The following is a 288358-nucleotide window of genomic DNA, read 5'->3' on the forward strand; positions in this document are numbered from 1 at the left end:
CCTGTCCTAGACCATGGTCTGAAGTCAAACACAGAAAAAACGATCATATTATTCATTTACTTTACAGTCTTCCTTTCTCACTGAAACTCCAGGCCAATTGCAAAATATGGAACAAACTGGTCAGACAGCAAATAAAAATCCAATAAGCAATACAATCAGGCTAGGATCACAGAGAACCCTGCAAACAGAAAACAATATGGTGTGACATTAAAAAAAGTACCCCAGAGGACGTGCCAAATGCCGTTCATTTCCCACTGAACAGCCACATGAATGAGATGGAAAGCAACTGGGCACAGGACCAGAGGGAAAGATTTGAACTGCAACAATTTTCACTGCCAGAACTAAGGATTGCTCCGGAGGAAATGGATTTTCCAACACATGCTCCGAAATCCTCTGCATTCTTGGGAGGAAAGTACAAACTGCCTGCACAAAACTTGACGTATCTACCTGCTCTGAAACCTTGTGTAGGGCTGCATTTGGGGGAGAGAGATATAGATGCCTTGGTGAGATCACAACCAGACATACTGACAATTCACATGTGAATTCCTGGCAGTTAGGGAAATTAAGTGGGCTTTGCAACATTTCTGTCTCTACCAAACTGGAAGATTGTTCCACCCCCCCCCCCCTTCTGAAACACATATTCCCCGGCGAAGCCTCAAAGAGCTCGGCTGGTTCCTAATCCTAGCTTCGCTGCTGGCACATGTTTTTCTACACTACTGATGTATGCGCAGCCGTCCACCCGGCTGTGCAGGCAGAGACATCGCTGGAAGCTCCAATGCATTTGCATGCTCTTTTCTGAGCACGGATCAGCGAATCTTGTGGCTGCACCCACCTGCTTCAAGGACGTTTGTGCACACCCCCTGCTTCGCTGGGCTCATGTGTTCATACTAGCTGTGCATTTCCTTGCTGTAAGCAAATGGCTTCACACAGTCCGTGTGCAATGCACTGTGTGCCTTTGTGCATCCATTTTTTATGTGAATCTGCTTACACACGCGCTCTGTAGGTTTGTACCTCTGACTTCTAGACTAGTCTGTTTCTTTTTTTTAACTGATGAATGAGTTCAACTGCCTTTGGAACATTTTAAGGTTGGAATTGCACTGTGTGGTTTCTGAGCAGAAGGGGGCTGTGGAAATATGGATCTATACCAGTAGTAACCTGTTGAGAACTAGGAACATGCATCTAAATAAATTATGTAGCCATATCAGCTCTGTCCTATTCAGAGATTGTCACACTGTTGTTTGATTCCTGAAAATGCCAACCTTTGGTTATTTTTTTTAAATTCTCTCATGTTTATTGAGATTGCTCTCGGGAAAACTGTCTCAAGTACTAAACATAGTAGAAATGTGTATGTGAGGGGAATACCCTGATGTAATTAAATACAGATCACAGAAAGGATCTACTGCTGATGAAGAATAGAAGACACTCCTTTGATGAGCATGTGTAGACCAAAGGAAAGACAGTGTGGGAAATGGTTAGAGAGTCAGTCATGGACTGGGAGACCCAAGTTCAAATCCCCGCTCAACTATGAAGTTCACTGGGTGGCTGTGACCTAGGGTGCCCAACCTACAGGTAGTGACTGAAGATCTCCTGGGATTACAACTGATCTCCAGGCAGTAGAGATCAATTCACCACAAGAAATTGGCTGCTTTGGAGGGTAGAGTCTATGGCAGGGGTGGCCAACTCTGGCACTTCAAATGTTCATGGACTACAATTCCCATCAGCCCCTGCTGATATAATTGGCCACACCAGCAGGGGCTGATGGGAATTGTAGTCCACGAACATCTGAAGCGCAAGATTTGGCCACCCCTGGTCTATGGCATTATATCCTGCTGAGGACCCTCCCCTACCCGAACTCTCCCCTCCTCGGGCTCCATCCCCAAAATCTTCAGGGAATTTCCCAACTTGGAGCTGGCAGTCCTACTGTGGGCTTGATGGGAGTGGGATAAAAATATATCAGATCTTTCCTTTACCACAACCAGACTTTTGGGGGGTTTAGAAAGCAAGGTTTCAGCTTTTTAAAACGGGCAACTATGCACAAGAAAGATATGATGTGGCCTCAGTGGTGGGATTCAAATAATTTAACAACTGGTTGTTTACAAGCACCATTTTAACCACCGGTTCCGCCAAAGTGGTGCAAACCTGCTGAATCCCACCACTGGGTGTGGTATAGTAGAGCCCCATCTCCTCAGACCTTGGGAGCTAAGCAGGCTTAATACTTGCATGGGAGACCACCAGGGAAGGCTCTGTAGAGGAAGGCAATGGCAAACCACCTCTGCATAATCACTTGCCTTGAAAGGCCCTTGTTGGGGTCACTATAAGTTGGAAGTAAAGGAGGGTTGGTACTTGGATGGGAGACCACCAGGGAAGACCCTGCAGAAAAAAGCAATGGCAAACCACCTCTGCTTCTCACTTGCCTTGAAAACCCTGTGGTGTCACCACAAGTTGACTGCAGCTTGAATGTACTTTACACACTCAGGTCCTTTGTGCACTTACAGTCTGTGGCATGGCTTTGTGCTTCACAGTGGGGTCTCCCAGTGTTTCCTCATTTACACACAAAGAGGTGCCCTCCGCTGCTTCACCTGAGCCTAACTGCCATTTTGCCTGACCCCTGCTTCTAGATCAGGAAGTTGTTCGCCTTTTGGGTTGTTTTTTAAGGGCCGTTTTAACGATCTATTGCAGGAACAACAGATCAAAAGTATAAAAACTGTTTTAAAAAGGAGCCTCCCTCATCCCCCCCAAATGTCAGCTGAACTGTTCCTGCCTGGGTGAAAGAAGGCAGGGAGGCGTGGAAAAGCCACCAGCAGAGCATTTATTTATTTATTAAAATATTTCTATCCCGCCTTTCCTCAAGGGGGTTTACAATGATAATTAAAGCATCCTCAGCTAAAACCAAAGATAATGCAGCACGCCCCAAGAACTCCACAGGCAGGGGCTTTTTCATCTCTTCAGTGAGCCCATTTCACAGAACCAGAGCCACAAATGAAAATAGCCCACCCTCTGGTTGATACCAAAAGGGGCACCTTAAGTGGTGGGTTAGCCAACAGATGGCTGACTAAAGACTTATTTAGTGCACAGGGGCATATGGAAGCAGACACTACTTCAAAATATACGGGTCTCAGCTTTGAAGGTTATAACCAGCACCTTGAACTGAACTCAGAAACAGACTGGCAGCCAATGAAGTCGCTTTGAAATGGTCAATGCATGCTTATTAATTTTCAGACTTCTATCCCATCCCCTGCCAACTGGGACTGGCTCAGGACCATTAGCAACTTAACATATTCAATCACTGAAATTCATACACATCAAAAACTATGAATAATGATATCCCACCCAGGCGCTCTAAAACATCATATGACTGATGACTAAGGAAGGAAATTTTTACTAAAACAACCAAGTCTAATCAGTGTCTAAATCAACACAAATAAAACTTTGTTGTCCTCCTTCCAAAAAGATCAGATCCGGTATTGGAGAAAGTGTGGAGGGGAAGGTCCAGATTCTCACACCTGCCCCCTACCACCTGGCAATCCCCCCCCCCATTCCTCCCCACCACTGCCAGTGGGCATTTACTTTTTTTGGGGGGGGGGATCAGAGTAGTAAGTATTTACTAACTTTATTGACATACAAACTACCAATATAAAAGAAAAAACAGGAAAAACAACCACCACCACCTTGCTGGAAGTGAGAGGTGGGAACAGTGGTTGTGAGAGCAAAGATCAGGGTTCCTTTTTCTTTCACAGGGATAAGAAGATCAAAATGGGAAAACCTCTTCACGTGCACAAACAACCTGAGTAATTTATTTGGACAGAAGAAACTTGTCTACAGAACAACTAGATTGGAGTTCAGGAGCACCAGAGAGAGTAGGGTTGGCAGTCTCCAGGTGGGACCTGGGAATCCCCCAGAATTGTTCTAGTAGTAGTAGTAGTAGTAGTAGTAGTAGTAGTATTTGGATTTATACCCCCCCCCCTTAAGGAAATTCAAGAAGGCCTACAAACTCCTTTCAATTCCTTTCCCCACAACAGAGACCTTGTGCTCTTAAATGCTCTTAAATGCTATTAAATGTCTTAGATAAAGATGAGGGGTAGATGGGGTTGAGAAAGTTCTGAGAGAATTGTGACTAGGCCAAGGTCACCGAGTAGGCTTCATGTGGAGGAGTGGGGAAACAAATTTAGTTCACCAGAAAAAAGTCTGCCACTCATGTGGAGGAGTGGGGAATCAAACTCACTTCTCTAGATTACAGTCCACTGTTCTTAATCACTACACCATCTCCAGACTATAGAAATGAGTTCTCCTGGAGAAAATGGGTGCTTTGGAGGGTGGACTGTATGGCCTTGTACCCCACTGATGTCCCTGTCCTCCCAGGCTCCATCCCCCAACTCCAGGTGTTTCCCAGCCTGCATCGGGCAACTAGTGGCTGTGGGGGGGGAGGGGGGCGACCTGGTAACCCTCATAGAGACCAACAAGATTTTCAGGATATGACCCTCTGACAGTCAAAACTGTGACAAAGGGAGATGTCACGAGTACTTACCAGAATACAGAGGACTCTGAGGCAGAATCTAGTAACACGGACCAGCCAGAGTTGGCTGTTCCTGAGGAAGATCAGGCAGCAGAGCCAACTCCTTGCCTGATGACGTTCAGGTGGAGGAGCCTGCAGATCCTCCTGGGGAACCCAATAAATGCGTCAGCTGTGCCTAGGAGGCAGAAGCAGAGGCAGCTGCTGCAGAAGCAAAGGAGGAGTGCTCGTATTGCAGCAAGATATGGGAAGATAGAAGCGTCTGCATCTGATGAGGATTAACTCCTTGCAGAATCCCAACCCCTTGGACAAGGCTCTCTATATAAGCCTTGAGGTGAGCTTGCTTCTGCCTGGGTGCAACAAGTTGTTTCCTGTTGCCTCTGTGTGCCTGGTTTAATGCTGATTCCCAGCCTGTCTGTCTGATTTCCTGTGCTGTGACCTGTTGAACTGATCCGTGACTATGGCCTTCGCCTGCCTTGACCCATTGGACTGTCTTCTGAGTATACTCTTATCTGCCGCCTGTTCTGTCCAGCAAGACTGGACCTGACCACGCCCTGCCCTGCCTGCAGCATGTTAGCGCTGACTCTCAAAAGCTCATATCCCAAAACTCTTGTTGGTCTCTAAGGTGCTACTGGACTGGTTTCTGGCTGCAATACTAAAGAGCAAAACGTATACCCTCTGAATGAAGTGGTTCTCCTGATGAGAGATACTGTCTCAGCGGACCACTTTGCACCCTGTAACCAAGACTGCCAAACCCAAGGTGAAACCTCCTGAAATAAAATCTGACCTCTGCATTACAGACATCAGTTCCTCTGGAGAAAATGGCTGTTTTGAAGGGTGGGCTCTTTATAGCATTAAACTGGGCAAAGGCTGCTTCCATTGCAAACTGTGAACTCTCAAAGCTCCAGAGGTTTCCCTGGGAGTTAGCTACTCTATCCATACCAGTGATCTTCAGCCCTATGGGTCAGGACCCTCAGATGGGTCACAAGCCTATATAGGGTGGCAAGGAACGGTCCGCTGTCCACTCTCCCATCTGTGTCACTGGCGAGGTCATTATCTTATGTTATTCTATTTTTGTTGTTCGCAGCCCTGAGGCCTTCGGGGAAGGGGGGTCTATAAATTTAATAAATAAATAAATAACTCTGACTTCGCCTCTTCCATTTATGTGGCTGGGATGCTTGTGACCTTTTGCCATCTGGGAACTTTTTAAAATGGCTCCTGAGTCCTCAAAGCAGGGATGTAAGTATAGATTTTTTAGGGGGGGTTGGGGGCGGGGGCATGCCCCCACCTGCCTCGGGGGCATGGCCATGCCAACCAAGCCCCACCCCCCGTCTCAGTGCTTATAAATGCAGCTGTCTGAGTTTTGCGCTGCCGCCCCCCTCCTCCCCCACACACAAGGGCACCACTGTGATGCTGAAATTCACCCCCAAACAGCATCACTTCAGTGGTATTTAAACTAGAGAGCCCAAATTCTCCTTTTAAATCTACCTTAAAGGAAGAATCTGGGGTCCCCAGTTAAAACAACATTGAAAGTGATGCTGTTTGGGGATGTATTCTCCCCCACCCTGAAACAGCATCACTTTCAATGTTTAAACTGGGGACCTCAGATTCTTCCTTTAAATCCATGGCGAGTGGGGTGGATTTAAAAGGAGAATCTGGGGAAATTGGGGGGGGGGTGCTTGCTGAAAGGGGCGCAATTGTTAAGCTAGCAGCACCAAACTTTCAAGGTATCTTTAGGAGACTCTCCTAATGATACCACCCAGGTTTGGTGAGGTTTGGTTCTGGGTGTCCAAAGTTATGGACCCTCAAAATGTAGCCCCCATCTTCTATTGGAAGCTCCCATTGGAAACAATGGGGGATGGCGGCACCCACTTTGGGAGTCCATAACTTTGGACCCCCTAAACCAAACCTCACCAAACCTGGGTAGAATCATCAGGAGAGTCTCCCAAAAAATCCCTGAAATTCTGGTGCTGCTAGCCTAAAACCTGCACCCCCTGCCTTAAAAGACAAAAAACCCACAAATGGAGGGCAGAGCTTCGGACATGTAATGCGGGGGGTTGAAGCCAAGAGCCCCCCTTACCTAAAGGTTGATACCTGTTGATCTAGAACAGGGGTGTCCTACTCTGGCGCTTCAGATGTTCTTGGACTACAATTCCCATCAGCCCCTGCCAGCATGGCCAACAGGGCTGATGGGAATTGTAGTCCATGAACTTCTGAAGCACCAGAGTTGGACACCTCTGATCTAGAATATGTCCTAAAATCTGGCATATTTGCTTCTAGACTCTCTAGCAGATGGGTGGAGCTTCCTCAGACCACAAATGCAGAAGCAAGGAAAATCAGAAATGTGTGGAAAAGGTTGTCCTCGGCAAATAATGCTGGGGAGAGTGATGGCCACTGAATTGCAAAAATCACTCTCTCTCTCTGCACCTCCCAGCTGGCCCTGTGCACTGTTTTCTTTTTTTCCTACAGAACATTTTAAGTGTTCATAACACTTTATGTATATTTATAACCCTTCAAGTTGTATTGTTTTCATTAACATTCAGCTTGCCAAATAACCATGCAAATGACACCATTGTTGTGGTGTAGTACACAAACAGGCAGCAACTCTGCGCATAATTTCTCTCAAAGAAATATGACGATTAACTTTTGGCTAAACTCTAGAGGGTGCTTGTGGAACTGTGGGGAAAGGCAATCGAGAGATGTTCCCTGATCACCAGTCCGCTTTACTGCAGACATTGAGAAACAGCTATTAGAAGCCTTCTTTCCATTTCTTACAAGGTTGATTAATGTCATCCCATCTATGACATTTTCATCGCTGTCCGTGACATCTTTCATCTTCCCCACATAGTTGCTATTTCTAGCTTTACCAGGGGTGGTATACTTCTAAATCCTTCTCAGTTACTGGGTCAGTCCAGAAAAATCAGTAAAGGAATATTTCTGAAGCTTTTGATAACAGAGAATTTTTTTTTAAGTGAACTACAGTTGCCAATATATTCCCACACACCTGTTCTGTTCTTCATACAGCCTTCTCCTTGTGGTGACTTTCCAAAAGCATATCCATACAGCACAAACCAGGCCTGGGAAGTTTTCTGTGGTGGATCCAGTCTTTGGAATGGCCTACATTTAGGAAAGCATGCAAGCGTGTTTTATTCTAGAGAGCATTTGGTAGAGGGGAACCATTTCAGTAAATCTGACTGCATTTTATCTGTGTGTGGGGGTTTTAACCCAGGGTTTTTAAAAAAATCTGTGCAATAAAAATCTTATTAATACCTTTTGTTACCTTTTGTGTCCTATTAATACCTTTTGTTACCTTTTGTGTCCTTGCAACCTGATGTTATATCGTTATCTGCCTTGAGTCTGAGGAGTTAAGGTGGCAAATAAGAGTGTCAAATAAATAATTTTATGTAATGTTGAAGGCTTCCACAGCCAGAATCAGCTGGCTGTTGTGGGTTCTCCGGGCTGTGTGACCGTGGTCTGGTGGTTTTAGCTTCTCATGTTTCACCCACATCTGTGGCTGGCATCCAGCACAAAGAGCTGATTCACATAAAGCCACCTAGAAAGCACACGAAAGGTCCCAGCACTGTGGCCGTTGCCCCAGTAAGTGAATCCACCATGTCAAACAACAGTTCATGGGTCAGTGCACTCAATAATAGTACAGCACTAGAACAAATTACACTGCATAAAGATCACACTGCAAAAAGCTGTCTCACATAAAGGCTGCAAGCCTTATACAGTATAATTTGTTCTGCACCCAAAACACTCATTTTAGAGATTATAAGTATACAAATGATCCACCTTCAGGACAGATGGTCCTTAGCGTTTCTGTATGTCACCACACTGAGTGGGAGCCTGTACAGAACAGTAACTCACACAGAGACGCAGGGAGAAGCCTCTGCTGAGCATGGTAAGGTTGCTACATGTATGCATCAGGAGCACGTGAGAGATCCATTGTGGCTGAATCAGCAGAATTATTACACTGCATGCAGTGAAGATCATGGGAAACACAGCAAGGCTGGTGTAGTAAATCTTGAAGAGTAGGCAGCCTCCTTTTGAACATACTTTGAGCTCTGAGGAGCCTTTTGTTATTTGACTAATTTATTTCTGATAAAACACAAATAATTCTTCTTGCAGCACACAGTTTTGGAGTCACTGTACTCAAAGTTCCAACCATGTAGTGTTTCCTGCTATTTCTTTTTACTAACTTTATTATTCTATCCCATACTACTGTCATTATCGAATGCAGCCAGTAGCCATGTAAAAAACCCAACAACTGCACAAAGGTTTCTACATTCCTAGCACCCCTGGTTAAATCCTGCAAGACCCCATGATGTAGATTAACTGTTTATATTCTCCCATATTACTGTTTTCTACATTTTTCGTTCAGTTTATGCCAATGGATGTATTGCTGCACTCTTTCCAGGTAACTTTGTCATGACCAAGATGTCTTAGTTAGAGGGTGCTTTCACATGGTGCAATCCTAAACAGAGTTATACCTTCTAAATCCATAGAAATCAATTAATTTAGAAGGATTTAAGTATAATGAAGGCTGCGCTGCAAAAGTGCCTTTTAATTTTTTCTGGGGCTAACTGTGTGCTTGTACAAACATTGTTAATGTTTACATGGGAGCAAGTTCCATTGGTCCCATTAAAGGCAATTGCCAAGTAAATAGCTTTGGAAGACTATTTATTTATTTACACCCTGCCGTTATCCACAAAGTGGGGACCCAAAGTAGTTTACAACACTGTTCTCCTCCCCTCTGTTCTACCCTCACAACAATCCTGCAAGGTAGATCTGGCTGAGACCATGGAACTGATCCAAAGTCACCCAAGAAGCTTTCATGGCAAAAGAGGGATTTGAATCTGGGTCTCAGATCCTAGTCTAACATTGTAACCACTGCACCACACTGGACTTTGCAGGGCCATATGAAAACATCCAGAGTTTCTTCTTCTCCCCTCTAATGCATCATGTCCTCTTCCTGGACACAGAATTCCACTTCAAATCACTGCTAGGCCTCAGAAGCTGTTCTGCATGTCATAGTTCAGCTTAAGAATCAGGAAGGTCTGATGTATAGAGGTGAATGCAACAGCAGAATGTCTCCTCTTGAGACAAAAGTCCAGTTCTTTTATTTTGCTATGTCAACCTAAGACAAATACCTTTTTGCAGCCACTAAATAATTCCATACCTGGGGTAAGAAGCAGGATGATGTCTGAGAAATAAGTCCTGGATGTTTTGTTTGGCAGACAGAAAGAAAGGTAGCATTTAATTAGTGTATTAACAAATATATTTATATCCCATCTTGCCTCTTGGCTCAAGGTGGCAGTTTTCAAAACACACAAATTAAAGCTGGAAAACAGCTGAACAATGATTAGCAGTAAAGCATCACCAGTGGCATTCCTGTTTACTGCATGACTGCTGGAACTCTACTGGAAGAAACAAAACCTGATACCACCAGTTGTCACCCCACTGCCTCTTCCGGAAGACTGAAGAGCTTTGGATTCAAATTGGCACTTGCCATCAAAGCTACTGGGTAGACTTTTGGCCAGTCGATCTCTTTCAGTGTAGCCCACCAAACAAGATTCGCATAGGGGTAACCCAGAAGAAAATGATATTATCCCACACATCCACTAAGGAGCATGGGTTGACCTCCTCTCCCTTAGCTTATCCTAACAGCCCTGTAAAGTGGCCCAGGTTCAAAGGAACGGATAGGCCCAAGACCCTACAGTAAGCTTTATGGCAGAGTGGGGATTTGAACCTGCATCAGCATGACAGCAAGTGTGGCCAAAGTGTCAGACTAGGACAGTCCAGACTCCACTTGGCCACGGAAGCTCACTGGGTGATGATGTCAGGCCAACCACACACTCTCAGTCTAACCTACCTCACAAGGTTGTTGTGATGATATAATGGAGGAGTGAAGACCTCTCAAGGCTCCCACTTTGGGGAGAAACGCCTGATAGAACTAAAGAAAGTTTAAAGAAGAGTTTGGATTTATATCCACCTTTCTCTCCTGTAAGGAGACTCAAGGTGGCTTACAAGCTCCTTTCCCTTCCTCTCCCCACAACAGACACCTTGTGAAGTAGGTAGAGCTGAGAGAGTCTGGTAAGAACTGTGACTAGCCCAAGGTCACCCAGCAGGAACGCAGGAGTACAAAAAAAAATCTAGTTCATCAGATAAGCCTCCGCCACTCAAGGGGAGGAGTGGGGAATCAAACTCGGTTCTCCAGATGAGAATCCCCCTGCTCTTAACCACCACGCAGCTGTGTCGAGTCAATTATCCAAGGCAGCCGAGTCAATTATCCAAGGCTCTGGAGAGTAGCCTCTCCGACGCTTGCCTGGGGGCAAGAAGCGCCACGGCTTGGGTGAGAGTCGGGGAGGCTTTTGCGCAGCGCACTGCAGCGTGCGGGGACACGGGAGAGCACGAGGCGAGAGCTAGGTGCGGGTCCCTAACCCTACCTCAGCCCGGTGCGGGTCCCTAACCCTACCCCAGCCTTGCGAACGCCTGCACCCTGCAGGCCGAGGGCGCGCTGTGTCGGAGCGCACGGGTTAGTTTGGCCCGTGCGCTCCGGCACCGCGCGCCCTCGGCCTGCAGGGTGCAGGCGTTCGCCAAGGCGGCCGCGCCGGCTGGAGGAAGGGAGGCGGCGGCGAAGGAGGAGCCAGGCCGGCCTCCTTTCCTTCGGCTCCTCGCGAGTCCATTTCCCCAGCTCCAGCGACACCAACGCGCCGAGCCAGCGGAGGAGAGCCGCCGCCGCTGCCGCCCGAGCCCGGGTCCTCTCCAAGCCTCCTTCTCCCAGGCGCGCACGGCCCCAGGGCTGCACCCAAGACGCGCGCGGGGAAACTCCGGCGGGGAGGGGAAACCGAGGGAAGGGGAGGGGGGCACGGCGCCAGCTTCCTGCTTGCGAAGAAGCGGGGAGGCGGAGGACGACGACGACGGAGCCGAGCCTACCGGGAGAGGCGGCCAGCGGGACACCCAGGCGGAGAAGCCGCCCCAGCAGAAGGTAGGGGCCCCCCAACATGTCGCCCTCCAGCTGTCTCCACCCTGCGCGCCCCGTCCCGGCGCAGCTGTGCCTGTCACTGCCGACGTTGCATGGGCGCAGCGCCCAGCCGGAGGGGCCGGGAAGCCCCCCCCCCCCCACGTCTCCCCGGGGTGGGGATTGCAGCCTGGGGATTCTCCCGGAGCGCATCTGTGGCTCCTTAACCCCCCCCCCCCAATCCCGTGGCATTAAGACACACATACACACACGCACGCATATATATGTATGTATGTAATGTGCATGGGTAAATGCCTCTCCATGGCTGGGAGGGAGACATTTAGCCATGCATATTATATATATGTGTGTACATACGCACATATAGACATATAGTGTGCATGGGTAAATGTCTCCCTCTCAGCCATGGAGAGAGAGAGAGCTTTAAGGAGGGGCGCGAGTCAGAGGGGGAGGGAGACCGCCCCGTAGTTCGAGATACTCTTCCTTTGCGCGGGGGTGTGCGTGCGTATTTACTGTTGGTTTGTTTACGGCGCTCCTCTAGAGCAGGGTGCCCATGGGAGAATATATTGCAAACCTTCTCTCCCCCCTTGAAAAAAACCAAGGGAGAGCAAATTCAAGGGGACTCCCCCCTTCCCTTTTTTGCAAACGTATTTCTATTTTACTCCAGGAATTAGGGTTTGCTCTGTTTGCAACTGGCCGCGGAAGCTCTTCCGATGGGATTTAAATAGCATCCCCCCCCGCCTTATTTCCCCCCCCCCTTTCCTTGCACAAATCCTGCCTTTGCCACGAACCATACTGGGGCTTCTCGTCCAACCGGGTCTGCAGTTTTTTTTAAATTTGTAGCTTCTTGTTTTTAATTCTTTCCTTTTGCAAAAAAAAAAAATCTGCTGCAAATAGGTCAGCTGTTTATTTTGAATTCTTTCTGTTTGCAATAAAATAAAATAAAATCGATTGCAAAAGTTTCCCCCTCCGCAGCGAGGAAACTAGTTTTGACATTCGCTCCGGGGAGGGGGACAGAGTTTGGAATAGGGAGAGTGTTTTTTTTTTCTATGGGGAGGGGGGGAAATATGGGTAAATATTTTCCTAAAAAATAAGGACGTTTGGCATGTGGCTGGCGGATCACAAGCCTGGGGGGGGGGTTGCAGGGGGGACTGCGTCGTCGTCTTTGCACGCTGGCGGCAAGGCCCATTTTCCGGTCGAGCTGGATTTAACTTTGCATTTTTTTCCGGAGGGGAGGGGCTGGGGGTTGAGTGATGGGTTCCCCCTCCTGACTGGATGGGGGGGGCGGAAAGGGATTACTTTCCAGTTGAAAAGGGACCCCCGCCGTAGGGATCCCGGCCTTGCGGGAAGGGGGGGTCGCGAGGGGCGACGTCGACGCTCCTTTGGCTGTCACGGTGACAGCTGGCCCCGAGGTGGGACGTTGGGGGGTCTTTAATCCTGGCTGGCTAATGGATCCTGGGGGTTAGAAATCCCAAGCTTTGCCAGACCCTGGAAATTCCTCTAACCGTTGGCACTCTGGGAGATTTTTTTATTGGATGAAATGGGGGGGGGGGGCTTTGGCCGTGGATAGCGCCCCCCACCCCCACCTAGTTGCCCAGCCCCACCAGCCTGCGAGTTCTTGCTCGCTTCTGGCCCGAGGGGGAAAGCCGTGCAAATCCCGCCATCGCAGCACAAGGAGGGGCTATCTTTCGGTCCCCACCCCTTTCTCCAATCTTGCAAATGTTGTTTGCATTTATTTTATTTTAACTTTTGCGCTGAAAGCTTTTTCTTCCCACTCCCTTTTAAAAATTGTTTCTTGGTGGAGCCTTTTAAGGCGGGGGAGGCAAGGAAGGAGTGCCCTGCCCCTTCAGGATGTCCATTGTGTGGGTCAGGGAAAGGTGAAGGGTCAAGCTGGGGAGGGGGTGTGCTTTGACCCCCTTACCCTGAAAAGACATGTTGGGTGGGGGTCTGTCCTTGACTAGGAAAGTGGCAGGTTGGGGCAAGCGTGCCCGAGGGGAAACCTGCTCGGTTAGGTGGAGAAATGAGTCTGTCTCAGGCAAAGTCTGAGTCCCGATCTTCTATTTTATTCCTGTGTAGATCAGTTCAGACAGCTCTCCCCCTTGACATGTGTGATTGCCCCCCCTACCCTACCCTACCCTGCCCCACCCCCACCCGCACATCTCCCTCTGCCATTCCTTGGCTGCTTCTCCCGGGTTGTTCGGCATGCAATATTAATTGTGGCTATACCTTCTCTGGAAAAGGAGCTGACTTTTGCTCTGGATTTGGGGTGGGGGGTGGGGGGTAGGAGGTCACCTTTTACTGCCAGTGGAGGAAAAGTGTGCGGGTTCCTGTTCTCTGTCTTTTTCTCTCCGTCTATAGCTAGGAGGGGTCGAAGGAAGTCACAAGTGTCGGGGCGAGGAACTGAAATGCCGTGCCCCGTCCAGGGCAGAGTTCACGGCCAGGAGCCAGATCTCAGCCTTGTCCGCAGAAAAGCAGGTTGCAGCGTCCATAAGTGAGTCTTGAGGTTAGCGCAGGCCAAGAATGCAGCTGGTCCAGGGTCAGAGGTCAAAGCTGGGAATCAGCCCCAGGAATTCTTTTTCCTGTTGCAACAGCAGGATATAATTAGTGGTGGGGCATTTTCAGCCATGACACCAAAATCTCACCTTTTTTGGTGTGTTTCTGTAATGCAACTCAGTATTTACACAGGTTTACAGGGGTTTTTAAAAAGAGATGCCCCCTGTTTGTTTTTTATATCATGCAAACAGGATTCAGATGCACACTTAGATGGGACGAGGGAGGCTGAGAATCCTTTGCAGTGCTAGGTTGGCTTTGCAGGGTGAGTGGCTCTGTTACCTGCCGTGTGCGGCCTTTTCTTTCCACACTAAGAAACTCCCTCCCCAGAGGTCCAAAAAGCACCTGCTGTGAAGGGGCAAAATCAGCTTCCTGCGAAAGCCACAGAGGCTTTGCTGCAGCAAGGAGAAAATGTTGGCCCTTTAGCTATTTAGGAAGTTATTTAGGAGGATTCTGGCTTTTTGATGTTTGTTGTCAGAATGAGAGGGGCTTTTCAGACCGCCTTCAGACATTCACAAGCCCTCCACACACCTCAGGTTCTGGATTTATGAAAATCAGTTGTGGTTTTACAACGGTGCAGGGAATACTTGTTTGGAGCTGCCACCCCCGGAGTTGAAAAATGGGTTCCTGGCCCTGAAGACGTGGGTTCTCTAAGGGAACACTTTGCGTGGATCTTGGTAATTAGGCAAGGGATTAGCTGGAGGGTGTGATGGTGAGGGTCTTGGGTTGCCCTCTGTTCGGGGATCCTCCTTCTGCTAGAGAAAAGTGCCTCCACCAATGGCATGAGTCCATGGGATCCAGCGCCTCCTTATTTGTGGGGCAGTTTTAGGAGGCTGACTGCTGGTTTGCTTCGCAGAGCATTGGCTGAGGTTGGGCCTGAGCAGCATTTTGAACATCTCAGTTCGGGCTTCAGGTGCCAGTGTAGGGATGAGTCTGTCTCTTGTCTTAGGAGTGGGATTTTGGTTGCGAGTCAGAAATCCTAGCAACAAACACACGGACTCCTGGGCTTTACCTGGTACCTTTGTGATGATGGAGCAAGTTTCCCCATCTGTAAGGGTTGTCCTGTGCGTCCCACATGGCTGGTTGGATTCAGTTTGGCTGAGTTACCGGCCTGCTTGGTCTTGGCAGGAGCCTGGGTAAGACGTTCTCTGCTCTCTGTCGCTCGCAAGGTGACCAGCACAATGACCTCATGTCTCACCTGGTCTGACCTTTGCCTGGGACAGCCCAAGGGAGACCTTCCTTGGAGCTGGGATGGATGCTCTGTTCTGTCCCAATGTTCATGGACTACAATTCCCATCAGCCCCTGCCAGCAAGCATCAGGCTCTTCCAAAGAACCTAGAATGTTGCAACATGTCAGCGTAGTATATGTGCAGATTCAAGCTATGTGACCTTTTATAATTGACTGGTGGAGATTTTAGCAACATGTAGATAGTTCAAGTGCCGTCCCCTGGGACCACAACTGCTGGTTTGTACCATGATACCATCATCAACTTCATTGTCATCATAATTATTATCATGAGCCTTGTTGATCTAACAAGGTTGTTCACACGCCTGGATTCAAAGTGTTCTCCTAAGTGTGCATGCTGGTGTTGAGTGGGAGTGTTGCTTGCATTTGCCTCTGTTGATTTTGACGTGCAGTGCACGTAGATGTGTGCAAACATTCAGTCACGGTTGTTCACAGCATGTTGTGCATGCCTTTGCCCTTGGTGCAGTTTTGTGGGAGGAGTTGACTGACCAAGGTGTTCAAGCTTCCCACAACTTTACAATGCATATAGAGATGTAGCATTTGCACACTTTTATGAGTGGGCCCAGTAAAGGTGTGTGGGGTGGACATTTGCTCATAAAAGTGCAGGTATGAATGTAGCCCATACTTTGGTCCCACAGAAGCTGGCGTGGTGGTGGCAGCTTGGTGAAGTTGGCCAGGCTGAGCTACCTGAAGGGAGTGACATGGCTGAGTAGGGATTTGAACCTTGATCTGGAGCGTCTGAGCACAGCAACCTGTCCCTCTCTGAACCAATCATTGCAGGGAATGACGTTTACACAGTGGAGCTGTTTGAGCTTTGGAATTGTAGTGTGGAGGGGGGGACTAGCAGGGGGTGTCTTGGGAAGGTAGGGAAGGCCCTTCACCCATCAGAAATTAGCACCCCCTCCCAGACCTGTAATCTAGGCCATGCATATTCCAAATAAGAGGCCGCAGTGTGGGGGGTTCTCTGCAAAGATGAAGGATCTTTGGGCAGATCCTTTGACTGGAGAAGTTTTCCAAAGCTGACCAAATTCAAATTACCACAAACAAAACAACTTCTTGCACGGTCTGGCTGAAACCCCAGAAACCTCTAAAATTATTTAGTTTTCTTGGTAGGAGGAACCTGGTTTTTGTTTCCCTAAATTTCTGATGTCTTTGGAGTTTTGGGAGTGCCGAGATATGCTCTGCTGTAGGTTTGCTACACTACAATGGCATTTTCAGGGATGTTCATGCAACACCAGAGTACAGGAACTCTGCCAGGCCAGAATGATGCCTAACACAGGAGGGAGGGAATGGTTTTTAAATGGAGAGGTATCTAATGCCTGCTCAGAGTTGTTCTGTTCGAGGCCTGCTTCAGAAACCCCGGAAAAAATTGGGTGATTGTAGAGAGACTGACAACCCTCTTGGAGTGTGTTGCATTGATGAAGGGAGAGTGAATTGTTAATAACAGAACTTTGTGTTGAGATGACACTTTGCATTGTCGGAAACATTGCCTCGGTGTTATCTCACCAGGTGTCAAACCCTATAAGGTGGACGCCTTCTGCACATGCAGAATAATTCATTTTCAATGCACTTTGAAGCTGTGTGGAATAGCAAAATCCACTTTCAAACAATTGAAACAAAAGAAAGGATCCCAGCATGTGCAGAAGGGGCCGTAGATTGGTGCTGTCAAGCAGACAGAGGGAGGAGGTTTATGCTGAGAAACGGCGGCCCTCTGGTGAGTTAATGGCACAAATGAAATTTAGGCTAATGGCTCTGTCTTAAGAGGTCTTTTTAGGACGTCTGCTGTCCGACTTTCATTCAGCTGAAATGTTTTCAAGTCAAAGCTGCGCCTTTCCTCTGTTTGCTGCCTCAGTTTCCCCCAAAGGCAGCCCCTGTCTTTCTGCTGTTGTCTTCGTCGAGGTGCAGTGAGTACAATATCTGCTGGCCACCCCTTTCAGAAAGCACCTTTGGAGGTGTCGGGAAAGGGCAAACCTCGCAGTCAAGAAACCACAGGAAGAGCTGATGTGGGGAGAGCCAGTTGCTCAGACGCAAGCTTGGCACTGTGCCCTTCCCCGTTGCTGTGGTTGAGCATTTATTCAAGCAGCTCGCAGGACTGGCCGGCTACTCATCTCTGTTTGGTGCTAGCAGCTCTACCAGACATAGACGAGTAGCCGTACAGTCCTGTGAGCTGCTTGTCTGTTATGTTCAGCCCTTGTCCATTACCAAAGGGAGACCTCTCTCTCATATTCTCTCTCTCTCTCTCTCTCTCATATTCTCTCTCTCTCTCATATTCTCTCTCTCTCTCTCTCTTCTCTCTCTCTCTCGGGAAGTGGGGCAGAGTTCACCCCGACTGGCATGAGCAGGCCGGGCTGGCATGTGAGCAGGAAAAGGGGGGTGGGGTGGAGAGATGTCAGCTGAAACGCACATGGGAGAAATGAGAGTCTCTCTTTCACTGGCGTTTTGATATAAATGGTTGATTCAAGTCTGACTGAAAGAGAGAGAACAATCGGGCACCGCTGGCATGAGATTTTTTTTCGATGGAGGGAAGAAAGTTGGGGGGTGCTGGTGTGGGGTTACCTCTGAAGCAGCCTTTGGTGTTGGGCCGTAAAAGATCCACCCGATCCGGAAAGGGATGCAAAGGTCATTGCCTAAAATATGCCTACGGGATAGAGAAAAGGATATGCATTTTACCCACCTTCCATCTGTTCCACTTTTAACATCAAGGGCTTCCCTCTGGTAAGCCACTGGAGTGCATGGGCTCTTGCACACTTTTTTTCTCTTGAGCAGTCCCTTGGGGCACCTGTTCTTCTACAACCAGTGAAACTGAGGCACAGCTTTGACTGGCATATGAGCAGTACAAGAATGCATTTTGGTATGTTTTCAATGCGCATCATTGCTGGAAATCCTTGATAGAATTAACAGACAGACTTTGCTTGTCCTCTGGATCCGACCAGTCACCATATTTGGCTTTGGGACGGAATTTCCCACAAACCCACACTGCATTGTAGTGGTGGTGGGGTTGATTTCCCTACCTGGTGACTTCATTTACCTACTTGAAAGCATCTGGGATCCTCTGCTATTACTTCTTCGCAGAGCTGTTCTCTTTTAGTACGCTGAATCTTCATTGGCTGGTGAGTGGGAAGCTTTTTTACAGCACATATTTCTCTGTTTTTATCTTCTCAGCAATTGTATTGAAAATAAGTGCATGTAGGCAGAGACAGAAAAACAGCCTGAAGTTTAACACTGGTACAGGAATTCGGCTGTAAGCTTGGACATTTTTGAAAAATATCCAGATTACGGTTCGACGGCGCTGGCAAGAGATGAGGAAGCGGTACTTAATTGTTCATAAGAGAGATGCCAGAACTCGACTTTGTATCGGGACTCCTGCCAGTCGCCTTAAAAAGGATCCCAGCTTCTTCATTCTCAATGTCTAAAGGCAGACCGCAGTTGCTGGAACCAAAAGCACTCTGTGAATGCTCAGAGATACTTTTCTTTGTTATATAATACATGAAGTATCTTTGAGGAAAAGGGGAGGCACTCCAAGCCTAGTAATATCTGCAAGAATTAATTTTTCCCTACTTACACTGCTTCATGTCTGTGAAAATCATTGTTATCCCCATTTTACAGATAAAACAGCGAATGGCTCAAGGCTGCTGTGTGACAGTGTTGTGAAAGGAGTCTATAGCTAAGGCAGAGTTTGAATTTGCAGATCTGTCTCTTTCATCTGGAGCAGGGTGGCTCTTTCGACTTCAGGATCAGCCAATTGAGCTCTCTATCAACCTGTTTGTAGTTCAGCTTTCTTGCAAAGACTCGGGCGGGGGGGTGGGGTGGATGATAGAATTTAAAAACAATGCAGTAAGAACAAAACAGGCAGTCCCTCCAAGAGCGAGTAAAACTGGCTTACAGAGAGCAATGTGCTAAAAACATAAATTCTAGCAGGGTAATGCAAACTAATAATGCAACAGTGCAGAACTGCAAAACCGGAGAACAAATGCTGTAAACACAGTGCAAAGAACAAAGCTATGGAAGTTGCCTAAAATTTCACCGATGTTAACCACAGCCTTGTGCCATATTGTAAAAAAATGTCTTTCTGGACGATTCCATCCATCTGTGGAATGATGATTGGGGGGGGGGGGGGAATTTTCTCGGTCAGGCCGCTCCACCAGGTGGGAGTCACTATGAAGAATGTTTGGGCATGGGCAGCTAGACTGTGCTGATGCGAAAGGCTTTGTTTGTGTGAACCCCTGTTTTGGGTGTGGATGTAGGGTTGCCAGCTCCCCCTCGGGAAATACCTGGAGATTTGGGGGTGGAGCCTGAGGAGAGCAGGGTTTGGGGAAGGGCGGGACTTCAGTGGAGTTTGTCTTCCAAAGCCACCATTTTCTCCAGGTGAACTCGTCTGTTTCACCTAGAGACCAGTTATAATTCTAGGAGATCTCCAGCCACAGCCTGGAGGTTAAACAGCCGTAATTTTAACATAGTGTGAAAGCTTATTTACAATTGTTTAAGTTATTGAATTATAATTGTTTATAATTGTTTAAGGTTACTGAATATTAGAGACACTGGTACAATGATACCATTAGCTGTACAGGTGTTTGCTTGGATTGTTAACCTTTGGGGCAACCTACCCCCACTTTCATTATGTTTGTACCACTTGGAGGCCACCACTTGACAACTGTAGGTGGGTGGTGGCCTGCAACATTTAGTTGTGGAAGCTTTAGAAGAGAAGAAGAGGAGTTTGGATTTATACTCCACCTTTCTCTCCTGTAAGGAGACTCAAGGTGGCTTACAAGCTCCTTTCCCTTCTTCTCCCCACAACAGGCACCTTGTGAGATAGGTGGGGATGAGAGAGTTCCAAAGAACTGAGACTAGCCCAAGGTCAACCAGCAGGAATGTAGGAGTGCGGAAACACGTCTGGTTTACCAGATAAGCCTCCGCCACTCAGGTGGAGGAGTGGGGAATCAAACCCGGTTCTCCAGATTAGAATCCACCTGCTCTTAATCACTACACCACACTGCAGCAGCAGCCACCTCACTGCCCACTCTTTGCCATCCTGCTTCTATGCATGGGCAAAGTTTTTTTTAATACTTTGGGAGCTGGGGCGGAATATTGTTTCCACTGCTTCACACCGACTTGGCCAGCATGTGAGGTTTTATGCTGGTCGGCTGAGTCCCGCTGAAGCTGCAGCTGCAGTGCAAAGAGGTGTGTTTGTGAGCATGCCGTGCCGTCTCTCAGTTCCCGCCTCTCTCTCCAAATTTAGAAATGTTGTTTGAAATTTCCCAGAGAGAGCTCCTGCACTTCCTTTATTAACATTCTCCTTGTAGGTGCCTGTTTGGATGGGAGCGGGGTGGGTGGGTGGGTGGGTGGGGAGGAGGAGGAAGGAGGGAAGGCGAGCCCCACCCTTCCTTGACATCAGGGTGCCTCAGAGACTGTGCCTTCTGTGGGTCAGGAAAAGGTGATGGGGCAAAGAGAGCCACGTTTTCAGTCATCTTCTCCAAAATGGGCATCTGGGGGACTGGAAGGAGAAAAGGGCTCCCCCTCAAAGTTGCTGGTTTGGGGCCACCATAGAGTTGCCAGCTCCACGATGGGAAATACTGGATGCATCTATAAAGAAAAATAAAGTGTGCACTTTGCATGGATTGCTGTTGCATTTGCTATAATTCACCATAGCCCACCTCATTGGGTATTGATGAGGATAAAATGAAGTCCGGATAGAGGTGCCATCTCTGGGTTGGGAAAGAACTGAAGATTTGAGGGAGGGAGCAGGAAGAGGGCAGGGTTTGGAGAGAGGAGGACTTCAATGGGATGTAACGCCATAGAGTCCGTCTTCCAAAGCAGCCATTTTCTCCAGGTCTGGGGCCTAGAGTTGTTATAATCCCAGGAGGCCTCCACCGGCCACTTGGAGGCTGGATACCCTACCTCTAGCCCTTAAAGTCTTCCCACATTATAGTTCTGCCGTTCTAGTGCCTGAGTCCCTCCCACCAGCGATTCTCAACTTCTTGTATTTTAGGGCTTATCTTGGATCCCACCATGATGGATATGGAAGGGCCACTTCGTCAGAGAAGGAATTTACATTTTTGCAGGCATCCGTTGTTACTACTAGCATGCCAGAAGTCACAGATGGATAGTCCCTGGCAGAGAGGGTCAGTAAGAAGCAGCGCATCAAAGACACTGGCTGGCAGGCAGATGGAATGGTCATCAGGCAAAGCCCAGAGTGTCCAAGGTGACCACTAGCATGCCAGAAGGTCACAGATGGATAATCTGTGGCCATGCTGGGTTGGCAAGAACCGTCATGTCTGACTTGCAGGTGGACATATGGATTGAGGGGGAATGAATTCTGAGGAATTGTTATGAAACCCTCAGTGCCACCTTTTGCATACCACCAGTGGTACAAATACCATCAGTTGAGAACCACTGTCCTGAATTATTCCTGCCAGTGGCCAGCTCCTTCACCAACCCAACTTGATTTTGGATGGTTAAGCCAGGCATGGGGAGGAGAAGCAAAATTCCCGGCACCTGGTTTCTAAGCATCCACAAATTGGCTGTTAGTGCTTCAGCAGGTGCCTAAAATTTTGTAGACTGGGTCATTTTGAAATTAAGAGCACATCTTGAAGATGATAGAAGATACATGGAGAGCCAGTAGGGTAGGCAACCGCCTATCTCCCACTATTACAGAGAGTCAGCGAGGTGTACTGTTTTAAGATAGGTAAAATCTGGAGAACCAGGTTTGATTCTTCACTCCTCCACATGAGTGGTAGGCTCTGATCTGGAGAACTGGGGATTCCCCCCCCCCCACTCCTCCACACAAAGCCTTCTGGGTGATCTTGGGCTAGTCACAGTACTTCAGAACTCTCTTAGCCCCACCTAACCTCATAAGGTGTCTGTTGAGGAAGAGGAAGGGAAAGCATTTGCAAGCCGCTTTGAGACTCCTTATGGCTGAGAAAAGTGGGGTGTAAATCCAAACTCTTCTTCCACAACTGATCTCCAGGTGATAGGTATCAGTTCACATGGAGAAAAGGGCCAATTTGGAAGGTGGACTCTGTGGCATTATACCCCACTAAAATTACCTGCCCAAACCCTGCTGTCTCCCGCCCCCCCCCCCCCCCGCAATCTCCAGGTATTTCCCAACCCAGAATTGGCAAGCCTAGGAGCCAGCAGTGGAGTTTAAGGTGGGGTTTCCCACGGTGTAGGAGCAACTTGAACCCCTGGGAATGAATGACTGTGTTGGATGAAAGAGGCCTGCTTTTTACCCCTAGATGAAGGGGGCCCACCCAGAATTTGAATGGCTGTTTCCTCCTAGAATTTGAATTTCACAACCCAGTTGTGTGTGAGAGAGAGTCACAACCCACAATTTGGGAATCACCAGCTTCGTGGGCTCGGTGACCTTAGGAGCAATTCCATTTTATGCATATGTGTTAGACTTGTCTTTAAAAATGAAAAATAGCTGAGGATGCTGAAAGTCAAACCTCCCCCCCCCCCCATCAGATGGATATTTGAGAAGGTAAGCAGAGATAGCATTGAAAGCAAGTGATGGTGTTTTTTTAGCAGAAAAATGGCCAGGTTGAGAGGGTTGCCATTTAGAACTGGTTCTCTGCTCCACGTTCCAGGAGTGGAATAGCTCTTACTGGGAATGCAACACTGGATCAGCCACAGAGAGGTTTGGGATGCATGAAAGAAGTCCTGGGCTGATCCTGTGCTGTGGAGTTCAAGATGTCCAGGCAGTCTACGGTTAAGAAGAAAAAGAGTTTGGATTTATATCCCCCCTTTCTCTCCTGTAAGGAGACTCAAGGCAGCTTACAGATTCCTTCCCCTCCTCACAACAAACACCTTGTGAGGTTAGTGGGGCAGAGAGAGTTCTGAGAGAACTGTGACTAGGCCAAGGTCACCCAGCAGGCTTCATGTGTAGGAGTGGGGGAAACAAATCTAATTCACCAGCTGAGAGTCTGCCACTCGTGTGGAGGAGTGGGGGAATCAAACCCAGTTCCCCAGATTAGAGTATGCTGCTCTTAACCAGTACACCACCCTGGCTTCTTGGTTGGGAAACTGCTGGATATTTGGGGATGGAGCCTGGGGAGGACCACAGTAGAGGTACAATGCCTCTAGGGCAGGGGTCTGCAACCTGCGGCTCTCCAGATGTTCATGGACTACAAATCCCATTAGCCCCTGCCAGCATGGCCAATGCTGGCAGGGGCTGATGGGATTCCCCTGCTCTAGGGGAATTGGTCTCTGTAGATATGTGCTGTAATTCCAGAGGATCTCAAGGTCCCACCTGGAGGTTGGCATCCTTAAGCCAGTCATGTATGGCGTGTGGGGGATTGTATACTCCTCAGGGCAGAGACATTTGTTTTCATTCTCTTCTCTTTTTTTGCTTGCCTTATTCTGAAAAGTGCCATCTCCGCAGATGGCCCTGTATAAAAATAGATTTCTGTTTATCTTTAAGACCCACTTGGAAAATAGAAAATACGTCTGCAGATTCCACTGAAAATTTGGGAAGCCAGGAAGTCATGGGGAAGAAATGCAAGGTTTTTAGGATGCATGTGAGAGCTTTTTTTAGTTTGCCCAACCTGCAAATCCTTTACTGTCTCTTTACCTTCTCACCTATCCACCTGCTGCTGGTCAGGTTTTCTGACTTGTTTCGCTTTGTGGTTCTGCTGGCCTTTGAATGCATCCAGCGTGGCGTAGTGGTTAAGAGCAGATGCACTTTAATCTGGGGAACCGGGTTTGATTCCCTGCTCTGCCACTTGAGCTGTGGAGGCTTATCTGGTGAACTAGATTAGCTTGTGCACTCCCACACATGCCAGCTGGGTGACCTTGGGCTAGTCACAGTTCTTCAGAGCTCTCTCAGCCCCACCCACCTCAGAGGGTTTTTGTTGTGGGGGGGAGGGGAAAGGAGATTGAAAGCCCCTTTGAGTCTCCTACAGGGGAGAAAGGGGGATATAAATCCAAACTCTTCTTCTTAACTGAGGCTGTGTAGGAAGGGTGTCATAAACTACTGAGTGACCAGCTCATGAGAGAGAGCCAGAAGACTTCCTTAAGTAGACCATTCATTGTAAGAAGGTGGCAAGAATTCTGTCTTGTAGCCAGCTTGCTTATCTGTTCATCTGTGGCCTGCAGGCCTCTAATTGAAACCATCCTATCTTTCCAGCCCATACCTGGGCACAATGCATGGAACTGGAAGCCTGTAATCTGAGAACAGGGACTGGGGGAGGCAAGGAGGAGAAGCAAGGGTGGATAGTGGCCAAGCTGTAGGAAATTCTGTGTGGTACGAGAGAACTGAGATGCAGTTTTAAAATCAGCATTCATTACCTTGGTTAATTTTACCATGCCTTGAATTGCTGTATTCTTGAGCAAGGCTTCAGAGATGTGGAATCTACATTCCCTAAATAAATAAAATAAAATATTCTGACTGCCCTGTATGTACCTTTATCCATTCAGGACAAGGCAGTCGTCATCTGTGTTTATTGACCTAGTTTTTTAAAAAGTCAGTCTTTCCCTTACCTGGCAGGTGTGCAAGTGGACATCTTTATCTTGCCTATTTGTCTCTGTATAGGGCAGGGGTGTCCATGCTGGTGGGGGCTGATGGGAATCGTAGTCCATGAACATCTGGGGCACCAGAGTTGGACACCCCTGATATAGGGAAACCAGTTTCTCTCACCTTTGTTGTGTAGACTTGTGTTGGGTGGGTTGGTCCCTTCAAATTTTGACTTTTGGCCCATTGGTGAGTGTATCAGTAGTTTTCCTTGACTTAAATCACGAATGGGAGAAATTGTGATGATGCCCGAGTGGGAGGAGCACCATTGCATAGTACTCCATTTGGTCCAGTCAAGATGATGACACAGCCCGTTTTGGAAGGGATTCTTAAAGCAGGGGAGACCCTTCGCCAACATTCTGCACAACACCGTTTGAGCCAGTAGTACGTGCCGTGTTCTTTTTGCAGGTTGGTTGCCAACTTTATAAGTGCTCCCTGCTTCGGTATTTGTGAATATTAGCAAAGCAGCAAGGGCTATTTTCATGCCGGCCTTTTTACTTGCTTGTTTCTGCACTCTTAAAGCCACAGAAGCGATTTGTTTGCAGAGTTGCTCAGGATTCCCAGTTGGCAAAACCTAGAAATCACGTTGCGTCTTAGAGAATTTAGTTAGCTGGGCTTTTTGAAAAAAGGGATTCCAATACAGTTCCGATATTTTCAAAAGGGCCTAATTAATAAGTATGTTGCCTGTGGGATCAATGTCTTCATATTCTCTCTCTCTGATCTAGGATCCAATTCCCTCTGTTTCTCCCCCCCCCTCCCCCTTCCACTCTCTATTTGAATTTCCCCTGCCAGTTGTCGGAAAGCATTAAGCGAAGGGCTGCCGCTGCCTTCCTGCCAAATGAAAGCCGAATCCTGCTTTCGTGGCTGCCTGCCGGGGTGGTAGAGAAGGGGGGGCGGCTCTGAGTGGGTGGGTGGAGAAGGGCTGACCCCTTTTTCTTTATATGTCTTCCTCTCCCCCCCCCCTCCTCCCACCACCCCTTTCTCTTTGGAGCCCCTGTGTGTATATCAGGAAACAGTAGCTGGTTGTGTTGCTGGGGCTTCGGATCAAGCTGAAATGACCTTCTCTCTCTGTCGCGAGGGGGGTGGGTGGGCGGGGAGGGTGTTCTTCTGTTGGCAGAGAGATTGGGATGTTGCTTCATATCTGAAACGAGGCAAGGATCCAGCTGGTCTGTAAATTGGACACCTTCTGCCTTGGAAATCCTGCATTAATATAGTATTCATTTGAGTTACCATATTTTATCGGTCACCTTTCCAGGTACCAAGGTGGATTCATCACAATGTTGTATTTCATATTATTGATTTTTAAAAATGCTCCTCATTTTAATCCTGTCTTTCTTCCAAGAGCTGTGTGCCTAACCTTCTCTTCTCCGTTTTGTCTCTACGCTAACCCTGTGAGGTAGGCTGTGCGAGAGAGTGCAAATGTGAGAGTCATCTTAAGAGGCTTCAAGGTTGCTAAGGTTACCTTATGAGCTTCAAAGCAGCCACAACGAAGCCTCTAACATTTTCCCTGCAAGTTGTCGGAAAGCACCAGAAGTGACAATAGAAGCAATTACTAATTGAAGTGTACAATTAAAGAGAAACTGATCAATTTTTTACCAGAAAGGATTTAAAAAACAGATCAAGTGAGGCAGTGACATAGGTATAGATTTTTTATGGGGGGGGTTGGAGGTGAGGCCACACCCACACCTGCCCCTGGGGCCATGGCCACACCTCCCCAAGCCCCGCCCCTGGCCTCAGTGCTTATAAAAACAGCTCACTGAGGCCAGGGACAGCAAACCCCCCTGCCCCCCCCCCCCCGCGCGCCTCACCCCGCTCCCCCCTATCGGCTGGGCTCCAGGCTAGTAGCCAGCAGTCCCTTCTCCCTCCCCTTGAGGCAGAGGGGTAGCTAGGGAAAATGGAGCCTGGTGCAGAATCTGAGGTCCCCCCCCATGGGCGGCTGCTGTGATGCTGGAATCCACCCCAAAACAGCATCACTTTAGATGGTGTTTAAATTAGGGAGCCCAGATTCTCCTTTTAAATCCATTTTAAAGGATGAATCTGGGGTCCCCAGTCAAAACAACATTGAAAGTGATGCTGTTTTGGGGTGGATTCAGTGGTGAGGTTCAGCAGGTTTGCACCACTTCGGCAGAACCGGTTGTTAAATTATTTGAATCCCACCACTGGGTGGATTATCCCCCATCCTGAAACAGAATCACTTTCAGTGTTTAATCTGGGGACCTCAGATTCTCCCTTTAAATCCATGCCGAAGGGGGTGGCTTTAAAAGGAGAATCTGAGGAAATTTGGAGGGTGCCTGCTGTCAGGGGTGCAATTGTTAAGCTAGCAGCACCAAACTTTCCGGGTATCTTTAGGAGACTCTCCTGATGATACCACCCAGGTTTTGTGAAGTTTGGTTCAGGCGGTCCAAAGTTGTGGACCTTCAAAGATGTAGCCCCCATCTTCTATTAGCTCCCATTGGAAACAGTGGGGGATGGGGCACCCCCTTTGGGAGTCCATAAGTTTGAATCAACCTTCACCAAACCTGGGTGGTATCAGTAGGAGACTATCCTGATGATACCACCTAGGCTTAGTGAAGTTTGATTCAGGGGGTCCAAAGATATGGACCCTCCAAAGGGTAGCCCCATCTACTATTAGCTCCCATTGGAAACATTGGGGGATGGGGGCACCCCCTTTGGGGTCCATAACTTTGGACCCCCTGAATCAAACCTCTCCAAACTTGGCTGGTATCATCAGGAGTGTCATCTGATGATAGCCTGAAATTTTGGTGTTGCTAGCCTAAAAACTGCGCCCTCTGCAGGCCAAAAACAAAAAACACTTTAAAATACAAAAAAACCACAAACGGAGGCGGAGCTTCAGACATGCAATGGGGGGGTTGAACCCGAGAACCCCCCCCCCTTTCCTACATCCTTGAAATGTGTGGCTAGTGTTTTTAAATGAAAAGAACGGGATTAAAACTCGTGACCCGGTCTGCAAACCCTAGAGCACAGGTGTCAAACTCGTGGCCCTCCAGATGTTGTGGACAATAGTTTTCATCATCCCCTGGCAGCATGAAGCTGGCAGGGGATGATGGGAACTGTAGTCCATAACATCTGGAGGGCCACGAGTTTGACACCTATGCCCTAGAGCCATTCAATCACATGTGGTGGTCCAACGGGGTACTCCTGATACCAGTTCAATTTGAAGTGCGGGATCTTAGCTGTGATATAAAACTTCTGTATTGCATGGGGAAGTTCCCAGGTTCTAACTAGAGGATCACTCATGTTAAATGTGTATTTTGATATAACAAGGAAAAATGCAGTTTAATATTAGCTCCAAAATTATGATTCGGAAGAAAAATCTAAATTGTGCAAAAGGTCAAAACTGAAACCTTGAAAATGGTCCGGAATGCCACGGGTAACCAGTGCCGCTGGTGCAATACAGGTGTTATGTGCTCTCTCACGATTGCCCAGATGAGGAGCTGCACTGCAACATTCTGAATCAGTTTTAACTTTCGGATCAATCTCAAGCAGAGGTGTAGCTGGACCATTCTGCACCCCGTTCACACTCCCCCCCCGCCGTAGCGCCCTGCCCCCCACCACACTTACCTTAGTTCAGCTTGAAAGTGGAGGCTGGAAAAAGTGGCCTGTTCACTTGAGGCTGAAAATGGCCTGGTGGGAACTATACTTTCCAGGAGACCTTGGGGCTCACAATGTTTCCTGGGAAATGTAGTTCCCACCAGGCCATTTTTCCAGCCTCCACTTTCAGGCTGAACTAAGATACATGGGAGGGTGGGGTGGGAGGGCATGATTTTCCACCCCCCAGGTGCTCGCCCGGTGCAGCGCACACCCCCTGTCCCCTGGTAGCTCTGCCTCTAGTCTCAAGGGCAGGGTAGGCCTATGTAGAGTGAGTTACAGTAAGTCAGCCTTGTGGTGACTGTTGCATGAATCACTGTGGTCAAGTCCTCATGAGACAGGTAGGGGGCCAGCTGTCTAACCTGTCAAACGTGAAAAAGGACCACTTTGGCTCTATGTGTGACCTGGGCCTCCATAGATAAATAGAACTCCCAAGTCTCACTCAGGCTTTTGATGGAGGAGGCAGGTGTTGGGGCCACCCCATCAAATTGTGGCAGGTGAAACCCTTCACCGGTGCCCTCCAGGATCTCCGTCTTTGATGGATTAAGTTTCCGCCTGCTCATTTTGAACCATCCAGCCACAGCCTCCGGACACTGTGGCAGTATCTAGACAGCAGCAGCCGGCTGGCCCTCCATCAACAGAAAAAGCTAGTGACATCCACATATTGATGACAGCCCAGCCCAAAGATCCAAATTAGCTGGGCTAGGGCGGTGCATAGAGATGTTAAACAAAATTGGGGAGGGGATGGCCCCATGCAGGACCCACAGAGTAATGGGTTTCATTGGGACATCCTCTCCACAAATGTTACCTGCTGACCCCGGTCCTGGAGAAACAAGACCAACCATTTCAAGGCTGTGTGTGCCCTGAATCCCAGCATCAGCGAGGCAGTGGGTCAAGAGGTTGTGATCAACCATGTCAAATGTGATGAGATCTAATAGCACTGATCCAGCTGGAGCCGGAGCTCATCTGTAATAGTGACCAGCACAATCTCTGTCCTATGGCCAGGATGGAAGCCGGACTAGAAGGGGTCCAGGATCACTTCATCCTCCAGAAATACCAGCAGCTGTTCCACAACTGCTCTCTCAACTACGTGTCTCAGAAACAATAGTTTCGAAACTGGGTGGTACTTGGCTGGATCCATAGGTTTCAAAGATGGCTTCTTTAAGTGGACGTACCACTGCCTCTTTAAGCTTCCCTGGGAAGACTTCCTGTTCAAGGGAGCCAATGACAATATCCAACAGGGAGCTCCGTACCCCCTTCGCAACTGGCTTTCACCAGCCACGAGGGGCACAGATCAAGAGGACAAGTGGTAGGTTTCACAGCTGCAAGTTCTCTGTCAACATCAGCCTGGGAGAGCAGACCGAAATGGTCCACGATTGGACCTGAAGACAACCAAGGGGCCTCCAGTTCTCTTCTGATTCCAAATTTAACTCCACATTAGCAGTATGAATTTACAAGTCTTTGCCACCAAGCCTCTTCTAGAATCAAAGTTGTCCTCCCCATGGACAGACAGAGGAATCCTTCCTTGGAAGTGGCCATGAACCCAGATTTTAGCAGTGTAGCCTTTTTGAATGGTGTAATAATTGTAATGGGCCTCTGGTAGCCCAGTGGAAAGACCTTGGAACTGTGGTAAACTATTAATGGTCTAACTCAGGTGTAAAGCAGCACTATATGTTTATAATGAAAGGATTATAATGAAGGATTCTGGCTAGGCTTGGGAAGATGGAGGTTGTCGTCTTCAACCATTTGGAGTCATGAGCTCCCTGTATACAACCTATACTCTGTCTGACAAAAAGATTAAAATGCGGTCAGTAGTGGTGTGGCAGAAGTACGTGCTTCTGCAGTAGAAAAATAGTCCCAAAGGACTGTGAGCAAGTGGATGAGTTGCGGGGAGTTGCGGGGAGGTAGGCCTGGCTTGGAAGGGGCTTGGGAGGGCTGTTGCTAGGCCTGGTGGGGCAGTGGGCAGCTTTCCGTGGCTGTCCCTCTGGGCCTGGCTTGTTCTTTGGGGTGGAGGGAGGGTTGGAGGAGGAAGTAGTGGTGGATAAATTCACAGTTCCACTTATATCTTTTTTGTGAGACAGTGTAGTAGTTAATTTGGGACCCACTGGCAAGTCTCTTCCCCTCCCCCTTCCCCTGCTCCCAATTGCTTATTCTTCTATGTCAGGAGTCTGCAACCTGCGGCTCTCCAGATGTTTATGAACCAATTGACCATACTGACAGGGGCTGATGGGAATTGTAACCTGCGGCTCTCCAGATGTTCATGAACTACAATTCCCATCAGCCCCTGCCAGTATGGCCAATTGGCCATGCTGGCAGGGGCTGATGGGAATTGTAGTTCATGAACATCTGGAGAGCCGCAGGTTGCAGACCCCTATTCTATGTCGTCTATCCTTCTACTCCTTGTTTTCTGGTTACAATGCTACCAGAGTGTCAGTTATGGGTATTAATTCCCCAGTTTCAGTACAACAGTGCAGAGACTGTGACTGGAAAGTTTGTTGTGTTACTTCCACAATGCCCAAGCTAATCATTCTTTCAACTTTGCCTCAGTGTCTTGTCTTTACATGGGAATAATATTAGAGACAGCGTGGCGAGTTGTCAGCATACCTCACTTGAGCCACGATTTGTTTGTGTCCCTTGAACTTAGTGGCTTTAGGTACTTACTCTCTCACTCCAAGGTCTTCCAGTTGAAATATGTACCTAATAGTAGTGGTCTAGCTTACATGTAAATAGACACTCCGAAAGCATTACATGTAATATAATGTAGCGGTCAGGGGTTTTGACTAGGGTGACTCAGGTTCAAATCTCCAGTGTGTCATGGAAACTTTCTGGCTGACCTCCGGCCAATTACACATTTTGAGTCTAATCTACCTCACAGGGTTGTTGTGAGGTAAAAATAGAAGAGATGAGAATGAATAAAATAAATGCTCAGTATCACTAGATTGAGTAGGAAAGTCCTGCCCCCAGGGAGATAACAAAATTAGCACAACAGGGCCATGTTGAAAGGTTAGAGAGAGATTTGCAGGTCTTTGGATAGGCCTAAGTATGTAGAAAAATCCCTTGTGACCTTATTAGGAGGCGGAAAACCCTAAAAAGTAGAATGGCAAAAGGTGGGGGCTGCAACCACAAAATGGCCACTATAGGAGGTCACAACATGGTCACATGCAGAGGAGGTCCAGAGAGTTAAAGAGATTAGAACCAACTGTGTCATTGAAATGTTGTTTTAATCTGCACAGATCTTCAGTGGGTAATCAGAAGCCCTATTGGACAGGAGCCCACCCGACCCCACCCACTTTCTAAAAACACTTGGCCGGCGCCAGGAAAGGTGTTGGCAGGAGCCATGATGCCCCGAGGCACCATGTTGGAGACCCCTGGGGCATGTCCATACACTTTAGTTGATTGATAGCCCCTTCTTGCCTTTTGCAAGAGATGGGAATCTTCCGAGTGTTCAAACGCCATTTTATGTTGCCTTAGAAACCTTATCAGATGGTGAGGCCTCATAGAGAATGGGAGGAATCCCCCCCCCCCCCATGATTCCACACAGGTTAGAAGTAATAATTTCAGATGGAACAGTCATTTCAGTTGCTTGATACAAAGGGAATAGTTTGCGTTAAACTGTGCAAAATAGGTTCCAATGCTTGAGACCCTTAGTAGCAGATGAAATGGTGAACATATTGTTTTGGCTATTCAAATGGGCTTAATTAATTGGCTGCTCCTCCATTTAAAACAAAAACAAAACATTCCATGGGAAGGGACAGGCTTGAGCCTTGATATGCTAGATTTCTGCCTCCGGGGAATGAAACAATTTTTTTGGTTTGCTGAGTACATTTGTCTGTGTGATCTCAACTTGCTATCTGTTCAAGAAGGAGGTTGATTGCTGCATCTTTTTTTTGTAACAGATTCAGGTGTTTATTACAGCCATTGACTGTACAACCAGTTTTACAAAAGCAGCAAACTTCAAATTAAAACAAATTAAAATATATTAATAGAATGGTTGATATTTGAATGCAATTCCTATTTCTTACCAGATTGTTGTTTGCAAAGAATCTGTAACAGGCCCCACCTGACGGGAGAGGGAAAAGGGGGAGGAGATGGCAGACATGGGACCAGAGGAAGGGCTTGGAATTGTGCAACGCCAAGGGGCCCTCTTGTGTCACAGAGGCTGACCTTGCGTACCCACCCCAGTGCTTCTCGGAAGGCTGGGAGGCCCCCTTGAGTCGAGCGCAAGTTCCCTATCTGGCCGCCTCAGCAACCCATGCTTCCCGTCTGGGGCTGACAGAGGACTTTGCAACATCCCTGAAGGGTGGAGAAACTGGGGACCAGTTTCCCACCTTCAGCTGCAACAAGGAATCCACAAGACTAGTTCCAAGGCCCTCTTTTAAACTCTCTTGACCTATTATTTTTAATAATGTCTTACTGCCTGGTCTGTAGGTGATTTTTACAAGGTTCCAGCTTTTCCGGGGATATTCCAAGTTAATTCCCTCTATATTCAGCTTTCATTGTAAAAGTCAAGTTTCTACAGCTTTTACTTAGAGATGTAAAGAAAAGTGTACAGAATATTCTCTGCAATTGCTCAGTGAGAAATAAACTGTATTTTGGTGCTCTGGCTGATAGGTTTAAGGTCCTGGTACACTTATTGTGTTGTTGTTTCTAATTAAGATTATCTAATAAAGCATGTATCTTTCCATTTAAACATACCTTACAATTTCTCATGGTCTTTCTGTTCCTGGACCACCACTGTAAAATTACTAGCCCCACGTTCCCTCCCGGCATCCAGATGAAACAGAATTCACGAAGCTCTACCTTTTTGCTCAAGGTTGCCTAATGCGGTTTTGTGGTCCCTTCGCAACTCTTGAGAGGGATTCGAGAAGTCACACAGGAGCTGCTGAAAACAGCTCCGTATAGGAAAGGGCGGCTGTCTGTGTTGTTCTGAAGATTGACGTTCACTGGCCTCAGTTTCCCAACACTGTTCACAAAACTGGTTGCACCGCAGCTACCAATCACAGTTCCACCCAAAATTTGCACAAAACTCCAAATTGTTAAAACAAAACCCCAAGGATATTTTTTAAAATTCTCCAATACGATTCAAAGCCAGCATGCCGTAGTGGTTGCAGAATCAAGCTAAGATCTGGGATACCCAGGTTAGAATCTCCACAGAAGCTTGCTGGGTGACTGTCAAGGATCATACACTCTCAGTCTAACCTACCTCACAGGGTTGTTGTGGAATAAAATGGAGAAGGGACTGTTTTGCCCCTCCTCCCACACTAAGGGGAAAGGAAATAGGGAAATAAAGCTATGTTCGAGCATGTGCCGACATTGGAAAAAATATTCCTAGAGTTTCTGTGGCAAACCAAAATGGTGCTCAGATAGGGGTGCTGGCCTCCTGGTGGTACTTGGAAATCCCCTGAGATTATAGCTCCCGTCAGACTACAGAGATCAGTTTCTCCTGGAGAAAATGGCTGCATTGGAGGGGGACTCTGTGACATTGTATCCCACTGAGGTCCCTGTCCTCCCCAGGCCCCATCCCCAAATCTCCGAGAGTTTGCTGACCTGACTCTGGCAACTGTACCTACCGTCTCCTGCCGGTGACAAGAGGGGACTTGGCAAGGTTGTGCCCAGAGGAGGTGAGGGTGGAAGGGTGTAGAGAACAAGGATGGGGGCAGGAAAACCAGTGAGTAAAAGGAGGAATTGAAAGCTGAATCGAGGGAGCAAAAACAGACCCGGTTAGGAGAGTGGATTTTTCCTTCCGTCATGAGTCCTGGTAGGTTCTCTTCTTTTTAATAATAATATTTATGTACAGGGCGATAAGAGTGTTCAAACCTATTCACGGGTGCAATAACAGCATGTTGTTTCCATATTGCAGGTATGAGGTGCGAGCAGAATTTAACGGACACAAGCAGGGGTGCCCAACCCTGTTGGATTGACCTGAATGCTCTTTTCCTCAATCTCGTCCCTCACATGTCACTGCAAGACTGAAGTCTAAAATCCATACCAAACTCTGGATTGCTCTGATATCCCAACGTAGATGTTTAAATGAGCTGCAGCTTTTTTTTCCTTCCCGAGTGAAGTGGGACCCTTCACCACTTAATTGCTCATTAAGTATTCAATTTACTGGGAAACAAGGAAATGAAAAGCAGTTTACGCCACCCATCAGGAGGCCCCTGCAATGCACTGGCAGAGTTGTAGCCACCTTTCGTCAGTTGTTCTGTGCAGCATCCTCGTCATAAGCAAAGTCCAGTTTTTTCATGACATCTGAGTTGAGTTTTGAGTTCATGGCAAAGGTTCGATTGGCACTCAGGGTCTTCTGGTTCTCAGCTGGGTTCTCAGCACTGCAGCTGCTTATTCTGGGAAGTTTTTTTCCTTGCTTTATTTGTTTATTTTTACAAATTTCAGAGCTCTTTTGGCAAACGTCCATGCAACATTGTCTTACAGTTGTCCAATTTCTAGGTTTTCCCTGTCATTCCTATGCAGTTTCTCAAACCTGGTTTGCTACTATAAGAACATAAGAACTAGCCTGCTGGATCAGACCAGAGTCCATCTAGTCCAGCACCCTACTATTTGCAGTGGCCCACCAGATGCCTTTGGGAGCTCACATGCAGGATTTGAAAGCAATGGCCTGCTGCTGCTGCTGCTGCTGCTGCTCCCGAGCACCTGGTCTGCTAAGGCATTTGTAAACTCAGATCAAGGAAGATCAAGATTGGTAGCCATAGATTGACTTCTCCTCCATAAATCTGTCCAAGCCCTTTTTAAAGCTATCCAGGTTAGTGGCCATCACCACCTCGTGTGGCAGCATATTCCAAACACCAATCACACGTTGCGTGAAGAAGTGTTTCCTTTTATTAGTCCTAATTCTTCCCCCAACATTTTCAATGTATGCCCCCTGGTTCTAGTATTGTGAGAAAGAGAGAAAAATTTCTCTCTTGTCGACATTTTCTACCCCATGCATAATTTTATAACCTTCTATCATATTCCCCCCTCAGATGTCTCCTCTCCAAACTAAAGAGTCCCAAATGCTGCAGCCTCTCCTCATAAGGAAAGTGCTCCAGTCCCTCAATTATCCTCAATCATCCTGGTTGCCCTTCTCTGCACTTTTTCTATCTCTTCGATATCTTTTCTGAAAGACTGCAGTCTAAGTATGCTGTACTTTGTCTCCCAAAAAGATTTTCGTAGATTGTATATTCCTCTGCCATGGAACTCAACATGCTGGACTTTGTTGTAGGCCTGGGTCCTAGTTCCTGCCTAGCTTTGTCCTCTCCCCCCCCCCCCATTTGAAAGTAAAAGTATATTTCATTCAATGTGCTTATATCAAAATACCATGTTCAATAATACACAGAATAAAGGCAGTGTGTAAAAATGAATGATGAATCTCATATTCATTTAGGGCTATATTTTAATGTGAAAGCATACAATTTTCTCAACCACTGCACCTCAACTAACCATATTGACATCTTTATCTGAGATAGAATATAGCATGCCGTCTGGACAGGAAGGTGTGTAGTTTTGAGGGCCCCATCCACATTGGTACCATGGTCCTTCTGTTAGCCCAGGGGTGTCCAACTCTGGCACCCCAGATGTTCATGGACTAAGATTCCAATCAGTCCCTGCCAGCATGGCCAACTGACCTTGCTGAACCTTGCTGGCAGAGGCTGATGGGAATCGTAGTCCATGAACATCTGGGGCACCAGAGTTGAACACTCCTGTGTTAGCCTCTCACAACTGCTGTTTTCCCTGCCCTGTTATCACAGGACTTTAAAAAACAACAACCTAGTAATTGCTGTCATTCTTTTACAATTAATAATTGAAATAAAAAGACCTTCAGTGGCCCAGTGGCAGGAAATGAAGAAAAAATAGTCAGTAATAGAGAAAAGCGCACAGAGTTTTCCCACGTAGACTCTCCATTGCCAGTGCAAATGCCAGAGAGAGAATCCTTGCTTTGTGGAAGCAACCAATGTTATTGGCTGTTGTGGGTTTACTGGGCTGTGTGGCCAGGCTCTGGTAGTTCTTGCTCCTTACTGTTTCGCCCATATGCAGGCAAAACGTTGGAAGCAAAAACTACCAGACCACGGTCACACAGCGTGGAAAACCCACAACAGCCCATTGAGTCTGGCCATGAAAACTTTCGACAAAAACTATATTGTTATTTGACCTCATTCTTATTGAAGTGGGGGTGGGGGGCTCAAGAAATTTAACGTTTCTTCATAAAAAAAATACACCCTGCACATGAAAAGCTAGCATTTTAGGAAGAAGACCGGGATGTCACTGATGTGTTGGTTTTCCATGTAGGGAAATTTCTCATAAGAAGGAGAAGTCTTTCCCATGATTCTCTTCCCTTTGAATGCTGCCGTGATATTGTCCTTATGCAGGTTTACCACTTTGGCGAGGAGGAAGAGGAGTTTGGATTTATATCCCCCCTTTCTCTCCTGTAAGGAGACTCAAAGGGGCTTACAATCTCCTTTCCCTTCCCCCCTCACAACAAACACCCTGTGAGGTAGGTGGGGTTGAGAGAGTGTCAAAGAACTGTGACTAGCTCAAGGTCACCCAGCTGACAAATGCACAGGCTAATCTAGTTCCCCAGATAAGCCTCCGCAGCTCAAGTGGCAGAGCGGGGGAATCAAACTCTGTTCTCCAGATTAGAGTGCACCTGCTCTTAACCACTACACCACTGCTGCTCCCTGAAGAACTGAACGTTGCTTCTGGTTGCTTGATTTGAAGCTTCAATGGTAGATTATCTGGTGGCTGACAAGAGGGATTATTTTAAAATCATCCAAATTAGAACTGTGCTGTTTTAAGGAGGTTGCGTGAGTATAGAAAGATGTCTTCTATTGAAGCAGACTAGTCCTGTTCTGACTGATAGGGAATCTCTAGATGTGCATCCACACATTGTTGCTTATTTAGTTTTCCAGATGTGGGCAAAGATGTATCAGTAATGAATGATTTTTACAACATTAAATTAAATTGCTACAACATTAAATTACATCCAACAATTGTGGATGTAATTAAGCTTGGTAGGCAAAGGTTACCTTGGTACCTGCGACTTTTTAAACAGGAGAAGGTAAAAATCAAACTTGGGATGTTCTGCAGGCAAACGTCGTATTCTGCCTCTGTGGTGTAGCCCTTCTCCTTCACCTATTTATGATTTTGCAAGAAGAGATGCAAAATGGCTGGAAATCTTGAAGCCAAGTAGGGAGCCCTCATCCCCATTTATGCAGAAAAAATTGGGATTTTGAAACAAATTGAACATATCCAATACTTACTTTCCTATCGAAGCTAAACTTCTTGTACTGATTTAATGGCATAAAAGATCCCAAGAAGAATTTTACTCATTGTAAAATAAAATAGGATTTTTTTAAAATGCTCCTCCAAATTTTTCATCTTTTTCATTGGAAAAATGGAAAAATAGGACTTTGGATAAAGTCGGGGGGGGGGGGTGTTTTTCCCTCAGATTTTTTATTGCTCTCTTTGCAGCCTTTACACCCCTACCTGCAAGTAGAACTCAGATGCCACAGCAGTGCTTTTGATGCAGGCCAGAAATGCTTTCTCCCAGCTTATCCTGACCCTGGTTGTTGAGCTTTCCAATTGCCTTCCTAAGACTCAAAACTCCACCCCAGTCATATCCAGCATAAATGTGTTTTTTCCTGTTCAAGCACCCCCTATCATCCTGCTGTCATCCAGGTATTGGTGTTTGTTCCTCACAGGTATGGAACAGAGTATTTTAATTCTTTTTTACTGTTCATTCAAAGGCTCTTTCGTTTAAGTTTCGGTGAATTACATTCAGTCTGATTTCAGGGCACCCTTGATCCCCCCCCCCTGCCCCCCAGTAATGGTTGCCCTAGGTTCTGGGCTCTTGTTCAGTCTCTGATGTACATATATCTTGAATTGCCCAATGAGGTGGATTGTTTGCCCCAGAATCTCAACCTTTCCCATGGTGTTTTTAAACAAGAAAATCAACCTTGAGATTTCTCAGGAGAGCTGACTTGTACAGCCTTCCCCCTCTTGACTGCACAGGGCACTGAGGAATTGTTGCAAGCTGTGGTGGGGGAGAGAGAGAAAGGGTGGGGCTGGTGGGGTGGGGGAGACAGAACGAGCCACAACTTTTGTAGAAAAGCTATTTTTCCTGTTTTTCTGGGTGTGTGGTAGGGTGGGACTTTGCTTGCCGAGGTGAACAGAGCAAGCAAGAGAAAGAAATAAAAGTAGAACTTTTTTTGCAGCGGAGTGGGGGGGGGGAGTGAACGCATGAAGCTGCCTTCTGCTGAGTCCGTCAATCCATTTGTCCAAGCCAGTATTGACTACTCTGACTGGCAGCAGAAGTTCTGCTGCTGGACCACAGCCCTCTCCTGTACATTTTGTGGAAACAAGAACATTACACCAGTGTTTCCTGCAGTGGATTTGAAAAGTGTGAACAGATGCGCCTAGTACGTTTTTTAAAAACCCAGATCAGGGAGCCCCGGGCCGATAGATAGGTCAAGATGCAGATATATATGCATATTTATGCTGGACTCAATTTTCTTGCGTTTGAGGTAGGCAGTGCTGGTATAACAGCATCATTACTTGTCGCAGTTGTTGAGCTGGCCAAAATCTTGATGACTGTGCGTGTGTATGTATGCGTGTGTGTGTGTGCACACGTGCCCATGAGACTCAGTGTGGCACAGAGAGAGTCGTTGTCATGCTGTTTCCAATGTGCAAAATGTGGGGGACATATTATTTGAGTGCTTTCTATGTAGGAGTACGTTTGTGTTAGAGTTTGGCACAGTCTTCATCAGGCAGAAAAGTAAATCCAACAGAATCTGAAAAAAGCTGGAGTTTTCTGCTCTTTATGTAATCATTTTTTTTTTAGTAGTCCACGGTGTAGTAAATACCACACCCTGGATAAAGTCCACATTTAGAATCATGTTCAGCTTGTTTTGGGAATCTGTCCTTTCCCCTCTTTTTCATGCTTTTCATACACTCGCTCGATTCTGCAGAGCTGGGTTGCTGCCCTTACGAGAATCAATTTGTACCCTCCAGGCTCTGAGCCCTGTCCCTGGCAGTTCACGACCTCCAGATATAGGTCAGCTGTTTTCCCGATCAATCCTTGTGGCCTGCCAGAAAGGAGGGAGTTCCCTTCTCGCTTGATGTTGGAAACCGAGGGACGTCCAGGCAAACCTCCTTTCCTGCCGCCGCCGCCACCGTTGCTGTCTGTGTAGAATCTCTCTTTGCCTCTTGCAAGGAAGTTGCTTTCACAATAGCCCGTCGCCATGTGGACGGAGCATGTTTTGCAGGGAGAGGTGTACTTGGACACACATCTGGCGTGACCTCCCTGGCGCCTCAGTGTTCTCGGGCCCTGCTTGTCAAGACCTGACGTGGTTCAGTTGGGTAACCCCGGGCCATGGTTTTGTTGTGGGGACAGGCCCTGTCAGTGACTCAGTATCTCTTCCAGTCCAGGGACCCGTCCGTTTCCCTTTGCTTATGTCATCCTTGTGGCATCCCCCCCACCATCCGAAGCAAGCTGCTGGCAGTCTCAACAGCTGCTGTCCCAAAATACTTTGGATTCCAGTTCGGTTGGGTAATGGAGGGGGGCCCAAGATAGATCCCCTGCAGGGGAGCCACACGCCTGGGGGAACAGACATGTGGTGATTTGCACGTTCGTTTGCGTGCATGCTTCCATGCCTGTACTCTTCAAATTTATACCATCCTTTGTTATGGATCATATATATGTTTGCCTTCAGGCAAAGTTTCCCCTTCGTCAAGGTGCTAAATGAAAAGCGTGAAGCTGCTTTATAGAGAATCAGACCACCTTGTCCATCAAAGCCAGCATTGTCTACTTGGACTGGCAAGGACTCTCCTGGGTCTCAGGCAGAGGTCTTCCACATCACCGGCTCCCAGATCTGTTTGTTGGCGGATGCTGGAGCTTGAGCCTAGGACCTTCTGCGCACCAAGCAGACACTCTTCCACTGAGCTGCACCCCTCTCAGTCAAGATAAGAGCATGCATACCAGCACCGTGGGTCGGTCACAGATTTCCTATGGTAACCCTTTGGGGTTTTCAAGGCAAGAGGCATTCAGAGGTGGTTTGCCATTGTCTTCTATGTGAACGGAGAGAGTTCTGAGAGAACTGTGACTGGCCCAAGGACACCCAGCAGACTTCATACAGAAAAGTAGGGGAATCAAACCCTACTCCAGCGCTCTTAAGCAGTAGGCCACATTGTCTCCCTGCCGTTATTTCCTAGAACCTTGCAATCTCTCATTATTTTGTATTTATTTTTATTTTATTAGATTTATATCCCTTTCATAAGTTTGTTGTCCTCATCGGTTTAGGCAGACACAGATTGATTTTGCGCAGGCAAAAGGGATCACGTAACCTGCTTCTGTTGCCTGTGCCGCTGTTTGCACAGTGGGTGCAGGGCCCAGCTGGGCTCACTGGGATCCTGACAGCAGGAGGCAGCATGGTTCACACAGGAAATGCTGTGTTTCCATGTGAACCATGCAGCTGAGAATGCCCACAACTAAGAATCCCCCCCACACTTACTGGGACAACATGGTGGCTGCCTGTTAGAGAATCCACTCTAATAGCGGCTGCCTGGGAAATCCACCATAATGGTGGACGGAAGGGGGTGGGAATTGAATGCTTCCTGCTTGCCATAGCTTGCAAAGGCAAACAGGAAGTGTTTGAAACCCGGTTAAAGAAAACCCAGGTTCAGGGAAATAGAACGGGTCAGAAGCATTTCGGGGGCGAGTTCTGTGGGAACTTCCCCCTGAACCCAGTCTGTTTGGCCTATGCAGAATCACCCATATCCATGGTGGCAGGACCCCTTCAAAAATAAAAGGATCCGAACTTAAAGATGCAGAACAGTCCAACCAGCAAACCATTAACCAAAGCTGTACTTGAAAATTAAAACCCATGGGGACACGCAATTGGTCTGATAGGTTTATGTTACTTTTATTTATCTATATCTTGCTTTTCTGTATCCAAGGAGTTGTGTAGCCTATCTCCACAACATGGTATATAGGGATTAGAATGCTGGATGAGAATCCGAGAGACCCAGCCTTGGAATCTTACTGGGGGAACTTGTTGTACCCACGCTCCTTACTATGACCTTCCTCATCGGGTGATCATTAGGACAAAATGGAGCCAGGGAGAACTATACCACTTTGGGACTACCCTGAGGCGCAACTCATTCCGGTAGGTGGCAGCCTTCAACATTTCAAACACCAATGGGAAGGCAGCCATGTGGATCGGTGGTCTCAGGAGGTCATTCAGTCAGGTTACTCAATCGAGTTTGCTCGCCTGCCCCCGCAACGTTTTCGGTGCATTCCCGATCAACGCAACATAGACAAGGCACAAGGCACTCGGCGTGCCATTCTACATCTGGTCAACATTCGGGCAATAGAACCAGTGCCAGAATCGGAGAGGTCCTCGGGGGTCTTCTCTCACTTTTTTACTGTGCCAAAGCACAATGGGGACTGGCGAGCAATACTCAATCCGAAGTTTGTCAATCAACATCTCCAACTACATTGTTTCAGAATGGAAACCCTCTGCTCCATAGTGGAAAATCTTTGTCCAGGTGACTTTATGACCTCCTTAGATCTGAAGGAGGCATACCTCCACGTTCCGATTCACCCTTTGCACAGGAAGTATCTACACTTTGCGATAGGCCACGAACATTTCCAATTTATAACGCTTCTGTTTGGCCTAGCCACAGCCCCACAAGTCTTTTTGAAGATCCTCTTGTGACCTTGCTCCGGGAACAAAGAGTTCATTCTTATCCCTATCTGGACGACATCCTTGTCCGATCGGGGTCAGCTCAACAGGAGGTCATGGATGTCAAGAAGGCTCAGAAGATCCTTCAGGACCATGGTTTCATCGTGAATCTAGACAAGAGCTCTCTCCTTCCATCGCAAACAATGGAACACTTGGGGGCACTCATCGACACCACCAAGAACTCCCTATTCATTCCCCGGGACAAGATACGTTGTTTCTAACTGACGGTATCTCTCATCGTCTCCAAGCTGTCTGCATCTCTTCTCCTGCTGGCGAGCCTGATGGGACTGATGGTGTTGGTGTTCGATATGCTACAGTGGGGCAGGTTCCACGCCAGACCTCTGCAAATCTTCCTACGTTCCTTCCAGCTTCAAATATTTCTGAAACAGGACCGTGTAGTGCCTCTACCACTATGTCTTCGCAAGGATCTCAAGTGGTGGACCTACAAACACAATCTATCAAAGGGAAAAGTATATCATCTGGAAAGGAACCAGCTAATCACCAACGCCAGTCTCTGAGGCTGAGGGGCAACTCTGGGAGATCTGTTCGTCCAGGGTCTCTGGACCAAGGAGGAAACATCCTTGCCCATCAACATTCTGGAGACAAGATCCATCTTCAACGCACTACAGCATTTCCAATCGGCGCTTCAGGGGATGCATGTTCTTGTCCACACGGACAACACCACCGCCAATGCATATCTGAACAACCAAGGGGGATCCAGGTCCTCACAGATGCACAGGGAAGTCACGCTGATCCTCTCTTGGGCCGAAACCCATCTTCTTTCTCTATCAGCAGAGCACATCAGGGGCCAGCTGAATACCACTGCCAACTGGCTCAGCAGACAGTCAATCACGGAATCAGAATGGATGTTGAAGCCAACGATTTTCCAGATGATTGCGAGGGAGTTGGGTTACCCCAAGATGGATCTGTTCGCGTCAGCAAAAAATCATCAACTACCAAAATTCATGTCTCGTTTTTTTCACCCAAGGGCTGCAGAAGTGGACGCCTTAGTAACATCATGGCCAAAAACTCTGTTATACACCTTCTCTTCCTATCATTCCCAAGGTGTTGAGGAAGATATCAGCAGAACAAGACGAGGTGATACTCGTAGCTCCCTACTGGCCTCGTCGATCTTGGCTGTCATCAATTCTGGAGATGGCGGTCTCCCCGGGACTTCCACTCCCAACACCACCAGACATGTTGACACAAGGTCCCGTCGTCCATGTGAACCCGCAGTGGTTCAAACTGACCGTGTGGCGCTTGAAAGGAACTTCCTAAGACGTAAAGACTATTCTGAGCAAGTCACCAACACACTACTAGCTTCATGATGTCCTTCCACCAATAACATCTACAACTCGTCGTGGAAAGCCTTCGTGAGATGGTGCAGAAGGAAGTCGGTTACACCTCTTTCTCCTACCCTACCGCAGATACTGCTTTTTCTCCAAGAAGGATTCAATCAGGGTCTACATAGTTCTACCCTAAAACGTCAGATTGTGGCCCTCAACACGGTTCTGCCAGCTATTCAAGGCTTTTCTATCTCCAGGCACCCTGATGTTGTTAGATTCCTTACAGGGGTTAAACAGATCCAGCCACCGGTGATTCACTGATTCCCCACATGGCGCCTGCACTTAGTACTGTCGGCTCTCACCAAATCGCCATTCGAGCCTGTCCAGACGATTCACCTAAAGTGGCTACGCATGAAGGCATTGTTTCTATTAACTATTACATCAGCTAGGAGAGTTTCCGAAATCCATGCTCTGTCAGTAGAATCCAAGTTTTGCATTTTTCATAAAGATCGCATGGTCCTCAGGCCGACCCTACCTTCGTACCAAAAGTCAATTCAAAATTTCATCTATCTCAGCAGGTTGTAATACCATCTTTCTGTGCGGCGCCTTCGCATCCTACAGAGAGGGAGTGGCATAACTTGGATGTCCGAAGAGCACTAAAAGCATTCATTATCAGAACTGAATCTATTCGTACATCCCATAGCCTCTTTATCAATGTGTCTCCTCCCCAACCTGGGGGGCCGCATGACCAAAGCAGCCATCAGCAGAACCATCAAGGCATGCATCATCGAAGCCTATAAAGTGTCCAACCATCCCCTGCCTCAGGGGATCACAGCTCACTCTACGCGTGGTGCAGCCACCAATGCAGCCTTTAGGAAACAAGTACCCTTGATAGACATTTGTAGGGCTGCCACTTGGTCTTCAGTTTCCACCTTTGTCAGACACTACAAACTACACTCCTTAGCAGCCTCTGAAGCCACTTTTGGCAGACGAGTGTTGGAACACATTATCGGGGAATGATCTGACCCACCCGTTTTTGGGACTGCTCTGGGAGTTCCCATCAAGATGTCCTTCCTCCTCCAGTAGAACGGTCCATTGGTTACTTACTGTGAAGGGGCCTTCTACTGGACGTCAGAAGGACATATTGGCCCTCCCTGGATCAGCATTAGTCCCCGATAATGGTTTTCAGTACCGTGTTGTTACCTTAGCCAGTTCTTCATGGTTGTCAAGTTTGACCTGTTATAAGTTTGTCCTGATATTCTGTCGCTTCCTGATACAAGTTAGGGCAATATGGCTCTCACTGCTCTTGACAGACGTCTACTGGGATCTAGATGGGTGACCAAGCAGTTCACAGGAAGTGATGAAATTCTACATCCTGCCTCCCTGAGAATGGTTTGGAAACCACCCATCAAGATGTCCTTCCGACGTTCAGTAAAACTTTACTTCACGGTAAGTAATCAATGGACTGTTCTCTATATGTCGTGTAATGACGCTTCAAAGATTCCCCTCCCCCCTCCAAAAAGCAAACAGAAATGATGAAAATAAAGAGGCAAGCAGGAATGGAGTGAGCTCAGCAACATGATAAAATGGCGCCGAGGAGAAGATTCAGGTACAGCATAGGGGCGTGGAAAATGTAGTTACTAGATCGCACAGCAAAGTGGAGGATTTTGAAAACGTTTCAAACCAAAGATTTGTTTTAAAAGGAATTAATTGAAAATGTTTTCAGAACATAAGAAGAGTTTGGATTTATATCCCCCCTTTCTCTCCTGCAGGAGACTCAAAGGGGCTCACAATCTCCTTGCCCTTCCCCCCTCACAACAAACACCCTGTGAGGTGGGTGGGGCTGAGAGAGCTTGAGAAGCTGTGACTAGCCCAAGGTCACCCAGCTGGCGTGTGTGGGAGTGCACAGGCTAATCTGAATTCCCCAGATAAGCCTCCACAGCTCAGGCGGCAGAGCGGGTAATCAAACCTGGTTCCTCCAGATTAGATACACGAGCTCTTAACCTCCTACGCCACTGCTGCGTAGGGGGAAAAACAGTGCGGAATTCCATGGAGGAAATGTTTTATTTCCTGCCTCAAAACATTTTAAAAGGTTTGTGAGGAAAGGACCTACATACACTGTGTCTTCCCCACCATTTGGGGAGCACTATTAATGTACGGAGTTGCTGAACAAGATAATCCCCCCCCCTTTTAGTCTGTTGCGGGCACACCTCTTTGTCTCTTTGCTCTATAGCAGGGATGTCCAACTGTGGCACTTCAGATTTTCATGGACTACAATTCCCATCAGCCCCTGCTGGCTGAAGCCCCTGCTCTATGGGATGTCCCAAACAGATCTGAGGCCCTTTCCTTGGAGTGGGAGATGCCAACAGTTGACCCTAGGGCTTCCAGCATTCAAAGTGTCCTCCCTTCAAATGTCCAGATGAAATGCACATTTGCATCTGTGATGCTGGCTGCCATCCATTCAAACCTGCCGGGGAAAATTCCCAACTGAGTGTGCTGACCTGATGTCCTTTGCATGTGTTTATGTGTCCAGAAAATTGGCGAATGGAAGTCACAGACACTGTGCGAAAGAGACACTCCCCATCAGTGTTGGTGGAAAGCACCACCGCGTTGACCTACAACTCACCCAGACTGTGACATGCTTGATGTCTACCACTGCCATTTTAAACTGGCGAGGTACCAGAGTCCATGTTTTCAGTGGCTCCCACAAAGTCTTGGGAACGTCGTTTCAGTGCCGTCCAAGTCCTCGGCTGGGTCCCTAGCTGCAGTCCTTGCTGGAGAACTCACAGCAGCGAAGGTAGTTTAGAATCACAGGACTGCGTGAGGAATCACAGGATGTAGAATTTGCAGCGAGAATGCTGTGTTGGCAATCTGCGGCACCCTTGCAGAGTGACCGTTCCTGAAGCAATCAATCTCGCAGTGTCGTGCTGGAGCACCTCAGCATGCTGCAAGGGAGCGCATTAAACAATTAGAATGCTCATTCAGTAATGACAAGCTCTTCTGAGCCAACAGCCCTCTCCCACAGAGGAGGAGGCCTCATGTTTCCCCATGATAGCTTGCTGGTGGTGATCTTGCGTCCTTCCCTTTATTCTCCACTGGTGAGGGATAAATCCACTTTGTCCTCTTCTTTGATTGAAATTAGATTGTCCCATAGGCCCAGTGCAGAGGAGGCAGGAGAAATACGCTGCCCGTTATGTCTCTGTATATATCAGTGAGTTTGCATTCTGCAAATCAGAGCCATGTCTAAGGCATTGACCCCCTCCCTCCCCTCCCTTGCATGCCCCCCCTCCACCTCCCTCACCTCCCTCTCCCTCCACTAGGGTGGGTGGGCCATGTCCAGATGCCAGGTCCCCTACCTCTCCCTCCCCTCCCTTGCATGCCACCCCTCCCTCCCCTCCCTCTGAGCCTCTCCTTTCTGGTAGACCACGGCCACACACTCCTTTCAGGAAGCACTGGAAGTCAACCTTTATGGGTGTGAAAAATAAAATCATTTCAGGGGGGAAAGAAGATTCATCAGTTATCGGACACCAGGGGCACGTTGTTACCTAAAAAAGAAGTGAAAGTTTTGTTGATGGTGTAAAGATGAAAAAGGTGTGTGTTCGTTGGTTTGCATTGCAGAAGAGCGTTTGATTGATTTAGAGGACCTGCTCAGACCTTCTGGCCCACTCTCTGTCCCATGGAGGGTGTCACTCTGTAAGCTGTAAGCCCTGGGTCATCAACTTTCTTTGTTAAACTCTCATTTGGCTTCCTTTAGTAAAGGATGTGATTTTCTTCTTATTGCTGGGAAGACTAATGCTTGATTATAGATGCCATTTTATGGTGCACATTTGTATCAGTATTTATTTGAGAACCAGCGTGGTATAGTGGTTAAAAGCAGGTGTATTCTAATCTGGAGAACCAGGTTTGATTCCTCGTTCTGCCGCTTGACCTGTGGAACTTGTGCACTCAAACACATGCCAGCTGGGTGACCTTGGGGCTAGTCACAGTTCTTTGGAGCTCTCTCAGCCCCACCCACCTCCCAGGATGTTTGTTGTGGGGGGAGGGGGAGGGAAAGGAGATTGTCAGCCCCCTTGAGTCTCCTTACAGAAGAGAAAGGGGGGATATAAATCCAAACTTAGCTTCTTCTTTTATTATTATTATTACTTACTTGATTTATACCTCCCTTTCTCTCCAGTGGGAGCCCAAAGCAACTTACATCATTAGCCTTTCCCCTATATTATCATCACAACAACCTTGTGAGCAGAGTGAAGTCCTCCTGGCCACTGTGGAGGTGGGGAGACACGGCTGCCAGATCCAGGCTGGGAAATGTTTGGAGACTTTGGAATAGAGCCTGACAAGGACCTCAGTGTACAAGGCCATAAAACCCACCCTCTCAAGCATCCATTTTCTGCAGGGAAACTGATCTCTATAATCTGGAGATGAGCTATAATTCTGGGGGATCCCCAGGTCCCCCCTGAAGGCTGGCATCCCTCCCTGTGTTTGTCACCCAGCCAGCCTGCATGACAGAGTAGAGGTTCCAACCTGATTTCTCTGATCCTAAAGAGATGCTTTAACCCAGGGATGTCCAACTCTGGTACCCCAGATGTTCATGGGCTACGATTCCCATCAGTCCCTTCCAGTATGGCCAATTGGCCATGCTGGCAGGGGCTGATGGGAATCATAGTCCATGAATATCTTGGGTACCAGTCGGACACCCCTTCTTTAACCATTCTACCGCACTAGACAGTAGGGGCTATTCCCCAGCTCAGGGCAGTTGGTTGCTTGATTAATGATTGATTGAATATATTCGCCTGTGAGAGAGCTCTCCAATTTGCATGTAATTGAAGGCAGTGTGTGTTTTGTGTTGGCTAGGGTGTTGGGTTTCCTGGGTTAGCAACTCAGCTAAGAAGCTGCCCAGGGAGTTCCTCTCTGTGGAATGAATATGTCTCTCCCAGAGACATGAGGAGTTTAAATTGCCACTTGCAGTTTCTTGGAAGACATTAAAATGTAATGAAAGACCCCACTCGTCGTTGGCCTGACGGAGTGACTTTTACTTGCATCTTGTTTTGCAGTAATACTCCAGATCCAAAATGGTTTTGGAATTCAAGCATTCTGCCCTTCAGTATCTGTTTTTCAGACAAGCTGACTTGTGTAGCGATGCACCTGCCGGTACTTTTCTGTTCACATACATGTCGATGTGTCTTGCTAGTCCACAAGCGGGTGCCTCAGCAGAGAGGACCACGCCATGCACTTTCGACATGTGCAAGGTATCGGCCCCTGTCATGCGGGCTTCAGTAATTTCTCTATCAGGTTACTAAAAACATGTCCTGTTCGGGCTGCCTGCAAAGAGTTGTTTGGAATTTTAGCTGGCTCAGAATACAGTGGACAGATTACAGATTGGAACGGGACTCAGAAAGCGCATCGTGCTTGTTCTTAATGGTGGTACAATTCAAAGCGTGGATTCTAGCCTGTAAAGCCCTTGAAATTTCTTGAAGACCTGCTTACCTTTGTGTCAATTCTAGCATGTTGTAAGGCAGTAATTTTCTGGTGGTGTTCTAGGGAATTCTGGAATTACCCTGAAGTTTTATTAGGGCTTCCTCAATAAGGCTGTCAGTAATTGCAGACGAGCTAGAGCAGGGGTAGGGAACCTGCGGCTCTCCAGATGTTCAGGAACTACAATTCCCATCAGCCCCTACCTGAGGCTGAGGAACCCCTACAATTCCCATCAGCCCCTACCTGAGGCTGATGGGAATTGTAATTCCTGAACATCTGGAGAGCCGCAGGTTCCCTACCCCTGAGCTAGAGAAATAATGGCAGGATTCGAGATTTAAATGAAAGCAGCGTATTGGACTAAAGTATATAAAGAATATGATTGATTGATCGATATTTCCTGCAGGGAAACTGATGTGTGTGTGTGTGTGTGTGTGTGTGTGTGTGTGTGTGTGTGTGTGTGTGTGTGTGTGTGTAGGTGTGTGTGTGTAGGTGTGTAGGTGTGTATGTATGTTTTTTTTCTTTTATTATTATTACTGTGGGGAGGGGGGAGACCGATATGGGCCTTTTTTCTTTCTGTAGATGTTGTCTATATGTGCAAAATAAATAAAACTTTCTTTTAAAAAAACATCCAAGAAGACAGTTTGCAGTGCACATGGATTAGAGAATGTGCCCTTTTAAATATAAATATGTTTATTTAGCTATTTACTTGCTAGGGATGCCATCTTCCAAGTGGAGCCTGGGGATCCTTTGGAATTACAGGTCTTCTCCAGACTACAGAGATCAGTTCCCATGGAGAGAACAGATGTTTTAGAGAGTGGGCTGTAGGGAATTGTACCAAATGGAGGTCCCTGTGCTTACCAGGTTTCATCCCTAAATTTCTAGGAGTTTCCCAACCTGGATCTGGGAACCTTTCCCCCAACCATCACCCACGGATGGCTGGGAGGACCTGGCAACCCTATTTCTATCTCATTTTTCTCCCCAGCATAAGCATAAGCATTTTATTGTCATTGTGCATGCACAACGAAATTTACAGCAGCATTCCTCAATGCACACAATTTCAGACTCATACCCCATCCTCACTTTCCCCTTCCTCCACCCATCCTTACACAGCCCCAAACACATCAAACCCAGCATGTCTTACATCGTTCTCCCCAACTCTATTTGATCCTAACAACAACTGTATTCGGTAAGTTAGGCTGAGAATGTGTGATTGCCCAAAGTTACCACGTGAGCTGCCACAGCAAAGCAAGGATTTGAATCTGGGTCTCCCAATCTAACCACTACGCTGTCCATGTGAGCTCATTATTGTGAGCATTTTTGTGGCTTGTTCCCATTTCATCTGTTTGTTTTATGGTTTTAAAGTTTATGCCAAAGTGAAGGGAAAATCACCTTAATGTGGGTGCTTCAGCATGAGGAATTTTTCTGGGCATGAAAAGTAGGATTAAAGAGGAATGTATATGAGATACTGTGTTGATTCCGAGATCCCGTCATGGCATCCCTGGGCTTTCCTCTGTACTTTGGAAGACTCCCCTCCCCCCGCCCCCCCCCCGCCCTGTTTTTCTGCATTTAATCTCCATTTTCAAATGGATATGCCCTACCCTGTCCCTTTAAAATACTTTTCTCCTTGCTCCACTGAGCTGCACTATCATTGAGGGATTCCCAAAGTGCGTAGTACTGCCCCCTAGGAGGTAGTGAGGAGTTTTGGGGTGGTAGGGAGCTGCACAGAATTTTGGGGCAGTAGGGGGACAACACCTGGATTCCTGGGCCAGCTGGCAGGAAAAAAGTCTTGCTCCTTTGTCCTTGCTGTGTGGTGACCAGTGAGCTTTAAAGCGCTCTCCTTGCTGTGTTGTCCAAAGTTGGGGAGGGAGCCAAGGCAAAGAACCCCATGGCCCTTCTTTGCAAGGCATGCTTTTTTTTTTTTGCAGCAGTATCCTCCTTGTGGTGTAGCCCTTGACTGGGAGGGGGGATCCCTAGGGGGGCACTAGGGATTGGGGGGAGCGCTAGGAGGGCACTAGGGATGTGACCCGGTAGGCCAAGGGGACAGCAGCCCAGAAATGTTTGGAAATCACTGCTGTATCTTAACAGCGCGGTTCAGTCAGGGAAGAGAAAAATCACAGGAAACATTGGTAACGCTGCTACTCCTAACTGATGGATTTGCATTTCGGCTTTCGGTCTGACTTCTTTCTATTTTATGTTAAGATTTGGGCTGATTTTTTTTTGGGTGCAAACCAACTGTTTTTGGTGGAAGTGAGAAGGAAGCCCAGAAAACCCACAGCAGCCTGAGAAGGAAGTCTTTAAATTTAGCATATGCAAGTTTTCTTTTTCTCCGCACGCTTCTGTCTGCCCACCAACACATCTGCAGGATCACACAGACACATGCTAAATGCTAGTCATTTTGGCCCTGCTGCCTGCCCTCCCCTTGCCAGATGTTGAGGATTTTGGGGTTTTGGTAATCAGCTTGCGCCATCCCTACCCGCCGCAAAGTCTTCTCCAGATTAAACCTAAGCAGGGCTGAATCCTCTCGCGGGTCACTTAACGCTGCTGCTGTCTCTCCCACCCCCCAGTCCCCCACCCCGGCGCAAGCTCCGGCTCTCTCCTCTCTTGTGCCAGATGGGTGTTCCCTGTCAGCCTGAATACCAATGCTGTTTCAAACTGACTGCTTCAACTGGGGAGGACGGACAGACGGACGAGGGGTATTGCAGTTCCTCAGCTGATTGAAGGAATGTGAAAGAGACCCATCACGATTGATTCAGCCCCTGTGTGCATCCTATATTCGAAAAATGCCCTCAACAGGAGAAACGGCTGCGGGAGGAGATTCCCAGTTTCCCCAGAGGCAGCTTTTCACAGACTCTGACAGGGAGATTATTCTTGAGGCCGATTCATTAGCAAACCCACCTAAGAGTTGGTGCCAGTTCACCCCTGAGTCTTGGCTTGCTCCTGGGCATCACTGGCACAAGAGGCGATTGGCACCCCCTCCTGAATATGCACTCCTAGCTGGATCCCTAACTGTGGGGGGCCTGGCCTCACAAAGGCCCGGGAACACCTCGCTGAGGGAGACGAAGCGCCCTGAATTTTTTTCTGTCATGTTCTTCTTAAATCTGAATTAAACACATTGCTTATTGCTGCCGTTGAAACTGGCAGCCGGTCGCACTTCTTCTGAGCTTTCCAGTTATTTAACTTGAGGATCATCAGCCACATCTTCTTCTACATTATTCTGCGCTCGCATGCCAGCTTCCTTCCGCGTGTCCTCCCGGGATTGATGCTGCAATAGCCTTTGCCATCTTGTTCGTCTGGCAGCAGAGGCTGTTCGCTCAGAGAGCTCATCCCACAATCCAGGAGAGCATTTTTGCTCATGAGGCTTAGATTGTTTTGTGCTTAAGTCTCTGGATGAAAATACTTGTTTCCTCTGTTTCCTGTTGTCTCTGCTAGGGGTGTGTGGCTTACTCTTGCTTCTATCTCTCTCTTTAAATTGTCACAGGACTCTCAGCTGTTTCACTCGGACTTGTTATCTCACTCCTGATGTATTTTCTGGTTTGTCAGCATTGGTCTTGAATGACTGATGGAACTCTGTGTGCTCTGTGCATTTTACACTTCCCCCCGCAAAAAACACCAGTTTTTTGCATTGTGCAATCCAAATCGCAAATTAATGTTGCTCCTTGCGTAAGTTGTGCAAATTGGCAAAAATGTCTCTTCTGTTCGCAAAATTTATTCTGATTTTGCTAATTAGGGGAAGGGACACGGATGCCCTAGTAGTCTCTGGAAATCTTCTTTTAAATGCTTTTGGGGCTTCTGAGATTTTAGTCGGCCTTGCCCGTGTATGCTTTCAGGTTTCTACCTGTGTGCTTCTGATGCAACAGCCATTGCAACAAATTTATGCACAATAAATATGCTAGGATGCTCTGTTCTTTTGTTTGCTAGAGATTAACTCACAACCCCCACTGGAATTTAAGCATTTCTTTTCAATCATAAGGGCTAGCAACTTGCTTTTTGAGAGATTAATTCTGCAGCCAGATTCTCATTCTCCTGTTGTGCAAAATCACAGTATAGCACCCAGTGTTACGGCTGTGTTTATCATTGAGCCTAGCGATACAGAATCTTCTACGAATACAGAATTGCAGTGAGGTTGCGTGTTCCTTTTTATGATTTACCGTAACTCCCCTAAACCTGTCTCAGACATTTGCTGCCCTGGCTGGTTATCCCCTCAGCCAGTCTTGGGCCCGTCATTTGGTCTGTTTGATTGCTTCCCTCTAATTGCTTGAGTGAGCTGCCTTCCTGCAAAGCATCTTACCTGCCTGATCCACTTTAGGCCTCTAAGCTGGGAGAAGTTGCAGAAATGGCTGCAGTGGAGGGAAGCGTCTGTTGCTGTAGGTTTTACACATTGCCCTTTGCGGGAAGGTTTTATGTGTGGTTCGCTGGTCTGCTTTGCAGAATGTCAAACCTAACAGTTTCCTGGGCATCATCTTGTAAATGAATGGGTATCCCAAGTTTTCCTTTTCTAAAAAAAAAAAGCACACAGACGCTGCAAATGTTTCTGTGCAAAACCTATAAAAGACAGTTTGAATTGGATTATTGGATGAATGGGCTATCGAGCCAAGATTTTGGGGGATAAGCAGAGGCAATTGTGTTTTATGGACTTAATTGACTTTTAATTTTGAGTGTGTGTGTTTGTGTGAATAGTTATGGTGATCGGCAGCAGAGATGGCAGGGATCTGGTTATCTTAAATTCATCTGTATGGTAACTGGAAAAAGCCTTTAGTAAGGCGGAGCCATGACTGACAGCAAGGCAGTCCACTCAGAGGAGCAGATTGTGTAGTGATCCTGCCTTGTGCCGTGTGGATCATCAAAGCGAATTCCAAAAGCAGCACTCAGGGTGGTAGTGCCTTCATGGAGGGGTGCCAATCTCCAGGTTTTGGCTGGAAATCTCCTGGGATGACTGCTGATCTCCAGGCAACAGAAATCAGTTCACCTGAAGAAAATGACTGCTTTGGAAGGTGAACTGTATGAAATTATACCCCATTGAAGTCCCGTCCCCCAACTGAGGCTCCACCCTAAAATCTCCAGGTATTTCTCAACCCAGAGCTGGTGAACCCGACTTCAGGGTGTTAGTTGGAGGGGACTCGGAATGCTTAAGCAAATGTCGTTATTTGTTGTGTCCCATCTTTTCCATGTGGCTCAAGGTGGTTTGTAATGTCAGGATTAAAAACATACAGCAAAACCACATGCGTGTGCACGCACATACACACACACACCCCAGCCAAGCATAAACCGCATGCGCGCGCACACACACACTCACACCAGTCCAAGCATATCTGCAAGTTAAAGGCCTCGTGCATCAAACAGCCTTAAAATCTTCTAAAGTTGATCCCTCTCCCCAGTTTCTCAGGAAACCTTCTTCACAAAATGGAAGCTGCTACAGAGAAGGACCAGCCTCTAGCAGGTCTAGCAGGTGGGCAACCAGGCACAGTCAGTTTGTGGGGATTGTGAGGGGAGACTGTCTTTCAGATATGTGGTTCCACAGCTGTGGAAGTGCTTTAAAGGTAATAACCAGAGGTGGGATTCAGCCGGTTCGCCCCACCTCGGCAGAACCGGTTGTTAAAATGGTGCTTGTCAACAAACAGTTGTTAAATGACTTGAATCCCACCACCGGAACCGGTTGTTAAAATATTTGAATCCTACTACTGGTAATAACCAACACCTTGAATTGGGCCCGGCAACAAACTGGCATCTGGCATCGATGTTTCAAAACGTGTGAGAGGTGTTCCCCTCAGTCAGCTACTGGCAGTAATTGAGCAGCCTCATTCTGAGTTGGTTGTAGTTTCCAGCCACCCTTCCTACCTCTTTACTTCTGCCAACTGCTTCATCCATCTGTCCGGGTTCCTGGAATTCTGTGGCACACCAGCGTGGCCAAGAAAAAGCATTTAAAAAGAATCACGGCCAAGAAAAAGAATCTAAGGTAAAAAGCTGTTGCATGTAGGATTGATTCACAATGCCAGAGGGCAGTAGGGTCAGGGCTAGCATTAAGCACACCCCCACACCCCCCAGCAGCTACTGAGCTCACCTCTTTTAGTTTCTCCCATATGTTCTGTTCATGCCCAGCTCCAGCATCCCCCCCAAAACCTCTTGATACTGGATAGCCTAAAGGTTGCGGCCAACAGTACAATGGATCTTCAGGCAACAGCGGCTATCCAGTGGAGAAAATGGCTGCTTTGGAGGGTATTACTATGGCATTATACCCCGTTGAAGGCCTTCCCTTCCACAAACCCTGCCCTCCTAAGATTCCAACCCCAAAATCTCCAGGTATTTCCCAACCCAGAGCTGGCAACCCTGGTATCCCAGTAGAGGTCTTGCGTCTTTGTGTATGTCCCACGCACAGAGATGCAGGGGTAGACCAGCCATTTAACTTGCAGGGAAATTTCCCAGCGAATCACTGACCTCAAAAGCTGCTTGCAAGGACGTAATTAAGGGTTTTTCTTCCTCAGGTTCAACCCTCCCTTTACATGTCCGAAGCTCCGCGCCGTTTGTGGGGTTTTTTTTAGTTTTTGGCTTGCAGGGGGTGCAGGTTTTAGGCTAGCAGCACCAACATTTCAGGGATTTTTTTGGAGACTCTTCTGATGATACCACCCAGATTTGGCGAGGTTTGGTTCAGGGGGTCCAAGGTTATGGACTCCGAAAGGGGGTTCCCCCATTCCCCATTGTTTCCAATGGGAGCTAATAAAAAAACGGGGGCTACACCTTTGAGGGTCCATAACTTTGGATCCCCTGAACCAAATTTCACTAAACCTGGGTGGTATAATCAGGAGAGTCTCCTAAAGATACCCTGAAAGTTTGATGCTGCTAGCTTAACAGTTACACCCGTGACAGCGGGCGCCCCACAAATTTCCCCAGATTCTCCTTTTAAATCCACCCCCTTCTGCATGGATTTAGGGGAGAATCTGAGGTCCACAGTTTAAACATTGAAAGTGATGCTGTTTCAGGGTGGGGGATAATCCATCCCCAAACAGCATCACTTTTGATGTTGTTTTAACTGGGGACCCCAGATTCTCCCTTTAAGGTGGATTTAAAAGGAGAATCTGGGCTCCCAAGTTTAAACACCATTTAAAGTGATGCTGTTTGGGGGTGGATTCCAGCATCACAGCAGCCGGCCATGCCCCCCCCCCCACCGCAAAACTCAGATTTTGCACCAGGCGCCATTTTTTCTAGTTGCGCCTCTGCCCGGAGGGAAGGGCAGAAGGAACTGCCGGCTGCCGGCTGGAAGTCCAGCCGATGGGGGGGAGGAGTGTCTGCTGTCCCTGGCCTCGGAGAGCTGCTTTTATAAGCACTGAGGCCAGGGGCGGGGCTTGAGGAAGGCGTGGCCACCCCCCAGGGGCAGGTGGGGGGCATGCCCCCCCCCCGAACCTCTCATAAAAAATCTACCTACGTCACTGGTGGACAGGAGCAGCCAAAGCCAATCCCCAGCAAGTCTGCCTGAGCCTCCGAGACGACTTGGCCTGGACCCCTGATCATTCACGCTGACTGGTGACGGCTCACCAACTGACTCCTGCAATTCTTCCAGTTTGGGGATTGAAGCAGTGGGTGGGCGGATGCCCGTTGCTGGCCCCACTGAGCCAAGGGGCCCTGCCGTGCGGTCTTGTAGCTCAGCAGGAGCCGCACAGCTTGATTCGCTCAAGGGCTGTTTTCACTTCCTGGTCTGCTCCTGTGGAGATGTTCCATGACCCTCAGGGGTCCTGGCAGTATGCGGGCTTCCAAGATGTCATCACAGTGGCTGGCATCTTACAGATAGGGACCGAGGCCCATCTTAAAAAGGTCAATGGGCAGATTGTTACTGGGAGGCTGCGTGAACAATGCTGCATCCTTGTTACGACATTTTCTTGCCATGCTGAATAGGTCTACCAGTTTTACTTTTTAGTTTAGCTACATAGCACCAACCAAGAAGACTTTTTGAATTGCATGGACCACAATGAAGCATTTCTTTCTTTCTTTCTTTCTTTCTTTCTTTCTTTCTTTCTTTCTTTCTTTCTTTCTTTCTTTCTTTCTTTCTTTCTTTCTTTCTTTCTTTCTTTCTTTCTTTCTTTCTTTCTTTCTTTCTTTCTTTCTTTCTAATCCATACCCTGCCTTACTCCCCAAAATGGAGAGCAGTTTACATAGTTCTCTTCTCCATTTTATTTTATTCTCACAACAACCCTGTGAGGTTGGTTAGGCTAAGACAGGGATGGCCAACCTATGGTGCTCCAGATGCTCATGGACTACAATTCCCATCAGCTTCTGCCAGCATGGCCAATTGGGCTGGTGGGAATTGTAGTCCATGAACATCTGAAGTGCTATAGGTTGGCCACCCTTGGGCTAAGAACATGTGACTAGGTCACCTACAAGCTTCCAACATGTGACAAGGTCACCTACAAGCTTCCATAGCAGAGTGGGGATTAGAGCCTTGGTCTCCCAGGACCCAGTCTAACATGCTCACCACTGTATCACCCTGGTCAGCACAACCACAAGGAAGCACGTGTTGGTGAAATTGTAAATGGGAGCAACATGTGAGATTGTAAAAGAGGACATTACTGTTTACGCTGCGCAGATTGTAAGGCAGGATCCTCCACTTAATTTTTACATTTCCAGAAGTGAGATGGAAGGGCCTTAATGCTGAAGTCCAAAGACTTTGGACAAAAATCCTAGAGTTATATTGATTTTGGATGTACTGCTTTTAGCCACTCTGAGCCTGTCACCACAGGAGAGAGCGGCATAGAAGTCCAATCAATCAGTCAGTCAACCAACCGATATAACATTGTCCCCCATTCACCCAGCCCTGGGTAGCCAACTGAGCACCACCTCTGGTTCCAGACACATCACCAGCCATTGATTGCCACACAAGTTGAAAGCCATCTTGCATTACATTAAGGACTAGAAACTTGAGTTTTATTTTTAAAATTGGAAAGTATACTGAGTCCTCTGCAGCCAGAGTGAAGCATGAAATCACTTTGTTTAGTGTGGTTATCCTTTCCCGCTTTTCTCCTTTCCTGCCAAGGCCGGGGGTGGGGGGTGGGGATCCTTTGGCAGATGATCCCTCCCCACCTTTCCCGCCTATCTGATCCCTACCAGCAACTCTTGGTTGTGGCTCATAGTCATCCCCCTCCCCTGAGCTGCTGTTTATAATCTCAAGATTTATTGTCGGCATATGCATTCTTTCAGTGGTTGGCCCCCTCCTTCCGTTCGGCACGCAAACATCCCCACCCACCCTCTGCTTTGCTGCCTTTGTGTGTGTGTGGTTGTGCTTTTTAGGCTTTGCTGCAATATCACGTTGGGGTCCTCCCCCCCCCCCCCAACTGTACATGTCTTCTCCGGCCTCCGGTTTGCGTCCAGGTGCAGCCCGGCTCTCTCTCAGCCCTGGACTTCGGCCGGGGCTTGTTTTGCAGCTGCGAAACTCCTGAGTCAGCAGGAAAAATCCTTGCTGGGTGCAAGGATGGTGGGAACTGGGAGCCAGCCAGACGCTTGCATGTCAGGCGGGGAGGGGCCTTGGAGCGCCTGCAAAGGGAGGGAGTTTGTCTCCTGTGGTGTCTGTTTTCTGTTTAATTTGGGGCTGAGTTTGGACCAGGGGAAGCACTCCCCAAGGCCTAGCCCTGGAGCTTGGTGCCACCCCAGAAAGTGCAGAAGAGAGAGGTCCTTTCTTTTTCTGTAAATAACAACAGAATCTCTAGGCGTGGACAGAAAGCCTTCCTTTGCAAGAAACCATGACAAAAAAGCCCATAACAGGCACATACTCTGTGTGTGTGTGTGTGTGTGTGTGTGTGTGTGTGTGTGTGTGTGTGTGTGTGTGTGTGTGAGAGAGAGAGAGAGAGAGAGAGAGAGAGAGAGAGAGAGAGAGAGAGAGAATTAGCTTTCCTTGCAGAGGGCTCTGATGTTCAAGCTTGAGACTGGGAACCTGAGAAATTAAACCCAGGTTTTGTCTCTGCTAGAGAGGATCTTTAAGGAACTTTGGTTTGTTCATTGTCTTCCCTGAAACATGTTTACTAGAAACTGGAGTAGGTGGGCAAAAGAGGCCATGTTTTGGGGATGCCAGCCTCCAGGTGGGATTTGGGGAGCCGCTGGAATTACAGTTCATTTCCATGCTACAGAGATCTGTTGAGAAAACGGTTTGGAGGGTGGAGTCTGTGTCACTTGCCCCCGCTGAGGTCCCTCCCCTCCCCAGGCTCTGGCAACCCTGCTCCCCACCCCGATATTGGTGGCCAAGGGGGACGTGGCAGCCGTACCGTGGTTTGATAAGGATGCTGTTACTGACTTTTCCCCCAAAGAAGCAGCATACAATGTTGGACCCAGCTTTTCGTTCACACCCCAAACTGTATTTGTGAGGTCACTGTATCAGACCAAAGAGTCATTTTTCCAATTATTCTGAAGGTATTTGTTCTTCCTCACTGTGGGACCCCAATTTTCAAAAGTATACTGCTTTTGACCATGGGGCTGCAGTTTGCTGCCAGGGCTAATAACTGTTGCAGAGGAGCCGCGGTCTCATGGTAAAGCATCTGCTTCGTATGTGAAAAATCCCATATCCAGTCCCCTGTGTCTCCAATTACAAGAGGGGCAAAGAGTCAGTTTTGGCACTGGTGGGGCCCACTACCCTCTCCTGCAATTCCAGTAGTGCCCACAAGGTTGGTGAGTCTGGTGTTAGGTCAAAGGTCTGCAACCTGCGGCTCTCCAGATGTTCATGGACTACAAATCCCATCAGTCCCTGCCAGCATGGCCTGATGGGGATTGTAGTCCATGAACATCTGGAGAGCCGCAGGTTGCAGACCCCTGTGTTAGGGCTTACAAAAGATGTGCTGTGCAAGGAAATCCTGATCTTCGACTTAGCGTTTCTTCTGCCCTCGGGCTCTAACCCTGTGGTGGCGAACCTATGGCACTTCAGATGTCCATGGACTACAATTCCCATCAGCCCCTGCCAGCATGGCCAGGGGGCTGATGGGAATTGTAGTCCACGGACATCTGGAGTGCCATAGGTTTGCCACCACTGCTCTAACCTGATATGAGGTGTCTGCCAAATATGAATACCTCAATGTGTCATGTTTGTACCAGCCTGTTAAAATGAGTCCTCATGTCTTCCGTCCTCCCTGTTCACCTTGCCACTAAGATCTTGTACCCACACATGTTCTTCTTGCATATCTCTGGACCAAAGTCAACTTTGATTTACTGACTGGGTGTACAGTAGCCAACCTCTGTTCTCTGACCTCTATGTTTGAGTTTGGATGCCACTTTTAAAAAATGTTTTAGCCTTTTTGTGTGGTGATGGTTTTTTTAAAAAAGCAGGTAACACCTGGGAATAAGTGATCGATCGTGTGCTACAAAGCTACGCTATACATATGTACATCTGCTTATGATACGAGGCCAACTTTCCTTTCCCCTGTTACATAAAGTTATGGAATGCAGTTTCTGGGATTTGCGAGGGGTGCTGTGATGTTGCATGTTTGCCTTGCTTTGTAACATGCATGTCTGTTCCTGCACCTGAGCACTAATTGCTGTGAACTTTGCAGAGACTCTTCGATCCAGCTGTTTCAGTTGGTAAAATGGCACCCAGAGATATAGCTTACTAATAGAGTAGATTTCTCTGCTGTTTTCTGAGGTTGCAGACGATCCACCTCTTGAGGAGTCTTCACAAGTGGTCTCATCTACCTCAAGTTTGATCAGTTCAGGCCTAAATCAAATTATGCATCTCAAGGCTCAAATGTGAGACTATACCAGATGTTGACTGTGTATTTCTATTTATTTGCTTGTTTACATTTATACCCCACTGTTCTTCTTGGTGGGGACTGAAAATAGTTTACAACATTGTTTTCTTTCCCACTTTGTCCTTACAACAATCCTGTGACGTAGGTTAGCTGGACAGCATGTGACTGACCCAAGGTCACCTAGCAAGATTCCATAGCAGAGTGGGGATTTGAACCTGAGTGTCTCACATCCTAGTCTGACACACTAGCCCAGGGGTAGGGAACCTGCGGCTCTCCAGATGTTCAGGAACTACAATTCCCATCAGCCCCTACCAGCATGGCCAATTGGCCATGCTGACAGAGGCTGATGGGAATTGTAGTTCCTTGGGGGGGGGGGGGGGTGGGGGGGGGGGGGGGTGGGGGGGGGGGGGGGTGGGGGGGGGGGGGGGTGGGGGGGGGGGGGGGTGGGGGGGGGGGGGGGTGGGGGGGGGGGGGGGTGGGGGGGGGGGGGGGTGGGGGGGGGGGGGGGTGGGGGGGGGGGGGGGTGGGGGGGGGGGGGGGTGGGGGGGGGGGGGGGTGGGGGGGGGGGGGGGTGGGGGGGGGGGGGGGTGGGGGGGGGGGGGGGTGGGGGGGGGGGGGGGTGGGGGGGGGGGGGGGTGGGGGGGGGGGGGGGTGGGGGGGGGGGGGGGTGGGGGGGGGGGGGGGTGGGGGGGGGGGGGGGTGGGGGGGGGGGGGGGTGGGGGGGGGGGGGGGTGGGGGGGGGGGGGGGTGGGGGGGGGGGGGGGTGGGGGGGGGGGGGGGTGGGGGGGGGGGGGGGTGGGGGGGGGGGGGGGTGGGGGGGGGGGGGGGTGGGGGGGGGGGGGGGTGGGGGGGGGGGGGGGTGGGGGGGGGGGGGGGTGGGGGGGGGGGGGGGTGGGGGGGGGGGGGGGTGGGGGGGGGGGGGGGTGGGGGGGGGGGGGGGTGGGGGGGGGGGGGGGTGGGGGGGGGGGGGGGTGGGGGGGGGGGGGGGTGGGGGGGGGGGGGGGTGGGGGGGGGGGGGGGTGGGGGGGGGGGGGGGTGGGGGGGGGGGGGGGTGGGGGGGGGGGGGGGTGGGGGGGGGGGGGGGTGGGGGGGGGGGGGGGTGGGGGGGGGGGGGGGTGGGGGGGGGGGGGGGTGGGGGGGGGGGGGGGTGGGGGGGGGGGGGGGTGGGGGGGGGGGGGGGTGGGGGGGGGGGGGGGTGGGGGGGGGGGGGGGTGGGGGGGGGGGGGGGTGGGGGGGGGGGGGGGTGGGGGGGGGGGGGGGTGGGGGGGGGGGGGGGTGGGGGGGGGGGGGGGTGGGGGGGGGGGGGGGTGGGGGGGGGGGGGGGTGGGGGGGGGGGGGGGTGGGGGGGGGGGGGGGTGGGGGGGGGGGGGGGTGGGGGGGGGGGGGGGTGGGGGGGGGGGGGGGTGGGGGGGGGGGGGGGTGGGGGGGGGGGGGGGTGGGGGGGGGGGGGGGTGGGGGGGGGGGGGGGTGGGGGGGGGGGGGGGTGGGGGGGGGGGGGGGTGGGGGGGGGGGGGGGTGGGGGGGGGGGGGGGTGGGGGGGGGGGGGGGTGGGGGGGGGGGGGGGTGGGGGGGGGGGGGGGTGGGGGGGGGGGGGGGTGGGGGGGGGGGGGGGTGGGGGGGGGGGGGGGTGGGGGGGGGGGGGGGTGGGGGGGGGGGGGGGTGGGGGGGGGGGGGGGTGGGGGGGGGGGGGGGTGGGGGGGGGGGGGGGTGGGGGGGGGGGGGGGTGGGGGGGGGGGGGGGTGGGGGGGGGGGGGGGTGGGGGGGGGGGGGGGTGGGGGGGGGGGGGGGTGGGGGGGGGGGGGGGTGGGGGGGGGGGGGGGTGGGGGGGGGGGGGGGTGGGGGGGGGGGGGGGTGGGGGGGGGGGGGGGTGGGGGGGGGGGGGGGTGGGGGGGGGGGGGGGTGGGGGGGGGGGGGGGTGGGGGGGGGGGGGGGTGGGGGGGGGGGGGGGTGGGGGGGGGGGGGGGTGGGGGGGGGGGGGGGTGGGGGGGGGGGGGGGTGGGGGGGGGGGGGGGTGGGGGGGGGGGGGGGTGGGGGGGGGGGGGGGTGGGGGGGGGGGGGGGTGGGGGGGGGGGGGGGTGGGGGGGGGGGGGGGTGGGGGGGGGGGGGGGTGGGGGGGGGGGGGGGTGGGGGGGGGGGGGGGTGGGGGGGGGGGGGGGTGGGGGGGGGGGGGGGTGGGGGGGGGGGGGGGTGGGGGGGGGGGGGGGTGGGGGGGGGGGGGGGTGGGGGGGGGGGGGGGTGGGGGGGGGGGGGGGTGGGGGGGGGGGGGGGTGGGGGGGGGGGGGGGTGGGGGGGGGGGGGGGTGGGGGGGGGGGGGGGTGGGGGGGGGGGGGGGTGGGGGGGGGGGGGGGTGGGGGGGGGGGGGGGTGGGGGGGGGGGGGGGTGGGGGGGGGGGGGGGTGGGGGGGGGGGGGGGTGGGGGGGGGGGGGGGTGGGGGGGGGGGGGGGTGGGGGGGGGGGGGGGTGGGGGGGGGGGGGGGTGGGGGGGGGGGGGGGTGGGGGGGGGGGGGGGTGGGGGGGGGGGGGGGTGGGGGGGGGGGGGGGTGGGGGGGGGGGGGGGTGGGGGGGGGGGGGGGTGGGGGGGGGGGGGGGTGGGGGGGGGGGGGGGTGGGGGGGGGGGGGGGTGGGGGGGGGGGGGGGTGGGGGGGGGGGGGGGTGGGGGGGGGGGGGGGTGGGGGGGGGGGGGGGTGGGGGGGGGGGGGGGTGGGGGGGGGGGGGGGTGGGGGGGGGGGGGGGTGGGGGGGGGGGGGGGTGGGGGGGGGGGGGGGTGGGGGGGGGGGGGGGTGGGGGGGGGGGGGGGTGGGGGGGGGGGGGGGTGGGGGGGGGGGGGGGTGGGGGGGGGGGGGGGTGGGGGGGGGGGGGGGTGGGGGGGGGGGGGGGTGGGGGGGGGGGGGGGTGGGGGGGGGGGGGGGTGGGGGGGGGGGGGGGTGGGGGGGGGGGGGGGTGGGGGGGGGGGGGGGTGGGGGGGGGGGGGGGTGGGGGGGGGGGGGGGTGGGGGGGGGGGGGGGTGGGGGGGGGGGGGGGTGGGGGGGGGGGGGGGTGGGGGGGGGGGGGGGTGGGGGGGGGGGGGGGTGGGGGGGGGGGGGGGTGGGGGGGGGGGGGGGTGGGGGGGGGGGGGGGTGGGGGGGGGGGGGGGTGGGGGGGGGGGGGGGTGGGGGGGGGGGGGGGTGGGGGGGGGGGGGGGTGGGGGGGGGGGGGGGTGGGGGGGGGGGGGGGTGGGGGGGGGGGGGGGTGGGGGGGGGGGGGGGTGGGGGGGGGGGGGGGTGGGGGGGGGGGGGGGTGGGGGGGGGGGGGGGTGGGGGGGGGGGGGGGTGGGGGGGGGGGGGGGTGGGGGGGGGGGGGGGTGGGGGGGGGGGGGGGTGGGGGGGGGGGGGGGTGGGGGGGGGGGGGGGTGGGGGGGGGGGGGGGTGGGGGGGGGGGGGGGTGGGGGGGGGGGGGGGTGGGGGGGGGGGGGGGTGGGGGGGGGGGGGGGTGGGGGGGGGGGGGGGTGGGGGGGGGGGGGGGTGGGGGGGGGGGGGGGTGGGGGGGGGGGGGGGTGGGGGGGGGGGGGGGTGGGGGGGGGGGGGGGTGGGGGGGGGGGGGGGTGGGGGGGGGGGGGGGTGGGGGGGGGGGGGGGTGGGGGGGGGGGGGGGTGGGGGGGGGGGGGGGTGGGGGGGGGGGGGGGTGGGGGGGGGGGGGGGTGGGGGGGGGGGGGGGTGGGGGGGGGGGGGGGTGGGGGGGGGGGGGGGTGGGGGGGGGGGGGGGTGGGGGGGGGGGGGGGTGGGGGGGGGGGGGGGTGGGGGGGGGGGGGGGTGGGGGGGGGGGGGGGTGGGGGGGGGGGGGGGTGGGGGGGGGGGGGGGTGGGGGGGGGGGGGGGTGGGGGGGGGGGGGGGTGGGGGGGGGGGGGGGTGGGGGGGGGGGGGGGTGGGGGGGGGGGGGGGTGGGGGGGGGGGGGGGTGGGGGGGGGGGGGGGTGGGGGGGGGGGGGGGTGGGGGGGGGGGGGGGTGGGGGGGGGGGGGGGTGGGGGGGGGGGGGGGTGGGGGGGGGGGGGGGTGGGGGGGGGGGGGGGTGGGGGGGGGGGGGGGTGGGGGGGGGGGGGGGTGGGGGGGGGGGGGGGTGGGGGGGGGGGGGGGTGGGGGGGGGGGGGGGTGGGGGGGGGGGGGGGTGGGGGGGGGGGGGGGTGGGGGGGGGGGGGGGTGGGGGGGGGGGGGGGTGGGGGGGGGGGGGGGTGGGGGGGGGGGGGGGTGGGGGGGGGGGGGGGTGGGGGGGGGGGGGGGTGGGGGGGGGGGGGGGTGGGGGGGGGGGGGGGTGGGGGGGGGGGGGGGTGGGGGGGGGGGGGGGTGGGGGGGGGGGGGGGTGGGGGGGGGGGGGGGTGGGGGGGGGGGGGGGTGGGGGGGGGGGGGGGTGGGGGGGGGGGGGGGTGGGGGGGGGGGGGGGTGGGGGGGGGGGGGGGTGGGGGGGGGGGGGGGTGGGGGGGGGGGGGGGTGGGGGGGGGGGGGGGTGGGGGGGGGGGGGGGTGGGGGGGGGGGGGGGTGGGGGGGGGGGGGGGTGGGGGGGGGGGGGGGTGGGGGGGGGGGGGGGTGGGGGGGGGGGGGGGTGGGGGGGGGGGGGGGTGGGGGGGGGGGGGGGTGGGGGGGGGGGGGGGTGGGGGGGGGGGGGGGTGGGGGGGGGGGGGGGTGGGGGGGGGGGGGGGTGGGGGGGGGGGGGGGTGGGGGGGGGGGGGGGTGGGGGGGGGGGGGGGTGGGGGGGGGGGGGGGTGGGGGGGGGGGGGGGTGGGGGGGGGGGGGGGTGGGGGGGGGGGGGGGTGGGGGGGGGGGGGGGTGGGGGGGGGGGGGGGTGGGGGGGGGGGGGGGTGGGGGGGGGGGGGGGTGGGGGGGGGGGGGGGTGGGGGGGGGGGGGGGTGGGGGGGGGGGGGGGTGGGGGGGGGGGGGGGTGGGGGGGGGGGGGGGTGGGGGGGGGGGGGGGTGGGGGGGGGGGGGGGTGGGGGGGGGGGGGGGTGGGGGGGGGGGGGGGTGGGGGGGGGGGGGGGTGGGGGGGGGGGGGGGTGGGGGGGGGGGGGGGTGGGGGGGGGGGGGGGTGGGGGGGGGGGGGGGTGGGGGGGGGGGGGGGTGGGGGGGGGGGGGGGTGGGGGGGGGGGGGGGTGGGGGGGGGGGGGGGTGGGGGGGGGGGGGGGTGGGGGGGGGGGGGGGTGGGGGGGGGGGGGGGTGGGGGGGGGGGGGGGTGGGGGGGGGGGGGGGTGGGGGGGGGGGGGGGTGGGGGGGGGGGGGGGTGGGGGGGGGGGGGGGTGGGGGGGGGGGGGGGTGGGGGGGGGGGGGGGTGGGGGGGGGGGGGGGTGGGGGGGGGGGGGGGTGGGGGGGGGGGGGGGTGGGGGGGGGGGGGGGTGGGGGGGGGGGGGGGTGGGGGGGGGGGGGGGTGGGGGGGGGGGGGGGTGGGGGGGGGGGGGGGTGGGGGGGGGGGGGGGTGGGGGGGGGGGGGGGTGGGGGGGGGGGGGGGTGGGGGGGGGGGGGGGTGGGGGGGGGGGGGGGTGGGGGGGGGGGGGGGTGGGGGGGGGGGGGGGTGGGGGGGGGGGGGGGTGGGGGGGGGGGGGGGTGGGGGGGGGGGGGGGTGGGGGGGGGGGGGGGTGGGGGGGGGGGGGGGTGGGGGGGGGGGGGGGTGGGGGGGGGGGGGGGTGGGGGGGGGGGGGGGTGGGGGGGGGGGGGGGTGGGGGGGGGGGGGGGTGGGGGGGGGGGGGGGTGGGGGGGGGGGGGGGTGGGGGGGGGGGGGGGTGGGGGGGGGGGGGGGTGGGGGGGGGGGGGGGTGGGGGGGGGGGGGGGTGGGGGGGGGGGGGGGTGGGGGGGGGGGGGGGTGGGGGGGGGGGGGGGTGGGGGGGGGGGGGGGTGGGGGGGGGGGGGGGTGGGGGGGGGGGGGGGTGGGGGGGGGGGGGGGTGGGGGGGGGGGGGGGTGGGGGGGGGGGGGGGTGGGGGGGGGGGGGGGTGGGGGGGGGGGGGGGTGGGGGGGGGGGGGGGTGGGGGGGGGGGGGGGTGGGGGGGGGGGGGGGTGGGGGGGGGGGGGGGTGGGGGGGGGGGGGGGTGGGGGGGGGGGGGGGTGGGGGGGGGGGGGGGTGGGGGGGGGGGGGGGTGGGGGGGGGGGGGGGTGGGGGGGGGGGGGGGTGGGGGGGGGGGGGGGTGGGGGGGGGGGGGGGTGGGGGGGGGGGGGGGTGGGGGGGGGGGGGGGTGGGGGGGGGGGGGGGTGGGGGGGGGGGGGGGTGGGGGGGGGGGGGGGTGGGGGGGGGGGGGGGTGGGGGGGGGGGGGGGTGGGGGGGGGGGGGGGTGGGGGGGGGGGGGGGTGGGGGGGGGGGGGGGTGGGGGGGGGGGGGGGTGGGGGGGGGGGGGGGTGGGGGGGGGGGGGGGTGGGGGGGGGGGGGGGTGGGGGGGGGGGGGGGTGGGGGGGGGGGGGGGTGGGGGGGGGGGGGGGTGGGGGGGGGGGGGGGTGGGGGGGGGGGGGGGTGGGGGGGGGGGGGGGTGGGGGGGGGGGGGGGTGGGGGGGGGGGGGGGTGGGGGGGGGGGGGGGTGGGGGGGGGGGGGGGTGGGGGGGGGGGGGGGTGGGGGGGGGGGGGGGTGGGGGGGGGGGGGGGTGGGGGGGGGGGGGGGTGGGGGGGGGGGGGGGTGGGGGGGGGGGGGGGTGGGGGGGGGGGGGGGTGGGGGGGGGGGGGGGTGGGGGGGGGGGGGGGTGGGGGGGGGGGGGGGTGGGGGGGGGGGGGGGTGGGGGGGGGGGGGGGTGGGGGGGGGGGGGGGTGGGGGGGGGGGGGGGTGGGGGGGGGGGGGGGTGGGGGGGGGGGGGGGTGGGGGGGGGGGGGGGTGGGGGGGGGGGGGGGTGGGGGGGGGGGGGGGTGGGGGGGGGGGGGGGTGGGGGGGGGGGGGGGTGGGGGGGGGGGGGGGTGGGGGGGGGGGGGGGTGGGGGGGGGGGGGGGTGGGGGGGGGGGGGGGTGGGGGGGGGGGGGGGTGGGGGGGGGGGGGGGTGGGGGGGGGGGGGGGTGGGGGGGGGGGGGGGTGGGGGGGGGGGGGGGTGGGGGGGGGGGGGGGTGGGGGGGGGGGGGGGTGGGGGGGGGGGGGGGTGGGGGGGGGGGGGGGTGGGGGGGGGGGGGGGTGGGGGGGGGGGGGGGTGGGGGGGGGGGGGGGTGGGGGGGGGGGGGGGTGGGGGGGGGGGGGGGTGGGGGGGGGGGGGGGTGGGGGGGGGGGGGGGTGGGGGGGGGGGGGGGTGGGGGGGGGGGGGGGTGGGGGGGGGGGGGGGTGGGGGGGGGGGGGGGTGGGGGGGGGGGGGGGTGGGGGGGGGGGGGGGTGGGGGGGGGGGGGGGTGGGGGGGGGGGGGGGTGGGGGGGGGGGGGGGTGGGGGGGGGGGGGGGTGGGGGGGGGGGGGGGTGGGGGGGGGGGGGGGTGGGGGGGGGGGGGGGTGGGGGGGGGGGGGGGTGGGGGGGGGGGGGGGTGGGGGGGGGGGGGGGTGGGGGGGGGGGGGGGTGGGGGGGGGGGGGGGTGGGGGGGGGGGGGGGTGGGGGGGGGGGGGGGTGGGGGGGGGGGGGGGTGGGGGGGGGGGGGGGTGGGGGGGGGGGGGGGTGGGGGGGGGGGGGGGTGGGGGGGGGGGGGGGTGGGGGGGGGGGGGGGTGGGGGGGGGGGGGGGTGGGGGGGGGGGGGGGTGGGGGGGGGGGGGGGTGGGGGGGGGGGGGGGTGGGGGGGGGGGGGGGTGGGGGGGGGGGGGGGTGGGGGGGGGGGGGGGTGGGGGGGGGGGGGGGTGGGGGGGGGGGGGGGTGGGGGGGGGGGGGGGTGGGGGGGGGGGGGGGTGGGGGGGGGGGGGGGTGGGGGGGGGGGGGGGTGGGGGGGGGGGGGGGTGGGGGGGGGGGGGGGTGGGGGGGGGGGGGGGTGGGGGGGGGGGGGGGTGGGGGGGGGGGGGGGTGGGGGGGGGGGGGGGTGGGGGGGGGGGGGGGTGGGGGGGGGGGGGGGTGGGGGGGGGGGGGGGTGGGGGGGGGGGGGGGTGGGGGGGGGGGGGGGTGGGGGGGGGGGGGGGTGGGGGGGGGGGGGGGTGGGGGGGGGGGGGGGTGGGGGGGGGGGGGGGTGGGGGGGGGGGGGGGTGGGGGGGGGGGGGGGTGGGGGGGGGGGGGGGTGGGGGGGGGGGGGGGTGGGGGGGGGGGGGGGTGGGGGGGGGGGGGGGTGGGGGGGGGGGGGGGTGGGGGGGGGGGGGGGTGGGGGGGGGGGGGGGTGGGGGGGGGGGGGGGTGGGGGGGGGGGGGGGTGGGGGGGGGGGGGGGTGGGGGGGGGGGGGGGTGGGGGGGGGGGGGGGTGGGGGGGGGGGGGGGTGGGGGGGGGGGGGGGTGGGGGGGGGGGGGGGTGGGGGGGGGGGGGGGTGGGGGGGGGGGGGGGTGGGGGGGGGGGGGGGTGGGGGGGGGGGGGGGTGGGGGGGGGGGGGGGTGGGGGGGGGGGGGGGTGGGGGGGGGGGGGGGTGGGGGGGGGGGGGGGTGGGGGGGGGGGGGGGTGGGGGGGGGGGGGGGTGGGGGGGGGGGGGGGTGGGGGGGGGGGGGGGTGGGGGGGGGGGGGGGTGGGGGGGGGGGGGGGTGGGGGGGGGGGGGGGTGGGGGGGGGGGGGGGTGGGGGGGGGGGGGGGTGGGGGGGGGGGGGGGTGGGGGGGGGGGGGGGTGGGGGGGGGGGGGGGTGGGGGGGGGGGGGGGTGGGGGGGGGGGGGGGTGGGGGGGGGGGGGGGTGGGGGGGGGGGGGGGTGGGGGGGGGGGGGGGTGGGGGGGGGGGGGGGTGGGGGGGGGGGGGGGTGGGGGGGGGGGGGGGTGGGGGGGGGGGGGGGTGGGGGGGGGGGGGGGTGGGGGGGGGGGGGGGTGGGGGGGGGGGGGGGTGGGGGGGGGGGGGGGTGGGGGGGGGGGGGGGTGGGGGGGGGGGGGGGTGGGGGGGGGGGGGGGTGGGGGGGGGGGGGGGTGGGGGGGGGGGGGGGTGGGGGGGGGGGGGGGTGGGGGGGGGGGGGGGTGGGGGGGGGGGGGGGTGGGGGGGGGGGGGGGTGGGGGGGGGGGGGGGTGGGGGGGGGGGGGGGTGGGGGGGGGGGGGGGTGGGGGGGGGGGGGGGTGGGGGGGGGGGGGGGTGGGGGGGGGGGGGGGTGGGGGGGGGGGGGGGTGGGGGGGGGGGGGGGTGGGGGGGGGGGGGGGTGGGGGGGGGGGGGGGTGGGGGGGGGGGGGGGTGGGGGGGGGGGGGGGTGGGGGGGGGGGGGGGTGGGGGGGGGGGGGGGTGGGGGGGGGGGGGGGTGGGGGGGGGGGGGGGTGGGGGGGGGGGGGGGTGGGGGGGGGGGGGGGTGGGGGGGGGGGGGGGTGGGGGGGGGGGGGGGTGGGGGGGGGGGGGGGTGGGGGGGGGGGGGGGTGGGGGGGGGGGGGGGTGGGGGGGGGGGGGGGTGGGGGGGGGGGGGGGTGGGGGGGGGGGGGGGTGGGGGGGGGGGGGGGTGGGGGGGGGGGGGGGTGGGGGGGGGGGGGGGTGGGGGGGGGGGGGGGTGGGGGGGGGGGGGGGTGGGGGGGGGGGGGGGTGGGGGGGGGGGGGGGTGGGGGGGGGGGGGGGTGGGGGGGGGGGGGGGTGGGGGGGGGGGGGGGTGGGGGGGGGGGGGGGTGGGGGGGGGGGGGGGTGGGGGGGGGGGGGGGTGGGGGGGGGGGGGGGTGGGGGGGGGGGGGGGTGGGGGGGGGGGGGGGTGGGGGGGGGGGGGGGTGGGGGGGGGGGGGGGTGGGGGGGGGGGGGGGTGGGGGGGGGGGGGGGTGGGGGGGGGGGGGGGTGGGGGGGGGGGGGGGTGGGGGGGGGGGGGGGTGGGGGGGGGGGGGGGTGGGGGGGGGGGGGGGTGGGGGGGGGGGGGGGTGGGGGGGGGGGGGGGTGGGGGGGGGGGGGGGTGGGGGGGGGGGGGGGTGGGGGGGGGGGGGGGTGGGGGGGGGGGGGGGTGGGGGGGGGGGGGGGTGGGGGGGGGGGGGGGTGGGGGGGGGGGGGGGTGGGGGGGGGGGGGGGTGGGGGGGGGGGGGGGTGGGGGGGGGGGGGGGTGGGGGGGGGGGGGGGTGGGGGGGGGGGGGGGTGGGGGGGGGGGGGGGTGGGGGGGGGGGGGGGTGGGGGGGGGGGGGGGTGGGGGGGGGGGGGGGTGGGGGGGGGGGGGGGTGGGGGGGGGGGGGGGTGGGGGGGGGGGGGGGTGGGGGGGGGGGGGGGTGGGGGGGGGGGGGGGTGGGGGGGGGGGGGGGTGGGGGGGGGGGGGGGTGGGGGGGGGGGGGGGTGGGGGGGGGGGGGGGTGGGGGGGGGGGGGGGTGGGGGGGGGGGGGGGTGGGGGGGGGGGGGGGTGGGGGGGGGGGGGGGTGGGGGGGGGGGGGGGTGGGGGGGGGGCGGGGTGGGGGGGGGGGGGGAAGCAAAAACTACCAGACCACAGCTAAACAGCCCGGAAAACCCACAATACCCAGTTGATTCCAGACGTGAAAGCCTTTGACAATACTATTCAGTCAGTCAGCGAGTGAAGTGAGGAATATGATAAAATGATTCATTCTAACAGCAAAGATTCTTAGTAAAACAGTGAGGTTGGGCTTGAAGAATTGGGAAATGAGCATAAACATCAAAACAATCCCTTATGTTCATCAATTCAATCTAACAGCCAAGATTGTTAATAAACCAAAATATTGCAGTGGGACTGGGAATTGAAGAATTGTTGTCTAAGGCAGTGGAACAATCAATGTAGGAAATGGTTATCCCTTCTGGAAGTCACTTCCTTTGCTAATCCATTAAGAATGCCTCCCAACTATTCTGTTTTGCACATTGGGGGGTGGGGGGTGGGGCATTCCAAATAGCCTCAGGCAAGCTGCTCCATAATGAGGGAGCCATCAAAGAGAACGTGTGGTTGAGTGTGGTTGCCCACTGATTTTACCTTTTTGCATAGTGGCACCTTCAGAACCCAGCTCTGCTCAGATAAGCCTACCTATTGTGGCAGAAGCAGTCCTGCAGGTACATGGGTCCATTGCGGTCACGGGCTTCATAGGTGCTCCCTAGAACTTTGAACTGGACCCAGTAGCTGATGGGTAATCGATGGAGCGCCTGCTGAATTGGAGTGATATGAGGATTCTGCTTGAGGGTACAAAACTCTGATAATCGATGGAGCGCCTGCTGAATTGGAGTGATATGAGGATTCTGCTTGAGGGTACAAAACTCTGCTGGCCAATTGCTAAGCAGAATTTCTGAGTTGTCTTTAAGGGCAGACACGTATGACTTTTGTTCTTGGGTTTTGCTTTGGATCAGCATGACTCCCCGCAACCCCTGCCTACCTGGGAAACATCAATTTTCTTGTGACTAGAGACAGTTCAGAGAATAGAGGTGAACAGGTGTGCTGGTTTTTGTTCTGAGGAATGTGGAATTAAAGTGTTCTGCTCTAGAAGAATTCTAGAATGGATTCTGTGTTGCACAGAATGTCATATCTTTATGAAAAATTCTAGGAAAGTTCTGAAATTTCATCATGGTGAAGAGGCCATGAAATCTCTGACTCCTAACCACACTGGAGACCTTTGGGCCTAAGTGGTAGGGCTGAAGGCAAGCTGGGGACATCCGTGGATGTGGCTACCATTCATTTTACTTGTCCAAAGGACACTCGAGCAGTATGAAGTTTATGAAAATGAGCATTTGCACAAAAGCCAGAATTGTCCCCACAATATAGCATGCCTGCTTCCTGCTGTTTCCAAAACAGGTCTGGGCCTCCTTCTGCTGAACTTCAGAATTCGAGCCTGGATTGTGATTGGGGCAAAAAGTCCACCCCAGATAGTGTGATGCAGTGGTTAGAGTTTTGGATCTCTACCTTATTATGAAGGTCTCTGAGTGACCTTGAGTCAGGCTCTCTCTCTTTCTCTCAGTACCTAGTCTACCTCCCTGTGCGTGCTTCTGTTCTGAGGAGCGACCATGTGGCAAAATCATCATCATCATCATCATCATCATCATCATCACCATCACCACCACCACCACCACCACCACCACCACCACCACCATCATCATCATCATCATCATCATCATCATCATCATCATCATCATCATCGTTATCCCTGGGACAGTACTTACAACAACTTAACATCAATAAAATCACTGTCTGCCAAATGCAGAAAGCTGCTCTACTTGGCTCTGCAAACATTTCACGCTGATATGTCGTGTCTTCCTAAATTCCAGGGTGGAACTCAAAGTGGAAAAGAAGGCCAACACAAACCAGTAATCTGGCAGTTGTGATAAAACATGTTTGTTGTTTTTGTCAACAACAACAACAACAACAACAACAACAACAACATTTGTTGTTGTTAGCTTATGACCACCACATGAATTTTGCCATGTGACAGGTAGCATGAAGGGAAGGCCTCGGCCTCTTTATTCCATTTGTTGGTCCTCCATAGCAGCTGTTTTGGCTGCTGTGTGAAACAAGATGCTGGACTAGATGAACCACAAGTCTGATCCAGCATAGCTCTTCTTATGGCCAGACAGATGCTGGCTGTCATTGGAGGTGGCCTGATGGGTCACAAACCAGTGTAATTTAGGGGTACAAAACAACCAACTAGAAGGCCCTTCTGGACAGATGCTTTTGAGTAGTTGCCACTCATGTCAGTAAGGCATGTGTAGGAGAGTGGATCGTGCCCCAGTGTCAAATCGCCACCATGCAAAAGGAAGGGTGGATTCCTCCCCTCAGATCAAACTGTGAGATTTAGTCCCCCTCATAAGAATCTGGAAACGAGAAGAGTTCTTTCTACTGTAGGTGGGGGACATCTTAGATGGGTGTCTTCTCCACCAATAGCAAGGAGGTAGGAAGTCGTCATAACTTAACCGTGTCACTTCCCGTCTGGAGTTCCGAGGCCATTTTCAATCAGTATTTTTTCCTGCCTAGCAGGGAGTGCATGTGTGTGTGTGAGGCTCTTGGGAGAACTCTCAGTGTGTTTGATTTTAGACGAAGTGCCTTGCCCCGGGCTCGGGGCAACCCTTCACTACTCTCCCCGACCAGTTAGACAAGGAGGGAGAGGACAAAAAATGGCCGCGAGGAAAAAGCTCACCTTCCCGCCTTTTTTACAATCCAACATGGCGTCGGGCTCCTTTACCCCGCCACGCCAGGAGTTCGCCAGATCAGCCGCGGAGGAAACCAGAGCAAAGAAAGGGGGCCGCAAACAAGCCCCCACAGAGCTTCAGCCGGAGAAACCGGCAAAGACACGAAGAAAGGACGAGGCAGCAGGACGCGCGGAGGCTCCTCCGGCGTCCAAGAAGACGAAAGCGAAAGTGCTGCCTGGGAGCCCAGCGCCTTCCCAGGGCGCAGCCGGGACCGGCGGCTCCCCGACCAGTTCCTCCTACCCTAATAGGGAATTGGAGTGCTGTGTCAACCCACTGGCTAACCCCACCACGGAGGCGGTGGAAGAAGCGTCCATCAACCCAGGGCAAGTACAGGGGCCCCGGGGAAGCAGTGGGGAGGGGAGCGACTCGGACGGCCAAGATAATCACGCCCCCTATGATCTCTCGGTCTGGCAAAACGCGCCGCCAGCGGCTTTTGCGCAATTGCTCAGGGCTGAAATCGAGAAAGTGTTAGATGCGAGGGAACAAAGAGCCATGTCCAGTGGCCCGCTAGTACAACCCCCCAGAGCGCAACCTAGCTGCTCAGGAGTAGCTGCTGTCGCTAGATACCGCGACCCCCTCGCCTTGCAGGAGTAAGAAGAGGAGGATTTAGAAGGGGAGGACCTGGAAGAAGGGGCCAGGTTCTCGGATACTGAGGAACCTACCACAGAGAAAGTTGACCAGTCTCCCCAGTTCTTTAAGCAAGAGGACATCCAGCTGCTAATTAATAAAACCATCTCGGCGCTGGAACTCCACGACCAGGCAGACGCTGAAGAGCCACCTTCACAAGATAAAACCAACAGCTCTGCCAAAACTATCAAGGGTTATCCCAAGGGAAAAGCTGATTACTTTCCCCAAGATGCTGAAGGGCAAAAATTCTTCCCAGTACCAGAGTACTTTGTAAAACGCATACAAAAAGAATGGCTTAACCCCACCAGCCACAAAGGGCTTCCACCAGCTTATAAAAAAACATACCTTTTACCTCAACAATTCCACACCATGTTGAAGGTTCCAGCTATTGATGCCCCAGTGTCGGTCCTGCACTCAGGAGCCTTAGTAGCTAAGGAGGGAGAGAGCAATATAAAGGATCCGTTAGATAGAAGAACCGAAGCAGCATTGCGTAGGTCCCACGATTGGCTGGCAGCAGCAGTCAAAGTGCTCACGCCCTCTTCCACAGTAGCCAGGGCCGCCATGGTTTGGTTAAAAAGAATTTTAGATATGATTCCAGCAGAGAGCACTGCCCTTAGAGAGGTGATAGAACGGGTGCTCATTGCTAATGCTTTTATAGCAGACGCAACGCTGGATGCCATTGCCATGGTGGCTAGAACTATGGCTTCCAATATGGTGGCCAGACGCAATTCTGGGATTAGACCGTGGCAAGCGGACATGCAATCAAAAAACGCAGTGGCAGCTTATTCTTATTACGGAGAACAAGTCTTCGGTAAAGACCTGGAACAGGTACTAATTCAAACAAAGGATCAGAAGAAGGCCATGCCAAAAACTGTAAGACAGGACAGGCCACAAAGCTTCCAGGGGGGCAACCGCCCCACATTCAGAACATTCAGAACATTCAGAACCGCCCCACATTCAGACCCTTCCAGAAACAAGGAAAAGGTTTCAAAACTGACAAAAACAAACAATGACTATCACGAACTGCCGGTGGGGGGATTCCTGGCCCATAAAACATTGCCCAGATTCAACAGAGAGTCCAATCGCTCTTCTTGGCAGAACCAGAACTCCTTTCGGAGTAAAAATTCCTTTCGACCCTTCCAGAAACAAGGAAAAGGTTTCAAAACTGACAAAAACAAACAATGACTATCACGAACTGCCGGTGGGGGGATTCCTGGCCCATTTCAACACGGCATGGCAGGAACAACATATAGACATCTGGACAAAAGAAGTCATTACGTCGGGCTATGTAATAGAGTTCACAACAATGCCCAGACGACTTTTTGTCCCCTCACCTTTTCCCACAAACCTGGAAAAGGCACAAAGGTGCATAGCTGCAGTCTCTCACCTGATGCAAATTCGAGCGGTAGAACCTGTCCCTCCACAGGAGAGGTGCTCAGGAACCCATTCACACTTCTTTACAGTCCCCAAGCGAAACGGGGACTGCAGAGCAGTGTTGAATCTCCGCTATGTCAACAAATTTATCCGGCTACCAAAATTCAAAATGGAATCCTTACGATCCATCACACTAGCCTTGAGACACAGGGAATTCCTCACCTCCCTGGACCTCCAAGAGGCGTACCTACACATCCCCATCGGTTCTGCTCACAAAAAATTCCTCAGATTCACAGTAGGAGAGGCACACTTCCAATTCCGAGCGTTACCGTTCGGGCTGGCCACTGCTCCAAGAACCTTCTCAAAGGTACTCTTGGGCCCTATCATACAACTCAGGGAACAGGGGATACACATTCATCCCTACTTAGACGACCTGCTGGTGAGGTCCTCAGCCAGGCAGGCAGGTCTGAGGGACATAGCAAAAGTCCAACAAACACTACAGGACTACGGCTTTCTGGTGAACATGCAAAAAAGCTCCCTCATCCCAGCCCAACGACTGGAACACCTGGGGGCAATCATAGATACCACCAGGAACGCCCTCTTTATTCCAATGGACAAGATCAACAAGATCCAAAAAGGGACTGCAGCAATTCTAACCTCGCCACATCTGTCCCTGCTACAATTAGCAAGCCTATTGGGCTTATTCATTTCAGTAATAGACCTGAACCAATGGGCGCGGCTTCATGCCAGACCGCTCCAACTGTTTCTAAGACCTTTCCAATTAGACATCATCTTAAAAAGAGACAAAAGATTACTCCTGACCCCACTAGTACGTCACAGCCTAACATGGTGGCTCTCCAAGAGCAACCTCAAACGGGGCAGGTGCTACCTTCACAACTCCAGGCCACAGATCTTCACGGACTCGAGCTTGTTGGGGTGGGGGGCAACCCTAAACCAAAAATTCGTCCAAGGCAAATGGTCAAGCCGCGAAACCTCGCTTCCTATCAATCTATTGGAGACAAGGGCAGTGTTCCTAGCCCTCCAGCATTTTCACAACGACATCAGGGCACTACACATAATCATAAGAACGGACAATGTTACCACCAAGATGTACATAAACAATCAGGGGGATTGAGATCCCCGAGGGTGTACAAAGAAGCCCTCAAGGTTCTCAATTGGTCAGAGAGACATCTGTTGTCAATCGAAGCGGAGTACATTCGCGGAAAACACAACGACCAAGCGGACTGGCTAAGCCGGCAACAAGTACAAGAAAACGAGTGGTGCGTGAACACGAAAATCTTCCAGATGATCTGTCATCACTTCGGGGAACCACAAATGGACCTGTTTGCGACAGCAGAAAATGTGCAGACACCTCGATTCATGTCCAGGTTCCGCCACCCACGGGCAACACACGTGGACGCATTGCTAGCTCCGTGGCCCCGAGAACTCCTTTACGCATTCCCACTGATCCCATTGATACCACGCCTCCTGAGGAAAATCCGATCAGAAAGAGCACAAGTTATCTTGATAGCACCAAAATGGCCCAGGAGACCGTGGTACTCCTCAATTCTAGAAATGTCCGTCAAACAACCTCTCATCCTTCCGGCAATTCCGGAAATGCTGTCCCAGGGCCCAATCTTCCATTCCAACCCCGGCTGGTTCAGGCTGACCGCGTGGCTTGTGAACGGAGAAAACTGAGACAGAGAGGCTATTCCAATAAGGTAACTAATACCATTCTGGCTGCACGAAAACGATCTACGGTCAACATATATAACGCTTCGTGGAGGACCTTTGTACGCTGGTGCCAGGGTCGGGACCTGGACCCGGAACTTCCCTCCGTTCGTAGCATCTTGGAATTTCTACAACAAGGATTTGACCGCGGATTCAGATGTGCAACACTGAGGAGACAGATTTCGGCGCTGTCCACGGTCTGCCACCTGGCAGAGGGCACCACTATTGCTAGTCATCCAGATGTAATTACCTTTCTAAGAGGCGTGAAACTCTCACAACCACCAGTAATACATTGCTTTCCCTCTTGGCGACTACATGCGGTGCTTACGGCACTCACCAAACATCCCTTCGAACCCATTCAGACTGTCCCGCTAAAATGGGTAAGAATGAGAACCTTATTTCTCATAGCCATTACATCGGCACGCAGAGTTTCAGAATTAAGGGCCTTGCTGTTAATGCTAAACTATGCATTTTCTACAAAGACATACTACGTCTAGACCCTACCTTCGTCCCCAAGGTATGCTCTAAATTTCACCTTAAACAGGAAATTGTAGTTCCAAACTTCATGCCTAACCCATCCCATCCCAAAGAGAGGGAATGGCATACATTAGACGTTTGCAGATCATTAAAAGCTTTCATAATAAGAACAGAACCACTTCGCAGATCGGAAAACCTATTCATCAACGTCTCCCCTCCCAATATAGGGGCGCCTATGTCAACAGCTGCTATAAGCACCACGCTCAAAGCCACAATCATCGAGGCTTACAAGGCGGCTGCCCTCCCTGTACCAACGGGCATCACGGCACATTCCATCAGGAGCGCAGCTACCAATGCTGCTTTTCGCAGTCAGGTCTCAGTCGAAGACATCTGTAGGGCAGCCACATGGTCATCCATCTCCTCATTTATCAGACATTACAAACTGAACTCCCTCGCCGCTACCGAAACGGCATTCGGCCGGAGGGTGTTGGAGAATATCATTGGGGAATAATGAGACCCACCCTAGTTGGGGACACTGCTCGGGGAGGTCCCATCTAAGATGTCCCCCACCTACAGTAGAAGGATCTATTGAATACTTACTGTGAAGGGTCTTTCTACTGTAGGTAAGGGGGACATCTTGACCCTCCCTGGTCCTCATTTTAACCCGATGACAGCCTCCAGGGATTGTATGGTTGTTGGGTCTCCGTTGGAGCCTCATGTGTTAGTGTTATGTTAAACGTTTCGTTATGTGTGAAAGTTGTGGCCGGTCACTTCCAAAAGAAGGAGAAACACTACTAGGTCAAAAGGATACTGATTGAAAATGGCCTCGGAACTCCAGACGGGAAGTGACACGGTTAAGTTATGACGACTTCCTGCCTCCTTGCTATTGGTGGAGAAGACACCCATCTAAGATGTCCCCCTTACCTACAGTAGAAAGACCCTTCACAGTAAGTATTCAATGGATCCTTTTTTATCCAACAAAGCTGTGAATTTTGCACGTTCATCCAGCCTGCAAATATTTTTATCAAAAGTGTGCCCTTGAGTAGGCAAACGGATGGCAATTAACCCCTTAAGCACTTCCTTCCCTTGGTGGCTATGGGGCCCAGCTCACCCCTTGGGCCGGGCGTAGATGTGAACGCAGCCAGAGTGTGCAGGACAGGGTACCAGCCAGCCTTGGCTCAGGTTGATGCGGGAAGGCTGTGGTGGCGCGGATTGTGCTGCATTGACCGCCCTTTTCTCCTCATTGCCAGCCCCCCCCCCCCCATGAGCACTTAGACTTAATTAAACATCTTCCGATATGGAACAGGGAGCTCCCTGAACCTGGCTGCCTGCCACCCCTTGGTGGAAGAGCTGGAGGCCAGGGTGGGGGGGTGTACGCTTTCTCTCCAGTTTTTCTTCAGTGCAAACATTCCCAACAACTCCCTCTTCCACCTGCCCAGCTCTAATCATTGTACACTTTGCACTCTGCTGATAGGCTTTCTTGCTTAACCTCTGTCATGGGGAAAGGCGGGGGGCGGGGGGGTCAGGGCCTGTGCCAGCTGCACTGAGGGCCCAAGAGTGGGATCCATGTTGTGTGGGGAGGGGGCAGAGATGGCGAGAGAGGTTTGGGTGTTGGCTCAGGTGAGGGGAGGGATGAAGGCCTGTCTAGGGACAGCCTCCAGCCAGGAGCAAAGGCTGACTTAGGAGTGAGGTGTGACTCTTGTCTATAGGATTGTCAGGTTCCCCTGGCCACTGGCCAAAAGTGGCAGGTAGGATTGCTATGAGGGTTTGGAAACTCCTGGAGATTTAGGGACTGAGTCTGGGGAGGCCAGGGACCTCAGTGGGACACAACAAGGCCATCGAGTCCACCCTCCAAAGCACCCATTTTCTCCAGAGCAACTCCTCTCTAGTCTGGAGGTGAGCTATAATTCCAGGGGATCCCCAGGTCCCACCTGGAGGCTGGCATCCCTATTTGAGGACTAAGGTAGGCAGAGTTTCTCATGGAAGGCTGAGCGAGAAGGATCCTTCTCCCTTTGGGGGCATTTTGATGCCTTGTTTGGGCTCAAAAGAGGACTCCATCCTAGCTTTGTGAAATACACTCACCCCTTGCAAAAGGACCAGAAGTCAGTCAAGAGGCCTAAAACTGGGATGCTCAGCAGCGAAGGATGTCCTTTTCTTTTGTTCCCTTCTCCCCTCATCCCTGTGAAGCCTTGGAGCCTCAAATGTGATTGTTCTGCTAACCCCCCTCCCCCCAAGACAATGAACATGGTGTAGTAGTTAGAATTTGAACAAGGATCTGGGAGACCCAGGTTCGAATCTTCACTGTACTATGAAAGCTTGCTGATTGACCTTGGCCCAGTTGCATGTGCCACAGGCCTGCTTCACAGGGCTGTTATGGTGAGGACAGGCTGCCAACTGCTATAGAGGGTGCCTGGGTGCACGTTACTTTGGAGCATTCTGCACAAAAGCCGGGCTCTGTGCCTGGCACTAACAGGTATCATCTTTCATGGCAGTCTCCAAAAATCTAGCGGTATGCAGCTCACTGGGGGTGGGGGGAGGAGATGTTTATTTTGGGGTTCTGCAGTTTCTTTAATGTTCAGATCTTAGCAAATCAGTGGAATTCATGAGGACACCCTGCATCAAGCACTTTGCACCAAAAACAAAAGAGAGCAGTCTTTGAACCAAGAGCTACTGTGTTGTAATTTGTAGAGCATTGTCTCCAGAGTTTGGGGGTTTATGATTTTGGGTGCTCCGAATTTTATTTCTAAAATTTTATTTCTTAAATCTAAAATTACCAGGAGCAGCAAACAGGGAACTGGGAACCATCTTTAGCCTAATGGAAGTTCTGCCTGGCGCGAAGATTTGTATAGAGGGCATGTACTGTTCCAAGGGGTGGGATATGTCAGGTTGTACGTGATAGTTGTGCATGTAAGGAGGTTTGCGTGACATGGATCTGTATATGCCCCCTGCCCCCCCATTAGCCTGGCCATGGGTGGTTAATTACCCCTTATTGTCGGCACAGGATTTACTAAACCCTGCTAATTCCTTCTAATTTGTCCTTGTTGATCAGGTGGTGCAGGTGGTAATGAGATGGGCAGAGAGCCTCCATCTGTCTTTACCCTTGTGTGGGTTGGGGTGTTGCTGCATGCAGGGACTTCCGAGAGTACACCCTGTCACTTTATGCGCCCCCCCCCCTTCCTGCCAATCCCCGTAAGCAGCTTCCTCCACCCACCTGTTCTTCTCTGGTTATTGCAGAAGAGGGAAGAGGTTTGCAGCAGTAAAAACTGCTGGGTAAGGAGAAGGGAGAAGGGAATACCTGCTAAAAATCTTGGATTCTGTGCCCACTCCATGCAAAAGCAATGCCTGTCCCCCTCCCCACAGGAAATAGCACCTAGGTTTCTAGCCCCCCCCCCCCAACTACCTCACTTGCCTTCCCTCTCATTTCCAGATGTAATTTAGACAAGGCATCAAATTTTTATCCTGCTCTTCCTCCAAGGAGTTCAGAGTCACACTTGCTATTCTCCTCTCTTCCGTTCTATCCTTGCAACTGCCCTGTGAGGTAGGTTAGACTGAGAGACCAAATGAGTGGTCCAGAGTTCACCTAATAATTGAGAGGTGGATTTGAACCTGGCTCTTTCTGCATCATGACTAAACTGAGGCTGTCATATGTTGGTCACCCAATGAGAAGACAAGAGTCACTGGAAAAGACAATAATGCTAGGAATGGTTGAAGGCAGCAGGAAAAGGGAAAGACCAAGATGACATGGATTGACTCTATAAAGGCAGCCACAGCCCCGAGTTTGCAAAACTTGAGCAGGGCTGTTCACAAGAGGGCAGTTTGGAGGACATGGATTCACCGGGTCACCACGAGCTGGAAGCTACTTCATGGCACTTAACACCCACACAGTGTCTGCAGCAAGCTCAGCCAATTCAACTACATGGACTGCATAAAAAAGAGATCTGGATTCAGTTCCACCACTCAGCGAAATATTCACCTGATAAATTGTGGATAAGAGGGGTGGTTTTTAAAATGGGAAGTGGGTTTTATGAAAATGGATGAGGTTGGTTTTGTAAGCACAAGTTTCTGTTCTGATATTTTATGAGTGCCGCAGGCGGCTTTACGCAACCTTGAGGGTGGCTATTTTAAATCCAAATTTTGCTCCTCATTTAAAAATATGTCTTCTAATGTGGATGATCTTTTGTAGATTACCTAATGTCTGTTGTCTTTTGTAGATTACCTGATAGCAGTGACGTAGCTATAAGGGGACTGGGGGCCGTGTTGTGCACCGGGCGCATGCCAGTGGGTCATGTGGGGGGCAGAAAATTGCCCCTTTCCTCCCCCACCGCTCCCCCTTGGCTTACCTTAGTTTAGCTTGCAGCTGGCTGGAAAAAGCTGCCTGGGGGGAACTACACATCCCAGGAGGCCCAGGTGCCCAACTCCCTGCAGGTAAGTGGGGGGGGGGGGTGCGGGGGCACCATTTTTCCCCCCTCCGGCTCTGCCAGTTAGCCTTACCTGATCTCATCTGGGCTGTGTGATTCTTCTTGCTTTGGGATAGTTGGGGTATAAAAGGTGCTTCCTAGGTGCAGAAAAAACATTATACTGTGTGTAGAATTCAGCATCTGAGTAATCTGTATTTCTCCCTTGGGGAGCTAAGTTTCCTAATGGTTACAGATCCAATGATATTTATTTATTAACAAGACTTTTACCCTGCTGTTCTGCCCTGATAGGTCACCGAGATGGCTTGATAGGGTTGTCTGTTTCTAACTTGCAAGCCAAAGAGGTATGTGAAGAGAGTAGCCTGCGTTGCGATAGCAGACCATTTTAGATGGTTTGGGCTTTGAAAGTCTTGGCCCTGTGTAAACCCAGTTCCTATGGTTTTGTGGATTAGGAAAACAATAAGACTTGCGCAAAGTGGCTTGTCAGAATACCCTGCTGCTGAGAGTATCTGTTAAGATCTCAGAAGATACCATGGTTTAGTCCTCCTTGTGTGTGAAGTGACGACTCACGGACGCCCTGTAGGGTTTTCAAGGCAAGAGGTGCTCCAAGGGTGTTTGCCATTGTCTGCCTTTGTGTGGACTGAGAGAGCTGTGAGGGAACTGTGCCCAAGGCCACCCAGCAGGCTTCATGTGGAGGAGTGGGGAATTTGAACCCTGTTCTCTAGATTACAGTCCCTTCATCTTAACCACAACACCACACTGGCCCTCATGAGCCCTCCTTAGCAGCTTGCTTGTTCCCATGACTGGCTGGTGCTGAATAAATTATGCAAAAATTCACTAATACTAATAATACATGTTTATATAGCACTTTGGGGAGGGTTCATAGTATGCTCTTATGTTACCTTGTTTGTAATCTCTACAAGAATGCCTGTGAGTGAAAGACATGAGATGTATTAACCTGCAAGGGCTGGGGATGAAGAGAGCGTGGCTTCCATTGGGCCACCCAGTAAGCCCATGGCAGAGCTGGAATCAAGACTTGTGGCCCTCTGATTTGTAGCTGGCTAGCGCTGCCCAGTATTGATGCAGGATTTTATCTTCCTTAAGAATACAGACTTGACGATGAGTTGTGTGAACTGTTTTTATGAGCTTTCTAACTGCAGAGCCCCAGACTGCTTTGGCTGTAATGAGAGGGTGGGCCTTTTTGCCCTCGCTGTATGTATTTAGGGCTGATGTGTGACCCCGGAGAAGCATAGTGAGGAAGTTCCTCAGAGACAAAACATCTGATAAAGGGTAAGGAAATCAGGCAACTGTGTGAGCCAACCAATAAAGCAACCACAAGAGCTCAACAATGGAAATGGGAATTCTGAGCGCTAGAAAACTGTTCTGCTCGTTGCTGGATATAGCGGCATAATTTCAAATAATCAATTTCAAGTTAAAACTGTGTAAAAAAACCAAAAACATTCACGAAGGGAAGTTCTGGCCGTATACTTGGTGTAATGGAGTGCAGTTAACCCTTCTACGTTCATGGCTTTCCCCATTGCAGTTTTGATATATTGCGGGTTGGCGTAAGAAATTAAATGGGAATTTGGGGGAGTTTTGGGGAAGCTGCAGACGACATGCATGGGCCAGCAGACAACACAGAAAAAGTTTAGAAACTCAGAAATGCATAAAATACATGTGTGGTACTATATAATATCACCATATTTTATCTTTTAATGTCATACATGTATGCAATTTCTTTCTTAAAGTTGAAATAAAAGAGAAAATGAGATTTATTCTCTGGTATGAAGGGAAGGCCAATTTGTGTGTGTGTGTTTGTGTGTGTGTGTGGATTTCCAGATCGTGGGGGATGCCATGCCTCTAACCCCAGCAATGTGGAAGGGATAACTAACTGTTATGGATCCCTGGGAGTAAATTTGTATCTTAGCGGCTAAACTTGTCAGCTTGAACAACCTCAGGAGTCAAAGATAAACATAGACAGCATTTCCAGGGACTTGCCAGCAATGTCCTTCTTGAATGGTGCCAGTTCTTCTGCAGTCAGGGAGAATGCGGGTTTTAGGCTAAGGGGGCATTGGGCTGAGGAGTGGGGGGAATTATCCCATGAAGTGAACCTGTTCCTCAGATGGTAAACCGATATCCCCTTGTGTCAAGGATTCCCCTTGGGATTGGAGGGTTCGATCTCTTGGTAGCAGGAGACTCAATCCTTAGGAATGTGGAGAGATGGAAATTTTGACTTGGCTGCTGGGAGATAAGGGTGATATACGCTGCATGGCTAGTCTGATAAATAGCGTGGGGGAAGCACCCAGCAGCAGTGGTGAACAATGGCCCCAATGTTATTGGGAAATCCTTCTCTGATTGGGAAAATTGAGGTTGTTGGGCAGTAGGTTATAATTTAGAAATTCCAAGGTAGCATTGTCAGAACTGTTGACTGTTCCCGTCCTACAGGCCAGTGAGATAGATGGAGATTATTCATAGGTTGCAAATGTGTGGATGGTGTACATCTGGTGCAGAGACAAACGGCCTGGATTTGTAGGCACTGGAAAATACTTTGGGAAAGTCACATTTCTGCAAACAACCTGAAATGGAATCCGAATGAGAGCCAGCGTGGTTTAGCCAGTGATTTAGGTCAGCAGACTCTAATCTGGAGAATCGGTTTTGATTCCCTGCTCCTGTACATGTCGTCTGCTGGGCGACCTTGGACTAATCACAGTTCTCTCAGAATTCTCTCAGGCTCACCTATCTCTCAAGGTGTTTGTTGTGGAGAGGGGAAGGAAAGATGATTTTATGCAGCTTCAAGACTCCTTAAGATAGAGAAAAAGTGGGTATAAACCTGCCCAACTCTTCTTGCGTAGTGGTTAAGAGCAGGTGCCTTCTAATCTGGAGAACCGGGTTTGATTCCCCGCTCTGCCGCTTGAGCTGTGGAGGCTTATCTGAGGAACCAGAATAGCTTGTGCACTCCAACACATGCCAGCTGGGTGACCTTGGGCTAGTCACAGTTCTTCAGAGTTCTTTGAACCCCACCCACCTCACAGGGTGTTTGTTGTGGTGGAGGGAGGGAAAGAAGATTGTCAGCCCCTTTGAGTCTCCTTGCAGAAGAGAAAGGAGGAATATAAATCCAAGCTGCTGCTGCTGCTGCTGCTCTTCTTCTTCTTCTTCTTCTTCTTCTTCTTCTTCTTCTTCTTCTTCTTCTTCTTCTCCTCCTCCTCCTCCTCCTCCTCCTCCTCCTCCTCCTCCTCCTCCTCCTCCTTCTCCTTCTTCTCCTCCTTCTCCTTCTCCTCCTTCTCCTTCTTCTCCTTCTTCTTCTCCTTTCTCCTTTCTTTTTTCTTCTTTCTTCTTCCTTCTTCCTTCTTCCTTCTTCCTTCTTCTTCTTCCTTCTTCTTCTTATCATTTAATGTCATACTAGGCTGTGGAATAGTTCTTCAAATTAACAACTGTGGTGGAACATATAGCAGCTGGAGAGCATGTGGAGAGCACCTCCTTAAGGGGAGGTAATCTTCCATGGTGATGGGCTAGAAAATAATGAAAGTTTGTCAAGATGACAGATGTGAAAGAAGACCACAGGGCCATGTATGCATGGGATGAGTTCCTGGAGATGGGAACGGATCATAGGTATTTGCCTGCAAATGGTGAAAGTTTGTGAGCTAAGTTTTGGAAGTTGGAATGCCTGGGGTGGAGTGAAAAATAAATATAGTAAATGTGTCAGAAACCTGGTGGGAGCAGGGAATGCCACTGGCATTCCTGAATATAAGCTGTACAGGAAGGACAGCAAAGGGTGTATTGAAGGTAGGCTGGTAATATTTCTGAAAAGGGGTTTAGGAGCTAATAAACTGGGAAGCATCAAAATAACAGACATCCCCCATGGGATTGCCATGCATGGAAACAAGCAGTCCAGCCTTCTGAGGGTGATCTTGAAATGTGCTTCTTACACTGATCCTGTATTGATGGCCTGTATGGTCCCTTCCGACTTCATGATTCTAACACTCCAATCCAGAGGGAGTGGCTGAATCTGCCTATGGAGGTGGCACAGGGCTGCACTGGCAGATTTACCCTCCCTGGGGCTCTTACCCTGGTGGAGGAGCCAATCCATTAGCGGGCAGCTGCAGCAGCCCTTTATAGTGGCCAGAAACAGTGCAAAGTGCCATGTCAGCATTCCTGTGCCTCCACTGGCATATTGGGAGCGCTTCAGAGGCATGGCTGGGGTTGGAATCAACACTAGTTGGCTTTTCGTGCAGGAATGCCAGCACTGGGGCTTACGCCACCCTGTTGAGGTGGCCTCCTAGGTCCATAGAGCCCAATGAAGAGCTTTTTGGTGGGGGGGCATTTTCTGTTTTCTGCCTCCCCACAGTGCTGAGAAGCCCTTTTGGAGATGGCAGGGTGGCACCAAAGCAGTGCTGCGTCCTGCCACTGGGGCTCTGGATTGGGCTGCCCATTGTGTAATAATAGGTGACTTCTAACTACGCTCCCATTGACTGGGTAAATGCCGTGTTCAGGACATGAGGAGGAGACAGCATGCCTAGATACCATAAGTTATTGTACCTAGGAGCAGTTGGTCAGACTCTGGAACTGGTCCTAGGTGAGGTGCTGACCACATGGCAAATAAGGTTCACGCTGGGGCAGAAAATGAGAACTTCCCTTACGCCCGGGTGGAGTCTGAGCAAATGGTGACTAAACAGGAAAGAGATCTTGGAGTTATGGCAGATAACTGGTTGAAAATTTCAACTCTGTGTATAGCAACAGTGGAAAGGCAAATGACGCATCACTGCATGAAAATGTCAAGTTGGTGCGCGGCAAAAGGGAAAGACAAATTATCTTCTAGAGGCTACTATGAAATGGATTCCAAGCAAAATATCCAATATCGTAATGCCCTGGTATGCATCTGTGGTGTGGGTGCATTCGGAATTCTGCACGTAGTTCAAGTCATCGTATCTCAAAAAGGATGTTGTAGAACTGGAGAAGACTTATGAAAGGACATAGAAAATTATTGATAGAGCATCCTCTACTAAGAAAGGAGAGTTTTAGGTTAGTGACAAGGCAGCTGAGGAAGGAATGCGTGAAGCAGGTTTATACATTTATGCATAGTTTGAAGAAAGCAGATGGAATCATAGAATCATAAGTCAGAAGGGGCCATTCTAGGCCATCTAGTCCAACCCCCTGCTCAATGCAGGATCAGCTTAGAACAAAAGTTTGTCCAGCCTCTCCTTAGACTTCCAGTAAGGGGGAGCTCACAACCTCACTAGGCAGCGGATTCAACTGTTGCGCAGTTCTTACTGTGCATTCCCCCCCCCCCCAATATCCAGTTGAAAATTTTCCACCAGTAATTTATATTAATGATCATGAGTCCTATCCACTGCTGCCAATAGGAACAGCTCCCTGCCCTTGTCTAAGTGACAGCCCTTCAGATACTTAAAGAAAGCAATCCTGTTCTCCCTCAATCTCCTCTTCTTCCCAACTCACTCAGCCTTTCCTCATAGGGCAATGATGGCGAACCTATGGCATGGGTGCCAGAGGTGGCACTCAGAGCCCTCTCTATGGGCACGTGCAAACAGAGTCTCCCACCCCCACACATCTAGGCTGGCCTGGGCTGCTGGGCTCGATTATTAGCATCAAACCTAAGACCTACTTTTGGGGAAGCAGTGTAAGTAACCCTGTTGAGCGCTCTTAAACCGCACTGAATTTCATGCGAAGAACTAAAGTGCGATCCTTTACCTGGGAGTAAGTTCGGTTGCTGGCAATGGGGCTTGCTTCTGAGTAAACCCTCCTAGGGTTGTGATTCACCCGTTGGAAGAGTTGCACTGTTGCTTTAAAGCAAAGCCATCGACTACCACCCAGCTTACTCCTGAGTAACACGCGCCTTGGATAAAACCGTTTTTTCTAAACAAAAACCTCAGTATTCAGGTTAAATTACTGTGTTGGTACTTTGTGATAAATAAGTGGGTTTTGGGTTGCAATTTGGGCACTCGGTCTTGAAAAGGTTCGCCATCACTGTCATAGGGCTTGGTCTCCTGGACCCAGTCATCTTCCTTGCTCTCCAAAGCACCTGCTCCACTTTGTCCACATCCTTTTTGAAGTGGTGTCCAGAATGGTACACAGTATTCCAGGTGAGGCCTGACCAATGCATTGTATAATGGGACTATGACATCTTGCAATTTGGATGTTATGCCTTTGTTGATACACCCCAAGATCGTGTTAGCCTTTTTTGTTGCTGTATCACACTAGATGCTCATATTTAACTTACTGTCCACTCAAACCCCAAGATCTTGTTCACACACACTCTACTACTCAGTAGTGTATGATCCATCCCGTATGTGTGTTCCTCCTTTTTGTTACCCAGATGTAGAACATGGCACTTATCCTTGCATGCTATCCCTCTCCTATAATACTAGATCTTGTGCCATCCACTGAATAAAATGGGAGAAGCACAGAACAATATAAATTGCTTTGGATTCCTACTGGAGAAAAAGGAAATATATAAATGAAGCAAATAGTTAAGCCCCCAATTGAATGTTGCTATGTACAGGGTAGCCAGTGCCACTGTGGCATATGGGTTAAAGTGATGGATCGTGGAGATCTGGGTTCAGATCTCCACGCTGCCATGAAGCGTGTCGGGTGACCATGGGCCAGATGCTCTCATGCCATCTTGAGCTCTTTGGGAGATGGGTAGAATAAAAATGTAATAGAAACAGGGCAGAGTGCTGGGACTGGAAGGGAATTACACTATCTCCTCATCCCCCCTGCTGTCCAAAACCAAAGGGTGGGGGAAACAAGAGAGGTTGTCTTTCAGGAGACAGGGCTCTGTGTGTAGTGGTTAAGAGTGGTAGATTCTAATCTGGAGAACCGGGTTTGGTTCCCCAGTCCTCCACATAAGTGGTGGACTCCTACCTGGATTTGTTTCCCTGCTCCTACACATGGAGCCAGTTGAGTGACCTTGGGCTGGTCACAGTTCTCTCTCAGCCCCACCTACCTCACAAGGTATCTGTTGTGGGGAGAAGAAGGGAAGGAGTTTGTAAGCTGCTTTGAGAGTCCGTACGGTTGAGACAAGTGGGGTATAAATCCAAAACTCTTCTTATTTTTTGCCTGTGTTGGAGGCTGTTCTGCACACATCTTCTTGCATGTGTGAATATGGAGCCTGAGTGTCAGTGTTGCTGGAATTCGGTTTCCCCTGCACGCCACCCTTTGACTTATCCTTGTCTCCAAATCACAGCAGATAAGAGCTCCTGTCTGTGTTTCAGCAGAGGCTGAAACTGAAAAAAATGCATGGGTCTAACTTAGGGGGCAGAAGCTTGGAGGTCGCGACGGTGCATGCTCCGTGCTTGGCATCTCTCTGGGAGAAAGTGAGTACCCAATGTCCAAACCACATGCTCCAAAGAATCCCTCCCCCCTCCCATGCCCCTGTGAAGGACATGGATTCTGTGTACGTCCTTGGCACACTGCCAGTCTCTATACTTGGCAATGGCAGGCGTATGCCAATCTCATATGGAGTAAACGCTCAGCTCAGCTCTTCTGCATATTTACACATCACGGTATAGGTTCCTGGGCTGGCCTGGGAGGGGGGTGGAGGGGGGAGAAAAGGCTTGGTGGGGCCTGTGTAGGAAAAGAAATAGCGTTTTTAATGGCGCGTTGAAACGAGAGAAGGGATGTGCATGATAGGACTGCTCGTTTTTGAGAGCTAGTGGCAGGGGACTGTGACGGGCGAGGGCAGTCGTGTAAGAAGGTATAAAAATAAAAAGGTACCCCCATCCTAGCCTCAGAAATAGTACACATCTGGGAACTTTGGGGCAATTCTTATAGCCCCTCTCTCCATGTCAGCTGCAAGAGTTGTTCCCAACCCCTGGAAGCAAAAATGAAGGAATCCCTGCACTTTTGTTCCAATCAATTCAAAGAAAAAACATGCTACCTTTGCCATTCCAGTACAACAAAATTTCCTCCAAGAAGGAGGTGAGGAGATAGTGGATCCTTCCTTATGAATAAGGTTGAAGCTTGTGGATATATAAAAAAGGGAGTTGTTGTGCTTAGTGTGTTTATAGAAATATACAGCTGGAAGGGACCTCGAGGGTCATCTAGTCCAACCCCCTGCAGAGTGTGGGAAATCTGCAATTACTTCCCCCACTCCCATCAATGACCCCTGCTCTATGTCCTGAGGAAGTCAAAACAAAAACAAAAAAAACCTCCACTGTCCTTGGCCAATTGAGCCTGGAGAAAAAAAATCCTGCCTGACCCCAGTGGAGCAGTGCTTGTAAGAAAAGGCTCAAGCCGAGAATTTATTCATCTCTTCCTGTCCTCCCTCTCATGATCCCAGAACCAGTATTGGTGAGGGTGCAAAACACATCGAGTAGATGGCCCTATGGATCTCCTTGCCACAATCCAGTAATGAATGGTCAGTATTAATTATCCCTAGCAAAGAAGTGGAACTCTCTGTCCTGGTGGCTGTCAAGTGAGATTTGAACTGGTAGCAGACAGCTCTCTCTGCCTTCCTAGCCTAGTTTCTGTGCTGCTGCTATGGCATCTGAGTAGCTCTTCTCCCCTATCCACCCCCCCCCCCAAATGGGTTGCATATCCTATAGATCTTGGTTTGTATTCTGCGGCCTCCTTCTGCCTTTCACCCACCCCACTGCTTTCAAATATAAGTTCCAAATAGCCCCTAAGACTCTAGAGTCTATTCCTTTCCACGGGAAGGGTTGTAAGAATAAAGCAGCACTCCGAGGGTTAACATGGACTCTTCCCCCCCTGCCCCCCCCCCGCTTTCTCCCCATATCTGTCTAGGGCTGGGTCATGCCAGAAACCGACTAAGCCGGATGTACCTCTCCCCCCACCTTCAACCGCCCCGGGCGACTACTGCTGAAGCAGGCAGATTGCTAGGGGCTGGGGTGGGGGGAGGCTGGGGGGCCTTTGCAAGGGAGAGAGGTGTGCCCAGGGTGGGGTAGCCAGGTGGCTGAGGGGAGAACAAAGAAAGGAGGGGGCTTTTTTCGTATTTACCCAGCCTTGAGTGTTTGCTCAGATGGGTGGGAGGAATTGGAGTGGAGGGTTCGGAGCAGGGGGCCGGAGTTGAACAAGTGTGGGGTTATTTGTACAGTTATAGAAGCACGTTGCAAATGGGTGGGGGTGGGGTGGGCTAATGGATTAAAGTGGGGCTATGGAGAGGTGGCGGTATCTGGCTCCCACTCCAGAGGTCTGAAGTCTTCTCATGGGAAAGGTGATAATCTCAGTCCTGCCAGTGAACATTGACTTGCACAGGATCAACAGGGGGTAACAGTGTGTGCGTGCGTGCGTGTGTGCGTGCGTGTGTGTGTGTGGGAGCTGCCCCAAAGAATTTTACAGAAGGCAGATAAAACGCTCAATATAGATACGAGAGCTGGTGTGGTGTGGTGCACGAGGATCTGGGAAAGCCAGGTTTGAACTCTGCCATAAAAACTTGCTGGGTGACCTTGGGCCAGTCACACACTCCACCTTGACCCTGTCAAGTGTTTGGATGGGAGACCTCCCGGGAATACCAGAGTCGTGATGCAGAAGTGACAGTGACAAACCACCTCTTGAATGTCTCTTGTCTTGGAAATCCTTCTGGGTTGCCTGTGTCCTGGCAGCAAACAAGAACCCAAAAACGAATACTAATGCTAGCATGATTCAATATTCTACACTAAGGAAATCCAGTTTTTGGCACACAAGTGGAATTCCGTCATTATGTTGTGGATATTTTTATTTTGCACCATCTATTTCCCACCTGGGGAGTGGGATGCGGGGAGAGAAGGGACTAATTTGTATTACATAAAAGACTGGATAACTTAATTGGCAGTTCCTCCTGGCTTCTGAGATCTCACCCACCCATTACCTCTGTGCTTTCAAACAATGTAGTACTGTAGGGTGTTGTGTGGTTTCCAGGCTGTATGGCTGTGTTTCTCCTGATGTTTTGCCTGCATCTGTGGCCGGCATCTCCAGAGGATCTGATGGTAGTAAAGCAAGTGGAGTATAAATCAGATGCCAGCCACAGGTCAATTCCCCACCAGAAAAATGAATGTAGATACTAACCGGTTTGGGAAAAACCGGGACCTTTGGGGTATGGTTTCAGCATCGCCACTGCAGCTTCTGTCCCACAAACTATCCTTGTTCCCAGAAACACAGCAGCAACGAAGGATTTCCCACTGAGGCGGATTGAACACGTGATCCGCTCAGGGGCTATCTTGATTGGCTGCTGCGTTGTGTTGGGGCGGGATTTTTTTATTTTTAACCTTCGGTCCACGTGGATACGACGTGTAGCACTGCTTTATATTGCCTTCTACTCAGCCAATCAGTCAAAACCAGCCCCATGTTGCTTCGTATCCACATGGATCTCCAGTCCTCAAAATTTAAAAAAAAAGACTCTGCCGCATCATGCACAGCCCACTTCGTTCTCATTGGATGGGAGGCTCCACGTCACTATCAGCGGCGGGAAAAAGAATTTAGATTCACCCCCACAACTTCCCCACCGCTCCAGATTGCCCATGCGTTTTTTGAAAAGGTCTACTTTCTTCCAGGTTCTAAAATAACACGTGCGTGGGGAGGGATGCCAGAAATGGGATGAAAGCGTGTTCGGCGCTGGTTCAGTGGGGAGTTCTGTTGGAAACCTGGATGTTTTGTGTAACGAGCACTCATCTAATCCTCAGTGGGGAATCGACCACAGATGCACGTGAAATGTCAGGAGACAATGCTACTAGAACACAGTCATACAGCTGTACACCCCAGTGATTCCAGCCATGAAAGCCTTCGACAATACAATGCAGTACTACATCTTAAGGGCTAGAAACTTGATATATTTTTTAAAAAGATAAAAGTTGCTGCATGGCTGCTGCACCCCATGTGTCTTTCATGTATTGAGAATACACAGTGGAGATTTAGGTGACAACACATAGGTAGATTCCGTGGAAGGGGTGTCAAACTCATTTGTTACACAAATGTGATTTGGTCAGGCCAGGTCGGCCGGGGTGTGTGTGTGTGTGTGGATGCAGGGAAGGGTGGCTGCCTCAGCTGGACCCCAAATGGCACTGGGGAGGTGTGCTTAGACAGGCAAGAATGCAGTGGGGTGGGGTGTCTGCCTTGAGGGGCTGATCAGGCCAACAAGCCATCTGAGGCGGTCCCTGCCCCCTCCTCGCTCCTGGTCTAGCCAGATCAGAAGTGAGGTGAGTTGCCTCAACTGGCTGGCGGACCTGATAAACCCCCTCAAGGGCCGGGATGTGGCCCCCAGGCCCCACGATTGACACCCCTGCTCTATGGTATTGTATCTCACTGCAGTCCCCTTCCTGCTCACATCTGCCCATCTTAGAGGCACCCCCGTGGGTAATCGGCCACTGACAATTTTGTGAAAATCAGGTCCATTATGCATGAGGCATTTTGTTGATGCTCTTCACTCCACAGTGGGTTTCCTCACAGGTTTCCCTGTTTACACACAAGGAAGTGTCCCACTGCCTGCTGCACTGCTTGGGCTCTTCTGAGCCACTCCCTGTTTATCGCAAGATTGCTGGCTTTTAAAAAAAGCCTTTACATTTTATATCAATATTCTTCAGTTTATATTGATATTCTTCACACCGTTGGAGTTTGCCCGCTCTCAGGAACTGCGAGGCTTCCAGGACCTGCAGGGCCATAAGTGTGAGTCCATCTGCAGTAAATACTCTGTCGTGAAGGAAGCCTTGGACCCTTGCTGCGGGACAGAGCACCAGTGTATAATCGGCCTCAATGTTGTGTGGTAGTTAATATCAGATTAAGGTCCGGGAGATGCACTTTCCAATACCCACTCTGCCATGGGAGCTTGCTGGGTGACCTTATGCCAGGCACACTCCGTCAGCGTAATTTACTGCACAGAGGGAGAAAATTGAAGAAGAGAACAATATTGTTCATTTTGGGTTCCCATTGAGGGAAAAGGTAGGGTATAACTGCAGTAAATAAATGTAAATATAGGGTTTGCTGCCTTGCACAATCTAGGGCAATCGTAGAGCTGGGGTGTTTGCACAACTGCTCTACCAAGACAAGGGATGTTGTCAAGGCCTACTGGCCTAGGGGCTGATAAAACATCTGTAGATGTTCAAAAGGGTTGCTGTGTTAGCAGATGAAGGACCTGCTTTTAAATCAGTGGTTCTCAACCTTACTAATGCCGCGACCCTTTAATACAGTTCCTCATGTTGTGGTGACCCCCAACCCTAACATTTATCAATTTTACAGATGGAGAACACTGATGCAGAGAGTCTTAAGCGACCCCTGGGAAAGGGTTGCTTGACCACCAAAGGGGTCGCGACCCACAGGTTGAGAACCGTTGTTTTAAAGGCTGCCTGGGATCAGGAGAGCAGCTCTTAGGTGAAGCCACTGCCTCTCAGCTGAGAATAGACCAGTAGGGTAGCCTCACTTTCTTTACTGGAGGCCGCAAGGAGCTAGTTCTCTTGGGCAACACAGCTATTTTTCTTGAGGCTTCCTCATCTTGTATCCCACAAATGTGTTGGACCGGCTGGCTACAAGTTCATTTTGGACTCACCTGGCAAAATTGCAATATTTTTATTATCCATTATAATTACATTTCAAGTTCCTCCTGCCATTTTTTCCATGGAGCTCAGGGCAGTCCTTATGGTTCTCCCATCTTCCATTTTACTTTCACAACAACCTTGTGAGGTTGGTTTGACTGAGAACTTTCACAGAGACTGCATAATGCACCTTTAATCAACTTTCAGTGCACTTTAGTGATTGTTTGAGGTGGGTTTTGCTATTTCACAAAGTGCATTGTTTCAAAGTGCATTGTAAGTGGCTGGAAAGTGCATTATATAGCATGTGCAAAAGTGGAGTGAGTGTGTGTGTGGGGTGTGTGTGCTAGTGTTTGTGAGAGACAGAGACAGAATGTCTAGCCCAAGGTCAACTAATGTGCCTCATGGTGAGCAGGGACCTGAATCTCCCTGGTCCTAGTCTGTGACCACTATACTACACCAGCCGTCAGTGTTTAGTTGTGTCCTATTTTGGCACGTTTGCTGTAAGGTGATAAAATATGTATACAACTGCTCCCCTTTGACAAACATCAACAATTCAGAAAACTGTAAGATAATGTTTCATTCATCTAATATAAAGTAAAATAGCTCAAGCAGATTAAAGTGGAGAGTGGCAGGGAGTGCTGAAGAAGTTAACTGTCAGATGTCATCCTGGGCCACCCATTACTTCTCTGCTGTGGCTGTGGCTGTTGTGTCTTTGTGCTAGAGATCAGATTCTCATTCCTATCTCTACCCCACTGAAGAATAATCAAGGTGCTCTTAAGGAGAGAGCTGGAAAATTTTCTTCTTCACAGACTACATCAGCCTTTCAAGGTCAAATGAATATTGAGGACTCACCATCCAAGAGCAGCTGTGGCGTAGTGGTTAAGAGCAGGTGCGCTCTAATCTGGAGGAACCGGGTTTGATTCCCTTCTCTGCCGTTTGAGCTATGGAGGCTTATCTGGGGAATTTAGATTAGCCTGTGCACTCCAACACACGCCAGCTGGGTGACCTTGGGCTTCTGAATTCTTCTGAACTCTCTCAGCCCCACCTACCTCAAAGGGTGTTTGTTGTGGGGGGGGGGGAAGGAGTTTGTAACCCCCTTTGGGGAGGATATAAATCCAACTCTTCTCCTTCTCCTCCTCCTCCTCCTCTGTTTTACATCCACATTACAGGCCTCGGCCCACCTCTCACCTGTCTCCTTTTGGTCTCTATCAACCCCTGCCCTTCCAGAGTGGGAATTAGATCTATGGGACTGTTGGTGCTGTAACCACTTGCTCCCAGTTCAGACACCTGCTTTCTAACACTGCAAGTATGGGCATGGGTCTTAAAGACACAAAACTAAAAGGAAACTAAAAAGGTGCAATCCCAGAGGAATATTTGCACATTTCAAACATTCCAGTCTTCTTAATTACTGTTGTCAAATTCCCAGCACTGGATATTTCCTTCTTCTCTGTGTAGACTTCAAAACATTATGGAATGTGACTCAAAATGTGTGAGCTCACAAGGAAAATGTGCAGATGTGTTGTGGCAATGAGTGTTATGCCCTGAAATAGAATCTAACATTACTGTGCAGTTCCAGTATTTTTTTTCCTTTCAAAAGCCCCAAGTCTGGGAATGTAAAGTCTCTGCTGGTGACAATCCCCTCCTCAAGCAGAGTGGTGGTAAAATCTAGGGATTTTTGGCTTCCTTTTCCTCCGTTGGTTCTGTTTCTCTTTGCTTATGGAGGTATTTGCAGCTCTTCTCTTGTTTCTCACCCATTAATGGGCTAGGATTTGTGTGTGTATGCATACAGGGATACCACAAGTCTTCCTCTCCTCCATACAGCTGCTGGGCTTTTACCAGTTCATGATCAAGAAATTCAACAGACGAAGCATTTCCCAGTGTGGGAATATAGTGACTGGGGGGCCCATCTGTATGCACATAAGGGCTACTGGGGGTACTCTGCCAGCGTGGCCCTCCTGCCATTTGCCCGTGCTGAACATTCTGAATGTTTCAAGTTAAGACGCTTCAGTAGCTGGTGAGAGAGTGATCCTGTCGCTTCCTATCAGATCCCACCACATCAAATCCCCCCCCCGCCCCCCCACGCACATCAATACAGAGCAGGGTTACATTGCTGTGTGCTGGATTGTTCCAAAGCATGGCAGGGATCCAGAGGTCCAGAAGAGCCAAAACTCTTCATTCCTGGTTATCACGCTCAGTTGCACTTCCAACCTGGGCAGAATGGCCAGTGTAGGCCCTGCTTGGTCCATCTGGTAGCAGCCATTACCCGTCAAATCTGCCCTGTGGCACTCAGCTGTCCTTGATCGAAGGATTGTTGTTGTGCCTTTGATAGCATTGTTTGTTTTCCTTGGGCCCATGACCTTACCGGCAGGCAAGCTGAAGGATCTTACACTTTATCTGGTATTGTTCTAGAGAGCTGGATGGACTTCCCTCCCCCAATATACACTCCCTGAGCTCTTCCTTAGAAATTCTTGACCTCCTTGGTCATGCGCACTGTCAATAGCAAGATGTCTCCTTGGGACAACCCTGCGTAGCAGCTCTCTGAAGCTCTGTACCACGACAACTCAAATCCCTTCATTATAGGAAATGGAATTCTCTGACATGAACAGATCAATGCAAGCGAAATGGATGCATGTGCATTTGTTTGAGGTTTTTTTGCATAGTTCAGACGGCTTCTGCTAAAAACAGGGAGGGCAGTCAAACAGAACACACACCTTTCATTGTAGCACCTGAGAGAGCAACATGAATTTTGGGGGATTAGCTTTTGTAAATCAAAGCTCCCTTCTGGAGATACCAGGTGGATTTTCCACTCCACGCGGCTGAATGTGATGCCTGAAGCCTTGACTCAAAAACATACTCCAGATATCTTGTTGGTCTTAAAGGGGTTTCTGGACTCAAATCTAGCTGGCCTGCTGCCAATCAAAACTGCGACCCTCTGAACCTAGTATCACCTTATATGAATAGTGGTGGAAGCCCGGTTTCAGCCAGCCGCTGGCTTCTAAATTTCTGCCAGGAATTACCCATGTGTTGTTCAGACACCCACCCACTCTCAGCTTTTAAGGGCCAAGAACTTGCTTTTTAAAAAACTCTTTAAAAATCAGACAGTTATCACGCTTCTAAATTCTGTGTCAGATGAATTCTGCATATGAAATCTGATGCCCTTATATTATTCAGTCCTTACAGTTTTGACCTAGAAGGGGAAAAGCGCATGTTTTTTCTTCAAAGGATCCCTGATTCAGACTTCAGAATCTCCACAGTCCCAGGTGGCTGAGCTGGGAGACAGAGAAGTGACAAACGTTCTGTGCTTCTCCCACAGAAGCTCCTTAGTTTAATGTCTGGAGATTTCAGATAAGGATCCAGGTGCCATTGCTGTCCAAAGCTGAGACAGGGCAGAGCAAGATAGATCCAGTGGTCTGGCTCGGTAAAGTAGCTTTATATTCCCATGTGTCAAACCAGACATGTGCTGGGTGTTCCATGTTTGAAACGTTACATTCCTGGAGGATCCACTCACACGTACCAGAACATGCACTATCCACAGTTCTAGTATGTGCAACCTCCATCTTATTTGAATAGGGAAATGTGCATATATTTCTGGTTTTGGTGTACACAAACAGAATAGTATACTTTTCAGAGCATAGATATACCAAAAATCAGAAAATACACGAAGACCAGACAACATAACAGCCACGCATATCAGGAGCTTTGTGGGTAGCATGCATTCCTGCTGCTTGGTTGAATCCCCCAAACATCATATTGAAAAGGCCTAAAATCCGTTGTTGCTTTTTGCCTCTGTTCCTCAAACGTGGCTGTTTTCCAACTTATATTGGGAATTCTGTTGCACAATTTCCTTTGGTGTGCTTCTGCTAGGAGGTTTTGGGGCACGATTCTAGGGATCACACGCAGAATGCCTGTTACTCCTTCCCAAGAACTCTGCCAGTCAAGAGCATCAGTTCAGATAAATATGTGACAGGGGCTTTAGCAAAGGGCAGGGGCACAGTTAAAAGGTTTGGGATTGGCATGTACCAGGAAGGGCTTGCTTATGGTCAGGTGTACTCTAGTCTGGAGGAACCGGGTTTGATTCCCTGCTTTGCTGCTTGAGCTGTGGAAGCTTATCTGGGGAATTCAGTTTATCCTGTGCACTGGGTGACCTTGGGCTAGTCACAGTTCTTCTGGGCTCTCTCAGCCCCACCTACCTCACAAGAGGAAGGGAAAGGAGATTGTCAGCCCCTTTGAATCTCCTACAGGATAGAAGGGGGGGGGGATATAAATCCAACTCTTCCTCCTCCTCCTTCTCCCAGGAAAAATTTAACTGGAAATTATATTTAACTGGCAGCAAAAATTTAACTGGAGTTCAGTTTGCACCTTAAAAACTCACAAAATCTATTCCAGTTTAAGCCTTCATGGGGTAGGGCTCACTTCATTAGATGTAGCGGAGTGTACAACCATAGTGCATCATGCATCTGATGACCTGAGCCCTGACTCACAAATGTTTATGGATGTGAGGACGATCTGGCTGCGACATCTGTCACCCCATTGATCGCCAGGGTTGATTTGGCTGATCTGGCTGTCTAGGTGGGTGTCCCCAACCTCCCTCACTGCTCCATGTGCGTCCCTCCTGAAGCTGCGCGCTCAGTGGAAGAGGACGACCATCCCAGATAGGAGGAGTATACCATTCTTCGGTCAAAGGTATACAAAAGTTTATGCTGGAATAACTGATGGTTGCTGGCCTCCTGCTTAAAAATGGAGCCCATTTTTCAGTTGACCTGAGACGAGCTTGGGAACAATAATATTTAACGTTCCTTTTGGAGCGCTTGAAAAGAACGCTGACCAAGCTCCTGGAAGTGTTGAAAGGAACTCTGTAAATGCAACTGTTCTATTATGAAGCTGTCTGGGGGTTCCCCGCCCCTCCCCCAAGCCTGGTATGTTGACTGGGTAAAACATTTGTCAAGTTTGGAGAAGACCTGTGTGCCTTGAATCTGTATCCCTCTTTCTCTGCTCACTGTCTATTGAATGAGGAAGAAATTAAACTTCATTTAAAATGTATTTCATTTGGCATTTCACCCGTCCAGAATGGGTGGATCTAATACAGAATGAGAGAGGAAAATGGGATGGGGGCCAGCCTCTGAGGCAAGGTTGAGCTGGCCTTTGAAACCTGGTTGATGGGAAGAGCGGGTGGGACCAAATCCTGCATAGTTTTTAGTCAAGACTTATGCTTGGATCTTTAAGCCAAGATGCTGTAGCGGAGGGGTCTCCAACCTTTTTGAACCAGCGTGGTAGAGTAGTTAGGAGCAGTGGACTCTAATCTAGAGAACCAGTTTTTTCCTCACTCTTACACATGAAGCCTGCTGGGCTAGTCAGAACTCTCTCAGCCCCACCTGCCTCACAAGGTGTTTGTTGCGTCTTTTGGGGTAGAGGAAGAGAAGGAGTTTCTAAGCCGCTTTGAGACTCCTGATGGTTGAGAAGAGATGTATAAATCCAAACTCTTTTTCTTTTTCAGTGTGGAATTTGTGGAATTTGGAAATGGGGTGTGGGCACAACCACAAAATGGCTTCTGAAGGAGGAGGAGCCAATTACAAAATGTAAATGAATACGGTCATGCATAACTAATCATAACTACTTCTACATGGTCAGTCAAAAGCTCTGTTTAATTGGATGCCTTTCAAACTGGACATATTCTTTAAAATATTTTCTTACATAGACAGCTTACATTCAGTCCAGGGACGTAGATATAGATTTTTTATGGGGTTGGTTCGGGGGGGCAGGCCCATGCCATCACCCAACCCTGGGGGTGTGGCCACGCCTCCCCAAGCCCCGCCCCCGACCTCAGTGTTTATAAAAGCAGCTCTCCAAGGCCAGGGATGGCAGACTCCCCTGCCCCTTCTGCCCCGCCCCCCCACCAGCTGGGCTCCCAGCTGGCAGCCCCTTCTGCCCTCCCTTCCGGGCAGAGACCTAGCTACGAAAAATGGAGCCTGGTGCAAAATCTGGGTTTTGCGTGCGCCCCCAATGGGCGGCCACTGTGATGCTGGAATCCACCCCCAAACAACATCACTTTCAATGTTTAAACTGGGGACCTCAGATTCTCCCTTTAAATCCATGCCGAAGGGGGTGGATTTAAAAGGAGAATCTGGGGACATTTGGGGGGTGCCTGCTGTCAGGGGTGCAATTGTTAAACTAGCAGCACCAAACTTTCCAGGTATTTTTAGGAGACTCTCCTGATAATACCACCCATGTTTGGTAAAGTTTGGTTCAGGGGATCCAAAGTTATGGACCCTCAAATGTGTAGTCCCCATCTCCATTAGCTCCCATTGGGAGTCCATAACTTTGGACCCCCTGAACCAAACTTCACCAAACCTGGGTGGTATCATCAGGAGAGTCTCCCAAAAAATCCCTGAACGTTTGGTGCTGCTAGCCCAGGGGTAGGGAACCTGCGGCTCTCCAGATGTTCAGGAACTACAATTCCCATCAGCCTCTATCAGCATGGCCAACTGAACATCTGGAGAGCCGCAGGTTCCCTACCCCTGTGCTAGCCTAAAAACTGCGCCGCCTGCAGGCCCAAAACTGAAAAAACCCCATTAAAAATACAAAAAAAACACAAACAGGAGTGGAGCTTTAGACATGTAATGGGGGGGTTGGACCTGGGAAACAGGACCTGGGGGGATTGGACCTGGCGAAGAGCCAAATGCTGGGAGGGCAGCCACCTTCCTTTTTGGAAATCTGCACCGCCAATCAGATTTTAAAGGACGAACGAGAAGAATTAGAAGCGATGCTGGGCAAAAACCATACTTGGTCCAGCACTTTCTAAAAAACCCCAGCAGGCACCAGAAACGGTGTTGGAGGCCTGGCCTTAGATCAGGGTGTCTAACATGTGGCCCGGGGACTGGATTTGGTCCCTTGAGAGAGCTGATCAGACCCACAAGCCCCCCCCCCCTCCGATTCCCAATCTGGCCTGTTGAGCCTGCTGCTAGTTTACCAGTCTAGGCAGTCCCCCGCCTAGTAACTGGGCTGGTAACATTGCTGCAGGCCATCACACACACACCCCCCCCGCCGCCGGACTGTGGGTTCACCAGCCAAGGCAGCTACCCGCCCCTCCCCCCAGGCACAGTCCAACCAAGCCACATTATGTCATAACTAGCCCTCATAACAAATGAATTTGATGCCCCCCCCCTTTGCCTTAGTGGTTCTCCTCTTCCAGATTTTGCTTCCAAAATTCACGTAACGTCTTCCCCAACCATCCGCCCCAACTTCTCTTCCAAATTATGAGTTTTGGAACTTCAAATATTTAATAAGAAATATCGTATTTATAGTGTTCATGGAAAATATCACAGCGTTTCCTCTTCTGAGACCCCAGTTTGCACAGCCTTAAAGACACCCTATTAGTGCAATCCTGTGCAGAGCTACTCCAGTCTCAGGCTATTGAAATAAATGGGCTGAGACTGGAGTAACTTCCTTTAGAATTGCACTGTTAGACACACAGAGAGAGGTGGAAGTGAAATTCCTATTAGGGTTGCCATAGACCAGTCCTTTTTAAGGAGAATTTAGGGATTGCATCACCCTTCCATCTCTTAGATAAACAGGCAAAGCTTTAATTTGCTTTGCACCCTTCCCCGGTTTTCTTTCTCTCCCCACCCCCCCACCCACCCCCCCAGCAGATTTGTTCTCTTGCTAGTTTATAAATCCATCAAAGGAATTTTCCCTGCAGCCAAGAAAAATGTGACCTACATTCTGTGTCTCTCATCTATGGCAAAAGCACAGGCAAAAAGGCATGCGTAGGGAGCTCCCTGGGGTGGGGAGGAGACAGTCGCCCCGGCCCCTCCGCCAACCCAGGGCATTTGGGCTGTACCAAGGTGCCCCTGTAGAGTCCCCAGCTTTTTGTTTTGAGGTACTCTCACTTTTTGTAGGGTTGCATTTAACAAGCATTGGGGAGGGGGTGTGGTGGCTCTGTGATATATCATCTGCCTTGGGTGAAGAAGGTCTCAGGTTCTATCCTCAGTATCTCCAGATAAAAGGATTATTTAGCAGGTGATATCAAAGACCTGAGACAGAGGAGAGCTGTTGCCAAGGATGTAGGTAAGGGGGGGGGGTTTCCTTGGGTTCAACCCCCCCCATTACATGTCCGAAACTCTGCCCCCCATTTGTGGTTTTTTTGGTGTGTTTTCAGTTTTTGGAGTGTAGGGGGCGCACCTTTTAAGCTAACAGCACCACATTTTAAGGGATTTTTTTGGGAGATTCTCCAGATGATACTACCCAGGTTTGGTGAGGTTTGGTTTAGGGGGTCCAAAGTTATGGACTCCCAAAGGGGGTGCCCCCATTGTTTCCAATGGGAGCTAATAGAAGATGCGGGCTACACTTTTGGCTTGGATTTAAAGGGAGAATTTGAGGTCCCTACTTTAAACATTGAAAAACAGCATCACTTTCAATGTTGTTTTAACTAGTGACCCCAGATTCTCCCTTTAAGATGGATTTAAAAGGATAATCTGGGCTCCCTACTTTAAACAGCATTGAAAGTGATGCTTTTGGGGGTGGATTCCAGCATCACAGCGGCCCCATTTTCCCTAGCTGCCAGGGCTAGAAGGGGCTGCTGGCTCCAGTGGTAGCCCAGCTGGTGGGGCGGTGGGGGAGGGCAGGGCAGGGGAGTCTGCCGTCCCTGGCCTCAGAGAGCTGCCTTTATAAGCACTGAGGCCGGGGGTGGGACTTGGGGAGGTGTGGCCACACCCCTAGGGGCAGGTGGGGGCATGGCCCCACCCCCTAAACTCCCCCTATTAAAAATCTATATCTACGTCCCTGGCTGTTGCGGTCAGAGCAGACAATACTGACTGTGAAGGAACAAAGGTTTTGCTCAGTATGGCAGCTCCATTTATGGAGGAGTTGCAGCTCAATTGTGGACTTTTTGCATATGCAGGAGGTCCCTGGCCTTAAAGGTCGCAGGTGATGCGAAAGTGTCTTCCGGAGTCCTTCGGCCAGTCAGAGTAGGCCCCACGGATCTTGATAGACCAACAATCTGACTAGGTACGAGGCAGCTTCATGTGATCATAAGTGCAAAACAGGTTCTGGAATTTTAAATCCCGAGATGATTCTTGATAAATAACGCATTAAAGAATTGTTGAAATTCTGAGAAGAGATGCACGTGATTCAAGCCGGTTACGAAAACATATGTTCTATCATAGTTGCAAGTTGGGTACATTGTGTGTCTGTGTGTTGGCGGGGGGGGGGGGACCAGACTTGGAAATCTGCTTCCTCCCTCCCCCCAATTCTTCTTCCAGGAATTTTCTGAACTCCCCGGGGGACTTGAGTAGGCCTACTTTCCTGGGCATCTTTTTCTTTTAACTGGCCCTTAACTGTACTCCGCATATTGAACTGACTGGGGCATGTCAGCTCTCTTTATATTAGGATTAACAAAGGTGTATTTTTCTGTGTGTGCATGTGGGTTACCTTGTTTTCTGCTATTATGACTGGAGCAAGCCACTTACATGAAGCAATTATGACCATCAGTGTGCATTATTTCTTTAGGAAATGTATTTGCTGCTTCTCCAGGGAACCTACCCGAGGCAGCTTACAAAATAAAACGTAGAATGCCATAAAAGTTACTAATTAAACCCAGAATCAGAACCCCAACCGAAGCATAAAAATTGCATGAACTTCAAGAAGTTTAAAACAAGTCTGATAAAACAGTAGCCAAGCTAACAGCAGACTACAAAAATGCTGTTAAAGGATGTGGCAGCTCCAAACTATGGCTACTTCTGAGCAGCATATTTATAATGAGTTGCAATCGTTAATAAATGAACTCATTTTCCCTTTTTATTAATGGAAAATGAATTAATGTATAATTATTGCAACTCATTGTAAATATGCTGTGCAGAATCCACTTATGGAAGACTAGATAGGCGTGTATGTTCTCCTAAGAAGCTAACAATCTGAAATTTAGTGATGGAGGGTGTTAGTAGAATTTAATGGTGGAAGGTGTTTCTGATCTCGAAGCCTAAAAGCATGTTCCTGGGTTGTAGGTTACTAGCCGAGAGGGCAGTTCATGTTGTGCATGCTCAGAGGAATTCTCTTATAATTCCATTGCAGGTTCTTAGCTCTGAGCTTCAGGACTTGCACCCAGGAAGGCTTTTGGTCAGTTTTAAGCTGGAATATGAACAATTTCCAGTTGCCTGTGCTTTGCCCACAGGGTTCGAGTAGGTGGCAGAAGAACTCCAGTTCTTTCTTTGTGCAACAGAAGGATAAATGTTCACCTGCGATAATCTTTTATTAGAGGGCGGGGGGTTGGCGTTGCAGCTGTGGAAAGGACAAAGCACTGGTGGTTGCGTGGACTGTGTTATCAACTAAGGAAGTCACGATGAGGTCGTCTGGCTTTCCCTGGGTAACCCTTGTGACTCAGTGCAAAGGAAATTAGGTGGGCACCATGCCATTTTCCTCCTATTGTCGGAGTGTAACTACCTGCATGCCCAGGTGGGTCCAGAAGCCTGCCTCGTGGCTGCCTCCATTGCGCTGATAAAATGTCTGTCTGGCCTCTGTTTGGCATGAATGCGCACTTCCCTGGCACCAACTCCAGAACGCCGGTTTGCTCTCAAGGAGATTCCAAGAACTTGTTAGCGAACAAGTTGCATTTTGTAGGAAAGGGGCTGCCTTTTCAACAGGCTGAGAGTGGGATGGGGAGGGGGGAGAGGAGCCCCCAAACCTGGCCTCTCTTAGCAGAGCCGGAGGGGTGCCTCAGGGAGCTTGAGGTAACCCTAAGTGCACAGAGAGAGAAGATATGTGTGTTTCAGGGCTTCCCACAGCAGTGTGGGGCTTTACTTGAGCAATCTGGGCCAAGAAGCACCTGATGTGTTTGGTGTAGGTATACCAGCTTCCAGGTGGGACCTGGGGATTCCCTGGAATCACAGTTCATCTCCAGAGATCAGCTCTCCTGGAAAAAATGGATGCTTCAGAAGGTGAACACCATGGCCATGTACCCTACTGAGGTCTCTGTCCTCCCCAGGCTTCATTCCCAAATCTCCAGGAATTTCCCAACCTGGAGTTGGTAACCCTATCCCCACCTCCCTCTGGTGGCCAGAGTGGGACCTGGCAATTCTATCTACATGTTTTCTGAAATAGTGGCGTGGAAATGGCTGTGGAAATTCAGAGAAGTTTGGGAAAACCCTAGTATTCTGAGCGTGGAGTGGCAGGATAACTGCCCACCCATAATATTTGTTCATTATTATGTTAGTTATTACTTTGTTCATTATTATCTGGAAGAGCAAGTTTGGCCAGGTAACCGTGGTTTGCAGGGGACAGTGATGGTGGTCATCAGTGCCCTGTAGCCTAACGTGATGGCTTGACTTTTGAGTCACACAGTGGATTGTCCTGTACCCTGGTGCAATGTAGGTGGATGTATGAAATCTCGGAAGTTCTGTTTTGAGATTCTCACCTTTTGATTGTCTGCCTGTCTAGCCTTATTAGGGGCATTCTGTGTGGAAACAGATGTTGTAGCGTAGAACCAGGTGTAATCGCCTTGTTATCTCCTGCGTGGGGACTTGAGTTTCTAAAAAGGTTTGCTGCTCCTGGCCTGGCCTCACATGCAGAGCGGATGAACATGATGGAGTAGGGTGGGTGGTAGCATAGGCTATATCAATTCAGACGTGTGGGTGTGGTGGGGGGGGGGAGATTTGCATTTAAAATGGTTCTTCAAGTAAAAACTCCCTGCAGTTTAAAAACATGTGTATTAGGGTGAAAGGTTCTAGCCCAGCTCTCTGCACATTGTGTGTGCTGTTCTAGTTTGGGGGGATCTTTTGACAAAAATTTAAGTCACCTAATTCTGTGGTAAAGTTGCCAGACTCCAGGATCTCCTAGAATTACAACTGGTTTCCAGTTTACAGAGATCAATTCCCCTGGGGTGGGGGGGCGGGGAATGACTGCTTTGAAGGCTCTATAGCATTATACTCCATTGAGTTCTCTCCTCTCCTCAGGTCCCACCAAGCTTCACCCTCAATTCTCCACAAGTTTCTCATAATCTGTAGCATTCCTAAGCCATGCTTTACTTCTGATTGTGTATATTTAAGCACTAGAAATTTGCTGAAATAAACATGTTGCTTGGTATTCATCCAAACATAAGTGCATGGATCAGAGCCATAGCGAGGGGGAACTGCGCCCAGGGCACGTGTGTGCCCTGCGCTCCTGCCACGCCCCGGAATGCCCCCGCCACACCCCTGCACCAGCATGCACCCGGTGGAAGACACCCCATCCCCTGGGCGCTACGCCACTGGCATGGATGTTTCTCAACATAGCTGTCTGTTCCTGCACCCCCTTCCAACCCGCTGAAGGATCATTTCTGGGGTCATAGGATCCGTGCAGAGGAATAGCCCACTCATGTTAGTAAGTGGGCCAGAGGGGGCAAAATCCTCTGTTTCCTCAGCAGAACTGTGCTTACAGAAGAGGAATGGTTTCATTCTGTTTCTCCTTACTCCAACATGTCTATGCATCTACATGCCCAGGTGGGACCTGGGGATCCCCCAGAACTACAGGTCATCTACAGACTACAGAGATCTATTCCCTTGGAGAAAATGGATGCTTAGGAGGGTGGATTCTATGGCCTTGCACCTCACTGAGGTCCCCATCCTCCCCAGGCTCCATTTTGAAATCTGGAGATTTCAAATCTTGTTTCCAACCTGGGTCTGGCAACCCTGCCCATGCCACCATCACCCTGCAGGGGTCAGGGAGAGCCTGGCAGCCCGTTCTACTTAGGTCTTGCACCAGTGGAGTAGAAACGGCTGTAGATATTGAGAACAGTGTGGGAAAACTAATGTTCAGGCATGGAGTGGCTGGATACGGCTTACTCATTATTATTGTTCGTTATTAGGGCTGTGACCTTAACTTCAGAAGAGCAAGTTTGAAGGGGACAGTGATGAGCTTTACATGGCAGACACGTCGGCTGTTGTTCTGCTTTGTTTTTTTCCTGGTGAACATGGTAACTTTTGAAAAAGAAGGCTGTGTCAATACGCAGGGGACGTGCACTCGGGAGCCGGGCCTAGCCTTTGTTCTCTGTCCCTTCCATGGGCCCACTGTATGTGTATTCCAGCCCGTTTCTTCCTCAAACTTCATGGTGTTCACTGAGGACATAAGGGTGACAAAATTTGTGTGGCATGTGAGGTAAATGTTGGTCTTAGGGGTGTAACCAGCTTTCTGGTTAGAGGAGAGGTGTTGGGAGAAGAGTTATACAGCCAGTTGGAATGTCTGCTTCACCTTACATGCCACCATGAGGGCTAGAAACTTTTAAAAAAATGACACAGAAAAGAAATGTTTCATGAGCACGCTGTGTTTGTTTTGGGCAGGGACAGCCTTCAATGCAGAAACTCAGAATTGCATCCTGTCCTACTGTAGGAAGTGGGAGAGGTTCAGAGCAACAAGGAGTAATTTACTGCTTTTTATATCTCAAGTGCTTACTGTGCCATCAAATGTTGTTTTTGGTTTTTGACATCCAGACTACAGAGGAGAAAGCTGTGTGTTCAAATCAAGGTCTGGGGCTGCCTTGAAGGAAGCAGAGTGTTGAAAGTTTTCAATGTAAGGAACAGAAAGGACAGGCAAGTTTAAGGTTGCCAGGTTCCCCCAGCCACTTTCAGGTGATGGGAGGGGCAAGCAGAGGCGTATGGGGGGGAATGGCGCCTGGTGACAACACCTGCTCTGGGCACCCTCCTGCACCCTCCCCACACTCGGGGGGCGGATCTTGAGGGGGCTTGGACAGGCACTGCAGCAGCAGGCCGACTCCTGGGTTGGCCTGCTGCCATGGTGCCCGTCAGAGCCGCCCCCCCCCCCCCCTGCAGACTGCCTCCTCCCCTGTTGTCGCAGGCAACAATTGAAACATCCTGGACTTTGTACAGACAATGCCTTCCTGTTCTTTCAGAGATCCTTATGCAGTGAGGACTAGAAACTTGCATCTTTTTTTAAAGTGTCCTTTTTGGAGTTCTGTGGTTTGGAGCGAACTAAATTCTTTAAAATAGATTTGATTTGGCAGTTCATACCTTTATAGGTTTCTAGATTCCAGGGCTCTTTTTTTTTAAAGGCCGTAGGAGTCCGTTCCTCTATCAGCTGTACTCTGTCCTTTACACCCAACCTGGTGTGTGGATTAATCATGGAGGAACTAGGCCAGCAAACCATTCCGGTATTTTAACTGTTCCTGGCGGGCCCCCAAGCTTGGGGTGTCGTCATATTAACTTCTTTATATTTTAAGAGTGTAGCAAGAAGTTTTGCAGCGCACCAACCATGGCCATTTGTATGTTCTGCAACCACAGTGTAGTTTGGAGAGTGATGGGGGCGTTAAGGCAGCATCCCTGAGCCCCTTCTGTTCTGTTGGGGTACATATTCCTGCTCCAACTTGCCTTTAAACAGTCCCTCCCCCCCCCAATTAAAAACCTACAAAGCCAAAACCTGTGAATTTTAAGAACTGTTTTAACAAATGGGGACTCCTCTTGTGCTAGGGCAGGGGTGTCCAACTCTGGCGCTTCAGATGTTTATGGACTACAATTCCCATCAGCCCCTGCAGACATGGCCAATTGCCATGCCTGCAGGGGCTGATTGGAATTGTAGTCCATGAATATCTGAAGCGTCAGAGTTGGACACCTCTGTGCTAGGGTGTGGAGTAGTTTGGTGGATAGCTTTTGATCTGTTTTCTTTAAAACAATATATTTGTTTTCAAATGGTTCTTTTCCCCCCCGGGGAATGTGGAATTAAAGGGCACATAAAAGAAGAAAGGAAATGAAGACCTTTATAGATGGTATCATGTATCTGTGAGTGGAACCATCCCCAAGGAGGGGACGGCAGTGCAGAGGAGAGCTTTGGAGCATACTGTTAGCAACTTCTGCCCTCCAGAGCAGGAAAAAAGGGAAATGAAAATATTGACAATGCTCTTCTCTAAAGTCTTACACCCCTCCCTCACTCCGTCATAGATTGCCATGACATTCTGGAGGGGTGGCAAAGAGGATCTGCAAAAATGTCAATTGCAATGAAGTTAGCTTGCCAACCTCCAGGCAGGCAATATCTACCCAGGCTTATTACCACATGATAATTTACACAAAGAAACATAAACCAAATAGTCCCTCTGCAAAGGGCTCACAACAACAAAAGGCTTTCAATAGAGAGTATTGAGGCCAGACCAGAGTAACAGGCCGGAGTCTCTATCCTGGAGAGCCAGTTCTTATATAGCAAAGCAAAAAAAAAAGAACCTTAAGGGTTTTTGGTAGCCTGTTTGGAAAAGGATTTTTTGGAACATTACAAGACAACGGGCCACTGTGAAGGTTTCACAAAGTCATTCAACAACTGGGGAATGACAGCCCATGCGCATATTGTTTAATGTTGATCTGTTGTTGTGAGTCCTTTGCAGAACGACTATTTGGTTCATGTTTCTTTGTGTAAATTATCACACAATAACAAGTCTGTGTAGATATTGTTTATGTTACACAATATAAAAGCTTATTTGTAATTGTTTAAGTGTATATTGAACACTAGAGACTTTGGTACATTATTTGTATTTTATGGTGATTATGTTGTAAACCACCCAGAGCCCTCCGGGGATGGGGCAGCATACTTGATTGATTGATTGATTGATTGATTGATTGATTGATTGATTGATTGATGATGATGATGATGATGATGATGATGATAATCATCTCTCTATATAAAAAGCTAACCATTTGTTTGTTGGTCTTGCCCTAATGCTGAAACAGCTGGACGGATCACCCCCAAATTTTCTCATGACGTCCCTCCCTGTTGTAGGCAGGTAATCGGACCTTCAAATCGCCAAAAGTCCATACCTGAGCCAGATAAAACGTCTTTTTCCTGGCGCACCAGGCCATGAAGCTGTTTGTGTTTAACTGTCACCCTTAGAATGTTCGTGCAGCCTGTCTGTCTGTGGCCTGAGGGCTTGGGATGCCCTTAGAATGTCCGCGCAGATGGGCAGAGATGAGCAGTGAAAACAGTAAATAGGTAATACTGTTAGGTAATACGAGTGGAAGTGAAACACATACACACTTTGCCGTGTGAGACGTCAGGTGGGGTTCCCCCCTACACACACATGCAGGTAACTTTCACTCTGTGCCTCACCCACTACTACCACACAACACACATACTCTCATACACATCCACTTCATCCCCACACATTTCACTCTGCCCTCCGTCACATTCAACCACCACTTACCCACTTTCTCACCCATATTCACCACAGCTCTCTTTTACTAAAAGTGAGCTGGAGTTGCCTTTTTCTTCTAAGAAAATCCGTGGGGTGGGGGCGAACCAACACTACTGCCTCCGCTTCTTTTGCACGTGACCCTTTAAAAACACAGGGAGTTGGCCTCGATCTGAGCGCCTCACCACCCTGCCTCTGCTGCCTGACTGGGATAGCCTCCTTGCCCCAGTTCTGCCTTACCCAAGCCAGCACTGTGCGTGTCAACCAGCCTCATGGACAGCGGGATTCGCACTCTGGACAGTTCCGTTGTGGAATGGGAAGGGTTACCTTATACTAAAAACCAAGATAGCACCATATAATAATGTGAATTGAAAAGGGAAAGAGGGATTCCATTTGACCACCCTAGAAGAAGAAGAAGAAGAAGAAGAAGAAGAAGAAGAAGAAGAAGAAGAAGAAGAAGAAGAAGAAGAAGAAGAAGAAGAAGAAGAAGAAGAAGAAGAAGAAGAAGAAGAAGAAGAAGAAGAAGAAGAAGAAGAAGAAGAAGAAGAAGAAGAAGAAGAAGAAGAAGAAGAAGAGGTAGAGGTAGTGGTAGTGGTAGTGGTAGTGGTAGTGGTAGTAGTTTGGATTTATATCCCACCTTTCTCTCTGGGCCCTGGTGGTGGTGGTGGTAGTGGTAACAACCACCACCACCACCACCACCACCACCACAACAACAACAACAACCCATTAGCCATTCAGGTGCTTGCTTGGATTGTTAACCTTTGAGCAACTTACCCCACTTTCATTATGGTTAACCTCCAGGTGGGGCCTGGAGACCTCCCAGAGTGACAGCTGATCTCAGGACTACAGAAATCAGTTGCCCTGGAGAAAATGGCTGCTTTGGAGGGCGGACTCTATGGCATTCTACTCTGCTTAAATCTCTCCCACTTTCCTCAGGCTCCACCCCCAAATCTCTAGGAATTCCCAGCCTGTAGCTGACAATCCTCATTATAAGGTACCTCCACACAAATTCATCCTTACAGGTGCCTGTATCTGTTTCTAGATATAGATAAAAGTGCATCCATATTCATGTCTAGATGTAGATATAATGCCTGTCTTCCATATTGGAACCTTAGAACATCATTGATGTATCATTTTTTTAACTTCTGTTTTACTCTGCCTTTCCCCCCGTGGGGATCCAAAGCATACATTTTTCTTCCAGCCACTATTTATTCTCCTCACAACAATCCTGTGAGGTAGGTTAGTCTGAGAGTGGTCACCCAGTCTGCTTCCAAGGCAGAGTGGGGATTTGAACGTGTTTCTTCAAGATCCTAATCCTAAATTCTAAACACTACACCACACTGGTACGTAGGAAAACGCTTAAACAGTGCCAATTTAATCTAGACCATGCAACCTACCAAGTCCCCTCTCCAATCTTAAGGCATTTGATCAGCCATTCTGATTGCGTGGCACAGCTCACGTGGAGCCCGTGGCTGCAAACCACAGGCTACAAACCAAGGGCAACTTGGCTTTTGCCCTTCTGTTTATACCTCTGTAGCCAAGCCCAGTCTTTTAGCTATCTGCGGAAAGAGGAGAAGCAGATTGCTCGATATTGTTCACAAGTTTCTTTGAATGTTTGCATGCACTGTCTAACTAATAATACAATTGTCCCTTCCACACCACAACTTTCCCGATCGTGGTTTCGGTACATTGGAGGTCAGCATGAGAAACTACCATAAATGGGAATTTTTTAATCACATAACTGTTTAATAAAACAAATGAACAGCTATACATTTCCCCCCTTAAAATTAAATTTGCAGTAAAAGAACTGTGGTTCAACGCGTGTTTACGGCAATCTCTGACATCTCGTGTTGATCTCCCAGTGACCTTTGCGCCTCAAGTTTTATGCGTTTTCCAGATTTTGGGGTGGGGGGCTGCACCCCTGACCCCTGCAATGTGGAAGGAACAACTGTAGTTGGAGTTAAAAACTAGTTCCCTGCTCCTGGGAACCTCGCTCCATGTCATCTGCATCATGTTACACTGAATTCTATTTATCAGCCTCAATTAAGCATAACAGAATATAGAAAGACGTCTTTTCTTTTTTTAGTCAGTGGCTGAACCACATCAAATTGCAGTCAGATAATGCGCTATTACCCTTCTTGTACAAACTTCTGAAATCCTGGGAAGGCATCTCTGCAGCTCCTTATGTATCTGTTATGACTTCAGCAAAATGTCGTTGGGCTTTCTACAGAGCCCACTTTGATGCCTTTCCTTCTGCTGTATTATTTGGGAAGTTTTATAAATCCCGCAAGAGAAGGGATCAAGAAGTTGTATCTGCAGTTCAGGGAATGTGGAATCTATTGCATGCATCTTTCTCCCCTGCAAATTTTACAGAGAGGAAAGGGATTCTCTAATTTCTCCTTTGCTAACGCGGTTCACACATCCAGGTGCGGCTGAAACAGATTTCTTCCATATAAAAGTCTTGCTTGAAGACAGAGACCCCAATATTACCCCAGGTAGTGGTAGAATTTTGTGCGCTTATATGTAAAAAGCGCAGTCTTTTGATAAAACAGTGTGTAGGTATTTAATTGCTGAGGATTTATCCATCTTAATATTGTATAACATTTTGTCATTATTGTTCCTTGATATATCTGTTGTGATATTATGCAGGAGTTATTTTTTTTATTCTGGCCTAGATCCATATAAATAAATTGATTGATTGCCCTTTTTGTAATTGAAGACCAGCTAAAGTGTTTAAAATCAGGGCTTTAAAATTACAGGGCTTTGAAATTACAGCACATTAGTGGCACCTGCAAATGGTTCTGAGCCTGTACACAAAAACTTGTACCAAGAATAAAACTTTGCTGATCATTGTGTGCATGCACATAAAGATGCCACTGGCCTCATCCATTTTTCCATTCAAGAGAGTCTCTCACAACTTTTACTGGCTGGGTATGCTTTGGGAAGGAAAGAATGTTATGCAAGCGTTCTGCACCCTGCAGTTTTGCTGTGATGATGGCCGTTTCCCCTTGCCAAGACCTCAACCTCCCCCCTCCCCAGTTATTTGCATCTTGCTGGGGAAAGGCCAGCCCCCTCCTGTGCACATTGACCCCAGCCTCCAACTCAGCCATTCCCCTTATGGCACTCAAGTGCGAATCTGCTCCACATCCTCCTCTAGCCCTTTCCAGGAGGGTCTAATCGTGATGGAGGAGGTCATTTGGGGACACAGCAGGGCCTCCCTCTTTCTCTCCCCTGCAGGTTTTCTTACAAACTGTATTGGGCATGGATGGGGTGGGGGAGAGAGAAAAAGGTTGTGCAGGGAAAGCGTGGACTGTAGGGGGAGAAGAGAGAGAGGCATAAAGCAGTAGCCTGTGAACCTTTGAGAGCCAGTGTGGTGTAGTGGTTAAGAGCAGCTGACTCAAACTAGAAAGCTGGGTTCGATTGTCCACTTCTGCACATGAACAGGAACTCAGATCTGGTGAACTAGAAGATTTGTTTCTTCCCTCTTCCACAGGAAGCCTGCTGGGTGACCTTGAGCTAGCCACAGTTCTCTCAGAACTCTCTCAGCTCCATCTATCTCACAAGGTGCATGCTGTGGGGAGGGGGAAGGGAAAGGAGTCTACCCTTGGAGGCTCCTTAAAGGTAGAGAAACTAGCTCTTCTTCATCTTCTTCTTTGCTTAATCCCTGGAGTAGAAAGGAGGAATCTCAAATAAATGGCATATCACACAAAGGTGGACTGAGGAAACTGAGGCAGGAATTGCCCTCCCCAGTTGGGTGGTTGCAAGAATCCAATCTCTCTTTCTTGCTGTCATATCTCCCAACCCCATGATGTTCCTTGTTTTCTAGTACCATCTCCTTGTGTGAAAACATTTTTATCCTTAAGGGCCAATGGCAGAGGTGTATCTTGGTGCGCACTCTGTGTCCCCCCCCCCCCCCAGTGCCCTACTCCCGCTCCCGCGCCCCACACTCCCACGCTTACCTTACTTCAGCCTGGAAAAGCAGCCTGTTCCCTTCAGACTGAAAATGGCCTGGTGGGAACTACACTCCCCATGAGACCTTGGAACTCACGAGGTCTCCTGGGAAATGTAGTTCCTGCCAGACCATTTTCAGCCTGAAGGGAACAGGCTCAGCCTGCACTGTTTTGATAAGGTAAGTGGGGGGGGGCTTGCGGGGGAGTGGAGTGCCACGGGGGTGGGGGCAACACGCACCCTCCCGGCCCCCTGGTAGCTCCGCCTCTGGCCGATGGCTGTGGTGGGGAATTTTTAAAATGAGTGGTCCAGGGGGTCTTGCTCACCCTGGGATATGGAAGGTTTGACCAGGCCTCAGAAGGGGAGTACAGACTGGTTGTATCTTGCTTTGCTGAACGTGGTTGTTCATACTATAGCCCTTATTTCTGAGATATTTGGACCATGTATAATAACAATCTGACAAATGGTTCTTGAAGGTCCTAATCTAGTCTAATAGTGAGGGGTGTTTGAGTAGCTAATGAATGGACAGCACTTCTTGTGTTCTAAAAAGCATGGTTAGAAATGCTGCATCTTGTAATGTAAATAATTTTAACGATTCGTACCGCTGAGGAAGGTTGATTGACTGAAATGCATTTGGTTTCAGTGGGTTCTTTTTTACTATTTGTAATGTGTTAAAGTTTTGTTAGTTTACTGCATGTAACCTGTAGGCCTTCATTCTGTTATTAGGTTGTTGTCAACCTTCTTGGTTAGCTGCCTGCAGGAAGATGCCTTCCTGACAGTCAACTTTTCATGTGCCCAGAGGCGCTCTTGCTCTCCCTGTGTTCTGAGGGTGGGGAATGTTGTACTGAAAACAGGTCTCTGGGCAAACCCTTGGTACAGTCAGATTTTGAGCCAGAGGTGTTGGGTGGGCAAGTTCACTAGTTTAGGGTGGGTGGGAACGACAAGGTTCCAGTCTAAACCCGTCCAATTGGTTTAATGCTCCCTTTCTAAGAGGGTGGGCACAATGTTCTAGCCCCCCCCCCCACCTGTTTGCATATGTTGATTGAAATGTATGTGAAATCCTGGTGTTTGCTGTTGAGAAGTGAGACAGGGCATTAAAAATGAAAAGGGCTTCAGTTACAAACTGGTTCAGACCACTTCAAAACAGGTTCGTGGCTTCCAAACATGTCCCCTGCCTTCTCTGAGCCTGGTCATTTTCTAGCATCAGTTCTGCATCTTTTATGGAGGCTGTACAGATTTACCAGTGCTGAGGCAGAGCCCAGCCAGGGTCAGGGGCCGTGTTGCCATTGGTGGCTGTGGAGGAGATGGCATATTTTGTTTCATTGTGCAACTGGATGCCAAATGTTCAATTCTAAGGGGGAGAGGGGAGCATGTAGTTCCAAAATTCACATGTTCTACATTAGTGCTGTCAAATTCTGAGTTGTGAGGGTTTTCCACGCACTCTGTGTTAGATTTCTAAATGTTATGAAGCGTGATTCTAAACATGAAAGCATTTGCGCATACCCAAGGCAATGTACAGGCACGGTGAAGCAGGGTGCACAAATTACCATCCCACGACACCAGATTGTTCCAAATTTTCCTTTTAAATGGCCCTGGTTTTACACAGCCTTCTACTTATACCTGTAGCAAATGAGGTTTTACACTACACAGTGTATTTATAGATTCCCTTGCCACAGGGTCTAGCAATGGCTGCCGAACAATCTCCAAAAAAAGTTTAAATTTGTCAAAGGCTGTGATAGAGAAATAGAACCTCCGTGTTCAGAAGCAGTGAGATGCATCGGAGACAGGGACTCCATCATGTTGTGCCTGTGAATTTCAGTCTTGTTGGCCATTGCTGAAATCAAAATGTTTTATTAGGTAGAATTTTGGTTTGGCTGGCAACTCTCAACTTATTCTCCGGTTAGACCCCATGTGACAGCTAAGGGAGGTTTGAATCCAGGGATCCTTATCCTAACTCAAGATGCTAACCACTATACCACCCTGCCTGTACTTGGTACCACAATTTATCAATTCCCAGAGAGTTTTTTCCCTTTCTTCCTCACTGCCAGCTCCCATACCTTTGTCCTTGCCAAACTGAAAAAAACAGAATAAACTATGCAAAGCAAACAATCAGATGCAGAAATGAAATTAATTGGCATTAATTATCTGCTACTTCTTCGATTTTGGAGTACACAACTTGGGCACCAATTTGGGGTGTAACAACTCCGAAATTCAAGACCCTAATACAATAAGGTAGCAAAGATCAATCTATATATATAAAAAGCTAACAGTGACTTTGTTAGTCATGCCCTAACACCGAAACGTCTGGACCCCAAATTTTCTCATGATGTTCCTCCCTGTTGTGGGCAGGTAATCTGACCTTCAAATCGCCAAAAGTCCATACCTGAGCCAGATAAAACGTCTTTTTCCTGGCGCACCAGGCCATGAAGCTGTTTGTGTTTAACTGTCACTCTTAGAATGTTCGTGCAGCCTGTCTGTCTGTGGCCTGAGGGCTTGGGATGCCCTTAGAGATGTCCGCGCATGAATGGGCGAGAAGATGATGACAGTGAAAACAGTAAATAGGTAATACTGTTACCAGGTAATCTGAGTGGAAGTAAGAAACACATACCACACACTTTTGCCGTGTGAGACGTCAGGTGGGGTTCCCCCCTACACACACATGCAGGTAACTTTCACTCTCTGTGCCTCACCCACTGCTACCATACAACACACATCCAGCTCATCCTCACACACCTCACTCTGCCCTCCCTCACATCCCAACCACCACTTACACCCTCTTGCCTCTTACCCATATTAGCCCACAGCTCTCTTTTACTAAAAGCTGAGCTGGAGTTTACTGCCTTTTTCTTCTAAGAAAATCCGTTGTAGGGTGGGGAGGCTGAGACCAACACTACTGGCTCAGCTTCTTTTTTTGCACGGGGCCCTTTAAGAACCCAGGGAGCTGGCCTTGCGATCCTGGCCTCACCACCTACCTCCTGCTGCACCCATGACTGGGATAGCCTCCTTGCCCCAGTTCTGCCTTACCCAAGCCAGGACTGGGCGTGTCAACCAGCCTCATGGACAGCAGGATTCGCACTCTGGACAGTTCCATTGTAGAATGGAAAGGGTTACCTTATACTAAAAAAACAAGACGCCACCATATAACAATGTGAATTGTAAAGGGAAAGAGGGATTCCATTTGACCACCCCAAAAGGCTATGCTGTGGATCATTGGACCTGCATGGACATCTGTGTGGGTTGCGGACTGTAATGAGAAGGACAATTGCCACAGCAACGCGTGGCCAGGCCCCGCTAGTTAAACATGATTTTTTTTAAAAAAATTACTATTCGTTATTCTGATATCACAGAGACTTGAGGTTGGGTGAATCTTTTTTTTGTAAATGAAGAAGGAAAACAGCCTGGCTCTATTTTGTCTTTACAGGATTCCTACCCGGCATTTTCTCCCAGAATGTTTGATGTTTGCCAACGTTGAGGAAGCGCGATGGGGTTTGCCTCTTAACTGCAGGTAACCCCCCCCCCCTTCCTCCCAGATCCCAAACCCACATCTGTCGTGGCGGCCACGGAGGGTCGCCTCTGGGGGCGGAGCCCACCTCGGTCTCTCCTTCTAAGTTCTGGATGGAATTGCGGTGAATGGAACAGAAGCCCAGCACGGTGGAGTGCCTGTCGGAGCCAGAGGACACCCGGTAAGGCCATTGAAAGAGGTTGTGATCTTCTGGATTCCTCTTTTTTGTATGTCAGCTATTTCAAAAAGCTCTGATTGGTTCTTGAAATGCCCTGTGTTGTGGCAGGATTGTTGTCAACAGGGGGAAGGTCCCCTGTGTTGTGGCAGGATTGTTGACAACAGGGACAGGGAGAAGAACCCCTGTGTTGTGACAGGATTATTGTCAACAGGGGGAAGGTCTCCTGTGTTGTAGCAGGATTGTTGTCAACAGGGAGAAGGGCCCCTGTGTTGTGGCAAGATTGTTGTCAACAGCAGGCTAGGCCCTCTAATATACTGGAAAGTTCCTAGAGGGCCGCTGGCAGCACAGAAGTTGAGCTAAGTGGGGCCCAATTTGGTTCAGACCAGAACAGGGTACGATATTGGCAAGTGTAGTTCTGTCTGATAGGAATATCTGCGGTGGGGGGGCGGGGGGGGGCAACCTTCAGGTGTGATCTGGGGATTTCCTGGAATTACAGCTCATCTCCAGACTACAGAGATCAATTCCCCAGGAGAAAATGGATGCTTTGGAGGGTGGACTCTGTGGCAGTGTAGCTCTCTGTCCTCCGTAGACTCTACCCCCAAATCTCTAGGAGTCTCTTGACCTGGATCTGGCAGCCTTACTACCCCACCCCCTTCTGGTAGCCAGGGGGAATCTGGTAACCCTACTCAGGGGCCACTTGATTCTGCTTGCTTCAGAGCTACTTTATCATTTCAGTCCATCACCGCTAACGAGGGAGTACATAGGTCAAAGAACTGTTTGCATTAAAGGCTGTTTTCCAATACTCTGTTATGTTTTCCAATACCCTGTTATGTCTATTCCTTGTTCGCTGAATTTGATACTGGGTACAAAATTCAGCATTTTATAAAAAGACATTTCTAGCCCTTCTGATTGCAAATATAGATTTGACTGGAAATAGAGGGGACAAGCTCTGCCCTCAAAGAAAGCTCCCTTTCTTAGCTGTTTTCTCTCCTGTCTGTTCTCAGTGGTCTGAAAAATCTGTTTTGAGGTAGAGGCTAGTGGCTTATTGAGGCAAGGCAGATTCCTCCCAGAGTTCTTAGCTGCTAAGTCTTTAACCCTAAAATGCCTTGTCTTCAGGGCTTGAGGAATGGGATTGGGTCCCAAGCAGTGTGTGGTGAGAAAGCCCCTAGAGTGTCACAGGGTATAATTGAAGACCCTAGGGGGGCTCAAAGACACCAGCCATAGGAGAATGCCTGTTGCAACTCTCCAGGATTGCTGTGCTGGACTTGTCCACAGTGAGTCTGCCATGCTCCAGCGTGGTATAGTGGTTAAGAGCAGATGCACTCTAATCTGATTCCCTGCTCTGCCACTGAAGCTGTGGAGGCTTATCTGGTGAATCAGATTAGCTTGTGCATTCCAACACATGCCAGCTGGGTAACCTTGGGCTAGTCACAGTTCTTTGGAGTTCTCTCAGCCCCACCCACCTCACAGAGTGTTTGTTGTGTGGGGGTGGGGGGGAGGAAAAGGAGATTGTAAGCCCCTTTGAGTCTCCTTACAAGGAGAGAAAGTGGGGATATAAATCAAAACTCTTCTTCTACTTCTTCTCCATTAATTATGACTAAGTCATTTATTACCTATAGTGGAGAAGTACAACAGAAATGCCCACCATCAGTTAAGTCTGCCTGTTGCATCTCTGCATGAGTCACTGCCCTGGACTTCTCCCTTCCCAACCATGAGTAATGTCCAGCTTTATGACTAATACAGAATCACAAGGATAGACTCCTGTGAAAGTAGGTAATTTTTATTCATTGTTACATCCAACTTTAGTTTGTTAGAAAGGTATGGTTCAGCTCTTAGAAATTCGGGAAACTTTGCATTGCCTTTCTTTTGAGTCCTTTCAAACTCCATGGTTGTGTGAATGTGACTTGTGACTTGTGGAGTGACTTGTACTTTAATTCAGGACATGCAGGATAGGGAATCTGCTTCCATAGTTGCGTTTGGATGAAAGAGCCTTTTCACTTTTTGCAGTGATTATAATAAATCAATATCACTGCTGTTCTTTGCTGATAGGGCAGTATTTTCATTCTTCCATTGCATGCCCTTATTCTCTAGCATCTTTCTTTGTCCTTAATGCCATTGGCTGAACAGCTCTGATGTCACAGCAGTTTGGAGACAGGAATGTTGTGATCACACTGGCTTCTATTGGTTTAGTTGCTCTAATCTTTGCATGTCCAATGATTAAGACAAGCACAGGATTTTCATTGGTCAACTCTCTGAGTTTTCTCCCTCCCCTTCCTCACGCATATTATGGCAACGAATCTATGGCCATTACAGGATCTTAACACAGGGATTATAGGAGCAAGAATAACAGTAGCCGGGTTCACTGGTCCCTTCTGCACAGGCAACACAAATGGGCCTGTGTTTTTGTTTGCACAGCAAGTGCAGGGGCCATCCGGGATCACTGGGATCCTAGCATCAGGATGTGGCATGGTTTGCACAGGAAACACTGTGCTTCCTTGTGAACCGCGCATCCGAGAATCTTCAACCCCACCCCAGAATCCCCTCCCTGAGAATTCCACACACCTACTTAACATCCCAAAATGGTGGACATCTAGAGAACCAACTCTAATGGCGGCTGCCTGGAGAATCCAGCATGATGATGGACGGGAGGGGAGAAATAGAACACTTCCTGCTTGCTGTAATCCACACAGGCAAGCAGGAAGTGTCTGAAACCTGGGTTAAAGGGGAAAAATTGCTAATTTAGCAACTTTCATTTAACTCTGGTTCAGCCAAATAGGAGCATTTGGAGGGAGAGTTCTGTGGGAACTTCTCCCCATAACACTTTTTTCGCACCCCTGAACCCATTATATTTGGTCTGTGCAGAATCACGCTCTGTCTAGCAAATATGATGCTACCCTGGTCCTACTTGGGGGCTGGCATCCTAACCTATTCACAGGTTTCTTGCAAGTATAAAATGGAGGAGAGGAGATGCTGGCATCTCCTGATGGCCACTGGGTTGCCCTCAGCCAGTTGTCCTAAAAACAAAGCCTATTGAGTATGTTTTTGTCCCTTGCCATCAGGTTCCACCTTGGGAGGGACCACGATTCAGTACTGTTTTGTATGCAGAAGGTCCCAGGTTCAGTCCACGGCATGTGCAGCTGAAAAGATTGAGAGTGTAGGTCAGGGATGTCCAACTCGGGCGCTTCAGATGTTCTTGGACTACAATTCCCATCAGCCCCTGCCAGCATGGCCAATTGGCTGTGTTGGCAGGGACTGATGGGAATTGTAGTCCATGGCCCTTCGAGATTACCAGAGTTAGACACCTAAGGTGAAATGATAATGAAAAGACTTCCATCTGAGACCCTGGGAAGCTGCTGCCAGCCTGAGTAACCAATACTGAGAGTAAGGGTGTTGTGGGTTTTCCGGGTTGTATGGCCGTGTTCCAGTAGCATTCTCTTCTGACGTATCACCTGCGTCTGTGGCCAGCATCTTCAGAGGATCTGATGGTAGTAAAGCAAGTGGAGTATGGAATGTCCAGGGTGGGAGAAGAACCATTCGCATTGGTTAAAAGTGTTAAGGGTGCAGTTTGCAAGTGTAATTTGCATGTGTTAAGTACACTTGCAAACTGCACTTTGCAATTCACACTTGCAAATTCACACATGCACATTGCACCCTTAACACTTTTAACCAATGCGAATGGTTCTTCTCCCACCCTGGACATTCCCTATCAGGTATATATACTCCACTTGCTTTACTACCATCAGATCCTCTGAAGATGCCAGCCACAGATGCGAAGCCAGCGTCAGAAGAGAAACTGCTGACAAATTTGGCACACAACCACTAACCTGGAAAACCCACAACATCCCAGTGATTCCGGCCATGAAAGCCTTTGACAATACAATACTGAGAGTACTGTAACAATAGCCTGACTCCATATAAAGCCTCTTCATGTTGCGGATAAGGATCATGCAGGGAAATTTTTATAAAGAATGGGTCTTCCCACCCCCTTTTAGACAATATGTGTCTTAACATGTTTAAAATGTTGTGGGCTAGTAACTTTTGAGACTTTGTTGCATATTTGATCTGTGGGTTTTCTGAACTGACTTGGGGATTGCTTTGGGGACGGCAATACGAAAGAACCCTCCCTGAGTGTCGGTGCAGAAACAGCTGTACAAGGCGCGTTCAGAAGGGGTGCCTGCAGGGCCGAGGGAGTAAGTGGTGGAAACATCTGGGCAAGAACCTGCGTGCAAGCTCACGAATACACACAGAGCCTGTGGCGATGCCGCCAGCTGATGGAGTAACTGGCTCGCAGCTTAGGTTCTTGGCAGAATTTGCAAGGTGACGAAACCACAGCTCCTCTGGCAAAGTTTGGCACTTTGAGACCTCCATGTTGCCAATTCCTGTTTGCTGCATCCCCTTTGGCTTTGGTCCCTGTTCTCAGAGGCCGTGCTGTGCAGGGGTGGTATCTGGCATCAGACTACAAATTTAGGCAGCCGGTGAGATGCAGCTTCCTCGGGGGGTGGGTTGGGTTGTCCTTTGAAAAACCAAGAGTGTCCTCAGCTCTGAGCCTTGCAAAGCTGGAAGCTTGTTAGTAGCATCTCTGGAAGGCTCAGAAACCAGAGATGGGTTTGGTAGGGGTGTCCCAGCAGTCAGGTGGTGGGTATTAAGTTGCTTGGCCTGGCTGCTTCTGTTCCCTGGCTGTCATAGTCACTTCTCTGAATTCCCATCTCCCCAGGTCAGGGTTGCTAGTGACCCTGGAAGAAAGTGGAGAGGCTTCTCCTGGAGTGAGCAGTGTTGTGCATTGGCTCTCAGCCATCTCAGCCTCTGCCATAGTCTAGATTTCGAATTGATTGACAGGGGAGTCTGAGCAGGTGGGTGGGTGCCCTTCCACAGGGTGATTTTGCAGGCGACCAGCATATTCACCGTGTGGAGCCGGGCTTCCTTAAGGCTATATACAAGCTGTGCTGTGAACAACACATTTCCTTTTTCGCTTCTCCCCACCCACCTATTTTCCCCCTATTAAACCTTTTTTACATATTCATGTCAGAATTTCTCAAGCTTGTTGAGTCAATGCAATGTTTGTACAACTGCTGCAATAACCTCTCAGCAAAGACGAGGGGGTGTACATTTTGATGCAAAGCGTAAGAGTGGAGCGTGCTGCTAATTTTAATGTAGAAAAACGTGGCCCTCTGGAAACTGTTGGAGGAAGGAGATCCTCATTCACGTCTCTGTTGAACATTTTTTTTTAAAAAAGCAGGAATTATTTTCCTGGATCAGACCAAGGTTAACTTTATACATCATTCTTTTTTTCTCTTTCCACCATACCCCATCAGATCTCTCCGGCAGCTCAAGTATAGCCTTCACCTGTTGCTTTTCCCACTCTGGCTTGTACTTGGAAGTGTGTTGCCAGTATATGCGAAGGTTCGATTTATTTATTTTTTTGAAATATACGCCCGCTTGCCAGAGACCGCATCAAGGCTGCTAGCAGCAGGGGAAAAATTAAAACATTAAAGCAAATAATTAAAACCATGCAAACTCCATCAGCAATAAAACCATCATGAAAAGAGCATGAAAGCAAGCAAATAATTAAAACAATGCAAAACTCCATCAGAAGTAAGAGCCCCATGAAAGGGCCACGAAAACCATCTTCGCACTGATCATAAAATGGCAGTTGGGCATAATGCTGACCGAGGAACAGCTGAAACAACCCTGCACTCCAGTTATACCCCTCAAACTGCCTGGTTCCTACGGTCCTTTTTCTCTTTGCCTCTGAAGAATACGAATAGGGCAGTGGTGGGATTCAACAGGTTCGCACCACTTCGGCAGACTTGGTAGTTAAAATGGGGCCTGTAAACAACCAGATGTTAAATTATTTGAATCCCACCACTGGATTAGGGAATAGGATTGTCAAGTTCCCCCTGGACACTGGAAGGGTGGTGGTGATAGGATTGCCAGATCCAGGTTGGGAAATTCCTGGGGATTTGGGGTGGATCCTGGGGAGGACAGGGAACTCACTGGGGTTCAAGGCAGAAGCGTACAGCCTATAGGGATATGGGGTCACCCATGTTCCCGGGTGCATGCCTTTTGGTCATGTGGGTGCCCCCCACACGACCAAAAGATGTCCTCCCCGGGCACACGCCGCTCTGCCTTCCTGTAGGTTGGCTCAAGAGCTCAGCAGCAGGTGGCTGCAGTACCCGCCTGGGCTGCCTACCTGGCCCACTTTTGGCCTCCCCAGGAGGGCAGGGCTCAGCCTGCATGGAGGCCGGCGGAAGGACCTGGTGGCAGACGACCCCGCCCCACACACAGCCATACCCCCCACGTGGCAACAGCCCTGAGCATGGGGAGAAGGGGTTGTCTCCAGAGACAACCAGTCTGTACTCCCCTTCTGGGGCCTGGTCAAAACCTGGAGAAGGGGTTGTCTCCGGGCGCCATTTCCCCCCGATGCGCCTCTGGTACAAGGCCATAAAGTCTACATTGCAAAGCATTCCTTTTCTCCAGGGGAAATGATCTCTGTAGTCTGTAGATGAGCTGTGACTCTGTTGAATCCCCAGGACTCACCTGGAGACTGGCACCCCCACCACTACAGGAGTTCCAGTCAGACAAAACTTCATGTTGGGGTGTTGTGGATTTTCCGGGTTGTATGGCCGTGTGCCGGTAGCATTTTCTCCTGGTGTTTCACCTGCATCTGTGGCTGGCATCTTCAAACGTTAAAATGCCAGGCAACTGTTATGCAGATGCCCTCACTAAGTTGATTGTGCAACTTCAGTGTTACATGCATATGCTAAAATGGGTGGATCCCACCCGACACATGCAAATCAAGCTTGCTAATTGCACCCTTTACTCTTGTTAACCAATGTAAATGATTCTTTCTCCCATCCTGGACATTCCACAGCTATATATACTCCACTTGCTTTACTACCATCAGATCCTCTGAAGATGCCAGCCACAGATGCAGGCAAAACGTCAGGAGAAAACACTACTGGAACACGGCCATACAGCCTGGAAACCCCAGTGATTCCGGCTGTGAAAGCCTTCGACAATACATAAAACTACATGTGCCGCCATCATACTGTCCTGGTCCAACCCAAATGGGCTCCATTTGGGTCAACTTCTTCTGGCCTGCCAGTGGGCCTCCTGGCCTTCCCTATTAGGGAAAGGTGCGAGGTATTTTACCTCCCCTTCCCCCTGCTATGCCTCTGCCACCTGAGGGAGGGATTGATCCTTTTGCTGAGTTCCTGGTGTTCTGCTGTCCTGGAATGTTGCTGGGGATGAGGCCCTCCGCCAAGCTACAGCCTGCCCTTATTGTTATGGTGATCTCTGGGGCCAGAGGCGTTCCTCCCATTGGGCAAAGTGGGCAGCTGCCCTGGGCGCAGCCCTGTGGGGGGCGCAGGTTTGTTTGTGGGATTTTTTGTATTTTCAGTGTTTTTCCATTTTTGGTCTGCAGAGGGCGCAGCTTTTAGGCTAGCACAGGGGTAGGGAACCTGCGGCTCTCCAGATGTTCAGGAACTACAATTCCCATCAGCCTCTGTCAGCATGGCCAATTGGCCATGCTGGTAGGGGCTGATGGGAATTGTAGTTCCTGAACATCTGGAGAGCTGCAGGTTCCTCTACTTTGGCAGCACCAAACTTTCTTGAACAGGCAGAGTCCCATTGCCTTTCATGTGGATCCAGTGCTGTGATTCCTCAAAGGTGCTCCCCATCTTCCACATTGTTTCCAATGGAGCTAATAGATGAGGTTACACCTTTGAGGTCCAAGGACCCCTGAACCAAACTTATGGACTCACAAACCTGGGAGTGGATATCATCACTCCCCAAGCTCCCATCATCCATTGTTTTTCCCAATGGAAGCTAACAGAAGTTGATGGGGGCTACACCTTGAGGGTCCATAACTTTGGACCCCTGAACCAAACTTCACCAGTAAACCTGGGTGGTATCAATAGGAGTCTCCTAAAGATAACTCCAGTGACCGGTGCTAGCTTACAACAATTGCACCCCTGTCACAGGCACCTCTCAAATTTCCCCAGATTTTCCTTTTAAATCCCCCGCCTTTGACATGGATTTAAAGAGAGAATCTGAGGATCCCCGATAGCTTATATCACATTGCAAGTGATGCTGCTTCAGGTGGGGGAGAATCAACCCCAATAGTATCACTTCCAATGTTGTTTTAAACTGGGAACCCCAGATTCTCCCTTTAAGGAGAATTTAAAGTTAGAATCTGGGCTCCCTAGTTTAAACACTTCCCAGTGAAATCGATGCTGTTTGGGGGTGGATTCCATCACTTGCTTTAAACTAGGGGAGCCCAGATTCTCCTTTGAAGAGCATTGAAAGCGATGCTGTTTCCACCAATTGGGGTGCTGGATACAACTGCACCGCAAAATGTTTTCATAGCAGCATGTTTAAGATTTTGAAAGCATTGGAAAAATGTTTTCAAAAATTATTTCTGTGCATGGCTTATTTGCTGTGCTCAGATTTGTGAGTTGGGGCATGCCTATAATGTGATGCAGACTTCCTGAAAGTCAACCCGGTGCGAAAAAAATCTCCATTGCTTGGTGGTCACAGTGGGGAGGTGTGGCTGCCCATGGGGGGGGCACCAAACTCCAGTTTGCCTGTAGATACCACTGGTAGCGTGAAGCTGGGTTACATGCTGCATTGCCAATATCAGGCATCAAACTCAGGTTTTGCCCAGGGCTCCAGTTTGCCTAGTTACGCCACTGTCTGGGGCCCAGTTCCACGCTGAGAAGTCCCTGTGAAATCACCTGCAGCGTAAGGGCTCAACTTGCTGAAGGGCTGTTTTGATGCTCTGCTTGTGTCCCTGGTGGCACACTAGGGATGCCAGCCTCCAGGTGAGACCTGGGGATCCTCTGGAATCACAGTTCATCTCTAGACTACAGCAATCAGTTCCTGTGGAGAAAATGGATGCTTTGGAGGAGGGACTTCGTGGCCCTGTAGCCTTCTGAGGCCCTTGTCCTCCCCAGACTCCACCCCCAGATTGCCAAGAATTTCCCAACTTGGATCTGGCAACACTACCTCCCTACCTGTGGCCAGAGGGGACCTGGCAACTGTATGGTAGCCCAGTTTGGAACCAGAAAGCAGTGGCATAAATCAGTTCCTGGCACCATTGATGTCTATCACACCACTGATGGCCAGGGGCGAGCTGAAGTCATGCTGTTCACTCCTTGCTGTGCTACTCTGAGCAGTCTCTTGGTCCATCAGCCAGAAAACCAGCCTGGGTCACGATCCTCATCAGCGTGAGTCTTTCTTCTCTGCTGTAAAACTGCTGCTGTGAGATGGAGACATTGGCGGAATGAAGGAAAGCGTTCAGTTGTGGTGGAGATTTCAAAAAAGGGACGAGGTTCGGGGGGGTGGGGGGTGCCGTGCTTTTCCATTAAGGTTTTGAGTTGGTGACTGGAGTGTATTTCATTTGGGTGTTTTGGCTAAATTAAACTGCATATTACCGTAACTGGAAATTTTCCAGCCCGTGTTTTCAATGGCACTGCAGAGACCGTCAGAATTTCTTTTGGGAGCCACTTTTGAACCCTTGGGAAAAAAAATGCAAAGGATATAGAACGGAAAAAAATAATATCATCAATCAATCCTAGCAGATAGCTGTGAAGTTCAGTTGGTGATCTTGGTCAACTCCCTCTAAACATAACCCGCCCCACAGGACTAAATGTTGTGAGAGTTCAAAAGGGAGAAAATTTGCACTCTGGATGAGAGTCCTAAGAACGTGGGTAGAGCTATTTGATGCCATCTGACTGGGAAACAAAGACCATGTTTAGGCCCCATGAAGATCTTTGGTTAGTTTCACGCAAGCGTCCACTTAGCTACCTCGCAGGATGGTTGTGAAAATGAAAGGATGCAGGGGTGACAATGTAACCATGTCAGAGAATGGGAAACAGTGACTAATATGAAGGCTGATGTGGTGTGTGTTAAGGTAGTGACCAAGGAATTTTATTTTATTTTAGTGGTTGTGGTTGTGGTCTGGGTATCAGATTGGTTGCTAATATTGTTCTAAACTTTAAAACTTTTAAATTGGTTAAACTTTTAAAATGTGATATATTCTGTGCACCTGTGTTCTCTCCCCCCCCCCCCAATAAAGCACATGGTGGAGAGGCAGGATAGCACCATTCGCAATAATGAAAGTTTTGAGAAAAGAGACAGTGTCACAAGGTGGTAACCATACTAAATGGTGATTCAGGAGGCCTGGGTCCAGATCCTTGCTCTGCAGTGAAACTTGCCAGATAACCTTGGGTCCATCTCCCTCCATCTCTCTCAATCTAGCCTACCTCACAGGACTGTTGTGAGATAAAGCAGAGGAGAAGAGAGCTATGTGCGACGACTCGAGCTCTGGGGAAGAAAAGTGGGAATGTGTACTGTGTATGTATCAGTAGTCTACAGCCTATGGTTATGAAGGCAAATATGAAACAAAATATGACTCTAACAAATGAAAAATGGACGTCTGTTAGAAGGGCAAGCAGGAGAGTGGAATAACCAGTATTGTGGAGGGAACGGCAAGCAAAGAGTTTTATGGGACTTAAAAGGCTGGCGCTGAGGAAACTATGTGGATTATTAATTTATCAGTTTTCAGTAATGTTAAATTTAATGGTTTCAGTTCCGCAAATGGACTTTGTTATACCAGCTCTTGGTTAATATCTGACTCTGAATTCTGTCATCGTTTGGCTCCTTGAATGCAAAAGATTGCAGACCTCTGAGGGAGCAGATAAATGGGACCAGCTCTTTGCTTGCTTTGGCCTGTATTACTTTGACATTTATATGTTACTTTACATTTTACTACCAACCAGCTTTTCTGCTGGTGAAAAAAACAGAATGGGGGGAGTAACCGCTGCCCCCCCCCCCCAAAAAAAAGGCTCTGTGGGTGGCCCTGGCTGTGTGCCTGGAGAAAAGCCTTGAGGGACAGAGAAGGGGGCTTTTGGCAGGAGGGAACTCAAGGAGGATGGTGTAGAAAAGCTGTGTGCGGCCAATCTGTTACCTCAGTAGCCCTTACAACAGCCCTGCAAGGTTGGTTAGTATCATGCCTCAGTTGTGGATGGGAAGTTGAGGAACGAATTGCAGTAGTCCTTACAACAAATCAAATTTAATGGATACGGTCTTAGACCAGTAATTTAAATATAATGCATAAAAATGGAAAGCGCATAGCCACCACGTACAGTTAAAGTATTAGTAAAATTAATTACAGCTTACTAAGTACAGGAAAAGCCACAATAAATTAAGTAAGATCCTTTATGATAAGACACTTGCCTTCTTGTTTGTCATGAGACTACCTTTTTATAAGCAAATGGACAGAATTTTGCCACAGCATAGAAAACGTTAGGGTCCTTACCCTTGAGTAAAACTTTGGTGAATAAGAGGTCAGTATCAGTTGTATAGATATGTGTGAACAGATTTAACCGGGGGGGGGGGGGGGTGTTGTTTACTTTCCTCAATGCATGATTCACAGTAGAGAAGAATATGTGTGATTGTTTCTATATCCCTTGTACTGCAGATGCAGCAACACCACTCAAGCAGTGGCACAGTGCCAAGGGGCGGTGGGGTACGTGACACACTGGGCACACACCCCTGTGGGGGCGTTCCAGGGCAGTCTGGGGGTGTGGAGAGGCGCAGGGCACATGTGTGCCCTGGGGGTGTGGGGCAGTCTGGGGGTGTGGAGTTGCGCAGGGCCCCCTTGTTCCGCCCCTGCACTCAAGTGGTATAGTTTGAAATCTTCCCAATAGTACAACCAAGGGAAAGGCATTGGAGCGGGCTCTGGAAAAGGTCCGGCAATATTTAGGCAGGATCATAGAGGATAAGTAGGGAGCAGAAGAAGTACCTTCCCAAGATTTTAAAGATCTGTATAGGGGAGGGAGGAGAGCAATTTCAGACTGCATTTCGATGTCACTAAGATGCTGAGAGATCAGGGACTAGGCTTTACACCGACTGAGCTCCAATAATTACATGGGGTCCACCCCGACCAGCGTAAGCTTTTGAATTATACTAGAGCACTAAGATGGGAAGGGTGTAGACAACAAGAACTGGGGTAATAACCCATGTATATTTAAATGAATATTCAGCCAATAGTTTATTGTCAATCTCCACGCTTGCTTTTCAGCCTTAAATATCTGGGCTTCTTGTCTAAAAACAAATTGGCTGTACATTTGGGAGTAATGAACAAGGCGAGGAAGCTTGATAACGCTCTCTCTGGTGGTGTAAAATTGTAAATGAACCCCAGCACCATAGGTGAGTTGGGCAAGGGATTTGGCTGTGAATAGCTTTATAGCTGCCAGTATGTAACCACCTCCTTGTGATCAGAAATATCTAAGAATCAACTTTGTGCTTCTTTGAGTGAATTATGGCTTGTATTTCTCATTATGTTGGAATACAACCTTTAGATATTTAAAGCATTTCACCTGCTCAGTTTGATGTCCATTTATCTGCCATAAAGATTTTTTAATTTACTATTGAAACGCATGATTTTTGGCTTTCCATAATTGATGGATCGATGTTCCTTTTGACGTTGTTGGGCCTGCACTTTTAAGGCATGCTTGAGCCTGACTCTGGTTAACAAAAGGATAGCAGCATTGTCAGTGTACATGAGGATGGGTAATCTTTTGCCGCCTGCAAGTGTGGGTGCATGAATATACTGCTCCTGTAAAACTTTGATGAGTGAATTTACATAAGTGTTAAATAGAAAGGGAGGCAAAGATACCCTTCTCTCACCCCCAAGGTGATATTTTCAGGTAGTTTAATGATTAGAAATAGAAGGCATCTGTCAGTTGAAGTTTCTGCAGGTTTCACCCATAGGCACCCTTGAGGGATGTTATCAACGGCAGCTTTAAGATCTACAAAAGCTGCATACAGAGAACCCTTAGTAGTGCAGACATATTTATCTATAAGATAATCGACCCTGTCTGAAGCCCACCTGTTTCTCCTCCAGGACTCTTTCACAATCCTGCCAGTTAGACATTTTTAAACCGAGATGTTTCATATATAGTTTACTAACTACATTAAGTAAACTAATTGGCCTGTGGTTTGCTGGGACTGTGCTTGCCCCTTTTTTTTGTAAATGGGGATTGTCACAGTTATACCCCCAGTCTTGTGGGTTGCAATCTGTACTATCAATATACGTAAAAAGCTTAGCCAAAATTGGAGCCATAGCTCTTACAACAGTCCTGCGAGGTTGGTCAGTATCATACCTCAGTTGCAGAACTAAGGCTTTCCCATTTGCTGACCTACTGCCCTGTGGTTGCACTTGTACATGCAGAAGCAGTATATTTGCATTCTTTGAAGTGGAGAGCTTGGGCATTCCTTGACAGGTGGTCTTCAGCTTAGCCCCTTTCCGCACAGCAAATGTCAGGATAAAGTTGCAGTCAAGATAAAGTAACCCTTTCCCCTGTTTTTGCATTTGCATGCATCCATTCACAGGCTAGCGATTAGGAGCCTCATCGAGAACAATTCAGAACATGCCACATCTTCGCGATAGAGACACGCCTCCTCTTTTATTTACTTCCCACTGGATGCATAAAGGCTACACAGGCATGCTCAAAATTAACCCCACAGCCTTGCTGCTGTCTCATGATGATCATCTTGTGTAATTCGCATAGCTAGCGCGAGATGTAAGACACAAATTTTTTTTTAAAAGGGGAAGCGGGAGACAAATAAAAGCGCATCTTCTGCCTGAAGCCATTCGGCCAAGGAAGCTGCTCGCAACCCAGGATTTTTAAAAGACTGGCAAAATAGCACAACCTCCTTTTTTTTAAAAAAAACGGTTTTAGGGAAGGAAAATAACAGGGCAGAACTCGCGTTTAGGGGCGGGAACTGTGCGAAGTCCCCCCTCCAACTGGGTTTTTACCATCCTACACCCATGTTTATTGACTTGTTCAGAGTGGGCCTCAGATGGGGTGTCCAATGCACATGGTCCTTGGTGTACCACTCATTCCTCTGTGAGACTAGCTCTTGTCCCTCCAGTTCTGTTCCTGCCAGAATGCTAGTCCTCAGAAGAACTCATATTCTTGTATGACAGGCTGTGGCCTGAATCTGGGTCGCTCATGCGGCACCCAGGAGGTCGAGGGGAAGTCATGAGCCGCCCAGGAGTAAGTGCCCATTATCTGTTGCTGCTGTGGCTGGAGTCCCTTCTGAGCCCTGCAATGCAGCAGGTGTCTCTTGCTGGCAAAGTTCCGTGTCCCTTGGCCATCTGCCCTGCTGCCCTCTCTCCGCCCAGCCTTTCCTGGCGGGAGGTGCTGGCATTCAGGCCAGACCTGTGGGGCTGGGCGCCACGTTTCTTCTGATTCCAATCCTAAAGTTTGCAAAGCTGCAACTTCAAACCTCCTCCTTTAAAAATGTATTACCCTTCCAATTTTTACATAGTTAGCTCCTTTTTAACCATCTACTCACCCTCACGGGCAGAGACAGGGACTCCAAATCACGGATGCTAAGAAAGGGGACGTTTGAATAAGCCATTCCTGTCCCAGCGAGCTGATTTTCTGCAGAATTGGAGTTTTCTGGATGCAAGATTGTGGGGGAGAGGGGGGATTATTTTGCTGACTATCAAACAGGGTTGCCAACAGACCAGGAGAAAAATGTTCTGCATCTTTGACAGAGGTTTGATGTGGAAATAGGCAACTAATGCTTTTTGTGGTGTACAGATAAATAACTTCACATGTTGAATAATATACCATGAAGCCTCTGCTAAAGGAAAAGGACTTCCTGCCCTTTCAGGCAGTTTGTAGTCCTACTAGCGAGGAATACATATGGTCCTCACAGCCATCCACCTCCACAGTTGCTGGATGAGGCCTCCATATTCACAGAGCAGTGATGGTGGTATAGAATTTTTTTATGGGATGGGTTTGGGGGGTGGAGCCAGCGCCTCCTTAAAGTTCGCCACCTCACCCTGGCCTTGTGCTTATAAAGTGCTTATAAAAGCCATTCTCGCAGTGCCAGGAACAGCAGACCCCAAAGCTGGCCTCCTAGTCGGCAGTCCCTTCTGCCCTCCCGTCCGGGCAGAGGCATAGCTAGGGAAAATGGAGCCCAATGCAAAATCTGCGTCCCCCACAATCTCCCACAAGAGATGGGTGGTGGCCGTTTTGTGATGCTGGGAATCCACCCAAGCTAAAACAACTTCACTTTCAATGGTGTTTGGAACTAGCAACCCCAGATTCTTCTTTAAATCCACCTTAAAGGGAGAAATGGGGTCCCTAGTTAAAATTAACATTGAAAGTGATGCTGTTTTTGGGTGGATTCTCCCTCACCCTGAAACAGCATCACTTTCAGTGTTTAAACTGGGGACCTCAGATTCTTCCTTTAAATCCATACCAAAGGGGGTGGATTTAAAAGGAGAATCTGGGGAAATTTGGGGGGTGCCTGCTGTCAGGGGTGCAATGGTTAAGCTAGCAGCACCAAACCTTCAGAGCATCTTTAGGAGTCCCTTCCCTTTGGTGAAGTTTGGTTCAGGGGGTCCAAAGTAGCTCCCATCCCCTATTAGCTACCATTGGAAACAATGGGGTATGGGGCACCCCCTTTGGGAGTCCATAACTTTGGGCCCCCTAAACCAAACCTCCCCACACCTGGGTGGTATCATCAGGAGAGTCTCCCAAACAATCCCTGAAATTTTGGTACTGCTAACCTAAAAACCGCTGCCTGCAGGCCAAAAACTGAAAAAAAAACTCTTAAAAAAACACAAATGGAGCAGAGCTTCCGACATGTAATGGGGGAGGTTAAACCTGGGAGAACCCCCCCCCCCTTACCTACCTCCTTGGGCACTGTACCTGACAATTGCTAGGGGAGCAGAGACTTTTGAAGACTTTGGCCTCCGTGTGCCTCCTCTGAAACTCCTGGAGTATCTGGTCTGCCCCTGTGGGAAATGGGATGCTGGACTAAGTGGACATAAGTCCTCTTAGATTTGAATGTCCAGCCTTGGCTTATGGGAAGGTGTGTTCTCATGTTCTCAGGAAACAGACCAGGAAAGGGATTTGAGCATCTTAGTTGATAGTTCCTTGGGAATGTCAACTCAATGCATGGCAGCTGTGAAAAAGGCAAACTCTATGCTGGGGATAATTAGGAAAGGAATTAATAATAAAACTGCAAAGATTGTCATGCCCTTATATAAAGCGGGGTGTGACCACACTTGGAGTACTGTGTTCAGTTGTGGTCTACAATACTTCAAAAAAAAGGATAACAAAGCAGATAGAAAAGTGCAAAAGAAGGAGCAATGAGGATGATTTATGCGAGTCTGGAACACCTTCCTATAAAAAAGAGGCCGCAGCGTTTGGGGACTCTAGTTCTGGAGAGGAAACGGGCGGGGAGTATTGAAGACTATAAAATTATAAAAGGGGCCGACAATGTTGACAGACAGAAATTTTTCTCTCTTTCTCACAATACTAAAACCAGGGGGCATACATTGAAAATGCTAGGGGGAAGAATTAGGACTAATAAAAGGAAACATTCCCTTCTCTCTGGACACAGTGTGTAACAGACTTCCCTCTGTGATACACCTCTGAAGATGCCAGCCACAGATGCAGGCGAAACATTAGGAACAAGATCCACTAGACCACGGCCACACAGCCCGGAAAACCCACCAGAACCAGTTGAATCCGGCCGTGAAAGCCTTCGACAATATCCTTCTGCATTTTTACATAGCCCCAAGTCACACACACCCAGGACAACTATCCAGAGGTGTTTCCGCACCAAAGATAAGACCTGGATGTCTTGGAAGAATGGATCTTAATGGCTCCTGATGGCCCTGAATTGTCATTGTATAATTCAATCTATGATGTAACCTCTGAAACTATAAGAAGTCTGTAAGACCTGGATGTCTTGGAAGAATGGATCTTAATGGCTCCTGATGGCCCTGAATTGTCATTGTATAATTCAATCTATGATGTAACCTCTGAAACTATAAGAAGTCTGTACTTTTCTGTGTTCGTGGTGCTTTTTGCCAGGTTTGGCCATGCGCCTTGCCTGGTGCTGACCATGCTGCTGAATTCACTTCTTACTGAATGAAAACTCTGTTCGACTGCATTAAAACTTTATTTTATTTTTCAATTTGAATTTTGTGACTTCAATTTTATTTGCTGCCAAGCTGAAATCACTATTAAAGTTGCCCATGGCAGTGGGTAACACAAGCACATAAGAAAGAGCCTGCTGGTCCATCTAGTCCAGCACTCTGAGAGTCCATTTAGTCCAGCACTCTGCTCCTTGCAGTGGCCCACCAGATGCCTTTGGGAGCTCACATGCAGGATGTGAAAGCAATGGCCTGCTGCTGCTGCTGCTGCTGCTCCCAAGCACCTGGACTGCTAAGGCATTTGCAATCTCAGATCAAGGAGGGTCAAGATTGGTAGATCAACTTCTCCATAGATCAACTTCTCCTCCATAAATACCATCCAGAGCCCCTGGGGATGGGGCGGTATAGAAAACCAAACAATAAAATAAATAAATAAATAAAAATCTGTCCAAGCCTCTTTTAAAGCTATCCAGGTTAGCGGCCATCACCACCTCCTGTGGTAGCATATTCCAAACACAGGTTGTGTGAAAAAATGTTTTGGGTACATACTTCCCTCTGTGATACACCTCTGAAGATGCCAACCACAGATGCAGGCCAAACGTTAGGAACAAGATCCACCAGACCAAAGCCACACAGCCCGGAAAACTTACCAGAACCAAATGCAGAAGGGGTTTGCCTGATTCATCTACTTTCTGCATCCTTTTTCTCTGGGTCCATCTTTAGCATAATCTAATCTTTTTTTGTTTCAGCAAGCTTGTGACTGAGTAATACATTTTACAGCAGGAAAGAAAACATTACAGAAAATCAAAATAAAACCTAAATTCTACTAACATAATATATCTATCAAAACTATATTAAAAACAAAATACTATTTACCTGTCCCTCTCGTTACACTTGTGTGAGTTCTGTTTGTTGTGCTCTCACACATACAGAGGGGAGGGGTCACCTTGCAAGAAAAAAGGTGCCTGGAGAGTAAACAAACTCTAGGCATCTCAAGGAAGCAAGCCAAGCTATGAACGGCAGGGAAATATAAAACTGTTTCAAATGAGAGAACAATTTAGTCATGAAGAAAACATTTTCTTTAACCACCCAGTTTCACAATTCCCTGAATTTGAGCAAAACACCATTTTGCTGAAGCCACTGTCCATGTATGTATGCAGGAATTGCACACCACAGAATTTCACACTGGTTTGGTAATTTGTTTATCCTACCCTCCCTCCTAAGAACAACATGACTCTTCACATCAGCCCTGGAAGGTAGGCGTGGCTGAAAGAGAATGACTGGCCCAAGGTCACCCAGAGAGTCTTCTCAACGAGTGGGGATATGAACCCAGGTCTACCAAGCTACCTGTTCCAGCTCCTACCGGTTCTAGATTCCTGCCTCCCCATCACAGTTTGAAGGCCAATAACAGTAGACACCTGGTTTTAACTAATTAAGCCATCACTTCCTCCTGACTTGGTTAATGGGAAATAATGGTACCAGCCTACTTGCAGGAATGTTGTAAGGATTATTGAGTTGAGCAGTACATGAATGTACTGTAAGGATTATTGATTTGAGCAGTACACTCCAGCAAATGATTGCTTTACTGGATTTAAGGTCAAGAGGATTCCCCGTGGAGGTGACATTTGCCAGGTGAGACAAGCGTGCAAGCTGTGTGCCAGCAGAATGTCTGTCATTGTTCTGAGCTAGTAGGTTGTGAAATTTGGTACAAGTCAACGGTTGGTGAGAGAGTTGCTTTGTTAGCAGTTTGAAACTCTTCTTCTTTGTCACTGCAAACCTGAGTTGTGGGTATTCCTTTTACTGTGCATGAAGATGCACGTGCTAAGTGAGCACTTCTAGTATGGCAGGAGTTTATAGAAGGTGCAGGTACATTGTGGAGGGAGTGCAAGGCAGACACACCTATACATCTGATTGTTCTATATCTTTGCAGTTCTGTTTTCTGCATTGTTTATAGCATTTGGCAGTTTGTCTGCTTTTTTCACTAGTTCCATCATATGCTCACATTCACTGGTTGTCTCCTGCTATCTAGTTGTATTGTTCTGTATTCTGTAATCTGCCTCAAACTCAGCAAGAAAGATGGTTAGAAGTAAATAAATAAATTTCATTATTATATTGGAGTTCTTTTAGTCCCCCATTTCATATTAGGACACTCTCATGAATTGTGATAAACTTTTTGAAACTCATGTTGGTTTACGATCTTTACAGTCTGGTGAGATGCTCCCCTCTAGGGAGAGAGATGCTTAATCTTGCCAGCCTCTGGGTGTTATTTCCCCTGCCCTTCCTACCTGTTCCTTATGGGCATATCCGTGGGCTTACTCATACTTGATTGCTACACCTGGCCACAGGGTGGCAACACCCACCCATAACTCTGGGTCAAACTGGCATTTACCTGGACAAAATCAAAGTCAGCTGGAATGAAAAGGGGAGTAAAATTGGGCTTGTGTTGAAGGACCAAGGAGAGGAAACACTGCCTCCAGCATCAAAGGGGATGGCAAACCAAAGGTCTGCATGCACAGGTGTTATGTGTGTTGCCAACTTTAACCTATGACCTTGCAGCCTCAATGGGAGCTGTTCAGCTGTCCAAACAGTCCAGCTTGTCAGTGTCTGGGCACCTGCCCTGTGAAAATCCATCCTTCTGCCTTACCCCACCATCTTTACACACTTTCCGTCTAAACCTACCTCACAGGGTTGCTGTGAAGAGAAAATAGAGGAGTGGAGATGTAAGGAATTCCATAGAAGCAGAAATAAAAGGCTTTTGGGAGTAAAAGTCCATTTGATAATTAGAACATCTTAGAAAGCTCAAGCAATACACAGTGGCAGGAATGGCACTTCCTCGCCAGAAGCACAGGTTATAACACCATCTCACCCCCCATCCCCCCCCCTCTTCCTGCTTCCCATTGGGAACGGAGTCTTCATCTCCTACAAGCAAAGATCAAAAGTCTCCGCCGATGCATCTGGCCCATCGCCCGGGCTGTGGAATGCACCTCAAGGTTACTTCACCATCAACACCATTGAATCCTTTACACTCTGCCTCCCCTAAAGAAGACCCCTTCCCCCAGGTTTCATGCGGAAAGGCGCTGCGGAAAGCAGAAATAAGGGTGGGGGGCTTCAATATTTTCTCGAGATAAACCCATTGATTATACCCAGAGGAAATATCCCACCCAAGAGACTAAATCATTGCAAAGCGCTTACGACGATTAAAGCCAGAGTCCAGGATAGCGTCAATTTCGCTGTAGTGCTTTGTGGCCATCAATAATAGTCGGTGGGGCCTCCTCCGAGGCGTATGGTCGCCAGGCATCGAAAGCCGGAAGCCTCCTTGAGAGCAAGCTGGAATGGAAGACAGGATGGGATGTTACTAAGAGAGAGTTAGAGCAAAATCTAAAGCCGGGCAGTGACATCATTAATCACTTTAGTAATCTGGAAAAGGGTCCCACAAATCTCTCTTGCCAAGTTTGGAATATCTATGCACGTCTCTGAGATTTTTTTGTAGATAAATACACCCAGGAGCCCACACACGCAGAGGAAAAAAACTGAGCCGTTTATCCGCTGCAGTTTTGGGAGTCCTTTGCTTGTTGTAAAGGCGGTCTGGACCCGATTTCCACTTCCCCTCGGCTAGGGATGAAATCCATTGTTGAAATTCTGGGGGGTCCAAAGCTGCTGCGAGGGTAGTTGTAAGGCAACGCGGGAAGGAAGCGACCGAATTGCGACAATTTCAAAGGGGGGGGTTTTCTTTATACTACTATGAACCGCTATTGTTGTAGGCGCATGCTCGCGAATGGCGGAATAAGCTTCGCACTCCAATTCGTCTTGGTGGTAGTTGGTGTAACAACGTGAAATACTGCTCTAGGGTTCTGTTCGCTTACTCTCGATCGCCGTCACTACTTTGTGCAGATCCGGTGGTAAGAAGCGGCGATATCGGGCTGCCCCCAACAACCCCAAAACGCTTTCCAGAACTTTTGAAGGATGAATTGGGGTCATGGTCGAGATTTCACCTTAACGGGGCGGAATGGAGACGGTAAACATGACATGAATAAACAGCCGCGTCAATCTTAGGAAGCCGAGGAGGGATGGAAGCACATGGAAATAAAAGATGGGCTTGCTTAGAGAATAAGTCTACACCACCACCCATAAAACCGTGTTGCGCATGACCCTTCGGGCAAGTCCTCGTAATAAAATCCATGGAGATGACTTCCCAAGGCGGCTGGAGCTGCGGAGAGGTTTCAATAGTCCATATGGGCTTTCCGGATGGTTTTGGCTTCTGCCAAACCGAAAGCAGCCTTTAATGTATGCCTATTCTCATCGTTCTTTACATTGCGATGGCGCCACCAGAACTGCCGGGCGGCTAAAATGCAGAGTTTTCAAAAAGCCGTAAAAATGTCCAGCCTAACGGCATCGGTGGCAAGCTTCAAAGAACCTGCTATGGCGAGGGGAGGCACTTGTCCAACATTCTCCCGCTCGTAAACTCCATTCTCCAAATCCAATTGGGAGTCTCCTTCGCCGCTGGAGGCTTATGCAGCTCGGCTCACTCCTCCAGTTCTTCGCAGGAAGGAGGTGAGACGTAGACTGGGAATGGGGGGGTGGAGGAGAAGTGGACGCTTTGAGATCGGGTGACAGCCAACCCCAACTGGGAGGGGAAAGAACAGTCGTGGAATGTTCCCGGCGTAAGGCATGTGCTCCACCCTCCCTCGGTAGGTTAGCCGGTGAATGGCGATCCAGCCACAGCCGTTTGTTGGTTTTCCCAGGGAAAAAATGGACTGTGAAAAGAGAAACGAAGAAAGGAAATCGCCCATTACGGGAGTTGTTTTGCTGACATCTTGGGGGGGGTGGAAAGAGCTGCGCCAGGTTTTGGCGATCCGACCAAACTTGAAAGGGTGCTTAGCCCCTCCTCAGCCAGTGGCGCCAAGTGAGAGTGCTAGCTTCGATGGCCGCAGTCTCTCTTTGTCTCCCCACAGTCCAGTTGGAGTTCGGCACCAAGAAGAATTTTTAGACAAATAAGCACACGGAACCAGCCTACCATCTTTATTTTTTCTGCAAACAGGAGGGCTGCCCCAAGTGCTTTGTCCGAGGCATCCACGCGTGAACTGCACAAACGGGGAGATCTGGGTCAGGGTGCTTTTAGGATAGGTTCGGGTGGTAAAACGCAGATTTTAATAGATTGAAAGGCTGTTTGACATTCCTCAGACCAGTGAAAGGGGCCCCGGCTTGGCGGACAGTGGATCTTTTACCTTTTGAAAGCGTAAGAGGTCCAGAGAGGGAGAGTCAGTTCAGCGTAATTGGGGTATAAAGAATCACGATAGAAATTATGCAAAACCAAGAAAACTTGACACTGGAGTTCCCTTGGTGTTGGTGGGGGGCAGGCCATTGGAGGATTTCGGCGCTAATTTTAGCAGGATCCATTTTAAGCCCTCACGAGATCCGTAACCCAAATAGTTCAATGGAGGTCTGGATGAAAACAGCATTTGGAGAGTTTGGCAAAGAGAGAGTTAGTCAAGGTTAGCCGCTTTCAATACCTCTCTAACCAATATTTCCATGCTCTTCTATGGTTTGGTGAGTAAATTAAAACGCCATCTAAGTATACAAATAACCCCTTTGTACAGTAAATCATGGAGAACTTCTGCTGATAAGGGCCAAAGTTCAAAGTCTCCACCTGTAATTAACCGAATGGCATTATTAAATATTCAAACTGTCCAAACTTTGTGTTAAACGCAGTCAGGTGTTCATATAGCTCTCCAGCAATTCTGACTCTGTAGTAAGCTTCCTCAAGCCCAATTTAGTAAAATGCGCCCTTGCCGAAAGTGCATCTAAAAGTTGTCCTGGATCAAAGGCAAAGGATATTTATTGGACAGGAGACCGTGACATTGAGACCTCGGATAATCTGTGCAAAGTCAGAAAAGACATTCCATCTTTCTTTTGACAAACGTGGAGCAGCGTAGGTGGTTTGTAGTTCGCCAGATGAACCCGCGAAAGCGAAGCGTTCTTGTCCAAGAAGGCACGAAGTTCCTTCTCCTCATTGGGGACTCATGCGGTAGATTCTACCTTTTGTTGTGCCTCTGGTTGTATGACAATTTTACAGTCAGTGTCTCTTGTGGGTGGTAACTGATCGCGATTCCTGCTCCTGAAAACTCTACTAGATCATGATATGCAGGTGGGACGCCTAACAGAACGTCGAGCAAATCACTGAGGAAGCCAGGAGGGTGTGTCAGGAGACGCTAGTTTTCCCCAACTCATGTGTGTTCACCGCAGGGAGGGTCAGTGAATTTAGGATCCCGTTTCTTTCCAAATGAACTTTGGTTCATGTATCAATAACCAAGGCATGCCCAAAACTATGGAGTGTTTGACACTGGCTTAAAATAAAACTATCTTTCTCCTTCAATGGTCGGCTAGAACTGAGGAGAACCGGCTGTGTTTTGTACCGTCGGTCCTTCGCTCCTCGAAAGGGGCTGTCATCTATCAGTGAACGGTATGGGCTTAGCCAGGGGAATTCGGGTCCAGACCTAGCTGCCCTTCTGCCAATTCCTGGGGACGATATTAAGCAGTGGAGCAGCCGAATCCGCCAGCGGGCCGAGGCTATAATGCGAAGTGTAAGTTAGCGGGTTGGCCAGAAATGCTTGAACAGTAATGGAGCCGCTGCCTTCACCTCACCGCCAGAGTCGGCCCATGTCCCGGGCTGAGGTAGTAAACAGCTGCTTCCCCTCCTCTGGGTCGCTTCGGTAAATCGCTTTAGACGAAGCCTGTGGGAGGCTGCCCCTGACCTGGCGCGTGGTTTGGCAGACTGAGTGCCGGAGCTGGAGCTGCTGGCTTTGCTCTCTTGGGGACAAAGTTGGCTGTGGGATGACCTGGCCCTCCGCAGTAAAGACACAATCCCAGTCGGGCGACGGCGTCAGAGGTGGTTTCCGAAGGGTTGGGGCTTGGACCCGGTGGATACAGTAGTGGTTTTAAGCGTAAGGCCTTGACGAAGCGAGATTCCAAATCCAGAGACGCCACTTGGGGACCCCCCAACTGGATCCACCCGCAATAGTACGAGGAACCCGAATTAAAACACCGCTTCACGAGGCTGGCTTCATTCACAGCATCCGAGAGAAGTATTCAGATTTCATGCCCAGGCTAATTTCAGGAGGAATCGTTACTTCGGACGCCAATTTAAATTCACGGCAAATTCTGCAAACGGCTGCCGCTTTGCTGGATGGTTTGATGGTGCGGATAGCTTCATTCTCGCCTGGATCTTTGAAAGCCTAAGGCTTGGAGTGAATGCGGCACTCGTGCGAGAGTCCTCATCCTGCAAATCCAAAAGAGTCAATAACCAGCGTCGGCTGCTGCCCGTCATCCAGGACTGAGCCGATGTCCCCGCATTTTTCGCCAGACCGCATATATAAATCATCATAGTCTCCCGCGAGCATTGAGTTGTAAACATGAAGTAGGGAAGTTGGAAGCGTCCCATCAAAACGGCTGGCATATCGGGCTGATAGGAATTCCCGCTCGGACGGCCTCCTTACGCCTGCTGGGGAGGTGGTAAAAGCGGGTTGAGCAGGTTGGGCAGGCAGCCGCTGCTGGGGGGCCGGAATCGGGCTGGCGCAATATCGCTGGCTGCTTGGGGTGTTATGACCCAGGGTACATGTGGCCCCTGGCACCGCAATGATCAGTAGTAACAGCACAGACCTCCAACTAGCTTCCCGGTCTGCTGCCTCCTTAGTTCCTCTCCAACGCAGCCAGATCCCTCTCCTTGCGAAATCAATGCATCCTAAAGCGCATGCAAAGCAGCTTTTCGTCCCAATTTAGCCAGTTCGTCCCGCTTTGCTGGGCTTCAGTGAGCTTTCACTTTGCGCGGCGCAGAGCCTGAACGCCGCTGTCGCTGGTAAATCCAGTCTGAAATGTTCCAGGACTTTATCATAATCGACAGATTCTGGCGCATATTGTCGTTGAGATGCTTCTGGCCACGTCCAACTCTCTGAAGTTGGACTTCTTTATGCGTTGTTGTTCCTCGTGCCCCTCTGCAGGTTTCGCGCCTGCTGCAACTGTGCCCTGCTCTCCTCCCCCCATAAGCTGGCGCTTCGACGGTTCCACATGCCGCTGGGCATCTCGTGAAGTCGCCCCACTTCTCATCCCAGTCCTCGGCCGGAGAGGAAACCGTCCGGTTGGAATGCAGGCTTTCTTTCGACTCTTCGTCCGCCTGCATGGCGGTGATATCGGAGACACCGTGAGTTTCTGTGAAGCCACCGGTGGCTCCCTCGAAAGGCACCTCTGAAAAGGTCGCTGGCCCGGGATTAGGGGTCCGATTGGGAAGCTGCACGGATACCCCTCCCAATTCCAGGTTTAGTCCCAAAGTCCTTTGACGGCCCCAGTGTTGCGCCACGGCGGTTCCTTTGGGAGCATCATCACCAAAATACGCAGTCCAGGAATCGCTCTAATGGATTCCTGGTTGCCGTGAAAGGTGCGGTCAAGCCCGCCTCTCCATGATGACAGGTTGCATCTGAGGTTTGTAACAATCCACACTTAAAACGGGTAGAGATCCGGACCACAAGCCGCATCCGTATGTTTCAAAGTCCACTTTACATGGAAGTCCCTAAGGAAACCGTCACGCCCCTCAAACAACGTGAGTAAAAGGAAGACTCGTGGTTGATATTTAGTGACGCGGAAAGAGCCACCAGCGAAATTCGCTTCTCCTGCCGGTTCCTCCAGGATCCAGAAGGGAAAGGTCGGAGCCTCTTCTTTGGGGCTACCAAGCATTCCTTCCCGGCAGTAACATATTCAACCTACCTAAGACAAGAGGTCCACTGCACAGGAATATAGATGAATTAGGATTCCTGCCACAATGTAAGGAATTCCATAGAAGCAGAAATAAAAGGCTTTGGGAGTAAAAGTCCATTTATTAAGACATCTTAGAAAGCTCATGCAATATCGCTAGTGGCAGGAATTTCACTCGCCAGAAGCAGGTGTTCATACCACCATTCGCCCCATCCCCTTTCCTAAGCTTATATTATGGGAACGGAGTCTTCATCTCCGCGCACAAGAAAAGATATAAAGTCTCCGCCGATGACATTCGGCCCATCGCCCGGCTGTGGAATGCACTCAAGGTTACTTCACCATCAACTCCATTGAATCCTTTTACAGGAGCAAACAATAAAAGCTGTACTTGGCTTCCTAATAAGAAGAAAGGCAGAGTTAATAAAATGAAGTAAAAGAAATAAATTTTATACCGCAGATGGCTCATACCACGTGTTGAGTTTTTTCAGCCCTGTTTTGGCCGAAAATACACTGCTTATGCACTAGTCAAGCTAGCCAGCCAGCCTCTTCAGGCTGGTTGTTGCCCTCCTGGAGTGGGTGAAGGGGAAATCTCGGCTGGCTGGAGATTCCTCAACCTCTGAAGCAGTGACTCCTGATGTGATTGCCCAAATAAGGGAGTTTCCTCTAAGTGAGTTCTCCAGCTTGGAGGAAGCCCAGCTCAGTTGGAGGGAGCTCCTTATTTGTGCAATGACATCAGGGGGAGTCACTGCCCAAATAAGGAGCTCCCTCTGCCTGCCAGCTGACTGGGCTTCCTCAAACCCAGGGGGAGGGGGAGGGAACTCCTTATTTGGGCAATCACATCAGGGGGAGTCACTGCCCAAATAAGGAGCTCCCTCTGCCTCCCCTTCCCACCTTCGGCTTACACTGGAGTCAATATGTTTTCCCAGGTTTTGGTAGTAAAATTAGGTGCCTCGGCTTATACACCAGTCGGCTTATACACAAGTATATATGGTAAGTGTTTATATATCTAAGTTTCTGTGTCCAGTCCCTTTTTTATGGTCTAGGGCATCGTGTTAGTCACTGATCTCCATTTTGTCCTAACCAGGACCAACTTAATGTTACCTCAGATAGGAGATTTTGAAGACACTATTAAACGTCAGACCTTTATCATAAATATGTAGTTTATTGTCAATGTAAGTGTCTCGTTTATTTTTCCTTTCATGTAAGGAAGGTGGGGGGGGGGCTCTGTCACACTGGCCTCTGACACACTGTCCTGGACACACCTGTGAGATGGCCAGGCTGAGTTCCTGCTCTCTTCAGCACCACTAAGTGAGCTCCATGGCCAAACAGGGGTTTGAAACTGGACACCCCGGGTCTTTTTCTGCTGAGGCCTCCAGGTTGCTCAATCAGGAAAGGGTGTTGGCTCTGCCTCAGGGGCTCAGCCATCTCTGGCTTTGTCCCTGTAGGGAACTTTTTGTTCTTGTTGTCTGGCTCCGGAGCCAGAGTGTACCCTCAGGTTTGTCTGCAGCTCCCATCTTACACAAATGTGAGTCTCAGGAACTGACAGGACGGGAGAGATTGTCTGGCAGGAAATCAGGTTTTTGCTTTCCCCAGAGGAATGAGAAGCACCTTCTCATGGAGGCGGAGGACATCTTGGTGGTAGTATTTTTCCTGCCTCCCTGAGATGGGGTGGAAATCACCCACCAAAATGTCCTCCTGCCTACCAAGAGAAGGCCCCTTCATGGTGAGTGACCAATGGACCATTCTCCTCAGTGTAGGATCTAGTTGTTGAACCATTTTGGCAAAGAAGCATTTTCTGCCTCCACTTCATTTATAAATAATGAGCTCACCTTGGCTTGAACATCAGCCCTTTTATCTTTATACATGGCTAGGTTTTTTCTCATTGCTGTGTACAGTTCTGCAGATATATTCAATAGTGGCTGAAAGAACTCCCAGCAAATTCTAGCGGTCAAGTTTCTGGCCCTCACAACTGGGACAATATATCTGAAAGGTTGTGGGAAATGTCTGGGGAAATCTGAAAAGTCAGGCTAGCCAATGAGCAAGATTTCTAGAGGTCAGAGGCTGAAGTGCATGGCTCCTTACCCTTCCTATGACCAGCAAGAGTAAAATAAATTATATCAAGTAGCAAAACTGATGGAATGCATTATGCCAAACCAGAGAAATGCTGCTGAATTTGTGTCCAGGTCACCAAGCAAATCTTGGTGACCTGGAAATCAAACTTCTTTTCCTCCCATTGGGTGTCATTAATTACTTAGGGGTTGGTTAATAAGCATAGGTGACGGCTGGGATACTTGGCTGGCATGTTTCAGAAGGTTCAGAAAACGCTTGGTGCTGTTTGCCACTGACTCCAGTCATCTCCAGAGGTTAACAAGCCCTGCAGGAGTGACTGCCAGGAAATGTGGATTCTGTTCCCAGCAGGGAGTGGTGGGAGTCGCTACAAAGAGTCACTTTCTGTGTAGGGCAGAATCTTGTGGCTTGTATGTGCAGAGGTTTGGGTGGGGGTGGGGGTGGGGGTGGGGGGAGAGACCCATGGTTGATCTCTTTAAGTATTTGAAAAGCTGTCACTTAGAGGAGGCAAATTCACATATGGGGTTGAACGACATGAGTACATTCTCAGCCTAGCCTACTGCATACAGAGTTGGAAGGGGCCATAGAAGCCATCTAGTCCTACCCCCTGGTCAATGCAGGATCCATCTAAAGCATCCCTGACAAGAGTTCTCCCAGCCTCTGCTTGAAGACTGCCAGTGAGGGGGAGCTCACCACCTCCCTCGGCAGCTGATTCCACTGCTGAACTACTCTGGCTGTAAAAAAATTCTTCCTAATATCCAGCTAGTACATTTCCTCCCATAATTTATATCCATTATTGTGAGTCCTGTCCTGTGCTGCCCATAGGAACAGCCCCCTGCCCTCCTCTACCTGACAGCTTTTCAAATACTGAAAGAGAGCCATCATGTAACAACCCCCCCCCCCCCACCGCTTTCTCCAGCATGGTGTAGTGGTTATGAGCAGGGTTAGGGAAAGGAGTTTGTAAGCCCCTCTGAGTCTTTTTACAGGAGAGAAAGGTGGGATGTAAATCTTCCTCCTCCTCTTCCTCCTCCTCCAGTCTAAACATTCCCAAGTCTCTCAGTCTTTCTTTGTAGGAATTGATGAAGACAGCAATATAAGCCCTGTTGGGTCTCCATTGGGGAAGCAGATGGGGGTATAAATGAAATAAATAAATAAATGCCCTGTTGATTGATGTGTTCAGGGAGTGGCAATTAAATGCTTGGAAAATAATTTTTCCATGATTGGCAGCATGTGGGGGAAAAGGGCTTAAGTCTCACCCCACACACACTGTTTTTTCCAGAACTGAAAAGGCCTATGAGAGCCACATTTTGCCCCATTGAGGAAATGCACATGTAGCCCATTAATGCGCATAAAAGTGCACAGTCTGCTGCAAACTGGAGCCCCATGCTCCTGGGAATTAAGTTCCATCCTCTCAACTGGACCAATGGAGAACATGAGGACTTTGTAATGCAGGGATTGGCTGTCTGCCTTAGCTGGTGGCTGGGTCCGTAGAATGTGAATCTGCTGTAGGCACCTGGGCTTGCTGTGGGTTGATGGGGGGTTGTCTACAGAACTGGTTTCCTCTCCCCCCCTCCCCCCCCCCACGCCCCTAGCTGTGCTCATAGCTGTTTTCCTTTCCATGTATCACCAGGGAATCCCAGTTGCGGGAAGAAGGAATCTCCGTGCCCCTCCTGCTTCCCTGCCAGGCACATGTTGTCCTCAGGTGCCAAGAGCTGGCTTTGCTGGCGGGGAGCCAAGCAGCATCGCGCAGCCGTTGTGCAGGGGAACAGCACAGCCTATTCTGGCTCCGCTCCCAGGAACTCCTGGGACAAGCCGTGCCTGCAGTCTTTACGTGGGGCAGAGGACATCCTGTTAGGTGCTTTTTCGGGGGGGGGGGGGGGGCCAACCTGGGTGCTCCAGCCCCGGTGCCCTCCTTCTTTGCTGGTGCTATTTCTGGTCTCTTTAGGAACCGCTATGTATACATGCTGATGTGTTGTGCTTGTTCAAAAGCGGCACGTACACACCGCCCGCGTGTGTTATCTTTGGCCCGTTTCCTCCAGCGATGCTCACTTGGTTTTCTTTTTGCATTTCCTAATAATATAATTGGAGGGAAGGCGGTGTGACAGAGCCCAATTTTGTCAGATCTTGGAAGCGAAGCAGGTTCAGTACTTGGAAACGACCCCCAAAGAAGGCTCTGCAGAGAAAGGCAATGGCAAACCCTCGGCTTCTTGAAAGCCCCTCACTGAGATTGCTGTAAATCAGCTGCAACCTGTCAGTAGTTTACACACACACACACAGTTCTGTAATTCAAACACAAAACCAGATACCTGGCCATTTTGAAGGCCAGGTGCTGAAAGCTGTATTTGGATTCTGCCTTCACCGACTTGAAGGTGATTGCATTAAAAACTACTGCCTCAAGAAGACCAGATTATATCTTCTTTTCTGCCATCTTAGTGTCTTCTGTTTGGAGGGGTGTGATATAAGGGTAATGTTCATTCTTGTGTTCCCGTACCCCACAGTCTGAAATTGCATGCCCCAGATGCTGCCTTCACTGCTTTGTTAGGACTATGCTTCAAAGGCACAAGAGCACGGCCAAGCTATCCTTTAAAATAATGTTGTCTCCCTCCTCTTCTCGAGCTGCATCACAGTTTGCATTTTAAAGATGTATGTTTAAAAACGCAAATCCTGTTCGCATGTTATAGCGAATGCACGTACAACCTGTGTACAGTGAACACTTGATATTTCTGCATAGGTGCATCAGGTAATTCTCATGTTACATCCAACACAGGTCCAGCCAGCTATGTAATTTAAACCCTGTTCCTGTGTGTGTGTTTTTGTGCTGCCAAGTCACAGCCAACTTGTGATGACCCCATAGGGTTTTCAAAACAAGAGACGTTCGGGGGCAGTTTGCCATTGCCTCCCTCTGCATGGGTTGGGAGAGTTCTGAGAGAACTGTGACTGGTCCAGCAGCAGGACACAGTGGCAAATCAAACTCGATTCTGGAGATTCAAATATATTTTCTTCAAATATATTTTCCTGTACATGTATTTATCGTAACCCGTGAATGCACTGGTATTTGTGATCAGGGCAAATGAACCGGGGAATTGAGTTTGGTAGGTGGTATCCCACCTTGGTGTGTGGAAAACAGGTGTTTACTTCCATGAAATAAAGCGGAGGGGTCCAGAGAGACTGCTTTACCAACATTGAGCCATGACGTGTTTGTGACCCCAGGACAAGATTAAAATCTCAGTGAATGGAATCAAATCTGCTTTCACTCCAAGGTTTCACCAGAAGGCCTGTTGTGGGAAGCTTTAGTGAGGAGGGGGACTGTAGGATGGAGAGCTGTGGATGGATCTTCTCAACAAGTGCTTAACCTGTGGAACCATCTTGCTCCTTCATCGCAGTTAAACTTGGGAGAAGTGATTTCAGAAGGCTTTTTACAGTGAAATTATTGCTTTTGGTTGTTGCAAACAGTTGTGAACAGCTTGATTTCTGTTACTTGGTAGTCGTGATCACTTTGATGTGGATCGGAAGCTTCCTTGAGTGGTTCCCTAAACCGGAAAGCAGCGTAGAAGCCTCTTCAAGCAGTGGCGTAGTGGTTAAGAGCATCAGTGACGTAGTGGTTAAGAGAAGGTGCACTCTAATCTGGAGGAACTGGGTTTGATTCCCTGCTCTGCCGCTTGAGCTGTGGAGGCTTATCTGGGGAACTCGATTAGCCTGTGCACTCCAACACACACCAGCTGGATGACCTTGGGCTAGTCACAGTTCTTCGGAGCTCTCTCAGCCCCACCTACCTCACAGGGTGTTTGTTGTGAGGGTGGAAGGGAAAGGAGTTTGTAAGCCCCTTTGAGTCTCCTTGCAGGAGAGAAAGGGGGGATATAAATCCTCCTCCTCCTCCTCCTCCTCCTCCTCCTCCTCCTCCTCCTCCTCCTTCTTCTTCTTCTTCTTCTTCTTCTTCTTCTTCTTCTTCTTCTTCTTCTTCTTCTTCTTCTTCTTCTTCTTCAATAATTCCCCTCCCCCTAATTGTTTCTGTTCCAAACAATTCCTTGCACAGAGTTTAAAATCCACTTGTGCTGAAATCACATGCGCTAGTAGGGGTGCCAACTTTCAGGTGAGACTGTTGTTCTCCCTCCTGATCTCCAGATTGGAGCGATCAGTTGTCCAGGAGGAAATGAATTTTGAAGGATCCCTTTTCCCAAACCTTGCCCTGCCCGGGCAGCTTTCCAAATCTCCAGGAATTTCCCAAGCCAGACCGGGCAGTCATAATACCTGCCTCTTTTTCCTGCCTTGTTTGCAACGCCTTTTTTGGTACGGCCCCAAAGCTACCCAGAGGGGCCACTTTAAGCTCTTTCTTGCATCATTAAAAAACATTCCTCCAGGAAGAGCTTTGGCACATCTGGTTTATTGGGGGTTTATGGTTGGTTTGTGTTGTTCTGATGTTTGTGTTTAATAAATGCCATTTGCAACAACGTGAGAAATTCGCTTTTTAAGAATCTCTCTTTCGCTCTGCAAGGGAAGCTGGCTGCTCTCTTCCTTGCTCCACCCTCTGCATTCCACACACGCATGAGCTGCCCAGTGGGATCACAGCATGCAAATGAGGCTGTAGCAACTGGCAAGCTGATTGGCCGAGTTGCCACTGAGGTCATGTTTTGTTGTTGTTTTAATCTGGGCCAAAAAGGACATTTTGTCTTTTGAATTTAATTTAGAAAGCAAAGCAAGAAAGGGGGGGGGGGGTGAAGTGAACATACCGCATACATGCCACATACATTCCCTCACTCAGCTTGGGGCAGATGATGTGCTGTGGTGGAAAAACCTTACACTCCTCTTTCCCTAAAAGTCCAGATGCATATGCAGGCTGAAATTACACTGCCCCACCATAACTGCTGCAAGGAACTCAATTTTCACAAATCTGGGAGATCCGGATTTGAATCCCCACTGTGTCATGGAAGCTCTGGGTGATTTGGGGCAAAACACATTCTATCAGCCCAGCCTACCTCACAGGGTCGTTGGTGAGAACAAAATAGAGGTGAGAAGACTGGTTCCATAATTTGCTTTGGGTCTCCACTATGGAGAAATGTGGGGTGCAAATGAAGTAAACTAAAATGCACTAAATAGAAAAGGATACCATTGTTGAGCCTCAAAGTTCCTTGCATTAATCAACACCCTCTCCCTCCCACCCGCACATCAGAGCTGGGAACTCTCAGAAGCTGGCCTGATGGCTCCTGAATCCTTGCTTCTTCCCTTTCCCACACTGAGAGCAGATTGGGGAGGGGAGGGGAGGGGAGGGGAATTACTCAAATTGCAGTTAAGTCTAATGGAGTGGAAGGAGACAAGCTGGTGCAAACACCTGGCTTGCACCTCTGAAATCTTGTACACCCCCATTGCACCCCCTCCCCATACATGAGGCAGCGTAGGATAAAGAGTCTAATTCCCCCCGGCTTAGGGCTGCCTGGGGAACTGTCACCTCCCATTCGGATACTTTAGAGAGCCAGTGTGGTGTAGTGATTAAGATATCAGACTAGGACCTGGGAAAACCACATTCACACGATGAAAGCTTGCTGGGTGACCTTGGGCCAGTCACAGCCCTGACTCTCGCTAGGATGAGAGACTTCCAAGGAATACCAGGGTGATGACATGGAGGCAGGCAATGGCAAACCACCTCTGAACACCTTTTGCCTTGAAAATCCTTTAGGGTCAACATGAGTCAGCTGTGACTTGACAGCAAAAAGAAAGGGAAAAAATGTGGATACCTTAGCAAGATGGTATGGGGTTGTGCTAGTTTGGGCAGAAGGTTCCCAACAGCTTGTTCCTAGATTTGCAGTTAATTTTAAGCCTTTGCACCGAATCTGTGAATAGAGCACACTCAAGCGTGCAACATCTGTGATGTTCAGCTGTGTGGGGAGAAACGGGAAATGACATCACAAACACGCACACACCCACACACAAACCTCCCTCAGACTTCAGGTAGAATTCCATCTTTCGTTATCAGCTCTGATATTTGCTAAAAGAGAAAAAAACATTGTTCAATCATTAATTGGTATTTCTATTGAACAATATATATATATATGTACACACACATATAAAAATGTTGCAAATGTATGTCACTCCCCCCAAAATATTTAGTTTTAGCCATATGCAATTCCAGTGGTTTATTAGAGACTTTCATAGTTACCAGGATTACAATCACTTACAAAAACACAGCTGCTCGTTTTTACAACTGAGATGGTTTATTCCTCTCCTGGGTATATTTGGTATCTTTCTCAACTCTTTCGGAATAGGTGAGACTTTTGCGGCAATCTGTTCAAGGAATCTTTTTTCTGGAATAATTACATTTTCAGCAAGAGGCCTGTCGTTTGACTTGAAAAGCAAGGTTCTCCAGCACTCAGTTCTGTACCCAAAGCACTTTCTTACTGCAGGTGTAGAAATTCACATGTCCTTCTTCAAAGGTTGTTCATTAGCTAATTTAATCCCTTGCTCTGGGATAAGAGGCAGTTGTCTAAATTGCAGTGTTTTGTGTTTTTTACATCAGGCATCGTCCACCCACTTTGGATTCAGAACTATGTATTTTATGTCATAAGTAAGCATTTGGGGAATCTGAGTTGGATCCTGGGAATCTGGATCCAACTCGTTAAAACCCCAAATGTGCCGTTTGCCCTAGAGTCATCTTCCTAATCAGCCCGTGTGAAAATTCCCGGAGGGAAAGAAAGAAGGAAAGAGAAGGCACATCAGGGTAAAAGGTTCTAGCCTAGACCTTTGCACGCTCTGTTGGTTTTCCAGCATTGAGTAGTGGTTAGAGCAGCAGACTAGTTTCTGGAAGACTTGCATTCAACTTTTCTCATTCAACTACCCACAGAATGCCCATGCAGGTCAGCTGGCTTGTGGTGAGGGTGCTATAATAGGGTTTTAAGACCACAGAAAGGCCACCATGGGAATCCCAACTCGGGGGAAGGGGCGAGTGCATGCAAACATTTAAACTTTTCCCCGGTCCTCTTATCGCCTCTGCTCCTTCCAGATAATGTGAAGCGAGTCCTCTCATTCTGCTTTTGCCTTCATGCAGGGGAGAGGGATGGTGGAAATGAGGCTGCGTGAAGCGCAAAGGTGAGCTGAGGAATCTTTGGTGCGAGAGGTGGCAAAGCGGCATCGTGGCTTATAAAGGTGGCAGGTGAAGAAATGGGGTTGAATGAACCCTTGAAGTTGCATAAAATTAAACCCTGTCCTTTTTCCCCCTCTTCCCCTCTTTTCCTGCTGCAAAGGTGGCCGGATGGGAAACGTAAAAGAAAAAGCAGCCAATGTTCGGTGAAAAGCAGTATGTCAGGTAAGTGCTTTTATGTTTGCAATTGCATAACACCTGTCTCTTTTGGGTTGGCCTGTTTTCACTCCTCCTTGACCCCAGTGGGCAGCGTGGCATGAATCTTCAGCATCCCTCCATTCTTGCTGATTCTTGACTGTTTGACTTTTTGTTGCCTCTTCCCCAAAAGGCACCATTCGTACTGTAGGAAATGCTGCCCAAATATACCATGATGCCCTGTAGAGCGGGGGTCCCCAACCTTTTTTGAGCTGGCAGATACATTTGGAATTCAAACATGGCATGGTGGGTTCAGCAGCAAACTGGCTGCCACAGGATTCACTTCACGATTGCCACAGCTTCACTTCAGTCACAGCGTTCAGATCTTTATGCTGTGGTGGTAGTTGCTGCCAAAGCTACATTTTCAAAAATCTACACTGCCAATCATATTTCCAGTGGTCAATCAGAAGCCTTGCTTAGCAAAAGCCCTACCTGGCCCCACCCACTTCCTAAAAATCTGGGTGCCAAAAAAAGTGTTAGATACCAATGACGCCCATGGGCACTGTGCTAGGGACTCCTGCGCTAGATGGTCAGATGTGTGGCAGAGTCACACATTAGTTGGTCTCCAGCAGTGTCTCATTGTGGCAAATTGGAAGCGTAGGTGTTGGGAATGTATCCCAGTCACACACAATTTATGGTCCATTAATTGCATGCTATGTTGTGTCAGAACTGACAAGGAAGTTTGTGGTGCTTGGTTAGTGGGCTGCATGCACGGCTAGTGGGCTGCAGCATAGGGAAGGCGTAATGTCAAACTGGGATCAGATCCCCACTCTGCCATGGGAACTCACTAAGTGAACCTTTGACCAGCCACTCTCTGTTAGCCCAAGGTGAATGTGCGGATAAAGTGGAGGAAGAGGGAACATTGTTGTATGCCATTTTGGGTCTGCAGTGGGGTATAAAAATCTAAATGAACACAGTTTGATGTCACAAGTGTGCTGGTCTGGAGTGACTTTTGCCAGTTGGGCAGAGCAGAGTTCCATCACCACATAGCTTCAAAGCGCAATTATATCTTACTCAGGGCAACATACACAATTCTTCATAATTCCATTTTATCTTCACAAACCCCCACCCCCCACCCCCAAAGAGGTAGATGAGGCTGAGAGTGACCCCTTGTCTACCACGTACATTTCATGGCACAAGGGGGGATTGTATCCCAGCGCCCCAGATAGGAACAGAGGATGGTGTCCCCATTTTCTGCCATCAACATTTGCACAGCTATCACTCAACAAATTGCAGTTTTCAGTAGTTAAAAGAAACTCAGGCCTAGCCTCACCTTGGCACCATATCCACCAAAAAGAATCTTTTTACTGTAGAATCATAGAAGCAGCCTTGGAAACGGAAGTTCCTGTTGTCCAATCCCGTAGCTGCACGGATTGGGATCTGTCTACTTGCCAGCGGCCCACCCCCTTCCAGATTAACCTGTTCAGTCAATGCCAAAAGAATTCCTCAATGAAGAGCGTATCCACAGCAGGTATGTGTTTGCAGACCCTCATGCAGCCAGGTCTGCCAAAACACATGTGCACACCAGATCAGCAGGCATCCAGATAAGGGGTGGCTTTTCCAACACCCCCCTCACCCTCACACAGACATTAAGTTTCGAGTCAGACCCTCAGAGTATGAGACAACAACATCAAGGCTTTGCAACAGACATTGGGGTGTTCGTTTAGGTGGGGGGTGGGTAGAGACTGCCTTGACCCAAAGAGGCCATCACCCAGACAGGAAAACAGGATATCCTTCAGAAATCCATCTTTCTTGATCCCATTGAAGTTCTTTTGATCCTTTCTGCTGGCCAGACAGAGGTCATGCAATGGGGGCAGCTCAGGATATCAGTTCTGAACCGGCCAGATCTGCAGGCGGAAGATAAAGTGTTAAAGGGCGTGGCTTCCTGTGGGATCTCAAGAGGTGAAGTTACAGTGCTCCAAGGCACAGGAACTGGCTGGCGGGCACATGTGAACGCCAAGCCATATCTTTTCCCATTAGGATGGGATCCCCCCCCCCCCTCGGCTTTTCCTCCTGTCCACCTGCTCTATTTCTCTCCAAATCCAAACGTTTTCACTTTTGCCAATCAAGAAAATTGGCCGCTCTTCCAGAACTCTCTTTAAATCCTAAGGTTTTGACTGACAGAATGGCACCTTTTATAGAGTACTGTATAGCTTCAGAGATCTGGACGCAATATTGAGTAGAGGGAAAAAGAGAAAGAGCAATTTTGAAGGGGAAACAATATATCTGGAACTGGATTTTAGGTGATTAATGGTCTAATTTAACATCTGGATGAAGACTGCCATCCATATGTGATATGGTTTGTAATTTTTCTGTGGATTTAGGGGAGGTTCCATATGTTGGGAGGTTTTTTTTTAAGTATTAAGCCCAGAGTTTATCTGTATTTTCACATAAGAAACAGAACTCCAGAGGACAAGAGTAGATTTCCTATCAGCAACGTATGTTATATTTGCCACTTTGAATTAAAAGGTACATCTATTGATCTTGAAATTCACAGTGCCATCAATTTTACATTGTTTCAATTTTACATTGTGTTGATTTCACAGTGCAGGAAAACTTTAGCATACATCTCTACAAAAAGGAAATGGTAAAAGGGGATCGATTTGCATGGGAGTTAAGATGTTTGCTGCGTGGTGGCAAATGTCTGCTGTGGCAAGATTTGTTGTGGAGACGTTTTTCCTCTAGCCCCGCTTCCACTTTCCATTCTCTCTGCAGCAAGCAAATCCACCGATCCTGGTCCAAGTAGGGGGTGGGAGAATGTCTTGACAGGGGCTGCGCTGACCATCAAGACCATCATTGATGCCTCCTTGTCGATGTAGGCTCAGGTGAATTATGCCCCTCACATGACATTTTACCATCTCTGCCAGGTGAGACAGCTGACTCCCGAGCTATTCCAAGCCAACTTAGCCACAGTGATCCATGCAACGGTCACCTCTAGGCTGGATTACTGCAACTCGCTTTTCCCAGGGCCTGCTCCAGTAATGCCAGCTGGTCCAGAATGCCATAGTGAGGGTCCTTACTGGAGCTTCGTGGCAAACATATGTTCAACCTGGGCTCTGCCAGCTGCACTGGCTCCACTTGGAGGATTGGGTCAGGTTTAAGGTCTTAGCATTATCATACAAAGCCTTAAACTGTCTGTAGCCAACGCATTTGTGAGACCATGTCCCCCGATGGACACTCAGTTCATCTAGTGAAAATTTATTTGTGGTCCCTAGACCAAGAGAAGTCTGGCTGGTCTCAACCAGGGCTTTTTTGGCCCTGGACCTAGCCAGGCAGAGGCATAGCTAGGGGAAATGGAGCCCAGTACAAAATTTGAGGTCCCCCCCAAATGGGCAGCCACTGTGATGCTGGAATCCACCCCCAAACAGCATCACTTTCAATGGTGTTTAAACTCAGGAGCCCAAATTTTCCTTTAAAATCCACCTTGAATCTGTATCCCTCTTTCTCTGCTCACTGTCTATTGAATGAGGAAGAAAGCCTGGTGCAAACTCTGAGTTTTGTGCAAACCCCCCCCCCCCCATCCGCCCAATGGGCAGCCACTGTGATGCTGGAATCCACTCCCAAACAGCATAACTTTTAATGGTGTTTAAACTATGGAGCCCAGATTCTCCTTTTAAATCCACCTTAAAGGGAGAATCTGGGGTCCCCAGTTAAAACACCATTGAAAGTGATGCTATTTTGGGATGGATTCTCCCCCACCCTGAAACAGCATTACTTTAAATGTTTAAACTGGGGACCTCAGATTCTCCCTTTAAATCCATGCTGAAGGGGGTGGATTTAAAAGGAGAATCTGGGCAATTTGGCGGTACCTGCTGTCAGGGGTGCAATCGTTAAGCTAGCAGCCCCAAACTTTCTGGGTATCTTTAGAAGATTCTCCTGATGGTACCAACCATGTTTGGTAAAGTTTGGTTCAGGGGATCCAAAGTTATGTACTCTCAAATGTATAACCCCCATCTTCTATTAGCTCCCATTAGAAACAATGGGGGATGGGGCACCCTCTTTGGGAGTCAACAACTTTGGACCCCCTGAACCAAACCTCACCAAACCTGTTTGGTGTTATCAAGAGAGTCTCCTGAAAATTCCCTGAAATTGTGGTGCTGGTAGCCTAAAAACTGCGCCCCCTGCAGGCCTGAAACCAAAAAACATTTTAAAAATACAAAAAACCACAAACGGGGCGGAGCTTCGGACATGTAATGGGGGGGTTGAACCTGAGGACCCCCCCTTACTTACGTCCTTGGCACTGCGAGATCTGATGCAGTTCCGCAGGGCCTGCAAGATTGAGCTGTTCCACCCCGCATGTGGTTGAGACAACAACCTCCCCCCTTCCCACCCCTTTCTTCTTTTCTCTTTTCTCCTTTGATTTTTAGAGAGTTCATGTGGAACTCAGTGGTTTTATCGTCATCTTGGAATTGTTGAAATTAATGTATACTTTTAAATCTATTGTTTTTATTATATTTATTGTTGGAATTATAGTATGCATATGTTTTGTTGTAAAACCACCCCTGGGCTGAAAGGGGAGAGGCAATATACAACTTTTAAATAAACAAACAGAATGAATTCTGTAATTATGACTTTATTTACACATTTTGCTCCTCTTCCCCTTGCAGTCATATTCTGTTCTATCACTATATGCATTTAATATATAAATGCAAATGAAAAAAAAATTTTTTCTTCTGCTCAGGCTGGTTGTAAAGGGTGATATGCAGCGTGACAGTCAGGATGCCTCTGGGGTGCTGAGGCCGCTTGCATCTTTGGGGCTTGGGGGGAAGGGATTTTGGTTGCATATTACGTAGTGTGTTTCTGCTCTTTTCCTCTAGCAGGTGTTGGTCAAGGCCAACTCCAACGGACTTGCATTTTATCTCTCACTGTCTGCATATTTGTGCTTTTGGTTCACATGGGGGGGGGGTGTTTCACCCTCAATGATATTACTGACAGTTTTCGCGGGGAAAAGTCAGTTCTGGCTGAATACTGTTTTAACAAGACTTTGTTTCCATCATTGGGAATCTGACATTAAGCCAGAACTCCCTTTATTGTGCGACTCTTCGTGCTCACATCTTCAGCTGAAGTTGCGCATTTGAAATACATTGTTGCTTTTCTTTAAGGACTGTCTGGTGTTCCTTTGTCTCCTCGCTGCCTGGCTAGCCTGATAGAGGAGGGGACACCTTCTGATTCCAGCAAGGCTGGTTCGGCTGGGTCTGATACCTTTCACAATGATAAATCAGGACTGACTACCTGTGATCCGTACCTGGGAGTTGGTGCGAGTAGTCAGTCTACTTCATCCCCTATACTGGGGGAAGGACTGGGAGCTACTGCAGCCCCCCGTTACCTGGCTGCCCCGTTAACTGGAGTTACAGTAAGGCGTAAGCAAGCGTCAACTGGGCCTTCAGTCCCCTTGTTGGATTTGGACGAGGGGCCTGCCCGGGCCACGGCTTCGTTGGCGAAAGCACCAGCGGGAGCAATGGCGGGAGAACCTGCGAAGTCGGGCGACACAGAGATGTGGTGTCACTTCCAGAGTCGAGAGGTGGTTTGGGAGAATGAACGGGCTGAATACCAGAGGGCATTGAACCAGATGCACCTGGATTTAATGTAGTTACATATAGTGGTGTCCCGCACGGAAACCAAACATAACCAGGCTCGGGACGAAGCTCGAGCCGTCCGTTTACAGCTTCAACAACCACCTGCTGATGGGGCAGGGGGTGGAGGGCCCCCAGCCGGAGTTCCTGCAGATGGGGCTGGGGGTGGTGGTCCCCCAGCTGGCGTTCCAGCCGGAGACGGAGGTCTGCCAGCACCCGCTGGAGATGGGGGTCTGCCGGCACCAATCCCTGGGCAACTGGGTGCTGGAGGGCAACCAGCTCAACCCCGGGGGCGTTCCTGCGCAGCCAATACCCATGGGGATACCAGCCCCACCTTTGCAGCCTCCTGTCTTTCCAGCTCCACCATTGTATCCAGCTCCACCACCACCGTTTCCATTTCAGCCACCATACAGGTATCCCATAATGCCTCCTGCAGCTACGTCAGGCTCCCCGTGTGAGATTGACAGCTCGTTATGATGGCTCCCAGAAGAAACTTCCTGTGTTTCTGGTGCAAGTCAGTACTCATATGCAGCAATATGACCGTCAATACCTGAATGACTTGGAGCGAGTGTATGAGGTGGGATCCGCTCTGGATGATATAGCAGCCGAATGGTATGTCCGTCTGTTCCAGAGAGGGGCCCCTGAACTGCGTGATTTCCAGGAATTTATGATGGCCCTGCGACGTCGCTTTGAAAGCCCATTTGTTGGGGAAGAGGCAAAGAAAGAACTGATGATGATGCGCCAAGGAGCCGTGCCATTTGTGGAATTTGTGGAGAACTTTCGTAAAGTTCTGGCTTTTTCATGCTGTTCGCAAGATGCTGGATAAAGGACTGTTTTAACAAGACTTTGTTTCCATCATTGGGAATCTGACAGTGACTGACATGTGGGCTCACTAAGGAATCCACACGCACGTTGTGAGTATGTTCCATGCCACATGTTACGGTGTGCAAGAGATGGGAAATACACACACCTACCCTCTCTATTCCACAACATATGTAGGACTCTCTGTTCAGTCACTGTGTAAACTGCCTGGCTTTCTCACATGGAAACTGAACAGGGAAGGTTACGGTACTCGCTTTTATTGATCCTCCAAAGAGACTGTGTAGATTGGTCTGATGTGGCTGCAAATTGTGTGGTCTGTCAGTGGGGGGGAGGGCGTAGGCCCAGGACCCTGATGCTTTTGCTTCTTATCCAGATGCTAGCTGGCAGGGAGGGAGGGAGGGGAGAGGAGGCCTTCTCTTCTTCTCCCCTCACCCCAAACCGGAGGGTTTTTCATGTTGCAAACAGCTGTGCTCCAGATGGCCAGAAGATCCACAACCCCTTCCCGTCATTGCCTGTCTGTCTGCTTCCCTCTGGAAAATGGTGTCATCTCTTTGGGAGCCTTTCTCTGTACACATGTAGGAAGGAAAAGTGTGTACACTCTCAGATGTGAGGGGGTTACAAAGAGGTATTTTACCCAGAGTACTTTCATTAGGAAGCTGTAACTAGTAATAAATTCCCAGTGAATGTTAAATCTTCCAAAAACAGACAAGTTATGTCAGCTATGACTTGATGGCACTTGACCAGCATGGTGTAGTGGTTAACAGCAGTATACTCTAATCTGGAGAACTGGTTCTGATCCCCCATTCCTGCACACAAGTGGTGGACTCTTATCTGATGAACTGGATTTGTTTCTCCACTTCTACACATGAAGCCTTCTGGATGACCTTTGGCTAGTCACAGTCCTCTCAGAACTCTCTCAGGCCCACCTGTCTCACAAGGTGTCTGTTAGGGGAAAGGGGAGGGAAGGAGTGTGTAAGCAACTTTGAGACTTCTTATGGTTAAGAAAAATGGGGTATAAATCTGTCCTGGGATGGCGGCCAGCCCTATCCCTGGAGTGAGTACCATTGCCCAGGACTCAGACGCACCGCTGCTGGCAGGTCTCCCCAACTCCCCGAAGACATTGCCAGGAGCACGGGAGCAGCCGTGGTTGCCACCACTGCAGGATGTTAGCACCAGGCTGGGCAACCCCTGCCCACCAGCTGGAGCACCATAGGTTGGCCACCCCTGCATAAAGTCTACATTTTGAAGCTGCCATTTGCTCCAGTTGTAATTACAGGATAACACCAAGCTCTTCCTGGAACTCTGCTTGCAGGTTTGTTGGTATTTCTTGCAACAAGCACATAATCTGTGAACAATGTACGTGCATATTTAAACACCCAAGTTGGGGAGCCACTGGCATATGTACATGGGTATTTCAAGACATGTGTTATCATCCCCTTGTATTTCTTGTAAAAATTGTGGAGAAAAACAATACCATCCTCTGCTAACACTGCATCCTTCTAGTCCCCTAGATCTTCTAGTCCCCATTCTAGTCCTCTAGATTTTATCTCCAGTTTTGGTAGCGAAATGACCTGGGAGTAAAACAAGGTAGAGCAGTACTGTGTAACAGAGTTTCTGAAACAGCTGTTGTAGCTGTCTATTAGAGGTTTCCAATCTTTTAGTGAGTGCAGGCCCATTTGGAATTCTGACATGTCATAGCGAGCACTGCAACAAAATGGCTGCTGCAGGAGGCAGAGCCAGCTACAAAACGAGTGCCACAGCTTAACTTCAGTAACAAAGTGTAGATCTTCGTGCTGTGGTGCCAACAGCTGCCAAAACACAACATTTTTTAAAAATCTGCTCAGCCAATCAAATCTCCAGCCACTGATCAGAAGCCCTGCTGAGCAAAAGCCCTTCTGGTCCTGTCTACTTCTTAAAAACACTTGGTGGAAACAAGAAAAAGAGCTGCTAGGCATTGTGGCATCACAGCAACCACATTGGGTGTGTGTGTGTGTGTCCTGCTATATATCAATGAGTAACCACATGCACGCACCCTTTGTTGGTGTGTTGAATTGTTAATTGATTATATGGGAGCAAGTTATTAAATCATACACAGTTTGTATGTTTGTAGTAATGAAATTTGTGAGGTTTCTCCCCCTTTTCTGTTGTTTGAAAGAGATGCTGCACCATAAAGAGAGGGGGTTACTCTGGTATCACTGGGGATTCACCTTTAGTTCAGCTCGAGAGAAACCGTGAGGCCTAGGGGCAGGAGGAGCTGATGCTGGGGAGCCTAGAGGGGAACAGGCTAGGAAGCCCATAGGCAAGATGGCTGACGAAGAAGTGTTTCACATCACATCGTCCACCTTGAATCCAGATAAATGAGCCTGGAACCAAGAAATCAAAACCCTGATGGGAGTCTGGAAGGAGAAGATCACACAGGTTGTAGGAACAAGAGGCTCAAGATAACCTTTGGCAGGAAAGCTGAGAAGGAAGGAGGCCGCAGGCACTGGGAGAAGTTAAAGCACGTCCATTCAGAGGTCTGGGGTGGGGGGGGGGGGAGGAGTGGAATTGTGGAAGGATTGAGGTGAAGGGACACTGGGAGCAGAGCTGCTTCTACATATCCTAAGGTACTGCACTGTGGTTAGGACTGCAGCAATTATTTGCAGCTGGATTTCCCTTTGTGGGTAAGCCAATCCAGTTGCAAATGATGGATGGTTTTCACTTGAGAAGGGAAGCTCCAGAGAGTGAAGGCAGCGAACAATATAGGCAGTGGCCTGAGGGAAAGAGAGACAAAGGCACAGAGTTCACCAACAGTAGTCGCCATCGCTGAATGTGACCTCGGAGTTCAGATTGACAGATGCTGAGGGAACAGTCAAAAGGGGAGTTGCTAATGGGCTCTGCCTGTGGGCTTCCCCGTGGCACCGGATGGGCTACAATGAGAAATGGGAAGCTGGACTAAATAAAGCGCTGGTCTGATCCAGCATGGTGGTTCCAGTCCCCCCTCTGCCAGGGAGGTTTGCTGGGCATCCACAGGCCAGTTGCTTACACTTCCTCTCAGCCTGACCTCCCTTTTGGGATTGTTTTGAGGAGAAAAGGGAGGAGGATAAAATGATATTATCAGCTGCTTTGGGGTCCTAAGTGGGCAGAGAAGCCGGATGGAAGTGTCTAAAAGAATAAAAGTTATTTACCATAAATGCTCTTAGAAACAGAGAGCCCTACATGAAAGTATTTGAGGTGATGCTACGCCATAAATAGCAGTGGGATCGGAGGGAGAAGAAAGAGGCATCAGAAGCAGGCCAAGGAGGCTTTATGCATTGTGCATATTTCATTTGATAACTTTAATATTTAGATTGTAATTTCTCCTGCCCCTCCCCCTCCCCACAAACACTAAATTTCTAGGCGACCTTCCCCTGCTTGAAGGCAGCTGTCACTATTCTTCCTGGGGAAGAGTCCCAAGTTTTATTCTCCCCCTTCCCATGCATACCAATTCCATGGGGTGGGGGTAAGGGGTCAGGGCTCGGTCACCCAGGGATCATGTGGAGGTGACCCTCGCCACAGCACCAGACAATAGGACATTATAAGGGTGGGGGCAGGCGATGGAGAGAACAGGATTCCTTTTCTGGGGCTTGCGGGGGGGGGTGTGTGCCTTCATTGTGGGTGCTGATGAGGCCCTAGAGGCTAAGCAAGGTTATGGGAATTGGTGTGGGGGGTGGGCAGATAGGGAAGTCAGGCCTGACTTCCTTCCCCCTCAGCCCCCCAAGCCCCAGAGATAAAAGAGCCCTTTTATGGCAGTACATGGCGTTGTGCTTTCCGCATGAGCAGCGGGCTCATTAACGCTACTTTAAATAGCCTTTCAGAACCGCTAACAAAGCTGGGAGGGAAGGGGTTGGGAGCAGGCAAGGACAGACCCTGCTGCCCCCCTCCCCCACCACAGATATGAGGTCGAAGAGACACCTTTGGGCCCTTGGGGTGGATTTGTAGGGGTCTCTCCCCCTCTTCCGCCACTGCTGCCCTCCACATTTTGTTGGCAAAGTGAAACTGCCTCGATTCTGGGTAACCAGAGAGCGGAAGGTGTGAGGCCTCAGGGTTGCCGATCTCCCGGTGGTGCCTAAAAATAATCCAGAATTGCAGCTGATCACCAGACTACAGAATTCAATTCCCCTGGAGAAATTGGCTACTTTGGAGAGTGAACTTTATGGCATTATCCCCCACTGAGGTCTCTTTCTTCACCAAACCCCACTTCCGACTCCACTCCCCTGGGATTTCCCATTCTGGAGTTGGCAAAACCCAGTTGTAACGTGAGACTTGTTTGACCACAACCCCATCCTACTCTTCTGTGCAGAAGCACCAGGCATAGAGATTTCCAATAATGCACAGGACTGTGGCATAGATTAATCAGATTGAGACCAGGGACAGATCCAAATTTATTGTGCCTGGGATTTCCACGTTCCACGCTCCGTCATCTCTGCTATTTATTTATTTTTTCATAACTTTCTGTTTAGAAGGATGTCTTAGTGAGGAGTCCCTGCATTGCATCTGATGAAGGAGGCTCTGGGATGCTGGAATAAAATGTTATTAGTGTTTACTGCACCTCTAGACTTCTCCTGTTGATTTTTACAGTGAACTTCCATGGCTGAGCAGAAAACTGAATGCAGGCCTACCCCGTCCATTTGAATTTTTTCTAACAGACCACCCTGGGGCACGTGGAATGCCTCTGAGCCTGTGTTGTGTGCCAGTGTTTCACTGCTAAGTAGGGTTGTCTGTTGTGTGCCACTGTTTCACTGCTAAGTAGGGTCCCCTGCCAAGTAGCAGATGTGAGGAGGGGGTCTTACCAGTTGCAAAGTCTAGAGTTTTGCCCAAATATTTCAGTGTTTCCCACTTTGTCCGCAATGTGATGATGTCACTTCTGGAAGTGACATTGAGGTTCCAGCAGCATCAAGGCCTAGACCTCAATTTGAACCTGGTAAGAGCCCTACCAGCCAGCTGAACAGCGTCGGAGTGGGGGATCTCCCACCCATGGTAGGGGGTCTGGCAACCCTACTGAAAGCTGAGTTAACCAAAATCCTGCATGTACCACATATACCCAACATATATTTGAACTTTAAGAGATGTGGTTTTAAAAATTTATTTATTTATTCCATTTATACCCCTCCCTACACTGAAGTCCCAGGTTGGCTTACATAATGGGGTTCAAAGCCCCATTAAAACATACAATCCTAACTTTCAGAAATTAAATTCTCAAACTCCATACATAGAGTTTGAGTCACATCTGTCAGCACTGTAATTATAATCTGGTTTCAAATTGGCCATGAAAGTAGCAGTTAAGAATCCACTGTGAATTCCATTCTTTCCATCTTCCTATAGGCTGTGTGCAATAAGTGTTTAACTTGAGAGAGATTCTATGGAACGAGGAAGTATGACCGTTTCTGCATGGCGGCAGAAACAGCTCTCCCCCAGCATTAATTATGCCAGTGGAGGCTCAGGGACCGCTCGGCATCGTGCGGGTGGCCCTGAAGCTGCAACGAACTGGAGAGGCGGCTCCACACGGAGTCGCCTCAGGTTCATTTTGTTTACTCACCTCTCCTTCCTGCACAGCTCTGGAGGGCTGGAGGGACTTGCCCACGCTGCCCTCCAATCTCCAGGGGTTTAAAACCTCTCCCCTTGAGCGGGGTTTAAAAGCAGTGTCTTCGCGCCCCTTGAGTGGGGTTTAAAAGCGGTGTCTTCGCGCCGCTTGGGCAGCACGAGCACAGCGCTGCTGTGATGCAGCAGCGCCTGCTGTGTGAACAGCGCCCCAGGAGTGGTGTTTTTACCGTCCCTAGGGCGCTGTTATTGGGCTGTGAGGAAACAGCCTATGACTCTTCTGCCTGAGATGGAGTAATCATTTAGATGTGAGAATGAACATGTACTTCCTGTTGGAACATCAGAACTCATAGCCTTCCAGTGAAAACTGGATTGCGGTTCTTTTTGGACTTCTAAAATATCTAACAAAGCCATGAAACTCATTGTATCAAGAAGTTGTAATGGCCATGGACATAAATGGCTTCTCAGGAAGGAGCATAGAGATCAGCAAAGATTAGGTCTGTCAACAGCCTGTTGTATGTGAAGGAGGTGCTTTGCCCGTTGCTCAGTATTTTCCAAACTGTGTATCAAAGTATACAGGTATTCCACAAGAAATAAACAATAACGCTATGTGCACCCAAACCATATTCACTTTCAAAAGAGTTTGCCTACAGCATCCCTGAATGATCTGCTCCTCTAGCCTTGCCTTCTCCTTGGAGAAAGTGTTTGTGCATGTAGGGGAGGAAGATGATTCTGCCTCATCCTCCCTTCATTGTGATCAGATCATTCAAGCTCTCCTGATGCAAAGATGCAAAACAGTTGCTCACTCTTGGAGGAGGATGTTCTTTGAATCTCCACATGAGTTCTCATTCGAAGCTTACAGTCTTTGGCTCAGAACAGTTACACAGAGAAATAAAGGATGGGTGTTCTTCGTAATTCATACTCCTATATCCCAAAACGCTGACTTTAGAGCATGTGTAGACAGATCTGTTGCACTTCAGACACTCTTTTAAAGTCTTTCTGTGTGTACCTCCCCGCTCCCCTCCAAAAAAACCCTCAAACATGGTTGGCAAAATCTATGGCAGTGGTGGCGAACCTATGGCACAGGTGCCAGAGGTGGTGCTCAGAGCCCTCTCTGTGGGCACATGCAAACAGTTTCCTCCCCCCAGACACACATCTAGGCTGGCCTGGGCCGCTGGGCTCGGTTGTTAGCATTAAACCTAAGACCTAGTTTTGGGGAAGCAGTGTAGGTTATCCTGTTAAGTGCTGTTAAACCCCCCTGATTTTCATGAGAAGAACTAAAGCGTGATCCTTTACCTGGGAGTAAGCTTGGTTGCTTGCAGTGGGGTTTGCTTCTGAGTAAACCATCCTAGGGTTGTGATTCAACCATTCGAAGAGTTGCACGGTTGCTTCAAAGCAAAGCCACCGACTACCATCAAACTTACTCCCAAGTAACGCGCGCCTTGGGGCCAACCGTTTTTTTCTAAACTAAAACCTCAACATTCAGGTTAAATTGCCATGTTGGCACTTTGCAATAAATAAGTGGGTTTTGGGGTTGTAGTTTGGGCACTCGGTCTCAAAAAGGTTTGCTATCACTGATCTATGGCCTTCTCTGTAGCAACGCCCTATCTCAGAACTCTTCACTCTGGGAATCTGCTGATTGTTTCTTTCCTGCTTCAGTTCTAGTAGAGCAGGAGTCTGCAACCTGCAGCTCTCCAGATGTTCATGGACTACAATTCCCATCAGCCCCTGCCAGGCCATGCTGTCAGTGGCTGATGGGAATTGTAGTCCATGAACATCTGGAGGGGCTCAGGTTGCACACCCCTGAAGTAGCGCTTTTAGTATAATGCAGGGGTCTGCCACCTGTGGCTCTCCAGATGTTCATGGACTACAAATCCCATACAAATTCCCATGGGAATTGTCGTCCATGAACATCTGGAGAGCTGCAGGTTGCAGACCCCTAGTAGAATGGGAGGGGCTTACAAGCAGTTTTAGGGGCATACAAGCAGTTTTAATTCACTACTATTTACCCTTGATGGTACTTTTAGTGTTTTCCTTTGGGAGTGCTGTGCCATGTTATGATGTTGTTTGTTTGTAAGTAACTTTGAGAGCCTGAATGTACAAGTAGAACAGGGTTCTTAAAGTTTAAATAAAGTTTATTGAAGTAGAACCTCCACATTCAAAAACAGTATCTACGTCTGATCACATCCTGCTGGATTCAAGCCACAAAAAGTGATTGTTACCATTTTGCCTGCAGCTCAGTTTCCTTTGGCTTCTGTCTTGCTATAAATGCAGCAGGCTGGCCAAGATGGATCCTTGCTGTAGAAGAGATTTTACCTCCTTCTGCTGCAGAGTTCTCCTCCAACACTGACCTCCTGACTCTGTTTCCCCCCCTGCACAGGGTACATCCCTAGCTACCTGGACAAAGATGAACAGTGTGTTGTATGTGGAGACAAAGCCACGGGGTACCACTACCGATGCATCACCTGCGAAGGCTGCAAGGTAAAAAGTGTTTTAGAGGGCGCAGGGCGGGGCGGGGGGAACTCAGCCATTGCGTCCCCCCAACTGTTTTGTGGCTCAGCGTGCGCTGTCTGTTCTAATGCCAGACAACCCTGAGGCAACTGTCTAGGACGGCGAGTCATAGAGGGCAGTGCTTTTGCTGCTGGAATCAATGGAAGGCATTTGACCTTATAGCCACAGAGGGCAAATTATGGGAGCAAAGGCTGTGAAGTTAATTGAGTCCATTAAGCTCAGAGTCAGCTCTGTGAAGAGTAGCGTTGCAGGAGCTGAGGAAGAGGTACACCGAGAAGTACAGAAGGGTGGTATGATAGTGGACAGAAGAGTTGAAGGACAGCTTGTTGCCACAATGTACAAAGGACTACTAAGACGAGACTACACATTCAGGGGGAGCAGCTGCCAGAAGTCTTGCATGTCTCCCAGTGATGTTTCTGACTTCATAAAATTTGCCCCATGCATTCTTTGTTTGTTTTCAGATGGCCAACAGCCCTCCCCAAATTCTACAAATCTACTACTTCTTGATTGTGATTGTATCTTCCTCTCCTTCCTCCACAGAAGTTGGGGTGGGTAATGCCTGGGGCTATGATGTATCATCCTATTTTACTTATTCAGAAGCCTCTGGAAAACTTGCTCAAGGCAGCTTACAAAATCAAACATAATAAAAGCATTAAGAAATTAACAATTAAAACACTCAGCACCAAGCAGCATAAAACATTGAGCACCTTCCAATAAGTCTCATGAAACTGTTCTCTGGCTCAACATAGACTTCTAAAAGGGTCAGTCCCTTGACCAATAAGGAACATTTTTATCTGCCTAACGGAGTGTGGAAAATAACCAGTAAGCCTTAAGTGGAAGGGCATTCCATATCAGAGGTGCCACCACTGAAAAGCCCAGTCTCTGTTCATAGTAAAACAGCATAATAAATCCCCACTCTGTGAGGTAGGTTTAGGCTGAGAGTTGGTGATTTGTCTGAGGGAATTTTGTGGCTGATAAGGTACTTGAACGCCCATCCCCTTATTTCAAGGCCAATGTTAGGAATGCCACCCTGGCTCCCCTGGGAGCTTCTGGGGCTGGGCAAGGGGCTAACATGACATCAACACATAGAGCTACATCATTTCTGCCCCCTGATGATTCTTCCACCAGCGCCAGAGGTGAGGGTGGCTGGCTGGGGGCCCATTGGTGGGAGAATGCTCACCCAAAGCAAGCACTTGGCATTCCTAGCCAGTGTGCTAGGGCAGTGATCCCTAACATGGTGCCCACCAGTATGTTTCTTTCCTTCTTTCTCAGAGCAAAAACTGTTCTTAGCTGTCATCTGATTCCTTGGAGGAGGCAGTGTTTCAGAAAAGGCTAGTCTTTGTGTCTTCAGGGAACACCCATCTGTCTCCATCACAGGAGGATGCTGGGTTTGGAACCTCCTATGGTAACCATTTTGTCATTGGCCAAACCTTCCTCCTTCCCGTGAGGCCACCATTTTGTGCTGGCTCACACTTCTGGAAGAGCCCTCAGACTCGACAGGATTGGGGGATTCTTGTGCTCTGGGCTGTATCATACCCAGACATGATATATCTACCTGCTCCAGTGGGCTTATAGTTAACAGGAAAAGGAGAGAGAAACCTAGGCAGTTTCTGCACAAATCTTCTAAGACATTTGTAAAACGTTTTCAGTTTCCTCCTGTGTTTACACTCATCCCTTTGAAACAAATACTGGCCACCATTTTATGATTTTTCATTTTTTTTAAAGTTCTGTGTGGAATTGATGTTTCAATGCTTCATAGCCTCGTCCTGCATTCTGTATGCATTGTATATTCTATACTTTGAAGATTGCCCCCCCCCCAACCAATAAAAGAACAGAGAAATGCTGCAAAGAAACAAGCAAGAGGAAACAGAGTGAGCTCAGAAAATGGCTCCAAGGAGGAAGTTCAGGGAAGCAGAGAAGCGTGGGAAAAGTAGTCAGTAGATTACACCGCAGCTGAAGATGTTTTCAAAATGTTTCAGTCAGAGAATCGTTTTAAAAGAGAATTCATTTAAAACGTTTTGAGGCTGGAAAGAAGACCTTTGGGGGTAAAAACAATGCAGAACTCCATGGAGGAAATATTTTATTTCCTGTCTCAAAATGTTGTAAATGAATTGCGCAGAAAAGGCCAGAGATTGTGAATCAATATACTAAGCAGAAGGGAGAATTGGGAGGCAGTGAATAAAGGAACGGGGAAGATAAGGCAAAGAGATGGGCGAGGAAAGACTTTTCTGAAGAAGACATTCTGGTGGGCAGGATCTGGAAGGAAGAGAAGCTGAATTTTCTTGCAGGTCGAGTGAACAAAGTGTTTGGAGTAGTGGGGTATTGTGTGGTTTCTGGGCTGTATGGCCGTGTTTTAGTAGCGTTTTCGCTTGCATCTGTGGCTGGCATCTTCAGAGGATCTGCTGGTAGTAAAGCAAGTGGAGTAGGTTTGGAGTAGGTTTCCTGGTCCCTTGGTCATGGTGGGGGATCTCTACTCCCGTTGCCCAGAATTTTAACTGATCTCCAGTTGAAAGAGATCGGTTCCCCTGGAGGAAATGGCATCTTCAGAGGATGGACTCTTTGGCATCCCATCCCTGCTGAGGTCATTCTTGTCCCCAAACGGTGCCCTCCCCGGATTCCTCCCCCCAGATCTCCAGGGATTTCCCAACCAAAGAGGCTCCCATTAGAAATCCAGAATGGGAACTCACACATAATGATTTAGCAAGAGCCAACAACCCATTTGCAGACAGCTGGAAATTTTTCCACAGGAAAAAAAAATCATTTCTAAAGATTTACTGTTTTTATAAAGTTGAGAACCGTGATGTTGTTGCCAGTAAAATATTAGGCACGCTTAGCAGTTTCAAAGATGTAATTTATGTTTTTGGGTGACTATCCCTAGGAATTATAAGAGAGATCACATGTATGTTTTATTGATTTGTAAACTTACAGGGTGGGAAGAGAGTGAAACCACAAATGGGTATAATATTATGAATAAAAGATCATGTTATCAATGCACCTAATTCTGCAGGTCAAACTAAAACAAAAAGAAAAATTCTAATTTCAGTGTCTCTTCTCGCATGGAGGAAGGGATATTGTAATCCTTAATCTGATATGAAACTAACAAGCGATGAGGTATCCTGCAAGAATTTAGTGCTGAAACAGATGAGTGGATACCCATGTCCAATCATGAACAGTTCCTTGAAAGTGCTAAAATGAGTATGTCATTAGCTTTCTCTGTGTTCCGGTTTTTCTCCTTAAATTTAAACCCTCTGAAGGAAGTGCATATTAGATTGTCTGTAAATTTATAAGTATTATTCCAGTCAAAAACAATTTCCTCATAAAACATCAAATTTTTAACTACACTTGCTCTGTTTTCCCTCTTAATCAGATGTTTCAGTGTAGTTGTTTGTTTGTTTGTTTACTAAATTTGTGTCCCACTTTCTCTCCAGTGGAGACCCTAAGCAGCATACATGGTTCTCATTTTCACATTTTTTGAAAATGCCTTGCTTATCTGTGGGGAAATTCTCCTACAAAAAACACACTGAAATGACTAGAAATTTCCCAATGGATGCTGTCTCAATGTTTTTTCCGTTATTAATTAATTAATTAATTGGGTTTATAAACCGCCCTCCCCCGAAGGGCTCAGGGCGGTTATCTCTCTCTGCTTCCCCTCTTAGTTCCTGATATCTTCATGCTGGACAGGCAAGCTTCATTGGCCTGTGAGAAAAGACTTTTAAGGCCAATGGCAAAAGAGTTACTGTGAAACAAGGACCATTATGCATGCACTACTTATCCTATGGTTATTTGCTTTGCAGTGGGGTTTTTCCCATTTTTTTGTTTACACAGGGATTCTCCTCCTGCAAAGTGTTCCTAGCCAAAAGAATCCACCGTTTTGCCCACCTGTCACTTCCATGTTGTTTCCATGCATCTTCATTTGGGGAGATTACCTGCCCCCTTTTTCTCCCCTGCTGTCTTTGGTCTACCATTAATTTTCTAGACCAGGTCAATTTCTTGTCAATTTCTGTGGGTCTGTACCTCCAGGGACAGACATTCAGAGTGAAAAATTGTTTAAAAGCCTTTCTGATCGTTTTGAAATGGTGGCCCAAACAGTAGGAAGAACTGCTATAGAGTGGATGAGGGAAGAATACCTAACACGCATGGATCTCCTTTGCTTTCCCTGCAAAGGGATAGAAAAAGTTGCACTTAAACATTTTCGGAGTCTGCATGAATTCTCTGATCTGAGGATGGGGTGACTGCAGAAAAGGACAAAACATGTGCTTAATCAAGAGTCAAGTACAAAGGGAATGTACACTCAAGGCAAAGGAGACCATACAGGTTTAAAAGTCCCAAGAAAGCATATGGAGGAAGGAAGGAAGATAAAATAGCAGAAATAAAATTAGGGCAGACAGTTAGAAGGTGGCTGTGCTGAAAAGTGCTCTTGTATCCCTTTCATTCATGTGTCAGCATGAATGAAAGGGATAGAATTTTCCAGGCAAGTTGATGTGAGACTAAGAATTTGTATTTTATCTCTTTTAATTTTTAATTAAAATGCTGATTATGAATCGGGCACTAGGCATGGTTTACAAAGAGACACCTCTTGTTTTGCCACCCCCTCCCTCCCCATTTGTTCCTGGCAGGAGGCAAGCCTTCCCATCAAGGGTTAGTTCAGGACACTGGGCACCACAGTCCTCAATGGGCATTAGGGGAAGGATAAAGGATGTTTGGGGGGCGGGGAAAGGCTGGCTGAGAGTGTTGCTGGACAGCTATGTTGGGTGTTTGATTAGCAAGAATCCTATTTGGGTGTTCTGGCTATAGTTTGAGAATGTGCTATTCTGGCAGTGGGAATTGCTGAAGTGGTATTACCCTTTTCCCGGCCTGCAGTTTAAAGTGGAGTTTGGGGTCGGGGTACGCAGCTCAGTGCTGGGCAGGGTGTCATTTTTAGTAGATATGTCCCTGCTTCCAGTTTCTCCCAAAACAAGAATAAAAGCCATGTGGAAACTTTTATTAGGACTTATCAGAATGACAGCATGAAAGAAATAGTATGCAGGTTTTTAAGTACTTCAGGATTCTTCATCGGGCTGGATGGTACAAGGAAAAAATTTAAATGGTTTTGGCAGGGAGGGTCAGATGTCCTAGGCCGTGGTCTTAAGATTTTGCCTAGTCAGCATGCTTTGCAAAATGTTAAGCAGGTATGCAGATTTAAAATAGCGCTGGTCTCCAAAGGCAGCCGCTGGCATTCTGGGCAGAATAAGTAAATCAGTGGTCCAAACCCAGTGGTGTAGCTCCAATGGGGCAATGGGGGCGTAACGCACTGAAGCTGGTGCAGCAGAGGAAGCAGTAGCAGGGCGCAGTTGCCAGGGCGCAAGCCAGGGGATCATCAGGGCAACACCGCGTCCCTCGGGTGCAGTTTCCCCTCATTCCGCTCTGTCCAAACCTTTGGCCTTGATTTCTCTACAGACATATGGTAAAGTGTCTCTGTCCATGCCTCGGTATGGATAGAGGGGATATAGTTTACATTTAGAATGTGGGTTTTCCAGGTTGTATGGCCATGTTCCAGTGGTATTTTCTCCTAACATTTCGCCTGCATCTGAGGCTGGCATCTTCAGAGGATCTGGTGGCAGTAAAGCAAGTGGAGTAGATATACCTGTGAAATGCCCAGGGTGGGAGAAAGAACCATTTGCATTTGTTAAAAGGTGCAGTTTGTAAGTGCAATTTGCATGTCTTAAGTGGAATTCCCTTGTTTTAGCATTTGTATGTAACACTGAAGTTGCATAATCAGTTAGTAAGGTCATTTGCATAGCAATTCGCCTTTGCATTGAGGTATTCATTTACAATCCATTGTATTGCTTCCTGCAGAGAGACATCCTGAGTCTGGGCGGTGTTCATTAACCATTGTTTACAATGGTTAATGGTTTTGCCATTGGGTCTTCAGCAAGGATTGTTGCCCACTGACAGAACTGAAGAGGTATTAGGCAGAAGGGACAGCAGGAAGGTTTGGGCCAGAGAACAGATGGGTACACAGCCTGCCTTGCCGATCCCATGTGATTCTGACAGCATTCTCCCCCCATTGCAGGGCTTTTTCCGACGGACCATCCAGAAGAACCTGCACCCGACGTATTCTTGCAAGTACGATGGCTCCTGCGTTATCGACAAGATCACCCGCAACCAGTGCCAGCTTTGCCGATTCAAGAAGTGCATTGCTGTTGGCATGGCCATGGACTGTAAGGGCATTGCGCCCGCTGTGGAGGAATGGGGGATAAGTGGGATGGGGGAGGGAGTCATTGAACCCTCAGATCAGGGACCTTGTGGGAAGGAATGTCACCCGTGATGGATGTGTGTTTGGGAGGGTCAGGGCTGAAGTAGGGTGGTAGGTTAGCATGGTGTGTCTTGAGAGCTCTAAGCCTTGGAGTAGATATCCTAGAATTCGATAGAACTCCGATGGTGGCAACCAGTCAGCTTGCCTCCCCTGAGACCTTTGGGCACGCCAACAGTTATGACATAGCCAGACAGGCCATGAAAACTCTATGGGGAAGGGCGGACAGAGTTGTGGTTGGCTGCGTACAAGGCCCTGCCCTCCACTCACGCCTCCCCATTCTCCGCCGCCCCCTAGTGGTGCTGGATGACTCCAAGAGGGTAGCCAAGCGGAAACTGATCGAAGAGAACCGGGAGAGGCGGCGCAAAGAGGAGATGATTAAATCCCTTCAGCACCGACCGGAGCCAACAGCGGAGGAGTGGGAGCTGATCCACATCGCCACAGAGGCACACCGCAGTACCAATGCCCAAGGCAGCCACTGGAAACAGAAGCGGAAATTTCTGGTAAATTGTGGTAGAGTGTGTGGATTTCTGTTGGGGGATTTGCATTCACCTGATTTTTTGAGAGCCTGTGGGCACATTTGCAGTTCTGATGCTGCATGGTGATGCAGGAACAAAATGGCCGCCATAAGAAACAGAGCCTGACAATATGGCTGCCACAGCTTAACTTCATTCACAATGTGCAGATTCTAGTACTGTAGTGGCAGCTGCTGCCAAAGCAACATTTTTTTTAAATCTGCACAGCCAATCAGAAACTTTGCTGAGCAAAAGCCCTTCTTGGTCCCACACTTCTTAAAGATACTTGGTGGGCTCCAGATGTTAGCAGGTGCCATAGTGTAACCTACTTATCCTTGGCCACATCAATCTCCATTGGAGACTTAGGAAATAATATATGACAGCACCTGTGGCTTAACAAACCAATATGAAATTGCTTGAACAAATTAACAAACTTTTAATCTTAACACAACTTTCTATCATTTAAGAATAAATAATAGTGAATATATAGTGAGTATATATATATACAGCACAACTCAATTGTACAAAATCTTCAGTGCTGTTTTAAGAAAAAAAGCACTCAGAACAGTTTCCACCACTAACAGTGTCCAGTAATGAAAGAATAGCAATAAAGTCCAAACTATTAATCAAGCAGGGCTTCTTTCTCCCATCTGGCCTTCTGCATCTGATGTAGCTGCTGCAGGTCTTCCCTCAATTTGGGCCTGTAAAAAAATAAGTCATTCCCTCAATTAAGCTGCAGGCCTTCCTTCTACTCAGGCCAGATCAATTGAGGAGGGTGGGGCTCTTGCAGTTGGTAATAAGTAAGCAAGCTTACCAACTGCACATGCTCAGTGAGCTTTTATCCCCTGGGCCCTAAGATCCAACAAAACCAAAAAATACTAAAATGGCATGGGTTACATATGAGGCACATGGGCACATATGAGGAGCAGCAGTGGCGTAGTGGTTAAGAGCAGGTGCAGTCTAATCTGGAGGAACTGGGTTTAATCCCCCACTCTGCCACTTGAGCTGTGGAGGCTTATCTGAGGAATTCAGATTAGCCTGTGCACTCCCACACATGCTAGCTGGGTGACCTTGGGCTAGTCACAGTTCGTCGGAGCTCTCTCAGCCCCACCTACCTCACAGCATGTTTGTGAGAAAGGAGGGATATAAATCCAACTCTTCTTCTTCATGTTGGGGACTCCTGTGATATCCAGTTCTACATCTTGAGTATCTTGTCAGATAATGTTTATTTGTTTTATGAAAATGAAATAGTATAAAAGCAATTAAATCCAAACAGCAATACATATTAAAAGCACCGTGAATACAACATAAGGCTTGGGGGGGGGGGTGTCACTGAGGGAACTTTATATGGAACAAGGATGTCTTTACCTGCTGGGGGGAGACCGTGCCAGAAAGGGACTGGGAAGAGAGTTCTGTGGTTTGGGTATCACAGCCAAGAAGGTACCCTCTCGGATTGTCAACCTGCCAATCTCAGAAGACAAGGGCATTGGAAGATGGCCTTAGTGGTCAAGTAGGTTTGTATAGGTGTACAAGGTCATAAGAGCATAAGAAAGAGCCTGCTAGATCAGACCAGAGTCCATCTAGTCCAGCACTTTGCTACTCGCAGTGGCCCACCAGGTGCCTTTGGGAGCTCACAGGCAGGATGTGAAAGCAATGGCCTTCTGCTGCTGCTCCTGAGCACCTGGTCTGCTAAGGAATTTGCAATCTCAGATCAAGGAGGATCACGATTGGTAGCTATAACTGATTTGGTGACAAAAACTTGAAAAAGAAGAACAGTATCTTAACATACAGGAATTAAGAGAGCTGTATCTTAGCTTCTAATTTTTTTTCAAAAAAGCAAGAAACTTGCTTTTTTGAAAAAAAAAATTAGAAGCTAAGATTCCCAGTAAATTCTGTTCTGCAGCCAGTTCTCAGCACCTGCAGAATCACAATAAACACAAAATCATAAAGTGCATAATGTTGCATATTCATTGGTTAATTAATGTGAAGGTTTCCCTCCCATTTGCTTCCCTTAGCACATTTCTTCTGCTGTTTGACTTTAAAATAGTTCTGCTGTTTGACTTTAAAATAGTGAAAAATGTGGGATCCCCCTTCTGTCAGCCATTCCAATTGACTCTGATTCCCACCTGCAAAACTGCAGTTGTGTTTTAAAACTGGCTTCACATTCTGAATGCAGTGGGTCTGGTTTTAAATACGCGCTCTGCTTTGCCATGAAAAAGACATGCTTTGGAATGCAGCAAAAATTGGCTGCTTTTGCTACACTTCAAGCTGTTGGCCTTCACATTTGAAACCACTTTAAATGGGTGGCACCATCTTCACTTTTCCAAGAATTATCTGGTAGAGATTCCTCACCCTTCTCTCCCTACGGACCGTCGCTCTTGCGCCAGCTTCTTTGGAAGGCGTGAGGAGCAATTTGACTTTGTACATGCTTTCCCTCTGCCTGTTTCCACCGTCCAATGCTTAGTTCAAATGCAATTTAGGATAGTTACCCCTTAGTGGTGGGATTCAAATAATTTAACAACTGTTCTTTTGCAAGCACCATTTTAACAACCGGGTCTGCCAAAGTGGTGCGAACCTGCTGAATCCCACCACTGCCCCTTAACCTTCTTTATGTACTCTGTTTTAATTTAGGCAAGATAGTACAGGAGTACAGGAGCAGTGATTATTCCAGATTAATTACTTTAGAGTAAAATCTTTGCACATAAAGTATACATTTGGCTGCTTGAAGAGTAGCAGAATGGATAGAGTTGTGTCTGCTCTTCGCTTCAGCATTCAGTTCTTCCCAGAACGCTACAGATGACACCAAGTCTCTTTCATAGTCCTAACCCCACCCCCCCAGGTTCTCCACAAACACCTTGCAAAATTCATTTTTAAAAAACTAATTATATATATAGCTTTCTCACCTCCCTGTCACCCCAAAAACCCTGCTCCCTTAAGAAAGCTGTTTTCTGCATGCTACAGTCGGAGAGGTTTTCTGGAGGAGGTGGGGGGACAGGCTGTGGCCTATATCAGCACCTGTCTGCTTCTGAATTCTTGTGGTCTGCTCTGCTCTTCCACACAATGGTTTTCGGAGCTGAAGAGCTCCAACCATGGGTGGATGAGGCACTAGGACCAAGTTGATATTGCCTAAACAAAAGGTGACTTCACCTGTACAGAGTAGCTACAATACAGTACGCCCCTCAACAACCAAGCTGACCTCTGTGTGTGTGTGTGTGTACAAGTCACAGCGGACTTATGTGTGTGCTGTCAAGTCACAGCTGACTTATGGTGACCCAGTAGGGTTTTCAAGGCAAGAGATTACCAGAAGTGGTTTGCCATTGCCTGCCTCTGTGTTGCAGAGAGCAGCAGTAGCGTAGTGTTTAAGTGCAGGTGCATTCTGATCTGGAGGAACCGGGTTTGATTTCCCGTTCTGCCGCTTGAGCTGTGGAGGCTTATCTGGGGAATTCAGATTAGCCTGTGCACTCCAGCTGGGTGACCTTGGGATAGTCACAGTTCTTCAGAGCTCTCTCAGCCCCACCTACCTCACAGGGTGTTTGTTGTGGGGGGAGAAGGGAAAGGAGATTGTCAGCCCCTTACAGGAGAGAAGGGAGGGGGGATATCAATCCAACTCTTCTTCCTTGGTGGTCTCCCATCCAACTAACTGGGACCAACCCTTCTTAGCTTCTGAGATGGGACGAGATCAGGCTGGCCTGGCCCATCCCAGAATGCAGGAAACTGTACAAACAAGAACAAGGCACCCTGTGGCTCCCGATTACCCAAGTTAGCAATGGTGACTAAATCCTGCTGAATGCGCTGGGGTTTATGTTTGTCACAACTAACTTGTTCTGTGGGTTCCAGTGGGGCATAGGCCTAGTTGGGGTAATCCACAGGGGAGGTGGTAAGACCAGTTTCTGGGCACTTGAACAGTATGGGGATTCCATCATTTAATCCTTCCTCTGACAGAATGTTCTCTGCACATAGAAAACTATCAAACATAGGTTCTTTGCTAATTTTTTATGTGCAGAGATTATTGTTGTTGTTCATACTTTAGCATTTAATCATACAATCCAGTGAGGGTATAGGGCTGAAAGAGGTGTGTTTTTTCCTCCGCTGCTGTATGTGTATATTAAGTGTTGATCCCGGCATTGTAGTACTAGAGAATGTCGCTGCTTCTTTTCTTTATGTGTCATATATTTCTTTTCCATTAAAACTTGATGTCTGAGAGGCAGACATCTGTCTTCTATGTCTAGTTAATTATTCGTCAAATCATAAAGTCATTTTAAAATCTCTTTTAAAAACTCATTTAAATTGTTTAAAGACACTGCCTATTTTATTTGAACAGGATTTGATGTGCATCTGATCATCAAGCTCTTTGAGTGTGTGCATTTTACTGTGTGTGTGTGTTTATATATTGTGTGTTGGTGTGTACACACATTGTTCTAAATATTGTAATTCCAATACAAAGCAGTGTGTTTATACATTGCTTGCAAAAAGCCTTCTTAAAGGTTGATCTTTTAATTCAGTGTGCCATAAAAGGATCCGGGAGTTGCAGGTTTGACTAAAACGGAGGAGAGAAGGACAATGTGAGTTACTTTGGCTTCCCCGTGGGAGAAAAACTGGGTGTATATAAATAAGAACCTCTAAACGCCCAATTAGGGTTTCCCATTCCTTCTATTTATTTGTGGCTTATTTTACTTCTTTTATACCCCACTTTCTTCCTAGCGGGGGGCCCAAAGCCAGCTCACAACATGTTATCTTCTCCATTTTATCATCACTACACCCCTGTGATGTAGGTTGGGCTGAGAGTGTGTGACTGGCCCAAGGTCACCCAGCAAGCTTCTATGACAGGGGATTCAAACCTGGGTCTCCCAGATTCTAGTCTGGCTCTATAACCACTGCACCGTACTGTACATACCTCATGAAAATGCTTGTTGCTGTTAACTGTGTGGTTGAAGGAATGTAACCTGTGTGGTGTAGTAGTTAAAATGGTGGATTAGGATCTGAGAGATCCAGGTTCGAATCCCTACTCTGCTACTTACTGAGTGACCTTGGGCTGGTGACACACTCTCAGCCTACCCACCCCATAATGTTGTGAGATGAACATTGGTAAGCCAATTGGGGTCCCCATTGGAAAGAAAGGGGAAGTATAAATGACGTGTGAGTGGCGTAGTGCCCGGGAGGGGGGGCAACACCCCGGGGCACGGTTCCCCCTCGCTCCACCCCTGTGTGTGTGTGTGTGATTTCCTCCCCAAGGTATTTTCATATAGATTGGCTTTGAGTTTAGAAATTATATTATATCCGTCATCCTAGCAATAAAGGGGACATTTAAGAATGTCCATTTATAGGAAGAGCTCCTTGTTAGATGAATCTAAGAGCTCAGAGTTTAGTTTGTCCATATCGAAATAAATATTCCCCTCCCTCCCATAGCGTAGCCAGTGATCCAGGCCTGCAGAGCGGTTTTTGAAGGGTTAAGCTAGATATGCCGGAGGGACACAGCTGTGACCTCTAGCTCCCTCCAAGGTCAGATGAGCAGCAAACCTTTCGGCCCCATTCCTCTCTCCCCCCCTCCCCATCTTTATTTCTCCCATAGCATAGTATGGATTGTTGGGTTCAGGGTGCCCTCTGCTGTCCACTTTGAGTTGGTGCCAGGGCAGGTCAGGACATAAAGGTCACACAAAGTGGGTAAGGTGGGGGGAGGGAGAAAATCCAAGGCTCCAGCCAGGGTGAAATAATTCTCCAGGAAACATTCTCTCCTGCTGCTCCCTGGCCCCCTCTGGAGCTTTAAAACGTGGGCCCGGGAGCCTGGGGGAGAAGGAAAAGCGAAGGATTGAGCGAACGTTAATTTGCAAACCAGGCCAGAGAGTGCTCTGGAGGTGCTGTGATGCAGGAGCTGAGCCAGCTGGGCTCAGTGAGGTCTCATCCATGCCTAATTGGATATTGCACTAAGGTAATTGTTTGCAAGTGGATTTTCTGGTGTGGGCAAGTCCAATCCAGTTGCGAACGATTGCCATAGAGACAGAGCAATTGCCAGCAAAGTGTGGAGGCAGTTGGCTGGATTGGAGGAAGTCTATCCCCCCACCATGAGCTCTCAGAGGAAGAACAGGGTATCAGGGTCACAAATTTGGGCCAGGGCAAACTTCTTGTAGTGGCTCTGTCATCACACTGTGGAGAGGCTGTAGGTACCCATATCTCAGCCCTCTCTGTAGCAAGTTCGTCCCTCTCATAACTGCACTTAAGGGATAGTACTTTACAGACAGCAGCCGCTGTAAAGATTGACGGGCACTCTGGACATCAGAGAAATTGCATTTGATCCTGAAGGGCAGCTTTAAAAAGCAGGATCAAAGATCCAGGATTCCTCTTAGGGTACATATAAAATATGCAAGAGGGAAAGAGGCCATACTCCTGTTTTGTAAACAGACATATTTCTTTTGTTCTTTGATGCTTGGGAGATGTTGAGCAGTTTTTCTGCACAGTGGTGGAGCTTGAATGAGGAAGATTCACCTACATAGATGAGGTATTGGCCAGTACCTGTGATGTCAGAAGCCCAAGTCCTCACCCCCAAACCCCAGAGCCATTTTGCCAATGTATTTAAAACAAATATATATATATATAAATGTACATACCGTGTTTTTCAAAAGGGGGAAGCAGCCTGCCTGTGGCAGAGGGCGAGACGGAGGTCACGAAGCAGGGAAGAAGCCAGAGTCGTGCTGTGGGTGAAGAACCTGCAGAGTTCGCTTCACTGCACCTGACAAGGGGCTCAGGCCTGCAAAAGCTGCCAAAAACTGTGCCTGGTTTTAGATGCTGAGGGATTTTTGTTTTGGCCGCAACAGCCTAACCTCCTTACAACTGTGGAACTCTTGTTGACTACGTCAGACTTTAGTCTTGAGAGGCAGATGGACTTCAGTGGAAGGTCTCAGTGCACGCACACATACACACACACACACACACACACACTCCAAAAACAATTTCAGGAAACACTGAAGTCTGTATAACTTCAGGAAATAAGTATGTTCATTTATTTGCATAATTGATTCTAAGTGACACTGAATTCTCCCCACCCTAATAGTCTTGGAATGTTGCCAGGATTTGTTTTCAACGCAAGATCCTAGCCCGCATATTCTTTCAGCTTTAAGGACCAGCATCTGGAGCTTATAATGGGAGAAATAGACTTTTTGCATGGCACCAATTTGGGTGTGCACTTATTGCCACTGTTAATGCAGAAGCATTTTCAGCAACAGAACATCTACATGGCAGAATTTTATATGCTTCCCTTGGTATTCACTTGTGCCTACCACTCTCCCCACCCCCATCCAAAATGCCAGCAGTGGCGGAGCAAGGTGAAACTGTGCCCAGGACACACGCGCACCCTGCACCCCTACCGCAGTGCCACCTGCCCCAGAACATCCCTGCCACGCCCCCTCCACGGCCCAGCCGTGCCTCCATCACAGCTCCATCCAGGGCGTCGGCCCCCTCGCCCCGTGGGCACTATGCCACTGAATGCCAGGCTTTGTGCCCATTTTTTTGTCGCTGCTGTATGATGTTATAGTCACTACTAATATTTGTTAAAGCCAGCAAAAAGCTCTATAGCTGTGTTTGTATCAGTAGAGACAGTGGATGGGGAGCGATATTAAGGGTTAAATGGCACTGAAAATCATGGAGGGGTCTGAAAATGTGTGCCTTCCAACCCACGTAGTAGGCAAAGCTGCTTTAACAGAGATCTTTCCAGAAGAGGGGACCAAAGCAGGTTTAGAAAATATCACAGTAAAGATCGGGAATAACTGGAAGGGGTTTCGTGGCAAGGTGGGGGAGATGTCATACACATAGTCATACACACATTCTAGATTTTAAGAAAGCAGATTTCAGTAAGTGTAGAAATCTACTGGGTGCAATCCCGTGGTAAAAAGTACTAAAAGAGTGCATGATGGCTGGGAGTTTCTTAAAAGTGAGATCTTGAGGGCACAATTTCAAACAGTTCCAATGAGGAGGAAAAATGGGAGGTGTCTACAGAAACCAGGTTGGCTGTCTAAAGAACTTTAAACTGAGCCAAGATTTAAAAGGGACATGTACAAGAAATGGAAACAAGGGGAAATCACCAAACAGGCATTCAAATAGCCAGGACGTGTAGAGAGAGAGAAAAGCTAAAGTGCAGAATGAGCTCAGGCTAGCCAGGAAGGTTAAAAACAATTTAAAAAGGCTTTTTTGGTTATGTTCGTAGCAAAAGGAAGAAAAATGTTAGGATAGAGTCACTGCATGGAGGAGATGGCAAAATACTAACAGGGGATGGAGAAAAGACAGAACTACTCTACATCTTCTTTGCGTCAGTCCAAAAAGGAAACACTGCACATCCAGGAGAAAAAGAAACAGAAGATACAGTAGGAGAAATGCAGCACAAAATAAATAAAGAGGTAGTCCAGCAATACCAGCTACTTTAAATGGATTCAAATTTCCAGGGCCTGATGAACTGCATCCCAGGGTATTAAAAGAACTGGCAGAAGTAATCTCAGAACCACTTGTTATAATCTTTGAGAACTCCTGGAGAACAGGAGAAGTCCCAGTGGACTGGAGGAGGGCTAATGTTATCCCCATCTTCAAAAAGGGGGAAAAGGAGGACCCTAATAATTACCGTCCAGTCAGCCTGACATCAATACCAGGGAAGATTCTGGTGCAGATCATTAGACAGATGGTCTGCCAGCACTTAGAAGGGAATACTGTGATCACAAAAAGTCAGCATGGGTTTCTGAAAAACAAGTCATGCCAGACTACCTGGATTTTAGTAAAGCTTTTGACAAGGTGCCCCAAAGTATTCTTGCAAGTAAGCTAGTGAAATGTGGACTAGCAGTGGCATATTTACCTAGGGGACATGGGGTACCCTATGTCCCCAGGCGCCCCCCCCAGTGGAGGGCGTAAAAATTTCAGATTCCTTTGTGTGTGTTTTGTATTTTTTCGTGTTTTTTCAGTTTTCGGCCAGCAGGGGGTGCAGTTTTTAGGCTAGCAGCACCAAAATTTCAGGGATTTTTCAGGAGACCCTCCTGATGATACCACCCATGTTAGGTAAGGTTTGGTTCAGGGGATCCAAAGTTATGGACTCCCAACAGGGGTGCCCCATCCCCCATTGTTTCCAATGGGAGCTAATAGGAGAGGGGGGCTACATCTTTGAGGGTCCATAACTTTGGACCCCCTAAACCAAACTTCACCAAATCTGGGTGGCATCATCAGGAGAGTCTTGTAAAAATACCTTGAAAGTTTGGTGCTGCTAGCTTAACAATTGCACCCCTGACAGCAGGCACCCTCCAAATTTCCCCAGATTCTCCCTTTAAATCCACCCCCTTCAGCATGGACTTAAAGGGAGAATGTGAGGTCCCCAGTTTAAACATTGAAAGTGATGCTGTTTCAGGGTGGGGGAGAATCCACCCCAAAATAGCATCACTTTTCATTTTGTTTTAACTGGAGACCCCAGATTCTCCCTTTAAGGTGGATTTAAAAGAAGAATCTGGGCTCCCTAGTTTAAACACCATTGAAAGTGATGCTTGTTTGGGGATGGATTCCACTGGAGGTGTTTTGTGAGAGATGATGCTGACATTTGTTTGGTAAATGTTTTGCTGGGGGTGATTTGTGAGAGATTTACATGCTTCATACCCACTTGCACTGGCTTGGAGCTGTTTCTCAGGCTAACAACCTACCTCAGAGGGTTGGTGTGAGGACAAAATTAGGAAAGAGAGTTGGTGGGGAGAGAGCCATGTATGTTTTGCTGGGGGTGGGAGGTGTTTTGTGAACTGGTGCAAAAAAATCATTGTTTGGTCATGGTGGGGGAGGGTGGCCACCCATACAAGGGGGGGTGGCAAACTCAGGTTTTGTCCCCGGGCCCCAGTTTGCCTAGATACGCCTCTGTGGACTAGACAATGCTACTATTAGATGGATTTCTAATTGGTTGTCTGATCGAACTCAAAGGGTGCTCATTAATGGCTCATCTTCATCCTGGAAAGAAGTAACTAGTGGGGTGCCACAGGGTTCGTCCTGGACCCAATGCTATTCAATATTTTTATCAACAACTTGGATAATGGAATAGAGGGCATGCTAATAAAATCTGTAGATGACACCAAATTAGGAGGGGTAGCTAATACCCCAGAGGACAGAGTCCAGAGGAGGACAACCAAAATGGTAAAGGGTCTGGAGTCCATGCCCTACGAAGAGAGGCTTAGGGAGTTGAGAATGTTTAGTCTGGAGAAGCGTAGGTTAAGGGGTGACATGAAAGCCATGTTTAAATATTTGAAGGGATGACATATCGAAGAGGGAGCAAGCTTGTTTTGTGCTGCCTCAGAGACTAGGACATGGAGTAACGGATTCAAGGTGAAGGAAAAGAGATTCCACCTAAACATTAGGAAGAACTTCCTGACCATCAGGGCTGTTTGACAGTGGAATTCACTGCCTCGGAGAGTGGTGGAGTCTCCTTTGGAGGTTTTTAAACAGAGGCTGGCTGAGCATATGTCGGGAGTGCTTTGATTGTGTGTTCCTGCATTTCAGGGGGTTGGACTTGATGGCCCTTGGGTCTCTTCCAACTCTATGATTCTATGTATCTAAAAACAACGCTCACATATGAGAGGAAAGGCAAAAGAAAATCACCCTAAAAAAAGACCTGTTTATGTTCACAATTTCAAGCGCCTATGTGCCAAACACTTGGCCGAATTGAAAAAGCAAGTCCTAAATTGTTAAGTGTCAAAATGAATCATTTTTTAAAGTGTTCAATCCCCAAGCTTAGAAAATGCATGCAAATTGCTAATTTTAAGAGTCGAAAGAATAAATTTGCAGAGAGTGTAACCCTCTTATCACTACCAGCCGAGAGAAATAAAAGGTGAAAATCATGTGAGCAGACTGGAAACTCAGCGATAAGAGGTGTTATGAAGTGTTATATTCCCTTCGAGTGGAATGTAAACCACAACTTAAGAAAAAAAATGAGTTAGCGATTCAGTGTTCGCTCTTTGGCGTAGAACTTGGGTACTCTGGATCCTGAGTCAATGGCAAATACAGACCTTTGCTTAGTGGGGTCTAGAGAGAGAAGGTATTGAGACTCGCTGGTATTTCCAGCTTTGGGACTGTAAGGTGACTTCCCCCCATACTTCAAGGAAAAATCCAAAACTTCGAACTCGCCTTCCTGGGAAACCTGATTTTGTTCTTCTTTTCTCTCTGTTCTCCCCCCGCAGCCTGAAGACATCGGTCAGTCACCCATGGCCTCCATGCCCGATGGGGATAAAGTGGACTTGGAGGCGTTCAGCGAGTTTACGAAGATCATCACCCCCGCCATCACCCGGGTGGTGGACTTTGCCAAAAAACTGCCCATGTTTTCAGAGGTGAGTGGAGCAGTTGGGAGGCTGACATAAGAAAATAGACGGTCTGGAGGAAAAAGGAGTTTGGCATGCTTGGTCTAGTCGGGTCTGAGCCAGCCTGTCCTGGTGTGGGTTGGGGGGAAAGGGGGGCCTCTGGTGCAGCTTCATGGGTTCAGCAGCCTCTTCGTACCATCATTATGGTCCTCGGAAGTTGATTTGTCAGCAATTTTAGTACTATATGCAAAATACAATTTCTTTTCCCCTATCCCAGTTGCTTGTCATCCTATCAGCCACATTTATTTAGAGATTTGTAACCCGCTTTTCTCCCCAAAGGTTGTGGGGGGGAGGGGCGGGGGTGGCGCCCAGGGCAAAATGGCACCCCTCCACTTTAGTTCAGTCGGTTGCTCCGGGCCGCAGGACCTGGCTTCTGGGGCAGGGTTGGGCAGGGGCTTCTGCTGGGCCTGGTGAGGCAGGGGGAGGGGCAGGGGCAGGGGTGTAACGAGGCAAACTGTAGCCCTGGGCAAAACCTGAATTGGATGCCACCCCACCCCCCATGGGTGGCCACTCCACCACAACCAATTTTTTTTTGGCACCAGGATATTGGTCCCTGCAGGGGGTGCGTTTTTAGACATATCAGCACCAAAATTCCAGCGTATCATCAGGAGGCTGTCCTTATGCGACTCCCCAAGTTTGGTGAGGTTTCATTCAGGGAGTCCAACGTGCCCCATCCCCCATTCTTTGATAAGAAGATGGGGGCTACCCTTTTGAGGGTCCAATAACTTTGGACCCCTGAACCAAACTGCACCAAACTTGGGGGGTGCCATCATGACAGTCTGCAGATGATACCCTGAAATTCTGGTGCTGATATGTCCAAAAATGCACCCGCAGGAACATCCCACAAATTTGCCCAAGAATCTTTGTTCTGCATTGAGTTTTCTGCATTGCTATCAATAAGGGTTGCAGGCGGGGGATTTCTGAAGGCACAGTCTTAAAACTTTCATGGTCTCATCAGGAGACTACCCTAATTATACCCCCCAGGTTTGGTGCAGTTTGGTTCAGGGGGGCCAAAACTGTAGCCCCCATCTCCTATTTGCTCCCATTGGAAACAATGGGGGATAGGGGCACCCCCTTTGGGAGTCCATAACTTTGGACTTCCTGAACCAAACCTCACCAAACTTGGGGGGTAGCATAAGGACTGTCTCCTGATGATACGCTGAAAATTTGGTGCCGCTAGCCTAAAAACACCTGCAGGCCATAAATGGAAAACCACTAAAAATACCCAAAAACAAACCCTGCATTTTGATGTCCCACACCCCCCCCTGGGGAGGGGTGTAGGGGGCGATTTTCCACCCACGACGTGACCCCAATGTCGCATGTCCAAGGCACTGTGTGCCCCCCCCCACCCCTCCCCCGGGCAGCTACACAACAGCCTAAAGCAGCTTGCATTATTTCCCTCTCCTCCATTTTATCCTCCCAGCAATCCTGTGAGGTAGGCTAGGCTGAGAGTGTGTGACTGGCCCAAGGTCACTTGTCAAGCTTCCATGGAAGAGTAGGGATTTGAACCCAAGTCTCCCAGAGACAGGTCTGACACTCTAGTCCAGGGGTAGGGAACCTGCGGCTCTCCAGATGTTCAGGAACTACAATTCCCATCAGCCTCCGTCAGCATGGCCAATTGGCCATGCTGGTAGGGGCTGATGGGAATTGTAGTTCCTGAACATCTGGAGAGCCGCAGGTTCCCTACCCCTGCTCTAGTCCAATGGTGGCGAACCTTTGGCACTCCAGATGTTATGGACTACAATTCCCATCAGCCCCTGCCAGCATGGCCAATTGGCCATTCTGGCAGGGGGTGATGGGAATTGTAGTCCATAACATCTGGAGTGCCAAAGGTTCGCCACCACGGCTCTAGTCAGTTCACCAGACTGGCAGTTTTGATCGTGGTGGCCAATATTCAAGTATTTTCTGCTGCCCCATTTTTTCCATTCATTTCCTCTATACTGATGTATCAATGCAGGGGTGTCCAACTCTGGCACTTCAGATGTTCATGGACTACAATTCCCATCAGCCCCTGCTGGCATGGCCCAATTGTAAAATTGTAAAAGCCCATGGTATGGATGGAAGAAATCCTCATTTTGGGGCAGTTAATGCCCACATTAGACTCCAATAAGCTATAGTTCTGGTTCCTGGGCTGGTATAACATAAAACTATAATTGACTTGCAAGCATGAGACTATCTAGTCTCAAGATTACTCAGTGAACTTCATGCCACAGTGAGGATTTAAACCTGAATCATTCAGATCCTTGTTCAATACTCTAACCATTACGCCATACTACTGAGCATGCTGGGAATTGAGTATCAGCTCAGTGGTACAAGAGGAAGTAACAAAGGAAACACAGTCCTCCAGTAAACAGTTGCTTGGGTATTCAGCAAGTATTTATAGCCCACCATAATGGGCAGGATCCAGTCAACTTCCTGGTTGGGAGAACTATCTGGTTAGTCTGTCGGAAGAACAGATTCCATGCAGGCAAGTGTTTTTTTCTGCCCAAGAGCAGCCCTAGGCTCTGACAGCTGAGTCTTCCACTGCCCTTCACCTTTCCAACCGACTCTTTTTCAGGCAAATCCTAGATCCAGGTTTCCTGTTGCTCTTTACCCAACTTTGCTTCCTATCTAGACTCTTTATCTCTCTTCCTCTGGGATCCCCTTCATGAAACCTCCTTGCCTTCTAGTCACAGTGTGGGCTCCATCCAGTGGTGGGATTCAGCCGGTTTGCACTGGTTCAGCTGAACGGCTGAATCCCACCACCTTGGGGATGACGAGCAAGGGGGCTTTCCAAGGACTCCGGGACTCGGAAAGCCCCCTCGCTTGCCCTTCCAGGCCAAGCTGCTGCCGCCGCCTTCCCTCACCCCCACCCCCACCCCCTCGCGGCCCAACAATCCGCAGCAGCCAGTTAAGTGGGCGGGGGGGAGGAGTGGCGGGGGGGGGGGCAAACCATTAGTTAAATTAATAGAATCCCACCACTGGCTCCATCTTTGCTCTGCTCCTGTTTCCCAAGCAGCAGAAATGTGTGGATTCTAGATACTGACGAATGAAATCAAGCGCTGCCACAGGATGAAAGTGCCACCCCTAAAAAGCTGTCCAGCATGGGCCAGCTTGCGAGAAGTCCTGCCCTGACCCCATTCCTTTCTCTTCTTGCCTTTCAGCTGCCTTGTGAGGACCAGATCATCTTGCTGAAGGGCTGCTGCATGGAGATCATGTCGCTGCGGGCTGCCGTGCGCTACGACCCTGAAAGCGAAACGCTGACTCTGAGTGGCGAAATGGCCGTCAAGCGGGAACAGCTGAAGAACGGCGGTCTGGGCGTGGTGTCAGATGCCATCTTTGATTTGGGCAAGTCCCTCTCTGCCTTCAACCTGGATGACACAGAAGTCGCACTGCTCCAGGCTGTCCTGCTCATGTCCTCAGGTATGTGGGTATGGGTTGTGCTCTCCTGATCCCATCTCTCTCCCAGTACACACCCCTCAAAGGGCATTCAGATGGGACTGTTTCCGTCAGAAATATCACACGGCATCTGTGTGGCATAGGGGATGTTCTTGGAAAGCAGTTCAGCACAACTGCAGGGGTAAAAGGACAGAGAGCAGAGTGGAAGATGACTGCATGAAAGGTCACGAAAAAGGTTGGTAAAACAGTTCTTTAAACCACCGAGTGTTTGGGCAAGTGGGCTCAGTGGAGGTTTGACAGATGAAATAGCTAATGGGTGGTGTGTTGAGCAGCCAGGTTGGAAAAAGAACTGGAGCTGGTTGGTAGGCTCAAGGCGTTGTTGTTGAGTGCTTGCTGATCAGTGTGATTGTTAGGCTGGGGCTGAGATCTTGGATTGGGGTCACAAGCAAGTGCCTGCCCACTGAGGATTCACCTACACCTTAGGGCAGGGGTTCCCAACTTGGCACCGCTGGGCACTATGGTATTCACCAACACCTTTTTCTGGTGCCTGCCAAGTGTTATTAGGAAGTATGTGGAGCCAGTAGGGGTTTTGCCCAGCAAGGCTTCTGATTGGCTATTGGAGATTTGATTGACTGTGCAGATTTTTTTAATGTGGTTTTGGCAGCAGCTGCCACCACAGCACAAGGATCTACATTGTATTACAGAAGTTAATCTGTGGGAACTATATTGTGGCTGGCTCTGCCTCCTGCTGCAGCCATTTTGTTGCTGCATCCACCATTTTATATCAAATTCCAACTATGCCTCAAGTTCAAAAAGCACAGAGTCCCTGCTGTAGAGTTTGATTAAGGACCCAGAGAAATAGGCAGTACAGCGGGAAGAAGGCCCTGCCTCATTTTCCTGGGTCTTGTGCGCAATCCCACATTAGGACTGCGCATGTGCAGACCTGCCTTTGGAGAATAGAAAGCTTCAGTTTCTGTTCTGTCACTAAGAGCACTCGCTCCCCCTCCCTTGTAGGTTCGCAACTGCCCTGAGTCCAGCTCCCGGAGATCCAATTTTGAGCTTCACCCGAAAGATACAGGTTTATCTAACGCCTCTGTCAGGGTTTGTCTATCTATCATATTGGCATTTCGGGTCAGGGTTGGCTCCTTTTCAGTTTTGTCCCACCCCTCCTTGAAAAGATTCCTCAGAGGGCTAAATAACCTATACCCTACCTTCAAGCCCCTCATTTCACAGTAGAGCCTGGTGCTGGTCCTTTCCAGGCTCATGGGCAAGCTGCTCAAGCCGTTGGCTTCATGCGGCCCAGATGTCCTGTCATAGAAGGTGGCTTTCTGGGTCGCCATAACATCTGCCATAACATCTGCCAGGACCACTATGGTTGAGGGCTCGTCTGTCTGGACTTGTTCACCAAATTCCGCACTGATAAAGTGATCCTTCTCCCCAGCCTAGAACTTCCCTGAGGTGGTCATCCCATTCCACTTGGTCCAGGACATTGTGCTGCCAGTGCTATGCCAACAATGCAGTCTGAGCAATCCCTGCATATTTTGGACCTTCAGAGTTCCTTGGTTTTTTATATGAAGCTGTTCAATGAGGACAATAACCTCTTTGGCTGCTTTGCGGACAAGCACAAGGGATGCAGGGTAACAACACAGACCCTGCCAAAGTGGGCATCAAGGCCTGTGCTCCTGCTGATGTGGAATGCTCAATGCTGACCTGAGCATTCAGGACTACTCAAACTCAGCCGCTTCTGCTGCCTGGGCATCCAGCATGTCCTTGGGCAACCTCCTGGTCATTCATGTCCACCTTCATAAGACACTACGCAGTGGATGTTGACCAGGGAGGAGGCGGGGCCGCAGCAGCTGACAGGGCCGCGGTTTGCCGCCGGCTGCTTCTGCCTCCTCCCTCGATCTCCATTGGCGGTGGCATCAAGGGAGGAGGCGGGGCCGCAGAAACTAGCAGCAAGTCACAGCCTAGTCAGCTGCTGCATCCCCCTTCCGGCTCGTGTGCTGCAGGGGATAGCCAGGGGGCGCAGTGGTGGGATTAGCTGCCAGTTCTTTCAAACCAGTGTAAATCGGCTGACTCCCACCACTGATGTTGACTCCAGAAAAGAGGCAGTGGTCGGGAGAGCAGTCCTAAAGGTGATGTTTAAGTGATAGCCTCATGCCCTCCCCCAAGGTGAGGAAGCTTGCTACTCTCCCAGTGTGCACAAAAGCCCCACGAAGATGAACAGCAACGTTGCACTTAACCTGTATAACAGTAGATCATCTAGTGGGCTTCTGTGCAGTCACATATACCCTCCCTCCTACGCCCCCAAGGGCTGCAATTTCAAACTCCACAACTCTCTGCATAAAGTATGTAGCTGTGGCGATGGTAGGAGAACTGAGGGACGCACTCCGCCCCCTCTCTTTTGACATGCTACGTTTAGACGGGACATTTCCCGTCTAATGAAGGGAGGGGGAACGAGTGCTCTTAAAGTGACAGAACTGAAATTACAGCTTTTTATTCTCTGAAGGCATGCACAGTCCTAATGTGTGCCTGCACAGAAGTTCACTCAATGAACCATCATTACACAGGTAAGTGCAACATTGTTTTTCCTTTCCAGCTCATCTGACCTGTGTTCTTCTTTACGTTCCCTTGACAGACCGCAGTGGGCTGATCTGCATCGACAAGATCGAGAAATGCCAAGAAACCTACCTATTGGCGTTCGAACACTACATCAACTATCGCAAACACAACATTCCCCATTTCTGGCCCAAGCTCCTCATGAAGGTGACCGACCTGCGCATGATCGGGGCTTGCCATGCCAGCCGTTTCCTGCACATGAAGGTGGAATGCCCCACAGAGCTCTTTCCCCCACTCTTTCTCGAGGTCTTCGAGGATCAGGAAGTCTAGGGTGGGGGGGAGGGGGTAAACAGGGTGGCACGGGAGAATTGGGGAGGCAGGCAATTTGGGACTGGGGCGACGTCTGGACTTGGGCCACGGAGCCCCCACCTCATCACTTCGGACACAACAGATTTTTGGGGAAAAAAATTTGTTCTGTTTTATTGTTTTCATTTTTCTTTTCATTTTTGTTTTGTTTTTCTAAATATTGCACGTCAGCATCAAGTGAATCACACGGAAGCGGGAGGTGAGGCGTCGGTGATCGGGGCTGGGACACCAAAAAAAAGAGAAAGAAAGAAAAAGGTTGAACTTTTCTTACAAGGTAGACTTGTACAGTAGCCAATTCTTCGGTCTAGGCAGACTTTAAAACAAAAATTGGGCAATATGATATCTCCCTCCCTACTTATTTTACTCCTGCCAATCCCTTTTGACCTGGAGTTCTCTTTCAGGGGTGAGACAAATTGTCTTAAATTTTAACACAATTAAAGGTGGGGGGATTGTTCTACATACTACTCCCCCCCAATCCTTTGCCCTTCTCCCCATCAAGACCCCCCCCCCCCCCCAGCACTGGAAACTGCCTGTACCTCTAGTTTTAGCCCTGATCCAAACCTCTCTCGTTTAAACGGACTTGATTACCAATATATATAAATATATATATGTTTCTTTTGCACATAATGGTCCCAGGAAACGTCAGAGTGTGTTTGCTTCTTTTATTCTTATTTTCAGTTTCTTTTAGAACTTTTAGCATTTAGTTATCCTCCCTGGGAGGCTAAAATATAAAATGCACTTTTTTGTAAAAGAAAAAAAAGATTTTTTAAAGAAAAAGAAAAGGAACAGAAGAGAGAGAGAGAGAGAGAGAGAGAGAGAGAAGAGAGAAATCCTATTAAATTATTGATGGGGAGGAAGGAAAGTCCTAAGGTGGTTTGGCAAAAAAATGAGAAAACCCAGCAAACTGAGATTCACATTCCTAGTGTGAAGGACAGATGCACTTTGAAATAGGAAAAGACTCCCCCTCTCTTCTCTCCTAGCGGAAAAGCAGGTGATTGAGTGAGAAATCTATTTTATTTTGCTTCGAATCGCACTGCAGGGCTCTGAACTTCAGGGGCACCGGCTTCTTATTCCAGTGCTGAGGGGTAAATTCATCCCCTCCTGCAAGAAATAAAATTTCAACCTCTCCTGTTTCCACCCCTGAAACCCCCACTCCTCCCTGTGGCCAATCTACCTCCATGTTGGGCAAGGAAGGTGGGGAGGGGGGTCTAAAGTGTCCCCACTCATTCTTACAGCTGCCCCCACCCCCAGCTATAGGCCTGCACGCATCGCTCCCTTTGGCCTTGGAAATGGCCCTTGCTAACTCTTTGCACATGCTTTCCCACGCCACATGGCGGTACATCCCCCCCCCCCCTTTCTGCACTAATGTTATCCGTTGTCCTACCTTCCCCGCATTTCTCTCTGGGGGAGGCAACGAGCCAAAAACCTTGACTCTTCCCACTCTTGGGAGAACCAAGTAAGGGTCGAATGCTTTCCCCGCTCCTTGATTTTTGTTATCATTGTTTTTGTAAATGGCACTTATCAATGGAGAAAGTTGATAATATTCATAGAGAGGTGGCTTCATCCCAGAGAGCTACAGGCTGGAGCAGTAAGGCATCCAAGGGGTGGGGGTGGCTAGCTCTCACGTAGGGGAACCAAGCCAAGCTGCTTGCTGCCCGCTTAAAGCCCTTTCTTCGAGAATATCCTGTGCCCCTCATGCCCATAAATCTTCAGCCTTGTTCTTGCACCGATCATATTCATGTCCATGGGAAGAAAGGGCAGATGTCTGTCTAACTGGGCTCCTGTTCCACCTCTGGGGCAGGAGGAGCCACTGTTCGTATGGAAAGGGCCAGCCTTTCCATCCCAATTTTCCTTTCAGAAGACTAAAGAAATCCTAAAGGGATTGCCACATTAGACTTTTGTAGCAAAATTAAATAGGAGCCCAGTGGTACCTCCAAGACTATCGTAATTTCTTACTGCAGAAGCTTTACTGAACTCCTGAAAGTTGTGTGTTCCGGGGCGGGGGTTGTTTTGTTTTTGGCCAGCTGATTTATGGCAACCCTGTAGGGCTTTGAAAGGCAAGAGAGGTTCGGGGGTGGTTTGCCATTGCCTGCCTTTGCATCATGACCTCAGTATTCTCCTTGGAGGTCTTCCCCTCCAGACACTAGCCGGGGCAACCCTGTTTAACTTCCAAGATCTGATGACAGGCTGTCCAAGTCAGGACCGTGAAAACTTAGGGTGTATCAAATTGTGTTTGTCACAAAGGTGCTACTGGGCTCTTGTTTAACAAAGAGATCCTGTGCTTCTGCACTTGCATAGTAGAATAGACACCGCGGGCAGAGCTGAGCCTTTGGGCTGCATGCACTAGTTGGGGAGAAATGGCGGTTGGATCGCTCAGAGCCTTATTCTCAAAAAGAGGGCAGCGTTTTTAGAGGCGGAAAACGGGGCAGGTTAGTCAAAAGCCAAATTAGGCAAGCAGTGATCAAGAAGGCAGGCAATGAAGAAGCGTCCTGGATTTTCAGACTCGCCCAGCATTTGGTCTTTTGGGGAACTCTTTTCATTCTAGCCTTCTTGCTGTCTATCTGTCCCTGGCTGCTTGGGAAATGGGCTGGCCCACTGAAGCCCTGATCATCAGTTTCTCCTTCCATGACAGCAGCATGTTTGGGTGGGTGGGGGGGATGACTGGTGAACCAGCCCCCCATCACCATCCCCCAGTTCCCCAAATGGAGTGATGACAAACCCCAGTTTCCACTGCCATCAGACCTTTTGTTCAGTTCTGTTGCCTCTGGGTTGGCAGCTACATTGTGTTGGGAGGCACACGGGCAGTGCTTTTTAAGGTGTCAGATTTAGCCCCCAAACCTTCAGTTGCTGATTCCTGTGCTAAAAGATGGGAGTTGGGGATTTTTTTGAAAAAGAAAACCCAAACAAAGAACGAAAAGACCACCAGCTTCCTGATGTTTTAATTCTTTCTGTTCCATTTCAACACAAACCAAACTGTGACTTCATTAAGGAAAACATTTTTGACACTTAATGGGTTGGGCCTCTCCCATGAGCCACTTCTTCTGTGATAGATCCATCTTTTTGGTCAATCTGTTAGGCAAGATTCCTCTTAAAACTGTAATGTAATATTGGAAGGGGGGTAGCTTCTTTTTTTTTTTAATTTTTACTCCCCTCAGCCTCTCCTTTTCTTTCTCTCTCTGTCTCTGTCACTCGGTTTCCGTTGAGAAAAATCCTTTACCTCTTACCTCATTCAAGACGCTGTGGGAATTGTTACATGATAAGTTGGGTGCATGTCGGATGTACCGTCTGAAGGTTCAGGGGCCGGCGTGTGGAGAACACAGCTCCAATTTAAGCTAATATACAGAAATATATATATAAGTATGTATAATTTTTTAATTAACAAGAAAAATATTTGTACGGGTCTGTTCACAAAAAAAAATACTACGCAAGCAAAATTGAGGGTTGGAAGAAAATAAGGTAGGTTTTTAAAAATCATGTTAAAATGATGTGAGCTTGATGTGCGCACAGGGTGGGGAGGGGGGGAGACTTTGCTGCTTAGTTGGTACTGAACATGGTCCGGAGTCCTAATAGCCATGTAAGAATGTGGTTGGTTGTCTTCAGGATTGCGCTTGCTAATTTGCAAACACCACACAAGCATAGAATTTGGTATTGTGTACAAATCCTGAGAGTCCGTTTCTCTCTTTTTTTAAAAGCAAGTTTTTAGTCCTTAGTGCTACGGATGAGACATAAAAGCCTGGTGAAATCTTGAACCCAGATTAAAGCTAAGCAGGATTTCCAGTGCAAAAGCAGAATAAATCATGCAAAACGAGCACCTATATTGCAGTTTTGCTTAATTATTCAGCTTTTCTTAGCATGGAGCTCAACCTCTGTCAGTATCCGAGATTTGTTTTTTGAAACTCAGCAGTATACAAAGCTATATTCGTTTTCCCGATTAGCTTCGTCCCCAGGGAATTGCAGATGTGTCCACCAAAGCTGCATTTCTTTTTTGCTTCTCAACTTGGGAGCTGGGGGACAATGCAGTTGTACAATTCTTGGCCTGGAAAATGTGAGTTAATCGCAGGGGGAGGCGGTGGTGTGGCAAAAGAGTGGAAGGGGAGGTTGAGGGCATAGATTTGGTGGCCTCTGCAACCCTTGCAGTTCCTCATTTAAACACTTTCTAGTGGCATAGAAACAGTCTTGAAGTGGTTGCTTCAGTGTTGCGGGGCTCAGTTTCACCATGGAGAAGCAGCTCGCTCACATAGATCATCTGAACTCTGCCCCATCACTTCACTACAGGACCCATTCGCTCTGCTCCTTCCCAGTTACAGTCCTGTTAACTTTCAAAATATTCTTTGACCACAGCCTAACATCTCTGCAGCTCTTCCCTAAGCAAGCATTATGGAGACACTTGTGCACTTAATTCTTGTGTGATGTGCAGTGTGCTAAAAACCTCTGTGTGTGTGTGCATGCGTGCATGTGTGCACGCTTGCCCGGCTGTTCAGAAATTACCTTTATGCAACTTTGGCTGTGATCCAGTGCACACTAACTCAAGAGTCAGTCTTTGGTAGCTTGCTTTTGAGTAAATGTGTGTAAGAGTGAGCTGCTAGGCTCCAGCACTTTCTCTTAGAGGGAAAGAAACCCCAAATTGCTGGTGGTTTCAAGTAAACAAACTGAGGGTGTCTTGTCTAAACATCCAGATCTGCCTTACAGGAGCCCAGTCATTGGTTTGTCTAACTTAGTGTGGTGTGCTTCAATGGGCAAAAGATCTCTTGATCTCAAACTCGGGCTGTTCCCACCAGGGGTGTAGCTGCCTAAAACAGCGCCCGGGGCAAGCACACTGGCTCCCTCCACCCCCAGGCACCACTTGAATAGGTCACTGGGGGCATGCATTTAGTGAGCCACCTCACCCTGCAACCGCACCCCATCCCCACAAACTCCACATGGACTTTGGGGACAGGGCACAGTTGTGAGGGAGGGGTGCGTGCAGCTCAGCAAACACACACCCATGTGACCTACTCAGCTGGCACTTGGAGCTCCAGCCCCATCACACCCCTCCCTCATGACATGACTGGTGTCCAGCCCTGACCAAATTAGACATGCAGTGCAGGTAGAACCTCCAGGCAGGTTTCTTTTTAAATTGAAATGGAGACACAGGGGGAGTAGCAGGGATAATGAACCATTTTTCCATGGGCCCTTTTTTCAGATAACACACACACACACACACACACACACACACACACACACACACACACGGGAAAAGGGGCTCCTTTTTCTGGAGGCAAGCCCGTGTTTCACTGGGGACTATCTTTACACAATTCATGTTCTTTGCCGTAAAGTTCGGGTCCCTTCTCGTAAGCAAACATTTTGCTATCGTTTTTAAATGTGCTGCTTTCGCAGATTTGTAAAAGGTACACATGGTTAACACATATTCTTACAGTATACGCACACTTATATGTATCCAAATACTTCCCTTTTTGGTATTTGATTATTCCTCCACTCCCCTTTAAGTATTCCTTGCCTTCATTCTCTTAGCCTGCTGCTATCCCAAAACACTCCCATAGGGTAAAAATTCGATCACTCTGGGCTTTCCTTCCCTCAGCTATACCTCTTTAACCTCTTCCAAAAGTTGATTCAGCACCCATACCAACCTGTGGCAGAATTCCCCTCAACAGAAGAAAAAAATTGTGGCTAATCTGGAGCATCATTTGTGATCTGTCTCACTTAACAATGCGCCCAAGCAAATGTGTGGCCATGCCTCATGTATGAGCAGAGCTCAGCAATTCACATAGCCCAGTTTTGTTTACGCCCTTTGGAAGTGGCCATCTAAGATCCCAGACTAAGATCCCAAATTCAGACTTACTTGATTTCTGTATGACTGAGATTGTCACAGTCCCAGCGCTAAATATTAACAGCTGCCACAGAAAGCCCCGTGCAAGTCTCAGAAGTTCATCCTGAAATGTAGAGTTTGTCATTACAAAATTGAATGGCCTCTCATCTCTTTTGGTGGCGACACCTCTTCATTGTAGCCTGCTGAGGTCCCTGTCTCCCCCCCCCCCCCCAAAAAAAAAAAAATCTCTAGGAAATTCTCAACCTGGATCTGACAACCCTACTTCATCCTCTGCTGGGGGCCCCGGGGTGGCCATTTTATTTTTGTAGTGGGAACCTCCTAACTCCCCCACCCCCCATTACTGTTTGTACTGTTCTAGCTGGCAAATGGAATCTGACCTTGTGTTGAAATTTCATGGGAAAATTCTAAGAGGGCTATGGTGTTCAAGGCTCTCTTTGATCCAGCTGATAATCACCACTGACCACTCCGTTTGTAAGCTATGATATCTTTGCCAGGAACATAAGGAATTTTTTCCTTCCATGGACCCAGAAAATTGGGTGTACGTAGCCCTTTTCCTCCAACCTAAGGAGTCTTTCTCTGACTTACGTGGGTCCTTCTCTAGCGCAGGAGTGTCCAAGTTTGGCACTTCAGATGTAAATTCCTATCATGGCCATGCCAGCAGGGGTTGATGGAAATTGTAGTCCATGAACATCTGAAGCGCCAGAGTTGGACACCTCTGCTCTAGTGGAAGGATCCACTTCATTTGGAGGAAGGTGTCTTTGACAGGAAGAAGCCTTCAAACTTGAGCCAAAAAGAAAGGTGGGGGATAAATTTTAATTAATAAATAAGCTTTGCTCAGTGATGTGCTGGAAGAGGAGAGTGGGATCAACCCGTGTTTGCGCTGTGCCTTCCCCCCACCAACACCTATAATGTCTAGCAGTCGGGGGGTGTACAAACAGGCCATCACCCATGCAATGGCCCTGTAGAATTTTCTCACAGAAACCCTTTCCATTTTGTGGATGCATTCGGTTCTCGTCATCCTGAAGTCTGAATAATCCTGTGCAAGAACAATCCGAGCAATGTTCCCGCGTACGAGAAATACCTTTTGAGTCATAGACAAGCTGGTTAAGCATCAACTGACATTGGTTCTGGAGCAGGGCTTGCTTCAGGCACATGTATTTTTGTCTTAATGCCATCTCAGATGTTTGAACAGCCCCCCTCCCCAAATGTCTTTTGGTTAAAGAAGGTGATGGGACAGTACAAAGTAGACACCAATCCCATTTCCTAAATGCTCTCGGTTTTGGGGGGGTGTTTCTCTCTCTCTCTCGTATTACATTTTAAGTGGAAGTTTGGTAGTTTAAAAACTGAGCCTTTAACCAGAAAAAAAAATGCAGTGTTTTGAGAGTCACCTGCTACTTGCCGGTCATCTGCAACGGGTGAGCTTCTGCATCGCTAAGTAACGGTGCAGAAAAAATTATTTTGGTTGCTGCAGCTGTTCTGGCCCCTACGTCCGTGGTGGCGAACCTTTGGCACTCCAGATGTTATGGACGACAATTCCCATCAGCCCCTGCCAGCATGGCCAATTGGTCATGCTGGCAGGGGCTGATGGGAATTGTCGTCCATAACATCTGGAGTGCCAAAGGTTCGCCACCACTGCCCTACGCAATCTGTCCAAATTTCTTTTTTTCCTCAGCTATTAAAGAATTGCTTTATTCTTTCAGAAGCTCTTTTATCTGGTTGCATCCGGTCATGTTACGGCTACCCAGAACTGTATCCATGCTGAATAAGCTAAAAATACACACCACAGCCTCATGTGGTATGAACTTCGCCATTGCACCAGCCAACCTTTTCAGACTTCCTTAGCCAGAAACTCTGTCACATTGTGTGAGGTCTCATTGTGGAGGCTGCTTCTGTCTCTTGAAGAGTAAAAGGAAGAAATTAATTTCTTCTCCTGTAACTTCTGAAGATGTGTAAGTGGCAACTCCTTGGAAAAAGCATGCAGCAATGGGATTTTGGCTGCCCGCATCTCTCTTGAGCCATACTGAGTAGGAAAAGGAGAAGAAATTAACCTGCCCTTAGAGCCATGGTTGAACCTCACACGCAAATGACACAACAGCCATTCTGTCCCTCAGCTTTCCCTCAGTCTACCTCTTCTTCATGTTAGAAAATGACCTCTCTTCTGGGCAGCAGCTGCCAATTTCCACATTCTCCGCTTGACAGGTAAGAGATTCTTTTGACCTTGGAAGAACATAGTTTGCAGTCCTATCACTCCCTTATGTTTCTGGAGGTAGGCTGACACCCCAAAGAATATTGCCACATAGCCCCTGCCCCCACCCATGTCATCGCTGTCCTCCCTGTGGAAGAGTCCGTGGTTGTCTCCATCCCAATAACAGAGCCATTTCTCATGGTACAGGCAGAACAGCAGAATGGGGGTGGTTGGGCTGTGGAGATCCACCAGTTTTGATCAGGCTTGATGTTCTTTGAAGGCCAGCCTCTGTGTGTGAACGTGGATGCTTCTACCTGTGTGAAGATATCACACAGTGTGGTTTGCATTGGTATTTGCATTTGTGGTGTGCCCAGATGCATGCATAAATGGTTGCTATGTCCAGATGTTTACACATCTCTGAGGGGGTGTTTAAATATTTAGGCTTGGGAGCATCGCGTGGTTGTCAGGTGCACAATCAACTCAGGTATGTGCTTTGAATTTGTGTGGTTGCGGAGGTTGTTTTCTTCCTTGAGTATGCAATTTTCTGTTTGGATAAGAACGTGTCAAGTGTGAATTTACCCCTAGGTGTTAGGAGGAAAGGCGTGTGTATCCCCCTGTGTGTTTGTATGTGCATCCCTTTGTGTGTGTGAGAGAGTACATAACCATTTCTGTGCTTTCAGCTCAGAGCTGTCCTTGTCTGGCTTGTGTTTCTCTCCATATATGGCACAGAGAATGCGCCTCCCTGCCTTTGCTGCACAGACCTCATCCACAGCTTGTCTGTGGCCAAACTTGCCAGTTTCAGATGTTGGGCTGTGGTCTCTAGTTCCAACCCTGTTTGGAGTGGTTGGGTGAAGCGTTTGGGCTGTTTTCCAGAGCAGAGATGTACATATTTGAGTGTGCTCTAAAATTTAAGTGTGAAAATTTTCAAGGGTGGAAGCATGTCATCAGTGTATGTGTATTTGGGGTGTTATTTTTTGTTTGTTTCAGTTGTCAACCCTGTTGGCGTGCACGTGAGCGTGAAAGTGAGACCTCTCCATCTCTGCCTAAAACGCTCCTTCCAGCTTCTCCTTCCTCTCCTCGGTCATCCTGCTTGCTCCCCCTCTTCACCAAGGGGCTGAAACACTCCCCATTCCAACCCCCAGCGCCATGCTGTCTCTCTCTCTCTCTCTCCTCTTCTTTCTGGAGGCCTTATTCTTTAACCAGCCAGTAGGGGGTGCTCTCATATACCAAGCAGTGTACAGTTTATTCCGGATTTGTAATTCTTGTAAATATGTGTATATAGTAAGGCATTCAATTCAGAGGATCTCTGTGTCAGGGGAGGGGGGCAGGTCTGTTCCTCTGTTAGGAATCTTGCAAGGCATTTTAAAAACAAACAAACAGCCCTGGTGATCTGGAAAGGAACAGGGCAAGGTATTAATTCTTCATTGCCTTATACTAAATAATGAAGTCTCTTTGCCGAGTTATCTTTTGGTTTTCTTCCACTTACCGAGCATATCCAACTCAAGGGAATGGAAGAGTCTAAATGGTGGGTGGGATTTAAAGTCCTGAGGAAAAGGGTACCAATGGTTCCATCTCAATGTCCCAGTGCATAAATGCTTATCAGGTGCGTGTTTGTGTACCTGTTTGTCTGTATATGTGTGTGTGTGTGTATATATATATGTATATATAGGGGGCAGTTGCACCAGCTGCTTTCTTGCACCAGCCTCTTTAAACTGAATCGCACTCATTTTTACGGGGCTTCTGCGACAGAACCTGCCGTGCAAAGGGGCCCTCAGTGTGCGTGTACATATAAACCTAATCCTGTCAACACTGTGTGTATTACTAAACATGCAGATTGCCTATGCACACAAAGCGTTAAGCCTCCCTGTGCACTTTTGCACACACAGACACACACATTGCACAACCTGCCACCTCAAAACCCCTCCCAAATAGCAGTGTGAGAAAAGGAAAAATTGGCCCCCTCTTCTGAGTAGCTCATTGAGTTCCCTTCCTTCTTCTGGTGACTGGATTCCCTTATTGCCCTCAGCCCACAGAGCCTGAGATTGTCCCGCCCCTTAGCTGAGGACTGGTTTTTACATCCAGCTTGATACTGGAAGGTATATTATTGATCCTGCTGACCATGTAGCCATAGAATCATTGGGGTTATTGGGCCAGCCATAGAATCATTGGGCCACCTTGAGCTTCAGCAGCCGGCCATCTCTAACCGTCAGTCTCTTCCTGAGGCCCACCAGAGCCCTTTGATCTTAAACTTTGTCATAAGAGGAGTGGCTGAGAACTACCTTCTGGCCTCAAAAGAGGGCTGAGGGCTTTTACTTGTTTACACACAATGCCCCTTCTGTTGTTGCCAGTACCAACCGAGAGACAACTTGTGTGAATAGGTTACTTTGGATTAATCCCCTCAGATATCTCATTTAGCAGAGCACAGTCAAAGCCTGTCTGTAGTCATGCGAACTAGCCCTTCAAGCATCCAATCATGCTCCGCAAGGGAGCTGCCCTCCACGCGTTGTTCAGTCCACGGAGGCCGCAGTGTTTAGCCAAAGAATTCTTTTCCAGCTTGGCCCGCTTCTCTATGCCACCTCATGTCTGTCAAATGGGGTGGAGGCAAGTGTGAACCAAGTTCTGTTCCCCATCCTTCGTTGTTGTTTTTTAAAAGGGTCTCTCTGTATAGGACCACTCTGGTGAAGAGTTCACCTGTTTCTCCTCCGTTCCTGAAGGGGAACTAGGTAGCTTTTGCATCTGCACCTAACAAGGAGGGTCAAGGGGAAGAGAAAATATATGTGTTGGAGCTGCAATCTGGAATGTATGGGCAAAGCACTCCCTTCAGAGGCCGTTGCAGGAAGGAGAGAGAACGTCCTTGGGTGCTTCCTGTGAGAGGCACTACAGAGCATCTTGTGAGGACTCATGGAGGGGTTGGCTGGCAGGTGCTGAGGCTTTATGGAGAGAAGAGCAGAGCTCAGGGTGAACCCCTTCCCCCCCAACCCATAAAACTCACATTGTGTCCCCCACCCGTCTTGCCAGTTTTTCTGATCTTGCCTCTTTATGCCATGGGTGCCGGCCACAGTCAGCAGTGCCCGCCCCCTCTGCATGGGTCTCTGTTGAGTTGGTATCCAAGCTGTCTCAAGAGGCCCACTGAGGCCTCTGCAGCGCTCCTCTGGGCCTTCCCTTTACCTCCACGCGGGGCAGTTTACGACTGTGACAATTTTGGAAGAGGGGTCGAGCGCCATTTCTGGTCCACACCAGAAGCCTGTTTGGAAGGGAGAGAAAGCTCTCTTCCCACACCATTTCTCAGTATTCCTTTTGCCAAGTACATACCTCATATAGATCCTGCCGATCCTCACGCACCCTCCACCCCATCGCTCTCCCCAGCTGAACTTCGTTCCGAAAAAGGCATCACACAAGTGATCACAGCTTTGGATCCAGACTTGGTTTGGGAAGGGGTAAACTGTTCTGAAATATTTGGGGAGAGAAAGGCGTTTCCAATAAGGGGGCACCCCCCATTAGCCCCACCTACTATGCATTGTGGTTTCCCCCCCACCCCACCCCTCCCTCGCAGTCCAGAGCAGGGAAAGGAACTGTGAGCAGGGCGTTAGTGAATGTATGTTTGGGACACGGGGTTTTCAGTGTGTTTCAGAAGGGTTGGGGGGGGGGGTGAGAGAGGGGTAGAAATTGTTCCCCTTCTTCCCTCCCTCTCTTCCCACCCTTACCCCTCTCCCTTTTTTTTTTGCGCCTGGGAAGCAGGAAAGCTGCTGATATTAAAAAAAATACGACAATCACAATTTGTCTGTGACGTGCGATTTTGAAAAAAAAAACCCTGAAAAGTTTGGGGCGGGGGAAAAATAACCCTTTTTTGTGTTTTTGGTCAGGATTTTAAAGAAAGATATTTTTATGGTAATTGTCGCTGGTCTATTTTACTATATATTTATGTAATAAATATATGATAAAAAAACAAACCTACCCTTTAAAAAAAAACCCTCACAGCCCCAACTGGTTCTTAGTGTCTCATTTCTGGCGAGCAACGGTGGGGCACGTGCGGATGGAGTGTATACCTGGGTGATTTGTGTGCACACAAGTGCATTGAGGCTGTCTTCCTTTAAACAGGAGAATGACTCGGAAAGGATTCTATTTTGCAGCACAGAGAATCTTCTGGACCCATTTACACACTGAAACCCCCTGGGAAGGGTGAAGTGTTTACCCACCAATGTTGGATCCCTGACTGTAACAGGGATGTTACACAGATCAGGCAGATGAAAACCAAACTCAAGAAAACTGGATTAGTGCCAGATGGGGTGGGGGGATGTCTGGAGCTGAAAGTGATTTGGAAAAGGCAATTTTTGCTTCTGACAAACAGGTCCCACCCCCCACCCCCCACCCCCCGGCCAAAAAAAACCTCCCCTGATTTGACCAGGAACAATAGTTGGCGACCAAAGGGATACCATCCTCCAACAATTTGCAACAGATTATCTGGCTCCAGCTTCATTGATGCTGACAGTTCCAGTAAATCAGTGGGGCAAGCTCATTCTGATTTCAATGGGAAACATTTTCTTGCACACTGAACCAATCCTTGGCTCACACCAAGTTTTAACAGCTCCTGCTCCCCTAAGCTGAGCAAAAGACCACCCCACATTTAAGTGCAGGCCCCCCACCACCATCTCTCCTCCGCCCTCCTTTACAAACAGCCAATGGGGACAGGAAAAGATAATGGGTATGGATTCAGGCAAAGCAGGCAGTTTGCTTTTCAATATATTATTCCTGTGTGGCAGGGAAAGAGTGGCAGTTCTATCCACACAACTCCAATATACACAGATATATATTTACAAAGTCGATGCGCCGCTTCGGTCCAGGCAGGTAAGGGGGCAGCAGCTGTGGCTACACCAATATATAAATAAGGAAGCTGGGTCCAGGCCCAGGAACAGTCCAGTTAGTGCAATGGCGGAAACGAGGGGGAGGCAGCTGAAGCAGCCTCTCTCCCCCACCTTATCCATCTACTGAGCATCTATGCGGAATGAGAGCAGTTTTTCAGAGTGCATATTGTTGAGGGTGCGGAGATCAGGAAGCTTCAGCAGCAACTTGGTAAAGCGGGATGTCTCCTGTGGGTGGTTTTTGAGGATCAGGGCCCGGAGGGCACGGATGAGCGTCTCCTGAAGCTGCTCCACAGACACCGGATTCTCTATGCCGGAATGATCTGTGAGGGACGAGGGAATAACAGGTGGTGAGTGACACGCACACAAGGGTGAGCAAGATATTCAGACAGACTGCCAATCTCCGCCTACCCAGAACCACAAGAGCTCTCGTGTCAGCTGCCAGCCCTGGCTCATCAGGCACAGGGAGCCATCAGTCTGCCAGATCTGACCGGGTTCCGGCTCGTTAGCCTTGTCAGACACGTTCTGTTCCAGCCTCCCAGAAGGCCACAGACCATCCGATACTAAATGCTGCCACAGCCTGATCTTCTCAATCTCAAGGACTCTACACCCTGGCAGTGTACTATTATTATTATTATTAATAAATACTATAATAGCTCCCTGTCATTTTACAAAGGAACTTGGCCGTTGGAGCCAACTCCTTGCCCCAAGGAACCTACAATCTTTCAGTTTCATCTGTGGGGGCTGGAGCGTCTAGGGAAAGCAGGCAGGCCAGCAAGGCAGGAATAAGGAAAGATAGAAATCCACATAATTGCATTTCCTTTCCGCTGGCACAGAGAACTGAACAGTTACAGCCACAATTTCAGGGAAAAGGAGGGCTTGCAGAAGGGAAAATGAGGCAACTCTGGTTCCAGGTATAGGGTTAATTCCAGCTGGCTTTTTACCCAATCTTGCCCTATTGTCCTCCTTACTGCAGCTCCCATGGCAGGCGCGCAGCTTTAGCCATGCAAACCCACAAACCCAGCCTGTTTGATGGTTAAAACTGTCATCCTACAGATGGCATGGGGATATCTCAGAATTACTGCTGGTGGCTCAACGGGTAACCCTCCTTATTTCTTCAATGGGAGTACTACCTGGTTCCAATACACAAGGAGCAGCAAGACAATACATGCCATTGTTTGAGACAGAGACAGCAAAGAGGTCCGAAATTATAAGGACCCGGGCACTACCCAGCCCAGCATCTAGCCAACGACCTACCTGCAGAGACCAGCACCACAGCAGTGAAGAGGCCCAGCTCTTCTTCAGAGAGGTCCAAGGCACCCAACTTCTCACTGAACTCAAACATGGAGGTCAGTAGGTCCCCCATGCCCATCCCCCACAGCTCTTCCAGACTGTACTTGGTGCGGCTCATGAACATCACTGTCTGCTCCTTAACATTGAAGAGGGAGGCAAACCGAACCATCAGCACCTGATCGGAGAGAGGGAGAAGGTGAGGCCACAGGAAGGCAGTGTCCAGGAACACCAGTCAAATTCTTTTTCAATCTGATTTCTGGGGAAAAGCGATTCTCCCACGGACCAAAGTGTGTCATAAACACACCCGTGTTTTGAAAGTGATTGTACATTCTAGTTTGTTTGGGAGGGGTTGCAAAAATTATCCTTGTTAGAATTTTGTGCCTTTGTTGTTTATGCCACATTTTCAGAATTGTAGCCCTTGAAAAACTACAAATAAGTAGTAGTTTTTCAATTCAAAATAAGGTGTCCCTGCTATGCGCTGAAAAATCTAGTGATTGTTTCAACTGATCAGTTAACAAGGACAGGATCTAGTGGCTTTACACCCCATTCTTAATCCTGAAGTCCACATGTACACATGGAAGATGTTGTCGGCCATTCCCTCTCCAAATGAAACTTCACATGCTGCATGAATGGCCAACACAGAGTGTCTCCTGACCTTCTGGATGGCATTTTTTGGGAGGGGCAAGAAGACTTTGAACTTCTCTTGCTTAAACATGACTGCTCCTTTCTGGCTCTTTCTCTGTAAGCCAGGGGATTGCAACCATTTTAACTTTCAACAGACAGTTTGGAAAATATCTTTGGTCATTCAAGTAAGGCCAAGTAATCCTAAATACATCCACCCTTTGGTGATAAATTGTACGGAACTTGGTCGAACTGCTTCTCAACAGACACAGCATCAGACTGCAAACAATTCTTTCCAGAACCCCAACGCAGCTGTTTGTCAAGAATGTAGTTCTCCGTCGCCTTTGCTTTGGGTATGACTTAAGATCCATCCAGCCTGCTGAAAGCTGATTCAGACCTCTAATTATTCCTAACAAGCTTGTATTTCAAAGAGATGACAGTGGACCACAGTCTTTAAATGTATGCTCATTAGGTTGTGGGGGAAATTTCTGACAAAACAAAAGATCTATGCAGAGTTTGGGATTTTTTAAAAAGCACCTATTTTTCTTACTATTTTAGACAATAAACTAATATTTTAAAGGTTTTTTTTAAAAGATTCTCTCCTTCTTCACTTCCCAAAACACTGGTTGGTCCTGTCTAGCAAGGAGCAAGAGCAAGACAAGCCACAAGAAAGGGGAAATCCTCTTACCTCAAATGTGCCTGCTTTCAGGAGGGAGACCTGGTCGTGCTGGGAAAGATCTTGGAACCCCGGGATATGTTTGGCAAACTCCACCACCTCTCGGACAGCTGGCGTGAAGCTCAGTGAGAAATCCTCCCAAATTTCCTGGACTGTGCGGCCACTGCGACCGTGGGGGTGACAGTTCATGGGACATGCCTGTTGGGAGAGGAAAGGATCGGCCCCATTAGATAGCAAACCAAGAGATGGAATCGAAGCCCCCGCAGATAGAAAAACCTGCTCACACTAGGGGGCTAGGGCTTATAAATGCTGAATAATCCACTATAGCTATTATTTGCAAGTGGATTTTGCCATCTCACACATCTGCCACTTCTCTAAGCCCCATTTTTACTGTCGGTTTTTCCCCTTCAGACTTGGGAAGCATGATATGCTTTCCCGCTCAATTGTCTGCCAAAGCTGCCCTCCATCAAGGACTTTTTCTGACACACTGGTGTTGGATCACGCTTCATGTGTCAGCGCCCGCCCCCCCCCCCCCGCCCCCCCCGGCAAAAAAACCCAAACGTATTTGTGCTCCATGGTGCCATTCAACCTGAAAAATGGCCAATAACACAGTCCTGGTTATGAAGCTGGACCTCACTGGATTCAATGCTCAAAACATGTTTTTACTCCTTTCTGGCTAATAAGGATTCTGCCCAACACCCAACTTTCCCCTTCTTGCTCATCAAATTCAAATGATACTTTAACTAGTTTTGATTCCCTGTCAACCACTGCTGGGGTGGGGGGTGGGGGTGGTTTTATAGTTTTTTCACAGAGTAAAACTACAGAGTGTGCACCCCACCCCCCCGGCACCCTGGGACAGTTTGGCACCTCCCAGCTCTTAATATCCTCCATGTTTCGTTTCCATTCCTTTGAAGCCATGTGTATAGATCAGGAATGTCCAACTCTGGCGCTTTAGATGTTCATAGACTACAATTTCCAATTGGCCATGCCAGCAGGGGCTGATGGGAATTGTAGTCCATGAACATCTGAAGTGCCAGAGTTGGACACCTCTGACATAGATCAAGCTCGGGAGTCCGTGTAAGACTGTCACCTTGGAGTGCATTTATTTTCTGACTATTCTCCCCTCTGTAAGCAACTTGGCATGAGCAGCAAGGATTTTCTACTGCATCAAGTCATACTAGTATGATTCCATTTTTTCACTGTAGACAGCATACAAGATTGAAAACAGCCAAGACCAGAATACAAACAAAATCAATGACAAAGTCAAAACCATAATTACATGTGTCAAGTAAAGTAGGACAGACAAAATATATAAACAAAAGTCTTCTGCCACCAACAAACTGTTATTCCAGCAGAATCTTTCGTACCCCAGTTTGTCAGATGCATGTGGTAGATCCTCACTGGGCAGATATGTCTCAATGTGCATAAAGGCTCTGTCAAGTCACAACTAACTTATAGCAACCCTGTAGGGTTTTTTGTCAAGAAACTTTCAGAGGTGGTTACCCACTATCTCCCTCTGTGTTGCTTCCTTGGTGGTCTCCCATCCAAACACTAACCAGGGTCAACTTGCTTAGCTTCTGAGGTCTGATCTAGCCTGGGGTGAGATCAAACTTGCCTGGGATGCCCAAGTTAGGCCCCATACAACGACCATGAGGGGAAGGGCAGAATACAAATCTAATAATAAATAAATAAAAATACCTCTATGAAAGTATGTAAAAGGAGCTGTCCTACCCCAGGTATGTAATGTACCTAATAGAGTTTCATTTTTTCAATACATATATAGCTTTTGGGGGCCAGCATTGCTGAGGAAAAATAACTCTCTCCAAAAGAGATGCTAAGTTGCTAAGGTCAAGATCACATCAGGAAGGCCTGTGGTTTTGAATTCTGCCCCTACCTCAGTAGGCAGCAAACCAGTACAGAAATAACAATATCCTACCACTCTGCTGAGAAGGATTACAATACCGCCTGGTGCCCAAGGCTCAAAAGGAGTCTGGTGCCAGGAAAAGGTACTGTCATTAACAGGAAAGGTCCACAGAATCCATCCCAAAGTAATTAAGCACAACTGATGAAGCCTGGCAGTAAGCGATACTTACCAAGAGTATGTCTTTGGGTTCCCCTTGCCGGGGGCAGCCCTGTCTGTTGGAGGGGTCCATCTCCAGCAAGGGATATCCAGAAGGGCAAAAACGATGCCCGTTGATATTATTCTGGTGACAGGTGTTACTGGGAGGGGAGCCAGCATTCCAGTTGTCATTCTGCAGACAAACTTCGTTGCCATTGTTGAGCCAAGTGTTCTCCCAACCAAGAGAATTATCACCCACCGTGGGCGGAAGGGGCCCCGTGGCCAGTTTATCGTGGGCATAAACAAAGATCTCCTTGTGGGCCTTGGCCACTTGTGAGATGACGTCTTCCATGACATCCCCAGGGCTTGGGGAGCGCGGGGGCGTCAGTTGCTGAGAGAACTGGGAGAAGCAAGGGGACGGCTGAGGTGGTGAGGCCACGTGGGGTGGCGGAGAATGGGGGGCCAGCTGGGGTTGGCGGCACAGCAAGGGGTTAGCTGGCTGCGGATGTCCCGTTGGCAAGCTCTCTGGAGGGCTCTGCATGCTCAGCTGGTTGTTGGCCATGTTGTTCATGGCGCTCTGCATCTCTGCCAACATCCGCTGCTTCTCGCGCTTCGGTATGCGCCCAAAACGGACAGCTAGAGCGGGGAGAGAGAAGGCAGGAGAATGCATGAAGCAGTCGAACCCACCACAGTAATCAAGGCAGGTGTACAACAGGTACTGTCACACATATTACACCAATGCGAACTCGAACTCACTAAGTGAGTATCATTTCAATAATGTCTTTCTATAATTTCAAACAATTCCAAAGGTAAGTAGACCATCAAGTATGGCTATAAAACCTCTAGAGGTGTAAGGAAAGAAAATACTTTGTACGACAATTTTTTTTTGTTAATTATATGAAAATGAAAGGACTGGACAGGGTTTTATATATTGATACTTGTATTTGTACATTTCAGATTGGCTTGACAAAGGACTGCCGAAATAAAAACCTAATCTAGAAGTTTTATAGCCATACTTGATGGTCTACTTACCTTTGGAATTGTTTGAAATTATAGAAAGACATGATTGAAATGATACTCACTTAGTGAAGCAGTTAAACGACAAGGTTCCTCTCACATCTAACACAAGAATCTCTTCTGACAGGAAATGAGACCTGCAGTCACTTCTGAATGTGTCCCTCCTCTCTCCTTGACAAGCCGCAAACAGCCCTCCACAGCCTGGTCCAGCAGTTAGCTACACTAGGATTTGGGAGACCTGGGTTTGAATCCCCCCTCTGACTTGGAAGCTTGCTGAGTGCCCTCGAGCCAGTCACATACTTGCCGACTAACCTACCTCACAGGTTGGTTGTTAAAAAGATAAAATGGAAGGAGAACAAAAATGTCCCTTTCAGCTTAATACACAGAGACAGGCACATTTTCAATCATGTTTCGGTTGACCTGAGGTAAAGAAACACTACCAAAGAATGAGGAGAAGTAAGACCATTTCACGGTCCTGCAAACCTGGGGGGAAGGGAGCGTGGGAAGTACAGATCAAGGAACTTTGCAACTGTTCAGGTATGACTGCTGGACAGAAGGCTAGGACTGCTAGAGAACTAGATCCAGGGAAATTATGGGATGCAAACTGCTCTAACCAGAATGGCGCAGACTAGCTGAATCTTGTTAATTCTCACAAGCTATGCCGGGTCTGCCCTAAGTACCTGAATGGGCGACCACAAAGGAAGTCCAGGGTTGTGATGTGGAAGAAGGCAATGGAAGGCCGCCTCTGCTAATTTCTCGGGTTGCAAATAAGTGGAAAGTGCTGACGTGACAGCACTTTCCACCCCCCGCCGTGCGGAATGAACCCTGAGCTTGTTTAGTCAGGGGCAGGAGAGGCCTGCACAAATCCAGATACTCTATGGAGGATCTGCTGCCATTCTACTACCTTTCTGCCGCTCACAGGCATGATCCCAGTAACTCCAGTAGACATGCTGCTGGGGGAGGGACAACGGCTTCTCACCTCCGCCCCCGCCAGCCCAGCACAGCCTCACAAAACCTATGGCAGCAACTCACCATCCCGGGACATGCCGACCGCCAGACACTTCTTGAAGCGACACTGCTGGCAACGGTTCCGGTTGATGCGCACAATGTTGCACGTCTCGTTCTTCAGGCACTTTTTGTACTGGATGTTCTGCTGGATGCTCCGTCGGAAGAAACCCTGAGGCAGGGAGGAGAGAGAAGCCCTGTCAAGCCACCTAGCAGCCACGCACGGATCCACAGCACAAGCCAGCCCGCCCTACCCCGAGACCAGCAGCCAAAGGCTGCAGGCCAGAACCAGAGCTTGCAAAACAGCCTGGTAACCAATCTAGAGGCCTCATGCTGCCTGCCAATCAAAGGGGCCAATCACACCCACTTGTGGCTCTCACAGCACGGACCCCCTCGCTCACTCTCTCGCACCCATAGCCTACCCCACAGTGTTGTTGTGAGGATAAAATGGAGGAGAGGCAAACAACATTGTAAAGCACTTTTGGGTCCCCGTTAGAGTGAAAAGCAGGGTACAAGTTTAAAAATAAATCCCTATCAGTTCGGAGACAGTATTCCTGGGGTGGTGGCACTCTTACTGGAAGAATGGCTGAATTTGTATTTGTTTTGCAAAGTACTGGAGTCTCTCTCTCTGGCATGCACTCTTTTTACCAATTATCACCCAGAGGGAAGAGCACCCCAATGGATACGATGTGGGTTGCACTTAGATGGAGCTGCCGGGGCCTCAGTCCCTGGGCTGAGAGAGACAGGCAGAAGACTTAGCAATAAGGAAGCAGCAGAATGGGGCAGAGCCGACCCAGAGGGCACAGTCTGCCTCACCGAGCCTCTGGAAAGTGAAAGGGACGGAGTGTGCCCTTTTTAGGGCAGCGGACCTTTGTTGAAATGAGGCTAGCACTAAAGAACCCTGTGTGAATTAGTGTGGAAGAGAGGATGCTTACAAATGGGTCATACAGCTCACCCGCAGACCTAACCGGCTCACCTTGCAGCCTTCGCAAGCGTGGACGCCATAGTGGAATCCTGAGGCCACGTCTCCACACACTTTGCACAGTAGGACCATCCCGTTGAGCTCTGAGGGAGGAGAGGGGAAGAAAGGAGGGTTAGGAGATTTCCTGGCCAAAGACTGGACTCACCCCCAAGGGTGTTTCTTGCCTGTCTTTTCCAAGCAGCAAGCTTTGAGACCAGCAGAGGAAAACAACCAACGAAGAACTTCAACGGTGTGAAGATAAAACTTGGGGCCCACTGCTGGAACCCACAATTGACAGAGCTATGTTTAGAGATGACCAGGCCGTGGGCCTTAGTAACAGCTGCCTCTTGAACCCAGCAATTTCATTGAAGTGCAAAGCGAACCACAATTAACGGATCTCCCAATGTGGACCCCACCAGAGACAAATGTACTATTGACTATTATAAAAAGTCTCAAGAAAAATAAGACGCCTGGATTGGACGGGATTCACAGTGAAGTCGCAATACAGTGAGTCAATTCTGCAGGGACAGGCAGTTATCATCAATAATAATACCAATCCACAAAAAAGGACCTACCAACGATCCTGGAAACTTTCGACCAATTAGCCTCCTGTCCATTATTGGGAAGGTTTATACTAAATACCTCGAAAGTAAGTTAAAAACATGGATGACTGAAACAGCTGCCTCTAACCATTAGGACTTCTTGCCCTGTGAATTTATATTCAGCTCCTGGCTGCAGGCCTTGCAACATCTGCTAAAAATGTTTCCATTTCAGAAGGTCTTTTCAAATTGGCCCAGTTTTATTTAAACGCTGTTAAACATTGTTACTGTTTGGGATGCATCTGAATGTTATCGTTCTAACTTGATTTACAGAGTATAAACCAGGGGTCTGCAACCTGCAGCTCTCCAGCGGGGGAAGCTGAAGTTGGTGTTATAGTGTTGCCAATTTCAAAATGGGTGGGGCTTGAAGATCTCTCGCTATTACAACTGATCTCCAGACTACAGAAATCATCCCCCCCCCCCCGCCCTCCCCAGAGAAAATAGCTGTTCTGGAGAATAGACTCTATGGGACTGTACCCTGCTGACTCTCCCTCCCCAAACCTCCAGGTATTTCCTAACCCAGATTTGGCAATCCTAGCTGGTGCTGTGAATCTCACTGCAATATCAGTGCCCTCACCAAAGCTGTGGTGTCTCCCTGCCCATCACTCACTTGTAATACTACTGCTGGTGCTTTTGGTAGGGGAAACCCGCCTCCTGTCATCCACGGCCATCTGCAGCCCCACTGGAGAACCTCCAGAGCTGTAAGACGAGGAAGAGGAGGAGGAGGAAGAAGGAGAGGCATCCTCACGCAGACCAGCTGAGCTACTCCCGTATGGACGTCCAACATCCTGCACCAGAGATCCGGTGGGCGAGGGAGGGAAGTAACTAGGAAAGGTGGGTTGGGAGGATAGCTGGAAACTGCCGTTGGAGCTATCACTGCCACACAGAGAGACGGGACTCGTTCGACTTGGAGAGGATCCGTTAGAGCCGATGTAGCTGATCACACCTCCTGTGTGTGAGAAAGAGAGAGGTTTGTCCTCAAAGCTATTAGTTCTTATTAAAGCTAACTATTGCCCGCACATGCTGAGCAAGTGCAAGTATTTGAAAAGATCCTTGCAGAATCTGGGCAAAGCTTCTAGTCCTCAGCAACACAGATAAAATCTCAAAAAAACAAATGACATTCTGAAATTCAAACAAGAGGAGCACCATTCTGAAAACCTTATCATTCGGGAAACTGTAGAAGCCACAAAGGATTGAAGCAGCCCCCTTCCCCAAACAGTCTGTCCCCGGACCCCCAAAGTGCACAGCCCAGGCCACAATAAACCCACCATGCAAAAGCAACGATAGGATTTGTTTACAAAGGGCCTTCAAACAAAAAAATCAGATATCATAAGGTCAATCTATAAACAGAGAAAAGGTGGGGATTTTAATGGTTTTATAATGTCTTATATCATGCATGTTTTATATTGTTTGCTTCCTTGGTGGTGCCTGTAAAGATGAGAAGCCAAACAACAACAACAACAATAATAACAACAACGAAAAGACCTGGCTGTGGTTAACAACTGGAACTCTGAAAAAGGAAACTGAATCCCTGATTTTAGCCGCCCAAGAGCAAGCCATTAGAACAAATTCGATCAAGGCCAAAATCAAAAAATCCTCAGATGATGCAAAATGCAGATTGTGCAAAGAAGCTGATGAAACTGTAGATCATGTCCTCAGCTGCTGCAAAAAGATTGCCCAGACTGAGTACAAACAGAGACACAACTCAGTGGCCAAGATGATCCACTGGAATTTATGCAAGAATTAAAACATAAGAATAGCTAAGAACTGGTGGGAACATTGTCCAGAGAAAGTAATGGAAAATGAGAAGGTCAAGATCCTGTGGGACTTTCGAAGATCCAAGCAGGACATAGAATGTTGAAACACAATACATCAGCAGACATCACACACCGTGATCGAGGACAAAGAAAGTGACCATCATCAACATAGCAGTCCCCAGTGACAGCAGGACATTGAAAAAGAACACGCGAAGGTCACTAGATACATGATTTGAAAATGGAGCTTCAGCGTCCTATGTAAGGTACAAACCAGCTAAGGTCATCCCAGTGTGTGCAGGGCACGCTGGGTGCCATCCCCAGCAACACTAGGGCAGCACTTGAAACATCTTCGAATTGACAAAATTAACATCTGTCAAATTCAGAAGGCAGCCCTGCTGGGATCCACATGAATACTACGCCGATACATTACAACTTCCTAGGCCTCTGGGTGAGACTGGAATTGTAATGAAGGCCAACAACCAGCTAAAGATCTGGCAGCTGTGAAATCTACAACAACAACAATAATAATAATAGTGATGATGATGATATTTATGGTGTTGCTACATACATTTCTGGTTGTCCTGTCCAAAGCAGGGAGTCACACAGTGCAGAAAGGTAATGTTATTATTTATGCACTGGGTGCTGTATCAGAACTCGATTAGAAGCAGCAGGTCCTGCTTCCAACCAAACTGGGACACAAGAAGGTGCTTAGGGCTTGGGAGTCAGGGCTGACAAAATTAGCCAGGGCTTGGAATAGCTTCCTTGTGTAGAAATTAGATATTTTCCCGTTTGTGGGGTGGGGGAGAACATGATAGTGGGTTATAAAATTGTGAACACAGTGGACAGAAATAAGTTTTTCTCCATCGCTTACATCAGTGAGAACACGTGAAAAGGAAGCAGCTGAGCTCTGATTTAAGGAAGCAAGTCGAGCTGAAGTCTTTCTGACTTGGCAAAGATAGACCTCGAAGAGCCAACTGACTTAGAGCAAAACACCTCCCCCTGTTCCCCCCCCCCCCCGGTCCGAGTCACTCAAGGCAGAAATGGAACCACTGACTCATACACAATTCATGAGCTAAAGAACTACCTTACTAGATCTGAAGAAAGGCCTGATGCATACGGCTTCAGTTTCACAAGCAAGGCAACAAAAATAATTTATAATACTCATTTTGTATTTAGAGATATACTGTCTCTGTATATGGAGGTTCTCTCAGCTAACATGACAGATAACCACATATTAAGCAATCCCTTGCCCCTGGTTTAAACAGATCCCCCCAAAAGACTTTACTCACCCTCCCACCCATTCCCCGGGCCTATTTTTTTCCCATATGATTCTCGCTGTGTTCCAGAGGCGGCTGCTTGAGTGAACACCCAACCCCTCCAAACAAGCAGTTATTATTATGCCTACTTATCAGCAAAACTGCAGAAAACAAAGCAATGAGGCAGCTGGCCACATCTTTGGGAACATCTAATTGTATTTCTTTGACTGTGGTTGCAAGCTCTGGATGCATCCTGCCAAATTTCTCCTCTTCCTCTCTTTCTCCTTTCAACTGCTGACCTAGTCTCCAGGCCGGGGAAGGAGGTCAAGTACGAAAAACCCTGAAGGGAGCAAGAGCTAGCAAGATGATAGTTGAAAAATGGATGGAAGCCAAAGAAATCATCAGACCTCAGGAAATAAAGGCAGCGAGGCCGATTCAGCTGGGCCCGGCGGATGTAGCCCATCCCGGAGATTTACAAAAACTCCAGACTTTGTCACTGGGCCATCTGCCAAACGGCCAGCGCAGCAGGCGAGGCCTCCAGTGGAGCAAAAACAAAGAAATCCTTGCCAAGGGGATTATAAACAAGGTCACGTGTCAGAGCCACACTCAATGCCCAGCCAACCCCATCACAAGCAAAAATCTTGGCCGCAGCTTGCGGGTTTGTATTGCTATTGGCTGGCTCTGGCCCCTCGGGACCTTCCTTGCCTATGGCCCAAGTACTGTTCACTCAGCGGGTACCGGACAAAAGAGGCTCACATGTTGCTAAAACAGCAAGCCAGGGGCTGCCTGGTATTCCTGCAGGCATTCCCAGCAGCCAAGACTATGCAGGCAGAAAACCAGTGCATTGGACTAGAACTGGGGAGGACTGAGTTCGAATTCCCACTTGCAATGAGAACTCACTGAGTGATTTGGAGCCAGTCACTCTCTCAGCTTGACCGACCTTTCAGGAGAACAAAAAGAAGAGAGAAGAAGAGTTTGAGTTTATACCCTGCTTTTTTCAACCGTAAAGAGTCTCAAAGTGGCTTACTAACTCCTTTTCCTTCCTTTCCCCACAACAGACACTTTGTGAGACAGGTGGGGCTGAGAGAATTCCAAAAAACTGTGACTGGCCGCAGGTCACTCAGCAGGCTTCATGCGTAGGAGCAGGGAAATAAATTTAGTTCACCAAATAAGAGTTCGCTGCTCATGTGGGGGAGTGGGGACTCAAACCCGGTTCTTCAGATTAGAGGCCCCCTGCTCTTAGCCACGACACCATGCTGGCTCTGAGAAAGAAAGAGAGGAGAGCCCTGTACACTACTATCCAGAGCACCATGGAGGAGAGGCACAATAAATATATGCTATATATGTACTATAAGTAACCTCACTCTCATTCTAATCCCATACCCATCACTGTTTTCTAAAACAGCCAGCAGCATAAAAAGCAAAGGGACAACCACCCAAGACAAGCCCAAGACATTCTGACATCCACGGAGATCCCACAACATCTCTTGTTTTGAAAAAGGGAAGAATGAGCTTAAAGCAATTTCTAATCTGACATCATTTAATAGCACCTCCTGAGTAGCTCCCCCTCCTCCCAGAACCAGAGGCAAAGTGGAGATCAGGATCCTCCGAGGAAAAAAAACAGCTTGTCTCTCTCAGTTCTATCTGGGTCCCCCCACCTGAGTGCTGCTTCTCCTTCCTCAGAACAAGGGTTTGGAACAAGCTCTGCTCCTTCCTCCCAGCAGCTCCCAGAGCCCCTACTCAGTCGGCTTTCCAGTTTGTGCATCATACTATGGGGTGACAGTCTACGTGGGCACAAGGGTTCACTGCACTGGAGGATCTCAACTATGTCAAGTGAGGAAAACCAGTGGAATCTTCTCTTTATAGATCCTATACGAGAGTTGGGGAGGTTGACTGGGATTTTAAATATGGTCAGCTGGACACACAGACGAGATGAGAGATGTGCTACCCGTGAACCCACAACTCTATAGTCAACACCATTCTTCTGCACGTAGCAAGTCCATCAAAGTCCATAGCAAGTTCCATCAAAGATCGAGTAAATATAGTGTTTGATGGGGCAGAGGTAGGTGCCATCACTGGGGTCAGAAACACAGATGAAAATCCAGCCATTCATCTCAAGGTCTCTCAATGAGTCTTCTTGAATCTAGGACGGTGCCTTACTCAGAAGCTGGCCCTTGGTCTCCCACGATCAGCACTGTGTATTGACCAGGGGTCTGCAACGTGTGGCTCCCCAGATGTTCATGGACTACAAATCCCATCAGCCCCTGCCAGCATGGCCAGTTGGCAGGGGCAGTAACTCTCCAGAGTCTCAGACAGAAGTCCCTCCCATGATCTTCCACCTGACATTTCCCTTTGGGGATGGTGGGGATTGAACTTGAGATCTTCTACATGCCAAGGCGATGTTCAGCCACTCAGCCCCCAGCTTCTTCTTTCAGGGAAGGCAGTCGACACAGGAGCATCTGTGCCCCGGGCTCGTGCTGAACACCGTCTGAGCTCTTGAAAAAGGAAGCTCTTGGACAGTCCTGCAATTAAGAAAAGCGTCTCCAGCAAAGAAGACGCGGGATGTCAAGAGCCAGCAGGGGTTGGCGAGGACCGGGGAGGCCAAGTTCAAATCCCCCCTTGCCATAAAGCAAACTGCACAGCCCTGAGCCAATCACTCTCTCCCAGCCGGGGCTACCCAACAGGGCTGTTGGGAGGACAAAATGGAACAAGGGACATCTTTGTATTCTACCTTGAGCTCCCTGGAGGAAGGCGAGAAGCAAAATACACTGAATTAATAAACCTCGCTCTAATCTCTCGCCAATCGGACATCTAGTGCATATACCGTAGATGGGAGAGGACAGCGCTTGTGTATTTCAACATAACATACATCATGCAACCGTGCATCAGTCTTTTCCTCCATGTGACAAATGGGGAAAACCAAAGGGCGCGCAGACTCTTTGGTTTGAGATCAGGATCACTTGGGCTGGAGACTTGGGGGCCAGCCAAGTCTTTGGCTTGTTCAGTGAGGTGTGACTGTTCCCATCTGGCCTTTGAACGTGGCCCTCACACGTGAACATGTTAGTAATCCCTTTGGCTCCAAGGGTTTTGTTTTCGTTTCCGGCACAGCCTCCGGCTCCTCTTGAATAACCACTTTGCAACTTGGCAATTTTCTCTTGCTCTCTCTCCTCTTGGCGGCTGCAGAGCCTGGGTTTGGAAATCGAGACAGGCTGGGTGCAAAGGGCGGCGCATAGGGAATCCCAGCAGAGGAAGAGCTGTGCATTTGACAGTCTCCCTCCCAGCCTGCAAAGTTGGACGGGTAATTAAATGTGGAATGCACTGGGAAGGAGACTTCCTCAAACGAGTCACGGAAAATCAATTCAGGTCATAAGAGGGCACCGGAGCAGGTAGAGGTGCGGGCAGACCGAGTTGGAGACCTTCCAAAGGGGCGTGCAGAAGGCAAAGGTGTGTCTCACCTGTCCTTTGGCCATCTGTATCACCAGGTTTTTGTTTCCTAGAGACAAGGACGCAAAGACTTCTGGACTCACGTGTAGAATCCTGAACCACACGTGGCCTTTGTCACAGAGGTACATGCTTCTTGGTTGCTCACTCCACAACGGAGACAAGCGGACATGGCAAAGACTACCAAGGGAAACAGCAGCAGACAGTGCAAAAGTCAAATAATCCCTCATGGTCAATTCTCATCGTGGGCGGCCAGGTTGGGATGAAGACAGCAGTTCCTCTGCTAGTGAGCAGGGAGAAGTTTAACCCAACCTAGATCTCCCACCCCCACAAAAGATCCCACGGCATTCTACCAGTTTATACCTACTTTTTTGCAGAAATAATCAAATTAGCAGAAAAAAGCATCATCAAGCAGACCCCTGAATCAACTTCTTGAAAGACAGTGTGGTTTAGCAGTTAGAGTTTGATTATAATCCAGGAAACCTGGGTTCAAATCCCCACTCTGCCATGTAAATCTGCTGGTAATGGCAGGGCCAGCCATTTTGGTCCATTCGCACACGCTCAGCCTAACCTGCCTTACAGGACTGTTGTAAGTATCAAACAGGGGGGAGGAGGCAGATATAAACAGCTTCAGACCCCCTCTGGAAAGAAAGGCAGGGTATAAATGAAGTAAATACACATGATAGCACCAATGTGGTGTAGTGGTTAAAAGCAGGTGCAATCTAATCCGGGGAACTGAATTCGATTCCCCACTCCTCCACATGAGCAGTGGACTCTTATCTGGTGAACTGGATGTGCTTCCCCGGTCCTACACAAGAAGTCTACTGGGTGACCTTGGGCCAGCCCTACCAGCCCTCTCTCAGCCCTCCCGACCTTCACAAGGTGTCTGTTGTGGGGACAGGAAGGGTAAAGGAGAGTCTCCTTACAGCAAAGAAAGGAGGAGTATAAATGCAAACACTTCTTCAATCTTTGCTAACATGAGCCTTCCTAAAGATCCTTCCTAAAGATGACACAAATTGTGCTCAGAAAAGAAATAAAATCCTAAGCGATCAAAAAAACCAAGCCCCCTCCGCTGCCCCCCGGCTGCCATCAGACCTACATTCCCAGTGAGCCAGGCTGAACGGGAAAAACCCTGAACCAGCAAAAACCCAGGACTCTGGAACACGCGCAGCGTTCAACCCAGGCCTTGACATGGGAGGCTAGTCCCAGGAACCTGGTGTCCCGGATCACAGCAACGGAAAGATCCCACCACAGAAGACTCTGCCCTCATCTGCCTCAGCTCCCAGATGTGCTGGTCTCACAGTGACTTTCACTGAAGCATCTGCTCCAGTTTTTATACTGCCCTTGGAATAGACGAATGCCTTTCATGCAATTGTAATTCAGTACTATATTATTCCTTTCACCTCAGCGTTAGCCATTAAAAATTTGTATCCCTCAACAAAAAAATAAAACCACAGAAACGTATGTTCACAGTTATAGATCCATGAAAAAGAGAGGCCAAAGATAACTGCATTTGGGTTGGCTACTCTTTAAAATGCAAGGTGTAAACTTTTGGATAACACAGCATTCTTCCTGAACCTCAAACGAGTCCAGCATAAAAGTAAAACTTGCTTCCAAAATTTTAAAATAACAATTGCACCAATAAGTGTTGTTAAAAAATATTTTCTTCCATTGTTTTCTATACAAGAGTGTTTATGGGTCCATTTTGGTGAGACACTTTGTACATGCTCAGGGACAGTATTCTTAATTGTTTTAACCGCTTCCATCAGAGACAAACATACCAGCTCAGCAACACTGTAATAGATTAAGGCTTAATAACTTTAAATAAAGACAAAACAGGATCTTTATCGGTCCTCTTATTTTGCCACCACTGTCTTATCTTACCACCTATCTGAATTTTAACACCAATACAACAACCAAAAAAAAGTCTACAAATATTCAGAGAGACTTTGTCCGTGCAGCTTTCTCTCTTCCCCAGACCCTGCGTTTTCTCTTCTCTTTGGTGAAAAGCCATCCATGTTCAAGAGGTACAACATTACTAAGTAGGCTAATATCACACAAACAAAAGCACTCTGAACACTCTCAGAGGCATTTCCCCTGCTTCAGCCTCTCCCTGTACAAAAAAATCCCCACCCCGTCCAGCATGTCCCTTGGGAGAAAGCCATTCTGTCAGATTTTCCACATTAATTGGAGCAGGAAATTGGCTTTTTTTGGCACTGACAGGATCTGAGAGAATGTTTAGAATGACCACCTCCGAAGGGACATGCAATAGTAGAAGGGTTTTTGTAGAGGCCAAAGTCTCTGAGCATGTGCAAAGTGATTTTGTTTTAAGTCCCCACTGTGATACAGGAGACCAGATGCAAAGGCTTCTGAGTCACCTCCCCACCAATTCTCGTATCAAAGGAGGAACATCACTGGTCTGCCAGGGATTGGGAAACGCGGGTCTACCCCCGAAGCACAGGGTCTTTGTGGGGAAGGGGTTAGCGGTACAATGTCTCAAGGCATGTACAGAGCGCCCTTGACAGCCTACATTGAGGTCCTAAAGCGACTGACCTACTTTGCTCGACCCCCCTCCCTGCTGGGATCCCCCCGCCTGGATTCGCTCGGCCATGTGTCCCGCCCGCACGTGGCCCCCTCCTTCCCCCAGCTCCGCCCCTTCACGCTTTGCACCGCCCTGCCGCTCCCGATTGGTGCACGTCCTAAACCGCCCTTGTCAAGGGCCGGCCTCTGTCTAAGCTCCGCCCCTAACGGGAGGCCTCGGAACGTTCGCTCATCCCTGGCGGTGACGTCGCCGGGCGGAGGGCGAGCCCGATGATGTAATGGAAGGCGGGGACGTCCAATGAGAGGCGGGGGGCGGGGCCAGTAGGGAAAACAAACCTTGCACGTGGCTGAGACAGTCAGTGGGACACGTGAGGGGCTCCGGGGGAGACGCTGCACGGGGGGAATCCCAGGGAAGGGGGCACCTCAAGAGAGGACGGAGGAATCCCGCAAGCCCATCAAGGCAGCGGGGGAGGGGGGGAGCCCAAGAGGCACGATCCCTAGCCCAAGAACCCAGCCGCTACCAGATCCTGATCCCAAGACTTCTGCAGAGAAAATCCCCCCCCCGCAAAAAAACTGCATGAGTACCAAGACCACAATACCCCCCGCAAATGACTACCCTTCCCTGCCACCCATTAATGGCAGGGCGGGGATGGGCAGCTGACATGGGCGGGGGCCGGACTCCCCCGGAGGGAGAGTCAAAGGGGACCCCATTTCCTGACACTAACCCCTTCCCAGGGCTCCGGCCCGGGAAACTAGAAAGATCGCCTGGCTCGCCTGGCTTCATAGGTTTGGGGCAGACAAAGGATCTCTGCACACGCTCAGAGGCCTCTGCGTCTCCCAATGTCAAGTCTCTTTCCCCCGGTTCGAGGGGAAACCAGCAGCCCTTGGGGACTGGGGCGAGGCTGACAGGCAGTCCCCCGAGACGCGCGGAGGGTGGCTGGGCTGCCTGGCCCCCTTGGACCCCAGCAAGAAGAAGCGGGCAGGGAGGTCCCCCCACCCCGGACCCTTTCCCTGCGAAAGGGACGGCGCGCGATCCTGGCACCGGAGCAGAAGGGGAGAGGCGATATCGGGCTCCGCTGCCGCCCCAAACAAGCCCAGAGCTGCCTTCGCCGGTCTCCTGCCGGGCTCACCTGGGGCGTTGTTGTTGTTGGTGTCCACGGCGGCCATCCTGCTCAGGAGGAAGGAGCAGCTGTCATCCGCGGCCGGCGAGGCTGCCGGCTGGGTCTGGGCGCTGAAGTGCTCCGCTCCGGCGAGCAGAGAGGCCGGGGCAGCGAAACCCGAAGTCCGGCTGGGCAGAACCGAGAGCCGCTCCTTGCTGCAGCAGAGCCGGTGCGGAGAAATTCGGGCAGGCGGCTCTGAAGGGCTTTTGCAGCCGAAGCAGGAACGGACGGCGTCTCACTGAGGGAGTCCCCGGTCGATCGGCTGGAGCCACTGGCTGCTAGTCCGTCTGCTGGCCTGCGAGTTGCAACTCTGCCAGGTCTCCCGGGCTCCGGGCTGCTCTCCGCCCGCAGCTGCGCAGATGTCCGCACGCGGCACTGGAGCCTCCCCCATGTGACTCCCGGGGAGAGCCTCGTGCCCCAGTGACACACTTTCGGCAGCCGCACATGGCGCGGCGGCGCGGAGCATCCTGGGAGTTGTAGTTTCTTAGCCCCACTGGGATGCTTCGGAGCGCCCCCCTGCGCGTTCCCCTGGAGGAACTGGGACTTTGGGTGCCCCCCCCCCTTTTCCCTCTGCAGCTTCCCCCGAGGGTGCAAAAGAGATCTGGTACTTAGAACAGCAGACTGATTGGGTACATGTTCCCTGAGGGGTACACACCAAAACATTGTGGGGTGAGCAGAAAAAAATGATATAATTGGGGTGGGGGGTGGGGCAGAGGGAAGGTGCATTAATGTCAACAGTGTAAGACAAAATGCAAGTCTAATGTTATGAAATTAATTCAGTATTGTGATAAGTGGGGGTTGCAGAAAAATGATATAATGGAGGGGAAAGGGACATTAATGTCAACAGTGTAAGACAAAATGCAAGTCAAAAGTTGTGAAATTACTTGGGTGCTGTGTGGTTTCCGAGTTGTGAAATTAATTCAGTCTTATGAGAAGTTCCACTGCAGGTTTTCTTCGCTACTTAATCTCGAGAAAAGCCTGCGTTCCCCAGTTTTGTTATTTTGGTGACGGTGTCTCTGCAGTGCACATGCGCCGCTTCCCAGGGAAGGCTCTCCCTCTCCTACGCTCTGAGCGTTCAAATGCAGACTGCCTTTCTGCGGTGTTCAGTGAGGCAGTTGTTCTGCGTTATCTCTACAAGCTGCAGTTTCTGTCGTCGTTTGAAGTTTAAAATTAAATTTTCAACTCTAATTCAAATATAGGGGTACAATGTAGGGAAACGGGCTGCCAAGTGGTACTGGAGTGAAAAAAGGTTGGGAACCACTGACTTAAAACACCCGCTGAGAATCAGAAGGGAAGGGGGGGGGGGGGGGGGACAGTATAGCCCAGGAAAACGTGATGCTTCAAACGTGATGCGTGGAAGGAACCTGGTCTCTTTGCAGCTGCAGCCGGCCGCCAATTTAGAGATGAAATGCTTTGCAAAACAAGCACTGTTTTGTTTTTTCTAGGGCAGTCAGTGCGTGCTCCAGACGCTTTGGAAGCCCAGATTGATTCTCTTGCAGATGCTTTGCTCAAGAAAGGTCTACTGCGGCAACAAAATTAAACAGGTCAGGGCAGTATATTTAAGGCATGCTGTGCAGTTCTAATAGCAGAACTACCCCTGTCTACTCTAAACACTGATTTCAGTACCTTCAGAGTTAAGTATGTTTGTTGATTTTTTAAAATTCCAGCATAAATTTTCCAGGACTAGATCAGTTTTCTTGAGGTTAATTTGCCAGTTTACCTTTGGCAGCAAAGTCACAATCCAAAAGAGGTAGAACCTGAGCTCAAGCAGTAGTACTTTTGCACACTACAACTCTTGCCTTTTCACCTTTTTAGCAATTCCCAGATCTCAGCAGTGACTTATTAAAATTAAATTGAGTTTATTTGAGGGGAAAGAGCCAGCTTCGGGGTGAAACAGCCATCAGCTGTGTTGATCTGTTTAAACATAACTCCACATTATGTAATTTTTCAGAATAGAATAAACAGCATATTTTCAGGTTACTGGATGAAAATTCTTTTCTGAGGCTTAGCATGGGCCGCATGCTAAACAAAGTAACATCATTACAGCATCTCTCAGACTTGTTCCCTACAGCACATTTGCAGTGCCATCAGAAGCAGAGTTGTCCCCTTCTAAGTGGCCTGGGAAGGGGGTATGTTTGCTTAGCGTGGCACTGTTAACCATGTTTGCTACATCTGAGACTTTGGATAGCAATAGATGGCAGACCTATTGGCTTCTTAACAGGGGCAGTCTATCTAAGCAATGCATCCAGTAATACCTTTACATAATTGTTCCAGAGATGGTTCCTCTTGGGCTATCACCACCTCCTGTGGCAGCATATTCCAAACACCAGTCACGCGTTGCGTGAAGAAATGTTTCCTTTTATTAGTCCTAATTCTTCCCCCCAGCATTTTCAATGTGTGCCCCCTGGTTCTAGTAGGGCCCCACTGGCGAGAAAGGCAGGGTGGAAAGGCAGCATATCCTAGGACTTCACAGAAATGCCTGTTGAAGTGGCACCGAAAAATGTCCATTTTAGTTAAAACGGTTCCAAGGAAATCCTCAACCACAGTCCTTATTTTGTTTTCAGCCATAGGGGAAGAAAAGGTTGGAGTCTGATCAGATAGATCACCACAACCAGCTCCTTCTGCCACTCTCTGGTACGTTTCTTGTCTCCCTGTTGCACCTCCCTCATGACAGATTGACCTCAGAGAGAGTATTCAAAAGTGCACCTTCATCCAAAAGTGGTCTCATCCTCAATTAAATACACACACCTGCCAAATCTGGGGCAAGCTGGGTGCAAGAGAGTCTAAGGCAGAAAATGTATTAAACACTAACCACCATAGGGCAATAAACCACAAAAGAAATTCTTCCGCACAAGCCCCATTGAAATGAGTGGAAATAGCATACATGTTTTGGAGATTATGTGCAGGGGGTAGAGTGGGGATTTCCCAGCAGACTGTGCCCCATAGGTGAAATATCTGTCATCTCTTCTGCCATGTTTAATGGTTCTTAAAATATGCCATCTGGGAGAAGAGTATTTTTGTTTATTATCTAAAAAATTATGCTGCCTTTCCACCCTGACTTTCTCGCCAGTGGGGACCTAAAACATCTTACATGATTCTCCTCTCCTCTGTTTTATCCTTACAACAACCCTGTGATGTAGGTTAGGCTATCCCGAGGTCACCCATCAAGCATCCATACCAGAGTGGGGATTCGAGCGTGGGCTTCCCAGATTCTAATCTATTACCATTTAGAAAGGATAAAAAGCTGTTCTATTCCATCATATAAGTAAAAAGGTGGATTCCGCATGTGCCAAAAACAGCATTGTGAAAACGGTGTAAACCCTTTTATACCCTTTTAAACCATTTCACACCACTGTTTTTGGCCCATGCGGAATCCGCCTTAGATAAAAATGTAGTGTAAGCCCTTTACCTATATTTTAACCTCTGAGTTGCACATTAATTTTTCATTCTGTCCGACACCCTTCAAATGTGTATCTCTAGATTTTTCCTTCTCACTGTTTGCTCCATCTGCCTGTCTTCCTTTATTTCCCACGGTCCAATTGCACCAAGATATTTTCTATAATTTCAGGGGTTACGGTGATGATACCTATTGTATAACCTCTAGCGTGGTATGGTGAGGCCTACATTTCCAGTCCCAGGGCTCCATAATGTTCCATGTGCCGGGTGTAGCAACGCTGCAACTCATATGTAGGTCACATCATTCAAACAGCTGTTTCTTAAGGGATGCTCAATGGGATCGTCTGGAGCAGTTGCTGAGTAAGACAAGGCAGTGTCTGCGGAACAAGTCACTGATTGTGTGTGGCAGATTACAGCTCAGAATAACGCCTGCCATTTCAGCCACCAGCTTCCTGATTTCTTCATGCTGTGGGTTTCTTGAAACTCAAAACCAGTAAAACTGGATGATTTGGATTTAAGACAACATATGCTCTTCAAAAGGTGTTTCTAACAGCACTTGCTTGGAAAGTGTGACATGGGAAAGGAAGCACTCATTCATACCTATTTTCCAAAGGACGATGTGTGATTATAATACTATTTTTATAACACATTTCAAACATTCCACCAAGTGTTTCCCATCGATTACTCTCATTAATTGTTACAACAGCCCTCTAAGGAAGGCTTCTAAAGTGCTGAGGCTTTAAAAAGGAATGGCTTGCTCGAGGCCACCATGTGAATTTGTGGCTGTGAGTGAAATTTGAAGCAGGGATTTCCAAATTTACATTCTGAGGCAACGCAGAGGCATATGGGGGGGGGGGATGGGGTCCGGGGACAACACCTGCTCTGGGTGCCCCCCACCCATCACAAAGGCCCGCCCCCCCCCCCTGCATCCCTGCAGGCCAGCTCCTGCTCTCCCTAGGCATCCCTGCAGGCTGGGAGGGGGGGCGGGGTGCAGCGGTGGATGGCTTGGGCACGCGCCGTTTTGTCACGTGGGGGGCATCTGGCACCCCCACCACGTGACCAAAAGGCATGTGCCCAGGGACATGGGAGTCCCCATGTCCCTAGGGCGGTACGCCCCTGCAGCATACTGGCTTTTAGGATGATCAACAAGGGGTTACGGAGCTATTAGGAGCTATTTTATTCTCCTAATCAATAATGATGATCTGGTTAATGGGGTGGAAGTGGTAGGTTCCCTAGGTCAAAGAACATAAGAAGGAGCCTGCTGAAACAGGCCAGAGTCCATCTAGTCCAGCACTCTGCTACTTGCAGTGGCCCACCAGGTGCCTTTGGGAGCTCACATGCAGGATGTGAAAGCAATGGCCTTCTGCTGCTGCTGCTGCTGCTCCCAAGCACCTGGTCTGCTAAGGCATTTGCAATCTCAGATCGAGGATCAAGATTGGTAGCCGTAGATCGGCTTCTCCTCCATAAATCTGTCCAAGCCATCCAGGTTAGTGGCCATCACCACCTCCTGTGGCAGTATATTCCAAACACCAGTCACGCGTTGTGTGAAGAAATGTTTCCTTTTATTAGTCCTAATTCTTCCCCCCAGCATTTTCAATGTATGCCCCCTGGTTTTAGTATTGTGAGAAAGAGAGAAAAAATTCTCTCTGTCAACATTTTCCACTCTGTGCAAAATTTTATAGACTTCAATCATATTCCCCCTCAGCCGTCTCCTCTCCAAACTAAAGAGTCCCAAATGCTGCAGCCTCTCCTCCTCCTCCAATCCCTCAATCATCCTCGTTGCCCTTCTCTGCACTTTTTCTATCTCTTCAATATCCTTTTTGAGATATGGCAACCAGAACTGAACACAGTCCTCCAAGTGCGGTCACACCACTGCTTTATATAAAAGCATGACTACAGTGGCATATTTACCTAGTGGATATGGGGTACCCTATGTCCTCGGGCACCCCCCCAGGGGCACAAAAATGACAGGTTCATTTGTGTGTTTTTTGTATTTTTAGTGTTTTTTCAATTTTTGGCCTGCCGGGGCGCAGTTTTTAGGCTAGCAGCACCAAAACTTCAGGAATTTTTCAGGAGACCCTCCTGATGATGTCACCCAGGTTAGGTGAGGTTTGGTTCAGGGGGTCCAAAGTTATGGACTCCCAAAAGGGGAGCTAACAGGAGATGGGGGCTACACCTTTGTGTACCCCTGAACCAAACTTGTGGACCCCCTGAACCAAACTTTGTGGATCCCCTGAACCAAACTTCACCAAACCTGGATGGTATCATCAGGAGTGTCTCCTAAAAATACACTGAAATTTTGGTGCTGTTAGCTTAACAATTGCACCCCTGACAGCAGGCACCCTCAAAATTTCCCCAGATTCTCCTTTTAAATCCACCCCCTTTGGCATGGACTTAAAGGGAGAATGTGAGGTCCCCAGTTTAAACATTGAAAGTGTTGCTGTTTGGGGGTGGATTCCACTGGAGGTGTTTTGTGAGAGATGATGCTGACATTTGTTTGGTAAATGTTTTGCTGGGGGTGATTTGTGAGAGATTTACATGCTTAATACCCATTTGCACTGGCTTGGAGCTGTTTCTCAGGCTAACAACCTATCTCAGAGGGTTGGTGTGAGGACAAAATTAGGAAAGAGAGTTGGTGGGGAGAGAGCCATGTATGTTTTGCTGGGGGTGGGAGGTGTTTTGTGAGCTGGTGCAAAAATCATTGTTTGGTCGTGGTGGGGGAGGGTGGTCGCCCATATGGGGGAGGGGTGGCGCAAAACTCAGGCTTTGTCCGTGGGCTCCAGTTTGCTTAGATACGCCTCTGCATGACAATCTTTGCAGTTTTATTCTCAATTCCTTCCCTAATTATCCCCAGTATAGAGTTTGCCTTTTTCACAGCTGCCATCCATTGAGTTGACATTCCCATGGAACTAGCAACTAAGATGCCTAAATCCCTTTCCTGTCTGTGACTGATAGCACTGACCCCTGTAGCGTGTATGTGAAGTTTGGATTTTTTGCCCCTATGTGCATCACTATGGAAGTGACCATGTTCTCCTGGAGTTTGTTATACAGTGGAAAGGGGATCCCAAGTGTAATCAGACATCATTCTAGACTTTAAGAAAGCTGATTTCAGTAAACTTAGGAAACTACTGGGTGTGATCCCATGGTTAAGAATACGAAAAGAGAAAGGAGTGCATGATGGATGCGAGTTTCTTAAAAGTGAGATCTTGAAGGCACAATTTCAAACAGTTCCAATGATGGGGAAAAATTAGAAGTGTCTAAGGAAACTTTCAACTGAGCTAAGATTTAAAAGGGACATGTACAAGAAATGGAAACAAGGGGAAATCACCAAACAGGCATTAGCCAGGACGTGTAGAGAGAAAGTCAGAAAAGCAGAATGAGCTCAGGCTAGCCAGAAAGGTTGAAAACAATTAAAATTGATTTTTTTAAAAATGTCGGTAGCAGAAGGAAGAAAAAATGATATGGTCACTGAGTGGAGGAGATGGCAAAATGCTAATAGGGGATGGAGAAAAGGCAGAACTACTCAACACCTTCTTTGCCTCGTTTTTTCCCCCAATAGGAAAACAGTGCTCAACTAGGGGGAAATGGAACAGAAGATGCAGCGGAAGAAATTCACCACAGAATAAATAAAGAGGTAGTACAGGAATTCCTGACTACTTTAAATGAATTAAAATCTTCAGGGCCTGATTAGTTACATCCAGGATATTAAAAGAACTGGCACAAGTAATTTCAGAATCACTTGCTATAATCTTTGAGAACTCCTGGAAAACAAGAGAAGTCCCAGTGGACTGGAGGAGGGTTAATGTCCCCATTTTCAAACAGGGGAAAAATAAGACCCAAACAATTACCACCCAGTCAGCCTGACATCAACACCAAGAAAGATTCTGGAACAGATCATAAACAGATAGTTTGTAAGCACTTAGAAGGGAATACTGTGATCACTAAAAGTCAACATGGGTTTCTCAAAAACAACTCATGCCAGACTAATATTATCTCTTTTTTTGACAGAGTGAGAAGCTTGGTAGATGAAGGGAATGCTGTGGAGGTAGCACATCTTGATTTTAGTAAGGCCTTTGGCAAGGTTCTTTCAAGCAAGCTAGTAAAAGGTTAGACCATGCTACTGTTAGATGAATTTGTAATTGGTTGACTGACTGAACCAAACTGTGTTCATCAATGTCTCCATCTTGGAGAGAAGTGACTAGTGAGGTGGCCACAGGTTTCTGTCCTGGTCCCAGTGCTATTCAGTATTTTTAGCAATGACTTGAGTGATGGAATAGAGGGCATGCTAATCAAATGTGCAAATTAGGAGGGTAGCTAATATTCCAGAGGACGGGCTCAGAATTCAAAATGATCTGGACAGATTAGAGCGTTGGGCCAAAACTAACAAAATGAATTTCAATAGAGACAAATGTCAGATACTACAGATAGGCAGGAAAAAAATGCACAGCTATAGGAAGGATGACACCTGGCTTGACAATAGTATATGTGAAAGGAATCTGGGAGTTTTAGTAGACCACAAACTGAACAGGATTCAGCAGTGTGGAGCAGCAGCCAAGAAAGCCGAAGCAATTCTGGACTGCATCAATAGGAGTGTTGTGTCTAGACCCGTGGTGGCGAACCTATGGCACAGGTGCCAGAGGCGGCACTCAGAGCCCTCTCTGTGGGCATGCATTCCGTCATCTCCCCCTTGTTCCCTCAGAGGCTGCTGCCGGCAGATGCATTGGGAGTCACGCTGCACAGGCTGGCTGTTCACAAGGCACTCAGCTGGCTGGGGCTGAGCTTCAGGGAGGTCCTGAATACAATGTGTAACAGACTTCCCACTGTGATACACCTCTGAAGATGACAGCCACAGATGCAGGCGAAACGTTAGGAACAAGATCCCCCAGACTACAGCCACACAGCCTGGAAAACCCACCAGAACCAGTTAAATTCCCTTGTCCCCCCCTCCCCTTGGCCAAGTGTTGGCACTTTGCGATAAATAAGTGGGTTTTAGTAGGATTGTCCTTTCTAGAACTGTATTGGCACACTGTAAGGTCACAGTTTGGGCACTTGGTCTCTAAAAGGTTTGCCATCACTGGTCTAGACTGAGGGACATAATAATACCACTCTATTCTGCATTGGTCAGACCTCACCTGGAATACTGTGTCCAGTTCTGGGCACTTCAGTTCAAGAAGGATATCAAGAAGGATATTGACAAGCTGGAACAAGTTAAGAGGAGAGCAACTAAAATGGTTAAAGGTCAGGGCTGAAATGGTAAAAGATCTGGAATGGTAATTATGACAAAAGAGATACAACCTAAACATTAGGAAGAACTCCCTGATGATGTTTGACAGTGGAATACACTGGCTCCGAGTGTGGTGGAGTCTCCTTCTTTGGACATTTTTAAACAGAGACTGGATGGTCATCTGTCAGGAGTGCTTTGACTGTATATTCCTGTATGGCAGGGGTTGGACTTGGACCTTGTGATCTCTTCTAATTCTATGATTCTACGATAACAAATCTAGAAAAATGCCAGAGGCTGAAACCTGTTTTGGAAAGAGCCACATATATCATGCCATCAATCCAATGTGTTCACAGCACATGTCAAGGCTCAGGTAGTTCATGAAACCATGGATTCATGGTATCCTTATGGGGACATTCTTCCAATATGACAGAGCCCGTTTACTTGTGCTCTATATTCAGTTAAAAGCCCTCTGAAGGCTCACCCCAGAGCCTGAGGACAGAACTTGACTCAGCAAAATACATACTCTCAAAACTTTTGCTGAGGTAACATATGCGGAGAGCACTTTAAAAAAGAAGTTGGCGGGCAAGAAGATGAAGTACTTTGCCCTTCACACATCTGCAAATACACCTACCACATGTTAGTGTTTCTGCAGCCAAGACTAATTCTGGTTTTCCAGTCCACCACTTGAGAGGACACTCTTGTTCACAGACTATCCAGCAAATGCTCACCTCATGTCCATATAAATATTAAAAGGGAAATATGATGTTCTCAAGTTCATGTTTCCTTCACAATGTCTAGTGCTCTCATAAAATCTAGTGTTATGATGAACACAAATTGTATGCAACCTGAGGCCATTGCTGCTTAGGCAACAGTTAAAGGCCCAGCGTATTTGAGAAGGTTAGTTCCCCAAAGCAGTATTTGTATCTAAGTTAGGTTCAGTGACCCTGACCCAAATCATGCCAGGTGTATCATCTAGTTTGGCCCTTAGATTATAGGGTTTTAGCAAATGTGCTTGTTGCCTCTAACGATTTCATGTTGAATGTGTTTGACAGTCAAACATAATGCAGTGATCAAATCTGTCTCAATGACCAGGTCTGTTCGGTTCAACAACAAATGACCTGAATAGCTGCCAGACAGATTTTGCATGAAACTGCAAGCCTGAAAATGCTGCCCTGCTGAACGAGGCATGGCATTCGGCCTGGCTGATTTTTAAGAGTAGCCGAGGACTTTCTGGGAGTGATCAAATGTGACTGAACAACAGGAGACAGTCTTCTAAGAGACCAACTCCAGGTCCAGGTAAAAATACAGGATAGCTTGAATGGCAAAATTCAATAAATGGCAAAATTCAAGGGAGGGATAGCCTGTTTTGAGAGGGTCCAGTGTTTGTGATGGTGGCTTCCTGAGCTGAGAGTTTCTGGAGAATTGGTGAAACAGATCTTGCTGCCTAAATTCTACCAAGAAGAGGTTCTGCAAATAGAACACGAAAGCCCTTGGGCTGGTTACCTGAGTGAGCAAAGGCTCGGAAAATTGAAATAGTCTTCAGTTGCCAGGACTAGTGTTGAATGTTTTCCTACTGTCAAAAGCAGAAAAGAGGGCTTACTTCCCGCTCCCATAGACTATGACACTTCCCCCCCACCCCTGAAATCTGTTCCAGAGGGATATGAAAGCAAATAAATTTGATAACCAAGAGGGCATCCCAAAGAAGACATTGACAGATCAGCACCAGATGTTCTAGCCTTCAGTACCCGCCAATTGCATACCTTGCTTTTCCACTCTCCAGCGGATGAACTAGTAGCCCACTTCAACCAGGCCCTGACAGGAGTTGAGATTAATGTCCAACAAGCAATATAAACAATGGGTGTGGAAGGGCCATGGCTTAGTGGTACAACATCTGCTTTACATACAGAAAGTACAACCATTTGAATTAAGTGGGGATCAAGTGCACACAGTACAACCCAATAGAAATTATACTGAAGAAGGCTCACAGCAATTGCTGTCTACTTTCAAAGGAAGTCTTGTTATAACTATAACAAAGTGTATAACTATAATTATAATAACTATAACGTGTCCAAAAGTGCAAAACATTACAAAAATACCACAAGGTATCTGAAAAATGGTTAAAATCTTGTGCAGTACAAAACATCTGCTAAGCTAACCAGGATCCAAATATGCACTGGACTCGAACAGCCATCCAGTAGCCGGAGTTTTCAGAGCAGGCTGCAATCCCTGATGGCTTCAAGTCACTGCCATTCGGTCAAACCGTTTGTACATTTTGGAAGCACAGACATTTAGAATTTATGTTCCACTAGCCTTGAACCTTGTTCAAGACCAGCACATATCTGGGTTCCAATTAACTTAGTGGTTGTTTTGTACTGCACAGAATTTTTATTAGTGTTATTAGGGTCCATTTTTCAGATACCTTATGGTACTTCTGTAATGTTTGTAGTTTTGGACATGTATAGGGGTCTGCAACCTGCAGCTCTCCAGATGTTCATGGACTAAAAATCCCATCAGCCCCTGCCAGCATGGCCTGATGGGATTTGTAGTCCATGAACATCTGGAGAGCCGCAGGTTGCAGACCCCTTAATAACAAGACTTCTCATAATAACAAGAAGGTGCTGGGTTCAGCCTTTAACGTCTTAAGTGAAAACAAATTGCCAGTGTCCAAATATGAAGGTTAGTTGCCATGGAGGAAATGACAGCCTCAGACAGCAGGCCCTTTGGCACTAAATCCCTGCTGAGCTCCCTTCCCAACACCTTTCCCAAATCTCTAGGAATTTCCCAGTTTGCAACCCTAAACAAGTTCCTTCTTTAGCACTTCTCCTAAAAGGCAGTGGGAGATTGCCCTATGGCGGTTCACAAAACTCCGCTTCTTGAGAAGAATACATTGCCTGTCACCAGTCTTGGATTACTGGTACAGTGAAGTGTAGTGGTTAAAGTGTCAGACTAGGCTCTGGAAGAACCAGATTCACTCCCCAGAACCCTCTGGGTGATTTTGGACCTTTAATCTCTCTCAGCTTAACCTCTTCTCAGGGTCTATTTTTGCTGCTGCTAAAGTGTATTAAAATTCTTAGATGCTAATGTGATTGGTTGTTCTTATTGTGGTGGAGAATTATATGACGGGTTATTTTATTAAAGTTACACGTTTTCTTAAAAAGCAGCTCTCCTTCAGTAATCTTTCTGAATTGGTTATACTTTTCAATTGTATTTGTATCATCAATATAGTTAAGAGTGTTGGGTTAGGATCTGGGAGAGCCAGGTTCGAATCCCCACACTGCCATGGAAGATCACTGGATAATTCTCTCAGCCTAATCTACCTTACAATGAGGACAAAGTGGAGGAAGGAAGAATAATGTATGCCTCCTGGAACTATTCATGCCAAGGATGGGATGAAAATGCCCTAAACAAATAAATGCTCAAGTTGTTCTATATGTGACACGCTTGATGAGGCGTTCTTCACAAGAATGCAACCCAGGGGTAGATGGGAGAGTTCCCTTTGCACAGATATTTTACATATCAAAACTGGGCAGAGAAGGTAGTTTATAAAGGTTGTAACCTTTTGGTCCTTCACATTCAAGTTCAGGCCTGACCAAGAAATAGGGTTTGTGTTACAACTGATTCCCAGACAACAGAGATCAGTTTCCCTGGAGAAAATGGCTGCATTAGAAGGTGGCATTATACCCTACTGCCGTCCCTCTTTTCCTCAAACCCCACCCTTCCCAAGGTCCTCCTCCAAAATCTTTGGGTATTTTCCAGCCCAGAGTTGCCAACTCTACTAAGAAAGCTGATACAGAATAAATTCTTCATCTTTATAAACCGCACAATCTATTGTCCCACCTATTTTGCGTCTACCCCCTGTCATGAAAAACTAGCTTTTGAAGACCCAAGACTGTTGGGCAGTCCACTAAACGTGATCTTGTTTGCTTCTGGGATGCTGTGTAGAAATAATAAATCAACCTAAAGGTGTGGGAGTTAGTGGGTCGAGTCACACTAAGCTGGTATGAGCCAGATCCAGCATTTGCTGACTCACTGAAAATCTGTTGGGATGTAAACAGGTCCTTGCTGAGTCAGAACCATTTGTCCCAAAGAATACAGGAAGCCCGACAATAATGGGGCAAGCTATTCCCTTATCATAGGCTTCCAGCAGGCTATGGTTTGAGGACACCCTCCCAGCAAGAGGATGTATGTCTTCATGTTGACTAAAACAAATGCTGCTGCTCTCTGCATTCCATACATTTTTACCTGTGTTTTTTCTCCAATGATAGACTATCACCACATCCTCTGGCAATGAGTTTCACAGGCCGGTAGGATTCTGCATAATGAAACAGAATCCAACAGCCAATTTCCTTCAAATGTTTGTACTGAGTTTCACCCCACTGACTACAGAGAGATTTGTATGCATACATGCATCCAGCTGATAGATGGATACAGTTGGATCTGAGAGGATGTCCAAGACAGCAAACACAATTCATGCACAAGAAATTTCCACAGGCAAATCTGTCAGAATCTTACTACTGGCGAGGGGAGTAAATCCTGCTCCTTTTTTTCCATCAAGTTACAGCTGACTTGTGGTAACCCCATAGAGTTTTCAAATCAAAAGGTGTTCAGAGGTGGTTTGCCATGGCCTGGCTCCACATCACGACCCTGCTATTCTTTGGAGGTCTCCCATCCAAATACTAGCCAGAGTCACAGAAATCATGCATAGCTTGCATAAGTTAATTGAGCTGTGTCTGCATTCCAAACGCATGCATGTGGAGTTCTTTTCTCTACAGGCACAGCACCATGTGTATTTTCCAAATTGGGGCCTTGGTGTCAAATCCTTCTCCAGTGATCTCCTTTAATGGCCATGGGCAAATAGCGCTTAGCTTTACCTGAGTTCCTTATATGCTAATTGAGAATTATAATTGGCAAACTGATCTGATAGTTGTTTTAAATATGACTGGAGGGATAATTCTGAATGAGTGGTCAGGGATGAAAGAATTTTAATGTTCTGTAATGATTGCAGATGGCCAGTGAGTATACAGTCCACGCACCTGCAGGGTGGGTTTGTGACTAGAACCCTACAGAGGAGTGTGTGTGTGTGTGAATGAGAAACAGACTGTCATACGTTGTTGTTTGAATCCACAGAAAAGAAAAGCAGCAGAGTGAACATTTCTGCAGGGATTACTTTAACTGGGAAGCTCAGCTTTATAAGGGCGGTGCAAATTGTTCTCTGAGTATCTGCTACTTGCTATAGGAGTGTCTGTCTCTACTTATGTGGTGCATATATCTGTGTTAATATAGCAGTTGCTTGTTTACTTGCTTACTTCATTTATACCAGGGGCAGGGAACCTTTAACACTCAAAGAGCCATTTGGACCCGTTTTCCACGGGAAAAGAAACACTTGGAGCCGCAAATAATTTTTGACATTTAAAATAAAGATAACACTGTATATATTGGGGGGTTTTACCTTTTACTCCGCTCATTCTGAGAAGTGCATGGATGCGTCCGCCCTGCTACCTGCAGGGCGGGCAAGGATGGGGCCAGCAGCTTGGCCTTGCCGGCCGCCGGGAAAGCGCCAAGGCGAGAGGGGAAGCCCGCGCTGCGGCCCAGCTGGCCGCGGGCATTTGGTACGCCCGCCCTCCTGCCTGCAGGGTGGGCAAGGATGAAGCTGGTGGCTCAGCCTCGCTGGCCGCCGAGAGAGCGCCTGCCCCGCTCCAACAGGGCGGACGAGAGGGGAAGCCCGCAGCGTGGCCCAGCCAGCCGCGGGCAGTTGGTGCGCCCGTCCTGCTGCCTACAGGGCGGGCAAGGATGAAGCCGGCGGCTCAGCCTTGCCAGCCACTGGGAAAGCGCCCGCCCCGCTCCAATGGGGCGGGCAAGAGGGGAAGCCCGCGGCGCAGCCCAGCCGGCCGTGGGAAGTTAGTGCGCCTGCCCTGCTTCCTGCAGGGCGGGCAAGGATGGGGCCAGCGGCTCGGCTCCTGGAGCCGCAGTGCAAGGGCAGAAGAGCCGCATGTGGCTCTCGAGCCGCAGGTTCCCTACCCCTGATTTATACCTTTCACTCCAGTGGGAACTCAAAGCAGCTTTCCTCCTTTCCTACATTTTAGCCTCACAACCCTGTGAGGTAGGCTAAGCTAAGATTATGAGACTGGCCCAAGGCTCTTTTGTTAAGCTTCCATGGCAGAGTGGGGGTTCAAAGTGGGGTTTCCCAGATCCTCAACCCACAATCGAACCAGTACATTCTCACACTAGTGTTTAGAAGTTACCAATGTTCTCAGTCCTCACTTAGCCAAAAGAAGCTGACCACTGATGCGGGGGAGGAATGGTCACTTCAGTATAAATGGGGGATATCCAGGGTAGATTCTGTTGGAATTTCCAGTCTTGTCTGCATGCAGCAGCAGCACAAGCAGCAGAGAATTCTGGGAAGCTGCACAAAGATTCTAAAGGTGACAGTTAAAATCAGTTGGTAGTCTTCTGCTGTTCCCTGACTGACTGAGTGAAGAGAGAGGTTGCTCTGTGTACTGCTAACCAATGCTATGTAAAAATGCTCTGATGAAAAGATATTGTTTAAGCTTACTAGCACAACCAAAACTGTAACAGACGATGAGCCATGAATGTAACCATATACAGTGGAACCTCGGAAATCAGCACCTTCGGAAACCGCTGATTTCGGTTTTCGCCAGTCACCGCCGGCCGTTAGAACATCTTGGATTTCACTGGCAGTCTCGGATTTCGCCGACATAAATAGCGTAAATTACACAATTTACGCAATTTGCTACGCTGTTTGCACATGCGCAAACAGCGCAGTTTCAGAAATCGCCGATTTCGGATTTTGCCGATAATTGCCGGACGGATTATCGGTGAAATCCGAGGTTCCACTGTATATGTGATACTTTGTTGATATGTATATACTGTATATGTTTTCTCTCAGTTAAAGTAAAGTTCTCTTCATGTTTATGAACTTCTGAGGTAAAAACGGCTGGTCTTTTGAGAGATAACCATTCTAATGTGCCACACAATCCACATTTTGTAAGTATTCCTGTTGCCCTTCAGAATCATTGCTAGATCATTCTGATTTATTCCCTCTTGTGACCGAATAAAATGGAGAAAAGGATGGAGAAAAGGGAGCGAGAGAGATTTAAACAATGGAAACTGTCTCTTCTTTAAAGTGTGGCAAAGTTTCTGAACATTGAAGACCTGGGTCTGCAGTTCCCAGCTTGGTGGCAATGAAAACCACACTGCAAACTAGCCTCCAGCCCCAGTGACACACAGTCCGAGCAACAAGTAGTCCAACAGGTGAAGCCAGATCCAAATGTGCACTGGGATGACCTTGCCAAGGGAAGGTCATGGCTGCATCTGGAATACCTGGCTCTCCTGCCCGCATCACCCAGATCCTCCCGCCTCCTGCTTGCACACGGCACTAACGCGGGGGAAAAGGTACACACCGATGGGTGGTGGTTCCAGATCCTCTCTTGCACCCGGGAAAAGGCTTGAGGAAATTGTGGCGTGCACAAGGGATACTTGAAAGGGAGTGCCTGTTCTATGCTAATGTTGTGGGGATGAAAGGAATGTGAGGCTTCCAGTTGCCAGAATGGCACACCTGAGAGATCTATGTCCTAATCTAGCAGATGCAATTCACGTGCAAGCATTTGGGATTCCTAAATAGCTACTGTAAGGAGGGAACTGTTTGCAGAGGAATGTTTTTTCAAGCTGGCAGGCTGAAACCAGTCTCAGCCAAGAAGAAAACAAGGTAATTCATGTTTACAAATGTAAACACTTTAATCCTCAGTGGTAGAATGTGACAAAACATGTAACTTTTCAAATGCACATGCAAGAAAACTGTGAGGTTGGGATAACACTCTTCTGATAACTCAGGAACACACAATACAAAAGGGTCATAAGGAAAGTACTAAACTTGAATTTCAATGTCTTCCGAAAGCAGGTCAAACTGCTGGTTTTAATGTAAGGAGGACTTAAAATCCAGTGTGGTGCAGTGAATAGAATGGGGATCTGGATTCAAATCCTGACTCAGGCAAGAAGCCCACTAGGTGGCCCAAAGTCACCTAATGGACTTCTTAGCTGAGTCAGGATTTGAATTCAGGTCCCTATTAGTCCAGGTCTACCTTAGAGGATTGTTGTGAATCCTAATCGACCTCACAGTGTTGTGAAGATGAAATGTGGAAAAATATACCTCCCTGAGCTCCTAAGAATTAGGGTGTGATATCAATGAAACAAGTTGGCATCTAGAGCTCAGAGGGTTGATTTCAGTCCAACAGGAGCAGCAGTGGCATAGTGGTTAAGAGCAGGTGTATTCTGATCTGGAGGAACCAGGTTTGATTCCCCGCTCTGCCACTTGTGCAGGCTTATCTGGGGAATTCAGATTAGCCTGTGCACTCCAACACATGCCAGCTGGGTGACCTTGGGCAAGTCAGTTCTTCAGAGCTCTCTCAGCCCCATCTACCTCACAGGGTGTTTGTTGTGGGGGGGAGGGAAAGGGGGTTGTAAGCCCCTTTGAAATCCCCCCTTACAGGAGAGAAAGGGGAGATATAAATCCAACTTTTCTTCTTCTTCTTTTGGAATTCCCTTCCCTGGTAGCCAGATTTCTTAGGAAACACTGGAAATGTTTTGTTTGTCAGGGTTTTTAATAGGGTTTAAGCTATACGCAGTTTCCTGAGGTGGACTGAAGGGTTAATGGGATTTTATTGTATTTTGTATGTATGCTTCTTTAATTTTTAAAGTTGTAAGCTGCCTTGAGCCACAAGGGAAAGGTGAGATAAAAATATTTATAGATCTAATTAATATTAATAAATGAAATCTTCCCCTCCAGCTATGATAAAAGAAATCAGTACAAACTACAATATCCTGATATTGGCATAAGCAAGCGACATAGATTTCTGTATCACAAAGGCATTCTGTGTTAAACAAGCCAAAATTTGGCACCATAGAAAACTGAATTCTGCAGCCTGTTTAAATTATGCAAATTAAGCATACTGGCAATGCTTTTTAGCTTTGCATAATTAAATATTCTGTATTGGCAATTCATGAGCATGTCAAAGAGCTTGACAAGGTGCCAAAGTTCATCTGCAGAGATACTATTTAGTCCCCTTTTTGGTTTCTGAGGTTCATAATATTAGGCTAAAATGTAGTCTCCCATGTTTGATGAAAGCTGAGAGTTATAAAAAGCTGGATCCTATGGCCAGTACCATGCGCTGTATTTTTTCTGCATTTTCCTGGCATTGCAATAAAATCAACCCTTGGACAAGACAGATAACACCTTCTTTAGGACCCTAATAGGATACAGTGGTGGCGAACCTTTGGCCACTGCCAGGAATGTACACTGGTCTGGACTGATGGGAATTGTAGTCCATAACATCTGAGTGCCAAAGGTTCAGCTTACCACGACCTAAGCCCACAATTCCCATCAACCCACTGCCAAGCAGTGCTTGAGAGGCTGGTGGGAATGCTGATCCATAACATCTAAAAGATATAAGTCCCTATGAACTCTAGAATCTACAAAATCGCACAGTTCCTTAAAGAATATTAATCCACTGAAGTCCAAATCATGTGGCTTTCCACGGAAATACTTCAGAGATATATAAAGTATTGAATGAACAATCCCAGAATCTTACAAGTTTGGAATTCTTCTCTGACCCCGAGCCCACCAAATTTCAGCAGATAAAACTAAGTTGGCTTTGAAACAGTGGAAGCATTAATACCCACAATCTTTGACTTCATCAAGACAAGCACTCTTGTTCACTATTTCCCCTCTGTGCCACTGGATACTGATTTTTTTTAAAAGCAGAATAAAGCTTTCTGGTGGCAAGGGAAAATGGTCACCATTGGAAGGGGGTTGTCACAAGGAAAATAGTTTGGATTTTGGCAGGATCTTTAAAAATGCATCCTTTCATGTCTACAAAAAATGCAAACATGTTTGGGCCGTTACCTGTAGGGAAAAATCATATCATACCAGCTTTAGGAAAGACTGGGACAAAGCAGGGGGGAAACCTGGAAAGTGGCCAAACGTTGCTCCAGTTTAGAAGTCAAGGCAGAGCAAAAGAGCTGGGAAGCTTTATTTCATTTAAAAAATAGTGAAGTTTTTACCCTCTCCCGATTGAGGAACTGAGGCTGAAAAATATATTCTGGTAAAAGCTGTCCTGACCTGAATAGCCCCAGGGCTAGCCTGATCTCATCAGATCTCAGAAGTTAATCAAAGTCATCCCTGGCTAGTATTTGAATGGGAGACCTCCAAGGAATACCACAGACGTGAGGCAGAAGAAGGAAGTGGCAAAGCACCTCTGCACGTCTCTTACTATGAAAACCCCGTGGGATTGCCATAAATCTGCTGTAGCTGTGACTTGAAAGCAAAAAAAAAAGGCTCCCCATTTGTAGAGGTGGAATTTGAACCTGCCTCTGAAACAGAGCTGAGTTTCATACTCTGTCTCAAGACAGGAAGTCGGCAGGAGCTCTGGAGGCTTGTGAACGGAAAAGAGGGTTTATGCGTGGGTGGGCAGGCAGGTGAGTGTGCTCCTCACTCAGCTATCATGCCTAGCATGTCTGGACAATGAAATCAGCAGGTTTCCATGAGGAAAAATCAGAAGAAAGGAGGCAGGAGATTTTTTAAAAAGTGTTCTTTATAAAATGTAGAAAAACATTGCCTTCCGAAAGAAAAGAGGAGGAGGAGGAGTTTGGATTTATATCCCCCCTTTCTCTCCTATAGGAGACTCAAAGGGGCTTACAATCTCCTTGCCCTTCCCCCTTCACAACAAACACCCTGTGAGGTGGGTGGGGCTGAGAGAGCTTGAAAAACTGTGACGAGCCCAAGGTCACCCAGCTGGCATGCGACAGAGCTATAACTTGGGGAGAGTAATTCTTTTTCAAAATGAAAGCTAATTTTTCCCTTTGTGGAAATTTGTTTGGATAGCCCAGACTAGCCCAATCTAGGGCCTTTCCCCACTTACCTTAAGCCCCGCACTACTTGAGGAGAGTAGCGCGGGGTCCCCCGGCACTCCCCACGACAGGGGCTGCGACAGTGCAGCCGCCCCAACACTGCTGCTGTCACGCCCCCTCCGTCCACGGCATCCCAGGCACTCTTCTTAACGGTGGCATAGGGGGGATCGAAGAGAGTGGGGAAAGGCCCCTAGTCAGGTCTCAAAAGTTACCTGGATTGGAAACCACAGATGCAAGTCCAGGGTTTTTATGCAGACACAAGCAATGGCAAACCGAAACCACCTCTGCTCATCTCTTGCCTTGAAAACGCAATGGAGTTGTCAGGAGCCAATGGCGACTTGACAGTATTTTTCACCACCACCATTCATTTATTTAAAAACTTTGTATGTCACTTTTCCAAACCTGCTGGAGGCAGTTCAGAGTTAAAACAGTAAAAGCAATTTAAAAAACAACACCAGTAGGAACAAATGACCACCAAAAGAGACTGGCTTCTGATCACCATTTCTTGAAGAAAAGATGTGTGTGCTTTGTGGTTGCTGTTTTTAATTTTTATATCTCTATTCCACTCTGAATTTTGATGCTATTGGCAATAGCTGGAACAGTGAAACTCAGCTGACAGATTGTGGAGAACCACACTCCCAGGTCCCACTGACCACAAATCTACTCTATGCCCCATTCAACACACTGAATTCACACAAAGAATAAAATATATTTAGATTATATTGCTTGTAATGACCAGAGTATCTCTGATTGTGTAGTTTTCTCTTAAGCATAAGCATAAGCATAAGCATTTTATTGTCATTGTGCACGCACAACGAAATTTACAGCAGCATTCCTTGATGCACACAATTTCAGACTCATACATCATCCTCACTTTCCCCTTCCTCCACCCATCCCTACACAGCCCCAAATACATCAATATGAAGCAGCGGAGTTTAGCATAGCCACAGCTCTAGAGTAGAAGCTGTCTCTAAGCCTCTTTGTCCTAGTTCTGAGGGCCCTGTATCATCTGCCAGATGGTAACAGTTTAAAAAGAGAGTGTGCTGGATGAGACGGGTCCCTCAGAATATTTTGGGCTTTATTTAGGCTTCCCACTGATATTGAACATCAGTCAGTTCTTGTGTATCTGGAGTGAGGGAAAAGGCTTGCAAATCAGTTATGACTCAAAACAATGTGCAAACTTTCAAATTCTCTAGAATTTGAAACTTGTTAGGTTGGATGTTTTTTAAAAAACGTTCCTCTGTGATAAAAACTTCAAGAGTTGCTTTAGTTCTTCAGGAGAGGGGTGGTTAGTACTCCTCTCTGTGGTGAATTTTCTGCTTGCAAGGAGTTTTCGTATTCTTTACAGGCCAGCATTCAACAGCAGTATGCCCCATTCCACCACTTCATTCGGTGGCATATGCTGAGCCAACCACATACACACAACCCATATATCTCTATAACCTTGACATAATCATCATAGACAATTGCCGCATGTCTTTAAAATGAGTATGTTTTATCACAGGCCCACAGCAATGATTCAGTTATCCTAATTTATAAAGAAATTGCCCAGTTTCTAGGAATACGGGGAGGATGTCATTGGGAACAGGGCTCAGAAGAGTCCCAGGCAGCATGTCAAAAAATCAGGTGTGGCTCCCAAGTCACTGAGTGAATACTGCCGAGCTAGAAGAATAAATTTCTTGCCTGAAAAATGCTGTGTTATTCTAGACGTAACAACTCTGATAAAGTTGAAACATTTTGGAGGCATCAGCAAGTTCAAAAGAATTGCACAAGTGGTCTTGAAAGCCAGCGTGGTGTAGTGGTTAAGACCAGGTGCACTCTAATCTGGAGAACCGGGTTTGATTCCCTGCTTTGCCACTTGAGCTGGGGAGACTTATCTGGTGAATCAGATAAGCTTGTGCACTCCAACACATGCCAGCTGGGTGACCTTGGGCTAGTCACAGTTCTTCTGAGCTCTTAGCCCCACCTACCTCACAGGGTGTTTGTTGTGGAGGGGGGAAGGGAAAGGAGTTTGTCAGCCCCTTTGAGTCTCCTTACAGGAGAGAAAGGGGGGAATATAAATCCAACTCTTCTTCTTCACACGTTCCTGACTGTGGCTGATTCTGCATGGGCCACATAGAACAGGCTGAGGCCCTTTTAAAAAATGTTTGGGGAGTTCCCACAGAACTCACCCCCCCCCCCCAAAATGCTTCTAATCTGTTCAATTTGCCAAAACCTGCATTAAATTAAAGTTGCTAAATTAGCAACTTTTAAAAAATTTGACCTAGTTTCCAACACTTTCTGCTTCCCTGTGTGAACTACAGCAAGCAGGAAGCATTCATTTCCCACCCGCTTCCATCCACCATTATGGTAGATTCCGCAAGCAGCCACCATTAGAGTGGATTCTCCAATAGGCAGCCACAATGTTGTGCAGATAATTGGGGTGAATTCTCAGGTGCGAGGGATTCTCGGGGTGTGGATTCTCAGGTGGGAAGATTTTCAGCTGCACAATTCACACAGAAACACTGTATTTCCTGAGTGAACTGTACTGCCTTCTGCCATCGGGATCCCAGTGACCCAGGCTGACTCCTGCAGCCACAGAGCAAACGGCGGCACAGGCAACTAAAATGGGTTCCATGAACCCACGTTTCCTGTGCAGAATCAGCTTGCAGGTGCTGCAACTGACAAAATATTCTCAAAATACCTTTGTAATGTCCAAGGACATTCACCAGAGAGATTCATTTAAAGAATGAATAAAGGTGTTTTTTTTAATATTCCAGATGTGATCAAAAAGCCCTAAACTATTTACAGGAATCCTCCCCAGCTTTCTGTCACCTTCACACAACACTGCATTAAGCTCTGAGAATCTTTTCACGCTGCATGCACACATGAAGATCTATTGAAGACATTTTTTTGCTCTGGTTAAGATTAGAGCTGCAGACCAATTCAAGCTGACAATTATTGAAGAAAGGAGTTCCTAATCTCTTTGAGCCTTTGGGTCCATTTGGAATTCTGACATGGCTCTGTGGGTGAGGTTACAAAATGGCTGCCACAGGGGGTGGAGCCAGCCACAAATGATTGCTACAGCTTAACTTCAGTAATACAGTGTAGATCTTTGTGCTGTGGGGCAGCTGCTGCCAAAGCAGCATATTTTTTTTAAAAAAAACGAGCACTGCCAATCAAATCTCCAATAGTCAATCAGAGACCTTGCTGGGAAAGACCCTACCTGTCCCCACCTGTCATGCCTTTATTATTTTCATTATTTTGTATCAGTTTCCCATAGATAGCATGGGTTTAGTCCTTTGTATAGTCTCCAGAGGGAGGGCATTTTAGTTAGCCCCTGTCCCTTTAAGAAGTTTCCCAAGAGGCAGCCTTTCTGTTATCTCCCAGCAGTGCCCCTGTTTAACTCAGTTCAGTTCAGTACAGGTGGTCAAGGAATTAGGAGGCAGAAGTGTTTTGGCACATCAAAGGTGTAAAGAGAGCACAAAGTTGAGGTTTACAGAGACTAGTACAAGCCCCATATTGGAAACCTGGATTTGAGCCTTGAATGTCCACATTAATAAAATATAACACCATTAAATATATGTGCCAAATCCACCTCTCGCTCAAACATATTGAAATAAAAAAGTCCAGTATACTCAGGGATTTACCTTCTGCAGTAAACCAATTTAAATATGACCGGTAAAGACATGAAAGCATTTTTCCCAGTTTCTCTGGGGCAGTGCCCCCAAAGAAGCCAATTTTTCAATCTATGTGGCACCAGAATTAGCCCAATAATATCAAAACTACCTCTAATTTTCAACAGCCAGACCTATTTACAGCAAAAAACCCCAAGAATTTCCCACAGTCCTCAAGAGTAAACGGCCAAGCCCACATTATTGGTCTGCAAAGCCAAATGAAAATGTCCCCAATGCCCTCTGTGGGCGTGTGTGAACGCGCACACGACCCACACTCTAATAAAAAGTTAATTTCTGCAAGCCATAAAATTCTGATACACTCAAGATCTGCAAAGTGCACGAAGGATGGCCTCAGCTGGTAAGCAGGTGCATATGCATATGCTCAGTTATCTGAATAGAGAAAACATCATTTCTGCAATGCAGCAACTGCCAGCGGGGAACGAGGGAGGGGGAGGGCATCGCCCTCTTGCAGCACCGCCACTTCCAACCGGAGTGGAACTTTTTTCTTTCCCGTCATCTGCTCTTGGCCCAAATTAAAGCACGAATCTATTTCCTGCAATGCAGAGGCCCGATCCGAGCCAAAACAATCTGCAATGCAGTCCTGAGAACCCTCTCCCCCGCCCCCCACACTGCAGCCTCCACTTCTGGGCGAGCAGGGAGCTGCGGCATCCTGTCACTTCTCACGGCACGAGCTCCCAGACGCGATTTGGAGAGTCGGCCAGTAGCAAACCTTCCAAACACCACTTTGCCCTCCCCAGGTGCTAAGGTACTCCCCCCCCCCCTCGGCTTTTACATTGTGCAAAAAGGACACCTGCGGGGGCGGGCGGTTGTTTGCAAGGAGCCTGCCGGGGCTCAAAGCGGCTTGCTGGGTCCAGGCGCGTTTGCAGAAGACGCAGCCGAGTTTCTGATGTACGGCACGTGCGCAAAGGGTGCGTGTGTCAGTGAGGGGTCATTGCCCAGCGGAAGCCTCCCGGCAATGCACGAGCAAGTATGAGGGGGGCGACATTCTCCCCCCCCCCCGGTCGGTCTTTTTTCCCCAGGGGTGAGTCCGCCCCCCACCCTTGGCACAGCGCAACAACCAGCCCAGGGCAGCGCTGGGTATCCTGCCCCGCCCCAGTGCGCCAGCCCTGCAGCCGGCAGAGTCGCGTGCCACAGCCGCCTTGCCCGGCGCTCCCCGCTCAGCTGCAGGCTGCAGTCTCTTACATAAGGGAGGTGGGGGAGCCGGCCGGGCTGGCCTGAATCTTCGCTCGGGGAAGGGAGGGGGAAGAAAACCCAGAGCGAGAGAGCGTTGTGTGCCAACTCCCGCCCGGGAAATACCTGGATATTTGAGGGTGGGGCCCGGGAGAGGGAGGGGAGGGCCTTTGTAAGGAGAGGAAGCCTTTTGTTTTGGAAAGTGGGAATTAATGGTGTAAATAAATTCCAAACGATAATAATAGGCACCATTCCAAAAACATTAGGGAAGCGCTTGAAAAATCTTCAGATCGACAAAATTAACATCTGTCAGATTCAGAAGGCAGCCCTACTGGGATCTGCACAAATACTACGGCAATACATTACAATTTCCTAGCCTCTGGGTGAGGCTCCAATGGTAATGAAAAGCCAACAACCAGCTAAAGAACTGGCATCTGTGACATTAACAACAATGACAACAATGATGATAAATAAGTGATGTAGCATGTCTGGACATCAGTTGTAATTCCAGGAGATTCCCAGTTCCCCCCTGGGGAGAAGGTGGTACCAACAGGGCTGGATTAAGAAGTGTTGATGCGTTTGGATTTATTTTATACCCCACATTTCTTTTCTGTAAGGAGACTTAAGGTGGCTTACAAATTCCTCCCCACAACAGACACTTTGTGGGACTGAGAGAGTTCTGAGAGAACTGTGACTGGCCCAAGGGCACCCAGCTGGCTTCGTGCAGAGATCGAACCCAATTCTCCAGATTAGAGTCTACCAGCTCTCAGCCTCTGCACCACTAAGCTAGTGCGGCACCTGTCATAAAGGGGCCCAACATTTTTAAAAACGCGCATAAATATTTAAAATGGAAATTATTTACTTGCATGGTAAAGTAATTCCATTTGTTTCATTTGCTATACAGCCAGATAATACAACAAATGTCAGACACTTCAGTAATACTACTATTTATATGCAGACATCAATTTTGAATGTCAAAAGTACGATGCCGATTTCACCAGATAGCTTGCAAACTTTTAGCGCAGAGCCCTTGAAATGTGGGGCCCAAAGCATATGCCACTTCTGCTGCCATATTAATCCATGAGGCCCCCCAGAGACTAGTCCGTTTGGAAGTGGGGTTGGGGGGTGGATTGGAAAGCCGTTTCATTTGTTGAAGATTCCGACTGAGAAGGCTGGATAAAATTTCGGAATTTGCAGAATTAGATAAGCTAACTGAAATGTTGAAAGAACTAACGTCAGAAAAACTGGAGAAAATATGGTCTCCCTGATTAAAATTTGTGGAAGAACAGTATGGCTTAGATTTGTTCTCATCTGGATTTAAGTTTTACAATGAAGAGGATATTGATTCTTTAGGATATTGTATCAGTTCAGTTTCTTTTCAGTTCCTTTTTGTGTTTTTGATCTGGCATAGGATATGAATTTATTATTGTAATAACAGGTTTTTATTGTATACTGCCCTGAGCCCTTCGGGGGGTAGAGCGGTCTATTAAATCCAACAACAACAACAACAACAACAACAACAACAACAACAACAACAACAACAACAACAACAACAACAACAACAATAATAATAATAATAATAATAATAATAATAATAATAATAATAATAATAATAATAATAATAATAATAATAATAATAATAATAATAATAATAAATGAACATGTAAATCTACTCTGGGACTTCCAAATTCAGACTGACAAAGTTTTGGAACACAATATTCCTGACCTCACAATTGTGGAAAAAAAGAAAGTGTGGATAGTTGATGTGCAATACTAGGTGACAGTAGAATTGATGAGAAGCAACTGGAAAAAGTTACACAATACAAGGATTTAAAGATTGAACTAGAAAGACTCTGGCACAAGCCAGTAAAGGTGGTCCCAGTGGTGATCGGCACACTAGGTGCAGTGCCTAAACACCTTGGACAGCAGTTAAAAACAATCGGCGCTGACAAAATCACCATATGTCAGCTGCAAAAGGCCACCCTACTCGGTTCCGCATGCATTATTTGTCAATACATTTGTTTGTTTGTTTGTTAGTTAGTTAGTTGGTTAGTTAGTTAGTTAGATTTTTATACCGCCCCATCCCCAAGGGGCTCTTGGGGATGGGACGGTATACATCACATAGTCCTAGACGCTTGGGAAGTGTCCGACCAGTGGTGGGATTCAAATAATTTAACAACCTGTTCTGGTGGTGGTATTCAAATAATTTAACAATTGGTTGTTTACAAGCACCATTTTATATATATAAATGGAACCATGCGTTTGTTGCTTCGAGAATAACCCCGCACCTGCTGGCCCAAACGCTCTGAAAATTTCACAGACACTCATTCCCCCGACTATGTTCTTACGTACCTCCTGCTGTCAGACAACACACCTGAGCCAGGTAAAACATCTTTTTCCTGGCACACCAGGCCATGAAGCTGCCTGTGTGTAACTGTCACCCTTAGAATGTTCATGCAGCTTAGAATGTACGCTCAGATGGCCAAATATGAGCAGTGAAAACAGTACATAGGCAATAACCCGAGTGGCCGTGAAACACATTCACACGTTGCCATGTGAGACATCAAGTGGGGTTCCCCCCCTTCACACGCAGGTACCTTTCACTCTTTGTGCCTCACCCACTACTACCACACAACACACCTGCTCTTATACACATTCAGCGGAGGGAGAGGGAAGGGACGGAGGGGGAGGCATGCAAGGGAAGAGAAGTGAGGGAGGGGACAGAGAGTGGGGGGTGGCATGCAAGGGAGGTGAGGGAGCAGGCCCAGCATCTGGATATGACCCACCCATCCTAGTAGAGGGAGACGGAAGGGAGGGAGGGGAGGGGTGGCATGCAAGGGAAGAGAGGGTGGGAGAGGGAAGGGAGGGGGAGGCATGCAAGGGAAGATAAGTTAGGGAGGGGAGAGAGGGAGGGGTGGCATGCAAGGGAGGGGAGGAAGGGGGCACAGCATCTGGATATGACCCACCCACTCTAGCAAAGGGAAAGGGAAGGGAGGTAGGGGGAGGCGTGCCATGCAAGGGAAGAGAAGTGAGGGAGGATGCAGTCACACACATCAATGACATCGCACCGTATCAGCCTGTGTGTTTCCATGAGCACGTACTGCTGACCTCTGCAATTGATTTGCTGCTACAATTCCTTTCCCATTTCACCACAATAAGCCACAACAATGCGTGGCTGGGCCCCGCTAGTAGTAGTAGTAGTAGTAGTAGTAGTAGTAGTAGTAGTAGTAGTAGTAGTAGTAGTAGTAGTAGTAGTAGTATACATTACAACTTCCTAGGCCTCTGGGTGAGGCTCGAATTGTAATGAAGGCCAACAACCAGCTAAAGATCTGGCATCTGTGAAATCTACCACGATGATGATGATGATGATGATGATGATGATGATGATGATGATGATGATGATGATGATTCATATTATTATTATTTTCGAATCCAAACAGACAAAGTGTTGAAACACAATTCACCAGACATCATTGTGATCGAGGACAAGAAAGTGACCATCATCGACATAGCAGTCCCCGGTGACAGCAGGGTCATTGAAAAAGAACACGAGAAGGTCACTAGATACCATGATTTGAAAATCGAGCTTTAGCGTCTATGGCACAAACCAGCTGAGGTCGTCCCAGTGGTAATTGGCACCCTGGACGCCATCCCGAAAACCTTAGGGCAGCACTTGAAACATCTTTGAATTGACAAAATTAACATCGGTCAAATTCAGAAGGCAGCCCTTCTGGGATCCGCACAAATACTACGCCGATACATTACAACTTCCTAGGCCTTTGGGTGAGGCTCAAATTGTAATGAAGGCCAACAACCAGCTAAAGATCTGGCAGCTGTGAAATCAACCAATAAAAGAAACAGAAATATTAATAATGATAATATATTAGTTAGAGAGATGGAATTTAAGACACTGATTTCTCAGATGGATGTGGAGATGGAGGTTGGAATTGATACTGATTAACTCCATTTTTTTCATCTTTTTATTCGTGTTCCTGTATACTATTATATGTATTTTTACTGAGAATTAATTTTAAAAAAATTTTTTAAAGGAAAGGAAATTGAGACCTGCTCCCAACTTGGGACTGTTTTCAATAACCAACAAAGTCACTGCACAAATTAGAGCAGCAGAATTAGGATTTAGTATAAATTTAGTATAAATACCTAGATATTTATTTACTTTATTTATATCCTAATTCTTATCCTACCTCCTTAGTGGGACCCAAAGTGGCTTATATTGTTCCCTTCTCCATTTTTAACCTCACAATGAACCTGGAAGGTAGGAGGGGCTGAACGTATGTGACTGGCCCAAGACCACCCCGTGAACCTCCAAGGCAGAGTAGGAATTCAAACCTGGATCTCCCAGATCCTTTAACCACTACTGTGCACCAGCATTCCCTTTGTATAATTTCTTGACTCCAAGAAGAATTTTGACTCTAAAAACTCTCATTGAAGCTAGACTTAATGTCAATTCATGCGTAACAAAGGCCCTGCAGTTCCTGTTGGCTACATACTCTATGGAAGTTTGGAGCCAGTTCAGGCCAGGTCTGTGGCACATGAGGAGATCCCCTTGTTTGTTCTTCTATTTTCAGGGACATTCTGTTCTAAAGGGGAGCGATTGCCCCCATAGAGTTGAAGGCGAGGAGGGGGAAGCTGTAATCTTTGGGAGATGTTGAGGAGGGTCATCTAGTGTATGTGGGGGGGTGGGAGGTTTTGGAAATGCCATGTTCTAGTTCAGGGGTTCCCCACATGCGGCCCATGGCCTGCCAACATCTTTTCTGGTGCCCACCAAGTGTTTTTAGGAAGTGGGTGGGGCAAATAGGGCTTTTACCCAGCAAGGCTTCTGACTGGCCACCGGAAATTTGATTGGCAATCCAGGTTTTAAAAAATGTTGCTTTGGCATCAGTTGCTACAACAGTACCAGGATCTGCACTGTGTTGCTGAAGTGATGGTTTAGTGGCTAGCTCCGCCTCCTGCAGCAGCCATTTTGTTGCTGCATCCACCATTCAGTGTCAGAATTCCAGATGTGTGCACAAGCTTAACAGGGTTAGGGACTCTGTTGTCATGGGTGTTAGTTGAGGTTTGGGTGATGATGGTTTCTGTATAGACCCTAGAGAAGGTACGGAGGATGGGGAAGGTACGGAGGATGGGGAAGGGGGTGTTCTGGAATTGAAGCTCACTTCTGAAAAGGAAGAAGAAGAAGAAGAGTTTGGATTTATATCCCCCCTTTCTCTCCTTGTAGGAGACTCAAAGGGGCTTACAATCTCCTTGCCCTTCCCCCCTTACAACAAACACCCTGTGAGGTGAGTGGGGCTGAGAGAGCTCCGAGAAGCTGTGACTAGCCCAAGGTCACCCAGCTGGCGTGTGTGGGAGTGTACAGGCTAATCTGAATTCCCCAGATAAACCTCCACAGCTCAGGCGGCAGAGCTGGGAATCAAACCTGGTTCCTCCAGATTAGATACACGAGCTCTTAACCTCCTATGCCACTGCTGGTGAGGGAGAACAGGACCGGTGTCTGGTATTTTGTCTCTCATAGTGAAGTACACCCATCCCTGGGGCCATGGGCTCCATTGCTGAGTCCAAGCCAAGCAGTTGCTTCAACACCCCATGGTTGGTTCCCAGGACCAGGAAATGATGTCTGCCACGTAGGGCTGTCAACTTTTAAACTGACCCCCTTTAAGGTCAGTTATATCTGCAATAAATATCTCTTGATGTTCATTACCTCCATGCCATGAAAAGTTCCCACTGCCAATTCCTCACATTAAACCTAAGTTAAGACAAGTGAACCCTTGTGGCGCATGAACATCAGAACCAACCTCATTGTGCCACCTCAAGCTGCCATTTGGCCACAAGTGAGAATTTGATTCACCTGGTATTTACTGTTATTATTTCTTTTCATTTGTACCCCGCCTCTGTCCCCATCGAGATCCCCAAGCATCTTATATCATTGTTTTTTCCATTTTAACCTCACAACAACCCTGTGAGGTAGGTTAAGTTGAGAATGGGTGACTGGCACAAGGATACCCAGCATGCTTCCAAAGCAGAGAGAGGATCTGAACCTGGATCTCCCTGGAACTGAAGTTCTGCTTTGGACCGAGAACCCAGGAATATTTGCATGTAGGGGCTTAGCTGGCATGAGTCTTGGGTTTTGTGACTCTTCTACAAAGTAGGGCTTTGGAGCGAGACGGGGGTATGAGCGGGCCCCGCAAAGCTTTGGGATGGAAATGGGATGTGATAGTCTCTTGGTCCAGGGTCTCTGACCCTTTTCAGCCTGTGGGCACCTTTGGAATTCTGACACAGTTCGGTCGACTCAGCCACAAAATGGTGTTGACCTCCAGGTGACAGGGATCCGATCACCTGGAGAAGATGGCTGCTTTGGAAGATGAACTTTATGGCGTTATATTCCTCTGAACTCCCTCCCCAACCCCTGCACTCCCTAACCCCAAAACTTCCAGGTATTTTCCAATCCGGAGCTGGTAACCCTATTACCCCATGGGAGGCATAGCCAGCCACAAAATGACTGCCACAGCTTACCTTCAGTCCAGGGGCGGAGCAAGGGGGAACTGCGCCCAGGGCATGCACGCATGCACCCTGTGCCCCTGCCGCAGCACTGCCTGCCCCTGCCCCGCCCTAGTATGCCCCGGCTCTCCCGCGCCCCTGCACCGCCACCGCCTCGCCCCGTGGGCACTACACTACTGCTTCAATCACACAGTGAAGATCCTTGAGCTATCATGGCAACTTCTGTCAAAGCAACATTTTAAAAAATCTGCACAGCCAAACAAATCTCCAGTGGCCAACCAGAAGCCTTGCTGGGCAGAAGTCCCACCTGGCCCACTTTGTAAAAACACTTGGCAGATACCAGGAAAGGTACCCACAGGCCCTGTGTTGGGGGCTCCTGCTCTGGGCTGTCCATAAAACTGGGGTAGTCTACTATATAGAATGAGCCATTTAAATAAAGCAGTCATGTTCCTTTAAAGACGAAAAAGCCTATGTATGGTTCTGCAGCACCTCCGCCCCAAATTTATGACCCTTCCTCCTGGAGAAAGCCAGGGGATCTACTCCCCTCCCACTAGCTTTTTGGTGCAGTCAGTTGGTTTGCAAATGCAGTCTCACGTAGGCATAGAACTGCTGCAGAATACAAACTACCTTTCAAAGTGGTGTCTGTGCTTTAGCCCTACAGCTTGGCCTGGATTTTTTTTTAATTTTATTTTGTGGCTCTTTAGAAGTTTCCGAGAGAGGAGAGATTTGAAGGTGGGCTGGGGCTTTGCTGTCTGTTCCCCCTAACCTAGTAGCTGCCGGCCTTAGGCTCAGTTCCACATTCCAGCTTTTTCACAGCAGAACTCTTGTTTCTCTTTTCAAAACAAAACTTATTTCCTGCACAGTTTCACCAGGGGCTTGGCCTGAGTGCTTCAATCCAATTCAACCCCCAGCCCACAGCTTTTACTGCGGTGGCTGCACATGCAGAGCAGTGCTAAGGCACACTTTGCACCATGCGACTGGTGGTTTCCTGGCCCACGGGCATGTTGGCTGAAAGGGACTGGTCTGGCAGATATTTCAAAGCTGAGCAGCAATTAGCTCTGGGACAGGCAGGCGTGTACCGCTATTAAATCCTGATTGTTGCTTCTGAGCAATGGTTGCCAGTTGTTCTGCTGGGCACTGCTGCTGTGCTTGATTTGCAGATATTTGCAGAGATTGCGTGACATGGAGAGAAATGTTAAGTTCCACTGATTAATTTCTGCAGATCCACCAGCGATTAAAAGCGTGAGGGCAGATGACACTTGGCTTTTTTGCCTGGTCATTTGGCATCCCAACGAGCAGCAAAACTGTTCTCTCAGCTAGAGGTTGTGGGGTACTTCAGGTCACTTGCCTATCAATTAGACCTCTCAAGGAACTGGGTTATACCCAAAGTGGGTCGGTCCTTGCTTTTCTATTTTAGTGGACTTGAGGTAAGCAACCATACATTCCTTCTGTTTTCTCCTGGGAGGCTGGTGCCAGGGTCCAGCACAGGTTAAAAAGAATGAGTTGTGAGTCAGAAAATCCATATTTCATTGTCCATTCCTCCGCCACAACAGGTTTGGGGAAAGTGCCATTCGTTCAGCCTCCTCTTCCTATTTGGAACGTGAGGGTACCGGTAATAATACTGTCCAACCTTACAAGGTTGTTGTAAAGAGTACAATTTGCTACATTTGTGCCTTGCAGTCTCCTACTTAACTGACTGGGAGGGTTCCTGGTGGATGTTGCCCCAGTGGGCCACTGGCAGCCCAGATACAATCTCAGCCAAGTCAACTGGGCTTGGAGCTGCCCCTAGCCCAAGTGGCAAAGGGTAGAGGATTGCCCACAAAAGCAAACCAGCACCTATTGCCATGGGTATGACGGCAGAGGCCAATTGAACCTTGCAGTGCTTCGAGCCTAGGGGCCACTGGGCTCAGCTCATGGCAGGGTTGCCTCAATGTGCTCATCTGCTCCTTCCATATATATCCTCACAACTCCTGGGCCTCTCCTCCCTCATGCAGCGGGCCCCCATCCGTAGGTCATAACCCAAAAGTGAGCCTTGGACTGTAGGTCAGGAGGCTCAAGTTCTTGGGTTGAATGAGGAGACTCTGCCCTCCCCAGCAGTGGGAAAACGAGGAGGGTGGAATCCTGGCATTCCCTGCCTTGCCCTGCACCCCCATTCATTCCTCAGTCTTGGCTCACTCCCAGCAATGTGGGAGGCCTTGGGCATGTGTTAATCATCCAGCTTATTTTAAGATCACACAGGTATTGCATTGCAAAGGATGGCGAACTTGTTGCTTTTGTTTACTAGTTTGCTTCTGCTCCTCCCAGATTGTGTTATATAAATCAAAGAGCTCCCCCTCCAACCCAGTGAGACACAGTGCCCCACATTTCGTAACATCTGCAACCAAAACAGCCTGGACTGAAACGATACTAGCAGGATAGCCTGCTCCAGAGTCGGTTTGCTTTAGGGGTGTTTCTTGTGCTGAAAAGGGGCCAAGTCGGCTAATTGGGTCACATTTTCTTTGTGCAGGCTGCTTGCCTGGGACATGTGCAAAATCTGGCAGGGTCCGTCCTGGCCGGCTGGCTGGCTGAGCTGATGGCTGAGCCCCTTTCCGGGGTGTGGCCTGCCACCAGTGGGTGACCTGCTTTCCCCCCTTTTGGCCCAGCCTTTCCATGTGAGTTGTGCTTTTCGCCTGTTTGCAAATGCCCTATCCATCTGAGAAGGACTGTTTTGTTTCAGAAAGCCTCGCCTCTGGGTCACATGCACAGTCCATGTGAAGTGTGTTCCATTTTTAGCCACAACAGCTTCTTCGCTCCCTGCCTGTACTGCAGCGACATGTGCTAATCTGGGAGGTTGGGAGGGGACCCGGCACGTGTTCGAGCAGGATCCGAGCCCTCCGTGTGGTGCGTGTGTGTGTGTATGTGTGTGAGGTTTTCTGGCTACAGGAAATTCCAGCTACAGAACAAGACATGTTTTATTTTGCGAGCAGAGAGGAGGAATTCCAAACAGAATAAGGGCTGGTTCTATATAAAACCGGGGTGGGAAGGGAAGTCGCTCACCCCAAATCCAGAGTTCTGCTACGATGACACATTTCCAGCATTGCTTTGGGAACAGGAGGGTGTGGGGGAGCTGGCGAGAGAAGGCCTCGATGCGGAGAGTCTGCGGTGTGTGGGAATGCAGGGATGTTTACGGCCGCAGCTGAGGCCGGGATGAGCAGTTCTAAAATGTGCCAAGAATGGAACAAGAAGGGGTGTTCCTTCTGGAGTGAAACTCATGTGGATCGACTCATTCTTAAAATGCAGGATGCTGGCTTTCAAGACATATGGGGACTTTTCTCCCCTGATTAGGATTTTATATTTTTAAAGGAAGGAAAATAAAGGTTTCAGTGCATGCTGTGATTCAGGAATGTGAAGATGGTACTGGGAACTACATAGAGATCTGGGAGGTGGGCTCTGCAGAGGGATCTCAGAAGGGTACAATGTCAGAGATCCTGCCTTCCAAAGCAACCATTTTCTCTGGGGGAATAGATCTCTGCAGTCTGATGATGAGTTGTAATTCTGGGAGATTTACAATCCCCTCCTGAAAGCTGGCAACCCTTTACCAGTATAATGTAGTAGCCGTATAGGAGGAATCCAGGGGCCAAACCCAGTATCATAGAAGCTCGCTTGGTAACCTCTGGCCTGTCACTCTCTCAGCCCAACCTTCCTGGCAGAGCCATTGTGAAGATTAAATGGGGGGGGTATATGCCCTCTTTAGAGAGTTGGTGTGGTATAGTGGCTTGAATGCCAGAGATCCAGGTGTGAATCCCCACTACACCATGGAAGCTTGCTGGGTGACATTGGGTCAGGCACTGTTTCTCAGCCTAGCCTACCTCACAGGGCTGTGGTTGTGAGGATAAAATTGAGGTGGGATGATTGATATTGTCAACTGCTTTAGGTTCCTGTTGGGGAGAAAAGTGGAGTATTTTTTTCCCCTTTCTCTTACTAGAGCTTGTTGGAGGGAGAGTTGGATAAAAATAATTATTATTATGCTTCCCTGCTTTTCATCAGGACTGATTCCCACAGAGACATGCTAGAAGAGGTCAGAAACAGAAGAATGTGGGCTGCATGGTAACTTCTAGTGAAGGGGACAGAGAATGGGCTGATGGGAAAGACATACAATCATTGCAGTGAGCTGCGGACTTCCAGCTGCCTTTTCCCCCTCAAGTCACAGATGCCTTACGGTGACCTCGTAGGGTTTTCAAGTCAAGAAGCCTTCGGATGTGGTTTGCCATTTCCTGCCTCTGCATCACAGCTCTGGTATTGTTTGGAGGTCTGTTACCCAAATACTTGCCAGGTCTGACTTTGCTTAGCGCTATCCTGGTCAGAGCCCCAGATGCCCAAAGCTACGCTGCATGGGAAAAACCATCTTAGCATTTGATGGAACTCCGCATCACAGATAATCCAGCCAGAGTAGACTTCTATTTTTATACAGGAAAGGCTGTATGTGCATTGGGCTGTGTTAAACTGTTGTCACTTGGAGAACCAAATTCTGTTGGCATGCGATTCTGCTGTTCAGAGCTTCTTCAAGCTGAAATAATTTTATATCCTTGGACCCTAAGAAATCCCTTCCATAATTATGTGGCCTTTAGCTAATCTTATTTTCTGGGTCTTACCAGGCAACCATTTTGTATGCCATATATAATTGGCGGTGGTCAGTTGTTAGAAGACCTCCCCATCTTAAAACTGTGCAGGAGTATCCTGAGCCATTTATGCATGCGCTACTTACTCTGCATTTATGCATATGCTACTTACCCCGCTTTTATGCATGCGTTACTTACTGTTTGCTTTGCAGTGGGGTTTTCCTTTTTTTGTTTGCACAGAGATTCTCCTCCTGCAAAGTGTCTCTAGCCAAGCTGATCCACCATTTTGGCTGCCTGCTTGTTGTTTCCATGAAACCTCCATTTGGGAAGGTTGCCTGCTGCATTGTGTTTTGGTTGCTGTCTTTGGTCTAGTATTATTTCACTACATCATGTAAATTTCATGTCAATGTCAGCATTTTTTTAAAAAGTCAGCCCTTATTGTTCTAAAAGAGTGGTCCAAAGAGTGGGAGGAATTGCTGCAGTGTAAGTGGGAAAAGGTGGGGAGCAGCGAGAAAACCTGAAAAGGTGGGGAGGAGTAAGAAAACCTGAAGAAAACTTAACACACATGTATCTCCTACGCTTTGAGAGCTTTCAGAAACTGGGGATTCTCTGATCTAAATCTCAGAGAGTTCCAAAACGAGGGAAACACACACATAACTGAGAATCTAACTTGAAGGAAATGTACGCTCAATGTGAAGGAGTGCATAAATGGGTGGGGGAGGATATTACCCCTTGGGACCTGTGCACACTAGGTCAGTTCTGGCTTCAGAAGCACATAAATTACCAAGAGAATGTATTACTAAATGGTAATTCCTTTAACCTGAGCACACCCTGAAAAGCTGAAAGTATTTTCCCACACATCTGATGTTTTCAACAAGAAGGTAGTTCCACAGGCTCCTCACTGTGCCTTCTTAAACACAGTAGCCCTCTTCTAAGTCCACTGACTTCAACAGACATAGAAGGACATAATTCTGCTTAGATGGCACTTTCAAAGGCTTCCAGTGCCGTCCCAATTGGAGTTACGTGCTTCTGAGTTCTGAGCTTGGAAGGGTGTAACTCTGCTTGGGATGTATTTAAGTGTCTGACATATCCTGTACAGCTTTTCTGATAAATGTGTTTGTGTTCAACATGAAGCAGTCCGATCTGAAATTAATTGCCAGGGAGGAAGGAACGTATAAAATTGTTTCCACTACCAAGGTGAAACCTAAACTCCAGTGAGATTTTATTTGACTGAATTCATATTTGATTGTCTGGTCATTTTACTAACATAAATGGTAATGTCACTTTGCCCTTTCTCATATTAGCACTTAGATGTCAGTAATAGGCAATGGTATCTATTTATACAGAAGATTCATTTGCTGGCTCTCCAGAGAACTGCTTGAGGTAGCTGAGAAAGTAAAACATAATAAAAACTCTAAAAACAACATAAAAACAAACATACCATTAAAACCCAGTGGAAAACAGCATAAAACTTTCAGTGGTCCAAAATAATATCCATAAGATATGGTGTAGTGGTTTCAGTGCAAAAAAAGAGGGTTACAGTATATAATAATATACACCAAACAACCATGTACTATAACACTAGGGTTGTATTATTATTTATATTGTTCTTAGTGGTGAAAAATATAATAAATACAGATGCACTTTCCAAGCTTGTGTGCATTAACTACAATTGACACAATAATGTCGCAGTAGAAACATATCCCTTTAAAGACTAATACAAGGATTGTAGCTGAGTCACGGGCAGTGCCATCCAAATGGTGGGGTTTCTCAGTTAGTAGATAAATGCCTCTTTTCTACTTTTCTACTAACTCTGTAGTTTATAATGCCAATAAAGGCTTTGGAATTGGAAATGGTGGGGTGCCTGGCTACAGTGTCCCAGCTGTGCTGGCCTGCCATTCCCAGGAGGGCTTTCTGGTGTTACAAGGAGCCAAAAAGGCTAAAAATAAAAAACCTGCTGCTTGGAAATCCCTATTTAGGGCTCCCATGGACTTATGCCACCAAAAAGTTGGCATAAATCCAGGAGCCAGGTGCTGGCATGACCAGTGGTGAAGCGGGGGTGAAAGGCCAGGATCAGGTGACAGGTTCAGATCCCCACTCTCCCATGGACATTTACTACTTTGCTCCAGTGGCACACTCTCAGCCAACCCTACCTCATAAGGTTGTTGTGAAGATAGACTAGAGAAGAGGAGAATGGGGTAAGCTATTTTAAGTCCCCTTGGGGGAGAAAGGCTGGATATAAATGATGTAAAATAAAGAAAACATTCCTCACACTATAAGCCAGCTGTGGGGAAAAAACCCTTAAAGATCAAACCCTTCCCTTGAAAGCCTGGAAGAGGGAAAAAAAGAAATGTTTTGTCCTGGCACCTAAAATAGGTTAGGGTTTAAGAACGTTGTGAGACTCAAGGGGGGGAAACAATTTTGGGCAAGGTCCATCACTGAAAAATTATTGTGTCTAGTCTTGTGCAGGTGTGGACACAGAAAGCAGGGCTCAAGAGGAAAGTTCTAAGAAGAAGAAGAGTTTAGACTTATACCCCCCCCTTTCTCTCCTGTAAGGAGACTCAAAGGAATTCCCCGCCTCCCCCCCCCCCACAACAAGCACCATCAATTGGGTGGGGCTGAGAGAGCTCCAAAGAACTGTGACTAGCCTGAGGTCACCCAGCTGGCATGTGTTGGAGCGCACAAGCTAATCTGGTTCACCAGATAAGCCTCCACAGCTCAAGTGGCAGAGCGGGAAATCAAACCTGGTTCTCCAGATTAGAGTGCACTTGCTCTTAACCACTACACCAAGGGACTAAACAGTATGGGAGGAGGTGGTCCTTCAGGTACCCATGCCCCAAGCAGTTTAGGGCCTCAGTGATAAGACTGACCAGTTTGAAATGAGCCCAGAAACAGACAGACAACCACTGAATTAGGTTCCCAGTACAGGAACAAATTGATTTATGAAGATTGCCACTTTGCTTTGTACGCCTCTCAGATGGATCATAAATTTCAAAAGATGGCTTGTACATAAATGCTTTTTTTATTTGCTATGTAGTTATAGCAATGAGACCAGAGAACTGTGCTGACTGCAAAATTGTTGGATGATGGGGAAATGGAACTTCTATGTACAGAGGCAGTATACCTTGAAATACTCAGTTGCTGAGAATAGGGATAGTCACCCACCTTCATGCCTTTTTTCTCAGAGGCATCTGGTTGAATAGTTATAAACAGAGTGCATTTATTCAGTTATCCTGTGCCACCGGACCATCAGGTAAGCAACTTGGACTACACAGGGAGCTCTGGGGGTGCTGAATTCAAATCCATTCAAAGTTGTGAATGCGCAACTTCGGAAGACAGCTAAACAAACGAGAACAGTGATTCATAACATTAGTTATCTATAAATTGGGCGGGGGGGGAGCCCCTCTCTTCATCTGCCAACAGAGGAGAGTTGTTTTAAGCTGGTCACCCCATCCTGAAGCTAAATATCCAGATCTGTGATTTCTGTCCCTTAAAAACATGACACCCATGAATCAAACCTAACCTTAAGGAGGTAGCTGATAACCATTGAGTCCCCTTGGATGTGTGCCTGAGATCTGGGAATCGCGTGTGTGAATCATGGATATTTTTAGAGAGATACAGTTGCCTTGACCAGAATGTTGTTGTTGCTGTGTGTGTCCTAATTTTTTCTCTTGCAGCTGAGAGGGAGCCATTCAATCCCAGTATTGCAGACTTAGTGAGCGGCGGCAGAGTCAAGGTTAAGGAAAAAAGCTCTAGAACTTTGATGTATGCAGAAACCTCTGCAGTGGGTAAGAGGCTGGGCTCCAGAGGACAATTTCCCCAGGCTTTCTGCAGTCAGTTGGCAGGGCCCCCATTCCAAACAGGCAAGGAGCTGAATTTTCTATTTCTCCTGCAGGTTTATCCAATGTTATAATGGCTGGACATCCTATCTCAAAACCTGATGAACCTTTCAGGCAGCCCCATCCAAAGCTGCAGGCACTGGGACGCAGCACCAATGCAGCCTTCCCGCTGCCTCCAAGAGGAAGGGGAGGCACAGGGAGCAAAAATATACTCCAACACACACACACACACCCTGCCACCAGTGGAAGCTCCATAGGGCTTACAGGACTTATTCCATCCTATGAACCAGAGGCCAGAGCGCCCTACTGCCACCCTCAGGAACATCCTGTTTCACCCACCCCTCACGGTGGCATCCAATCAGGACACCAGCACTGTTCTGTCATGCCCGGTCTTCTGGGTTTTGCTGCAGTAGAGCTGAGAGGTTGACCACCATGGGTGTGAGCCTGCCAGGGCAAGTGTGCTCACCTAGCAAATTCTAATTTGACCTCCCATTTTTCTCAGGCACACAACAGTAAATTATATTTTGTGGGCGGAAATGGAAGTGATGGCCGGCAGGCAAAACACCTCCACGTGGGCAACAACCCTACCAGGAGGCTCTGGTTTGCATCTCACCTTGGATTGCTGATGGGATTGAACTGCAGAAGGAAAGCATCCTGGGGAGAAACATCCAAATGCACATGCTCATGTGGGGGGCGAGCGATCAGGCACTGCAGTTCCAAGCTAACTTCAGAAGCCATCTAGTGGCCAGAGTGTGCAAAACATAGTTCCCCAATGTAGGCCAGCAAAGGAATCTAGATGCTGTCGTATTTTGCCTTTTTAAAAAATTACCAGAATAAATCATGGTGATGAAGTTTCCCACAGTGAAGGATCTGATCCCTACAGAGGAGAAGGGGGAGATGTAGCCTGTGCACTATAAATCTAAAGGTAGTCCCCTGCACAAGCACTAGGTCAATACTGACCTATTGGCTGAGGTCGAACGGGGGGACATGATAGCTATGTTTAAATATTTGAAGGGATGTCAAAGAGGGACCAAGCTTGTTTTTTGCTGCCTCAGTGACTAGGACACGGAGTAATGGATTCAAGGTGAAGGAAAAGAGATTCCACTTAAACATTAGGAAGAACTTGTTCGACAGTGGAATTCCCTGCCTCTAGTTAGGCCCCACACGCGGATGCTGCAGTGATGTGATATATGGTCACCAGCTGCCTGGAGGAAAAGAACTGCTGTCCCATTGATAGAGGTCGAATGGGATGTTATTTATCAGGAGATGTTATGTACCTCCATTTATCAACCACAAACAAAAAGTCACAGAGCATAAACCGTCAGACACAACCCAGCACTCTGCAATGAGGCTTAGATATGTGGACCTATAAAAGAAGACTTCGGATTATATTCTCATATCAAAACTACAGCACTGCAATTAAACATCAATATCAAAAGGCATTCATAACACTATAAAAATAAGCATTTATAGAATTGAAAATGATAATAGCACCACATAGGCATCATGTATAGCCTTGAAAAAGTCCACAGTTCAAAAAAGACACACCAGCGGCAAGAGTAAAAACTTCAAAAATTAGTACACATTTTAGCTGCAAACATCAACAGTAATATTGCACTACTTAAATCCATGCTTATCCAGAGCAAAACCTGGCAAAAGGTTGCAGATAGCTGTTTCCAGAATTTGTCTCTCCTGTTTCACAAGTCTTTCAAAATGCATTCTTCCAAAAAGACAAGTATGACAGAGTTTCAAATCATGGTAAAGTGCAGCATCGAAGGTTTAAACATGGTGCATTCCAATCTTTATCAGCTGCAAAAAAAAAATTTGTTAAACATGGGCCAAGGACCCATCAGCACCCTTGTAAAATACACTTTACACCCCAAAACTCTCTTACCACTCCAAACCGAAACACTATTTAGCACCCAAAGTTGTCTTAAAGTTTCCAAATACCAGCTGTAAGTCCCAGCTCTGCTGAAATTACCTCAACCTAGGAACACTCTCTTAATCATTTACCTCCTTGTCAGGAAAAACTTCAGCAGCCCATTTCCATGCATTAAACCTCTGTTAAAAGGGCAAGTCATTTTTCTTCAGGCCTGTTAGCAACCCTAAATGTCAGTGAAAACTTTGGCAACAGTGTAAACTGTCACAGTGAACTGTGTGGGATTATAAAATGCCTCTTCTACCCACCGTCTGCCACGTATACCTAGTCAAGTGCAGTTCAGGTTATCAGTCAGTCTGCAGCCGATCACAGCAATCCCACACTCTATATAAACCCTGGCCAGCTTGCGCATCTCCCAGATGACTGGGCATGTGGCATGGAGCTATAGAGTTACATTTCTCTGACCTCCTGTGATGCACCCATAGAATGCACACTGGGGTGGGGTGACTTTATTTATGGGAACTCTAGAGAAACAGCACTTTGCCAGCATAAACACTGTTATAGCCTTTTGCTGATGCACAATTAGCCTGATCAAAATCTTTTCAAGTACTCCACTTTACAACCACAAACACTGATCTGGACTCTCCGCTCTTCCAACAACAGATGTAAGGACAATGTATCCTACACAGCTGAGCAAAGCACCCCTCCCAGTCCAATGGAGGGAAGGCTACAGGGAAAGGTGCTGAGCAAAATGACTGCAGTCCAGAGCAGCCAGTCCAGACAAGACTTAACAATCTCTTGTGCATTTTAATTCATGTATTTAATTACATTTTTAATGGTGTATGCCTATACTTTGTAAGCCGCTATGGGCATTGTGGAAAGGTGAGACACAAATATTTTAAAGAAATAATACACTCATACATAGTTGCAAGCAGGGTTTCTTATGCTGCTTCTACACAGGGATTTTTCCCTGCACAGAGTATAAGAAGACCCTCTGGTTAAAGGAAATGTCCCGACCAGCCCATGCTGTTTCTCTGGATATTGGGTGGTCTTTCTCCTTTTAACCAGATCAAAAATAAATCCCCTTTGACAGAGCTAAAAGAGGTAGCAGCAGGGTGAAGCATCTGTGTGGAGACTGCGGTAAAGGGCACGGAAGAAATGCAAATGAAATAAATAAAATTATTTTCCACCCATAGCTACCATGGGGCAAACCTAAGTTCTGTTTTTCAAAATGGTGTGGGACAGCTAGGTGCCACCTTTTAGCCCTTTAAAGACCACTTTCCCTTGCCCAGGCGGGCCAGCCATGCTGTGTGGTGGTGAAAAGTGCTGCCAAATCCCAGCTGAATTATGGCAACCCAGTAGGGGTTTCAAGGCAAGATACGTTTGGAGATAACTTGCCATTGGCTTCCTGTGCATAATGTTCCTGGCATTACTTAATGGTCTCCCATCCAAATACTTTACTGGTTTGTTACAATACTAGCCCGAGCTAACCTTGCTTAGCTTTTGAGTTCTGACAAAATCAGGCTAGCCTGGGCTACCAGTTACCCTATAGGAAAAGTGAGAAGATAGAGGGTTTCTGGAAAGGACCGGGGGGAGTCGACAGGATCACTGTTTGGTGTGTGTCTATTTCTGCTCTCCTGTCTTCAACCACATAGCAGGGTGTCCCTGTGTAGATGCAATCCCACATAGGAGGCAGAGTAAGCACATATCTTGCAAAAAGAGGATCCTTCCCTCCGACGCTGAGGAAGTACTACCAAATTGTTTGTACAAGTCATGCCGGCGTAACACCATCTGGAAGCACAAACAACCATATTTCTGGTGAGCTACCAGCTTAAAACATAGCTGCTAGTGTTACCCACTGCCAGGGGTAACTAGAAAGTGATTTCAGAGTGATTTCAGCTTTGTCAGCAATGAGCAATAGTGATTTCAGGGTGATTTCAGCTTTGGCAGCAGTGAGTGGATGCAGAGGCAGGCTGCCTTCGGAGCAGAGGTTCTTTATTGTGATTTCAAGCTCTTTCCAGGCCAGACGGCCCACTACAGAATAAAACACAGCCCTTTTTATACAGTTTTTTACCCAAGCAGAGGAGTAAGGGGGCAGTCCCCTGCCACATAATACAGACAATCCAAAACAAAGAGGAGGAAGACAGTCTTTTGTTTTTGCTGATGGGATTAAGTCCCAGAAGAAAAGGCTGCCAATGAATCTTGAGATCCTAGAAGTGGAAACTTCAATAGTCCAATGGGTCTTGAGATCCTAGAAGTGAAAATTCAGATAGTCCAATGGGAAGTAGGGTGATGTCCTCCAAAGGTCTTTTGTTGAGGTTGACAAACTTATCAGATTGTAAGAAGGAGTTGCCCTTACTTTGCATTTTCTCATCTACTTCCTTGTTACCTAGCTAAAATAAAACTACTAAAATCTTAAGAGGCTTCTTCTATTAATACAATAAAGTAAGAAGAATATTTCTAATCCATTTCTCTTCTTGTCTATCATTTAAAGTAACTCTATAGAATCCCTTAACCTTATAACAAAGGACCTCCAATACAGTACAAGCCCATATAAACATATAAGCAAGAGCATCCTAAATTAACAGTAAGAAAACCTTAAATCAGATGGAGAACCTAGCTAAAGTATAATCCTAAACATTTGGCAAATAATAAATCCAACACTGAGGGGCTTACATTAAACCTTAAAAGGGACAAAGGCAAGAAGGAAACCATGTGAAATATCAGCACATTTGTATATACATGTTCTTTCCAGGACTTGTGGAGGCTTTTGGACAACACTGGTCTCTTTGCTCTGATCCTTAGCCAGTGTAGTTCGGTGGCAGGCTCAGGAAAATATTTTTCCTATTTTCCTGCTGGTAACAGTAGTGATCAAACAAATGCCCACGACCCCTTTTGCCTTGCAGAATCAGAGCCCCATGGGACAGCCTGAGGACAATAGCAGAATCCCAACACAGCTCCCTACTACAGACTGGTAAGGTTGGCCCAACTGTTATACTGTCTTCCTCAACAGGTGGGAATCCCCATACAGGAGTGGGGAGAGGTCTAGGAAAAACATCACTCTCTTAAATCTATAGTTCCTGCTATGGCTGATTGCCCAAGAGATGTCTGTGCTGAACGTTCACTGTGACTGTCTGCGGGTGTCTCTTTTGGCTCTTTCCAGGCAACCTTCCAACAGGAGCAGAGGCAATGCAGCGCTGACCATCTGCTAAGCTGACAAGACAACCAAGAGGTGTGACCTCTGAGGGCACCCAGCTGCACTGCATTGAGGCTACCCGGTACTCTTGTCCTAGCCAGGTTCCTGTACAATAGGAAGTTGTTTAACTAACTGTTGTTTGACTGGCACAGTTATATCAGCAGAGTAGAGTGGAGCTACCCATAGTAGACAAGGAGGTCTAGTAGTCCAATTGCATACATTCAGCAGTCTCCCACCTTCTTTGGAACTTCACACGAGATGTTCTTTCACTTCACACGAGATGTTCTTTCCACAGGAAGGCTTTACTTGGTAGTTGCAGCATATAATACACTATACAAAGTTCTTAAGTTACACAGGACTAAGCCCTAAGATAAGTAAGAAGCCTAAAGATGCATACAGAGTTCTATACACTGCCTTTATCATGTTCAAGCTAGCACTTTGCCCAGCAACAGTCTTCCATAGGAACAGAGTCACAGTCTCTTGCACCAATGACGTTAAAGGTTGACTATCACAAGTTGCTCCAGATTTTCTGGCTCCAGCTCTGTTGCTGACCCAAATATCTGCGACTTAGGAGATGAACCCATACCATAACAGTTGCATCCTTCACACACACATAATGATGGGGCACCTCTACCTGTAGTTTTGCCATCTGCTGCTCTCACTTTCCAAGGCTTAGGAGTCTTGCTAGAGAGACAGCAATTCCATTCCAGATGTGGGTCAATATTCATGTGGATTGTTCCATTGGTTGCATCTGGAGTTCCTTGAGGGTTGACAGGCTGGGATATGTGTTCCTTCCCACATTTGTCACTCACCTCAGCTGCAGTCAAGCAGGGGATTCATGAGAAGGAAGAGGAGAAGAGTTTGGATTCATACCCCACTTTTCTCAACTGTAGGGAGTCCTAAAAGCAGCTTACAAACTCCTTCCCTTCCTCTCCCTACAACAGACGCCTTGTGAGGTAGGTGGGGCTGAGAGAGTTCTGAGAGAACTGGGACTAGCCCAAGATCACCCAGCAGGCGTCATGTGGAGGAGTGGAGAAACAAACCCAGTTCTTCAGATTACAGTCAACCCACTTTTAACCACCTCAGGCTGATTCTGCACAGGCAACTGGAGCAGGTTACACGAACCCATGTTGCCTGTGCCACCGTTTGCATGGCAAGCGCAAGGGCCGGTCAGGATCACTGGGATCCCAGTGGCAGGAGGCAGCACAGTTTGCACAGGAAATGCAGTGTTTCCATGTGAACTACACAGCTGAGAATCCCCTCACCCAAGAATCGGTCCTCCCCAAAATCCCCCAATTTACTGGCACAACATGGTGGCTGCCTATTAGAGAAGCCACTCTAATGGCGGCCACCCAGGGAATCCACCATAATGGTGGATGGAAGGGGGTGGACATTGTGGGGCCAGGACCACGTCTCTGGTCCTGCACAGTTGAGTTGTCTTAAGACTAAGTTAGAAAATACCCAAGAAGAAGGTTTGAAACAAAAAGATAAGTTTTACTGGACAGCATAGGTAACTCTCTAAAAGAGTCACGCCTTAACCAGATAAAGACTTCATTTTTATAGATACAAAGAATACATATGTCACATAATCATACCTGTAAATGTATCCCATAAGATCCATACCCCTTTCACGTGCTACTTGCATGAACCTTAAAATCTCATTGGATGATTCTGTCTCCTTGTCACAAATTGCTTCTCTGAATCAAATTGCTTCTCTGACTAAAACATTGTCACATTAAAACTGCATGTCATCTGCTCTTCAGCTCCTGTGTTTGTCCCTCCCCTGCCCATATGCAAAGGGCTGCAACAAAACTAACTTCTGTCTTTCGGGTTTTCAAGGATAACCAGTTTCCCTACTTTTCTAAGTTTGCTCCTGAAGAGAGAAATCTCTCCAGGGTATACAGATTTTACATACATTCCTTAGAATCATAAAACTTCCCTTTTCATTTTAAAAGTTAAAACATGATTTTAATCCATACACCATTTGATTCTAATAAAATAATGGTAAAATCCAAGTACATATGAATCTCTCATTATCATTTCTATGAATCTCTCATTATTTCATTCTAACATATATATACATATACATATATATACATGTAAAAACACTTTTTCCGTTTAACTAATCACATTCATTTCTATTGTAACCTCTGATCTCTTATTTTGCTTTGTTTATTCATGTAGCTATCCCCTATAGCTAGTTCTGAAAAACAGGTCATAAATGTATGTCTTCTGTCACGAATCTGAAGTGACCAGATCTTTAAGATATTTATCTTTGCTTGCCTGCATAACCACTGACAAGCTTCCACCTGCAGTTTGACCTGCTGGTCTCTATACACAGAAACCCCATTTTGATTCTTCAAATCATTGGTTCATACAAGCTTAATATTCCTTGATATCAAATACAATTTTTAGGCATTTTGCCCAGTCCCACAACAGAGAACACTTCCTACTTGCCATAGTTCACGCAGGCAAGCAAGAAGCATTTGAAACCAGGGTTAAAGGACAAAAGTTGCTAATGTAGTGACTTTCATTTAACCCGGGTTCTGGCCAATAGAACAGCTCAGAAGCATTTGGGAGTGAGTTCTGTTGGGAAAATGCTTTTTAAAAGGGCCTGACCCTGTTATATTTGGCCTGTGCAGAATCACCCAGTGTTTGTTTTTATATCCTGCTTTTCTCTACTTTTAAGGAGTCTTAAAATGGCTTACAGTCTGGACTTTCCTCCTCACTGAGCAGTTGGTGGTTCAGAAGAACTCTGGAGGTATCTTTGGATCTGCAAGGAACATCAGTTTGGAAACAACCCCCTCCATCACTGGAGAACACAGGGCTCATAATCTTTCAATATTTTCTGATCGGCTCCCAGTCCCTAGTTGTAGCTATTTTGTGGTGACACCTGCTATGGGTTGCGTTTTGTGCAGTTTATTCTACCTATTCAGCATTGCACATTCAGCGTACTCATGCCAATTTCATTGGGAAAGCACTACAGGTCTCAAAAGAATGGAAAACTGACTAATTGAAGGACCTCAGCAAAATTTGTTTGAAGGATTGACAGAGAATGCATATTTTTTGGAACACTACTGTTGATTATTGCCTGATTTGAGTTCCAGTGTCTGTCTTATAAACAAGAAGAATAATCTGCATTTGGTACTTCAAGCAGATTATAACTCATATGCTAATTACTTTCCTGGTTGTGGTTCTATTAATATTGGTACTAGGATTGTTGTTTTCTTTTTATACTTTAGTATAGGATTGCACTTATTTGCACTTTTGCACCGTCACACTTTATTACATTTGTATTTGAGGTTGAATTGTGTTAATAATTGGCAGCTAGGATACAGTGAGTTTCCTGTTTATTTTGTGGGTGGGGCCTGGGGAGGGTGGGGTTTTAGAGGAGATGGACCTCAGATGTAGGGATGAGCCGCTGACCCAGCAGCACCGTAAGTAGAGCGCTGGAATGCCGGCGCTCCTACGATCTTCTGGTCGCACCGCTCCCCCGCCCCTCACCCCCCGATGAGTCACAGGTCATGAACTACCTGGCTCACAACCACCAGGTGTCCTAGACAAAGGGACAATGGGCCTTTGCCCCCAGGTGTGGATTAGACCCAGACGCCAATGCTTCCTCCCGCACATAACAGCCAGGTGAGATCATGCATCACATGATGATCTCTCAGTCTCCCGCTCTCCCGCTCTCCCGTTTTCCCCCGGTCCGCCCTTCTACACGCCCCCACGATAACCCTAATAAAAGGTGCCAGGCACTAGCACGCGGCAGATTCGCCAGGACCACGGACCCCCGCGATCCCGCTGCTGGCGCTCTCCACCAGATATTATCTCCGTGTCTCGCCTCTTCCTTAGCGACGACCCTGCGGGGATGACTACACTCAGTAAAGTATAATGCCATAGACACCATGTACCAAAGCAACCATTTTCTCTAGGGGAAGTACTCTCTGTCAGCTAGACACCAGTTGCAAGTCCAGGAGTTTTTTTTTAATTTACTTTATTCTGTTTCTCCCAAGTGGGGACCAAAAGCAGCTTACATCATTTTCCTCTCCATTATATCCTCACAACAACCCTGCGAGACACGTTAGGCTGAGAGTATGTGACTGGTCCAAGGTCACCTAGCAGTTTTCCATAGCAGAGTGGGGATTCGAACCTAGATTTCCCCGATCTTAGTTCAACACTTTAGCAAAGCCATAACGAGGGGAAACTGCACCTGGGTGTGCCCTGTGCCCCCGCCCGCCCCCACTATGCCCTGGAATGCCCCCGCCATGCCCCCACACCAGTGCACACCCAGTGCAAGACCCCCCTCCATCCCCTGGGTGCTACGCCACTGCACTTTAACCAGTACACTATGCTGCCAGCTGGAGGTTGGGAACCCTAGGTGTGAATGGTGTTGCTGAGGATTTCAGAGCAGTTACTTGCTCTCAAATCCTAGAAATGGGATCTTTCCTCTCCCACCCCCTCTCCAATGAGGGCTTAACCAGAGGAGACCCCAATCCGAACCTTCATTGCAGGTGTCCGTAATGATGAATGACATGTTGCTGTCCAAACGTGTGTTTGTGGGCTTTCCTCTTCTATGTGCCCAGGATTGCTATGCCTCCATATTCTCCTCGCAGTGTGTCTCTACGCTTTTGAGTATGAAGAAGAAAAGTTGGACTTATACCCAGTGGTGGGATCCAAAAATTTTAATAACAGGTTTCCGATGGTGGTGGGATTCAAACAGTGGCGCTGCCACACACACGCACCTCCAGTCCCTGTTGGGCAGGGAGGTTGCTTTAGTAACCCCTTCTCGGCACTCAGAAAAAAATTAGTAACCACTTCTAGAGAAGTGGTGAGAACTGGTTGGATCCCACCTCTGGAGGTACCCACTTTTCTGCACCTTTAAGGAGTCTCAAAGCAGCTTACAAACCCCTTCCCTTCCTCTCCCTACAACAGATACCTTGTGAGGTAGGTGGGGCAGAGAGTTCTGAGAGAACTGTGACCTGCCCAAGGTCACTCAGCAGGCTTCATGTGGAGAAGCGAGGAAACAAACCTGGTTCACCAGATAAGAGTCTGCCGCTCATGTTGAGGAGTAAGGAATCAAACCCGGTTCTCCAGATTGGAGTCCACTGCTCTTCACCATTACCCTAAACTATGACTGTTTCTCACTGTTTCTCATTGTTGTTTTTATGAATGTGTTGTATGTATATTATATTGTATGTACTTTAACTTGGTTTTAATTGTTTGAAGGGTGTGTTTTTTGTTTGGTTTGGATGGTTTTTATTAGGTGTGTGTTTTAATCTATTAGCGGCCTTGATGAGGGCAGAAAAGTGGGTTATAAATTCTGTAAATAAAAAAACTGTGCAAAATTGCAGCTGTTTCTGGAACCTTTTGAAGATCTGTCTGGTAATAAACTACATGCAGGGTTATGAGCCAGGGGCCTCATGCATGCTAAGATGATGCTTAGCAGACTAGTGTAAGGCAGAACACTAACCACACTGCTCTTATTCGAAAAATTAACTCTCTTCTGCCTCTTCTTTATTCCTGTATTACTGCAAGCAAACCAGAGGGTGGCACCATTTGCTTTTTTAAGTCTTGTTTTAGACATTGGTGGGAATCCTTTTAGGATAGGATACTTCACCAGCCTCACTAAATGCTCTTCCATCCAGCGCTTAGGATAGCTCTAATGAATTAATTGACAGAAATTGATGTTTTCTTTAAGGGTGTCACAACCAGTTCTGGGCACTGCAATTCAAGAAGGATATTGACAAGCTGGAACAGGTCCAGAGGAGGGCGACCAAAATGGTCAAAGGTTTGGATTCCAAGCCGTACGAGGAGCAGCTTAGGGAGCTAAGTACATTTAGTCTGGAGAAGAAAAGGTTAAGGACAGTGGTGGGATCCAAAAATTTTAATAACAGGTTCCGATGGTGGTGGGATTCAAACAGTGGTGCCGCTGCACACTCGCACCTCCAGTCCCTATTGGGCAGGGAGATTGCTTCAGTAACCCCTTCTCGGCACTCAGAAAAAATTAGTAACCACTTCTAGAGGTGAGAACTGGTTGGATCCCACCTCTGGTTAAGGGGTGACATGATAGCTATGTTTCAATATTTGAAGGGATGTCATGTTGAAGCGGGAGCAAGCTTGTTTTCTGCTGCTCCAGAGACTAGGACCAGGAGTAATGGATTCAAAGTGCAGGAAAAGAGATTCCACCTAAACATTGGGAAGAAATTCCTGACAGTCAGGGCTGGTTGACTGTGGAATACACTGCCTCGGAGGGGGGTGGAGTCTCTTATTTGGAGGTTAACAGAGGCTGAATGGCCAACTGTCAGGGGTGCGTTGATTGTGTATTCCTGCATGCCTGGGGGTTGGGCTTGATGACCCTTGTAGCCTCTTCCGACTCTATGATTCTATGATTCTAACCCTGATAAATGAAACAACAGCAAAGTTAGGATAAACTATAAATACATCACCAGAGCAAGCATTCCAGACTATTTATTCCACCCCCACTCCCCCAATTTTTTTGAATAAAATAGTTTTTAACTTGGTCCAGAATTGAAGAGAAAATATAGGCACCACACAAATATTTCTGAGGAGGAAATACCCTTTGAGCCTACCCTTTGAGTGTGTAGTTTGAACAGGAACCCCAAAGACAACCTTGAGTCCTTAGGAACAGTTGTTACAAATCATCCAGGTACACTGTCCTAGACTACCTGGTGGGTAATGTGAGATACCCTACCAGGAGAAAGGCTAATAAAAGTGATGGATTGACTGTATTTCCCTTGCTTTAGTAATTCCAACAGGAACCCTGAGGTGCAGAGTGGTGGGCTGCAGTACTGCAGTTAAAGCTCTGCTCATAATCTGAGTTCTGTCCCAACAGAAATCAGTTGCAGGCAGCCGGCTCAAGGTTGACTCAGCCTTCCATCCTTCCAAGGTCAGCGAAATAAGTACCTAACTTGCTGGGGGTCAAGTGTGAACGACTGGGGAAGGCAATGGAAAACCATCCCATAAACATAATCAGTAATGACCTGGTGTTGCATCCCAACCCTCGGTCGATTCGTTCAAGCCGTCTTTCCTTACGACCCCTTAGAAAGCGTGAATGTTATTTTTGTTCACAGTGGTACTGAGTGATACACACTTCTCCCTTCTCCAGCATTATTATGGCTAAGGACACTTTTCCTAGGAGTAAGTCCCAATGATTAATATGAGATTTCCAAACAGACCAGCTTAGGATTGCTCATATAACTCACAATCAGAAATGGATACTGGGAATTGTTTTAAATAGTCATACATATCCACTTCATCTTTTTTCTAGAATACACTGAAAAATCTTAAGTGTAGATGCAATAAATGTGTTTTGTAGCTATATGTATCATTTTAGTATATATTTTAATTCATTTATAACAACACATACAAAAGTAAGAAATTATAAAAAAGAAAATACATAAACTAATGGCAATAAAATGGATCTTAATATTCAGTGATAACATACAGATTTGACAGAGAACCTTCCATAATACATACACACACACACACACATGCACCCACACATAATTACTGGTAACTTTACATACTGACTTTTTCAACTTCTGCTTCTAATTATAATTCCCTTTATTAGTTTTTATAATATTTTTATTGATTTTCTCAAATACAATTCACAAACAAGAAAAGGAAATATAGAACAAGAAAAAGAGAAAAAAGCAATACAACTACCCATAAGTTTTATAGATTCTAATACATTGGATCTTAAAATTATAGCACTAATATCATTTAGTGAGAACACTCTATAGTTTTAAAATTTATTACTTCTAACCTTTCGTTCCAAAACATCAATAAGCACCTAATAGTCAGTTACTTATATCTTAATCAGGCACAAATTAATAATCTTACTATTATTATTAATCTTATATAATTGATTTAGCCTCAAATAAAAAATACAGTTCCCATTTCTCATCCAACTTTTGTTTTGATCATCTGTTTACAAAATTTGTTAATTTGGCCATTGTAGCATATTTTCTAATTTTATCTTCCCAGAATCGCTTTCAGTTTTCCAATGGGATGCAACTATTACCCTTGCAGCTGTTAATAAGTGCCAACATGCAAAACTGACTTCCCTTTATTATTATTATTATTATTATTATTATTATTATTATTATTATTATTATTATTATTATTATTATTATTATTTAAATGTTTCAGCAATGTACAAGAATTACAATTTCCACTTCTCGTCAAACTCGTGCTTTGATTGTCTATTTACAAGGTTCGTTAGTTTGGCCATGTAGCATATTCTATTACTTTTCCTCCCAAATTTCTGCATTTAGACACCTTTCAGCTTTCCAGATGAATGTCAATGTTACTCTGGTTTCCTTTATTAAATACAAACACAGTTATTTCAGTTTCTTTGGAAAATTCTCAGGAAAGATCCTTAACAACATTGTCTTTGAAGCAAATGAGAAATTAATCTTCAGTATTGTCGAAGGCTTTCACTTAATCGAATGATGTGTGGTTTCGGGCTGTATGGGTTGTATTTAGCAGCATGCCTGAGTGTTGCCTGTGGCTGGCATCTTCAGAGGATCCTCTGAAGATGCCAGCCACAGACGCAGGCGAAACGTCAGGAGAGAATGCTGCTAGAACACGACCATACAGCCCGGAAACCACACAGCACCCAATCTTCAGTATTTTTTGCATTTTAGCATAAGCCATGTGTATCTTGAAGATATACTTGCCTGGAAAGTGGGTTTGGTGGAGGTTCTTGGTGGCAAGCCTATGTTTGTTGATGTGCATGTGTGTTCAATGCCATTAAGTCACTTCTGACATGCCAACTCTATGAATCAATGATCACTCAGATGCCCTATCACTAACAGCCTTGCTCAGATTTTGTAAACGGAAGGCTGTGTATGGTAGCCAACATCCAGGCGGTAGCAGGTTATCTCCTGGAATTAGAGCTGATCTCCAGGCAACAGAGAAAATGGCCAGTTTGGAAGGTGGACTGTATGACATTATACCCCATTTTGAAGTCCCTCCCCTCCCCACTCCCAGCTTCCTAAAGCTCCACCCCCGCAAATCTCCAGGCACTTCCCAATCTGGAGCTGGCAACCCTAGGATCGTGGCTTCCTTTCCTAACTAAATGCATGTCCTGGTGAGGCTTCCTCTTTTCCTCCTGCCTTCAGCTTTTCCTAGTATTACTGTCTTTTCAAGTGACTCATTTTCTCATAATGTGACCAAAGTACAATAGTCTCAGTTTAATCATTTTAGCTTCTAGTACGTTTAGTTCAGGCTTAATTTGATCTAGAACCCACTTATTTTTGTCTTTCTGGTGGTCCACAGCATCTGCCAAACTCTCCTCCAGCATATTTCTCTTCTTCACTCATCAGCTTTGTGTTTGGAAATACCTGGAGATTTTTGGGGTAAAATATGGAGATGATGGGGTTTGGGGAGGAGAGGGACCTCAGCAGGGTATAATGGCAGAAGTCCACTCCCCATCTAAAGCAGTTTTCTCCAAAGGAACTGATATTGGTCGCCTGGATATCAATTGTAATAGCAGGAGATCTCTAGGTGCCATCCGAAGGTTGGCGACCCTACTTTTGGTTGATGTTAGAGCCAAAGAATATAAAATCTTTTTTGTATTTATTTATGAAAAAACATACAAGAACAGAAAATTTTAAAAAGAAAAAACATCAAACCGTATAACAAACAACACACACACACACATATGCAAATAACAATAAGATGGATCTTAAGTTCTAGTAACAGAAGTGACTGATGTTTGTCATTTGACATGGTCACTGAACATAAGAACAAGCCAGCTGGATCAGACCAGAGTCCATCTAGTCCAGCACTCTGCTACTCGCAGTGGCCCACCAGGTGCCTTTGGGATCTCATATGCAGGATGTGAAAGCAATGGCCTTCTGCTGCTGTTGAAGTAAGTAAGGGAAACGCATTCTAAGATCACAGGAACTGGAAATCAGAAGCCATCTCTAATTACAGGTTTCAGGGATAAATCCTTGCATTCATGCCAGGTTTCAGATACTATACCCTTTTCAGTATCCAGATGATGGGAGATTTGTAAATTCATCTGCTATCTCCTGGGCTTTGTTCTAGAATGCTCCACTTGGGTGCTAGTGCCTTGGGGACAGAACTCATCCTGAAAAGGGTTTTTTGTATACCTCTGATTCAAATAAATTCCTGAGTAGTCCAGACCTCAAATGCGAAAATATGTGGAGAGAAAGAAACAGTCATCATGGAATTTGTACAATGGGCACAAAGCAGCAGGAAATTGTCGGGTGCAATTCCCGGCATTTCAATGGCGCTTGCATGAGAGAACTTCCTGCTTGGATTCCACCCAGATGGGCCATGTCTGTGCTCTCAGCGCAGTCCATTTTAATCTTTTAGATGTTTTAAGATTGCCCTGCTTACATTTCAGAATAGCAATAGAGTGACTTGGAGTCATTGGTTTCCCAAGTTATTACAAATATTCTCTCTCCCACTCACCTTTTTGGGTCATGTTGTCCTTGAAAACAAAACAGCTCATGAATATTTGAGAAATTCCCTAAGTTAGATCAAGAGCGTCAAACGTGGTCTGGGAGCCATAGCTGGCCCCTTGAGGCAGGTTATCAGGTGTGTGATCACCCAGCCAAATCAGGAACAAAGGGGTGGGGTTTTTTTTGCCTCACCTGGCTTACAGGCCTGATAAGCCACCTCAAGGCAGCTAGCGCACCCCACTGTGGGCTCACCAGTCCAGGCATCCACCCCACCCCCACACCCCACAGTGTTGTTCTGGGGCCAGCCGAGGCAGCCACCCCTCCCAGCCCAACCAACTCACATATGTGTCATATTCAGCCAGAGGTGGGATCCAGCAGGTTCTCACAGGTTCCCGAGAGTAGGTTACTAATTATTTGTGTGTGCCGAGAGGGGGTTACTAATTGGTGATTTTGCCACGTGATTTTTGCCTTAGTTATGCTCCTCCTCTCAGCAGTAGTGCGCAGAACTTGAAGCAGTCTAGCAGGAGGTGCACCAGCATGTGTGGCAGCCTGCGCCTGCGTGTATTTGTTTCCCGCCCAAGGACTGGCGCAGCGGCTGCGTCCTTGCCCCAGCTCCACCCAGGAAGACCCCACCCCCAGAAGGCCTGGCCATGCCCCTGTCATGCCCCGCCCAGCCCCATTGGCGCTACGCCACAGTTTGAATCCCACCACCATGGGAACCTGTTACTAAAATTTTTGGATCCCACCACTGTATTCAGCCCTCATAACAAATGAGTTCAGCACCCCTGAATTAGATCTATATTTCCGCTTTAATGCCTTGAGCCGTGGTGGGATCATTTGGAGATGCACAGGCCATCCTGATGAAGACCTAAGTATGTGTGCATATAAACAAAAGCATCCTTGTGAATCAAGCAAGAAACCTGGAAAATTAGTTCTAACATCCATGGAGCAGCTATGGGTCAATTTAACTGCTCAAACAGCAGTTTAACTGAGGGTCAATTTAACTGCCCAAACAGCAACTGATTTACAGTTCACAAATAGCTGTAAATAAAAATAGTTACCGTACATAAAACCTGATGTATTTATTATAACAACACCACTAACACATATTTTAAAAACATTTCACAGGTTCTAAGAGGGCCTTGGCCATAATAAAAATGAAAAAATTATATGTGATACACATATGAAGTTGCAAAACGTATGAAATGCCAAAAAACTGACAAATGGCTATATCTGAGCCCACCTCCTATCCAGCTTGAATCCTGGGGCAAATAGCCCCCTCACCCCCCCCCACCTCACCTCACCCCACCCCACCCCACTAGCCCTGCATATTTCAGTTCCAGAAATAGTGAAGAAAGCAAATTCTCAGGCCTTCTGGTGAATCCAAAGGACCAGCGGGGAAATGTAAAAAGCGAATGCATGAGAAAATAAGCAGGAATCTTGTGGCACTTTGAAATTAGGGTTGGCTGCTCCAGATTGATGAATTCCTGAAGATATAGGTGCAGAGTCTGGCTAAGGTTCCCAGCCCTTGGGTTGGAAATACCTGGAGATTTGAGGCAGTGGTGGGATTCAAACATTTTAACAACAGGTTCCGATGGTGGTGGGATTCAAATAATGACTGTTTAAAAGTATTTTTAAAATATTTTAATATTACTTTTTTATTTTAAGTATTAAAAATATTAATACTTAATAAAATATTTAAGTATTTAAAAAGTGATATTTTAAATTTTAACAACAGGTTCTACAGAACCTTTGGAACCCCCTGAATCCCACCTCTGATTTGAGGGTAGATTCTGGGAGATTCCGGTTGATGGAGAGGAGGGACCTTGGCAGGGCATAATGTGCAGTCCACCTATCCAAAGCAGCAATTTCCTCCAGGAGAAGTGAAATAAATGTTTTAAATGAATGAATGAATGAATGAATGAATGAATGAATGAATGAATGAATGAATGAATGAATGAATGAATGAATGAATGAATGAATGAATAAGTAAGTAAGTGATGTAGGTAGGCTGGAGATCACCTGTATTTCCAGGAGATCTACACATACACCCCACACACACCTGGAGATACCATAATGTTGGCATCTTTAAACCTGGCTAGGGTTGCCAACTCCAGGTTGGGACATTCCTGGAGATTCTTAGGATGGAGCTTGGGAAGAGCTGAATTTTGTGAGGGAAGGAGCTCAGCAAGGTACAATGCCATATAGCAGGGGTCTGCGACATGCTGGCAGGGGCTGATGGGATTTGTAGTCCATGAACATCTGGAGAGCTGCAGGTTGCAGACCCTTGCCATATAGCCTACACTCCAAAGAAGGGTTGCCAGATGGTTTTAGTAAAAAAACACTTAATAAAAATTGATTGACATACACATATGAGCATACACATCAGAAAAAATAAAAATGCCATCTTTTAAATATGGCCTTATGTGTGGAAATGAGACACTAAAGCTTTTAATGGCATGAAGATAAATAACATCCTGTTAAATCCCTATTAAAAGGATAGGATATTTTTCCCCAGGCAGTTGGGAACCCTAACCCTGATCTACCCAGTCATAGTCTGACACACCTCAAGAAAGTCATGCTTAATGATTAATGACTAAGGTTGTTTCTATTTAGTATATTAGCTAGTGTTACTTTATCTTCATTAATATGACTATGAAGTTTACAAGATCATGTAAAATTATTGTGGTTGCTATTACTGTTATGTCTGTTCAAATCTACTTATTTTTTTCTACTTTTCTTTTCCTGGAATTCTCTGTTGATAAAATAAAAATTATTTGTTAAAAAAAGAATGTCATGCTTGAGAGTGGGTTTCAAACTAAAGAATGGTTCCTTTATGTGTCTTCTTTCGTTCTGTGACCTGGAAAAACGTTGCTGCGATATACTTCATAGTTTCGCAAAAACAGTCTAGGGAAAACTGCATTAGTTTTGCTGTTCAAGCAAGACTTGTAGCCTGTTGGTTAACATTTATTTATTTATTTGTTTTATTTAAAGTATTTATTACCTGCCTTTCTGCAGCAATATTCAAGGCAACCCACAAAATACAATAACAAGAAAACCAAAAACAATAAAACCCAACAAAATACAATAAAATCATACCATACCATTAAAAAATCAATACAATACACTTATAAAATCTAAAACGCTGCAAGGAGGAAAGCAAGAAAGAAAACCGTTCTTGCAAATTTTGGGTACCACTACCAAGAAGGTTCTCTTCTGGGTCCCTACCAGATGTACAGATGGGATGGAGAGATAGTCTTCCCTGTATGATCTTAGTGAATGGGTGGGTTTATATGGGTATAGATGGTCATTCAGTTGATCTGCCCCAATGCCATTGGACTAGGAGTGAGAAGACTGATATTCAAGTTCGTACACTGCTATGAAGTTCACCAGAAAACTCTGAGTCAGTTACATTCTTCTTCAGTCTAGATTACTTTGCAGGTTGTGGCTTTTTATACTCCTTGAGCTCCTTGGAGAAGAAACAGAAAATGTGACAGACAGATAACAGAATTACTCCTTCAGGAGGGGTTGTTTTCCAGCGCCTTCCTCGTTATCTGTCTTGTGGGAATAAAATGTATGGCTCATTCCGCGCATGCAGAATAATGCACTTTCAAACTGCTTTCAGTGCTCCTTGAAGCTGTGCGGAATAGCAAAATCCACTTGCAAACAGTTGTGAAAGTGGTTTGAAAACGTGTGCGGAAGGGGCCTATGCCACATTTGCGTGTGCGGAAGGGGCCTATGCCACACTGAAAAGAAGGATAAAATACAAAGTATGATAAACAAAATTCTTCTAGATCTTTAAAAAAGTACATGAGTAGAAACACATTAGAGTCTTATTTGGTGAACCAAATTTGTTTCCCCACTCTTACACACAAAGGCCGTTTCCGTATGGGCCAAATATGGCAGCCTGAGGACGGCAAAAACGCCGTCCCCAGGGAGCCGTTCGCACAGGGGGCGCAGCTGCTTCGCAGCCGCACCGCCCAAGCGGTGCGAAGCCGCCGTTTTCCTACCTCGTTCCCCGAGCGAGGTTTACGAAAAACAGCGGCTTCGAGCCGCTGCCGTGCGAACGGCAGCAGCTCAAAGGCACCCTCCCTCCATCCTTTGCACCATCCACCTACCGTTTCTGTGGCCGTCCAGCGCACCGCCGAGACCTGGGGACACGTCCCCCTACCCTGCGATGCTGGAGCAGTCGCGTAGGGCGGGGGGGGCGTGTCCCCAGGCCTCGGCAACATGCCGGACGGCCACAGAAACGGCAGGTCGACTGGGCGACGGCGCTCCGCAGCGCCATCTTCCCAGCTGTTTCTGGGACCGTTCTTGCAATCGGTCCCAGGGGGGTTGGGTCGGCGTCATATACGCCGACCCAACCCCAATCATGGTGGTGCGGAAACGGCCAAAGTCTGCTGGGTGACTTTGGGCTAGCCACAGCCCAAGATCTTTAAACTGTCTCAACCCCACCTGCCTCACAAGGTGTCTGTTGTGGAGAGAGGAAGGAAAGGAGTTTGTAAGCCACTTTGAGACTCCCAGCAGTTGAGAAAAGTAGGGTATAATTCCAAACTCCTCCTCTTCTTCATCAACTAAAATTTGAATCTGTCAACAATCTAACCATTCTCATGGCTCAACAAGAACAGTATCATGCAGTGCTGTGAAACAGCTGGGTGAAATAATGTAATACATATACCCTCTTCATGTTCCCACCTCAACCTGTCTTCATTTTTGCGCTTCACCTCTGTAAAGGGGTGCCTACTTCACAGGGCTGTTGTCAGGAATAGTGATTAGTGTTGGACTAGCATAGGAGTTCAGATCTCCTCCTGCTATGAAGCTTTACTGGGTGGCCTTGGGCCACTAGCCCAGCTTACCTCACAGGATCTGGAGTAGGTTAGAGAATTCAGCACGTTGCCAGAGCTTTCTTCAATGTACTTAAATCCAAACACCATGTCTTCTTATTTTCTCTGCCTTGGGGATCCAGATGGATCCTCATGAATTCATACAATTTTTACAATGGAATAGAATAAAACTAGCATCATAATGTAGACCATGGCTTAGTCTACAGGCAGCACCACAACAATCATATATTCACCACTTTGTGGTGCTGGGACAGTACAAAAACAGTTCTAAAGCATAGATCCTCAGGATTTTTCCACTGGGTCACCCCAGACTCACTCTTTCATCATATATATCCTTTGGTCCAGATTATATCCGAAAAAAACACAAATTCACTGTTTTGTGGTATTGCCACAGTACAGGAATGTGGTTCGGAGGCACAGATTCTCATGGATTCTCATGGACACTTAGGATTTTTGCATGAGATCACCCCGAACTCCCCACCAAATCACTTCTCATATCTGTGACCACAGGAAATCACAGATCCACCACTCTGTGCAACTATGGGCACAAAAACCCGGATTCAACTCACAGATCCTCATGATTTTAGATCACACACCTCACCATCAAACCACTGATTCCATGCATGGCCACATCTTGCACCACAAAATTCACAAATACATCAGTTTGTGGTACTGCCATGAGACAAAAGCATGGATCCTCCAGATTTTTATGTGGGATCACTAACAAATCACATATATCCATGGTTACAGACTGTACCCCAAAAAAAAAGCATGGGTTCATTCCTTCATGGAATCTCCATAGCTCAAAAACAGTGACCCTTTCTGGATCCTCATGAATCCTTAGGAATTCTACGTGGGCTCGCCCACAACTCATCGCTCACACATCATATCCAAGCTTATCAAACAAACCACAAAAGCGCAGATCCTAGACCGTGGCACTCCAACAGAGCAAATACTGCATTAAAGCACTGGATCCTCATGGATCCTTATGATTGTGAAATGGGCACTACCAAAATACACCATAAGATCACACTTCTCATCAATGTGATCCACAGGGGGGGGGAAAAACCCCAGATATAAAATTTCACAATTCCATGAAAGTGTGAAAACTGCATTAAAATTAATGGATCCTTATTATTTTTACATGGATTCTCACTAAAATTCATTTTGATGTCATGCATTTAATATCAATGGAAAAAGTATAAAAAACAGATGTGGTTCTTTAAGGGATAGCCATGGCAGAAAAACTGCATTTGAAAACATGTTGCTCTTGAGTCTTACATGTTTTTACATAGACTCCACAAAAATCAACTGTATCATGACAATGCTCAAACACATAGATTCTATGCATCACAATAGTGCAAAAACATGGATGCGAGGTGCAGACCTTCTTGAAGGTACATGGTTTCTTTGTAGAACATTCCAATATGAACCACAAAGCACAGATGATATCAACTTTAGCAAGTGCACTAACAAAAACAAAAATAAAAGGGGCCATCATGATACCTGCCCATAGTATGAAACATAAATGCCCACCAGTTTTATACATGTTTCCTGAAAATCCACTGTCAAATCATATCTTATATTCATTTCCACAGATTTTACCCACTCTTCAAATCTTTATGGTATCCACCACGACACAAAAACTTGTAGAAAATAAACATTCGTCCTCATGATTTCTACGCAAAATATTCCAGATTACAGTGGGAAATGAGAACTCGATTTAGCAATTATAAAAATCCATGAAGATCCACATTTTTAATGCAGTGTTTGCATCACAGCAGTGCCACAAAGACTAGGATTTGCATTTTTTGTGATCCATTCTGTGGATATGACTGCGATATGGGATTTCCTAATCAGTTTTGGGTGAGCACATGTAAAATTCCTGAGGATTCACAAGCAGTAAAACTATGTTTTGAGCCATGGTGGTACCATGAAAATGTGGACCATGCTTTTCATAGTCCAATATATCACCATGGATGTGATTTTTGATTTGTTAGTAACTTAACATAAAAATGTTGATGATCCATTATCCAGAGCCATCTTTTTGCACTGAGGCAGCACCATGAAGCAATGGCAATAAATATGAACTGTGTTGGGATGTGTGGCTGTGAAAAATGACTTGATGATGACTTTTATGTGACCTGACTTTCAAATCCTGTGGATCCATTAGGATCTATTCTTTGCAACCAGGGTTTTGTGCACTAGTGGCTCCACAAAGCAGCAGATCTTTGATTTCTGTGATACAGTCTGTGGTCACAGATATGCTGAGTGATTTGATGGTGAATTTGGCGTGACCCCACATAGAAATCCTGAAGATCCATGCTTTAGAGTGACATTTTTGCGCCACAATGGTGCCATGAAGTGATGGAGCCATGAATTTTGGGGTGCAATTGGTGGCCATGGTCTTGATATGTGATTGGATAGTGAAGTTGGGGTGACTAAATTTAAGAATCATAAGATTCCAGGAAAATCTGTGTTTTGGAACCATATTTTTGCACTGTGGCAGTGCCATGAGGCAGTGGTACAATCTATGTCCAATGACATGATTTGATGGTGAATTTGGGGAGACCAAATGCAAAAAGTCTGAGGATTTTTTTTTGCACAATGGTGGTGCCACAAAGTGATGGATGCATGATTTTTGTGGCACTGCCTATACACTGAGACAGGGGTCACTGACATTTTCCCCAAAATAATTTTTTTTTATTTTATCAACAAATAATTACAGGAAAAGAGAAAAATTTAAAAAGTAAGTACAACAAACATAACAGTAATAACAATTAAAAAGGAAGAGATAGGAAAGAAAAAGAAAGACCAAGGAGCAGAAAAGAAAAGGGCAGTTTTCAAGAGCTCAATGGCTCCTCACGCGGCTGATTCCACATTTTTCAATACCGGTGGGACTAAAATCCAGACCCTTCCAGTCTGCCTGTCAAATAGAAGGTCCCCAATATCAGGGGAGGTGCGAGCTAAGAAAAACTTGCTCTACAGCTAGCAAAATAGCCCTTATCAGCAATGTGCAGTCTGGGAGCGCTCAGAGTTTCAACCAGCGTGAAATGCTGGAAGTCCTGGAGTCACCAACGTTTTAGAGCCTGCTGGCACATTTGGAATGCTGATATGGCATGGTGGGCTCAGCAGCAAAATGGCTGGGATGTTCTACAACAGCACAGCGGTTGTATTTCATTTCACGGTAAAAGGCATATGAATTCATGAGGATAAAAGTCTCGGATCCATGTTTTTGGGCCAAAGTATTGGATCCTGGTTCAGTCAATGGTCCTGACGTTCACGTGAGGTGAAACTGGATTGAGGGGGTGGAATTCGGTTTTTAAAATTCCATATAGGTCCGGCTTTTCCTTTTCTTCAACTTTTTGCCTCACGCTTGCCCCTGTCCGCACGCCCTATTTTAAAACGTATTATTTGCCCAGGGCAAACTTTCCCCGCCCCGACTCTCCTCCTCGGGCCCCTTCCTCCCATCCCCCCCCCCGCGGATGACGGTTGGCGCATGCGCGTTGGCTAGAGGCGGCCCAGGCAATGGCGGCCGTTTAAAGGTAACCGATTCAGCCGAACCGCAGCGGCGGAGCTGTAGATTTCCCCCCTCCCCCAATCGAAATCACCCCCCCCCCTCAGCCCGGGATATGGGACTGTAACGAAGCTGGGGGGTCAGTTTGCCCCTTTCTGGGGGGCTGAGGAGGGGAATGGGAGGGGGGAGGCTCCCCCAATTTCCGCCCCTCCTCTGACCCCTTCGGGCTTCAATTTCTCCCCACAGATTTGAGGGGCGGGGGGGAGAAAAAGTCTCCCCTTTTCTCAGTGGGAGGCCATTAGTTGCCCCCTTCCCCGTATTGCAGGGATAGTCCCCGCAGTTCGCCGCCCTCAGGCACAACCCTCCCCCCTCCAAAAAAACCCCCCCCCCCCCCCCCCCCAGTGAGTATCTTCCTCTCAGAACTCCCTTCCCATAATACTCTCCCCGCCATTCCGAGAGGAGGGAGGGCGGGAGAAGCGCTTTTATTTTCACCCCGCAACACGCGCTCCTCCTTAGGCGGAGAGGGAGATTTTGGGTGGGGGCCCTCGAGTTTCTGCTGCTCTAGAGAGAAGTGGGCAATACGACCCTCTGATGCACCCTTCGCAGCTGGGGGCTTTTGGGCAGGGGGGACAGCAGCTCCAAGGAGGAGGGGGTGGGATTTTGCAGCCCGACGATTAGGGGACAGGATTGCTGCAGCTCCCCTTTTTTTCTGGAGGGAGGGGGCAGCCCGTGCAAGGGGGGCGAGGGTGGACCCCACAGCTCTTCGGGGAGGGGGCCGCCGTCCCTAGCAGGTGAAGCTCCCCCCCACCTGAAGGCCTCCTCTTTCCTCCCCCCACCCCGGCCCTTAGAGGGCCCCCTCCGCCCTGTTCCCGGGGAGGCGAATCCCAGGGCGCCTGCAGGGAAGGGAAAGGAAGGCGGGCGGCCATTTCTTGGTGCCCTTCTTGGCAGCAGAAAAGGAGGCCCAACAGGTGAGCGGCGGCTCTCCCCTGGGTGGGGGCCCGTCCTTGAAGAGACCCCCCTCCCCCGTCAAGAGATAGGCCCGGTTTCCTGCGCCCCGCCGTGGCTTGCAAGGAAAGGCCCCTCCCTGTTGTTTTGCATTGCTGGGAGGTGGTTTCTGCGGGCCGAGAGAACAGGGGTGGGCTTTAGGCTCGGTTCCTGGGGGCGCCTCCAAACATTTTTATTGCCCAAGGCCCCCTCCCGGCGTGGGGTTTTCCTGCTCCCGCAGCGGCCGCGGGGGTGGCCCCCCCTTCGCTGCCCTCTCCCCCTCCCCTTCGAG

At 48.5% G+C, this 288358-nt stretch overlaps 2 protein-coding genes and 1 long non-coding RNA gene across 3 annotated transcripts; 1 reads left to right on the forward strand and 2 right to left on the reverse strand.

Annotated features, from left to right (window-relative positions):
- The first annotated feature begins 11143 nt into the window (after nucleotides 1–11143).
- THRA (thyroid hormone receptor alpha) lies at nucleotides 11144–198621 on the forward strand. Its single transcript, XM_048517822.1, has 9 exons — nucleotides 11144–11501; nucleotides 118297–118558; nucleotides 153569–153630; nucleotides 167995–168095; nucleotides 174178–174325; nucleotides 174715–174920; nucleotides 186110–186256; nucleotides 189430–189688; nucleotides 192303–198621. Exons 2-9 carry the CDS (start codon nucleotides 118506–118508, stop codon nucleotides 192551–192553), a joined length of 1227 nt encoding a protein of 408 aa, XP_048373779.1. The 5' UTR covers nucleotides 11144–11501; nucleotides 118297–118505; the 3' UTR covers nucleotides 192554–198621.
- Nucleotides 98031–117300, reverse strand: LOC125445012. The gene is made up of 3 exons (XR_007246258.1): nucleotides 117172–117300; nucleotides 99049–99056; nucleotides 98031–98041 (listed from the first exon to the last, which is right to left on the reverse strand). It is a non-coding gene; the product is annotated as an uncharacterized LOC125445012 (long non-coding RNA).
- A 6704-nt stretch (nucleotides 198622–205325) lies between the features above and the next one.
- On the reverse strand, nucleotides 205326–224195 carry NR1D1 (nuclear receptor subfamily 1 group D member 1). Its single transcript, XM_048517821.1, has 8 exons — nucleotides 223817–224195; nucleotides 214302–214640; nucleotides 213108–213196; nucleotides 212159–212303; nucleotides 210144–210745; nucleotides 208063–208248; nucleotides 206718–206928; nucleotides 205326–205783 (listed from the first exon to the last, which is right to left on the reverse strand). The coding sequence occupies exons 1-8, from the start codon at nucleotides 223851–223853 to the stop codon at nucleotides 205584–205586; spliced, it is 1809 nt and encodes a 602-aa protein (XP_048373778.1). The 5' UTR covers nucleotides 223854–224195; the 3' UTR covers nucleotides 205326–205583.
- Nucleotides 224196–288358: the final 64163 nt, after the last annotated feature.

Source organism: Sphaerodactylus townsendi, linkage group LG15 (genome assembly GCF_021028975.2).
Source record: "Sphaerodactylus townsendi isolate TG3544 linkage group LG15, MPM_Stown_v2.3, whole genome shotgun sequence".
Classification (NCBI taxonomy): domain Eukaryota; kingdom Metazoa; phylum Chordata; class Lepidosauria; order Squamata; family Sphaerodactylidae; genus Sphaerodactylus; species Sphaerodactylus townsendi.

Coding starts and splice junctions, on each gene's coding strand:
- NR1D1 (XM_048517821.1), bottom strand. CDS start 223,853: ATGGCCGCCGTGGACACCAACAACAACAACGCCCCAG. Junction 214,641..223,816: donor CAACAACAACAACGCCCCAG/GTGAGCCCGGCA, acceptor TCTCACACACAG/GAGGTGTGATCAGCTACATC. Junction 213,197..214,301: donor CACCAGCAGTAGTATTACAA/GTGAGTGATGGG, acceptor CTCCTCCCTCAG/AGCTCAACGGGATGGTCCTA.
- THRA (XM_048517822.1), top strand. CDS start 118,506: ATGGAACAGAAGCCCAGCACGGTGGAGTGCCTGTCGGAGCCAGAGGAC. Junction 168,096..174,177: donor TCACCTGCGAAGGCTGCAAG/GTAAAAAGTGTT, acceptor CCCCCATTGCAG/GGCTTTTTCCGACGGACCAT. Junction 189,689..192,302: donor TGTCCTGCTCATGTCCTCAG/GTATGTGGGTAT, acceptor TTCCCTTGACAG/ACCGCAGTGGGCTGATCTGC.